Source organism: Anastrepha obliqua, chromosome 1, assembly GCF_027943255.1.
Source record: "Anastrepha obliqua isolate idAnaObli1 chromosome 1, idAnaObli1_1.0, whole genome shotgun sequence".
In the NCBI taxonomy this organism is placed as follows: domain Eukaryota; kingdom Metazoa; phylum Arthropoda; class Insecta; order Diptera; family Tephritidae; genus Anastrepha; species Anastrepha obliqua.
This window is the reverse complement of record NC_072892.1, coordinates 103,489,846-103,733,638: the sequence shown is the minus strand read 5'-3', so window position 1 is coordinate 103,733,638 and position 243,793 is coordinate 103,489,846. Positions and strand designations below refer to the sequence as shown.

Here is a 243,793-nt window from a genome sequence, read left to right as displayed (position 1 = left end):
CATTGAGCAACACGTCCAGCTCTGTCAAAGTAGGCAAAGACCTCCCCAAAACTTTCAATACCGAGCGAGGATTCAGACAAGGCGATCACCTATCGTGCGAACTCTTCAACTTCCTCATGGAAGGGGTACTGTGGAGAGCCGGTGTTAATCGAAATGGCAATGTTTTCACCAAAAGTCTCCAGCTCTTTTCATATGCTGATGATATTGGCATCGTAGGGAACTGCAAGCGATATGTTACCGCAGCATTTTCACCAATCGGAAGAAAGTCAAATAGAGTGGGTCTAGCGGTTAACGAGGGCAATACGAAGTATATGCTGTCCACTAAGAAAGATACGCGGCGTCTTGAATCTAGCATTTCAGCAGACAACTATTCCTTTGAAATCTTTAAAGTATTTGTATATCTTGGCACCACCGTCACAACAACAAACGATGACAGCTTAGAGATAAACCAACGAATCAGGCTTGCTAATAAATGTTACTAGGGTTTCAGTAAGCAAATGCGTAGCAGAGACCTCTCTCCCCCGACAAAACTAACACTCTACAAGACGCTCATCTTCCCCATGCTACTCCGTGGCGCTGAAGTATGGGCCGTATCGCAGACTGATGCAGCAGCTCATGGGGAATTCGAGAGAAAGATTCTTTGGAAAATCTTCTTCGTGTTTACCATATCTTCTACCGCCGAATGAACCACGAGTTGTATGAGCTCTACGACGAGGTGGACATAGTAGAGCACATCAATATTCAGCGGTTGCGCTGGCTGGTCCACGTCGAGCGTATTGATGCAGAAGATCCAGCAAAGAAGGTGCTCGGATGACAAGTTGGAGGACATCGACGTGGGTGAGACCATGCCTCCGATGGAAGGACCAAGTCGAGGGAGCGCTAACATCGCTTGGAGTAACAAATTGGAGAAGGCGCGCCCAAAGCAGAGACGCCTGGCGAGACTTGTTATAGTCGGCCTTAGTCCAGTAACGGGTTGTAATCCTTGATCTGGCTATATAAGTAAGTAAATAAGTTTGATTTTCCGTGTTTCCCTAACTCAATTGCAGAAATTCTGTTATATGTACACCCTCGAAATTAGTTTTAATTTATGCCTTATAATCTTTTTTCACTTTTTCTCATAGATTATTCCTGCAATGCTTCATATCCTGGAGCAAAAAGTTGGATAAACTCTTTGAAAGCGTGGCTTGAAGTAAAAGACAGGGAAACCCGATTACTTGCTATTATGGCACGGAATATGGCAGTTGCCAAATTATTCTCTACTCTTATTTATTTTTTTTTCGACACTTCATTTTCCCAAAATTCAATGAATATGAAATATATTATAAAAAAAAGTAGTTGAAATAAAAAATAAATAAATAGTCAAAACTTGCCAACATGTAGCGCTCACTTTCTTTTGATGCAACAGTATATTTATACTCGCAGCCTTCTACCACTTCGTGAGTTATTGTGTCGAGAGTGACGCTACTTTTATTATTTTTAAAACAATGCTTACACTGTTTCTTGACACCGTTCTCGTAAAGCAATGTCTTGAAAAGTGTTATCGGAACTCCGCTCCTTCAGAAACAATAATAAAACGATGGTTTGCTGACTTCAAACAAGGACGTAGAGACTGCGATGATGTACAATGCAGTGGACGTCCAAATGAGGCCGTAACACCAGAAAACAAAAAAAAAAAACACAAAATCTTTGAGTGATCAATGTTGGATTTATATTGCATGAGCAATTGACTATGAGAGGGTACCGCATTTGGTCACTGTTGACCAAAAACAAGACAAGGCACCGTATCACAAGTCAATCAAAACAATGGCAAAACTACATGAATCGAACTTCGAATCGCTCCTACATCCACCATATTCGCCGGATTTGGCTCTCAGCGACAATTGGCCGTTCGCAGGCCTAAAAAAAATGCTCGTCAGTAAGAAATTTCCCTCGAACGACGAGGGTATCTCTGAAACTGAGGCCTATTTTGAGGAAAAAGATAAATCGTTCTACAAAAGTGGTATTGAAATGTTTGATCGGCACTGGAATGATTGTATTGTTTTGATGGAAATTACGTTAATGAATAAAGCTAACAGTGATGTACTGTACATACCGGATCAATTGCAAACATCGGTGGACCTACACAAAACAGAAGAAGGGTTATAATGGCGACGACAAACTCAATTCCCTTGTACGGCAGCGAAATATGGGAAAATGCGCTAAACTGTAAAGCCAAGCGCCAAGCACTGGATACTGTGCAATGAACAGCGGCACTTAGAGTTACCTCAACCTACCGCGCTGTCTCTGGCGCTGTAGCTTTTGTGATCAGCGAGGAGATACCCAACGACCTCATGGCCCCGGAACGAATGGAAGCGTGGGATATCAAGAAGAAGCAAGTCATCACTAGCGTCGTGGAATGCAGATGCCAAACCATGCTGCGGTGGCAAAGCGGATGGGACACTGAACCGAACGGCAGATGGTTGGCGAAACTCACTCCATCAATAAGCAAATGGGTCCAAAGGATCTTCAGGGAAGTGAACTACTTCTTAACTCAGCTCCTCTCAGGCCACGGATACTTCTCGAGATACCTATACCGGATAGGCAAGGGAAGCGAACCCAAGTGCTTATACTGCGAAGCGCCGAGCGATACCGTTGAACACATGTTTTTTAGTTGTGACAAATGGCCCGCGAAAGAGATGCTCTGCACCGCGCAACATAATCAGCAAAATGTTCGAACACGAGGACAACTGGAATGCAGTCAAGAAATACATCGATAACGTACTACGAAAAAAGAGTTAGACCTCGACACAGTGCAACAAAGCGAAGCCGCACAGATGGACACACAAGAAGACGAGCCTGTTGCATGAAAGCTGACTACAAACACGGTGGACCCGGACGTGAGTGAATAAAATTGGTTCTTTATAGATGCCGTTCTGGGTCCTACCGAAGTAATGCCAAAAGTAGTCTCGAGAAGGGTGTCTCCCTAGAAGGAGAGGAGGAATGTTTGTTTGTTGGCCACACCACTCAATGCAGTAGACGACGGTCGTTGTAAGTGTGAAGGCATTTTGAGCACTACCTCACCCACCAAAAAAAAAAAAAAAATCACTACAAACGCGCGAAAAAAATGGGTGCATATACATGACTCTGCAGAAAAGTAGGTTAGGTTTTGCGCATTACTGCATGCACAATGTGGCGCAAAATAAATCACCCAAACGGGTAAAGATTTCCATCACTCAAAACAATTTTTTGCGCCACCTTGTACAAATGCTTAAACTAGAAATTTACAACGTCTTGCTCGCACTTACAAGCCCCTACAAATGTATGTACATATATGTTTTACGCATATGCACACACATACATACATTATATACTTATAAATTTTCATGCGCAAAATGTGATCAAAGTTCGAATTTTTTGTTTCACAATAGACATAAAAAATTTGTTTACGCTAATTGAGTTGACCCAACAGCCATTTATATTCACAAAATAAAAAGCAGACATATTTATTTAAAATCTTATTTTTAGTACTGAAGTATTAAATATAATTTACAAGTGTTTGTGTTTAATTATTTATTTTTATTTTATTTATTTCAATCCACTCAACCCAACAACAAGAACAGTGGCTTTTTTCTTGCAATAAAATATTTATTGCTTGGTGAATTAAATGTGAACATTAATACATACATATAAATACCCAAACATATAAAAATATTTCATGAATAGTTTTTGCGCTGGAAAGCCTCAACTGCTTGCAAAGTCAGCGACGTAGAGATGTTTTAGCACAGCTAAAGAATATATAATAGTTAGTTTGCAAAGTGACTGACAATTCTTAGTAAATTAAAGCAAAAACAAAATAATATAGTTACAATAGTTACAAAGCTCAATATATCCTGCAGGTGAAGGACGTGCAGTTGTAGGTAAGAGGGGCGCATAATCGTCAGTAGAAAAGATGCATGTAAATAGAAATTTATCTATTGCAGCAAACTAATCTTTCAAGACTTTACATATGCGAATCGAAATTCTTACCACTATTATGACTTTTTCGCTCTTGAGTGAAATATAGTCATTTGAGTTTATTCTTCACCAAAATTAGCCGTGAAACTACTTCAATAAAGTAAAAAAATGAAATAAAATTAGAGCGCTCTTACTTCGTACTCTACTCTTATTTGCTGTCGCCATGAACAAGATGAAACACGCAGCGTCAGAGAAATGTGTACATATGATAATCTACAATATGATATTCATCAGCACACACAACTGGCGCGATGCGATCATGATCTGTTAGCGACTGAACGACAGGTTAGCACATTGAGCGTAAAATGCAGCTTCCACTGGCGGAAGCTGTTGTATGCGATTGTAAGACACAGCGGACAAGTTAATTTTGTTGCTGAGCACTCATAAGTGTGTGTGTGTGGGAGATTTGTAGAGTAAAGCAGCAACTACTACGGCCGACTGGAAGTAGACGGGAAGTATCTACTTGCATGCTTACACACACGCACATTACCTTGTTGAACATATGTGAGCGCGCCAAATTCACGCTCAAAACTCGTCGTGAACGTTTCACTCAGAATATAGGAAAGTCACTTAAAGAGGCGAGCCACTCATTGCTTAGCTGACTCAAATACGCTGTATGCGCTCCATATAAAAGTAAAGCGACGATGCGGCTTGGAACTTATTTCAGTGATTTTTGTACGAACGTTGAAACGTTGAATGGCTCCACAGTAGCCAACGGAAATTCATGCACACACACACATATATATAGTCTCAACCGAATAGTCTCACAAATATAAATGGTCACAATTTGTACATACATACACACACATGATTGAACAAAAGCGAGCATTGAAAAGTGTTAGAAACGGATTTTGAAGGCGAACAAAAAGGAAACGCGTATATTTCCGGTGGTGCGCTAAAAATAAATCGAGTATAAAGAATAAATATTTGTAAAATAAATCTAAAGAAATAAAATAAAGGATACTTAATTATAATATTTTTTTATTTAGTTGTGAAATAATTTAACAGTGTGTCTAGCAAGGATCTGACTACTAGTGCGTTTAAGTGATATTTTAGCGTGTTTAAAAATATCAATTTGAACAAAAGATTGAAAATTATTCAACGCATATACTTAAAAAAAAATATTTTAATCAGAAATAAATAAAAAAACAAAACGTTAGTAAATGAATTGCATCGAAAAATTGAAAACATAAACTAAAATAATTTATATAATCATAATTGTCTACGGTAGTGGTCTTAAAATTTTTTATATAAGCAACCAAATCATCAAGTGCTGGATTACGGGTTTTAGTGAGCCATTTTCAACGTTTCAATTACAACAACAGCATACATTGAATATCAGTATTGATTAGCGTGAATTTGACCATAATTTATGCTTGGCATCTCATTTAATTAGGCAACTTAAGTTTTTTAAATTTAAACAAAAAAGAAAACAAACTACAAAAAATGGTGAGTACAGATAAAAACTCTATTAATTTAAAAATCAAAAAATTTCACACGTGACAGTCTTTTAGTGTGAAAATCATTTAAGTAAATTCAAATTTGCAGGCAAAAGAGAAATTTGCGTGTGGTTATCATAAATATATGTATGATTTAAATTAAATGGTAGCGTGTAAGGCAAATGTTTTACTTGGCTGAATAACGTGACTTAACTATAACTTGATAGATATGTCTGTATGTGCAAATGTTAATTTATTTATCAAATTCAAAATGTTACAATAAAATAAAGTAAAAAAGTGGAATGAAGTAAATAAAGCAAGAAATAAAAAATAAATGAAATGAAATAAAATAATAAGTGAAGAAAAAATAAAAATAAAAAATAAAATCAATAAAATGCGACAATAAATTTAATAAAATAATAACAAAATAAGTTACAGTAATAAAATAAATGGAACTAGTTTCAATTAAGTTAAAGTAAACTTCAGTAAAATTAGTTAAAACAAAATTAAATTAAACAAAAAATGAAATTGAATTAAATGAAATGAAATGAAATTAAATTAAATTAAAAACAAATCGAGTAGATATACTAATAAAATGAATTGAACTAAATCAAATTAAGTTAAACTAAACTAACATATTAAATTAACGGTAATTAACTTAAATTATAACAAGTAAGCGAAACAAAATAAGATAATAATAAAACAGAATAAGAAATAGGACAAGTTAAATTTCGTTTAGAAAATTTAATTTAAATTTAAGTAAATATTAAAATTAAATAAATTAAATTAAAAAAGTAAAAAAAAATAAAAAAATTAAAGGAAACAAAATAAAAAATAAATTATTTTAGTAAATTGATTAAATATAACAATAAAATAAATTAATAATAATTAAAAAAATTTACAAAATTAAATTGAATTAAATAAATTAAGTTAAGTGAATGAAAAAAGGAAACAGAAGAAACTAAAATGTAATAAGCTGAAATAAGTCACTTCAAACTAATCTGAGTTAAATTTAAAATAAAATAAAATAAAATAAAAAATAAAATAAATAATAAAATAAAATAAAATAAAAAAAATGAAATAAAATGAATGAAATAAAAAAAATCAATGAATAATTTAATATATAAATAACAAATATATAAATAACAAAAAATACCTTAGTAAATTTAATCAATATAATAATGAAATAAAATAATAATAAAAGAAATAAAATATAATTAAAAAAAATTCTATTATGCTCAATACTCTGAACAAACTAAATTATTTTTGTCTGATCTAAATTGCACCGAATTAAACAAAATGTACTTACATGAAAATAAGAAAAATAAAATACTTCAAAAGTAAAGTAAAATGTATAATATAATATTAAAGAAATTCAAAATAAGAAATTAAGTGAATGCAAAAATGAAATAAAATAAAGTAAAATTTATTAATTACATAGAATAAACTAAAAAAAATTAATTAAAATTAATATGAATTAAATTTAGCCCAGTTAAATAAAATTAACTTAAATAAATCAAAAAGAAATAAAATGAAATTAAGTTAGATTAATTTGAGTTAAAGTATAATTAAGTTAATTAAGTTTACATTTGAGTAATTATAAAAATTAAAAATATAAAAAATAAGTAAAATGTAATACAAAAATGGGTAAAATAAAATAATAATAAATTAGATAAATATAATAAAAAAATAAACTATAATAAAGTGAAATAAAAACAAAATAAAGTAATATAAGATTAATAAATGAAAAAAATTAAATAAAACAAAATATTATAGCAAATCGAATAAACATAATAATAAAATAAATTAATGATAATAAAAAAATTAATTTGAACTAACTTAAACTAAATTATGTAAATGAAATAAAAAAGAAATATAATATAAAATAAAAATTAAACAAATAAAATACTGCAATTGAATAAATATAATAATAAGATAAATTAATAATAACACAAAAAATTACACTAAATTAAATTGAATTAATTTTAGATAAATGAAATAAATAAAAAACAAAGTCAAATAAAATAATAGCAAAAAAATACACTATAATAAATACAATTTAACAAAATCTAATTGAATTAACTTTAATTAAATTAAGTAAATGAAACAAAATAAAATAATACAAGTTAAATAATAGGACTATGAATAAGTTCGTGCGGTTTTTTTTTCGAAATTTGAAACTTTATTGACGTAAAATGGTTACAAATTTAATATTCAAAGTATTGTCCATCGCTTACTACTACTTTTTCCCATCTTTCTGGCAATTCACGGATTCCCTTTGTGAAAAATTCGGTCGGTTTTGCCGCAATCCACGAATCGATCCATTTTTTGACTTCATCGTAATTACGGAAGTGCTGGTCAGCCAGGCCATGTTGCATCGATCGGAAGAGATAGTAATCGGATGGCGCAAGGTCTGGACTATACGGCGGGTGGGGTAGGACATCCCATTTGAGCGTTTTTAAGTATGTTTTAACCACTTGTGCAACATGTGGCCGAGCATTGTCATGTTGCAAAATAACTTTGTCGTGTCTATCGGCGTATTGCGGCCGTTTTTCTCGCAGTGCTCGGCTCAAACGCATCAATTGTCGTCGGTAGACATCCCCCGTAATCGTTTCATTCGGTTTCAGTAGCTCATAATACACAACACCCAGCTGGTCCCACCAGATACACAGCATAACCTTCAGGCCATGAATATTCTGCGCCGACGTCGATGTTGAAGCATGGCCAGGGTATCCATACGTTGCCCGACGTTTTGGATTGTCGTAATGGACCCACTTTTCATCGCCAGTCACAATTCGATGCAAAAACCCTTTCTTTTGTGCCGTTGAAGCAGTTGTTCGCATGCCATAAAACGGCGTTCAACGTCTCTTGGCTTCAATTCATACGGCACCCAATGGCCTACCTTTCGGATCATTCCCATGGCTTTTAAACGTTTGGAAATGGTTGATTGATCAACTCCCAAAGTTTTTGCAACCTCTTCTTGCGTTTGAGCCGGATCTTGATCGAGCAATTCCTCCAATTCGGTATCCATGAACTTTGGCGGCGCACCCTCGCGTTCTTCGTCTTCCAAGCCAAAATCACCACTTTTAAAGCGTGCAAACCACTTCTGGCACGTTCGCTCAGCTAGAGCATGCTCACCATAAACTTCCACCAAGATACGATGACTTTCGGCTGCTTTTTTCTTCATATTAAAATAATGAAGAAGAATTCCCCGCAAAAACACATTATTTGGCACGAAATTCGACATTTTCAAGTGTGGTAAAAATATTGTTGTTTACGCTTCAAATAAAAAACTTATACTGACGTTTGTGCCTTACGACAGTAGCTCTCCAATGAATGTTTGGAAATGTGGATCGATGGAATAATAATCAAGTTACGCCATCTGTTGTAAAACCGCACGAACTTATTCATAGTCCTATTAAAAAAAAAAAATAAATTAAATAAATGAAATAAAAATATTAAGAAAATTAGAAAATTATATCAAATGAAATACTACAATAAATTTAATACATACGTATTATAATAAAATAAATTAATAATAATAAAAAAAAATTATACAAAATTAAATTGAATTAACTTAAATTAAATTAAGCAAATGAAAAAAAAAATAATAATAAAATGTAATTAACCTAAAGACTTGAAGTAAACTAAGCTAATGTTTTTTGTTTGTTTGCGGGGTTTAAAATACAGCATCGAAGCAGACTTTAAAGACTTCCTATCGTTTGGAGCCATCGACCACCCTAGAACCGCTTTCGCATTACCTCAGAGTGTCATTGCATCTTTCTCATGTGCCTGCGTCCAGGTCCCGCTAAATTAAATTAAAGGAAATAACATTAAATAAATTTGATAACAGAAACGATTAATAAATTTTTTAAATGAAATCAAATAAAATTCAAAAATTAAAACAATTAAATAAATTGAAAGAAGAAGTAAAATAAATTAAAATAAAATGCTATAAAGTACGTTCACCCTAACACAAGCAGGAAATGACCTAAATTTTTAATTTTTTTTTATTAAAGTTAAAACTTGCTTTCATTTCTTATTTATTTGCTGTAGCTAAATAATAAAAAAATGGTGCACAATTTTGCAAATCAGCGCTTTTCTTTCGTTCACGTACCCTTTGCGCAAGCGGCCAACCTAAAAATCGAGCCCACCTCATATTTAGGGTAGCAAAAGGTGCAACACCTTCAGCTATGAATTTGGGTCAGAAGACTGTTTAGACCATTTTTGACTGCCTGTTAAGACTGTTTTGTGTGCTCACATACCCTCATACATATATAATTCGCAACTTTTTTGATTATATTTCTCTTTATTTTAAACTTCTGCTTTCCGCTGCACAAAACACTTTCTGCACGTGTGCACTATTGATGGGTTCAAAGAATTGGGACGTGGTATTGGTATTGGCGTTTATTGCAATTTCAACCTAAAAACGCATAGTAAGCAGCTGATAAAATACAATAGAGGAAAAAAACCAAAAAAAAAACAAACAAAAATTTTTTTTTATTAAAAAAAAATTAAAACAAGAAAAAAAATGGAATGGGGAAAACATCAAATAAAAATTCATGGTCAAATTACAAAACTTAAATAACAAGAAGAAGCTAAAGCAGCAGCAACAAACACACTGAAAAGAAACTGCAGACGGCTTTGTGCCCGATCGCTGGGTTACTTGTTAGCTCGCCAACTGAGCTGAATTGTCTCTGATTGCTGGGCGATTGCAGTTTTTGGCCCTTGGTTGATGGCTGCTGGTGCAGAAGTTGTTGAAGTTGATGACTTTGGTTTGATCATTTTTTGCTTCATTTCAGATCAATATTGTTATACCTTTTTCACTTTTTATTATGTCTTACTCTTTCGGTTCACCTTACACTGTGTGTTGTTGCTGTTGCTGCTGTGGCTGTTGCTGGTGCTTCTTCGGTTCCACATTAAAATAATATTGCAAAACGAAAATGAAACAAGCTGGTTGATCCACGATGCTGTGTAGGTTTGGTCATCCTGAGCGCAGTATCATCTGCTTTGTGGGCAACAACAAAAGTAGCTGCTCCACACACATGCATACATATGTACGTACATATGTAGAGAAATAAAAACGAAATGGCAATACAAAATATAAAAATGTGGTAATTCAATGCTTCATCATATTTATTTAGCTCATAAGCCAACAAAATTGTAGTGATAGCAACCGTGAAGTTGTTGCAATAACAAAAACAACTGCCATGAAATCAGTTCGCCAATGTTTGTTTTTGCTTAAAAAAAAGTGCTCAAAATGCATACAGATATACATACCTACAATAGAGCGTCCATGAAATACATACATACATATATGGGATGTGCAAAATAGTATTTTGATATCGCCCCCCCACCCCCCCTTCCCCCCTTTTTTCAGATTTACTTTTGTTTTAAAAATAAGATCTGATAATTTAAAAGCTCAAACAATGGCCTAAAAACGTCCCAGTTAATTATCGTTCTATAAATCGAAAACTAACATTTTTGGGCGGTAAGCGATAAGAATATTTTTCTTTAGAATCGAGTGCGAAATATATTTTTCACATATATTTTTGACATGAGTTTTAATTGCGTTTGAAGCAATAAAAGCAAGAATTTTCCACAAAAATTTGTATCAGAATTTCTTTGAGGGACTCTTATGAATTTTTGAGAGACCGATAAAAATGTTCTCCATACATCAGTGAATGAACTATTAAATTAAATTTTTAAATATGAATTTTAATAGAATGCAGAATATCGTAAAGTTATCGATTAAACTATGGATTGACGACTTCATCCCGTCTACCCATAGAAGACGTTGGTCTGAGTTTTTTTTTTTTTTGGCGGTGAGGTTGGGTTAAAAAAATAGTAACCGTCGCTACTACGTGTGTGGTAATTCCACTAAAAATATCCCTCCTCTTCTCTTGGATTTTTGGTCTGAGTTTGGCTCCTGCAGAGTAGCTAGGTGCTTTGTGAACGAACCAAATAGGAAATTAGCGATCTTTCCTGAAAGTACTGAAGTGCGTAATCACAGGGCACAACACCTGTGGCCAGCATATGACCACCATGGGAATTATTGACCGAAAATGTCTATCCTGTCTTGAATGAGGACATTGCCGAGTATTTTCTCTGTAGCTGCCCGGCGTTTGCTAGTATCCGACTAAAATTGCGGTACGATGTACTGACAATGAATAAAGTTCATACTCTTCCTCTTCCGGAACTCTTTTATCTTTTATTAAAATGACCAGCACGAAGATCTGAGCCGATTTGGTCATGCCCGTATCTTTCAACGTAAATTAGTTTCTCAGTTTTAAAGATATCAGGCCGAAATTTTGTAAGCAAATGCATTTCATATTACCACTTTAATTAGTAATTAATAATTAAAGTTTTGTGTCATATTTGTCTATATTCATGAAAGGTATGAAGCCTGCGCAGAGTAGATTAAAATGAGTAGTTTTTGAGTTATCCAACGACGACTCTATGGTTCGTATACCATTTTTTGAGCTATGAATCAATCAAGTATGATTATTTTACACTAGAGAGAATTATAATTCTTATTTTATTTATTGATGCGGATCTTATTTTTAAAACGTGACCCAGCTGAAAATGGCAGGTGCTGCCGACTTAGGTGCTCTATTTTACATATTTTTTTCTCACTTGTACAATTATTATTATTACTATTATTAGTATTAATATTATGAATACTAGTTAAATATTAGGCAGGTCTACGCCTTATTGCACATTCCACCACTAAAAACTGAGTTTGCTAATATTTTAATAATTTACAGAATGTTTTAGTGTTTGTTGTGCTTTATTAATGTGCATAGATATTTTTTTTGCTGCTGTAGATTATATTAATGGGCATTAGCATGCGAAATCAATTGGTTACAATCAAATTTGTGCAGCACAAATTTGAGTTCACACAAAATGTATGTTGAGTTGTCCTATTTAGTCATTAGCCATGAGCACTGATTTATTTATAATTATTTTTTTTATATTCATTTATTTATTAAAACTTTCAAATATAAAAAAGAGAAGCAAGTTTTATTATTTTATTATAGATTTTTCCACTCTGACAATATATTTTTCTTATAGCTATTTATGTGAGTTATGCTTTGTGCCTATGGTAGGTAGGTAGGTAGGTAGGTGGGTCGGAATGACAGTCGGACTTTAAACCAACTCACATAGGCAATTACCGATCCATTGAGATTCCACAGTAGTAGTTTACCTACCACTCCTCGTTAAACCATTTTGTTTTAAGTGCAAATCCATTGATCTGACTGATACTTATATCCCTAAAGTCATCGGTATCATTCGAGAACGATTAGCCAAAGTATCGAAACCCACTGTCATGCCACACAGGGCAGTGTCAAAGAAGATTTCTGACAGAATCATCCTCCTCCTTAGGTTGAGGGACACACTCAGACTCATGGCTCATTGTGATGCCGGGAGGGGAACTAGCCTTTATTCCTACTGAACCCAATGTGTACTTTTCAAAAATTTTATAAGATCCTCAATTTCGACAGAGCTGAGATCTTCCAACTCATTAAAGGATTGTCCACCCAAATTGTCGAGTCTACGTCTGGAGAGAGCAGGACAGTGACACAGAAGGTACGGGATTGTCTCTTCCTCTTCTTCGTCTAAACAACAACGCCCATTCTCTGGGCGTGCCTACCGATTAGGCAGTGCACCGTAATAACTGAAATCAGTGTGTTAAGACTTCTTCTTAGTAGAAGTTCCATGCGTTTACCAATGAGAGTCGGCCACAGCTGTCGGGCGATGTTTCAAGTGGCTTCATTACGCCATCTTTCATTCGCTACTCTTACAATTGCTTTGCGAATACATAGTTTACATGCTTGCAAGGGTATACCTATATCATTGTCTATGTACTCATCAATCAATTTGGTACAGATTTTCGCTAGTTCATCGGCTCTGCAGTTCCCCTCAATGTCAATGAACCCATGTTATCATTAGATGAAAAGACGCAGCCATCTCATGGCTTCCTCCTCCTTATTCATGCAGCTTCTGTAATAGTCAAAATGAGGTAGATATCGTTGATCATGTCAAATTAGGAGACAGTGGCCTGTAATCAAAGCAACTAACAAAGAGATGATTTTCCGTGACCGATCGAGCAGCGCCTTACTTCCTATTCTGGGCCTATAATGTCAAAGACTTTTGGTGCTATCTTTACTTTAATTTGTAAACAAATTTTTCGATTTTTTTTATTGTATTTGCTTAAACCTGCTTTGCAATTTTATGCCACCTCCGAAGATTTTACGTCACCTCCCGCAGATGGTTTTTATGAGAAGTTTTATCGTAGTAGAAATGCATCAAGCCACTTATCATTCACTCCGAATTGGCTTTTGTTCTCAGAAAAAACTTTACCTATAATTTGAGGCTTCATGTCACTAACGGTCATCAAATTCGTGCCACTCGAATACGACTTTAAAAAGATCTTTTGAACCCATCCTAACTAGTAAAATTTGTCGACTTGAGTAGCGCTGGAAAAGTATCAACTCCATTGGATATAAAGGGTATGGCATTTGCTAAGTGGAAAAATGTGCAATTTTACACGATAAACAAAGCGTTAAAACTGTTAAAACTTATTACGAAAATGGTCAATCTTTAACACCAAATATATCGCAAAATTCATTTTTTTTTAGTGGAAATATTCATCCGAATAAGTCGACAATTCAAAGGTTGGTAAAAAAGTTTCAAGAAACTGGATCCGAGGATAGAAAAAGGAGCAAAATGCTGCTGACGCTTCCCAGGAAGGGGACTAAATTGGTCTCAGAGACATTTTACCCGGTCATCGGGATCCCCCTGACTGTTGTTAAAGGGGAATGGCGCAACTTATTTCTCAGGAAAGTGCAGAAAAGATGGAGCTCCATTTCTTCAGCTGCTATTTCGAAAACCCTTGGGCCCCAGTAAAATAGATGGGGGACGCAGCAAGTCCTGTGGACTTCACTCCATTCAATTTCCAAACTTGTAGCGGTTTTTAACGGTCATTGGACGCGCGGAAAAGCTGGGTTTACCATTTAACCTCCATTGCCGAAGCTGCGGGAACCTTACAGAGAAGGAGACTGTTGAGAATTTTCTCTCTAAATGTCCGGGCTTGGCAGGTAGACGACTAAAGCCACTGGATGCTCCTTTTTTCGACAGCTTGGGGCATCGCGTCAATCTAAATCCCATCAATCTTCTCCATCGCATCAACAGTTCTGGTAGGCTGTAGATATCTGCCAGTTGGAGGTCTCATAATGGTATCAAAACGGCGCTTGATTTCTACTGGGGAGTAGGCTGATTCTTTAATAATTCCACCTACTTAACTTCAAGACCGGTATCTCGACGTTCGCAACATTTAGGCATCCATGGATCGACTGCTTCACGGATTTTATCTGTTGACGTGCTAATGGTGGCCATCTAAAAGAGGCCATTAGGTTAAACCTGAAATAAGCCAAATTTTTACATGTCTTACTTGAAAACAATATCTAGGCATATCTTTTTAAAGATCCTTTATTATGTATACAATCAAAAACCATTTAAATAAAATTCTGTCTTAGTTTTCGTATCGAGCTAAAAATTTAAATACAAATACAAATTAAATTATTATTTTTATTTTTGTCGCATTTTCGAGCTCAATTAGAAGGAATCTCCAAGAACTCTTACCTGGTCGACCCTTTTCAACGTGTCATACATCTTCTGAAAACTCTTTGTCAGACTGCAATGGGATGGTGTCAGCTCAATCTTACGAGTATCCTTAGGATTACATTGGGGCTTAGAAAACTGTGGTTTATATATGCAAAGTATCGTCCCATATTGAAGATAAGAGAAAACTAATTGGCAGGCTTTGAGATGCTTTTGAGAGATTGAGGCAATATTTTCGTTACTCTCCAGAGTGTTTCTCAATAAATAAACAGCTGAGCTACTACTGACACTGCCCCTTTGGCCATTTTTTCTTTTAATTACGCCTAAAAACTCCTCAACCGTCTCCGATTAGTGAATGTGTGAAATATTTTTATATATTTTATTTGAAGGCTCACTACAACTCGACAACCCAGGGCATTCGAAAAAATAGATACCTAACTCCAGATCATTGTGTTGCCATTCTTATATGATGTTTTTTTTTTTGTCGGAACAGACTAGCAAGTACAGCAGTCAGACATTAATTAAGTCCATTATACTACACTTGGATTCCATTTTAATTTTACTTAAATCTACTCGACCTCCGATGAAATCTGAGTAGATCTTGTGGTGCCAAGGAGCCAAGGTGGTCGCTTCTTAATACATCAGTGCCAAAGGCCTCAAGCCTGATTCGAGCGAAGGCTGGGCAGAAGCAGCCTCATCCTGCTCTCCACATGCTGGGCAGAGCGCACTGTTTGAGATGCCCACTTTTTCCATTTGCTTTGCCCATAGGAAGTGGCCCGTCATCATTCCAACCAGCCGCCTACAGCCCGTCTGCTTATTGACAGGAGGAACTGTGATAGTCGGTCGGGCATGACAGGTAACAACAGTTTTATTCTTCATAAAGTAACCCACCCCTAACCGTGGCTTTGATGTCTGTAGAAGAGAGTGGCAGAACGGGCTTCGGCCCAAGGCAATATGCAATAATTACTACTGCAAACTTTTTTTGTTAATAAATGCATGAATTTTCAGCAATAACAACTTAATATAACGGTGGAAATTTAAAGGTTTTTTATCAACACAAAAAAGTAGAGGAAAGTGATTGTCACACAGTTTCTAAATTACGGAACACCGGGATATTGTTTTTTATTATTACATTTTTAATTTATTGGAAGTTTGACATACCAAAATTCTATGATTTTTTCATTCGAATATATTCCCAAGAAATAAAACTGTGTATCAGCGAATGCACCTAGCAGCAATTTCAATACGACGACAATTTTTATTCAAAACAAATCAAATATTTTATAAAAACATAACTGTGTTTGTAAATAGAATACAATCAAGATGCATTAGTTTCGCTCACCGAGCGCGTGGCCAACAACAGCGACGGCACATCTGCAGCATTCAAACGCTCATTAATTAGCCGCCCAGTTGGCAGACAGTGTTACCAGAATGCATTGAAACCCATTATATAATAAAAATTTAAACAGTTAATTTGATTGCAACGTACAGCACACGACAGGCCAGTTTTATTACAGAAAAGTCAATATAAATAGAAACAACGAAGACACAAACACACATACATATGCATACTAAACGTGCGTATGTATAGTATATTGAAAATGTGTAGCTATTTGATGGCGTTTAGTATTTATGTGAAAGAACCCAGATGGAGCAGGTGCTAATTATAAGGAGGCAATAAAAGCAACAACCTATTTACGCAAAGCGCTAAAATCAATCGCTCATATTTAAAAAGATGACCCAAACAAATCTTATTTTTCGCGATGCTACCACCTAAATTTGTTTTATGGTCAAAATAATGAGTCACCACTTTTTTATTTTCATTTAAGCGAGGCAAGCCAATACTTTGAAAATTACCATTGGAAAAATTACCTTTTCCGTATAATTTAGTATAAAATGTTGACAGGTTGATATTATTTAATTTCCTATTTTAATTTAACCTCGCAAATGCCAACAACAATGGAACTCTAAACTTAATTTGAAAAAAATATTTAAACTATTTTTCATGTGGACCTTGAAAATATAATTTTTTTAATTTGGTTAGTATTCAGGCTTGAATATTGAATATGTAGGTTGACAGCTGCCACATCCCTTATCTTCACTTATGCCAAACCAAGGCATAATTTATTTCTGCCTCAGAGCGCTTAAGGGAAGAGCTTTCAGAATATTTACTGCATTTCGATTGCAATTTGATTTCCGATTAGTTAAAAATTCTGAGAAATCAAAACAAAATTTCCAGCAGGCCCATTTATTTACACAAATGTTACTGCTTTAGCCTTTCTCTCTACAAAGAAGAGATAAGGGCGAACACTCTGCCGTGCGAAGTGGGTTTGAGGTTGTAGGGGGTTGACGTATGTTTTTATAGTATTGGCTAAATTGCGATAAGCATTTACTATAACTCGGGTATGTGTATGTATGCGCAACCTATAGAGGTGAGTGAAACACACGGCAGTAACTCATGTGACAGGCCGATATCTAACAAGTATAAGAGCATTGGTTAGAGCGGTGAAGACGCGGCGCCAGCAAACACCGGCCTCCACAAAACAAATTGTTTTTTTTTTCTTCGTTTTTCAACTTCGGTAATAGTGACTGTTAGTAGTTGTGCGTAGGCCTATGAAACCGGCAGTAAATGCAACAGGCAATAGGTTGATTAGTCAATCGGATATTATTTGCTCGGTTTGGTCGCCGGACAATTTGTGCGAAACTTGTCGCGGGGTCGTGGTGGCGGTGCAGATGGTCAATTTGACCTTGCATGCAATGCAATACGGTTGTAATTCTATATATCGATTGGATAAGTGCAGTTGAAGAAATAGCAAAACAAAAACAGAGCAAAAGCAAAAGAAAAAAAAAAATGGTAATTGAGAACATCTGTATGCAAAGTCAAAGTTTTGAAGTTGAATTACAGCTGGCGGTGGCAATGAAAGTGAAAGAGCTAAGTTTTGTGGAAAAAAATTTTAATTAAGTTTTCAAATTGAAATTATAGAAAAATAAATAAAAAAGAAAAAAAAAATTAATTAAAAAAATAAAAATAATAATAATAAAAAAAAGTAAATAAATAAAAATAAATAAAATGGTAATAAACTAAATATTCTATTTATGTAATACTATAAAATTAAAAAGTATATACTATCAATGCAGTGATATTCAGGCAGCGTTTAAAAGAGTGAATAGCTCTAATAAAGCGCTTTTTTTGCATATCAGCGCAACAGCTCGTTTTATCTATAGTTTTGTACACCACTTAAATACATATTCATATGTTTATATGTTCGAGTATATGAGTACTTATACATAGCAAACAAATCGCGTATTTAGCAAAAAAATGAGTTCTTTATATTCGACCAACTTGGAGGCAGTTGAAGTAAGTAAAATAAATCGTATTTAAGCTTGCCTGGTATATGGAATCGGGGTTATAAATCTTTACATAAGAGAAGTTGTATTCCGTTATGAGATCAAAAGACTTCGTGAGTTACGAATATATCAAACGGACGTAACTAAAAGGGCATCCACTCACTCTTTCCATGTAAAGTATGATAATTTTCGAAAGCATTTTTTTTTTTTTCAAAAAAGTAACTTGCAGACTTAGTTTTTGAAACGTTCTTTGGGTTACACTGCGATTAACACTTTCCTGTAGTACTTTTTGAAATTAAATTGCGAGCATTGACAATTAGTACCCATAATCGGCTATTAAAAATAAACGGTTGGCAATAATGAAAAGGCTACGGACTGTATGATCTAAAGTAAAAAACTGCATTCAGAACAAATGAATTGTTCAATTAATTTTAAAGTTTGACTTGAATTCGAACAAATAATTCAGCATAAACTTTACTTAAGCAATTCACATATAAATATTATACCTATACACTACCATATATTCGTATAAACGCACTCTTAATTTTAGCTGTACTACCCTCTTTCTCTCGGTCCCTGTTTTCTCAATGCATTGCTCACAACAACTTCTAACTCACATTGTTTATCAAGATAACGGAATTTTAGATTGCATGCAAAATTCTCGTTTCGTTGTTGTTGTTATACTTAAATCGTGGCTTTTTAAATATCTTACCAAAAATAAGAAAATATTTATTTAAACGCACCTTAATAAGGAAGCCGAAACATTGAACTTTTTTTGTATTCAATTGATAATTGGCAAGTTTTTTTTTTAACAAATCAAGAACAAAATTATTTTATTAATATGCTTTTTAAGATTTCTATCGAATAAAAGAAAATATCTTAATGATTCGGAAAAGGTCCAAATCAGACTGGGTTATTCAATCGAGAGGCTGGGGAAGAAGCGGACGATTAGAGGCAGCCGTGCGCTCTTTTTCAAAAAAGGCAAAAATTATGGCGTGAAAATGGCAAAAAGTCATTAAAAAGCTGACTAACCGCTAAATACACCACCAAGAAGCCTCGAAAAGTTTTTTAAATTTGACTCAAATTAAAGAGAAGCTGGGTCTTCCAGTAACAAACAGGCACATCGTATACATTTTACAAATGGAAAACTCGGTGTGCAAGCCTGTGTTGAAAACGCACCACAAACAAGCCCGTTTAGACTTCGCTCAAAAACACATGCAGTGGGAAACTGAGTGGCAATTTTACCAACATTTAATGAAGTGAGAAAGCACAATGAACCAATATCAATGAGTGGGTTGGTGCGTGACTACCATTTAACAAATTGTTTTATACAAGTTTTTCTAATAGAGTTTGCACCTAGGAAGACAATAAGAAACCTCCGAGTGTATTTTTGCCATGAAAAAGCTCCTCCTCCGTTCGGAGACGGTATGAAACTGTAGGTCACTTAATCTGTGGAAAAACTCCAACTCACACTCCACAAATAGGAGAAAGAGCTCGGCTCAACATCCAACAAAAATTGTGTAAGCGCCATATGTAAATAATGCTCAACTCAGTTGTTGACTTTCGGCTCTACAAAAAATTGGCTACATATTAACATAAAATCTGTTAACAAGTCTGAGAGCAGCCTCAACTAATTTTAATATTTTCGAAATCGTAAATAGCCAATCAATTCGTGTAGCAAATATATATTATGCTTACGACAATTTAAAATATATGAAAAACATGTTTGTCAAATTCAAAAAATCTTTAAAAGCAAATAAACTGAGAACCTTGAAATAAAAAATTGTAAAAAATTTGTAATTATAATGAACATATGTTCGTACTTAAGTATAACTTCCTTAACTGTATTAAGCAACCAGCGGGTAGGCATTTCTGCTATCAAAAAGTTTGTCATAAAAACCGTCGGTCATTCTAAGACATCAACTGTAGAACTCTTCATTTGTGCCGCAAAAGCAAGAAGCACACTTAATTTCTACTCAAGCCTTGCTGTAGTTTCGAAGCTAGAAAATTTGTCTTCATTCTGTAGTATTAAAATTGTAGTAGTCGATAAAGTGGGCTTTGGTGTCTACTCTAAGAAAACGTTTCAACTCGTCTTTCTAAAAAGTGTGGCGTATTTCAGGCTGAAATTATTGCCAATGATGAGGTTAGCAGAAATTTGACTACTTTTAGAGAAATTTATGTCTGTCAGACATCTTCCTTGTAACTGCATTTTGGCTCGTCGTTCTTGAATGAAAGCGATAACCTTAAGCATATAAGTGCCTACCAGATCAATGGATTTACACTTAAAACAAAATTTAGTTAGCAGTAACTACGAGGAGTGGCAGGTAAACTGCTAATGTGGTATCAGAGTGGATAGGTAACTGTCTAAGTGAGCAGGTAACTGTCTAAGTCGGACTTTAACTGCCATTTCCACTTACCTACCAGTAGTCTAGAAAATAGAAAGTGTTAAAGTGCACTTCAGGCATAGGAGTAATTTTAAGGTTATGCTATTAAAACTTACTCTCCCTTTGGCACTCTCAATCACACTCTCTTACTCATCTACTCACAAGAAAACGGCATTTAATTACACCTTAACCAGCCATGCCAATAAATGTATGACTCTTAGCACCTTTATTTTACTAATTCGCTTTTCAAACAATCATACATGTGTATGTGTGTGTAAGTAAATTAAAATTAGGTTAACAAGCGTTAAATTTAACATATCTGAAATATTCTCCTTTCAACTTTGCAAAGTTGGATTTGCCTAACTGAATGATGCAACTTTTGAGAATAACATTTCCGCAAACTTCAATGTCCGATTATTATTGACAATTGAGATATGTATGCGCGCGTATGTATGTTTCTGCATGTATGTATGTATATAGTAAGCGAAACCACTTAAATTATGCACACATGTGTCATATGTAGGTGTAAAGCAATTATAGACATATGCGGTTGTGGGACATCGCATATCAAACAAGCAAATAAACAAATAAACAAATGTATATGTGTATATGTATCCCCTCACCAACCCTCTTCCATGGCCGAATAACAGCACCAAATTTGATCAAACTATAAACATTGACTTTTAATAACACTCCGAGTGCCACAAATGCGAGTGATTTTGTATGCTTCCAATCAGCTCATTGACACTTGGCACTTGATGAGAAGGTCAATTACTTAAATGTGTATGTGCATGTTGGTCACAAATACCTATATTAATTCAAAAATTTGACGAAGAAATCAACTTTGATTTGTGATAATTTAACACAAACATCTTTGTCATTTGGTGTTTTGTTAATAAAATAAGCAAAAAAAAAAACACAAAAATGAATAACCAATGGCGTTCTTAGAAGTGGGCGCTTAGTTTTTCAAAGTTTTTGAGGCTTTTATTGAAGGTGCCGCATTCAATGCAAACACAAACACAAATATAATTCATCTGGAAATCATACTGCATAATTAAAAACCAAATGTGGGTATGCATGTATGTGTCCATGTATGTGTGTATGTATACAGATCTATTGCAGATCCGAAGATAAGGAATTGAAAAAAAATAGTAATTACATTGACAAAAGAAAGCATTCAATTAGATGACTCGGCATATGCTGCAGGTGAACGCTTTGATACATGGCGGTTAGTGGTTCAGGGCTCACACAACTCTGTAGCTGTGAACAAATTATTCACTGCTAAATGAAAAAACTCACGGCTGCAATTAGGCGCTGAAATTCTGGAGAACAAAATTATGTGTGTAAATACATACAATACAAATGCAATAATGCAGTTTCATTGAGTTGATAAATAACTAGTTTTACAAATCATTTTAATTATACACTAGACATGATTTGTAACGTCTCTCAATGAACATAAAGAAAATAATAATTTTAAGTGTGTTGCTTAAGGTTTATGGAAGTACTTTGGGATGCACAATTTTTCTCGGTAATGCAGAAAATGTAGTCCACATACTTTTAGATTTTCTTTGTTAAACATCATGGCAAATGACATATTCGGAAGCATGAAACTAGCACATGTTTCCAATTATCCTACTGAAATAACTCTTAAAACCACAAAACGCAATTTACTTGTGTTAGCTAAGCTTCTACCTGAAAACATCACAAGATTTCAGGATTGTTTGAAACGCCTCAGCTATTATAAAGTTTTCTATTCCCCTTCTTTACTTTTACTTTGATTTTTTACTAAATAAAAAAAATGATTTTGAGGGATGGAAATCTTTCCTTAACCTTTACACACTCCATTACTTACCTGTTTGTACACCTCAGCTGCCTAATTCAGAAGTGTCAAATATAACTGAGGGTGATTAATTTTGCGCCACCTTGTACATGTAGACACAACAAAATGTATATTATGTATATTATATATATGTGTATTAAAAAAATACTTACACCTAAACATATTAAAAAGCAGTCTTTATCAACATACAGCAGAATAAATCATCATCAAAATCATAATCGCCTTTTTCGAGCCTACTCCATCACAGGCAATCGAGGTGTTCCATCATTCAATAACTCATAACTAAGCTCTGCATGCTTTTACGGTAAACCAAACTCATTACAAATTATGTGCCCATAAAGCATCCAGCTTTGATGCATCTCTAGTGCTAGCCGTCTAAGTATTTAGCCGCCTGAATCGTAAATTAAAGCGTGGAAAATGAGCTAAGCAACCGCAAGCCAAAAAAGAAAATGCTGCCCACAATCGCCGGCCATAATTTAATGGACCAACGTACTATTTAAGCGCGCACCGCATTTCGGCCACTGCAACTGAAAATATTTGTGTTCGTAGTGGCAAGTAGCAAGCGGCAAGCAACAAGCGCCAAGCGCAATCACATATTTCACTTTTCAACAGCGGCCGTTTCAAGCGCTTTATGCCAGCGGCTACTGGGTGAGTGGCAGTGACAGAGGCAACCAAGCACCTCAAATACACAACACATTTTATACGTTGGCAGTGCGCATGCGCACATATGCCACATTTGCACTAATTACTTGTTGCTTTTCTTATGTTTGTTTTTCTCTTTATAATTTTGTTTTTCGTTTTCCAGAAGTAGCAACACTGCACTGCGCTGCCTTCGCTGGCATGCGATTGCTAAATGTATGCACTCAGTTTTGGCCAACGTTCTCTCGTTTATTGCTGTGCTTTGCTGCATGTTGCCTGGATTTGTTTACTTTTACGTTTTCGTTTGTATGTGTGTGTTGATGTTTTGTGTTTTTTTTGCACGCTTTTGCGTTCATATTTCAACTAAAATGCGCATTTGACCTAATTACCAAATGAAACATGTTGCCATTATGCGCACTAATGCTCCTATTGCAACGCTGACACTCAGAAGGACAATATGTGTTGCATACAATGGAAACCATTCACATTCCCTGTATCTCATTCATATTCGTAAATATGTGATTGGTGCTTGCGACGATAAGTTGGAAACAAGTTTTTGATTGAATCGGGGCATAGGGGTATTTATGTAGATAGGGAGAGATGAGTGAAGTTAGTTTGGCTCTGAACAGCTTTTGCTGGTAAAATAGCCTTTATGCGCTCTATTTCTTATTTCTTTTATTTTGTGTGTGGTAATGCTAGGAGAGCAAGGCGTATGAGTAATATTTATTGGACAGGTAAATGGGTTTAATAATTCACCGAAGAAAAATATATCAGAGTTTTGATAAATTCGTTGGGATTGATTAGCGCAGGGAAAATGGGGGAACAGGTTGTAGCGGGAGTAACACCTGAACTTTTGGGTGAGCTCGTTTACGCGTTTATTTGTTTGAGCTCAGAAGGTTTGTTAGCGCACACCAAGGCTCGCTTTTGAACTACGACTGAAATGGCAATTTTTTTATTTTTAATTTTAAACTGTTAGGTGCGAGATGGATTTTAAATAATTATGTAAATGAAAAGAAATAATAACAATTATAAATCTGACAATAAATATTTTAATAAATTTTTACTAAATAAAAAAGAAATGTTGAAATGAAGGAAATTTTTTCTTCGACCTTTACGCGTTCCGTTGCTTGTCGGTTTGCATACGGGAGCTGTCTAGTTTACAAACATCAAATATGATTGACGGACGATTTTTTTTATACAATTCAATTTTTGATACAATACACGTCACTATTTGCAAAAATAAAAATCTTCTGATAGGATGAATAATTTTGCGCCAACTTGTAGTTGTCAAGTCAAGCGATAAATTTGTAAGTGTTTATTTAGGAGACTTCTTGCGTCTTTGCGAAACCATTTAGTGCAATTTTATTTGTTGCCCATTGTGGTTGACCAGAAAAAACTGAGAGTGAGCATTCAGAAATAGATCAAATGCTGAGTTTACTCTACGAAAATTATACATTACCGAATTTGAAGAGCAAATCTCCTTCTCACATACATTGATAAACCATATTTCAAATGGTAATTTGTATGGTTTTGAGACCCTATCTTTCAATGAGAGATAAAGAAAACAATGCTGATAATGGTTTAATAAAACCTTGCTATTCGAATTTCTTGCGAATGTAAAGAAATGGAAGTAATTTTTAATAAATTTAAAGGGAGGAAAAATTTGCAATACAAAAAAGAATAAACATTTTTGTCATAAATATCGAATTTAGATTTAGATTTAAATATTTGAATACTTATTAATTATTCAAAAGCATTGGGCGAAAAAAATTAACAAAATGCTTTTATAAAGGAGTGTTTCTTTTCCGTTTTAGTTATTATAGTAAAGTTAAAATAATTTACGTAATAGTTTCCATACAAATTTTTTCTTTTTAATAATATGAAGTGGCAAGCTCTTAGTGAATAACCGTAAATTTAGAACTTTATCAAATAGCCATTTCTAACTGTCAGGACCGAGCTTCCTTAATTGATACCCTTAACCTAAAAACGGGAGTCTTAAACTAACGTATAAAAAAGTAAATGTACAAGCAAAGAAATACATTTTTTTTTCAAATAATCTTTAAAATCGATTGTCTCGAAAATGATTAAATTTTGGGCATTATGTCATAAAATAAAATATAATCAGAAATGAACTAAATAATAAATATCTACGACAACTTTTGCGGTAACCCTACGTTCCCTACCTTAACTTAATTGATTTTCTTGCAATATTCGTAATATTTTTCACGTAAAATTTTTGCTAATATTATCTATAAAAATATAGTTCATTGTATGACACAACCTTACCTAAAAATTACCGAATTTTTTACGAAATTCACAAAAATTTAACAAATTTAAAAAATATATATAAAAATTTTCAACTTTTTTTATGAGCATCCATGAAAAATTCTGGGTACGCAGTTTTAGAAGCTATGAAATTTTTGTTGTAATAAAGTTTGAACTTGAAGTCGTTTACAAATTGCGTTGATTTTTTAAAATTGTTCGATGTTGCGCATTTTCTTCGGGGGTTTTTAAGTCTTATTAAGGGGACAGATACCTGTAAACGGCCATATTTTTCCTGATTTTCATTAAAATTATTTAAAGGAAGAAGCCAATATATTTTTTTCAAAATTGGCATGGGTGTTTGGCCGAGCTCCTCTTCCAATTTGTGGTTTGCTAGTTGAAGTTGTTCCACAAATGGTGGGTCTTAAGCTTTTATGCCACCGCTGAAGGGCAGATGGCTTTTTTATGAGCAACTTTTTCATGACAGAAATACACTCAGTGATATGTCATTGCCTGCCGAGGGGTTACCGTTATCATTTCGTGTTTCATGCTCACAGTGGATTTCGAAGCTGTGCCCTACCGAATGGTAGTCCCGAACGTATTCGGCTACGGCGGCCGCATTAGATATATGGTGAATAAAGTGCATTTTCCCAAAATTTGAATTATGCAAACATTTTATATTGAATTTAGGAATACTTATCCCATAATAAGTATTCATGAACTCATTTCAAGGGCAATAACCTCCTAACTAATCTCGCAGCGATATTTTTGGCTCGAAGATCAGGTGTCACTTAGTTAGTGTCCGAAAAAACAATATAACTCACGCGATCGGAGACTATGGGACTATTGCATGATGAATAGGGTTGTTTTGGTAAATATGACATGAAAAAAATTTAAACAGTTTTGCAATCCTGAAATGGCAACTAAAAATAAAGCGGATTAAATGTTCGTTTTGAGATTGAAATTTACCAAAAAGTACAGGCTCACAATTTCAGCTAATGAAATATACCGTTACTTTTCTGCCTAGACCTTTTTTTCACAGCCAACTGGTGCAGAGGAAAAGCTGCAGCAGAAAAGTTCATTCAATATAGGTGGCTTAAGGTTCACATCTACTGTAATTCAACTTGACCCACCAATTTCAAGCTACATACAAAATAAAATAAAAAAACAAGAAAAATAGTGATAATGTGTAAAAGGCAATCAAACCAGATGCAGTTTACAACTTCAAAACTAAAACAGGTTGATGCGTTGGGTATGGCAAATACATACACACACATGTATATGTGTTAGTATGCACATGCACCTATATATGTTTGAGTGAATTACGCAAATTTATACTCCTGCCTATCAGCGTTTCGCTATCGGACACCGAAAATAACCGGCTGTTGGTAGTTCACATTGCAAGGTTGGCGTTCACATTTCGTTCCGCAGCATTTAACACAACAACAAATGCACACGAAATTTCGGCATGGGTGAGGAGAGTGTGGCATAGTAAATAAATGCCTTTAAAATGAAAAAAAGGAGTTTAAGAAAATAATATACATATACATACAAGTATAATGTTTTTATGTATGCATGTGCATGTTCGACGTTAGACATGACGCCTATTATTTGTTTTTGTTATTGGAATGCATATCGATATTCAACTGCTCATAAGCCTTATTACATAATAGGCGATGATAGCCAAAACGAAAATATAATAGGGTTAGCAGTGAATTTGGTGATCATAAATGATGCGGTCAGTTCAGCGACAGTCAAAGGGGCGCAACAAACACAAATACCACAAACATACACAGAAATATGAGAATATCAAACAAAAAATCGTACAACATATTTTTTATTGTAAATATTAGCACACATACACACACATTGAGAAATAAATGAGCATTTGGGAAAAAAAATCGCTTCGTCATGATAATCGCCACTGTTAAATCATAGCACACCAACAACAATCAGCTGCTACGCCATCGTATTGCATTATTGCTGACCGTTTCTTGCTTTATTTGCATTAATTCCGATTTCGTTGCCACTTCTCCCAGTCGGTCAGCTAAATAGCCAACTAGTCCACCAACAACAAAAAGCCAAGTATTGAGATAAACAGACGCAGTTGCTGTTAAATGGCATTCAATTCAAATAACAACTTGTTTTTGGCTATACAAAATTTGTACAATATTAAAGAAAATAAAGAAGAAGAGGAAGCGATCAATTGAGAAAGAAGGAGGAGAAGAGTGAGAAAACAGCGCCCAGTGCCAACGAATCCATTCATTTTAACTTGACCCATAAAGGAGGCGGGAGATCACTTGGCGAAACACATGCAAGCACATAAAAATATATACAATTTTACGTACATACATACGCAATTTACTGCAGTGTTCCGTTCAAGTTTCCCATTACTGTCCCAACTATCTAAGTACGAGTAAGAGCCCCCGTACAGCCTCCACTTCATCCTCAAGCAGCGTATGAGCTATTGGGTCCAAAACGTGTTTGCTTGTTTACATGTTTTACAAACATATTTACATAAGCATTTACATGTACATATTTGATTGTGTAGCTCATTGATTTTATACCCGCGCATTTGTGCCCAAGGGTATTATAATGTCGCTCACATAACGGTGTATGTAGCAGCATAAAGAAATGGAGATGGATATAGACATATGTGTAGCAAAATGTTCAGGAAGATGAGAGGAGTCGACCTAGTCAAGTCTGTTCGTCCGTCCGTCCGTGCGAACGATAACTCAAGCTAAAATCTATATTTTTCATTGAGGCTTAGTACATATTTGGTTCTTTGCCCAGAGTAGCTTGAGACAGAAAATGGGCAAAATCGGTAATTAACAAAGACCACCTGCCATAATACGGAAATTTTCAAATTATTAAAAAATTGTATATCTCATTTTTAAATGAAACAAAATTTCAACAGTTTGGTACAAATCATGAACCCAAGTAAAATTTTAGAAAATGGGTGATGACATGCCCTTTTTGGGTAAATAAATTCGTGTATTTCGCTACGTAAGGTTTTTTGGCTGCCGGTTTAGAATAGCCAACTGCCTTAGACTGCCCTTCAGTATTTATCCACCATGAAATCATTTAGACGCTCTTATAAAGCGTATGATATGTTTTATCCTAACACCGCATGGTGGAAAAAATTGAAGAGATGTGGCCAATAACAGGCCGTTATCCGGCTCTTAGCGAATTTGACAGAATCAGCTGATGGGCTGGCGTAACTAGGCTCACTCTAACCGCTCATGGGGCTACGTTGCCATCTAAACAACGACTGACTGGACGAGTATGTGAATACAAGTGAAATGATCGTGCCCCGTGACGTGGCAGCTGAAGTTCTCCTTACAATTTGGTTTTTCAACATAGTTATTGGCCAAGCCTTGTAAGTCTATCATCCAACCGGAGAGTTCCATAAGAGAGTCAGAAGAGTATTTTTCTAACAACCTTACTCTACTTCTAGCTAAGGCTGAACAATTACAGAGGGAGTGTTCTACTGTTTCTTCCTCTCCCTCGTCTCTATAACTTCTCCAGTATTCATGAGAAAATACTTTTAGCCTAGAAGAGTGCCTACCTAACAGCCAATGACCGGTGACACAAGTCACGACCTTCGAGATGTTTTCTCTTGAGAAGTGGAACAAATCCCCTGCCCTTTTCTATTTGCTATTGCTATCTGCTTCTTCTCTCCATGTCCTATTGTCCTCCTGGAGAATATTATTTTTTATCCTTAATTTGCCATTTGCCATAGGTATTCCAGTGTTTCCTCTGTTTTCAAGCAGTGGAACATTAGTACCCTTTCTGACAAGCTCATCGGCCTTGCAATTTCCTTCAATATCTCTATGTCCCAGAACTCATATAAGGCTGATCTTGAAGTCGGTGATAGTATCATTTAGAGCTACCAGGTATGCCTGAACCACCTCCATTGATTTGATGGCAGCCTGGCTATCTCGCCTGTATCTTCCTAACAACGCAATAAAATTCGCCCAAACTTGGAAAAGGTAACGCTTCCCTACTCATCTAGATGCAGCTAAAATGTTATTGAGATCGGGTAAAACCATGCCCACTTTTTACTTATTAAAACTAAATTTCCGTCCTTACGCCTTAGTCTCTAACAGTTTTTTTGAAAACTAAAAATACTACTACTAAAAATACTAAAAATCAAGAGTCAGCCCAAATTAAATTTTATTAAAATATGTACGTGTTCATAAAGTTCGGTTCGGACCCTTATTAGTTTTTTCTCGTTTTTTATTTTTTATTTGTTGCATATCTGCATAAACGCACACACATACTATGATCGATTTTCGTTCACCTAAAAACATCATATCACCACTTTGCCGCAATTAAAACCTCAACGAATTTGTGGTTAGGGAGCCAAAAAAAAACAAAAAAAAAAACGAAAAAATTAAGTGAAAATTAATGAAATGGAAAGTGTTTCTTCTACTCAGTAATACTTAACGGCATTCACTAATCCACTAATGCATTACATGTGCCGGAATGCGTTTCTAAGCAATATATGATTGTGTGTGTGTATGTGTAAAGCATTATTATATCTTAATATTATTAAGAATACATTTTGTTTGGTGTACTAATTAAAAATAAAAACAAAAAAAAATTTATTTTTATTTAAGACTAATGAAATAATAATGCGTTACAAATAATGTCTAACGTTTAACTCGCATGTATTGAATTTTAATTGCAACAAAATATTTTGATATTTTGACTTTGATTGATCGTTTTTTATTACAAGTTGTTTACAAAATGTAATGACGGTAGGTGGTGCAAGACACAATATAAAATTTGTTACCCATTAAACCTTAGGCTAAGGAACTCAAATATTTTTAACCTACCAAAGTGCGCTTAACTTCTAGAATTAGAGCAAATTTGAAATAGTGCAGCACCCACACTTATCATATGAAATACTTTGTATTAGACTAGTATCTGCATATAAAAAGTTTCTAGCGTTCAGATTCACGTTCAGAGATTTTTAATGCTATTCATCAAGAAATTAAAAAAACACTCCGTTGAGGCAACGAATCTGAGCAGCTACAATATCATCAATTCTGCCGCTGCGCTTCGTTCACTTAAAACCTTTTATATCCAAAACTATTCATCTGCATCTACATAGATCTAACAATGGGCCGAAAAGTCCCGGGCCTAACAAAGAAAGCACATTATATTTATTCACCAACGTAATTTCCATCAACATGCAGCGTCGCTCTAACATTTCAATAGCAGCGATAACCTCTTCATCCGCGATAACCTCTTCATCCGAGGGAAATTTCTTAACGGCGAGCATTTTTTAGGTCTACGAACAGCCAATAGTCGCAGGTAGCCAAATCTAGCGAAAGCGGTGGGTGTGGGAGCAATTCGAAGTTCAATTCATGTAGTGTTGCCATTGTTTTGATTGACTTGTGACACGGTGCGTTATCTTGTTGAAACAAAACAGTGAGCAAACGCGGTACCCACTTGTAACAGAGCTTCCTCATAGTCAAATGCTCATGCAATATAAAGCCTGCATGTTCCTTTGATACCTTCACGATGTCAACTAACTAACACAATTTCACTTTTTGATCATTCAGAACGATTTTGTGTTTTGTTATTTGTTTTCTGGTGTCACCGCCTTACTTGCACGTCTATGACCATGCTTGAAGTCTGCAAGCCATCGTTTTATTGTTGTTTCTGAAGGAGCGGAATTCCCATAACACTTTTAAAGCCATTGCTTCACTCGAAAATTAATTTTTCCCATCAAGAAATAGTGTAAAATTAAAACACATTCTTTTTGCTCTATTTCGATTTGAAAATAACAAAAGTAACGTCACTCTTAGCACAATAACTCACGAACTAATGAATAGAATGTCATGTAATTTTAACAACTGTATTTTTGTATAAGGTTAGTACTAACTGAAAAAGAGGTCAATGCAATAAAACTAGTGGTGGCATCTGTGTGTCAGGCCCGAGATTTTTCAGTCCATGCGTTATAAGATCGTCACACATAAAATGCCCCAGCAGCTTCAGTAAAAGTTCTTGTGGGCGATTGCTAGTTATTCTCCCAAATTCCTAATAAGAATTGGATCTGTAGATAAGTAGCGCAGTGGTTATGTACTTTTCTCCCTTGTTTACATAGAGAGGCTATTGAGGTTTTCTCAAAATCCTCACTGGCTATATTTTAGATACTAAGAGGTATCTACGCTCACGCTTCTTTAACTATTCTCTAATCCTAAGCTCCATGCAACGAGCTGTGTGCGTAAGCTCTTCAGGGTATGACAAAGCGATATGGAAGAACCGTTTCTTACAAGCTTGCCCACCTTGTGAATATCTCTAGAATGTTATGGGTGGGTATGCCAAATGAATAGCGAACTAATCCACTAAAAGGCTAAACATTTTTTGTCTCAATACCTAAACCAGAAATAATTCCACGCTATCACATTCAGGGTTCCAATTTGGCATGCGTAAGCTGAAACTAAAACTAGTGTCTCTGCAGTATACAATGTAGCATAAATCGGCAACCGCGACATACAAGAATGTTGAAGAGGTTGAGTGTGGCAGACGGTCTTTCGTTCATCAGGTCGACATTGGACTTTTATCTGTTTATCCTTGAACTTTTATCTCAAATTCGTTCATCCTAAAACCAGGTATTAACAATAATAAACTTATTGATTGTCGTAATATAAATTAATTGGCGGTGTTTCACTTAAATGCATTCCTGACATCAACAAAGAGAATGTAAGAATGCAATAGTTTGTTATGGAATTTCTTACATTTTTGTATTCCCTGTCAAAGCCAAAGTACGCACCTAATAAAATTGAGACTACCATCTAAATGATGGAAAATGATAAAGCTGTGGCCGAGAAAAGTAACAGCTTTCGTCAATAAGTGTGACCCTTGTGTTATTCGTTTACATTCTTTGTAACGTAAGTGCCTTGTCATATTTAAATAATCGCATTGCCAACTTTACTGATTACAGCTATTGACACTCTCTTTACACTGATATGTAACAGAACTAATGGGCATTAACAACTGCATTTACATTCAAGTTAACATGACATTAACATTTAATTAACATTTACTCAAACATCTTCATTTACGCGTATTTAACCGCAGATTAGTATAAATTGATTCAAGTAATGCATTTTTATTACAGAAAAGGTCTTCAGATATGCACCGAATAGCGAATAATGCACATTTCTATGAATTGCTATTAATTATAAGCCTAAGTAAATTAAGAATACGGTAAAAAAATATGAAAAGGTCTTACATGAGAGTAAAGCCAACTCCAAGGAAGCAGTAGCGGTGAAAAGTAAAACCCAAAAAAAAACTGGTGCATTATTGCAGGTGATGCGACTGCCACCGTAATGAGGTTGTTGCTGGTTGTTGTTGAATGACGGCCTTGCAATGTTGCTTTGTTTTCCATTTTCAGCAACACACTTCCATTTGGCTGACTTTGGCTATTTCTTGTTTTTGTTTTTTTTTTACATTCTCTTTATGATAGCGTTGGCAGCAGCAGTTTTCGTGAAACAGAAGCAAAAAAAATGTATATGTATATGTATAAACAGCCACGAAAAACAATTATTTGTTGTAAACTGCACATAGGTAGCATTACTCAACTTACGTCTCCGTTTTGAGTTTTCATAAAGGCAAGGCTAGAAAAGAAGAGATACAAGTAAGGAAGACTGAATTCGGTTCGGACCGAACTTACACCCTATAATTGGTGTTTGATCGAGCTCCTCCTTCTATTTGTGGTGTGCATCTTGATGCTTTCTCACAAATAAAGGGACCTACAATTTTAAGCCGACTCCAAACGGCAGATGGTTTGTAATGAGAAGCTCTTTCATGGCAGAAATACAAGCAGAGATTTGCCATTGCCTGCCGAGGGGCTACCCCTATTAGAAAAAACCTTTTCTATAATTTGGTGTTTTATGCAAGGATATTCGAATTTAGTAGTCACGCACCAACCCATTTGACTACAGCGGCCGATCTTTATATTATATAACCGTGCATATTTTAATAAAATTTTAAATAAAATTGACAGTTAATTTTTGGAATGAAAAGAACTCACAGATAATAACGCCCATTTTATATAGGTTGTAGCATCAGAAAAGCGGGTGGACATTTAGCTTTAATATATAAAAAAGCACACCCAGGTTTTTATCCGATTTCTAAATCTTATGTCGGATCTCAAGGATGTGGGAAGACCAACATGTACCAAGCTTGGTCGAGTTTTGTTATGTCGTTATCGAGATACACGCATTTACTCAAAATAGGGCGTGGTACCACCAAATTTTGTTAATTTCTTCTTACTTCCTTCATTATTCGTATCAAATTTGAGTAATTTTGCTTCTTTCATAACAGGGATATTACGTTTCTTTTTTTTGTTTTGAAAATTACCGTTATATGGTAATGGTTAATGACTGATGTCGTCTGTTTTCAATACCTCGCAACCTTGAAAAACAGTAATATTTGTACCAAGTTTCACTTTTGTATATTTTTATTTGTTTTCTTGAGTCTATGATTTGAATTTTTTGTCCGAGTTGTCGTGCGCTCGGGCGGCTGAATGTACGGATCTGGCTAGAGCGAGTGCATTCATCATTCTAAGTATTTTGGTATCTATCACGATTCGTTTATGCTACTCCATATAACCGTTATGTGAGTGAAATCATATGTTATACCCTTGGGCGGAAGTGCGTCGGTATAAAAATGTGAAGACTTCGACTTGAGATAGACAAAACAGCATTACGAACAGTGCTGTAGTTTCAATAATAATGCAGAGAAGTAATAATACAACAACAACGTTAACCAAACAAAAGCCTTAACAGTAAAAGTAACAACACCAAGCAAAACCACATCTTATGTTCATTTAGTAGCAAATAAAATAACACAGCAGCAACTTCAAGCAACAAAATCCGCCGGTAACCAAACAGAAAAAAACGCCACTTGTAACCATTGTAACCGACAGCAGCAACCGTCATCGAATTGTCAAATTTTATGCGATGATTACAATGTGACATTTGTACACCCATTTGTCTCCCCTGTCAATGTTTGGGTTTTAACTTTTGTTGCTTATTTTACTTATTGTCATCGTTGCAATTGTTGTAAAGCCATAATTGCTGACATTACAGCGAGGTGTTAATGCCTATACATACACACAAATAAAGTTGAAATATGTTACGCTAGGCTTTCGTGTTCGTGCAACGTTGCAGACTAATCAAATTGATCTTTGTTCGCTTCATTTTTTTCACACGCATTTGTTAGCTGAGTGTTAACTGTGAAGAAAGAAAGCATACAAAAATGTGTCAATTGGAGAAGAAAAGTGAATGAAGTTAATTATGCGTTGGATCTGCGTATTTACATGATTATGACATATGTGTTTGTGTACAGTAGAACCTCGAAGAAGTTAACCGAAATGTTTCAAGGTTATTTAAATTTTTCAAACTACTCCTCTTCTAAGCGGTTTTCAAAATTAAAAAAAAAATACAATTAAAAAAAAAATTAAATGAAAAATTAAAAAGAAAAGTTACACTGTAAATTTATTGAAAATGAAAAGAACTCACAGATAATAACCCCCATTTTATATAGGTTGCAACATTTTTTGCAACTATTAAAATGCACTTGCCATTTAAAATTGAGCGAAAACTGACAGTTCATTTGCGAGTGAAGCACCTGAGTTCGAATACTCCAAAGAGTGCAAATAAATTTATATAGGTATTTTTGTGTCAATATATAAGTTTATTAATATGTTTGAAAAGACTTTTCTTAGCAAAATTTGCGATGCTCACAAATTATACGTTTCTTCTCCTTTGACAATTGATGTTGCTAGCAACATTCCACGGCAAACCAAATGCATGTTGCTGGCGAAATGTTATGATTGTGAAGTTAGTACCAGCTTTTAGATGAAAATGTTTTCTATGAATAAAAAGGAAAAGGTATGAAAAACTATTGGGATTTTTGAGTCACTTAAAACCGGCATTTTATCTTCTTCTTCTTTCTTGCTTTTATATCATTTCACTTGTGGTCAGCTCTTCCAGTATTTAATCTCCAGATTCTTCGATCTTGACTCGTCTCGGTATTTAATTTTGCACGTTTCACATCACTTTCTTGTTCTTCGTCCATGTATGTTGTGGTAGACCTAACTGCCTCGACGCCGTGGCAATGTTTAACACGTTTTTTTTGTAAAATCTGATTCAGGGTTCCTCTGGACATGTCCATACCAGCGAAGACGGCTTTCTTGTTTCTTTCTTTGCTCACTTTCACGAATGAATCGATTCGACACTTTGACCGAAGCTGACCATCTCAACATTCTCATTTCTGCCGTTTGAAGTTTTTTTTCGTGTGACTTTTTTCTATGCCAGCATTCGGATTTATATACATATATAACAAAGTGAGAAGCAAGGCGGCATTTTATGTTATCAAAAATTAGTAGACTACAAAACCGCATACTTGAAATTTTTTTGAAAAATCTGATTAAAAAGTTTGAAATTTTTATGAATTTTTTTTTTACTTTTTACACTTTACGGCTGCAGTATCTATACAAACAGACAAGCAGTAGAGCCCGTAAAGGCCAAAATAAAGATTTCCATCACTGAAAATAATTTTCGTTTTTATTTAATAAAAAAGTTATTCAAAACAAAAGTGAATGATTAATTTTGAGCCACCTGAACTATGGTTTTATAAAGAAGGAATAAAATTTATAAAAAGTAAACAAATACTCTTACTGAACACATGCAACGTGTCACACTGCTATTATTGAAAACCCAGGTGTAGATTAAGATTTTATAAAATAATATCTTTACTTGAAACTCACTTAATAATAATAATAATTTTGTACATGGAAGGTGCCCAATGCCCGACACTTCGACCTAAGACATCTTTTATGTTGTTATGAAAGCCAGATACTTTTTCAAATTTCAGAATGTCTGCAACAGGATCATTCTTGATTTCATTCGGATCCGTTTGATCTCGATGAAAGATGTGCAGGCTTTGCCAAGGCAATACAGTTGCACAAGATATGCTCTTTGGTTTCTTTATCCTCCAAACAGAGTCTTCACTGTGTCTCGTTCCCAAAGTGAATTTTACAAATATGGTGGCTAAAGTAAAAGTAACTTATCAGAAAACCGACTATTTTGCGGATGTCTATTTTACGCATGTTGTGCAGTTCCCTAGTGTAGGAAGAAGGTCTTAAAAGCCGGAGTTCTTGTGTGACTACCAATGGGTAGCTGTTTGAGTATTCTCCCAAATATTTACGCTGCATTTAGTTTCTGCCCAGTTGATACCACAGCATAGATCTGGACCGCGAAAATCTGCTGCCGAACCCGCTTGTGAGTTCATCAACAACTTCATTACCATTTATTCCAGAGTGACTCGGAACCCTGTGCTTTACTAACTCACTCTTCTGGCGTTTTTCGTTTTAGAAGTAATCAGAAAAACAAAAGTGCTTGAAAGTAAATTTATAATCATATATTTGCCAGATAACATTGGCACATAATAGATTTGCATCAAAGCTGATTCTTACTAAAAATTGGTACTAAATAAACTATGGTTATAAAAAAACTAAGTCCACTTTTAAATGTTTATTGCCAGTTTAACTAAATCTGAGTTAAATGCCTGATTACGCGCCAAAGATTCAAGAGCCAAAGGTAGAAATTATTAGAGATTCATTTGAGCTAGAATCGAAAATGACGTTAAACTTCATTTAGAGTTTTTTGGATTTTGACTTAGAGTTTAAGCTGTAGCGAATACTGGAGTCCGGCTGCAGATCACTCTTCGTCTAGACTACCAAAATCGCTTGGGTCTCTCGTATATTTGCGTACGAAATAAAAAATCATCATCTATGACTTTTGGCAATTTGTGTGTTTCACTAAAGCCAAACGCAGAGCTTTGTTTCAAACTCTTTTTCTCATTGCAATACCCTAATACAATAATGAAGATGATGAAATGCAATAATTAAATTTATTTACGTCCGAATGTCATACCCATTTAATATTATGGCAACGCGGAAGCAGTATGTAGAATTAAATTTTTTTATTTTTTTTTTATTTGTTTTTTCTGGATACAGTGTGCATGTATGCATATACTTACATACTTAATTGCATAAAATGCTTACCTCAACATGTATGTATTTTCGCAGCCGTAAAGATGCGAGTGTAAGCAGAAATTTTGCAGTGTAAAGCTTTTAGAAGTATTTCTTGCACCTATAAATACGCAATGAATATAATTATTATGTCACATTTAATTGCTGAACATCTAACCGCCGCATGAGTGACAGTTCGGCTGTTAGGTAAGCGATTTTGATTTATATTGTTTTTTTGGCTGCCGCAAAACCGCATTACCACAAAGCCCTATTAAAATGTACTGCGGATACACCCTAAAATACCAAACCATGTGCATACGCGTATATAGTTGAATTACATATGTATGTGTGTAAGTAATTATGTACATAGTGAATTAAAATAAATAGCACATGTGTATATAGATATATTGTACATACATTAGGGTGGGGTGCTTCACCAAAAGAAAGGAGCAGTTTTTACACCAGAATTAAATACAAAATTTATTATAAAAAGTGGCGCAAATGCATGCCCCAATTTTGCTTTTGAATAACTTTTTTAACTAAATAAAAAATTGATTGTGAGTGGTGGTAATCTTTATTTTGACTTTTACGCGTTTTACTGCTTGTCGTTTTGTACGCAGTTGTCCAATTTGCAAGTGTCAAATATGATTGGCGTACAACACCATTTGCAAAATTATATTATCTTATTACAAATTCGTAATTCTGAAGCAGAAAAAATTTTTCTGGCAAAAAAAGGAAAATTGGAAAACATTTTGTATACGAGTTCTGATTTCGGCTTTCTCCACAAGATTTAGAAATATTAAGGTTTCCAGGTTTCTAATCAAAATTTGATTTAAAAATTATTTTCCCGAAAGAATTACTTCAGATAAAGGAAAGGTTTCGCAGGAAAAGTCCGCATACAACTTTTTAAAAATTTTATTAACGTCATGAAAATAAAATAATTTAGATGTTTTTTGTTTTGATGATAGGTTTAAGGCGCCAGCGCCGCCAAATCTGGACCGATTTAGACATTTAAGGTTCCATTGGCAAGCGATTTGCTTATAGCTCTAGTTTTTGGGATAATTTTTATTATTATTTTGACTCTGTTGATACAATTTTTACACATTTATGCAGACCCTTTAATGTTTTGAAAATACTATTTTTAAAAACAATTTTATAAAATTTGAGTTTTTTGTTTTTGAAAACAAATATTTTTGAAAACGAAAAAAAAAAAATTAAAAACAACTTAAATTTTTTTTAATATTTTCAAAAACTATTTTTGAAAAAAAAAAATTTTAAAATTCAACTTACATTTTTTTAAAGATTTTTAAAAACTATTTTTGAAAACAAAAAAATTTTTAAAAACAACAACTTAAATTTTGTTTTAATATTTTTAAAAACTAGTTCATAAAAATATTTTCGTTCTTTAAGAAATATTTTTAAAGACTAGTTCATACATATTTTTAAAGACTCGAATAATATTTAAAAAAACTAGAAACTACAATTCTTCTTTTTTTTGAAAAAATACTTTTAATAGCGAGTGGATAAAAATATTGTAATATTTTGAATAAATATTTTTATATATTCATATATTTTTTAAATATTCAGAATGGTTTTTTTCGAAAAAATATTTTTGAAATCAATTTTGTAAAATAAACAAATATTTTAAAACACTAGAAATTAAAATTTGTTTTTCGAAAAATATTTTTAAGAACTAGTTCATACAATTTTTTTTTGTTTCAAGAACTTTTTTTTTTTAATTTAAAAAAAATAGTTTATAAAAGTTTTTGTTTGAAAAATTCTTTTTAAAACTAGAAACTATAATTTTTTTTTTTTTTGAAAAAAAAAAAACATATTTTAAATAGCGAGTGGATAAAAACAATTTTTTGAATAAATATTTTTATATATTCATACATTTTTTAAATATTCAGAATTGTTTTTTTCGAAAAAATATTTTTGAAAACAATTTAGTAAAATAAACAAATATTTTAAAACCCTAGAAACTAAAATTTGCTTTTCGAAAAATATTTTTAAAAACTAGTTCATACAAACTTTTTTTGTTTGAAGAAGTTATTTTTATTTTTTTTATTTAAAAAAAATAGCTTATAAAAGTTTTTGTTTGAAAAATTCTTTTTAAGAATTAGTAATACATTTTTTTTTAAATATTTTATAAAATTTTTTTTAAATGCTTCAATTTATAAAAAACTCGATTTTTGGATGCGCTTCCAAAGCGGTTCAGCCCACCTAAATCTTAACAATTTTCCGAAATATTTTGGCGAAGGTTTTAAAACATAAATACACTTTATAATTCCTATTTAAAGAAGTACCAATTTTTCATTTGTTGTTTGGAAACTAATGCACCCTAATACACATATATTTGTATGGACAATATATATTAACCCGCACATACATATGTCAACTCATACACTTGCTTGCTTCTGCTTCCCATCCCAGCAGCAGCATCTTCTCTGCACAATTTGTACGTAGTTTCACCCAAAAATGCGGCCAGCGCATCAAAATGAAATTAAATCGCTGACATGAAACACTCAAATTTGACAAATGTCTGTGGTCCCAAGTTGCTAGGTCGTCAAGTCACCAAGTCCAAAAGTCGCCAGTAGTCAAGCCAGCAAAAGTAAAGTTGTAATTACAGATGAGAGGAAACTGCCAAAATGTTAGCTGAATTTAATGCTGTAAGTGAAGAGCAAAGCGTATGCGCAATGTACACATTCACCATACGCAGTGTTGTTGCTGTGCCGGAAACTACGAGTATATAAAAAGCAATTCAATATACCCGTACATACATACTTATATATACTATATGCATATTAGGGCGGGTCGATTTAAAAATCGCTCATTGCTCTGTGAAAATCATATTCTAGGGATCAAAATAAGGAACTTTGCCGAAGGAACCATACCTCTAAAACGGGGGACATCAGAACCCAATTTAAAAATATCATCATTTTTGGCCTTTACATGAAAAAATCAGCTAAATGGCTATGTTTTTTCTTTATTTTTATTTATTTATAATAATATTTATTATTTATTTATAATAATATCTATTTTTTCTCTTAAGAAATTTATTTAGTCGGAACATATGTAAATGAAAAAACTAATTTAAGTGAGTTATAGAAAAGAAACTAAAAAGTTCGACCCAAATGGGGGGACATCAGAATTCGTTTTAGAGGTATGGTTCCTTCGGCAAAGTTTCTTATTTTGATCCCTAGAATATGATTTTCACAGAGCAACGATTTTTTTGCCTCCCTCACAAATCGACTTGGCCTAATGCATATAGTTTACCAAATAAAGGCTGTAAAACATGGTGACGAAGGAAAAATGAAAGAAGTATCGAAGAGTTTCTAAAATTAGTGAAAAATGAAATTGAATGAAATTAAATGAAATAAAATGTTAAATAGGTACATAAAAAATTTAATAAATATATTAGGTATATTAGTTGTATGTGACTAAGGAATTAGAGTTTACGCCAATTCTGAGCTTGTTCCAAAATATCATAATTAAGCTGTGGTAAATTCTGAGCGAGTGCCTGCACGTATCTTAGCAATTCACCTATAATGTGCCGGCACTACTTTTCGCAAATATCTCCTTTTTGGCAATTGATCACCTAAGTAATTGACTCTACTCAGATGTGTGGAACTCCTTCCTTATTTCGAAAGATATAAGGGCCGAAGATGCTGCCAATTCTCTATGAACTTAATGAACATATTTGCTTACTTATTTATTTTCATTTTTTTCAAAGTAAATTTCCACAATTTGAAAATGTTTTTCTGCCGTAAAACGATTCATGATGACTTGCCAATTCTTACTAAACAGAACTGAAAACAAAGTGTTCCATTCTCAGCTATCAAACGTTAGATACTGCTATCGACAGTTCTCATTCAATGAATTTTTGTACAAAAATAATCGATATTCGAAAATAAGCAAATAGAAAAATAGTCAAAACTGATAAATATATTGACGTGCTATCGCTTGGTCGCGCGGTACATGTAGACATGTGCACCTTCTTCTTTTATCTCTAAAACCCTTCTTGAAACAGAATTTGTGTAGGTGAGTATACATACATAAGTGATCGATCGTAAATTATTGCAGCTATTGCCCACTCTCGCGAAACTATTCGCTTAAAGTTTGGTTATTGCTCGTGCCTGAAGGGGTTAAACGATCTTTCACAATAGCGCGATTCTATGTATCGAGCGCGATTACATAATAGCATGAAATGCAAAAACCTATATTGAAATATGTAAGAGTACTTACATTGCATGCCAAAAAGTTACAATAAAAGTACCACAGCAAGCAATTGGCTGAGGGTCGTATTTGCATTGCTACAATTCACAGCCTAAAAATATGTATAGGTTTAGCTTTTATATATTCTGCAAATATTGCAAATATTTTTCGCTTGTCACTGCATGACACACAAAATTTTGCAAATCATGCAATCCATGCATTGTGCAAGAGTTTTGCAAGAGAATTCGCGCTTTTGCTTTAAAAAATGTATGCGTTTATTGAAATACCACAAGAATTATGGACCCTAATGACTAGTAGAATTATTTTTTTTTTACATAAAAAAAACCAATAAAAATAGAATATTAATTCGCTCAGTAGTTCTTCTTACATTTTCCATTACTTTTAACACTTTACTTATAATAGCTGCGGAATATTCCAGTTATAATACTGTGGGCAAAAAGTAAGGTGAATTTATTTGTCAAACTTCGCGGGATTAAAATTTCGCTCGAGTTATTTTTTTCATGAGTTGGCAGCACTGTTAATAACATCTGGGCCAACTTTCGTGTGAATGTCATTTTCAGTAATATATTTACGTTTGTGTTTACCAAACGACCAAGAGTGCATTTTTCGATTTTTACAATGTCTGATTTGATTGAGCAGAGAAGTGCCATCAAATTTTGTTTGCGGAATGAAATTTCGGCTGCGAAAACGTTTAGCATGTTGCAGAAGGCATTTGGTGATTCGACCATGTCGCAGAAAAATGTTTATAAGTGGTACAAAGACTTCAAAGAGGGTCGAGAACGTGTTGATGACTTGGAGCGCTCCGGACGACCATCGACGTCAACAGATGACCAACACGTCAATAAAGTGAAGGAGTTAGTGCTCAAAAATCGTCGGTTGACTATTAAAGACCTTACTGATATGATCGGAATATCAGAAGGATCTGTGAAAACCATTTTGAAAGACCATTTGGGCCTACGAAAAGTCAAATCTCGTTTGGTACCGAAAACTCTCAATTTCTTGGAGAAAAGTCGTCGCGTTGATGTGTGTGAAACAATGCTTTCAGACTATCAGGACAAGCTCAAATGCATCATTACGGGAGACGAGACTTGGATTTATGCTTACGACCCTGCATAAGTGTATTTCATCGAGAGGGGAATATTTTGAAGGAGATGAAATTGATTTACAAGAATAAATAAAGATTTTTCATTTTACAACCAAATTCACCTTACTTTTTGCCCACAGTAGTATATTCTATTTCTACAGTAGTGTCTCGCTTTTTGCAAATTGCAAAATTCAAATCGGAAAGTTGAATTTAACGAGACCTGTTCTACAAAGAACAAAATTACCAAACATGCAGTTGGTATCTCCTACTCACAAATATTAAAAAAAAAGTAAAATGAATGAAATTTCAAAGAAACAATCCCTTTTGTTTCTACTTTCATTGGTTAAGTGCCTCTGAGCATGGGTAAGTTTTTCACTGATTCCAATAAGGACGAAAAAACTCCTTTGTTTTTCGGCAACATCACGTCATCTTATTGAATGCTCAGCCAAAGTGGTCTTTTTATCACTAATAGTCGAATTAGATCTGATTATAAAATTGTATACCAGTTTGTTATACTTAGCTTTCAAGTGAATTTTTATGTTTTTATATTTGAATCAATTTAAAACGAAACACTGAAGTATAAAAATTTAAAAGATTATATCAATTTTTTTTTTCTATCTAAACCTCAAAAATTTCAAATAGAGCTATTGTCGATAGTTTACCAGTTCGTTTACGTAGTTTTTTCTTCATGTATCAAATTAAAAAATCCTGCAAGAGTAATTAATAAATGAATTTCATGTAAGTAGGTATGTAAACCAAACACTCACATCTCAGTTCACCTTAGATTACACGGCATTACATGCATAAATGAGCATACAGGTGATAAATGAGCCACAATTACATGCCTTCAGTGTTGTTGGCTGATGAAGAAGGGGGTCACTGTGGCATTAACTGTTACGCGCACGTACAACAAAAGCAAAACCATGTACTCTTATAAATGTGTGCACATGCATACCTTACAAATTTACAGTATTTTTACAGCATCAGCAGGTACCCATGGTGACCTAGTCACCGTTGAAAGTGAAATTATGGCACTACTCACAAAATGTAGTTGATGCTCTCTTCAATGGGATGCTATATACGCACATACTCGTATGTAGCTACCTATTACTGCGGCAACTTTCGTTTTGGATTTTTATTTCTGTTTTTACTTATTTCAGCTTATTTCATGGTGTTTTGTCGCTTCACTTCTCAAAGAGCGTATTACTATTTGAGGCGCTTATCGTTGTCTTAACTGACCTTTACAGATTTGCTTCCTCTAGTTTCCCCTAGTTTTTGTTGGCAAAGAAATTCTCGGTAGGCATGAAAATCCCGTTTTTTTGGCTTAAATGAAGATTTATTGTTGGGTGTTGCTGTGGCACTAAATATTCGCAGCCACCAATACCAACTGTACTTCATTAGCAAAGTACTTTTAGATGCCGACACTTTATTGTGTTTGTATGCATGTATGTATGTACGTCTGCCTACCTAAGCGTGCAGGTGAAAGGTGAGTTTTATGCAATATGTGCGTACATACTTGAAATGAAATTAGTTAATTTTTCTATACACACAGTACACAGTACATTATATGTGTGTATGTGTATGTACAAAGGCGGGTGGATGTGTATGAGAAAAAAAAAAATTAGATGAGCGCATAGAAAAATAGTTACAACTCATTCTCTGTATGAATGTTAAAGAAAGTCTTGTGCAAAAACACAAATGGAATTTTTTACACTATGGCATATTTTGAAATGCTCAAATTGCAACTGTCAAGAAACTAAGCGTTTGATTTGACACTCGCTGGTTTCCTTTTTATTACAAACATTCTTATTGTAATTTACCGAAATGCCTTCCAATATAAAAATTATTTTGTTACTTGTGAAGATACAAGATGACGCAAATTAATCACATATCGGCAGATTTATAATTTTTGCAAACGACGTCGTACGTCAATCATTTTGGACACTTGTGAACTAGACAGCTGCAGTATCTATACAAACAGACAAGCAGTCAAGCGTGTAAAGATCAAATTAACGATTTCCATCACTCAAAATATTTTTTTTTATATAATAGAAAAGCTCTTCAAAAACAAAATTGGATGATTAATTTTGCGCCCCATTGTTTATTTTTATTTTTTTATATAGTAGAAAAGCTCTTCAAAAACAAAATTGGACGATTAATTTTGCGCCACATTGTTTATTTTTATTTTTTTAGAAAAGCTCTTCAAAAACAAAATTGGATGATTAATTTTGCGCCTCCTTGTTTATTTTACAATAATTAAAAAATGTGAAAATTGGTTAATGCTTGCGCAAAAAGTGTATCAGTCTAACGCAAAAGGCAAAATGGCAAAATCTCAATCAGAATGTAAGAAAACGACGACAAAAAAGCAGATCACTTTGACATTCGAACCACCAAATCACAAAACAATAAAGTAAATAAGTTGCTATATTAAAATGCCTTTTAGGAATTCGTCTTGTAAAGTGGTAGTTAAGGTATATTTATGAGGCGAGTAGGTTCATGTTGATTCGGTGAAAAAATACATGTTTTTAAAATTTTTTGCTGAAGGTAGTTAGTTTAGCCTTAAAATTCAGCGGATAATCTCTCTTGCCAACAAGAGCCACTTTGAACAAAGTGGGCAATTGGGTAATTAAGCCCTCGTTCGACGAACAACATTTATAAGACCCTCATCATCCCCGTCCCATTGAAAGGCTTAGACGCTTGGACGTTGGCAACATCCAGTGAGGTATACCTTGGAGTGAGCGAGAACAAGATTCTGCGGAAGATTTTTGGACCTTTGCACAGTGGCAACGGCGAATATCGCAGGCGTTGGAACAATGAGCTGTGTGAACTTTACGACGATGTAGACATAGCGCAGCGAATAAGGATGCAGCAGCTACGTTGGCTGGGTCATCTCGTCCGAATGGATACAAACGCTCCGGCTCTGAAAGTATTTGATGTGGTACCAGCTGGTGGTAGTAGAAGAAGAGTAAGGCCTCCTCTGCGTTGGAAAAATCAGGTGGAGAAGGGCTTGGCTTCACTTGGTGTGTCAAACTGGCGCCGGTTAGCACGAGAAAAAAACGAATGGCCCGCTTTGTTAAACTCAGCAAAAAATCGCGTTAGCAGCTGTCGCGCCAATCAAGAAAAGCAGAAGTGTTAGTTTATTCAGCCAACTTTCCACATAAAAAAACAACATTTTAACAATATTTTCTAAATTTTCATAGTAAAATATTGAAAGTGAGCGAATGACAGTAAAACTCCGGAGACACGTCGAAGGAAATTTGTTTTGCGATTTAGCACTGCGACTTGAAAGATTTATTGTGTCGCCTTCATGGACTCGGAGTAACTCTTTGAGCTCAACTTCTTCAATCAATTTTAGTATTTTTCTATTTTTTTCCAAATTGCTCAATAAATTTTTATATTTCGCACTTTATTGAGTTTTATTTCCTAATCCATAACACGCAAAAAAACTCATCTGAAACAAAAAAATTTTAATGCATTTGTTAAAGGTCATGTTTCCTGAGGTTATACTGGGAATTAAAGATCGATTTTCGTTAAGCAGGTCGGCTAATTTATAATTGTGGGTTTAACAAATATTAAAAAATATAATCAAGAAAAGCTTCCAATTGTACCTGGGGAATTATGTGAAAACTCAAATTCCAAACTTTTGTTAGGTGACCGCTATTAGATACAATTTTTCTATAATTTTGCTGTTAATGCATGGAGATTCGAACTTACGCATGGTAGTCACGCAGCAGCCCATTCGGGTACTGCAGCCACTCTATTAGATTTTGATCTTCCGTGCACACGGATTTCAAAAATATTGCACGGAAATTATTTGCCTGGCAAAATGCGCGTTAATGAGTAGTGTTTAACGTTGAACTCCTAAATGACGAATTTGGCGTGAAATGTAACCATAATATTAGAAGAGGCTTTCATTGGTATTTTCTAATCTCAATTCGCAGATTCACCCTGCGGCTTATTGTTCTGCGTGTATTTATAAACAACTTGATGTGCAGAATAGGTTTTCCTTTCGGCACACAAAAGATCCACCCTAATATAAAAGTTGTATATATTTTATGAATTCATATACACATATTATACGTCCACAAATAAGTTTCTGCACCCACTTGAAGGTTGCGTTAAAATAGTCAGATCTAAAGTACAAGTAAAATATTGATTTTTTGGACATCTGCGAACAACACAACCTTCAAGTATTAGCTACTATACATCAGCAGCACTTCTTTCATGCAAAAATATCAAATTTTGTGTTAAATAAACGTCCTTAACGCTAACTGCTGATTTACTACTTCTTTCATTCTGTTTTTGTTCCCACCGAACGCAATTGATGAGGTTAAATCGAGTGTTGTGCATTACTAATACAGACATGCCAAAATAATTACAAATTTTACATGACTCAGAAATTCCTCATCTACATTTTACGGCGCCGGTCAAAACCTATTTCGAAAATTGCTAATTGAGAAGTCCTACCTCACCCGTCGTATCCAGCCCACATTTCGCCTTCCGATTATCGTGCGGAGCAGCACTTTAATATACATCTGACTGCACTTTGACAACACTTTGACTTGAATATATCAAAAATTAAATTCATTCGTGGATAGCTCGAAAAATTAAGAGATCTGTGGGTTCAAGTGATGGGGAAAAGTAGTGGCTAATAATGAACAATACTTTGAAGAATAAAACTCAGCGTCGTATTCTGTAAGGTTGTCGGATTGTATTTTTATTTTTTTATTTGCTGAAAAACAACAGAAACTCTCAAATATCGCAAATATGGAAATACTGCGTACGAGCAAACAAATATTATGAACATACCTTTTACTTTGCTAATTGTGAGAAATAAGTCCCTATAATAATTATCCACCACTCAAACCTAATCTATAAAAATTCTAGTTTCATAAGAGGCGTCGCCATGGATAAAAGTGAATATATTAATTTAATAATTAAAATGCTTTAATGAATATTTCATAGAAACAAGTGATTTTTTTGCTATTTCAATTATGTCAGAATAGTGCTAAAAGTGATAAAATGAAAAGGAATTTAATTACCACTTAATATTTATGTCCTACTTAACCTTTCATACTAAGTTCAATAAACATTTATTAAAAAATATTGCTACTCTCGATTACACAGTATTTTGCACTTTATCGCCAGTTGTATACTCATAAGTTAAAGAGAAAGACGGCTTACTAGGTATTTAAACAAAGCTTTGGAACTTATTTGCATACACATATATTTATTTCTTAAGTTTTTGTGCTATTAAAAACTCAAGCACTGCTAGGGGTTGAGAATTCGGACGCGCACATTTGTATATGTAATTTTTCACAAGGCTGATCAGAATTTAAGACTGGAATGGAGTGCATAGAAGCGTAAGCCCATAGCACAGATTGGAGTTCAGCAACTGGGGCACTGTCTGGAAGCGTCCAAGTAGTCATGTCTTCAAGCAGAAGTAAATAATTCTAAGCCAAGATGATCAGATAATTCCTAATGAGAGCAAGCGCGCAATTAGGATTTTTTTTTCGAGGAAATTCTACAAAATTATGCCAATGTTCAAGTAAAAAAAAACAAAAAATAATAATATTATAATAATGAGACAAGAAAGGCCTTTTTTTCAATGAAAACAAATTAAGTCAAATCACAAGAGAGCAAATAAAGATATTTCGTCGCATGAAAATAAATTAAAAATAATTTTATTTCCCCTTAACGTTTGTTTGCAGCAAATTTTTCTAAAATTCTATTCACCGTGGGAACTTGAGCCTCTATAGATATAAAGATGTGCTGCCTCATTCAATTGCTCTGGGGACATCGTACTTCTTAAATATACTCACTTCCTTCCACTCGATTAAGGCCAAATATTTTCCGACTTTTTTTTCTATTGTAAAAAATTTCTATTCAAAGTTCCAAAAAAACAATGCATGTATTTTTACCAATAATTTAATATGTTCTAAGGAAGCTTATTGCTAAAAGAAATTTTTTCTGCCAATGACAGTTGAAAATTAAAGCAACAAGTGATAATTTTTGATTTACCTGATTAAGGCCGCCGAGAAAAATGCCAAGATAAAAAATCGTTTTGGTTGTAAACTGTGATTTGTTTTGTTTTTAATAACATGTATGGCCACGATTCAGCACAATTACTTTAAAAAATCGATTTGGAGTAGACTCATTTAACGCCTAGTCCACATTTTTTTATATGGAAGAAAACATTTGACACCGCCAGCAGAATTTTTTTTTTCAAAAATCAACGGAATTTTTTAACCACTTGAAACTTGCACTTAAGTTAGGATAGCTATGTTGCTTGTCTAAGACAAGTCACTCGGGGGGCCTAAGACCCATTGTGATACCTTCATTTGATTTCCATTCCCTAACAAATTTGCTTAAACTACTTAGATCTTTTTAAGAAGTTAACTAGGCCCTCCAGTGCGACTTTTTGCAAATTTTTTAGCTCTTCAAAAAAATAATCGGAAAGATACAGGGTGGCTGATGAATTTTGCTACATTAAGAAACTCAAATAACTTTTTTTTAGTGTATGGAATTCATTTATTTTTTTTTCAAGTTGAAGGTCATTAAATTTTATTAAATGTAGCTTAACTAGTTTTAAAAATAATTGAATTTAAATGCCCCCCATGCTCGTTGACACAAGTGCGGCATCTTAGTAAAAAGTTGTTCATTGCTGCTTTGAGAGTTGCGACAGGAATAGCCGCAATTGTTGCCCGAATGGATTGCTTTAGTTCATCCAAATTTGTTGGCTTTGTTTTATAAACTTCTTGTTTACATAAACCCTACAAGAAAAAGTCAGGTGCAGTAAGGTCAGGCGACCTGGGGGGCCAACGAAATTCGGAGTTTCTTGAAATCAGTTTATTGGGAAATTTTCGTCGTAACTCTGTCTTAACAGTCTGGGCTATGTGAGACGTTGCCTCATCTTGTTGAAACCACACAGAGTTGAAAGGAATTCTCTTTCGGCGTAGTTCTGGATAGAAAAATTCTTTCAGCATTTTCAAATAACGGTCTCCAGTAACCGTAACGGTGTGACCATTTTCTTCAAAAAAATAAGGCCCGACAATACAGCGTGAAGAAACCGCACACCACACTGTCACGCGAAGAGGATGCAATTCCGTCTCGTGTAGTATCTGTGGGTTAGAAGTACTCCATATTCGACAATTTTGTTTGTTCACATTGCCGTTTAAATCGAAATGGGCCTCATCAGACATGAAAAGGCAGTTTAACATGTTTTCGTCTTCTTCCACCATTTGCAGGATCTTCTGGCAAAATTCCAAGCGAATCGGCAAGTCTGCTGCATTCAGTTTGTTAACCATTTGAATTTTGTAGGGAAATAAGTCTAAATCTTTGTGCATTATTGTTTGCAAAGACTGTCGGCTGACACCAAGTTGAGCAGATAAGCTTCTTGTTGAAACCCTTGGATTGCTTTGTATAGCTGCAGCTACAGCAGCGATCGTTTCCTCCGTCCGAACTGGTGGGTTTCGATGATAAGGCCTTCTTGCGACTGTTCCTTGCTCAGCAAAATTATTCACCAGTCTCATTATGGTCCATCTGCTCGGGGGATCGCCGCCAAACATCCGCCTGTACTCTCTCTGTACCAAAACTACGGACTCCAGTGCGTGATAGCGGCGGACTATCCAAATTCTTGTTTGCGTGTCCCAGTTATCCATTTTAATCAATTTTAAAGATCAATCTGCAAATTAAAACAAAAATGGAACAGATAACTTAAAAAGAAAAAAAGTTATTCAATTTTTTTTTGGTAGCGGCTTTCATCAGCCACCCTGTATTTGGCATGGCAGAACATTCACAGAGGAATTGTTTGTACCGACTCAATTTCTACTTCATCTCCACAAATCCTGCAGAAGTCAATGTGAGGTACACCCATTCTACTGGCTAGGGCGCCAATAGTGCAACGACCCCTTATAATACCAATGAGGACGCAGGTAGTTGATCTGTTGAGCCCAAGCAGTTTTGGGCAAAGCGCTTTGGAGACCCGGCACTTAGTAGTCAGAGGCCATCTTGTATAGGTTTCCGCGATTATGCAGAAGTCTGTCGCAGTGTACAGTTTGCTTAGAGCAATGCGTATGCCCTCTACCACTCAAGCTCAGAGCCTTTCTTTACATACTCATTCGCTCTTTTTTTTCCCTCCAGTCCAGAGTTGTCGGGGACACAAAAAAGTGGGGTGTTGTATTGTTGGATAAGCGAGAGTGACTTCTTGAACACAACTTAAATAGATGCGCGTTGAGGCCAGTGTATTGATAGTTGCTTGACTATCAACAAAAATGGTAAGGTTTGCCTGATGTAAGTACATTAGTCTTAACGTTTTTGCTGTAGATCTCAGATTCGAATATGCTATACCGGTTTGGGTCTAAAGGTGCAACTTGCACTTTCTTATCCCAAAATTCAATGATCTATGAAATTGCATACCCGAAAGTTTTTTAAAAATTCTGTGTAAATGGTTGAAATTTTGATGAAAATTTGCCGCATTTTCACAAATTTTATACAAAATTCAAAACTTTGCTATATATGATTTTTGTAGTAGGTTTTGTAGTATGTTTTTTTAAAGATTGATTGAAATTAAAAAGTAAATAACTAAATAGGCAAAACTTATCAAAATGTGGGGTACACTTTCTTTTGACGTTCACTGTATTTTATGTAATTTTGAACAAAATTGGCGAAGCAACATAATTTTCTTTCCTTCGAATCAATTGTACTCAAAAGCAAACAGATACTGAATATTTTGATATTATTATTACTATTTTCCCAACTCTTCCAGTTGCTTAAGCATTCAGCATCAGTTGTGTAGACATTTATATTTCTAGCCATTGATCTTAGTTCATTAAACGATTCTCCAGTTTCACTCCAAAAAGTCCTTGTCAATCAGTGATCTGGATTTTCTTCTCGGTCCCTGTGAGTTCTAAGCCAAGACGGCATGGAGCATTTCATTGTGAGGTTTTCGCAAAGTATGCCCCATCCAGTCATATTTTCTCTTCTTTTGATAAACTGGCTACAAACCTGATTGTTTTCAATACTTTCATCCAGCAACGCCTTCCCATCTAAATTTTTCGGCAATATTTGTTTGTGTGGAAATAATATTTGTAAATATAAGCCGACAAGGTTGTCTCGCAGAATAGTTTCAGAAATATTTATTGAGCTCAAACAGGTGTGCGATTTAAAAGTTTTAAGACAACAAGCATTTGCATACATACGAATTTTTCTAGCTTCGTAACTTTGCTCACATAACGGTTGCTTGTAGCAGCCTAAAAGAATCGAAAGATATAAATTCATATATAATTATGAGCACCAAAATTTTCACACGGCGAATTGATGAAAATATATCCGACCATCCGTGCTCATGGCAACTCGAGCAAAAATTCCGACATCTGAACAGAACTTTAGCTATTATTAATTATTTATTATGAACTTCTTGCCTCATATGAGGCTGCTATTGAAAATTAGCAATTAAAAAACCCGAAATTTTTAAAATGAAAATTTTATAGAATGCTAAATATACGATATTTCAGCAATAAAAATAAATAAATAAATAATTGGCGCGTATACTAATGTTGGATGTTTGGCCGAGCTCCTCCTCCTATATGTGGTGTGCGTCATGTTGTTGTTTCACAAACGGATCCACACATTACGCTAATATGTAAACCAAATTTATGTAGGCTGCGTATATGAAATGACTTCAGAAAATGAAAAACGGCTATTTACAAATTTTGTAGAACAGACGTGGACCTGCCCATGCGACGCGCAATGCGACATTTATAATTTATGGAGTTTTTTTGTCTTTGCTATACACATAGCAACATTTTGCAAACTATTGAGATCTGACCTCTTTCCATAAAATTAAAAATTTTATTGCCGCCTGGAAGAAAATCAATTTCGAGTTCACGACTTGAAGTTATGTGTCAAAGAAACAAAAAATAAAAACAAAATCATTTATTCGTTTAAAAATCCAACATTTATTTGCGCCGCTAAACACTTCTGGAAGGGGATTTTTCAGAACGGCATTTTTGCGTAGTCATTTCAGCTGCTTTAGGTCAAATGAAAAACAAATCTCGGTGGGTGCTAAATTGTACTAATACTTCCAGCAATATTGCTGAGAATGTTCATGTAAACATAATTTTATATGGGAATACTCACATCATACACATACCTGTGTAAAGAAAGATTCACACATTAATTTAGGCCAGACTACCAAATCACATGGCCAGTTTTAAATTTTTGCGTATACGCGCTCGCCTTACACGATATACAAACATATAAACGTTCAATACAAGGTTTGTGACTAATCATCGATTAATGATGAAATTGGCAAATTCCACAACTCTTTGACTTTGCGCTTAAGGCAATTTAGTGGGTTCAGAGTTCAGGCGCGTGCTAGAAAAACTAATTATTATGTAGATCTGAGCTGTTGAAAATTAGCATATTCGGTAGAACGTCGTTCTTCTGCGATTTCAAAATCATTCGACTACACAACGGCACTATTCTTTGTTTGCGTTTACAAATCAGTCTAACGGTTGAATACAAATGAAGGAAAAATTTACGCAATCACCCTGACTAAGCAGAAATATTAGATAGTAGTCCAAATTTGAATTATATTTTTTTGTGACGCATCTGCTGAACTAATGCTGAAGAGGCTTTGTGGTTGCTTAGTTACGGCAAAATATCTGTAGATGTAGATGTAGTTTTTTTACGTGAAAATATCGTTACGAGTATTAATTGTGTCTGTAGCTATGCGACTATCTAAGGCCAGCATCTCAAGGCTGGTGCATACCGTGCTTGTTTCTGTTATTACGAGTAAAATATACAAAATTATGTAAAAAGTTTAGCCGAAAAACGAGTTTCACATAATAGCGCCCTTAGGCGAAAATAAATGTCAATACTTGGAGAGTAAACTTTAAAAAAGTCACAAAAAATTTTCATAAAAACTAAATGAAATTATTTTAGAAAAGACAAGCCTTCTTTTTATTTTAAGGGCGGCATACAATTAATTACCCTAACGTAGAATGCCATTAATTCCCTATTTCGCAGCGAACTAAAACACTTTCGAATCCTGGGCTTGTCGTTTTAATATTTCCAAGTCACAGAATTGCATGTTTTAGTATTAATTTGATACAATAGTAAATATTTATGTATTAATAAAAGATTTTGCCGACTTGAGATTTCAAATACATATCCATGAAGCTATGCATGCCATTGATGTTATCGTTCAATTGAGACAAAATGAAAAATAAAAGACCAAGCAACCATCTGCAAGCTACATCACCTAAACGCAGACCTTTTAGAAATCATGCAAAATAGGTTGGTTATGAAACAGAATACAAAAAGGGAGGAAAAAAACATTACTAATAATATAATAAAAAATTACAATGCTTTTGGCAATCATTAACGAGTTAGCTGTCCGCAATTCTCATAGCAACATGAGCCACTTGCCGCTAAGAAAAGTTCAACAAACCTTCCCTGTGCATATGCTGACAAAAGTCTTCTGTTCTTGTCGCTGTTGCGCTTATGTTATTAGCAGCTTTATTAACAGTAGTAACCATATCACAAGTTCGCTGCTTAAGTCTTTCATCGCATTGCGCATCAATCGACAATTGAATTTTGCGTTGTACTTTATTTGCTTTCTGCTGCTTGTGTTTTCAGATTGCAATTTTTTTATTTTTAATTTCTTTAATGTTTTTGAAACATTAATGCGCAATTTTTTTTCTTTTAGCGCCAAGACACTCCCAAGTAATTAACAGCAGATACGAAAGAGTAGAGGTGTGGAGTGTTAATGGAGAAGCCTTAGTGCATTTAGCGGGCGGGGATTTTGTACGAGAACTCTCTCATATTTTTGCCCTCCAATATAAGATCCTACAGATTTGCTTTCGTAATGCATGTTTTTTTCTAATTTTTTCTCCAATGTTTTTCTTTCCTTTTGCTATTGTATTTTATTTTTGCAAAAAACACAATGCTGAGCGAAAATTCGATTTTTGTTTATTTATTTAGCAACTTCACTCTGTTTGAGCAACGTCATTGCTGTAGATCGCCTGGTTGTTACTTGGTTGTATTGTAGCTATTAATGAATCCTCAGTTTATTTATTTTTACACGTGTGCCTTATATGTATGTATACATTTACACAAAATTTTATACTTTAACATATAAACATGTGTACCTACACTTGCGTAAAACTCTTTGATTGTAGCAAAAATTGAATTGCGTAAAATGTGTTTAGCATTTGATGATGCTATTAATGTATTGCCGCCTGATTGCGCATTAAATTCGCAAATCAGCAAAATAAAACATAATTTAGTTTTTCACTTTTCTGTAATCAAAAAGATTCTTGTGTAAAATTTTAATAGGCTGTCGTTAGCAGGAATAATAAACATGTACACAACACTAAAAGCTATTAAAAAAATTTACCAACGCATGATGACGGTTGTGAAATAGCGAATCATGATATGCTTATTTTTGCACGGCACAACTTTTTGTTCTTATTCTTCCAGACATTTAATGGTTGATTAAACACTTTGAATAAAACATTATGTTCACATGATTTGCTTTCATTTTTGGTCTTTTGGCCTTTTTGTCTGTTTTTTATAATTTTTTTTTTTTTTTGCTAAATGCTCAGTTATTTAAACCGTACTGAATACATATTAATGGAAAAATTTACATAGTTTTAAAATTTCATTGAGTAAAAGGCTGTACAACAACAAAAACTGACTTTTGAATCAGTTGGAAAAAAGTGAAAATTTAGAGCTTTAAAAATTTGCGTTGCGAAGTGGAGGTAACTACTGTCAAAGATGCAGTCGATGGCAAGGAGAGAAATATTTATTCTGTTAGCCAAGCAGCAATCAGTACAAGGGACGTAACATTATGTGGTTTCACAAAAAAAATTATATTTAATCAAGACATTGAGACTTTAAAAATTGCAATCAATAATAGTCTAAAAATTTCTGAATTTTTTTGTATTATTCAGAGAATATAATCATTAGGCCGGGTCGATTTGTGGGGAGGCAAAAAATGGCCCATTGCTCTGTGAAAATCATATTCTAGGGATCAAAATAAGAAACTTTGCCGAAGGAACCATACCCCTAAAACGAATTCTGATGTCCCCCAATTTGGGTCGAACTTTTTAATTTCTTTTCTCATATAAAGGCCAAAAATGGTAATATTTTGAAATTATTGTATGGGGAACCCCCCAGGGGAGTTCCAGGGGGTGTGCCACTGGCATGGGTGGATCGGCCATCCAAAGTTAGTGGGGGTCGGTCATACATTTGGACTCGATTGGAGCACTCTAAATGGGTCAAAGTGGGATTTTTCGTTCGACACAAATCGGGGGACATCAGAATTCGTTTTAGAGGTATGGTTCCTTCGGCAAAGTTTCTTATTTTGATCCCTAGAATACGATTTTCACAGAGCAATGAGCGATTTTTAAATCGATCCGCCCTAATAATCATATATGGAGTTATATTTTTGGGGGAAAAAACATTTAATAAAAAATAAAACTCATCTTTCGAGTGTGGAATATGCATCCGCATATATGGCCTGGAGTACTAGGAATATATAATACTTATAAATTATTCAGCTCGACTTGGAGTTTCGGCACATCTGGTTGCGAATTATCGATATTGCCGTCCTTCCAATTCGCCTTTTTAAGGCGTCCCAGTAATATAGAGCTGGAAAATTTACGCTATTTTGAGGATTTTTTTTAACAATAAAAAATGAAAAACGATATTTAAATTTTTTAGGCCTTTTACTTAAATTCGATTACATACAAAATAAAAAAAAAATGTTATTTCAATAATTTAAAAAATGGCGCTGAAGTTGACCCTTCCGACAAATTGGACCATACAAAAAAGTATGACTGTAGCTGTCCCGTACTAAAATAAAAAAATGGAAACATTTTCAAAATGTCGCGGTTTTGAATTTGACACTCTAAAAATCAGGGTTTTTTCAGTTTTTTAATAAGAAAACAATACGAAATAATATATGATTCTAGTACGAGCGATAGCCATTGATTTTGTGAACAACATATTAAAATTTTGGCTGAATGGTTTTTTTTTGTTGACAACACTAGGCTGAAAAAAGTATTTGTGAGATAATTGAGTTTAAAGTTTCGAGAGTGGCCGCGTGACGAATATGTCAAAACTGCTAAAACGGCTGTAGAGAATAGAAAGTACTGGGAATATCCATTCAAAAATTTGACAGTATGTTCTTAAAAGCCTATACTTTCGAAATATCAAAAAAATCGATTTGTTGAAAATTCTAAACCATCGGGGCCCCCTAAACCAATGCAGAAAAGTGAAATGAAAATTAAGACAAGCGAGAGTGAAGAGATAGCAAGTGGGAGAAGATGCATCGGCAAACTGTTTGAAAAATGTAAGCATGTAAATGTAATTCAGTTGCAAGACTGAATAAGCTCGTACCTATATGGTTTCCAGAACTCCACGGGGTTCCAGGAAATGAAATTGTGGCTGAATTAGTCAACTGCCGATCAGCGGTTACCCCACAGTGACCAGAGTGGAATCAATTCTACAGGAATCATGAATAGGATCAGCGATGATATACGCCATTTGCACAAAGAGCGATGGTCCAGTCTAAAAGTATTTTGTGAAAAGCTCGAACAGAAAACTGTCGACCTTTCTTCTAAAAATTGGTCGAAAACGCGTGCGGTTGATGATCGGTATTATTACAGGACACAAACAGATGTGGTCAGCATATGAGGAGCCGTATAGCACTGAGCATTTTCTCTGTCAGTGTCCTGCCTTTGCTAGAGCAACGCTACGAATTTTGACTTCCAATGTCATGAGAATGAGTAAAATTCGTTCTCTCAAATTGGAGGATATTTTTAGATTTGCCAAAAAATCTGGAAAATTCTCACAGGACTAGCTATCTCTCTCTCTGTCTCTATTCTATTCTATCTCTTTCCCTCTGTTAGTTTTCTTTTTTGCTCCTTGACTATCAACCCTTTTAACTTTCCACAGCTTCGAATGCAATATGCTTCTTAGTCTTTTGGGAGTTACCATTCTCTCGGTGCTTCTTGGCTCATCGTTTTCAAATTTCAATTTCAAGGCAAGCGAGTTAAGCCTTTCGTTCTAATGGCCACTATTAAATATGGGAGTTATAGAAGCGAGTTTCCAAGCATCAATTAATGTCTCTGAAAATAGTTTGCGAAAAGTTACGGAATTTTGAGATTCCATTTATGATATCCGTACACTCAATTGAGAGGGAAAGTGAACTAAAAGGATTATATGAAAAATCATCGTTGAAAAGAAAGCGGGATTAAAAAAAATAAGCAAATAAATTGACGGCGTTACGTGAATAATGCGCTGATTTTCCGTTATGGAAGATTCTTAATGGAATTATGGAGTATGATTTTTTGGCTTGAAGAAATTCCAGATGGCCTTTGGAGCAGATTTAATATTCATTTCAAAGTTGAGAATGTAATTTTTGTATATAAATTTGTCCGAATAGTTGAATTATTTCTGATTATATAACAAATCTGATTATTAGTAGATGTAAAATTGTTATGGTATTTATTTCTAAGTTTCTTAACTTTAGGTGGCGCAAAACCAATTATCCAATTTTGTATTTAAATAACCTTTTTACTAAATAAAAATAATGTTTGAGTAATGGGACTTCCTTCATTAGATCTTTACGCGCCATTGTTTATCTATTTGTATACAGCAGCTGTAAAAAAATTATAAAACTTCCGATGGGGGGATTAATTTTGCGATAACCAGGTTTCTTGTAAAGGTTTCTTGTTACTTTAACAGTTATTATGAACTACTGATATGAAAGTATCAAAGCGGGATCAAAGCTTGATAGCAAATCCACGCAACTGGTTGGTTGGTTGGTTGAAGTGGTAATTCATCCAAAATAGAATTAGCCCTTCCGCACATCGTTTCATTGTTACCACATCGCTTTTGTTGCCTCGTTACCAACTTGTTTAACGGTTATTTACAGCGTGACTATATCCAGTATGTGCAGTTTAAGAACTTTTCCCGGTTGATAACATCTAAGCCAGATAGTTGCTCACGACGCTCGAACAGCGGTTTACCTAGAGTTGACATTCTCTCTTACCATAGGGCTGAGCATTCACGGAAGAAATGGAAAATCGTTGTCTTTTTCTCTGGTTGTTTACAACTGTGACAGCAGTACATTTTGGCTGCTTGCTTCCCACCTGACCAAACGCCAGTTATGACTGTGGTGAGTCTCTAGGCGTTCCAGAACTAAGCTTCGCAAATAAACTATTCAGTTTTCCTTCCCAGTTTCCTTTTGTCTACTGAAATTATAGGGACAAATTCACAAAACTCTGCAATAAGAACTAAAAGAATACGCTGTACAGGGTTTGATTGAAAAGTAATGAGCCTTCCCGCGTGGAGCGTCTGCCAAGCGATCAACCGAATCGGCTGGTGGGAGAAAATGATCGTTGGACCTTCCCCTTCCACTAGAAACCGGTCTCAGTTCGCTGGCAACAGTGGTGCAGTCAACATCGCTCCGCGCGTGAAAGCTGTTTTAAAAGGCTTACGGGGACCAATTTCTGTCCAGTGCCCAGGTAAAACGGTGGCACGGCCCAAATTGGGGGACATCAGACTTCGTTTTAGAGGTATGGTTCCTTCGGCAAAGTTTCTTATTTTGATCCTAGAATATGATTTTCACAGAGCAATGAGCGATTTTTACATCGACCCGCCCTAATACACATACATACAAAAACTCCCAGGTAGTAAGTGCTAATGAATGCTTAATTATTTAAATAAATAAAATATTGAGGAATGAAATTTCTGTTTTCTTTGAAATTTTTTATTTATGACCATAAGACTACCGTAAGTGGAGAGCAAGGAGAATTGTATGGCAAAAACAAAATACACAAAAAAAAACAATGGAATATCATTTAAAAAATAGCTCAAACCATTTAGAAATTTAGTAGTTTTTTATTACAGCAAATTATATATTAACCCAGAACACTCACTTTAATATTGAGTAAAGCGTTAGGTTAGGTTAGGTTAGCCTGGTTGGCAATAAGCCACGCATAGACCTTTTGGTCCCTAGCGATACCAGATGGAGACCGACCTCTATGAATCCCTAAAGTAGACATCATGAGGGTGTCAGCGCTTTTGGCGAATCTAAGTAGGGCTGGGAGCTCCGCTTTTGAGACGTCTTTCAGACCCTCAAACAGTGGGGCTCCCAGGCATCTTAGTCGCGTTTTTGATAATGCCGGACAAACGCACAGAAGGTGTTCTAAAGTCTCCTCAACATCCTCTCTGCATTTTCTGCATTTGTCCGTGTTAGCAATCCCTATCTTGTACGCATGTGCAGTAGGGTGGTCCAAAAATGCATGGGAAAAAATTTATATTAAAATTTTTATGCTACCGCCCCCCATAATGGTAAAGAATGAAAAATAAAAAGACCCGTATTTTTTTTTTTTTAATCAGACCATATTTAATACATATTTAATACTTTTTCGTAGATTTCATGTAAAAACCTGGAAAATGAATATATTTTAACCGGATACCTCAGTTTCTCTTCATAATTGGTCAGGGAATAACAACCAATTATGAAATAATTAATTTTTTTGTATTAACTATTTTTTATAGAACCCCAAAAAGCCCCCATAAAACGAAAATCTAAGAAAAAATCGAAAAACAATATTTTATATTACTTTTATGATATTTTTTTGTGAAAAAAAATTAATTATTTCATAATTGGTTGTTATTCCCTGACCAATTATGAAGAGAAACTGAGTTATCCGGTTAAAATATATTCATTTTCCAGGTTTTTACATGAAATCTACGAAAAAGTATTTTTTTCCCATGCAAAGTACATGGGATATTTCAAAGCCCCGGCGGCACCATTAAATATGGTCTGATTAAAAAAAAAAAAATACGGGTCTTTTTATTTTTCATTCTTTACTATTTTGGGGGGCGGCAGCATACAAATTTTTTTTTGGACCACCCTAATGTGCAGCCAATAGATTGTGACCTGTTAGCATACCTATGATAGTTCTGCATTCCTTTCGCGAGAGCGTAAGTACGAATTGAGTGAGTTTTTTGTCGTTAGTTCTACACATGAGTTTTGCTGTTTTGCATGTGGTCAGGTTAGTCCACCTAGCTTTCACTTGCCTTTTCATGTGGTCGTCCATTTCATTGTATATTGTGTTTAGCGGTCTCGGTATGTCGTTCTCTTGTTCAAATGGCAGTCTCACAGCACTTTTTGCTATCTCATCTACTATTTCGTTCCCTATAATGCCTTTGTGACCAGGTGCCCAGTAGATATGCAGCCTACTGTTTCCTGCTAGCCTTTCTATGGCCTCCCTGCTCCGTCGAACATTTTTGGACTTAATACAATATGAGCTTATTGCTCTTATTGCTGCTTGACTATCCACGTATATATTAATTGTTGAGTTCTTTCTTGTTCTAGTGTAGGCTAGCTCCGCGGCCTTCCCCACAGCAAAAACTTCCGCTTGGAAAATACTGCTGTGGTCTGGCAGCTTGATAGACTGCCTTATTCCTAGTTTTGAGCAGTAAATGCCCGCTCCCACTCCGTCTGGAGTTTTCGAGCCGTCTGTATAGATGTGAAAGGTTCTATGGCCAGGCTTCATGCCTTTGTGCCATCCCTCCTCTTCAATTGTAGTGCGGAACCTTCTCTCCCAATTAAAGTACGGAGTCATGTAGTCTGTGCCACCTGAGCTCCACTTTCCTATTGAGCTGTGACCGAAGGTTCTGCAGATGAATACCCCCGCAGCCATTAGCCTCCTCGCGGATTTCGCTGCCAGGTTTTCTGCCATGAGTAAAGCGTTAAAAAGCTACAATTATTAGCGGTCATAATCGAAAGTCGTTTAAGCAAGAAAATGTTAGCAAATATTTATCACTATTACGCAATTGTAAATAAAATAGAATTTCTTTTAAAGTATTTTTTTTAATATAATTTTAATACCTTTATTTTTAATAAAATTTAGTTCAAACAAGAAACGATGAAGCGAAATGTATGTAATTTATGTAGACGCAAAGTTTTGAATTAAAATTTTGTATTAGAATGGCATGTAAATGTGGATAGTCAGATTTTTCCAAGTACTCGCGCAATATTGCCTATTGCACGTAAAGCCGGGAGAGGAGGAAAGAACAGGTTGGGTGGAAATTTATTACCCCTCTTCAAACTTGTCAACATCGTTTGTGAATCTTAACAGCTTACCGAAAATTGTACCTTATAAACGACGACCGTGCAGAGACTGCGAAAATGTTGTCGTTTATGCACTCTACTCTGTTAAGCGAATCTTTTGTTACGGATGTGTGCAGTACCCAGTCCGTTATAATGCGAGAATCATTGCTTTCCTGTAGTCGAACCTTTTATGTAGTATATATGTAGGTCTGAACTTTGCTTTGTTGCCCTAATTTTTCAATGTTAGCAATTGTTAATTTTAATACGACAATGTCCTTCGAAATGTCAATTGTCAGCTTAAGCATTAGTATTATACCTGGCATTATTATACCAGTTCTTGAACTGGTTCATAGCAGACACAAATCGTCTTAGTGACTTACATTGCGAATAAATGAATTTTATATAAATACTGTTATTAAATTTACCACATTTTAATTAGATTTTATTTAAATATTCTTTATTTAATTATAGTTCACCTTCTTATTGATTGATAATCTCTGAAGTTGTGAATTGTGGGATTTCCTTCACAGATCGACTGACTTCATTATAATTTAAAGTTTGTCTTAATTCGTCATTGCGCACATCCCTAACATCTGAAGCTTTTTTAATTACATTCATAGGCCGATAGCCGCAATTACTGGTTGCCTTACTGCCGTAATGTACTTATTTATAATTAAATTTCATATAAATAAATAAAATAAATTATTGGCGTTTAATAGAAGAATCTTAGTTGGTATGCAACTTTAATTGTTTTTTAACTGGTATACTTCTAGTCACTGTCGAAATAATTAAATAAAAATGAACTGGAATAATTGTGTGCTAGTTTGGCTTTTCACCGCAGGGTACTTCTTCTAGCAGTTCTTGTGATTTTTTGGCGAAAAATATTAGGTATGAAATCGTTTGCTCAGCTGCCTGGGCTAGAGTTATAAAATGATAAGGCTAGTTTAGGTATAATAGTACAATAGTACAGCCATTTCAGAGCCTCAGCTAAACCAATTTCAAATATTAATATTCATAATTGGGAGCCACATTTCAACATGTTTTTGCTCCCCCTTTTGATTGAAAACTCAATTTATTATAAATAAATTTATTTCCAATATAATTCTTGCTTTCAGTGACCAATGGTAAAATTTAGGAGAAAATTGTTTTGTAAAACATTTTTAAAATCATAATTTCTATAATATTTGAACAGGTGTTTTGAACCCTTTTTTAACAACAGTTTTATGAATGTTCTTAAAAGTGCCAGTTGGGAGGTAAAAATCCCTTTCACAAGCTTTGAGCAAACAATTTGATTCATATATCTCGAAGATGAAGAACTCCTGCTGATGAAAGAAGAATCCTAAATCATGAGAGAGTGATCGAATATTGTAAAACTGTTGCAAAAGTTACCTACTAAATTTATAATTTTTTTTAAGTGTAAAATAGCACAATGTCCCTTTGTAGAAATAAAAATAAAATTTTTTGATAGATTTGTGAACGTTTGCGATTACTTACCTAAGTATACACAAACATATTTTATAGCGAGCCTTAAATTGGCCCACAAAAAATAACGGTTAATGTGGTCTTTTGAGGGTATCGAAAAGTATATGCAAAACTTGCTCCCCTGTGATTTAGAAATTTTTAACCATTGGTGCCTTCTGCCAATTTTTGCTTCTTAAAACACTTTAATGGTTAAATGAGCCACAGAAGTTGCTCGTTAAATTTTTCTATATTACAAGTCTCTTGAAACGAGATTTTTTTTTAAATAATTGTATCTATGATACAATATAGCATTTCTCTACTGTGACAAAAATTCTGATGAAAAGGAGCTTAATCCTTTCGAAGCTTGAGAAGAGAACAATTTATGATTTTCTAACTGGGAGTTTACGCCATCAATGCAGTAACACTTCTTCACTGATGGCGGCAATAGCCGAATGGGTTGGAGCGTGACTACCATTGCACTACCTGGTTCGAAACCTAGAGCATGGAACACTAAATGATACAAGGTGAAGCAAAATTAATCACTCTATCGGAAGATTAATAATTTTGCGCCACCTTGTTGAAACAGTTTTTCCTAATCGCGGTCGCCACTTAACTGACAATGGAAGACCTCCGAGTGTATTGCTGCTATGACAAAGCCCCTCAAAAAACAAAATAATCTGGTATTCCAAGGCGGCATAAAATAAATAAATTTTCTTTTTGAGTGAATTTAAATATTGCTCTAATTTTGGTTTTTTATTTAAAATTTTTTTTATTTGTTTATTTTTTAAATTGAATGTAACCTACGCAACAGCTTTCCATGTTGGTGATTTGTAGCAATTAATAGGTGCGAGAAATTTTAAATACGCTTGAACAAAATTGGAAAATATTGAAAACCTATTTCCAAAGTCGTGAGTCTTCTTCTTCTTCCGCGGTTACAGTAAATGGCGAGCGTTACCGTGACATGCTCAACGAGTTTTTGTTTCCAAAAATTGCTATACGAACCATCCAGAGACGATTGATGCTTTAAAACACGAAATCGAAGTTGCCATTCATGAAATTGGAGCCCAAACAATCGAAAATGTGCTTAAAAATTGGGTTGATCGAATGGCCTACTGTAAAGCCGGTCGTAGCAGTCATTTGAACGATATTATTTTTCATTCATAAATGACAATGTTCAATCTTCAAAATAAAAAAAAAGAGTTTGAAAAAATATTGATTAGTTTTTTTTATAGTCGATTCAAAAGGCAAATTTTACATGGCCCACCCACATATTTAAAAAAAAAATCAGAATACCCAAGAATTTCAGCAATAGACTTTAGCTAAGAGAAGCCCTATGCTCCCAAGAGGATTGAAAGGACATAAAAACCCTTGAAATTAAAAATCTGTAGATAAACTTTCACGCCTTATTTTGTGCCTCCATTAGAACATTCGCTCTATTATAATCAAGGAAGTATCCTCGATATTATTTTTTTTTTAATTTTTTTTAGTTTTTTTCACATTTCCTTATAGGTTCATAAATTTTGTTCACTACTTACAATTTCGCAAATACATTTAAGTTACCGTTATGTACATACAGCTCTACACCTGGCGACCACGTCGTTCTAATTTAGGACTTTGTGTGCACCCAACATTTTCCGCTACTTCCGCAGTAAACCAATATGATTCATTACTATACTTACACATTATAAAACAAAAACAATTAGCCGATTTTTTTTCCGGTTCGTGTGCAATAAAACACTAATATTGCCAAACAAACGTGAATGCAAAAAATACTTGACATTTTTTGGCGCAATTTCATTGCGTTTTTGGTTATTTCATTCCTGAGCTTGCCAATGTGACGATGTGCGCGTTTGTATGTACTATATGCATTCAAATACTCTTTGTGATTGCCTTTTAATTACATACGTAAATTTTCAACACCTTCAAGATGAACGCCGTGAACAATAAATGTAATTACAAAAAAAAAAAAAAATAACAACAGCTTAGTAAAGTGTTGAGTGTCAGCGTTAGCTGCAAAATTGCGAATCTTAATGAATCTTTTATATCAAAGGAAGTGGTGCTGTGAGATTAGATGTAAATGAATGGCGCGTAATTATTAATAAATGTTTACAAATTTGCTAGAGTTTCAAGCCCTGCAGGCAAATTGTGCAAATTTCTGCTGCGGTATCAGACGTTTTCAAGCAAATGTGCATTAGTGAGCTCACTACTCGTCAATGATCAGCGTTCGATCCAAGTTAATCGCAATTTGACGCTATCGAGTTATGTTATTTATTCTTCAATAAAAAAAATATTATTCTACAGCTGTAAATATCAAATTTCGGTGTACGATAGTCCAAAGCACTAAATTTTGTTCAGCGAAAAATTTTGGTCGAAATTGTTCCTAATCTGAAATTGTTCCTAATCTCTGAAAAGTATTATTCTAAAAAAAGCAGCTGCCATCCAATAGCTATCCACTTGCAGCTCAGAATAACAACGAACAAAATAAATTGGATGAAAAGCTTGGCGAAACACGCTTATGCCAATTGTATACGAGGTGTAGTTACTTAGAAAACTGGTTGATGCTGCAAAACATTTCTTTATGATTTCATACAAATGTGCTTATTATCTGCTTCGATAAACACACCTTCTCCACCCCTACAATGCTCCGTTTGAAATTTTAAAAATTGTGCAAAGCAGTGCTAGAAGTCTTCCACTGACAATTTTTTCAGTGCGCGTGCAGCTTTTCCTTTCAATGGACCTAAATTTTTCTACTTTGAAAACAGATTTCAGCTTAGGAAACAGAGGTCAAGGGGGACTAGATTCGGCGAAATATGCTGGAGCATTGTCTCATGATGAAAATATTTCATAAGGTGTGGCCAATATCAGACCGTTAACTGGCTCTCAGCGAATTCGAAGGAATTAGCTGATGCGACAGCGGTTTGTTTACGAAAAAACTGTGATTGTGTTTGTAATATAAGAAAAAATCCATGCAGACAGTGCTCAACAAAGCAATTGTTGCCGTCTGATTATTATTATTTTTTATTTTTTGTTAACGATTTAAGAAAATTACGACGGGTTGTATTATTGCACCCAGCATATAAAATTATACTAGAATTTTCTATTTGATAATTTAACTGGTTTTAAGAAGCATTTTACAATATAATCGCTACTCGCTCTCTATAAGGTCTGCTACTGTTGTGCGTTTCAAACCTTTTTGAGAAGAATTCAGCCGAAGTAAACTGACTGCTGCATCATTGACATGATTTTTTATTAGCTGTTTGTGAGCTATGTCAAATTGTCAATATGTCACTTTAGTCACAACTAGTAAGCCAGGATCACGACGATGGTCGCAATTCCTTATATAGTATGGCGCATTTACTATGCTCCGCAGGATTTTTCGGCTATCGCATCCGCAAAATTGAATACCTTAACTCCAAATGACAGGCTTGAGCGCCTGCCAATGATATAATATATCATAGCTTATTTAATTTGAAATTTGAAATGAACGAGCTGAATTCTGCTGCCGGGCTGCAGCTGAAGTTAATCTCACAATTTTGCTTCGGATGACCAAACCTTGTACTCATGTGTCATTGCTTGCACCACCTTGCTTCATTGCTAACTAAGGTTACGAGTGACTTCATTAGTTTATAGCAGCGAGAGACACTGCATTCGGAAAAGAAAACTTATTGCCAAACAGTTGGGGTCGGTGTATGTAAGTATGCATACCCTTACTTTTTCAACAGAAATGTCAGTTCAGCTTTTTAATAGTCAAAAAATTAATTTATTCTATTTTGCAGAGTTTTAAAAATATAGGAGATCTTAGTACTTATTTCTCGTTTATTTTTGCCATAAACAGTTTCTGACAAACAAAAAATAATATTATAAAATACATTAAATACAATATATTAAATAATTTATATTGATAATTCATTTCCCCTAACTATGTTAGGAAATCTATTAATTTTTAAAATCTTTATGTTTTAAAATGTGATATGTCTTTTTACTAAACCATTTTCTCAAAACACATATGTATTAGATCAGGAAAAATCTAAAATGTTCTCCAAATTAGTTCATATTCCAACTTAATCATATAGAAAAAATATGACAAAGCAAAGAGAAAGATCTTTGGGGCTAAATATGGTTGGGTACTTCGTACAATGCATTTTGAATAACCGGAAGTGTGTTGTAGCCCCTCGTGTCAAACCCTTTTCATTTAACAAAAATGTTTTTATCGATTACTTTTTTATATCGCTACAAAACATCTGCATAATTAGTGCTCTTCCGGAAAAATGTAGTGGGATCAACTGATAGCTAGAGCAAAAAAATAAATAATTCGCGCGTAGGTACACTTCTGTTAGGTGATCGGCTGAACAACTCCTCCTCCTATTTGTGGCGTGCGTATTGATTTTGTTTCACAAATGGAGGAACGTACAGTTTTAAGCCGACTCCTAATGGCAAATGATTTTTATGAGGAGCTTTTTTATGGCAGAAATACACTCGGAGGTTTGCCGTTGTCTGCCGAGAAGTGACCACTATTAGAAAAAAGTGTGCTATCATTTTGATGCTTCATGCATGGAGACTCGAACGTGCATACTTAGAATGGTAGTCAAGCACTAACCATTTGGCTACGACGGCGGTTGATAGAGCAAATCCTTTATTTAATAACTTACAAACAATTTTTGAATTGACTGATCCATTTTTATCAGGCGTTGCTAGTTATCATAACACCATTAATTTTAAGCAGCCAAGATAGACTTTGTCGAATTTCACATTTTAGTGTGACCGAAAGAGTTCATTGATATAAAAGTTGAGATTAGGAGTCTCAACTTATGAAAAATCGTAGGAAATAAGCAGCGAAAGGTCAAATCATAATTTTTTAGAACATTGACAAATCTAAGTATGTTTGACCACAATAAGACGCACACCACAAATAGGAAGAGAAGCTCGTCCAGACACCTAACAGAAGTGTACGCGCCAATCATTTATTTATTTTTTATGTGCGTATATAATTATAAATCAAAACAAATGAGAGCCACTACACTCTCGAACCAGTTGCTTTTCCTGCAGGGAAAGTTCAATTATATGCTGCACGCAGTTCACGACGTGTGCTCCTCTACCACTTCGCTAGATTTTAGAATGGAACAACAGGTATATTTGTGATAATATAGTAAAACATGTTTTTGTGTATCAATATTGAATAATGAATTAACTAGTTAGTTATTCTTTATATAATCTGTATGTGCCTGAAAAATATTACAGTATTATATCAGCAGATAGCAGATGCAATTTGAAATAGCAGGCAGAGGACCCGCCAGTCAAACTTAGCAATAAGTTTACAAAAGTGAAAATAGCTTTTGCTGTTTGCTGAGAACTTAAGCTGGTATATAGATATAATATACTATAGATATAATACTATATATATATTAGGCCGGGTCGATTTGTGGGGAGGCAAAAAAATCGCCCATTGCTTTGTGAAAATCATATTCTAGGGATCAAAATAAGAAACTTTGCCGAAGGAACCATACCTCTAAAACGAATTCTGATGTCCCCCAATTTGGGTCGAACTTTTAGTGTCTTTTGTGGGGAGGCAAAAAAATCACAGGAACCATACCTGTAAAACGAATTCTGATTATATTATATATATATATACTATATTATATATAAATGTACATACATTAGGGCGGGTCAAATTTTTTCAACATCTTGCCTAGCAGATTCGTATTTTACATGAAATTATATATTACGAAAAAAGTCTATCCCAATCTTAATAAGAATTTAATATTATTTTTTTAATACAAACTTGCATTTGCGGAATTTTCGGTCCGACGAATTTATTTTTTATATTTAGTTTTTATTTAAAGAGTCACATAATGCCGCTTTAAAGCAAATAATATGGAACATTTAATGTTGTAATGGAAAAAGTGACTGTATGCAATTTCGTTATTGAAGGTGGCGCAAAACTAATCACCCAATAGAGTATTTGAATAACTTTTTTATTAAACTAAAAAAATGATTTTGAGGGATGGAAATCTTGAACTCTACGCGCTCTTCTGCTTTGCTGTTTATATACCGCAATTGTCTCTAGTAGTTCAAAAGTGTCAAATATGATTGGCGTACGACGCGATTTGCAAAATTATAATTGTTGTTGTTGTTGCAGCAGTTTACTAGGCCCTGCTTGAGCGGTGTAGTCACCGATGGTAGGCCCAGGAAACACACTGTTTCGTCAGGTTGGCTACAGAGGGAGAGAGTTGGTAGATGAGTGGGTTTAAGGGAGCATCTGAATGGATATTTAGTGTCGTGCGGTGTACCCTCACATGCCGGACATGTATGGTGTATATGGGGGTCGATTATGAATCTATAGAGGTTTAACCTGCCGGTAATTTAAAGTTTGTTTAAAATATTGAAATAGTCAAAGCAAAGAATCCATGTTTCCCTTATTTCAGTTGAAAATTTAAAAACGAAAAAATTTAAAAATTTAGTATTTAATTAAACAGTATTTCCAAAGTTACGTTGGTGTCACGAGACAGCTGAAGTTCTTGGTCTGCAATGGGTGATGGTTTGACTCCGATAATGACAGGAGTCGGGAGTTTGGGAAGGTGGTGAAAGCCTCCCAGTGAATGTCGTTTATTGACTGTCCCTATACTGTGTGATCCAGTAGTTGCAGTTGTGTTTGGTCCTGGGACTCGTCGGTGTAGTTGAAGAAATGTCTCCTGACACGCTTGGGAGGTGGCTCTAACAAATATCTGCAGGGGTGATTGCTACGGTAACACTCAAGCAGAAATTGCTTGCTGAGCAGTTTGCTGTGCTCCTTGCAAAAATTATAAATCTTCCGATTGGGTGATTAATTTTGCGCCACCTTGTATGTAAATTAGAATGAAACTTGCAAAAAACAAAACCGTTACATTTTACAATATTTGACTAACTTATTTTGACTATAGATATTGTGTTCTTTCAAAAGGTGGTTTATTTTTTCTACTTTCTTCATTGCCATAACTGCCCTTATATTTTAAAGTTAGCTTCTTATATAATTTGGGGACTGTTTTAATGAAATTTTTTTCTTAAAAGTAAAATGTGAAATTCGCAATACCAGAAACAATGTCGAAAAAAATCGTTCCATAATAATTGACTCGCCCTAATGTATATACATATAAACTCATGTATAGTTACATCATACATTTAGAGAAATTCTAGCGAAATTGTACACTTAAAAGTAAAAAAAGTTGTAAGTAAAAAAGTGTAGTAAGAAAATCACCAGAATAACAGCGAAAGCAAAATTTAAAAAAAAAGTTCATTCAAAAAACTAATACGAACCGACTAAGCGGATATTTGCAGACAAAAAGCTGCATACGTTTTGTCGTTCTTTGTTGACTTTCACACTTAACACTGTCAACAAATGCATATTCATATACACCTTTTAAATTATAATATTATTCGTACATATTTTATTTCGCCTATTCAAGCAACCTCTGTGACCCAATGGACTTTGGAATTTTGCGATTTATTCCATTTTATTATGCTGAATTTAATTATTATCTAGGTTTGAATGTTATTCAGTGCCAAAAAGTTTCCAAGCGGGCAATGCACTGCAAATTTTTTGAGGTTAACAAAAGAGAGAGGGACGGCATTTGCGTACTTTTGAAACTTTCCTTTTATTTTTCATTTTCAAATTGATTAACATAATTCTGGAGCAAATCGTGATTTTTGTTTGTCAGAAATTAAGCAGACAGTGCGAATTTAAAGTTCCCATTTGGTGTGTAGTTGGAGATTTATTTAAATAAAAATTACATTGTGTGACAAAAAACAACAAATTACAGGCGCTTTCGTGGAGACGTAGCACGATTGGTAGGTTTAGTAGAATGATACTACTTAAGAAAAGTTGTATGGACTATTTTTGGTGCCTATGCATTTTAGGGTTATAAACAAATAATAACTTAAGTAAAAAAAATATTAAGACAAGAAAAATAACAGCCAAAAGACATACTAGATTTCTAAAAAAATTGCAGAGTAGTTTCAATACAAAATGTTTAGTTTTTTTGTCGTTAAGTCCGTTGTACTGCACTCGGAACTTGTGCTGCCAAGGAGCCAGGGTATTCGCTTCTTAACGTATCAGTGCCAAAGACCTCAAGCCTGATTCGAGCGAAGACCGGAAAAATGCACAGAAAGTGGTTCGTAGTCTTATCCTACTCTCCACAGGCTGAGAAAAGTACACTTCTAAGTGCTTTGCCCATAGAAATTGGCCCGCAATTAGTAAAAACTGTAAATTCAAAACTTTATCAAGCAGCCAAGTAGCCATTAGGGCTTGGTTAAAATTGTATTGATGATTTTTAGTAGTTATTATTTTAATATTTGTATTTTATCTTTATTTTTTTTTCTTCATTCTTACAAAACTTACATAATAATAAATTATTAAATAAACTAAAGCAAACGTAGCAACAACATCGCACGCATGGAACAACAGACAGACACACAACACAAATAGGTGAAGGAAGGAGCTCGGCCAAACTGTTAACAAAAGTGTACGCAACAATTATTTATTTATTTTTAAAGCAAGCGCGCCGCCAGCAGCAGAAGCTTTCGGCGGGAATATTTTACTGTTTTATTATTTTTATATTATTACTAATTATTATGTTAATTTATTAATTGGAGCATCCTTTAACTAAAAATAAAAAATCGGACCCTTGAACTAACATTTAAATAAATTATAATTTTTTATATAATCTTTAAAATCGAATATCTCGAAAACGGTTAAGTTTTCAAGTCCGTCAACCCATCATAACCAAATTACTCAGAATTGGCCTAAATAACAAGGCGCTTAGATACCTAGGCCTACTTTACCAGTAACCCTGTATATTGCATAGAAATCAATATGTAAACGGCCGCCGAATGGGCTGGTGCGTGAGTACTATTCGGAATTCAGAGAGAACGTAGGTTCGAATCACGGTGAAAGACCAAAATGAAGAAAAAGTTTTTTCTAATAGCGCTTGCCCCTCGGCAGGCAATGGCAATCCTCCGCGTGCCATGAAAAATCTCCTCATAAAAATATCTGCTATCTGCTTAAAGCTGTAGGTCCCTCCATTTGTGGAACAACATCAAGACGCACGCCACAAATAGGAGGAGAAGCTCGGACAAAACCCCAAAAAGGGTCTAAGCCGGATTTTCCAATAAGAGATGTTATTCCCGTAAAATATCAATAGTTTCGTTGCTTGTGTGGCACGTAGCGCCGTGTTGTTGAAAATAAACAGATCAATACCAGATCAATACCATACAATTCCGGCCATAAAAAATCGTTAATCATCTCTCGATAGCGCAATCGATTCACTGTAACTGTTACTCAAGCTTCGTTCTCTAAAAAGTAAGACCCAATGACTCCGCCGGACCATAAACCGCACCAAACACTAGCACGTTGATGATAGAGGCTTTTCAACAATAAATCTTGGATTTTCTGAGCCCCAGATCCGACAATTTTGCTTGTTGACGAAGTCAGCGAGGAGGAATTGGGCCTCATCACTCAAGATGATTTTTCGAAGGAATTCCGGATCATTTTCATGCATTTCCACGACCCAATCAGCAAAGACACGACATTGTTGATGATCGGCCGGCTGAAGTTCTTGAGTTAACTGGACTTTATAAGCCTTAAGACCCAAATCTCTATGCAAAATGCTTTGTAAAGACGTTTGTGGAATGCCTTTTTCCGAAGAACGACGAGGAATGGACAAACCTGGGTTTTCTTCAACACTTTTGGCTATAACAGCAATATTTCCTTCTGTTCTTGAGCGACGTGCACGGGCTTTATTCTTTACATCACTAACTTGTCCCAACAGCTCGAATTTTTTCACGAATTTCTGTATTGCGGTCTGACAAGGTGCTTCACGATGACCCAAAAATGTTCGAGTTTTACGAACTGTCTCTGTCAAATTTTCACCATTTTTATAGTGAATTTTAATAATTTCGATGCGTTGTTTAGTGTGTATTGTTCCATTTTTATTAATGGCGTAGTTTCTACTTGTCAAATATCAAAAAATGTCAGCTTCAAAAGTGACAACCTACCGAAATAGCGGGCTATTCAAAATTATATCTGTTAATGGAAAACGCTTTATATGTAATATGTAAAGCCCAAATTATTTTATTAATAATTTTTTCAAAAACATTGCTATATATTTCCAGTATGTAAAACTTACGGTTAATTTCGTTAGTAAAATATTGTGTTGTAGTATTAATTCTAAAACATTACAGCTCACTTAACAGCGCACATTTTTACATCATCCATTTTGAATTCGTACAGGGTTTTTTCACTGTACAAATCTTCGTGATAGTGTGCAATGATTTTAAAAGTTCTTGATTGTTTTTGTATCAGCTCAACATTCAATGGTTTAATAAATATAAACTCATATTCTTGGATATTTTCATATTCCAACTTATCTTCATTTTTTTCATAATTTTGTTCCCAGTAAATCGGTACGAGTTTTGTCCATTCAAACGGCTCGTATGTGACAGCTTCCACTCATGCATTTCCTAACATAATTTAGAAATTTTCAAGACAACAGCAAACTACTGATATTTTATATTTACGAGTATTGATACGTGTAATACAAATGACTGAGCAGATATTATATTTGAATAGTAAATCCCCTTGGACATTGGCAATGTTATTAGGTGTGGAAAAAATTCTGCATGAGCGAGAATCAACAACAAAAACATCATTATACTACTACAAATTCATATTGTTGGCATGGATTTGAATATGCATTAATTATAGGTTTACTATTTGTTCTTACTAATCATGTGACTAACTTTGTTATTATAAAAATTACTTGGGGCTAGAAAAATGGGAACCACAAGAGGCTTAATTGGTGCAGCAAAATATCAAAACTTTAACAACATTCAGTCGCTTATTTTGCTTGTTTAATCAATTTTAAAGCAAGCATTGTTGATTCAGTAGACATTTGTTTAAAGTTATTATAAGTTTTTTTTTATACAAGGTGGCGCAAAATGCATCATCCAATTAGTGGTTTTTAGTGATGGAAATTTTTATTTTGACCTTTTCGCGCTCCACTGCTTGTCTGTTTGTGTACTGCAGCTGTCCAGCTCACAAGTGTCAAATACGATTGACGTACAATGCGATTTGCCAAAATTATAAATCTTCTTATAGGGTGATTAATTTTGTGCGCCTCACATCTTGGCCGCGTTGTCAGATGGAAAGTCGCTTTTTTTTTTTGAAAGGAAGGAAGCTTCATATATTCGTCGGAAATCGAATTTCTAAAAAAAATTTTAATATTGACTTCTTATGAAAGTCGATTGCTTTTCGCCTTAGCTGAAGAGCTCCACACATTTTCGGGCTTCAACCAAACTAATTCCAAGCTTCTGTTTCAATTCATAGTATTTAATCCCGAAAATAATTTCGCTCCATGTTCTCACATGTTTTTTTAAACTAGGACGCTTATGTCGGAAAATAAGCAAAAAACTCCACTTTTTATTTTATTTCATAATCTCAACCTAATCACAGTTAGGAAAAGAATAAAACTAGTTACAGCCTTTTCTGTGGACTAAAAGTAGCCTCAACATAAGCGAAAACCCAGGAGCAAAGAGTTTCAGTCTAATTCGTACATTTAAGAAAAATCGCTAACCAGCCGGAATTTTTGAAATCTGACTACAAGTTTTATGAAAAATGAGACACATTCGAATTTTTTTACCTTTCGATGCTAATCCCTTCAGTAAGGCATCATATCAAATAATTTTACGTCACATTGCCTTGTATAAACCAGGATAATAGCCAAACTATCAGTTATCTTTTTTTATGTTGGTTTATATTTTTGCAAAAGAAAAAAAACATTTTAGTTACGTTGTGTCAAAAACATTCAGAAAAAGGTTTGGTGAAAAATTGATCATAAATTTATAATTTTTCAATGTTCAAAAGTGACTATGCGTTATTTTTATCACAATGGATGGGCAACGGTCTAAGTGAGTTAGTTTAAAGATCTACTGCCACTTCTTCTACCTATGCGGTTTTTTAAATTTGAGTTTACTGGTTATACAACTCAATTCATTTACTTTAAACACATATACGAAAATTGGTTTCAAATAAAGGGTGGTTAAATTTCAAGGGCCGATGTTGAATGTGAACCACACCTAAACGTCAACGACACCGTTGGACTTCTTTCTTTGAGGTTATTTGAAAGAAAAGGTGTACGTCGATAAGCCAGAAATAATTCAAGAGCTAAAGGATGAGATAATTCGGCACATTAACGGCATAGAATCTCAATTATGCCTCAGCGTCATCGAAAACTTGGACCATCGGATGGAGGTGTGCCGCCGAGGCCGCGGCAGCTATTTGGCCGATATTTTGTTTCATACGTAATTGAGCTATTCCAATATTATCATAATAATGAGAAATGGCAATAATTAAAAAAAAAGTGTATTTTATTCAAAATCAACACCGGCCCTTGAAACTTAACCACCCTTTATAATATTTAATAACAAAAATATAAGTATAAATATAAAATAATATAAATTTCTGTCTTCAGAGATCCAAGTAAAATTAAGCAAGCACATTTTTGGTGGAATATTTTAAGCACTTAACATCTACTTGAAAGCCTTTTGAGTCTGTTTTATAGAAGTATTGCGAAGCCCATTAAAATGGCAGTTAGAGAGGTAAGTAGGGGTTTTAGAAAGGACATTTTGAAAGCCGAAAATAAAATAAACTCCTAAATTCCATATGAAACGAAGCTTTGATTTAAAATGGTACTCAAGGTATGGCAATCCATTTTCAAAATTCTTGTGTGCCTAGAATCCAAAAAGTAGTAATGTATTTGTCTTCTATTCTTGATTGGCGCGATAACCGAGCAATTTTGACCGAGTTTAGCAACGCGTTTGTCGGTTCTTTCTTCTGCCAATCAGCACCAGTTGAACACACTAAGTCAAGCCAAGTCCTTCGCCAACTGATTTCTCCAACGCAAATGAGGTCTTCCTCTTACTCTGCTACCACCAGCTGCTAACGCATGGAATACTTTCAGAGCTGTATTCATCATTCATGATACGAGTCGATGTACATCGGACATCGTACTGTTAAGAAACGGTAGAGCTTGGCCGTTTATAAGCCCCTAAATATCTGCTAATGATAGAATGATACAAAAATTGGTGCTTACTAAGTATGTAAATCCCGTAATTCCGAGAACCCGATATTTTTCTGGTCCCGAAATCCCAAACAATTGTAAATATCGAACTAAAAAAGCAGAAACTTGTTTATCACAAAACTTAGTTGCAATAAAAGCTTTTCAATATTCAATAAACTTGTTTTTGTTTTCTTATACAATACAATGTGGCGTAAATTGATTTGATTGAAAACTGCATCATTAATATTTACCAATAAATCAACTCATTCAGTCGAACTGAGTAAGATCTTGTCTTTTATACAATTTTGCAAATTAAGTTAAAAAAAGGTATTTACTATGTAGAGTGTAACTATAAAGTATCATGCGACAAAACGGCATCACATCAACATTTTGACCCGTTTGGACCATTTTTTTTGTTCGAATGTTCGTTGCTTTTGTATAAAAGTATCGTCTGCAGCGACAATACACATCAACTACTTCAAGGCTAGTTGCAGTCCTGTAAATCCAAGCTGAATTATATCGGTAGACGTAATATCGTGATGCTAACGTGGGTCCCGGGACACGTGGGTATCGCGGGTAATGTTAACTCTGACTCTTTAGCTAGGATGGGATCTGAGGCCAACTTCTGCTCGTCCTTCGCTCGAATTAGGCTTGAAGTCTTTGGCAGTGATGTGTTAAGAAGTGATGCACTGGCTCCTTGGCACCACCACATCAGCTCAGATTTCTTCGGGTGTCGGGCAGATTTAAAAAAAATAAAAAAGGGAAGCCGAGTGCAGTACAATGGGCTCAACGTTGTCCGAGTGCCAAACGTGCTAGTTGTCCTGAAATAATTTTGTTATATATATATATATATATATATATATGTAGCAGTATCTACGTCATAGCTAACAGCATAGAGGAAATGAGGTGATTGCTACCAAATATGTATATATCAAAATGCTCTCCATATAACCAGCGTATGAAAGTTTTTTTTTATATATAGAAAATGTTTAATATCGGTGAGGAAAAAAATTATAAAAAATCAACGGTATATTTGAACAAATTCAAACTTACACTTTGTTATACTAGAATTTAATAAACTATAAAACTGCATACCAAAATTGATTCTACAAAAAAACAACAACAAAATTATTTTCAGGACAACTAGCACGTTTGGCACTCGGACAACGTTGAGCCCATTGTACTGCACTCGGCTTCCCTTTTTTATTTTTTTTAAATCTGCCCGACACCCGAAGAAATCTGAGCTGATGTGGTGGTGCCAAGGAGCCAGTGCATCACTTCTTAACACATCACTGCCAAAGACTTCAAGCCTAATTCGAGCGAAGGACGAGCAGAAGTTGGCCTCAGATCCCATCCTAGCTAAAGAGTCAGAGTTAACATTACCCGCGATACCCACGTGTCCCGGGACCCACGTTAGCATCACGATATTACGTCTACCGATATAATTCAGCTTGGATTTAGAGGACTGCAACTACCCTTGAAGTAGTTGAAGTGTATTGTCGCCGCAGACGATACTTTTATACAAAAGCAACGAACATTCGAACAAAAAAAATGGTCCAAACGGGTCAAAATGTTGATGTGATGTCGTTTTGTCGCATGATATTTTATAGTTACACTCACAGCTTACACTCTACATAGTAAATACCTTTTTTTAACTTGATTTGCAAAATTGTATAAAAGACAAGATCTTACTCAGTTCGACTGAGTATGTATATATATACTATAAAGAAATTTATTTTTTGGCAGTCCTTGTATACGTATATACCAACAAACATGCATACATATATCTGTGTACTATTAATACTTGCCCAAGCTCCTAAGTCAAATCGCGTATTTCAAAGCATTCCAAAACGAGTTGGGAGTAATTACAACAAAAAATAAGTAGTTACAACAAATTATAGATTTGCGAAAAGATATACCGGGTCTTAAGTAAATTGCTTTGCAGTTTATTTCTCTAGGAAATAAAATAAATCTATATATTATCTATTGAACAGCAACATTATCGCTGGTCTGGTCTGCAAAGTTGTGCTATAATTCTTGTTTTGCATATGAAATGAATGAGCTGAGTGAAATCAAAATTATGAAACTACAAGGTTATGTACAGTAATTATATTGTAATTAAATTCAAAATAGAATTCAATAGCTAGATTGGGGTAGTTACGTACCCCCATAGCTGTTAATTAGCAGCAATAAAAAGTGTTAAAAGTATTTAATGAAAATATAAAACTGCACGCCTTTATATCGTATTAATATTTACAAGATAATACACAAAAAAATTCTTATTGCCAGCATATTTTACTCAAGCTCTTCTGCTGTTTGGCATAAAGGTTCAAATTTTTATTTAAAATATTTTTCTTTATAAAAAATGCCACCTTAATTGGCATTTAAATTTTTTTTGGTTCATTTTCGGAGCTCCTACTCCTATTTGTGGTGTGCGAGGTTTAATACTTTTCCACAAATGGAGGTACCTACAGTTTTACGCCACCTCCGAATCGCAGATGGTCTTTCTATTTTTGTTTTTTGTTTATATTATGGCTGAAATACAATGGGGTGCTTGGCATTGCGTGCCGAGTGGCGACTGTTATTAAAAAAAAACTTTGCTATCACTTTGATGTGTCATTCACATAGCGGGTTTCGCACGCGGGCCCTATCGAATGGCAGACGCGCAGTAATCTCTTTGACTGGGTAACGCCCTTCTATCAACTGTAATCACTTCAAAAATCGTGAATGACTGCCTGAACCTTCTTAACACGTTAGAGAGTTTCAACGCAGTATTCTCAGGTTGGGTTCCTGGACATACGGGAAATGAAATGGCTGGACATCTATCTAAAAAAGAGGAAAACATGTCCTTATTTTGTCCTTTGGTCCTTGGACTTACAGAAGAGCACATTAACAAACTTCCCAGAAAGTGTAGGAGAAGACATTCATTGAACACTGCCAAATTCTATCGGTCAGCCATAAGCGAAACAATTCCTAACACCAGACAGAGGAATTTCTGATAAACTACTTTCGGTTAACAGAGTTGACTTGAGACTCTTAACTGGTTACTTTACTAGCCACTGTAGCCAGAGATAAAATGGACACTGAAAATTCAGAACACATTCTTTGTGAATGTCCTGTACTAGGCAGAAAAAGGCTAGTACCACCTTGGAGGTATTGTCGGGCATACATATAAATTATGGAATACTAAGCCCCAGAATGTGCTAAATAACCTTCAAAACAGCTGATTCAAATTGTAAGCAAACATCAGTTGAGCCAAATCGCATAAATTCTATATCTTTCAGAAATGGGTTATTTTTGTATCTTTACTTTTTTGTTTATAAAATTAAGTCCCCAAAAATACAATGCCAAATGCTAATTTCCAATATAAAATGTTTTTTAAGATTACTACCTTGAAACTTCGAGATAAGCAAAGCCACATAATTATTGGAAAGTTTATTTTGAGTTTCGTTAGAGTATTGGTGGTTTTCGTTAGTACAAATTTTACCTTAATTTTAACATAATAGTTCACTTAAAAAACAAAGAAAAATGTTTCGGTTTATTGCTTTCCAACTGTAGGACTTTTTCTCATATTCATAAACTATTTAGTAATCATCCAATATTGTTTTGAATAACTATTTTACTAAATAAAAAATCATAATTTTGAGTAATGGAAATCTTTCTTTTGACATTTATGCGCTCCATCGATGTGAAATATCAGTTACATAAAACGTCATTCTTTAATTCTTTTACAGTTTATTTTATGCAATATAATTTTGTGTATATGAGCAGTACAGAGTAAGACTACTTAATAGTATGATACTTCAACGTTATTATATGCAGCTAGAGTGATAAGGTGATTAATTCTGCGCCACCTTGTCTATACATGAAAATAATCACAAACTAGCCCGGCATCATTTTCTAGCTTTAATTTTCTTATAACTACTATTTCTTATTACGTATTTTATGCAAGATGCTTGAAGGTTGTTCATATAATTTTAATGCTTTAATGACTTCTTTCAGTTTTTTTTTTCTTAGTTCCTGAATTTCATTAAGCATAAATTTAATTTGTAATCATCACTTAAAGTAGTTATCAAATATACTACTTTATAGCATTTTATTGTTATAAATACATAAAAATAACTTAAAGTACTTTACCATTTCAAAACAATAACAACTTTATATGAATTTGCTTTGCGTACAAAATTCTGCGTGCCACTTCCTTGCGTTGGCACTTAAATACTTCTTGTCATGCAAACACGGAATTTATTTAAGTTTTAAATTGCAATAGTAAATTAGACCAAACTTTTTTTGATCTCTATGAGATTGAGAAGCCAAATTGAAGGTTAAGTAAACCAAAATGCCATAAAATCAGAATGAGGCTGTGCAACCACGTTGCCCTTATTTTGTTTCACAATTGAATTATGAAAAGTTGTACCACTTAGCATAAAAATGATGGGCATTTAACAGCCACATCCCTCTCAGGTTGGTCAAGCAAACTTACAAAAACTTCGAACCAAGAATCATAGATATTAGATATTAGAAAGCTTAACATGTGTTGCTCTCCCTGCTGCTTCATTGTATGGCTAACAATCAAAATGAATAGCTACATACTTCAAGGACGGACCTAGTATGTTCAGCTAAATTAAACATTTTTACTATGAAGTAATAATTTATCACAATTTCTTAAATAAATACAAGTTTGTAGCAGTCACTGTGAGCATAAAAACACCAAATGATGCCAACGGTTTTTCTGATAGTGGTCACCCACCGAAAGTAATAACAAAACTCTGAGTGTATTTCTGCCATGAAGAAACTCATAAAAAATATCTGCCGTTCAAAGGCGACGAAAAACTGTAGGTTCCTACATTTGTCGAACAACATCAAAACGCATACCACAAATAGGAGGAGGAGGAGCTCGGTCAAGTACCCGCCAATTATACATACATATATTCTCATTAATTGTTAGTTCTAGGACATCGATGCAGTGCAGCTTTCATCAAATTATTAAAACGAAGTCAAAGCAATTCATATTCAGCATACATGCAAACTTGTTCGTCGGCACATGTATTAGTACTAGGAACACTAGTATTTCGAGTTATTCTTGAACTCGTGGTGTCGGTATCGGGAATTAATGGAATCCCGAAATTTCGGGATTCACCCCGGAACATAAATTTCTCTTATTCAGTAAAAAATCAATCAACGCAAAGTTCTAGCATACCATCGTTTGAGTAATGAACTCTGCTCACAATTGAATATATTTTGTTTAGCTCGAACCGATACGAGTACAAAAAAAAATTCTTAAAGCAGGAACTTGAATATTAGGCCGGGTCGATTTGTGGGGAGGCAAAAAAATCGCCCATTGCTCTGTGAAAATCATACGAGTATTCTAGGGATCAAAATAAGAAACTTTGCCGAAGGAACCATACCTCTAAAACGAATTCTGATGTCCCCCAATTTGGGTCGAACTTTTTAGTTTCTTTTCTCATGTAAAGGCCAAAAATGGTGATTTTTGAAATGATTGTTTGGGAAACTCCCCAGGGGAGTTCCAGGGGGTGTGCCACTGGCATGTGTGGATCGGCCGTCCAAAGTTGGTGGGGGTCGGTCATACATTTGGACTCGATTGGAGCACTCTAAATGGGTCAAAGTGGGATTTTTCGTTCGACCCAAATTGGGGGACATCAGAATTCGCTTTAGAGGCATGGTTCCTTAGGCAAAGTTTCTTATTTTGATCCCTAGAATACGATTTTCACAGAGCAATGTGCCATTTTTAAATCGACCCGCCCTATTGAATATATATTAATTATTTTTCTTATTTAATTTTTCATATTTAATTAAAATGTAGGAACATCGGCCTTGTGCAAATAAAATGATACTCTTCAAAGTATTTATATAAAATAGGTATCTGAAAAGTTATTTTTTACCCCTAAAAACAAAAATAGCTGCTAAACTGAATAAAATCCTAGATAACCAAAAAGCCAGTTGCGTGCGTTATGCTTTGCCCTTCTTAAAATTTCACTAATCCAATTCCATCCTATAAAGGCGGTACTTGCTCATTAATCTAAAATTAATCTCCATTGCGCTTCTCTTCGATTTGATAAATGGGCTCATTGACTCTCCATTGCTACTCCAGCAAATCAATTTCAATATTCCTCAGCGAAGTTTACGGAATCGTGATTTTTTCTGGTTAGGGATGGTAAGAACTACTTATGCTTCCAATGCTCCGATTTCTAGAACTCTGGGAGAATTTAATTCGCTTTCAAATCATACTGGCCTAGATTTTTCTTCAACAAAGAATCACTGCAAAGTGGTACTAAATGAATTGTTGAACTAAACTCTTAGCATTATTTAATAATTTTCCTCTGTAAATTATAAAAAATGTTATCTTTTACGTTCACTCATTGCAATTGAAACTAGTTAATTATAGGTTTAATTTTACTTTGATTCATTTATTTACTCTTAGCATTAATCTGTTTTCATAGTCTGTAAGAAATACTGTATTTTTGAGACTATTAATTGAATAAATAAATAAATACATTTTTTTTGTTAAATGCGGCGTCATTCCAAAACTTCTCTGCAATTAATTTAAAACAAAATAAATATTTCTGAGAAATAATATAATATTTCTGGGATTCTCGGTACTTTAAGCCTACCGCAATCCCAAAATTTCAAGATTCCGGGATTTGCATCCCTAGTCAGCACCTGACAGTGCAAGTGAACAATATACAATTATTTTAGGTGAAATAGAACGAATGTTGATTGCACACAGCATGTGCGCTCGTCAAGTCATTGCATGCCATGCAACGATTGAAGTCAATGGAAGGCGCCAAAATTACTAAAAATCGATCAGTGGTGCGCAGCTAAAGCTAAATAATAAAATCAAAGAAGTGTATAAATAAATAAAATAGCACATTAAAGTGAATTCTTTCGTAAAAAGCACGCATACCGTGACAGTTGTCAATTTTGTTGTTGTGTTGGCAGTGGCAACAACATTCTACAATACTTTTCGAATTTCCGTGGTTTTCCATCCAATACCCAAAAAAAATGCGAACTAACCGGCGCGGTGTAACTCACTTGGATACATTTTTATGTAGGCACATGAAGCTATTGCCATTTTGGTAATATCTTGCATATGCACATACATACGTACATTTATATGTATGCATGCAGCTGTATGCCGGCAGTTGCAATGAGGCATGCGTAAGTAACCGGAATGTGGCTTAAGAATCGGCAAGCAGACAACAGCGGCACTCAACACACTTGATTTATAAATAAAACGTATGAATGTGCAATTTCTTGATATACTAATAGTTGCTTAATTTCTAGTGTTACTTTGCTGGTGTTTGGTTGCTGCCAAATATTTTTTCTAATTTGCAGGCACTTTTTTGCCTTTTGAATTTTTCCTATGGCGTTGATGAATTCAAGCAGCAGTTTGCGTGATGTGACGTAGTGCGAATTTATTTTTATTATTGTTATTATTTTTCTTTTGCTTTTGCTTACGATTTTTTTCATGCTTCCTCGCATTTGTTTGTGTCTTGATTTCCATGTTTTATTCTCATTTCTGTATTTCTCACTTTTTCTGTTTATTTCTGTCAATCAATACAGATTCGCAATTAAAGCCTTTTGCGTTGTAGTTGCGACTAGTTCGATACCAAATAAAAACACAAAAAATAAAAATATACAAAGCACATTGTAAAAATACCTGTAATCCAAATCATTAGCACAGACAAGCCAAAGCAGTGGAACTCAACTCGGGCCAACGCAACGAAAGGTTGGAAATTTCCCGCACACTTAACCGGCTACAGCCCATCTGCGGTTGGCTGCGGTGACACCACTATGGGGACACCACAGTGCATTGATATGACTAATAAGACGTTGAACTTGCGTGCTGCCAAGTGGCAGTTATGTGCCTTTGTTTTTATTAAAGCAGGCAAAAAAAAAAAAAATACCAAAATAGGTATTAAAAAAAAATAACTGGTAGCGAGAGAAAAAAACAAATTAAATTACAAACACAGAACGCCCGCTTTTCTAGAAGCATTTAATCAATGCAAATATGCGTATACGCACAACTTAATTGTTGCAAGTATTGTAAAAAGCAGTGCAGCATGGCAGAAAGTGAAATAATTAAAACAACCTGTAAGGATAGCTGTATGATTGTAGTAATAAATTCACGACAGAATCAAGTTCTTGGAATACACCCGTACTTGCATTTATAGGCATGCATATACAGTGGGTGTCACTGCAAATGGAACAGCTATATTTTTTGCTGCATTCGCAATGTTTATTTGGTTTGTTAATTTATTATAAAATTGTTATTCCAGTACAAAATTTTGAAAAAAAAAAATTACAAGAATTTTTATCAGATTTTTTTAGAATATATTCGTGTGTGACTCGTTCAATTTTAGAAGATATGGCATCGCGCAAATTTGAAGTGACTATTTCTAGCACTTTGGATGAAATGAAGTCAATTCGCTGATAGCTTAGCGCATTTTCTCTGTAAAACCACAGATTGCACAGACGTGTGGACGGAATGCTCAGCAAAATTTTTCATAGCTCGTAAGCTGGTAATGGCAGCCACTTTAAACTTGCATTAGATTATACGAAAATTAGATGAGCTGCAAAACTGCATACCCGAGCATTTTTTTTTAAATTTCCAAATAAATTTTTTTGAAATTTTGTGGAAATTTCGCTGAATTTTTCAAGTTTCTCAAAAAGTTTGGGTCTTTGATTAGATGAGCTGCTAAACTGCATAGGCGAAAATTTTTTTAAAATTTCAAAATAATTTTTTTTTTTTAATTTTGTGGGAACATCGTCGAATTTTGTAAGTTTTTCAAAAAGTTTGGGTCTTTGATTAGATGAGCTGCAAAATTGCATACTCGAAAAAATTTAAAAAGAATTCGAAATAAATTGTTTTGAAATTTTGTGGGAATAGCGTCGAATTTTGTAAGTTTTTCAAAAAGGTTGAGTCTTTGATTAGATGAGCTGCAAAACTGCATACCCGAAAAAATTTAAAAAAATTTCAAAATAAATTTTTTTGAAATTTTGTAGGAATATAGTTGAATTTTTTAAGTTTTCAAAATGTTTAAAAATAGCTAAGCGTATTACAAACAAATAGCTGCATTATTCCCGATGACACACACTGTATGTATGTATGTTTACTGCAGCTTAATTATTTAGTAAGCCGAATATATTTATATATTTATGTACCAAACTATTCTAAAAGCTTCTACAAGGTGACGCAAATTAATCATCCAATTTTGTTTGAAAAATTATTTTGGTAGATGAAAATCTTTATTATGACCTTTACATGCTCCATTGCTTGTTTTTTTGTAAACTGCATCTATGTCTTTCACAAGTATCAAATATGATTGACATGCGACGCGATTTGTAAAAAATTAAATTTTTTAAAGCCTATTTCATTTTATTTATATCAGCAGTACAGAGTAAGGCTTATAATAGTCTTTCAACATTATTATACGGTACTAGAATGATAACGCGATTAATTTCGCGCCACCTTGTACATGCATGGAAATTTTGCGCCTATCCCAACAAGCAATGAAAATTTTCCGAACTCAACTGATTACAGGAAGTAAACAAACAAGTGCTAGCTGTGCTTTTGCATGGAAAAAAATGCGAAGGTGTATGTGGCAATGTACAAGTGTGCACTCATTTCAAGCAATAGCTTTCCTTTAAAAAAAAAAATACTAACCCACAGCATGCAATTAATTAATAAATATATGTAAGTTGCAACAAAATATTTTATTAGTCATGAGAGTATTTTCCGAAGCACGAGCGGGATTTTCGACACGCTAAAGAGCGTTTAATGTGAAACAAATTGCAAATGTGCTACTGTCACACACTACTTAAAACAAGTATGCACACATACATATGTATGTACATACAATGTATACGATCGCGTCAGCAATTGCATGCTCTTACATTTTATATGAATTCCGACTTTTCAATAGATATACGATTATCTAATAATTGTATTTGCTTATTAAATACTATTTTCTTATGTTTCGTTTTATTTTTCATAGCGCTGAAGTGCAAATATCGCAATGTAAATTGCCATGAAATATTTACACTTGCAGCAACGCTTAAGTGCACTCGAGCGGTTACTTATTTATAAGCTAACGAGATTGGACTGGGTCATAATAATCGATAGCAATCTCGGTATCAGTTTATTTGTTTCAAATTTGCTTAATCTTTTTTTCAATTATTTTAAAAAGTGTTTAATAAGTGCGCTGGGGCACATAACTATTCTTTGTAACAATCTAATGAAATCGATATACGAGTATTTCGGAATAAGGAGAGGAATTTATTTGGTTGATTTGTCTGCTTATGGAACTCGCGTAAAAATTTGGATATCCCAACGAAATACGATGTGCACAGGCATATTTTGGTATAGGCCTAGTTGACATTGAAAATAGGCAACATTGGAAAATAACAACGCGCACTTTTCATGTAACGTTAATTTTCAAAAACTCTAAAAGTCTGATATTTCAGTTGAAGATTCGCGTGCAAACCTTCTTTCTAATCACACACCCACCCTAGTTTAGAGATAATTTTTTTTTCAATTGAAAGTTTTTTTCTTTTCATTAGAAATTCGTTTGACACAGGAAAAAAGCGCTTTCGACTAGCTAAGCAGAGCTCGCTGGTATCTCTAACTTAAGTAAATACTGAAGAAAAGTGAAAAAAATAAGAAAAAAAAAATTATTTGAAATTGTTGAATAATTTTTGACTTTTCAATTCTAATTTTTCAATTTAAATATACAATTTTTAAATTAAATTTGTAAATATTATTTTTTAAATATTAAAATATTTTTTTATAAGTTTAAAAATGTATATACATTTTTTATTAAAAATATACAACATCGGACAACAAGCCTACTTTTCATGAAACGTAAATTTTTAAAAATTCAAAAAGTCTGATATTTGTGTCAGAGAAGACCTCGTCTCGTGTATCATATGCATGTACTTAAACATATTTTTTACAATTGAGCTAAGTAGCTAGCCAGTATCTCAAATAGGCATAAATACTGAAAGAAGTGAAAAAACAAGAAAAAGAAAGAAATTTTACATTGTTGAAAAGAGGCTAGGCACCGCCCTGGATATGTAATATCCATCTTAACGTTTTTCTTTTCAATTAAATTTTTTTATTTTTATTTAAATTTTTTTCTTTTTTAATTTTGAATATAATAAATAATATAATAATTTTAATTTTTCTTAAATAATTTTTAAATTATTATTATTATTTGTTTTTTTTTTTAATTTTTGATATAAATTTACATATTTATATAATTTTTTTTATTGAAAGTTGACAACATCGGCCACTTTTCATTTAATGTTAATTTTGAAAAACTCAACGCTATTCACTAGTTATGCTGGCGCTAGCTAGTATAGCTAATTTGAGTAAATACTGAAGCAAAGTGAAAGAAAATAAAAAGAAAGAAAAATAATTTTAAATTGTTGAAAATAGGCGAAGCACCGCCCTTTTTACATATGCATCTTAACTTTTTTGTTTTAAATTTTTAATTTTAATTTAGTTTTTTCAATTTAAATTAAGTGATATTTTTTATTATTCATTATCTTTGTAAAGTTTTCTTTGTAAGTTTACAAATAATTTATAAACTACAGTTTTTTAAGTTGAAAATAGGCAACATCGGACAATAACAAAGCCTACTTTTCATAGAATGCTGTTGAAATGGATAATATATCACAAATCTAACATCACCTATATTACCCAGGCTTAATGTCAATTATGTCAGTTCATTGAATACACATTTTTTCACTTCCTGTTTGATCGAATAAAGAAGAACACGTTCCAACAAGACTCTGCGATTCAATACATATTTTTAATAAATGTTAGCTTTCATTTTTTCTCGTATACCATATGGATGAGTGTAAACAGAATTTTTTTGCAATTGAAATTTCATTTCTTTTACAAAGAATTATATTTATTTTTTATATATGGATACTAATTTTTTTGCTTTTAAATTTTTTTGTTTTGAAACTAAATTTTAAAACATTGTTTTTTTATTATTTTCTTTAAATATTTTTTGTTAATTTTTAATTAATTTTAATTTAATTTTATTAATAATTTTATATTATTTTTATATTCTTTTTAACTTTTTTTTAACTTTTTTCTATAATGTTTTTTTTTGTACATATTAATTAACATTTTTTAAGCATTTTTGTTTTTAATACTTCAAATGATTACATATGCATAAGGTTTTACAATTTTCATATGAATTATTACATTCAAACTATTAAATATATCTTATTATCAAAAATTAATTAGTTTACTGCGTGTTTTTATAAATTTACATATTAAATTAACTTTTTGTCATTTTAATACACTCTTCTTCTTGCTGCCAAACGAACTATATATCCGTGTGTATGTTTAAAATAATAGGAGTGCGACGAGTTACCAAGTTTAAATTTTTTTTTTTTTTGCTTTTTTATTTAATTTTTTTTTCAGTTTAAACAATTAACGCCTTAATTGAACTTAATTTACCACCCAAGAATTCAGATTTTCCACAAATTTGCTCAAGATTAAATTTCGAGTAACCAACCCCATTGCAATAGAAACGAGTGAATAAAGAGCCCCAGTGGTTCCAAATTCAATTCTTATAACCGTGTATTTATTGTCTAACTGGCTGTGCTAGACATTTTTGTTGTACTCTTAAACTCGACATCCAGTGGTTGCTAAAATGTGTACCAATTTCGAGCGAGCAGTGCTGATAGTTTTATACGAAACACAATTGCATTTTGCAATTCGTTAGCAAAATATTGAAAGCGATAGTAATGAATTCCGCATCGCTCCAATCCCGCAATTCTATGCCCATCTCTAGCTTATAATGGAAAGTATACTTGTCTGTATGTAGGTGTGCACCTACCAGTCAACAGTTTAACGACACTTACGTTTGTTAACATTTGCTCATAACAAACAACTAAAGAATTTTTGTTTAATTCTAGTCGCTATTTATTGATTGGTTGGTAAATTGATTGTTTCCTTATAACTACTACGTTTTTTTTAATTTTTTACCACCTTGTTAATACTAAACTAGTAACTGTTTGCTGGCTGCGTAAACGCCTTATGGAATTATGCTCTGCATATAAAAAATCACATGTAAGTGAAATACCGTTGGACATTGGAGTTTCACAAATAATTTTTCGTTATTTGCGTCATAATTTAATTTAACTACAAATAATTTAATTTCCTACAATGTCTATTAACAGTTAGTAGCAAAGTGCAAAAGTATTTAGTAAGTCAATAAATTCATTTCTTTCTAGAAAATAGGGAGAAATATATCATAGTAAAATTTAGGGACTTTTCCTGATCTTCCCTACTAGCGGATGCGATAAATTGTTCCTCACTTTAAATTCTCACATGACTATTATCATTTCCGTTCATTACGAGACTACTATACTAGTGGACCGTAACTTAACAAACTTGAGAGCAACCTCCAAAACGAGACAGTTGTATAAATGCTTCCTGTAGCCGTAAGAAACTTAGAGAGCTGTTGATTTTGGATTCTTGACTTATGTAAATTATGTAAATTATTAGCGGTGAGAAAATCATGTTGCCACATGATTAATCCAATAAGCCTTCAAAGTGGTGTATGTGATAGGGCTTGTGCTCTCTATTAAATAAGGTTTCTGTTATATACTTCACATTGACATCTAAAACGTTTTCTTGGCACAATTGTGCTCCATCTTTTTAGTCCTTTCGGCATAAATGCAAAGGAGTGACACGTTTATGGGATGCTTCCCACCAACAAAATTACATATACGGGATGCTGCACTCTCTGAACTCTTAGTACATCATTTTTCACTTTTTGTGATATTTTTGTATAGTCATTTTATTTATTAAAAACTTTTTCTACTCTAAAATTTCATCTGTGAAGATAATATAATATTTTTGTGGTCTCTGCAAAAGCTTCTTGTATTTTGCCAATCTCATTTGTTTTAAACGCGGAGTAAAAAATGGTTAGTAAAGCTATGAGAAGTTTTAATGTGAAGCTTATCATGAATTAATCGCAAGAGCTTTTTAGTCATAATTTTCTGCTTCCTGAAGAAATTTCGGCGAATTTGTTGCCGCACAGCTTTTATGGTTCTACTCGTATGAATAACTCGCGAACGTCCAGTTTTTTTTCCACTTGAGTTATTTCTGAGAATCGATTGACATGCTGCATATACCGATTTTTATATTTGGCTCGCGCTATTTCCGCACATTTGCCATGCAATCACCTTCATGCGATTTTCTTTACCGTCCTACTTCATGTAACTAACTCGATATTTTAAAACAAACTGAATGATATAAAACATGTTTGCAAAAAATGGAATTAAAATCTGACATTTTTGTAAAAAAAATTTGTCTATTTATTTATAATTATATTACATAACGAATGGCACTAATAGCTAAGACCGACAAATGGAATTAAAATCAAACATTTGTGTAAAAACTGAATTAAAAACCCAAAAACCTAATGCTTTGAAAGTACTAAGTCGTGTTCGGGTAGCGTAAAAAACTTATAAAAACCTAATGAGAGTGACATTACCTGCCCATTAGTGAACCAATTCACTGGTTCGCTCGTTACTCTTTTAAAAGCTAAAATTACACTGCGCAATGATCTGTGCTGGTTGGGATCAAATCGAAATTTCTCATAACTTACATATGTAGTGCGAACACGGACAGGCTTGCAGCACTTTTGACTGAGATGTTTAAATATTCAATACCAATACTTTTAGAGCTAACGTTTTGGTTGCATGAAGGATCTCACTGATTCCAAGAAGTGCACTTCTTCTCTCTTACTTCATAAGCACAACGGACGGATTTGCTTTCTCAAGAGAATTCCACACTCAGAAAGAATCCACGCTTCTATACCTTTCTGCAGCAATACAAAGCCATCGTATCCTTCTTCGTTTTTAGTCCATATTTAGTATCCAGAATACTTTTCTCTTCAATTTCATGCTCAGATATTTGTAGTTGTCCCGATAATCAGTTTCAGAAATCATTCTGCATTGGCGACCACTTCACAACTTCTTCTATTAAATTTCGATTTAGCTGTTCATTAGAGCCTATATACTCGTACTAGGATTTAAGAATATTATTGTTATTCTTTTTTTTTCTTGTTCACTCCGCTCGGGAGCATAGGGCCTAGACAAAACTCTTCCACCAGCCAGAATATTCTACAGATATGCGGAGGCATTTTTTGACGAAGGTTTGTAGCCTCTGAGTGACGGTGTTAGAGACCAGCCAAGTTTAACTTCCATACATACAATACTTCACACATGAGCTGGATAATCGCAGTTAAGAGCGCCTGGAGATTCGCGAACTTCCCCACACCGTATGCATTCTTCCGAACCCCGCCCTTGCTTAGTTTAGCCTGCAGTTGACATCTCCATCTGCTTTACCGTTTGCAGAGATAGTGTAGAAGCTTCCCAAAATCTATTTCAATTGATAATATATTACGTGCAATATTTTTGCGGGTTCTACTAAATGAGATTTTGTTCAAAAATAGTCGAACAACTTTTATCAAAATTATTGCATTTTAAAGTAATTGAGGTCAATTATTGCCATGTCAGCTTTGAGTTTAGTACACATTTTATTTCTTGATTTCTTTTTTTTAATTTTTGGTTTTATGGTAATCTAGTGCATCTGATCTTAATTGGCCACTGCGCGTTAATAACACTGATCAACAGAAATGAACATTTAATTTATCGCGTACGCTGTTTTGACATTCTTAACTTTGACTCCGCTTTTCAAGAGGTTTCGAAAAAATCCATACATATTTTTTTTTTTGACAGAAACTTTATTCTTTGAGAAAACAAAAAATCTGAGACTTTACTTTACCTTCAACTTGAATATATATTTTTTTTAACTTAGAAATTATGATTTTCTGTAGTATTTGGCTTGAGGCTGGTCTCTTGCAGATGCTCGACAAAAATCTCTCAGCATGCATAGGGGGTTTTTAAGAGCAGGCGAACTTAAAATGATAATAAAAAACAGAAATACAGTTAGAATGCATTTATTATTATAATTTGGTCATTATATATACATACATATATAATTGGCGCGTTCACACTTTTTGGGTGCTTGGCCGAGCTCCTCCTCCTATTTGTGGTGTGCGTCTTGATGTTGTTCCACAATTGGAGGGACCTACAATTTTAAGCCGACTCCGAACGGCAGATATTTTTGAAGAGTTTTTTCATGGCAGAAATACACTCGGAGGTTTGCCATTGCCTGCCGAGGGGCGACCGCTATTAGAAAACACTTTTTTCTTAATTTTGGTGTTTCACCGAGATTCGAACCTACGATCTCTCTGTGAATTCCGAATGGTAGTCACGCACCAACCCATTCCGCTACGGCGGCAATTTGGCCATTATCTAGGCATTTTATGGCACTTATTTTTGAAATGTAATATCCGGCATATATCTGCCGTGGCTACGTATTACATTTCGATTCGATCAGTCCAATTTTTGACTAATTGGTCCAATAAATCTAAATGAGCCCAATCAGCTAAAAGGTGACGCGAACGATGATCACTTGGCTTCATTTCTTGTATGAGCTGTATTTTATATGCACGTAAGCATGCATGACAAATTTTTCCAAAGCCCTCTTATGTGTGTACGTTCCCTAAGACACCAACTAGAAGCATTAAACGTTTGTCTACTTTACGATTAATGCCCAGCCATGGCCGACAGCGCCAAATATTTTGTAATTCCTTTATCTGTTCTGGTTTCGGACAAGATTACCAAGATGGTGGCGACAAGCAATGAATTGAGACTAAAAGCGTGAATGAGGTAATAGCCGATGGGTGTATGGGGTGCAATTAAAGCAGCTGTGGATTTTTTTAAGAGAAAACTAGAAATTGCTTGCAGTAAGCTAAGTTGAAGTAAGAGATGTATCAATAAAAATATGTAGATAAGAAATAAGGCAGTAAAGTGAGTGAAATAAATATATTAGGTGAAGTAAATATGTAATGAAATTAACAAAGCTACTATAATTATCCTTATGCAAATTACTCCGGAGAGCTTGACTAACATTCGCTTCTTGCGCATTGAAAGAAATGGTCACATTCACCGTTCAGCGAATTAAGAGGCAAATGCGCTAGATTCAGAACTAATCAGCCCTTAGAAAGCAGAAAATCATGTCCAGGGACATGAATGGATCGACCAGATCCATGCCAAGACTAATTAGAGATGATCTCCCCATGAAAGCGTTTGAAGAAAATTACCCTTGACAGATATCAGCAGCTTCTTAGGTGGCACGCAATCAACGGCCATGAAAATATTCTTTCCCCAGTTGAGAAAATTTTCACTATTAAAGAAGTTTGTAATGAGCAGAACAACAAAATCTGTGCTTAAACTTCTAAAGACGCAAAAAATGTTGTTGCAAGAGTTCAGCCTGGCCACCATCCAGACTCCGTAGCGGTTTGATATGGAGGGTCTTGCAAAAGCGGTACATTTCTTCATTTTTGCGAAAAAGGGATAAAAGTGTACCAGAAGGACGTCTTAGAAGGCGTGGTCAAGCAGTTGGGCAGTACTTTCTTCAATGGAGAACGTTGGATCTTCCAGCAAGAATCCGCACCCGCCTATAGGGCAAAAACCACCGAGCAGTAGCTAAAAACAATATTCCTGGGTTCATTGCCGCAGAAGATTGGGCGTCTGGAAGTGCAGATCTGAATCTATTGGACTACAGTTTGTGGTCAAAATTGGAGAACATGACCTGTCGAAGGCCTCACAGAAATTTGGAGAGTCTCAAACAATCTTTGGCTGCAGCAGCGACGCCAATATCCATAGAAACCGAGCGTGCTGCAAAAGCTGAATGGCTTAACCGTTTGAAGGCTTGTGTAAAAGCAAATAGCGACCATTTCGAATTAAAATTTAATTTTCTTTTAATATTTACATGATTAAATAAAGCTAACTTCATTAAAAAAAGTATTATAATTTCATATCCATAATGGGCTTAACTTGTAACAGAACTTAAGACAATACTAAGTATATATAATCTGGTAAAACAGAAATGCCAGGTGAAGGCCGCGAATTTCACAGTTAACACATATCTGTCTTACCGATTTTCTTGCTATCACTGTCTCAACTCAGCAACTGTCATTTCGTAGCTTGACAACCCAATTTTCCTTTTACCACAATTTGCATGGAAGAGTACCGCGAGCCGATTTGCTTGATGCCATTTTTAAAAATGAAATACTCAGGCAGCAAGGTGTCCACATGAAAAAACCAAGCAAAGTCGAAAGAGAATTTCATATGAGTTACGACATGCCTTCTGCTCAAATATGAACGAGACGTTATCCATGTGACTTTTTCCTGTTTCCCAAGCTCAAGTTGCCGCTACGTGGAAAACATTTTGAGACAATTGAAGTCATATAAGAGAATTCGAAGAACACACTCGAGCTTGACTTGTTTACAGTAGCACAGAAAACAAACTATGTGACATATCAGGCTGAAATTTGCCATGTGAGCTTATAACAGTCCTACCAAAAAACAAAAAATTTATTTTTGCCATATGTCATCCGCGGACCGTTTTATTGATAACGTCTCGTTCATATTTGAGTAGAAGTATTCAGTAGAAGGTGTAGGTGAAGGCTCTTATTTTAGGCGATAAACCTCAGTTCACACCGAATTATAGTTTCAGCTTTTGCTTTTCATTTATAACAACATTCAGGTAGTTTTTTTTTATTTTTTTCCTTTTTCCAATTTATTACATCTGTCAACTTTCGACACTTAGTAATTTTTATAACAATGGAATTATGGAAATATAAGCGTAACATTAAATCATTATTTAAAGTACATTTGTTTTACAGCATAATAGGGATAACGACACATTATGTAGAATAGGTTGATATTTATTTTAGTGATGAAGTATCTGCTAGGGCCGTAGGAGTTATTCGTTTTAGTATTCGTTTTTGCAGTTCTGAATATGAAATTTTCAACATATCTTCGTTTGTGTATGTTAGTAGTCTGTGAATATGATTTGTGCTACATTCTCGAATGACGTCTTCGATAAATTTAATTTTGAGGTCCCTGTGTATATCGTCATTGGTTATGTACCAGCCTGCGTTTGTGATGGTCCTTAGGATTTTTGATTGCAGTCATTGCATTATTTTAGGGTTTGATTTGCCTGCTGTTCCCCATAGTTCGATGCCATATTTCCAGATCGGAGTTATAAGAGTTTTGTAGATTAACAATGTATTACCAAGTGAAAGACGCGAGTCGTTTCGTAGTAGCCAGTAAAGTTGTCTGAATCTGTTTTTAACTTCATTTCTCTTTTGAAGTATATGCTCCTTCCAGGTCAGTTTTGCATCAATTATTATACCTAAATATTTGGCTTTTGTATCATATTTAATGACTTTATTATTTATAGTCAATATTTGTGGATCACACTTTCTATTTGTGTATATTACTTGGATAGATTTATCTGTGTTAATTTCGATTCCCCATGTATTGAACCAGTTCATCGTTGTGTTAAGTAGCTGTTATAGTTTATTTGTGGCAAATTTATGTTTTTGTTAGAGGTCATTAAAACGGTGTCATCAGCAAAGGTTGCAATCATGATATCATCAATTGGGCGTGTGTATAAGTATTATATAAGAGTGGCCCCAAAACGCTTCCTTGTGGAACACCTGCTTCCATACGTAGTACATTAAAGCAATCGTCCTGATATTTAACATAAAAATATCTTTCCTTAAGGTAACTCCGCAAAAGTAGATAATAGTCAGTTGGAAGTATTTTTTTAATTTGTGCAGTGGTCCGGGATGTCATACACTGTCAAAGGCCTTAGCCGCGTCAAGATAGACTGTGGCGCAATAATTTTTGTTGTCAATTTCCTTTTGTATTTTGTTTGTTACTCTGTGTTACTGTTGTATCGTTGAATGTTTTCGCCGAAAGCCAAATTGATGAGAGGGAATGATGTAGTTAGATTCTATTAGGGGGTCTTAAATTAGTTGTTCAAATAGCTTCGTCAAAATAGGCAAGAGACTTCTCGGCCTGTATGATGAAGGCTTGCTGGCATCTTTATTTGGTTTGGGCAGAGCAACTATTTCTGAAACTTTCCAAGGCAAAGGAAAATATTTGAGTCTTATTGACGAGTTAAATATGTTCCTTAGATACTTAATTACATTGTCGGGTAGATTCTTTATAATTTTTCCATTAATTCTGTCGTAGCCTGGATATTTTTTACTGTTTATATTCAGGTTACTAGAAACTGAAATTTCATTTCCTGAGGCTTCCATAATCACCACAATTTGCTTCAGACTTATGGTGACTAAGTAAACAACAAGTTCAACTAATTGTCTGCATTATTTACAACAAACGGAGGTCGTTATAAGCCTACCAGGTAGTGAACCGGCAGCAGAAGCCAGACGTGCTAAGAAACACTGATATATGCTTTTTAGAGTCTCAGCGTTCAATACATAAAGGGTCTCTCACTACATCTCTCTTTAAAACCTCCACTAGTTTCTGCAACTGGCGTCCACTCTGTCCGCTCACTGATACAAGTTGTTGCAAAATATTGAAAATGAATATTTAAATCTCAGGAATAATCCCGACATCCCAAAATTCACGGGATCGTAGTAATCGAAAAAAGTGACCTTCTCAACTTACAACAAGCTTCGCACAATTCTAAACAAAATAAAGTTTAAAATTATTAGCAGCTCGCATTTACTTTCCCATAAAATCCAAATAAGAGACTCGTTAAAATTTGTTTACTACATATCACTCAATTAACCCCCAAAAGAGTAACGTGACCGTTACAAAATGACTGTTAAACCAGTTGCCAAAGTTCAAGTATTCATTTATGGCAAAACATTGCAAATAATTCACTTACTTAACATTTAATTTAGTACTTAGGCTTAATAGGGGTTGCGGCAATCAAGCACTTGATTTTGCATTTTCAGACTTTAGCAGCAAAGTGGTTGAAAAAATTCTCTACTTTAGATAATTTCGCAGTGTTTTTCGTTTAATACAATTAAAATTGCCTTATTTTTGTTTAAAACAATTGAAAGCCTAATTTGCCAATTTCGGGTTTGCACTCAGCGTAGGTGCACCTATTACCACAGGGTTAGGTTTCCCATTAGGTTACCAAAAAAGTGGGTTTGACCATTTGGAAGCGGCAGTGGGATGAATGTAAGTCTCATAAAATGCATGGCTGTTGTTGTTTGAATAAACGAAATTTCTTATTTGGTTAAGAATATAAATTTATTTTTTACTTAATTCTATAAATTCATTGCGTAAATTACTTAAACGGAGGCGTTAGCAAATGAAAATAATGCAAATAAAAAATTGCACACATTCTTTTGGGATATTCTAGTAAATTAATTGGATGCATTCATTACCGTGCAATTGGGGAATCTGCTTACCAAAAAAGCGCGCATAATAAATTCACAACGAAAATGGAATGAAGGTTTTAGAAGCAGGTAGAAATAGACATTTAAAAATTAACTCGATTTACAAAGCTGCACCCAGCTGGCCAATTACAAAGGCTTCATTGCCATATTTGCTTCATTTAAATGGGCTTAGGTGGGAGCATAAAGTAACGGAATCGGCAATGTAAGACCTCTTTGCAATTTTGGGTAATTCAATTCAGTAAATCGCAATACTTTTTTCTTAGGCTAATCTGCTTTTATTGATTTCCAAAAAAATTGCACCCACCAAAAAAGTAAGCCGCCAAGGCCAATTCTATTGCTGGATTGCAAACAGTTGTCGCTAGTCACCATTACGGAACACTAATCATTCAAGTGCATTGAATCATTAATATTTGTGCCAAAAGAAACTTAATATATGAAAAAAAGCGTAATTAAAAATTATGTGATCACGATATTAAATATTACTCATCAGTTGAGAGCAGAGTTTCAAAATAATGCAGTCATTTGCGTATATGTATTCACTTGATTTTTTATCAAATGATTGCAATCAATATTAGCATTCTATGACGAAGACTAAAAAAAATGAGGTCACTAATCAGACTAACTTTTTGTGACAAAGTATTCCTTTTTAAAGTATTTCTATGTTAGTTATTTGATTTGGGGGTTGGAACCCAGTATGATACACTGGTAGTTAGTCCAATTCTCTACTATCGTAATGTTGTATGGTGGAATGCCTGCCCTTGAGAAAGGTGTGAACATTAAAAAGTTCTCAAGGTTTAAAGACGCGCATCTGTTCTTACTACCGGCGCAATGTCAACCGCACCATCGAAATAATTATATTATATATACATATATATATTATATAGAGAAGAAGGGAGAAAACGTAGGTTCGAATCTCGATGAAACACTAAAATGAAGAAACAGTTTTTTCTAATTAATAGCGGCCGCCCCCCAGCAGGCAATGGCAAACCTCCGAGTGTATTTCCGCCATGAAAAAGCTCCTTATAAAAAAAAAAAATCCTGCTACTCGGAGTCGGATTGAAACTGTAGGTCCCTCCAAACACCCAAAAAAGGGTATACGCGCTAATTATATTATATATACATATATATATTATACATATATATATTATATATAAATATAATTAGCGCGTATACCCTTTTTTGGGTGTTTGGAGGGACCTACAGTTTCAATCCGACTCCGAGTAGCAGGATTTTTTTTTTTTATAAGGAGCTTTTTCATGGCGGAAATACACTCGGAGGTTTTAATTATAAAATTTATATTCCTTATATTTATTATAAACTTGCGTGCGCATATTTCTATTCTAATTTTAGTAAAATTTTTTCAAAATTCATTTTCTTTTCACTATTTCAGGACTACTACATCAACACAATTTACGCTGGCTGGCGTGATCTCATGGACAACAAATCCGATCCGCGCACGCGAGATTGGCCATTAATGAGTTCACCATTCCCCACCATTGCAATCAGTTTGTCCTACGCATACTTTGTGAAGGTGAGTCAAGAAGACTATAACAAAAACTTGAAACAATTATTAAAACTAGTTGTAAGCTTGAATCACTGACTTGATTATGTATAAAAAAACACTCGTAATAATGACTGGTGCGCTGTAAAATGAAACGAAAAGCGTAATAACATACGCCAGCGTTACAGCGAAAGGAATTGAGTCTCATGGCTGGACTAAATGCGCTGCAGCAGGCAAAGTGATTGAATGGAAAAGGGAATAGGAATAAAATACGGCATAAAAAAGGATAATAATAATAATAACAGCAAAGAGGAAGCAAACACATAAACTTGGCAGTAAAGGCGGCTACTTTATAATGGCTGGCCGAAACCTGTCTTAGTTAGCTGCCGAAGGCATGTCTGCCTCCTAGTTTGCGTCTGCATGGTAGTCTTAGCCTCAGCATGCTTCTGCTGTTAATGCGTAAGTCACCTTTTCTTTCTGTAAAAGTGTGATTGTATCTGAAGTTCCCCTTTGTTTGTAATTGGTATGTATTTCCGAACTTACACCAGCAGCGAAATCAGTTAAGGGTTAATATTTGGTATCGATTTTTATCGGCGCGCATTCATTTTAGGTTCAGTGAATACCTTAATTTAAAAAACTAAATGAACTACCTTAAATTAAAAAAAAGTTGATAAATAAATAGATCTGCGATGGCCTCGAGTAAAATATTAACCGTTATTTGCATTCTTTAAAATCATCCAAAGTTGTTTATTTGACAACTAAAGAAATTAAAAGTGATTTCAAAACTCAGAGAAGATTAAGGCGCATTGCGATACCCAGAAACGGCAGCTTGCTCCATTCCTACCCCTGTTTATATCGGGCATATTTTTAGTTGTATGAGAACTATCGATATCGATAACTGTGGTTTGACAGCTGACAATGGCAAACTGTATTAATGTTTCTGTGCAGCAAGGTTTGGCAAGTCATTATGAATCATTTAACGCCAGACCAAGACGTCCAAATTGTGGAACTTAATTTTGAAAAAAAAGCGCAGTTCATAGAGCGAAATGTTGAAGAAGACCCCAAAATGTAGATTCGTCGTCGTTTTAAATATGTTGGCCTTTGTCCTTCGACTACGTACAAAATTTTACGTAAGGATTTGCTGATTCGGCCTATTTAGATTAATTCAGATTAATAGAAAAAAGTAGTCGAAAATTGGACTAATCGAGAGGACTAAGTAAGTCGTAGCAGCAGCGGACATATGTAGCATGAAATTATGTAGCAGATTGTAATAAAAAACAAAATCCCTTCCAACAATTTTTCTGTTTTGTAAAGAAGCACCCTATATATAAAAAATCGCAATTCTTAGACACATCCAGTCCAATCTTCCAAAGACGATATAAAACAATAATAATTGACGCCTACACCATTTGTTGGAGGTTTGGCCCAGCTCCACCTTCAATTTGTGGCGTGGCGGTTTTATGCCACCTCCGAACGGCTGGTGATTTTTTATGGCAGAAATTCAATCGGCTACGGCGATGATACATGAAAAGTGTTAAACAGATTTCGAAAGCGTTTGAATTTGTAAAATAGCAACAACAAGTGAGTCCTCCTTGTCGGCTGTAGCAAGTAAATGCTTGTGAATTTCAAATGAAATTTTAAAAAACATTCAATACATTTTCTTAAAATTTTCAAATTTTTTGTCTGAGTTTTTGAAAAAAGTTCTGGGTTAATAATAATAAAATGCAAGTTTAAAGTGACTAGAAATTTGCGTTAACTTTTGATAATTATTTTCATTGAAGGGGTTGCATATTTTCTTCCATATATAGAACGCTCGAACTATTTTTATATAACGCATACCCAAAACGCATACCCAGAATTTTTATAAAATTCTGACTAAAAAATATGAAAAAATGATGCAGATTAGTCAGCCTTTATTAATTTTGTGCAAAGTTCAATACTTCGAGTTATATGATTTTTGTTGCAGTATGAGGATTGCCTTTTATATTTTGCATTCAATAATGAAGACGCAGTAAAATAATAATGAAAATGTCTTTATTGTTTTTCAAAATATTCTCCTGGGATGTCAGTGCACTTTTTCATTTTCTTGAGCCAATTTTCAAAACACTTTTGCCAGTCAACAGACTCCAAAACGGACTTTTTAAAGGATCCAAAAGCTTCTTTAGGCGTTAAAAAACATTGATCTCGCATTTTATTTTTGTTGTTTGCGAACAAAAAGACATGATTAGTAAGGCAAATAACCCATTAATTCTATCTTTTAAGTGCTCAAAAACTCGCTTGTGTGAGCCGATACGTAAGAGCTCTCATCTTACGTGATTCATTTTTAGCGATTGGTCTTCCTTAATTCTCCGACAACTTCTGGCAAACGAATGGTGTGTACCACCCAGAATTGACTATTTCAAAGTGTTCTAATGATACAGTTGCAACACTACCAGATTTTTCGAAAAACAAGGGACCATTTGCAATGAGGTCCTTCTTCCGTGCACAACTTTTGTTACAAAACTCGTCGTGGACTATCCATACTGACAATTGCTGTTTTATTTCTGGTTCATATACATTGGTCCCAAATTCGACACGATGTACGATGGCATGGAGGTGCATTCAATCGCCGCGTCTAAATTTCTTCAACATTTCTTTACACCAATCGGCAGGAATCCTTTTTCGGACAATTGTCAAGTTGTGCGGTATCCAACGAGAACTAATCGTGTTGATGACCAAATGTTCATGCAATACTCAATGTATGCTGGTCCCACTAATATCCAGAGATGCCTGTACCTCGCGATATATCCAATGACGGTTTTGCGTTATTAATTGAAGTTTTGTTTCTGGCACAACAACAGTTTTTTGGGACCTTAACGAAATTCATCCAAATGGCCGAATGGGTTCGTACGGCGGCCGCCGTAGCCGAATGGGTTCGTGCGTGACTACCATCGCAATTCACAGAGAGAATGTCGGTTCGAATCTCGGTGAAACACCAACAAATTAAGAAAAACATTTATATATCGCCCCTCAGCAGGCAATGGCAAACCTCCGAGTGTATTTCTGCCATGAAGAAGCTCCTCATAAAAATATCTGCCGTTCGGAGTCGGCTTAAAACTGTAGGTCCCTCCATTTGTGGAACAACATCAAGACGCACACCACAAACAGGAGGAGGAGTTCGGCCAAACACCCAAAAAGGGTGTACGCACCAATTATATATATATGAATAAGTTCGTGCGGTTTTTTTTCGAAATTTGAAACTTTATTGACGTAAAATGGTTACAAATTTAATATTCAAAGTATTGTCCATCGCTTACTACTACTTTTTCCCATCTTTCTGGCAATTCACGGATTCCCTTTGTGAAAAATTCGGTCGGTTTTGCCGCAATCCACGAATCGATCCATTTTTTGACTTCATCGTAATTACGGAAGTGCTGGTCAGCCAGGCCATGTTGCATCGATCGGAAGAGATAGTAATCGGATGGCGCAAGGTCTGGACTATACGGCGGGTGGGGTAGGACATCCCATTTGAGCGTTTCTAAGTATGTTTTGACCACTTGTGCAACATGTGGCCGAGCATTGTCATGTTGCAAAATAACTTTGTCGTGTCTATCGGCGTATTGCGGCCGTTTTTCTCGCAGTGCTCGGCTCAAACGCATCAATTGTCGTCGGTAGACATCCCCCGTAATCGTTTCATTCGGTTTCAGTAGCTCATAATACACAACACCCAGCTGGTCCCACCAGATACACAGCATAACCTTCAGGCCATGAATATTCTGCGCCGACGTCGATGTTGAAGCATGGCCAGGGTATCCATACGTTGCCCGACGTTTTGGATTGTCGTAATGGACCCACTTTTCATCGCCAGTCACAATTCGATGCAAAAAACCCTTTCTTTTGTGCCGTTGAAGCAGTTGTTCGCATGCCATAAAACGGCGTTCAACGTCTCTTGGCTTCAATTCATACGGCACCCAAGGGCCTACCTTTCGGATCATTCCCATGGCTTTTAAACGTTTGGAAATGGTTGATTGATCAACTCCCAAAGTTTTTGCGTTTGAGCCGGATCTTGATCGAGCAATTCCTCCAATTCGGTATCCATGAACTTTGGCGGCGCACCCTCGCGTTCTTCGTCTTCCAAGCCAAAATCACCACTTTTAAAGCGTGCAAACCACTTCTGGCACGTTCGCTCAGCTAGAGCATGCTCACCATAAACTTCCACCAAGATACGATGACTTTCGGCTGCTTTTTTCTTCATATTAAAAAATTCCCCGCAAAAACACATTATTTGGCACGAAATTCGACATTTTCAAGTGTGGTAAAAATATTGTTGTTTACGCTTCAAATAAAAAACTTATACTGACGTTTGTGCCTTACGACAGTAGCTCTCCAATGAATGTTTGGAAATGTGGATCGATGGAATAATAATCAAGTTACGCCATCTGTTGTAAAACCGCATGAACTTATTCATAGTCCTATAACGAAATTGATCCTGCAAGGATCGCCGGCGACGTTGGAACTTGTTGTACCAGCATTTCACATGGGCTCAGCGTTTGCTGCTTCAGCGCGAAAAGTCGAAATAAATTGATCAATGCCTTCGTGTCTCGATAATCTACTTCAAAAATTGATAAAAAATTATGTATCATATTAATCATCGCCCTAAAATTTTCACGAGGAAATTCCATCGTTTGGGCGAGATGAATTTTTAAGCTCACTGAAAAAAGAACAAAACAAGCTTGTAAGCGAACTTCTTGTATGTAAGTTTATGCTAAAAATATGAAAGTATGAAACTTTTCGATCTAAATATCAAACTACAGTGTTGCATGTAGTGTTGCAAAGGCGTAAAATATAAAAGTCAATCCTCTTATGACCAGTGTTTTATATAAAAAAATAAGAAAAATTAATAGTCAAAACTTGGGAATATATCGAGCTACTATTATTTTCCCCGCCACTTTATCCCATCAGTTTGCACTTGCATGTTTATATATACGTGCATGTTCAATTCAGATATTGGGCCATGTTATAAAAGTCTCATAAAAGCGGTCGCGATAACCGGTTCAACAAAATTATGTTTCGCATTTTATGGCATTCATTTATCGATAAATGGCTATCCATGGTAAATGTCCCTTCACCCTCGACGCGCTAAACAATCGAAAAACCTGTGCATGGTTTTTTATACTGCATGCGAGTTTGTTTCAATTTTAAAGCAGTTAAATTTTGTATAACAGTTCAAGGTCATTCGAATGCACTCTCAGGCAAAGTGTCTATTAATTTTTTTTTGTGAACTTAATAATATTTATATCAAAGAAAAGTCGGTGCATTAATGGTTTAGGTTATAAAATTTTATGGCTTTTGAATACTTCCGCTGTAGCAGTCGAAAGTAAAAGACTTAAGCAACGAACTTGTTAAGGGCGTGCAACCACCTGATCAAGTGATTTGCTTGAAAATTTGCCTCTAAGCATGTTAAATGTGGCGTAGCTTTGTTATAATCATAAGAATACTTAGCTGTGCTGTTCTGAATGTAAGTGTTCTTATTTATAAAATTTATAAATTAATCACATGCAGGAACTACCAGCTAGCTCAGGAATAAAAGGCTTCGAAAGCCAACTCATTGGCCGATGTTTTTAGTAAATTTTGAAATGTTGACGACAGAAGAAAATACTAGCTAATAAAAAAGTGATGTTAATGTTTTATTTAGTGCTTTTATATTTATTGTCACGTTTTACAAGTGAAAATAACCCAATACCTGATTACATGCGAACTAATCAAACAGACATGGCCGGAATGGAACAGCGGCCGCCCGAAAAGCCTGTTGAGATTTAAAAGAGAAGTTACAAGAAACGTGATAGGTGCATTAACTGGGCATTATTTAATAGAAGGCCAGAAGGTTGAGACTTTCAGAGGGTTGCGTCTTGTAGAAGCTGTTAGCAAGGAAGAAGTGGAAACAATCAGACACCTCTTATGTGAGTGTGAAGGTTTAGCCAGAAGGAGACTACGCACTCTTGGTAGTGCATTCTTAATAGATGTAGTGGATATAGCGCATCGAAAACTAACGAAACTTTGCTCGTTTATAAAAGATACAGAATGGTTAGCCCATTAAAGGAACCCATAGCGTAAGGGAAAGTTCCAATGGTTCTACCTACCAAATAATATTTTTTCATTCCTCTTAAAGCTAATATGAGCATAAATTACTAATGGTAGTTAAATAAATTAAAATAAAGAGTTTAAAATTTCTTAAAACTCCATTTTTGATACCGAAAACTGAAGCGAAATACGTTTCGCGTTCTCATTAAATTCTCTAAGTGCTCATTACGGGAATAATTCGCGCTAAGTAGTTTAAGCTGAAATGCGTAAGTGTTCCGTAAAGTTCTAGTAGGGATATGAAAGTGAATGCTCCGTAAGAGAGATTACCAATGGATTTCTTCTTTAATTGTTTAAAAGATAGTTGGAGTATGTCCTTCTGCTCTGTAGAGACTTTAAATTATTTGATATCGAACGGGAATTACAGAAAGGGATAGAATTTGATAATTTTAGCGAACTGAGAGCATATTCAGAAAACAACTTCTGCATGTGTTCTCTCGATTGCAAATTCATGGCAAGATGTCCATATAAATGTTGCATATTCTAATTTAGAGCGAATGTCTTATGATTTTCTGCCGCTTAATTTATAACTGTGAGAAGTGTAGAATACAATTTATTTTATATTATTGTATAGGGTGGGCCATGTAAAATTTGCTTTTTGAATCGGCTATAAAAAAAAACTAATCAATATTTTTTTAAACTTTTTTTTTATTTTGAATATTGAACATTGTCATTTATGAATGAAAAATAATATCGTTCAAATGACTGCTACGACTGGCTTTACAGTAGGCCATTCGATCAACCCAATGTTTAAGCACATTTTCGATTGTTTTGGCTCCAATTTCATGAATGGCAACTTTGATTTCGTGTTTTAAAGCATCAATCGTCTCTGGATGGTTCGCATAGCATTTGTTCTTAACTGGGGAGCCGTCCAACGGGCTTAAATCACAGCTCCGAGCCGGCCAATTGATATCGGAATTTCGGCTGATTATTCGGTTTTCAAAAACGGTAGCCAAAAGTTCGAGTGTAACTTTGGCAGTGTGAAAAGTTGCACCGTCCTGTTGAAACCAAATGTCGTCCATGTCATCCTCTTAAATTTTTGGAAATAACTCGTTGAGCATGTCACGATAACGCTCGCCATTGACTGTAACCGCGGCTGCTCGCTCATTTCCAAAAAAAAAAATGGCCCGATAATGCCGCCAGACCAAAAACCGCACCAAATAGTGACTCGTTGTGGATGCATTTGATTCTCTACAGTAACGTGTGGATTTTCTGAGCCCCAAATCCGACAATTTTGCTTATTAACGTAGCCACCGATATGAAAATCAGAAAAGAAGAAGAAGACTCACCACTTTGGAAATAGGTTTTCAATATTTGCCAATTTTGTTCAAGCGTATAGCATCCCATTTCGTAAATGTCAAACCTTTAAGGGGGGGGTAAGGGATAAACGCTAAAAAAAAACACTTTTTTCATGAATTTATTGTAGCGAAACGGTTCAAGTCAGTTTATTAAAAGTTATTGCATATTAATATATTATTATAAAATAACATTTCAAGAATATTTGATAAAATTTTCATGTAAAAATATTGCAAAATGAGCGAATGAGAGCACATTTACGTAGACGTCTTTTCAAAAATACATTTTGCAGTATTCAGCATATCTCAGCGTAGAATCATCTGAAATCAAAAAAATCGAATAATTTAGTTAAAGTATGAGTTAAACTTCCCCCCAACGTTTATTTTGACGATTTATTTTCATTTTCAGCCATTTGGTAGTCGTTTGAAGTAAAAATGTGATTTTTGACGAAAAAATGCCGCCATTTTGTAGGTGTAAAACCACCTTAATATAAAAAAAATGGCAAAAAAAAAACGTTGGGAGGAGGTTTTTTATATGTAAAATATGTGTGCAAAATTTCAAAAGGATCGGTTGAGTAGTTTTCAAATGCCAATGACTACGCACTTTAAAAAAAAAGGTTCGAGAAAACCGCGTTTAAAGTTTGTAACGGACTACGCGCGCAACTGCTGCGTCTCGGCAGATGTTTGAGGCGGCTCGGCTTTATGCTCTATAACTTAAAAAGTTTTGCTCGGATTGACTTAAAATTTTAACACGGTATTTTTGAAATGTTTTACTACAATAACATGCAAAAAAAAATCGATTTTTTATAGTGTTAGCATCTGGCGACTGCGAAGGCCACTCCAACATATCAATCCCATTTTTCTGTTTCCACTCTACACATCTTCGGCTTCGGTGCTTGGGATCGTTGTCCTATTGCAAAATCCAAGCTAGCCGAGTTCTTCCAAATATCTTCGTAGCTGTTGGTTATGAAGCTTTTCGGTCAATTTTATTCATCAAAACTGCATTCAGCTTAGAAGCAGCTCCAAACATGTATCTTAACTGGATGTTCAACGGTTCATTAAAGTTGTCGATTATCAGCAGTACACCAAGGGCGACGTATGCAACTATTCGCTCAATAGGAAGATTCACCCGTGAACATCACGTTTGCCCATTCAAGTTTTTTGTGAATGTCTGATAATGAGAGCAGCGGTTTTTTGAATGCTCTACGGAGTTTGAGGCCTTTGTCCTAAGTAAAAAGAAAACATAACAAATTTTCAAACTTCTCAAATAGAATTTTTAGAAAAACCATGGATGTGCAGTTTTATAGCTCTTTGAATTTTGGTGCAAGTTTCAAGTGCTACAAAAATCGTGTTGATTTTTAGTAATATTTTTTGCTTGAGTATTTGGGCATTTTATAAAAAAATATCCAAAATCAGCGAGATTTTGGAGCTAGTTTAAAGTTGTACTTTATTACAGCAAAACTCAATGTGCCATAAAACTAAATGAAGGAATAAAATGTTCTAAAAATTTTAAAATTTATGATTTTTTTTATATTACCACAAACTTTGAAACTTGGATTAATAGGATTTTTATAGGAAACTGAACTCCATTTTCATAAAGAAATTATTAGGTTAGGGGTAGTCAGAATTTTCAAAAAAAAATTTTCTTTTTGCATTCTCTTAAAGTATAATACCTTAAAAATATTGTGTGGAAATTTGAAGTGAATCCGACAAATACTTTTCGAGTTATTCAACAATTAACAAAGGGCGCTCGGGCGCTCCGGAGCGTTCGAGAGCAAGAAGCAAAATTTTAAATGTGTTTTTCTCAAAATTATGTTTTTTGAATTGGTCATCACTGTAACTTAAAACCGCTTGGTACATTTCAATAAAATTTATACTTTTTCTTCTTCTTAATTAGCGCAATAACCGCTTACGCGATTTTTGCTGGAATAAAATTTATACTGCTATTGAAAATCAAAAAAATATCGTGTCTGATCGAAGAATTTTTTTTTTTAATCTCGATTTTTTTTAAACAATTAATTGTCGGTTTTTTCTCGAAAATCTGAAAAATATTTTCTGAGGCCGCCATATTGGTAATTAAAAACAAAAGCTTCGACCAGGCACAAAATTATCTAATATATTATAAAACTAATTTCTCTTGTCCGATTGATGTTAGATGAATCTCCAAGAACATGTGATGATCACCGCAAGGGACTTTTGGAGAAACGGACTACACACAAACAGCGAGAACTTTTACAATTATTATATATATTTTTTTTAAATGCTGCTAAAGTTAAGTGGAAACATGATGTATTAACGCTATGTTTTTATTTTTGTAAAATAAAGCAATTGACTAGCAAAAACAAAAAAAATAGTGAAAATCATCAATTTTTCGGGCTTCTGTTAAAAATTTGCCTATAGCTGCTGTGCTATAGGTTTTAGGGCAGCGTATGCAAAATTAAAAAAAATTCTACTCAGTTTTCTATTTTCAGTGCCATTTCAAAAATGGAACACTATAAGGATATGGCTCAGTGCTGCCCGACAAATGACGCACTTTACAATTTTATGTAGTTATTTTAGGCTAACTTCGCATGCAGATACTTAGAAGTTTTCTCACATCATAAATGTACTCTGATGCATGCACACAACCCATCGAGTGCGCATCAAAACCGGCAAAACCGAATGACGGTCGCGTACAACACACATTCATACATACAGACAGACATACTGGCCGCTTAATTTAAAAATATTGGCTTAAACATATCTCATCTACTCATAAACATTAGCTATAGATCCATCAACGCGATCTGAATGAAGTGGGAAAATTATAATAATTACATAATAAACGCGTGTGGCAAATAACCTTCGCATGTTTTGGTGTCAGATTTTTTACTCCACTTTTCTTATTACCTTTTGTGGGTCAGCAGCTAATTATTAAATAAGAAAATCTCAATTCCATTTAAAATTCAAATAAATACCGCGTACAACAGATCAACAAAATACAATCACACCACGCGATGCCATCAAATACAACAAATTTGTTTAATCAAATTAATCAACACCTATGAATTTCAACTGTTAATTAAAAAATAAAAAATCGCGTGTAGATGCATTAATATGACTTCGCTATTTCTGGCTCACTTTCTGGCATCTCACCACACCCATCACACCCGTTAGCTGTCAACAGGAGGTTAATATTATTGTGCGTATACATGTGTGTGTGTGTGTGTGTGTGTAAGTGACCCCTAAGGGTATACATTAGGCTGGACAGTAGGAACTGTTCACATAAATCCAGCGTCGTCCAGCGATGCGTCACAACAAATTCGCATCTGTATAAATCACCAAAGTTGATTTTGTTAATTGGATAGTGCGTAAATTATATGCTACCGTTTCTAATAGCATTTTTGTTTTGTAATTAAAATTTTTTTTTATTTTAAAACAATTTTTTTTAGCTTGATTTCCATGCTAAATGTTTGCTCGCGTAATTGCCACCTTTGCGGACGTTAATGTTGACTTCATTATTGCAAATACGAGCTTTTTGTTTTGTCGCTCTGCAAACGATTTGTAAAGTCTGCAGCTACAACAGCGCATTTTGCATATTTCCGATGCTGAGCGATGACGTTGGCGCTTGCGATTGCTGTCATCTTAATTTTTGTGAATATACATATGTAAATGCCTTATGCCTGCAAATATTCATTTGTTGTTTGATCGTCAAAATTTTAATGTGTTGACGCGGTGCTTTAGTTGCTGTTGTTCCTACTTCTCTTGTCCAAGTTTCTTTTTGTTTTTTGCTTTATTGCAGTGGCACATTTAATTGCAGCACCTCGATTTGCTTTCAGTCGCTGCGCTCCATTCGTGTCCAAAAGGATTGAGTGAAGCTTGAAATTTATGCTTATCGCTTAATAAACGCATACATATGTACATACCTAATTTTGCATATATGTATGAACACACATGCATAGTTCAGCATGTGTGCCAGCATTTTGTGTGTTTAGTTTGAATGATAATTTTGCAATAAGCGTTAATTTAAGTGCTTTTTATACGGCCACAGTTGTTTGGTGCCTCTTCTATCTCTTTTATTTCTGGGTTTATTTAAGTTTTTGTTTTGTTTTTTTTTTCTTATTTGTCATCTTTTTAAATTTTTATTTTTCGCTTCTTAATTTTTCGACAGGTACTTGGTCCCAAATTGATGGAAAACAGAAAACCTTTTGAATTGCGCAAAGTCTTAATCGTTTACAATTTTGCGCAAGTACTATTCAGCGCTTGGTTATTCTATGAGGTAAATGTACAATCATTAATTTGTGAAGTTTTTATCCATTTTTAACGGTTTTCATTTTTCCCATAAACAGTCCTGCATTGGTGGTTGGTTGAATGGTTACAACATCAGATGTGAGCCTGTGGACTATTCAAATTCGCCAAGAGCGTTAAGGGTAAGTGGAAGAGACTCATCATGCATTTTGATAAATTATTATCTTTTTTTTTTACATTAATAATTTTGAGCAATTAAAAAAGCCTTCGTTCAAATAAAAAGATAAGAAAAATGTAATATAGTAATTTTTATGATTTTTTTTTTCATTTTCAAAAATGGCCTTATATTATTTAGCATTACATTTTAGGTCATAGGTTAGGTTAAGTACTCGTATATCTGGCTGATCTGAGTAGATCTCACAAAGACCTCAAGAGTCCGTAGTGTTACCAGTGTTGTTTGAGTCGTGTTAGACATAGTTTGTGGTACATGTCTTGGCGAGATTTAATAAATAGTTTAAACTTTTGTCGGCAATATCCTTCAGAGATGAAAAGTACACCGATCCTAGGCAGTTGTAATGAGTTAAGCTATGAGCAGGACAGTGTCAAAGGAGGCATTCTAACGCACCACCTTCTTCTTCGCATAAGTTACACGCGTTGTTCTGAACCAATCCCATTTCAGCTGCGTGATGTGGGATTTGACAATGTCCCGCCAGTACCCCAACCAATATTTTATATTCCTTCTTTGGGAGTGATAAAATAAAGTTGGTTGTTTTAGTGTTGGTCCTGTGGGTGGTCGAGGTCTCCCATATAGACTGTGCTTCCAGAGTTAGTTCCTATTCTAATTTCGTCTTCTCAACTGAGAGTGAGAGATATTTGTTCGACGTACTCATCCAAGCAAGCGAGTGCTTGTGTTAGCAAGCTCGTGAACTCTCTCATTTCCCTCTATTCTCTTGTGCCCTATTTCTGTTTTATATTACCATTTTAAGTTCTCTTATAAAACACCTGATATTATATTATGCTTTACCATTAATCTTGAATCGTAGTATATTCTGAACATTAAGAAGTTCAAATACTGGGCTTTTAAATTTTCTAAAAGCCTAAAGTCTACTCTCTCCCCTTGAGTGGCCACTTTTTTCAGTGCCAGAAAAATATTAACATAAGAAAGCTTTTAAATTGCTCTCTCTCTCTTGACGGGACAACTTTCCCATAACAGGACGCGGGCACTTTTTTCCTCAAAAAAAATTTAGTTCCCCCATTAGCGGACAACTTACAAACTCTGCTTTGGAGTTGCTAAAATCAATAAATTTTTTAGATGTTGTTTAGGTATTTCATACACCAAGCGTGTCCACATAGAGTAAAGAATTGTTTTGGGGGAGTTGGTTTTGGGAAAGCAGACATAATAACGACACCGGTTGGAGCTTCCACTATCAGCAATTGCTCAATTTTCCAACGTTATTAATTCAGTTAAGAATCGTATCCAAGTTCAAAATATCGATACAGAAATCGTAATTGTTTCTCAAGCATCGCTGGGCGATTCTTCGGAGGATGACAGAGAAAATGAGATAGACGACTTTTTTAACTTCCTGTAAAAACTCTGATTCAGCTAAAAAAAAATAAAAGCTTTTTCTTTATATCACAGCGACCTCAGAGGCATTGAATTGCTAACTGATCTCCAATTAGAACTCCAAGAAAAATGTCTTACTTTTTAAATCCTTAAACAAAATTTTAATGAAAATTCCATTTATTTATAGAAAGTTGTCTTAGGTACTTCAGAAAGAGTGGTATCTACCTAGAAACTCGATTCTTGCACACCTCGATATTTGCGACACAATTTTTTTTCATTACATACTCAGTACTTGCGTCATTAGAAAATGTGTACCTAAATACTTACAACATTTTTTGTTTTGTCTTTCTCTTTTGCTCTTTTTACGTTGTATTTTTGAGATGATTTTTGATGACACCGAGTCATTCGGGTAATGACATTTTTTAATTGAATCAGCTGAATGAGTTTAGGGGAAGGATTGAAATGACTGTGTATCCCGTCAGCTTTTGCGTGGTGTGGTCTCATAATGGCAAAGAAAAAATTTACGCTGCTTAAAATAAAAGAAAAAGCTGACTTTCCGAACAAATTAAATGTGGGAATTTCCATTAATGCATTAGCTTAAAACTTTTACGTGCATAGAGCAACAATAACTCGTATTAAAAAAATTAACAGCCCAAAAAGAAGTTTGTTACGCGATCTGCTGAATCCGGTTCAGGTAAAAACCAAACTTTTAATGTTTCTGAATTTCCAAAAATGGAAAAGGTGGTGCTCAATTGATTTGCGGATCGAAGAGCCACAAACTTACCAATTACAAGCGATATGCTAAAAGAGAAGGCCAAGTAATTACATGCGAAAAGCCTGGAGGCTTCCACGCTAGCAATGTTTGGGTTGCAAACTTTAAAAAGAGGCATGGAATACGATGGTTAAAAATTTGCACAACAAAACAATTAAGGATAGTACCGGACAGCCATAAAGCTCTGTAGCGTCGTCATCCCCAAGACAGGATATGCATATCGGGCTGTCGACGACGCCCATGGCAGCCATAACCACAGTGCCCACGCACTCAAATAGGACAAACTTTGTTATGTTTTGCAACACTGTTGTGTTTTGCGACTAATATCCCGTTAATAACATAGGTTCTTTGGACTTAACCATTGATCTCTATCTGGGATCAAAATATCATACTTCCTACCGACACCAACGAAAGGCACCCGATTCTCCATTAGCATCCAGAACAGTGTGCACCACTCCGACAACTGTGTCTGGCTTATTTTGGAAGCTCTTACCAGATGAAACACTTGTGCGTTCATAAAATCAGTAAGGAAAAGTATGGAAGGATCGTTATCTTGCTTGTATAAGAACGGCTGGAAATCATAAACTAAAACTAATGGTTATTGGGAAATCGGCGAATCCGCGCTCATTAAAAAATTTTACTGATATACCTGGAATGGCTTCCCCGAACATTTGTTCCAGAGGTATGTTCATTTTTTGTCAAAACAAAAAATGCTGTTTTCATAAAAAATCGCTTAAACAAACAAATAAAAGAGTTTCTTCGTGCTCAAAGTCTCCCGGAAAAAGAACTTCCTCTTATTGATAATGATCCATGCCATCCCAACGAAGGCGAGTTAAAGAGCTACGACGGTCAAATGTCAGTAATGTGATTTCCTCCAAACTGTCCGGCTCTAATAAAGCCCATGGAGCAGAACTACTACTTACTAAATTGAATTACAAAAAATGCCTCTTAAGTCACGTTGTTGCTCATGGAGAAAGTATCTATGAAGTATTGACGTGAAAAATACAAAATGCTGTGCTCTTACTGCAATTTCAATCATCGTTTCAAAAACTGTTTGAAAAAGCGCCTGACTGGGATTGTTACGATATCATTCCCCTTTCAGAGTTACGATTACAGTTAGTTGATGATGCATCCAATATTCAATTCATAAGTGTCAAATATGATTGACGTACGACGTCATTCGCAAAAATTATAAATCTTCCGATTTTTTTTTCCTTGTTCACTCCTCTCGGGCCTCGACACGACTAGTCTTGCGTTGGTTTCGTTAATCCATTTGATTTCTGACAGGGTAAGTGATTAGCTTGTCCCTATGAGTCCTAAGTAGTGGGAATGCCCAGCTGTTGTTGCTTAGGAACAACGCCTTCTTACTGCTTGGAGCGCCATCTGTGTGTCATATTTTTCTACCAGAAGGATCACACAGATGGTTGAGGACTTCGCTAAAGTGGTGTGTCTGCGCTATTACCGCAGCTGCAGGCGCTGACTATTGTGTGGGAGTAAGAATGGAAAGGATACATTTTTGGGTTTGAGGAATGAGTTTTCTTTCTTTTTTGAAAAAGGGAAAGTAGGAAATAATAAAATATTAATAAATTTGGAAAAGTGCAAGGATCGTGCTTTGCGTGGGATTCGAACCCACAACCTCTGGGATGGTAGGCTAGTGCACTTACGCTAGACTACCGAGGTCGCTAGACTACCGGAAATCTTCCGATGGGGTGACTAAATTTGCGCCACCCTGTGTGCCCCTTTTATGTAACAGCCTAGTAATTAATGCTCAGTATGAGCTTGTAATAAATGTGACTACACTCTGATTAAAAAAAACTGTTCCTATTGGAAAATAACATTCCATTTGAACTCAGTGATTTTATTACCACCTAAACAAAGAACGAAATACTTGAAAAACTTCAAAACTCTAAGAGAAATGGCCTCTTACAAACCATTTATAACTACCATCACACAATCAATCAAGCAGAATAAAAAATTTGCGGACTCACGCTTTGTTCTTCGGCAGTTTTCATTTACATATTTCATTTCATTTCTTTATTCGTTCTACGGTCATAAAACCTTACAGACTAGAAGTAGAGAAAAGCTGAATGATAATTTCTTACTGACTAATTGCAAGTGATTTGTTATACGTATATAGAAAGATTTACTTTTAGATCTTAGATAACAAAATCGATATCAAGGGAGTTGTACCCATTATTAAGCTCACTAAGTGCTCTATTAATAGCAGCGAAATTAAAGTAATCAGATTTAATGGCGACAACATGAAAATAATAATAGAAATGTAGCATTCTATAAGGGACATTAAAATTAATCGGCTCAAGAAGTGTCGGACAGTCAATTAAACTATTAATAAAATAATATATAAACATTAAAGATTGAACAGTCTGTCATTAACCCACAATTCAATTAAAAGTCCCGCCAATAAAGTCAACTGCTGTCACCTGTTTTTAAATGCTATCAGGCCAACCAAACAGCTACCACTGCTACCTCTTAGCGTCGGGCTGTCTGGGAAAGCAGAAAAATATAAAGAACAAAAAAAAATGGGCATATGCAGAGAAACTTTGCTTTAAGCCATCGTAGAGTGGTTTTCAAAAAATATGTTTAGCTTTGGGGTGTGTCCAGTTTGTTTTAATAAAAAAGTGAGCACTTAGATATTCATTCCAAAGCAAAATGAGCTGATTGATGGCATAACCCAAAAACGAACTTCACCAACAGAAAACTAGCTGAGGTTATTATATGCCAAAACTTGTAAACGATTATTTAGAAGCGTTAATTTAATTAATGTGCATAAATTAATTTTCACAGAGGGATTTTTTCTATGATGCTCGAACCGGTAGTTGTATGACGCGGAGAGCAGCACTGTTTTGCGTATTTAAATGTGTGCCTGCACTGAAATGGTGTCAAGAAGCGTGACAGATATCGCCTTGTGCTATAGAAAGCAGTTATACGCATGATTTTGTTTTTTGTTTTTGCAAAACATATGCAAATATTGTCTAAGCAACTGATACACCAGCTTGTAAAAAAATTGCGCAGAAATGTGAAGCCATTAGTTTCGATGGCAAAAAGTTAGTCAGCAACGAGAATGTGAAATTTTAGGGAAGCCAAAAACGGATTTAAAGAAGTAATAGCAATTATTAATATACTTATAATATTCTCTTCTTCTTCTTGATTGGCGCAATAACCGCTTAAGCGATTTTGGCCGAAGAGGCTGGGTCATGTCGTCCGAATGCACATAAAGCTGGTGGCTGCAGAGGAAGAGACAGAAGGAAAAGATCAGGTGGAGATGTGAGCAACTGGCTCCAATTAGCAGAAGAAAGAATCGCCTGACGCGGTTAACGCGCCAATCAAGAAGAAGAAGAAGAAGAGGGAGATAACTAAAGAGACGAGCAAAATGTTAAAATAAAGATTTTCATGTCTCAAAATCCTTCTTTTTTTGTGATTAGTAAAAAAAGTTATGCATTAACAAAATTGAATGATAAATTTTGCGGTACGTTTTATAATTTTTTTTCAATAATTAACGGTTTGTATGGCCTGAGCTCTTTAAACGATGCGGACTTTATTGCCACAATTTTGTCGAAACAACATCTTTTCATAGATACTTTCACTTTTGGGAACAAGAAAAAGTAGCACAGGTTGTCATTCTCGGCCAAAAATTCAGATATTTTTAATCAAGTTTTTTCAATAGCAGAAAATCGTCACAAAAAAAAGCAATCGAATATACGAAATTTGAAACAGCTTACTTTTTGAACACACCTCCTATGCACATATTAAGAGTTTTGCGCATGTTCAATGTTTTGAAGTACAACAAACAACAAGTGGCTTTGAAATATATTCTCAAATTCTTCAGAACTCTCTTTCTCGGTTAGGAAAGCTACCATCTGAAATCGGGTAAATATTTATCTCAGTGATGACTGGGCGACTTTGATTGCTAATAGGTGGGCTATGATTATGCTGACGTCGATCTTGGATGGTGGGCGCTTTAGACCCGCAACAAAAATGTGTGAATGAGTCGGTACTTTATCTTAGTGGGGAACCTGTGGTTTTTCCTTCCAAATTTCGTCCATTTTGTCCTTATTCACTCTTTTTTTTATTCAGTAAATTTTTCTTATTAATTTTTCCTTCATGGAATTGCGAAATACCATGAACTTAGTAATCTTTATGAATAGTTAAGCCGCAGGGAACTCAATGAAAAATGAAAAACAAACAAACCTGGAACTCAACCGGTTATGGCATTTTAAGCAAAGTTTCGAGAAAAAAGTTATTGATTGTTAAAAGTTGGCTTTTATGTTGTCAGTCAAATAATAAAGTTAAATTGTGGCTTTTATTATTAAAGTCCATCATAGAATTGAGAGGTAGTATAGCAATCGAAAGAGAGGGCTTAAAGCTTAAAGACTGGTGGTAGTTGGCGTACCGCAGCGTTAGTTCCGTTTTTTTAATAGTCACACCCTATAAAATGAAATCTCATTGACGAAACCTCAACGGTGCCATAATATTATATTCACTTGGCACTTGAAACTTGCACTTTGTTATACTAAAATTCAATGAGCTATAAATTTGCGTACTCAGAAAAATTCTGGTTAAAAACTTTGAAGTTTTGATGAAATATTTGAAAAATGTTAGTTTGAATCTTTACGTTAACAGGGTTTGTTGGGGTATATTTTTATGAAAAATAATTGTACATTTATAATTTTTCGATGCATAGAGAAGAAATTCTAGAGTTACAAATTAGTAGTAGTGAGGGCTTGTATATAGTTTTTTTTTTTTGCATAAAAAAGTTCCGAAGGATTTTTTTTTTATTTGTAGTTTTTTTGCTTGTTAAACGCGGCTTTTAAAAATAATTCAAAACTCGAAAGTGAAAGATTTTTGTCAAGTCGTAACAGGTGGCGCTAAAGTAATCCTCCTATCAGAAAATGCTATAAATTTTGCGATTGGCCCCTAATGTTAGCTGTTAGCTGCTGACCGCCAATCGCGTCTAACATACGCTCAAGCCATCCTTAATCACCACCAAGAGGAAGATGATTTTTCATCAAAAATAATCATGAGTGATGAGGCCCATTTCCATCTTAGCGGGTACGTAAATAAGCAAAATTTAAGCTTCTGGGGCACTGAAAATCCGCGTGTAACTCACGAAGAGCCATTACACCTGTTCAAAGTCACTGTATGGTGTGCTGTTTTCGCTGGAGGAGTCATCAGACCTTTTTTTTCGAAGACGTCGCGGGCCAAACGGTTACTGTGAATGGTGAACGCTACAGAGCAATGATCAACGAGTTCTTTTTGCCGCAACTTGATGAATTGGGATTGGAAAACATCTGGTTCCAACAGGACGGTGCAACGGCACACACTGCACGTGCCCCAACCGATATGCGGAAGGATGCATTTTCCGGGCGCCAAATCTCCCGTTTTGGCGATTCGCACTGGCCAGCAAGATCGCCTGATTTGATCGCTCCAGACTTCTTTTTGTGGGGCTTTTTGAAGTCGCGGGTTTATGTCAACAAGCCTCAGACTCTTGCAGCTCTTAAAGACAATATCCGTCAAGAATGTGAGGACCTATCGCCGGAAGTTTTGGCCAAAGTGATGGAAAATGCCATAAAAAGGGCTCAAATGCCAATCAACTGTGGCGGCGGCCTTTTACATGACATCATATTCTCCATTTGAAGTAAAAAAATTAAAAGACCAAATAAAAATAATCCACAAGAAGAATCAAAGCTTTTCATTTTTTTTTTAAATTATAGCCAAAAAACTTCGCAAGGTTACTTTTGCGCCACCTTGTATAACCTTTTGGGATTATTTTCTGTTTTGAAAGAGAAACACACGATAAGCTAGTAAAACCCACAGATATGTTTAGAAATTGGCAAACAAATATTGAAAATCAAATTATATTCACTTAAACTTGCTCAAATTTATTTTACCTAAAATTCACAGCAATTTTTATAAATATTAGCCAACAGTATGTCAATGTCATTAAAATCCACATTTCTATTCATCACAGGTTGCACGAGGTTGTTGGTGGTACTACATCTCCAAATTCACCGAGTTCTTCGATACACTATTTTTCGTGATGCGCAAACGCTATGACCAAGTGTCGACACTGCACGTCATCCATCACGGCATTATGCCCTGCTCCGTTTGGTGGGGCGTGAAATTCACACCCGGCGGGCATTCGTCATTCTTCGGTTTTCTCAACACCTTCGTACACATCATCATGTACACCTACTACATGTTGGCTGCCATGGGACCCAAAGTACAAAAGTATTTGTGGTGGAAGAAATATCTCACTGTCTTGCAGATGATCCAATTCGTATTGGTTATGGTGCACTCATTCCAGTTGTTCTTCAAAAACGATTGCAACTATCCCATTGGCTTTGCATACTTCATTGGCGCGCATGCAGCTATGTTCTATTTCCTCTTCTCGGACTTCTACAAACAGGCCTATCTGAAGCGAGAGCAGAAGGCGAGTTAATGGAGATTTTAAATAATTTTTGTTTTTTTTTGTTTTTGCTTTAGTAATAAATTAATTTGTTATTGAATTTTATGTAACAAAAATTTCTTATCGCGCTTACAGAAGGATAGACTAGCAGCCAATGGCAAGCTGAGCAACGGCTATGCAAATGGCGCACTGAAAGCCAATGAAGAGCAGCAGTTCAAAGAGATTAACGGCAACCTCAAAGTGCAGGATAATAACAAATTTGATGGTTACTACAAGTCCACACTGGCGTCGCAATCGCCAAGTCTCGCTACAACAGCAGCAACAGCAACAACAACGAGACAGCGGGTCTTTGCCACGGCGAATAATTAATTTATAAAAATCTTATCTAATAATTTAAAGAAAAGTAAAAAACGAAAAATAGATATTTAACTTTAAGTTACTCGCTCTTAAGGCTTTTGTAGTTATTTGTATGAGAATGTACGTTAAAAGCAAAAGAAAAACATAGATAAAGAAAAACAAAGATATAGATAAACGAAAGAAATACTAAAGAAAAGAAATTAAATGAATGTAAAAAAATTTCAAAATTTATACAGACGCATAGATACAAGAAAAAAGAAACAAGAAAAGTAATTACATACTTAAGTTGTACTTAAAGGAGTATTTTAAATGTCAAGTCACATAGACTTGTATGTAAGAAAATAAATTTAAAAAATAATAATCCGGATAATACTTGAAATGCAAGTAAACAAAAATGGTGGAATTATGCAGCTGAAGTATTAAGAGCAGTACGAAAGAAAGATGGATGGAAGTGTGGGCCGCTTAGATTTTCTAAATGTGGGTAAGAACAGACTATTAATTGGGCACTCGCTTGAATTGTGTTTGCAATACCTGTAAATATGTGATTCAAAATTACATTTGTGGATATTCCACGCTAAGGAAAATAATTAAGCCAAATATGACTACTTTTATGCTTAGTAGTACGAGTAGTAGTTTTTTTTTTTTCTTCAAATTATAATGAGCTGACCAATTTTAAGGATTACGCCTGAATTTAGTGCTGACAAAGAAGCACTAACAATAACAAGAGTGCTTTAAAGATTTTACAGTTATCGAATTTCAAACTATTAAAAATTATGTGATATTCTAAGTCCCCGGAATAATTATGCTAAGGAATAATTCTGCTAAAAAAATTAATTTTAAACGATCTTCACACGCAAAAGTTCTCATTATCGGCGTTCGCAATTACCAGTCCTTGACGCAGATAACGAGAACTTTTGCGTGTGAAGATCGTGCAGAATTGGATGCATGCTTATCCTCATATTTTAGATAAAATGTCCAACTACAGGTTCAAAACACTCTAATGGCCTTAGGTAGAAACATCCATCAAAATTGTGGAATTCGTGAAAAAAAATTTGCCCAAATAATTCTTCAAAAAATCACCGAATGCAGTGAATGCAGTTAAATACAGGAAATCCATATCAAGAAAGTCGATAATACAAGATGAAGTCCAAAATAAAAAAGACTGGCGTCATAGAAATATTTTTGATGGCGCCATCTTTTTAATGAGTTAGTGAAAGCTTGGTGACATTCGGTTCAGTTTCTATTTTAGCTCAGTCTTGTCTATTTTGGACCTTGTAGGTATACGCAAATAATTTATAACAATTTTTGCAAATTATGAAATTTTGGTGTTCATGTAACCAAAAAACTTGCAAAGTAGGGGAGAGTGAGAGGGCAAAATGACATTTCCTTTTTGAAAGAAAGTTGCAATTTTTACTGGATAAACTTTTTCTTGTAAGAAAATCAGCTGATTACAAAGTAAAAGTAAACAAGAATTCAAATTGGCTAATTGAGTCAAAATTGTAAACTTAAATTAATTTTTTTATTAAAATGGAGAATGAAATGGAAGAAATTATTGTGAACAAACATAAATTATGTGATGCTCAGCTCGGTATTTTGCATTTTATGTGCTAATTTTTCTAATTTTTTTATTTAATGCGAGGTAACTCAACTGATTTTTTTTTGTAATTTTTCCCGCTAAAAATTAAATCAGCTATTCGTGAAACTGGCAAATTATTACCGGTTTTGCGTTCATGTCCTTATTTATTTTAGAATTTTTTTTCTTTGAGAGCGAATTCTCATAAATTAGATTACTTGCAAGTTACTGCATAATTTTTAATTATGTTTGAATTTTTAGGACGTGAATTTAAATAAGTCAGTATGAGAGATTCATAAAGTTAAACCGATTGCACCTACTCTTCTTCAAGCATTTTCTTCAAAACTTTATTTGGAAATGCATTCCGCGCTGGAAAAATAGTTTATTTTTACATTTATTGGCAGACCAAGGAAGTTATGGCTGTGGAATAATAATTTCTGAGCGAAGTTGGTAGTGCTAGAAATTATTTCGCCCTGAAACGCTTGAAATATCTCCTCCAATAAGCGAACAAAAATCCAGAACTGAAATGCATCTCGCATCCTCTAAAATGGTTGATAAGTGGCACGGCGCAGGTACATGGGACAAGCCATGTTTTTCCGCAAATTGCTTATCCTCATTTGGAGATTTTTCATTTTTTATTCACAAATAAATGATATTTTTCATATGACATGTATTTAAAAAAAAAAAAATTCAAATGGAAAATTAAAAAACAAAAACTCCAAATAAATAAAATTTTGAAAATAATATCAAAATTGCCCCATAAATTCATGAGCATACCTCCAACGCATAAAGGCAACATTGTAAAATATATGCCAAATGTCAGAAAATGAACAGAGAAAGTTGCCTTATTATATTTATTAATATTATTTCCTAAGGTCCCAGAGAAAAATAGAACAAAGCTGCCTTATTACCTCAGCTTTATCATTCCGCCATGAGTGAATAGTTAGTAAACTTCCGTGAATATTTATCAAGACGCATTTATTAATGAAGATGGCACTAGACCAACAACAACGTTTTGTATTATACATTAGAATGTCATGACAAAAGAAAATAGAAAAGAAAAAGAAAATAGAAAAGAAAAGGACGAACTGCGTTGCCGCACAGTCGACTTGCAGTTGGAGTCAGCTGCATACGGTGATGGTGCGAATGGAACGGCTTTTCGTCATTTTTGCTGGCATCCTAATGCACACGGCGAAAGAAATAAAAAACAAATCAGTTGGTCTACTGAAATCACCTTTAATAGATTCGGCTTGATATTTGTGTATTTGATAAATGAAAAAAGAATTGTAAAAATTAGGTGGTCTCAATAAGTGAAAAATCGGAAATCAAGTTAAAACGAACAGAACTTCAGCACAAAATATGAATGCTTGTGCGTTTTACTTACCCTATATCTTTCTTTATTCTTCTTCTTACAATTACATACATACATACATTTTATTCAATATACCTTTGTGATTCTTTTGTACTTAACGCCAAACTTATTTTTTTATTTTTTTTTGGTTTTATGAAGAGCATACAACATGATTTGCATTCTATTCTGTGATTTGTTGTTGTGCTGTTAAACTTTTTTAGTATTTTCTGTGTTGGTGTACTTGTATTTTTTGTGGTTGAGTGACTTTTCGAGATTTTATTTTTGTATAAAGGCAGCTGTATAGACATATTTATACATACATACATACGTGTGCAATTAAAAAACAAAAACAACATCAAGCAAAACTACTCAATGAAATCATGCTATGCTGTAAAATAACACAAATATATGTACATATGTGCATATTTATGCAAAAAATCAATAAATAAATAAAATATATTTTATATTTTTTATGATGAGAAGAAAATATCGTAGAGATGTTTGTATTTATTTATTAAAAGGATGATAAAAGTGGTAAGTAAAGTGATAGGCTGTTCAAAAAGTTTTGGAGAAAAGTATCAGAGAAAGAAATAGGAAACAATAGAGACGGAGATAAAGGTAGTCCTGTGAGAATTTTTCAGAATATGTAAAAAAAAATTTCAATCGGCATAAAGTAGTTTTACTTTTTATTTTATTTTACAAGTTCGCCTGTTCAGCTGACGTACCCCCCCTCTACGGCGCAGCTGACTATTTTTTTTTATTTTACTAAATGTCAACAATGCACAAAAAAAATTTCAGCCGGTATAAAATGAGTTGTTAAACATTTTTTTTCGACACGTTTCGCAGCATCTCCCGCACGTACCCACCGCTACTAGATCAGCTGACGGTTGGTTTCGTCATCCATTAGATAGCCTCTGCGTTCAGTTTTAAAATAAGTCGGCTTGAAAGGATGAGGTCAAAATGACCCCTGGCTCCTGGACTAAAAATGATGTAAAAAAATTTCAATCAGCATAAAGTATTTAGTTTTACTTTTCAATTTTTTTCTCAAGTTCACCTGTTCAGCTGACGTGTTTTCCCCCTCTACCGCGCAGCTGACTATTTTTTTTATTCTACTAAATGGGAACAATACATGAAAAAAAAAATTCAGCCGGTATGAAATGAGTTGGTAGACATTTTTTTCGACACGTTTCGTACCCTCCCACAATCACACCCATCGCGGGTGCGCCAGATGACCTTCACTTTCGTTATTCATGAAAGCTAAATCACAAGTATAGTCAAGAATTTAACGGTATAAAAACGCAGTTCAAAATCGACCCCTGGCTCCCGGACTATATCGTTTAAGTACCATCCGGACCCTACTTCATTGTTGGACTCATCGGTAAAGAAAATATCCGTGAAATCTCCCTCCATGCATTCTGGATTGCTCCACGTAATGGGAATCTGACGTCAAATTTCCTTCCAAATGAAACTGTGGGTGTCAAGTCATCTTTAGGTGCCAAAAACAGTGGACACTGCTCCGACAGCAACTTAAAGATTTCTCTGTGTCCCGAAGTTCCGTCTTCGTGCCAGAAACCATATTTATGGAGTCTACACATTGCTTTTATTGCTTCCTTTTCTATCTTAAGATCCAGGGGGAGCAAATCAAGCATAGCATTTAGGCATCACCAGAGGTTGTACTCATGGCACCCGTGATGCATACACATACACTTCTAACCATGCGCCGTCGCCACCAGACCACTGAGGCGTAAGTGATGATTGGTCTGACAAGTGCTGTGTATATCCATAGGACCACAGCAAGTTTCAGACCCCAGGTTTTACCAATGGCTCTGTGGCATTGCTGAAAAATCCTTAATGCGCGATTCACCTTCAGTGAAACGTGTCAGCTTCTTATCCAAGATTACTCCTAGATATTTAACTTCATCGGAAAGACCAAGTGTGACACCTTTCAGTGTTCGAAGACTGAGTCCATCCAATTTCCGTTTTTGTTCGGATTAACGGAAAGACCTTGTCTCATGCACCAGTCATCCATTTTGTCTAGAAGCCTCTGCACTTTCGTGCAAAGCCTCCTTAGGGATTTATCCGATGTTAGCGCACAGACATCGTCCGCATATGCTTGGACATGAAAACCGAGTTCCTGCATCTCCGCAAGTAGAGATCCTACGACCAAGCACCACAACAGCGGAGAAAGAACACTCCCTTGGGGACATCCTTGCTTGGCCCTGACGGTGATTAATTGGTCACTGTTCTCACCAGCGGTTAACAGCCTCTCAGAGAGTATGGAATATATCCATTTTCCAATGGTTTGATTAACTCCGTTGCTACTAGTCTACATTTTTTTTGTTATGTTGGTACACTCTTCATATGAACGAATGTGAAAACTGAAACATCTGTCAATTCATTCTTTCTATAAAAGCCATTTAGTGTCGACGTGTCACAGTATTTTCTACAATGGAAAAAATCAAGTCTCGCGCGGTGACTGAATTTTTATTTTTGGAAGTTTTAAAAGCAAAGGAAATTTACGAAAGAATGTCGAAAGTGCAAATATGGGTTGCTGAATTTAAACGTGGTCCTGCAAGCCATGAAGACGATCCACGTCCAGGACGTTCAAAAACAGTAACAACACCAGAAATCATAGAACAAATACAGGATAATTGGTATGAACCTGGTTTTTCGGGTCCGAAACGAGTTCGTGTCCAGCAATCGGCCAAGCAGGTGTTAGCATAAGTTTTTTATGATTCGAAAGGAATTTTGTATGTGGATTACTTGCAAACTGGTAAAACAATAAATTCTGAATAATACTGTAGCCTTTTAGACCAGCTGACGGAAAAAATGCATGAAAAAATACCCAATTTGAAAAAATGATTTTTCATCAGGACAGTGCACCGTCCATGTCATAATCGTCCATGTCACAAGAGCATTTTAACAATGGCTAAATCCATGAATTTAAGTTCGAATTGTTGAAGTATCCGACGTATTTTACCAGATTTGGCCCCTAGCGACTTCCATCTGTTTCCAGACCTATTATTGATACTAGAATCGCACATAGTCGAAAATCCGAACAACAACAATTTCTATTACAAAGGGTTTTCCAATAACAGGTGTTATTTTGAATTGGATTGCGCTATCGAGAGATGATTAACAATTTTTCATGGCCGGAATTGGATGGTGTTGATCTAGACAACGTTTATTTTCAACAAGACGGCGCTACGTGCCACACAAGCAACGAAACCATTGATATTTTACGGGAAAAGTTTCCGTGCCGTCTTATCTCTCGAAGAGGTGATCACAATTAGCCACCGATATCTTGTGATTTAACACCTTGTGATTTTTTTTCTTTGGGGCCACGTGAAAGGGAAGGCTTACGCCAAAAGCCCTGGGTCTATTGAAGACCTCAAAGATGGAGTTCGTGAGGCTATCGAGGCCACAGGGCTGTCACTTTGCAATTCGTTTATGGAAAATTTCATGAAAATGATATTGCCCTGTAAGCGTGGTCGTGGTGATGTTATTTCACACTATTAACGGTATACCTTCATCTTTATAATGAAATAAACATCCGATCATTTATATTACAAAATAGCATTTTTCTTTGAATATCAAAATAACACCTCTTATTGGAAAACCCTTTATTTAGTTGTAAAATTTGTGTATCTTAGTTTCATCTTTAACGTCGTCTCCTTACCTTCATCTCTAACTATGTATATCCCTCTCTCTCTATCCCTATTTTTGTCACTATTTCTATCCCGTTCTTTACATGAATCTGTATCTTCATGCTTCCCTTTTTCTTTATTTTATTTATTCATACAAAACTAATCTAGATTAACAAAGTAATTAGAAATACCTTACACATGAATTCACACTTCATTTAGCAATAATTTGAACGCAGAGTTTTTTCATTTCATTTCAATTCATTTCGTTTATTTTAGGCCTAAAACATATAAAAGTTTTACAAACCACTTAGAGCTAATATGAGCTTAAATTTCTTCTGATAGTTAAATAAATTAATTAATAAAAAAAAATTAATAATAGAAATTCATAAAAAACATTCTTTGATACGGAAGAGTCAAGCGGAATAGTGCTGGGGATCTCATTAAATTCTCTTAGTGGGCGAACAATGGGAGAATTGCGCGCATAATTCGTGTTAAGCAATTTAAGGGGGGACACCGGTTTAGATCGGTCAAGAAATCGATTTTTTTTATTGCATAAATCGTTAGTATAACTACTCAAGAATATGTGGCAAAAACTTTAAAGCTAAATTCGTATTATTCCCAATGCTATGAGCACTTAGGTGAGCGCCCGTCGGTTCGGCCCCGTAGCGCTTACGATACGATGCTTTATTTCAAACGCGTTTTTCTCGAAACGAGTTTTTTTCAAATGATGGGCATTCTAGCTTAAAAATTTATCGACGAATCGTTCTAAAATTTTTCAGGATTTTTCCTTTATTCAATTCTAATTTATATGAACCTAATTCTGGGATTATATTATTATTTAAAATATGGTATTTTAAGCAAAATAGATGAATAAATATGGTATAAAAAACTACTTTGTATTCAAGCGCCTCAAAAGCATGCAATTTTCAATATATTTTACCACAATTAGGTTCATATTCTTAGGAAATATGTTGTTAATAAAAAAACAAATTGCAGTTGATTTCAGAGAAAAATTGCAAATTCAGGAATTCCCACCAGCAAGACACTCGGATGGCGATCGTCGATGGACAGCACGCTCTAACGCCACTATCTCCCGCAGAAATAGCTTCAAAAATTTGAAAGTGTACCTAAAAATATAAATAAAATATCCTCTAAACTTAAACAATTTCTGATTACTCCTTCTTTGTTCAAAAAATTCTCGAAAAACACCAAAAGTTTGGCCTCCTAAACCGGTTTCCCCCCTTAAGAGGAAATGCGTAAGTGTTGCGTAAAGTTCTAGTAGGGATATGAAAGTGAATGCTCCGTAAGAGAGATGACCAATGAATTTCTTCTTTAATTGTACTAAATTTAAAAGATAGTGGGAGTATGTCCTTCTACTCTGTAGAGACTTTAAATTAATTAATATCAAACGGGAATTATACAGGGTGAACGATATGAAAACACCATAACTTTTTTGTGTGAAATTAGTTTTTATTGATTTCAAAGACAAAATTTTTCAAAAATGATTACAATTTTAACATATATTCAACTTAGGTCGATATGACCACCTTTTGCCTTGACTATAGCCTTGAAACGGTCAAAAAAATGAGTTGCATACTGCACAAATGTGATCTTAAGGTATTTTGTCCCATTCTCGTATAATCGCTTTTCTCAGCGCATCCATACTGGCATATTTTTTAGTCCTCACCTTGCTCTCCAAAATGGACCAGATGGAATAGTCCATCGGATTTGCATCTGGCGAATTCGAAAGCCATTGTGTGGACGAAATGAAGTGTGGAACATGATTTTTTGACCATTCTTGGTTCACACGAGCTTTATGAGACGGTGCCGAGTCCTGTTGGAACGTCCATGGTCTACGACCGAAATGTTTGCGTGTCCACGGCTCTAAAGCAGCTTCTAAAACATTTTTCCCATAATAAGTCGCATTCACTTTGACACCAGGCTCGATAAAAACGATTGGAGAGCGTCCATCAGCGGTCACTGCGGCCCAAACCATTACTTGCGATGGGTAATTGCTTCGAGTGGCCATACGTATGCTGAAATTCTCGTACACGATCGTTTTGAGTGCTTATGAACTGCTCAATGGGGAAATTTTTTCATCAGAAAACAAAATGTTAGGAAATTCGCCAGGTTCGTGCAAGCGCAACAATTCCTTTGCTCTTTCGCATCGAACTTTTTTTGCTGGGGTGAAAGATCGTGTGCTTTTTGGAACTTGTAAGCCTTGACCTTGAGCTCATTTTGCAATATGCGTCGAATGCTGTCTTGCGATATTTTCAGTTCTTTGGCCATTTTTCTTCCCCTTCGCCGTGGATTTCGTTCAAGTCGAGCCTTCACTTTCCGAACCATTTCTGGCGTTGTTGCGGTTTTTTTGGTCCACCTCCATAGCGTTTTGCAATGCTACCAGTATCATTGTAACGTTTTATAGTGCGATACACAATTTTATTCACTTTGAGGTGACTGAGCTCACGAATAATGGCTGGTTGTGATTTTCCCGCCAAATATAACGCAATCACACTATTACGTTTGAATTCCATCACAGAAAAAAAAAATGCAACAAAACTGAGATGCAAATGCTTTTGATGGCTTATAAATAACACTGTGCGACAGTTAAATTATACTTTTATGGAGACCTAGTTCAACTTTTAGGTATAGTAAAACTAAGAAAAATGGTATAGGAGAAATTTCCAATACACCCCCAAAATCTCATTTTATTGCCATAAAACCGTTTTTCAGTAGGTTGATGTGAAGAATAACTCCTAACTTCGCCAATTTCCATCCGATTTCGAATTTGCTTTTTTAGTTCGAAAGAACAGAAACAAGCCTTTTTGACAGTGTGTTGATAATTTTTCTGAAATGACAACTGACGAGACTGTAGACGGAAGTATTTGGAATTTTTTTATTTTTTCTCTATTTTTTCGACTTTGACATAATTTTTACGATATTATCCGATATTGAGGATTTTTTTTAGTACACTACTGTTATAGTAAATTTAATTTTGCGTCAAATGAGCTATATTTGACTGTAATTGAATTAAAATTAAAAAAGTTGTGTGAGTTTTAAGATTTTATTTTTTTTGTTTTACCAATTTGGTATGTAGGTATAGCTTACGCTAAATGTGAATAAGGACGTGTTTTGATGCGTTATTATAGATACGTAATATTTATTGGAGTTTATATGTATACATAAGAGTACACTGTACTGCATACAACAGAACTGGTTAGAACTTACGAAAATATCTGACATATTATAGCACATTTTTTTTAGTAGAAACTAGCGTACCCTCGCCCGCTTCGCTAGACGATAAATTCAATGATTTGCTGAAAGAGAATGAAATTAATACGAAACAAAGCAAATTCTTTGATACAATTTCATTCGAACTTTATTGTAACACTTTTTGGTAGACAACGTTTTTGGTTTTTTCATCTTTCGCGTGAATAATGACGATGGTTTACCAACTCGTGAGCAAGCTACATACAATTGTCCATGAGAAAAAATTGGGTATTCTAAATTAATACCGCACATTTGTAGAGACTGTCCTTGCGCCTTATTAATTCTCATAACGAAGGCAAGGCGAATAGGGAACTGCAAACATTTGAAATCGAATGGTAAATCCGCCGGAATCAGTGGAATTCAGGGTATCAAAATGTCTTCTCCTTTGTACTTCCCTTTCAAAATTGTTGCTTCGATAACGTTACCCATTAGCTTCTTCACAGCGAGTCTGGTACCGTTGCAAAGTCGGGGCACATTACTATTGCGCAGCATAATAATCGGTGCTCCAATTTTTAATCGTAAATTATGAGGTGGTAAGCCTGGCAAATCGAGTGAGTTTAAGAATTCAGTTGGATAATTTACGACCTCATCTTGATCAGTAATAGTGTCCATTGACTTATACGCAACTATGTCACCAGGTATTTGATCTAAAATAGCTGAATTTATATCATTGACGTCCTTATTTTTCCCAGCTAAAATTGCTCTTTCGCTGAGTCAATCATGGTTTTTGTAATGTTGAACTATGTTTGGAAATACACTCTGTATCAATGCCTCTTTAGACTGTGCAAAAGTGCAGAAATTGTTAGGCAATGTTATCATTCCTGTTGTTTTTGAAAAAAGGTTTATTTTTTTTGGTTAAAAAGTGTTTTTTGAAGTTTTGAAAAACACTTCGCTCTAACAAATTTCTTCTCAGTTAATTGCTGAAAATTAAATATTTTGAAAAAACCTTTTTTTTTTAATTTAACGTTTTTGAGAAAATTTTGTTCTTGAAAAAATGTCGTACTTTTGTAAAAGTTTAAATTGATTTGTTAAAAAAGATTTTTTTCCGCTTTGACCCCCTCGAAAAAATGTATTCTCTATTAATAGTGGAATATGAAATGCTTTGAAAACACCATTTTTTTTTTTTAATTTTGTTTGGTTTTCAGAAAATTTTGTTTTGAAAAAATTTCATACCCTTGAAAAAGTTTTATTTTATTTTATTTGTTTCAAATTTTTGAAATTTTTTCTTTTGTAATTTTAGAAAAACACCTCTTCGAAGAAATTTCTTTTATCTTTTTGAGGAAAATTTGGTTTTGAAAAAAGTTCATGCTTTCGAAATTTTTTTATTTTATTTTATTTCTTCAAAATTTTTGAAAACAATTTTTTTTATAATTTTCGAAAAACACCCCTTTGAAAAAATGTTTTCTATGTGTCATAGTTGTATTCCATTAACTTTTAGGATTATAGTCAACTACTTACAAATATCTACGCTTTCACAAATAGAAACAATAAACAAATTTCCTCAAAACCAAAAAATTTACTTTTTTTCTAAAAAAATTCTAAACAAACAACGTAATAAATTTAGAATTTTGTGTTCACGAAAAAACAGTATTGTTTTTATTGTATTAACTGAAAACCAAAATGTTGCAAAAAATCAAAACAAAACTAAATTATTTTTTTGTGTTCATTTGGTCCATATATTCCATAAAAAGTTGATATGGTAAATAATATGCAGGGTCTGATACACGCAAATTTCCATTGACAAAAATTTCCAGTGACAAAATTATCGATCACCAATTCCAACAGGATTTCAAAATCAGAGTTGGAATGAGTTGTTGTGTGGTGTACTTCTGAAAAAATGAGAAATAAACAAAATAAATCTAAAAATTCGAATTCTAACTTTATCTTGTGTATGTTCTTATTACCTTTGAATTTTTCCAATGAAGCACCATTCATTTTAAATTTTCCAAGAATTTTTTTTATCATTTCGCGTTTCTTTCCTTTTTCATTCGATTCCAACATTTGTTCATAGCCGAAAACATCGTTTGCAAACGCATTCATTCCCATATAGAATTGGTCAAAGAAAGCATTGCTCAATTGAATTGAAACATTATTTTCATAAATACTTAGGACCTTAACTAATGCACCTTGGTACATACCTAACGCAGATATTCATCGCGACCTTGACATCGATACTATTGATGAAACAATACAAAGCGCTAGCAGAAGACACATAAATAGACTATTAACGCATACAAATCCTGTGATGAGAAGACTACCAAATAAAGAAAAATCTACCCAAAGTCGGCTTAACCGTCAAACACCAACAGATCTTGCAAAATCCTTGTAATCAATTGTCAACTAATCGTATATGTCATTGTTTGTTAACCACTTGTTTTTAAATAATATGTACATATTTCTTCTAATTGAGCTTGGGGGCATTGGCCCTTCAATATCACTCTCATTCCATCTTTTTGTAAATCAAATTACTTATTGTCTAACGACAGGTGTAATATTTTATGGAAGAAATAAAAAAAAAAAAAAAATTTTCATTCGAATCATTTGAAATTTCTGTATACAATACATTTCTGTATCACAATACAAATACAAAAAATTCAAAAAAAGTTGTACACATAAAATTACACATAAAATGAATGTCGATTCGAAACTTACTTTAATCTAACATCGAGCAAGTTTTGTTTTGGACAATATTTTGATTTTTTCTTTTTTTTATATGAAGAAAATATTTAAAAGAAATTTTTTTTTGCTAGAAACCTTTCCCTAGTGGGTCCCTATAATATGAAAAAAGAACGAATAAAATTGGCCTCGTATCGGCCCAAAAAAATGCGGACAAACGAACATCATTTCATTTTTATATATATAGATATGGAAAAGCTCCCAAGTGTATCAAAGTTCACACTGTACATTGATTAACAAAAGAAGTTTGTTATTATAATTTAACCTTATTAAAACGTCAAAGTTGTATTGCTTGTTTCATTGAAATTCAAGAGATATAAATCAAAACGTTGCCAGAAAAGTCGAATTTCTCAATATTCTCCGATGATGTGGCGTCATCAGCCTTATCATAAACCAGATGATTGTTATTTTTGTAAAACGAACGTAAACGGTCATCATTATAAAACTCGAAAGCACATAAAGTATGCTGATGTTGCAACTGTTAAGAACCCCGTAGTCTTGGACGATATGATTGACTCAACTGCAGGAACTGAAGGAAGTTCAACTCATTGCTGTTGATGATCAAACTGATATCAATAAACCTGATGATGAAGAATACTTTCCGTCTGGTTCTAAGTCTTCAGAACGACACATTGTATCAAATTCAGATTTTCAGGATCTTTCTCGTGATTTATTTCTATCGGGAAGACAATCTGAAACGCTCGCTTCTCGATTTAAACAATGGAATTTAGTTGATGACGACTTAAGATGAATGATGATGATCGAATTTCTTACAGAGAAGTATTCAAAACTGATGAAGAGAATGACAAATGTACCGTACCATACTAAGCTCCAAAGGGGCGTTTCCAATGCATTTTTAAGTTTGGAACCAGTTCCGTTGTGTACTGCACCGTACCGCACCGTACCATACCGTACAGTGCTGCACTGCACAATACTCCAATAAATATTATGTGTTTATAATGACACTTGTTATCATTTTCATGCTTCGAAACGCATACCAAATCTCGTAGTAAAAAAAAAGAAAAAATCTTAAAACCCACACAACTCTATTAATTTTAATTCAATTACAGTCAAATATAGCTCATTTGACGCAAAATTAAATTTACTATAACAGTAGTGTACTAAAAAAAATCCTCAATATCGGATAATATCGTAAAAATTATGTCAAAGTTGAAAAAATAGAGAAACAATAAAAAAATTCCAAATACTTCCGTCTACAGTCTCGTCAGTTGTCATTTCAGAAAAATTGTCAACACACTGTCAAAAAGGCTTGTTTTTGTTCTTTCGAACTAAAAAAGCAAATTCGAAATCGGATGGAAATTGGCGAAGTTAGGTGTGATTCTTCACATCAACCTACTGAAAAACGATTTTATGGCCATAAAATGAGATTTTGGGGGTGTATTGGAAATTTCTCCTATACCATTTTTTCTATAGCCACAAGTTGTGCTAGGTCTCCATAAAAGTATATTTAATTTTTTTTTTTTTTGTCACACAGTGTAATATATGATACAATATCATTAGAACAATTTTGACGTTGATGTCATGAGCTGTTTTACAGATCCGAGCAGTGTGAAGTTGGTAACACTTCATATCGTTCACCCTGTAGAAAGGGATAGAATTTGATAATTTTAGCGAACTGAGAGCATATTTAAAGAACAACTTCTGCATGTGTACTCTCGATTGCAAATTGATGGCAGGACCTCCATATAAATGTTGCATATTCTAATCTACAAGTATTTTAAATAATATTCTTCAAAATATACCATGCGAAATAGGTTTCTCGCACACGAATTTTCGCAACGTTTTTTGTTGATAAATTTTCCATTTTATCTTTTTTGACTTTAAGTGCAAATTTCAACCCGGCGCAAGAGCAAATATCAGATACCATAAAAACTAAATTTGTTTGTTTACAAAAGGTCCAATCATATGATCTGAAAATATGTTTTCATGATAGATAATAATTGCTGGCTAAAGTTTCTCCAGCACAAAATGAACGACATTCTTGCACCGAACTGTCACTTAGCTCTTTAAATTTTTGACTGATGGATAATTTTTTGGCGTTCACTTGCAAAAATTAGGAATAAATATTGAACATTTTTTCTTTATGGAATACGGAATATTTTTAGTATTCTTTTTATGAATTCGCTTTGTATATTTAGATGGAATTTCGTGTACGTGTTTGAATTCACTTAATTTTTATCAACACACAAAAATAATTTTAGATTTCACACACACTGCATCGTGGGTGATACACAAAGTATTCACACGAACAAATTTAAGTGATCGATTTTACTTTATCACTACAAATTGTTTGATTGCACACTTTGCATAAATTTGCAGCAATACACCTTCGTGGGTGTCCGCATCTAATAGCTGCATAATAAGTGTTTTAAATATTAACTTACAATAAATCAGTAAATATTGTTTTTACTGCCACCTGAAAACACAACCTGCGTTGGATTGAAGAAGCTAAAGAAAATATAAATTTATTGCTTTAGTTTCTCATTAAAAGTCTTGTCACATTTCCTCAGTAGATCGGCATATAATAGGAATCAAAGACGCAGTCATAAGCTTGAAATGGATTGACCGATCGAAATAAAGTATTTTGTGTTCAAGGTTGAAGAAGCTTGGCCTCTGGAGACAATTTCCTGTAGGACATAGTGGCATCTTGAAGCAGATCTCCCCTTCCTTCTCTGTTCTTCGCACTGATCTCTCCATCCGCAAACTGGGATTTGAGGGTTGTGCTAGGGCTATCTTTCCGAACAGGCAATACTGGAAGGAGGGGAGAGTCGGCACGGATATAGGTACTTCCGTCTTCACTGACGGATCTAGGATGGAATCTGGAGTGCAAGCGGGGGTTTTCTCTAAATCAGCCAGCATTTCGGTCTCCTTTAAACTGTCGGAAACGAGCAACGTTTTCAAGCAGAGGTCTTCGCGATCCTACAGCTGCGATTAAGGACCTGTCGTCGCTGTGCTGCAGCTCTCTTCTGGTGAAATTAGTAGAAAATTTCGCCTCAAAATTCTTTTTTTTTTCTTAGAATTTTATTCCGCGGATTTTTTCCATTTTTTTAAATTCATATATGTAGAAATTATGACATTAATAAACAAAAAAATGTTTGGTTTTTTTGTATTCAGGTCACTGATGCCGATGCTACAATGCCCGCCGACTGCGAAGTCCCGCTGCGACCTTCCTGGAAGAATTGAGTGTACATCCGCCATTTTAAATGATTAAAAAATATATTATTTTAATGTATAAATAAACTGTATGCCAATTTTGAAAAAAATATATTGACTTCTTCATTTTAAATAATTTTAATGAAAATCAGGAAAAATATGGCCGTTTACAGGTATCTGTCCCCTTAAACCAAAAATGGAAGCTTTCACTCAAGGCAATTTTATTCAAGGAGTTACCACCTGCGAACAACAACAATATTTTTTAAACTAGAATAGTCAAGGATGAGAGAAGAGAGGAATGGAATTAATGACAAATAGATAAAATTAGTTTGTCGCGCATTCACAACACAACAACAACTGGCATTTCAAAATTAAAAGCGATTTCCTCTTCCTCCAATTACTCGTCTATATATACGCCTTGCTTTCACTGTATGCATATATCTACCTATATATGTATGTATATATGTCCATATCTCTTTCGATTACTTTATTCTACTGTATACAACAGCAAACGAAATTGCAACAAACATGTGCACAAGTGCGCGCCTGTATAAAAATTATAAACACTTTTGCTACATAAATTTTGTATTTATTCATTGGCTTCAAAACTGTCGCATGTTATCAGAGAAATGCTATTACTTATTACACTTTAGCTCACAATGGAAGTTATTGAACAACGGCCTCTTGGTATGCCATAGTCAGAAGTATATCGGCTATATACAAGCTGTTATAGCTGAGGTTAAGGTGAAATTGTGATTAATATCGTTAGTTTTGAACTCATGCGTACTTGCAGCGCTCATTTAAAAATTGAAAAGCGCCGTGATTAAATTGCGCGGGCACAATTCAATTTTCATTCAAACAATATGATTAAGTTGGAAATAATACGCGCTTGGCACTGATTCCATTGCTGCAATCAGCTCTATGATATTTATTATTTTCTTAATATATATGCATTACATTTACATAAAGTACTGCAGCTCCCATGCACGTTGATTTAAGTTTCCTGTTGTGCCTTTAGTAAAATACACTTTGAATACAGATCACAAATAATTATTTGTCAAAAACCGCTAAAAGAATGCCAAAAAATGGTAAATATGTATATACTTGAGTACTGTGAGTTTCTATTCACACTTGCTTTTGTCACAAACTTACAAAATGGCTTCCGTTTACAATACGAGTAGTATTTGCTACAGTACGAAGCAAAAATTTAGCTTTTGTAAGCAACACATTTTGGGAGGCTATGTGTTGTCATAAGGTAAAAATATTTTCATCCATAACTTGAGGATTCATCAAACACGAAAAATTATACAAATTAGAGGTTGAAGAATTCAATATATATTTTTTTCGTGCATATGAAATTAATTCTAGACACGTTTAGACACGAACCTGTGTCAGTTTCCGTGATTGAAAGCACACAGGGTTGCTAACGGCCGACTATGGTACTTCATTAAAATGGCAACACATTGCATTTAGCATAGCAACAGAACAATGCTACCACATAATTCTAAATGCTTATTTCATTCAAGAGCAGTAGTTACATTTTTACACTCATTTTTGTAACGCAACTGCCAAATGAGCAGACAAATCACATATCCTAATATATTACAACCAAATTATTTCTCAGCATTTCTGTTACACCAGCATTTTTTGAGTTCTTAGAAATAAATTATTTGTTGATATGATTTAGTCTTGTGGCAACTACAGCTACCCTTGCTGACAGATGTCAAGTACACAGTGTGCGTGAGCGTGTAGATGAAGTATTTTGTTCGCGCTGCACGTATTTAACATCAATTTAAAATAAGCTAGTTGCGGCCAATTCCTTCGAGTTCAATTTTAGCCACTGTATAGATCGGTACAATACTAAAATCTATTGCAGTACGCGTTAATTATCAATTTTTGCGGTTTCGGTTTCATTCATTGACAGTTTTCATTCACTTTCGTGTGCATTTCTAGTATACAAGAAAGTAAAAAAAAAACTACCAACGTTATCCGTTAGTTACAACCGCCCCGCCCGCTGCAACATCAGTTACAATTTTATGTGCATCTTATAAAATCTAACAGAACGCTTTTCGACATTATATTCGTTGTGTGGTGATTAGTTGAAGTGTAAGTTAAAATTTTCAACCAAATATTACTCTTGCAAGTGGTTAGTCATCAAATCCGTGAAAGGAAGGTGGATATGGCAATTTTTTCTATAGGCATTTATTGCCGCACCCTCGTGCCTTGGCGGTAGGCTAGGTGTAGCTATGCAAGCGCTGTGAAAATGTGAAATTGGAATTCCACCCATTTTTTGGTTGTCCATTTTTAGTGTTTGTGCAAGAAATTGAATAAAGAATATAGAAGCGAAAAAGAGAGTCGAGCTATATAAAAAGGAGAGAGGTAGAATGTGAGAGGAAATGTAATTGAAAAGGAAACGAAAGCGTCTCACGCTAAAGTGGCGCAGCGTCGCATTTTTGACGTTTATCTTTGATTGTGCTGTGTGTGATATGTATAGAATAGCGGGTAAGATACCAGCGGGACGATATACTTTAATTGGTAGTTAACTGTGTTTTGTTAGCTCATTTGCGATGGTGTTTCGTTTATTAAGCTTTGAAAATCAAGCGATAGTATACTGGTATATGTTTATACATACATAGATTAAATATACATTTAGTTTGATGAAAAAATGACCCTGATATCTTTGCCGCGTGACATGATTTTTAGCTGAATGTCAATGTACCGGCATTTTTTGTTTATTTTCTACTGCAGCCAGTGTTGCCAGAACAACTGGTCTAAATCAGTAGCTAATTAAAATAGCATGTTTAGTTCGTGAATGAGCAGAGAACATATTTATCATACGAGTTAATATATTTAAATATATGATTAATTGATTAAACAATAGGCATTGCATAGGTGAAAAAGCTGAGTACATATACAGTTTACAGAACGTCTGCCAAAAAGAGTCAATCACAGTCAATAGGATTTTCGCGATTTATTTCAATACTCATAATTTGAGAGCAGATTGTAGTTTTTTTAACCGTTCAATAGAGATTAACAAAGAGCACAAATATTACAAATTACAAGAGAAATTCTTCAAGTGATTGAAATTCAAAAGTAACATAAAATAATGCTAATAACTGAAGAGGTTAGGGTTAGAGGCCTGAAAAAATGATGATTTTCAATAATTTTGTTTTTGCTAGTCAATTGCTTTATTTTACAAAACTAAAAACATGTTTCGACTTGACTTGAGCGAAATTTCAAAAAAAAAAAAAATAAATAAATAATTGTAAAAGTTATCGCTGTTTGTGTGGAGCCCGTTTCTCCAGAAGTCCCTTACGGTGATCGTCACAAGTCCTTGGAGATTCACCTAAAATCGATCGGAGAAGAGAAATTAGTTTTATTAATAGATAGTCTGTGCCTGATCGAAGCTTTTCTTTTAATTAACAATATGGCGGCCTCAGAAAATAATTTTCAGATTTTCGAAAAAAACCGACAATTAATTGTTAAAAAAATCGAAATTTTTGAAAAAAAAAATCCTTTAATCACGCACGAGGTTTTTGTTTTTCAAAAGCAGTATAAATTTTATTGAAATCTATCAAGCGGTTTTTAAGTTGCAGTGATCACCAGTTCAAAAAACATAGTTTTGAGAAAAACGGAGCGCCCGAGCGCCCTTTGTTAATTGTTAAATAACTCGAAAAGTATTTGTTGGATTCACTTCAAATTTTCACACAATATTTTTGAGGTATTATGCTTTAAGAAAATGCAAAAAATCCAATTTTTTGAAAATTCTGACTACTCATAACCCCTTAAATAATTTGTTCATCAAAATCTCTGCCAACCTAGTTTTGACCATTATACGAATATTAAATATACATATATGAAAAGCTGTAAGAAAAAAATGTTTCATATATTCGCAAACTTCCTTTGAAAATAAAAAACCATTTTCTAATTAAACATAGGTTTTTATCAGCAAAGTGTTCCCCGGTTTCAGTAGCCTCTCTACTTTATATGCATTTATTTTGAATTTGTTAATATTGCTGGCTCGGAAATAGATACTTAGCATATTTCTGGCATACCGTTGGTAAAATAATCGAAGCATTCATTAATTCTATATTGTGCACGTTATTCACGAAGTTGGTGGTATGTCGTGAGCGTGTTCATGAATATTCATTATTTAATTAAAATGTAATTCTCGCCCAATTAGCTCGGTGAATTTCCAATGTTCAACAGATGAGTTCAATGGAAAGGTTAGAAACGTTTTATGGATGAACATTTATGACTTGAACCTTTTTTGCATTATCTCTTTGTTTAGATTGATTGAATTCTCTACATCCGAGCCTATTTGTGCATATCCTTTGCTGCTGGCCGAACACAAGGTCACTTACACATGTATACGATTTTCTCTTCCGTTTACTCAATGACCACCGATAAAATATAAGTTTTCAAATAAACACCTCTTATTTGAGTTAAGTACTTTGTACTAGGCAAAGCAAAGAATTCGATTTTAATACAATAATTATCCCACCGCAATAATAATAATTGGAACCATGATTTCGTTATGTTAAACAACAGAATTCGCTGGCCCTCTTTAGGATTATGGAACAGACATAAAATTTATATAACTCAAAATTTAATTAAATATGTTCAAAGGCCTAGGTTAAATTATTGTTTATCTCTAAATGAGATTACCAGCAGTCCCGATATCTGGCCTTGGCTTTTAGTCCAATTATATGTCGGTATATGAAGCTTAACAAACTGTTGGGCATAGAATTTAGTTTGCAATTCGATGTATTCAATAACTTTTTATATGTGTTGCCTTCAATGATGCAATAAAAAGGTTTCTGAATATGAATATGGTTTTGTTCAACGCACAATTGAGTCGGCGTCTGATGCAACATCGGCTAAACCAATTATAAAGGAAATTAAATTAAAGTGACTGATGAATAATTTGGCGTTATGTGGCTTTAAGAGGACACTGACTTCGAAAAAAAAAAACATTAAATATGCTGGAGATTAGTGAGATTTTAAGACATTTATAGGCGAAAATCTGAATACTGCAGATGTTTTTTGTTTTTACTTTATTATTTTTCAAATTAACCTAAAGCGGACAGCTCGTCTAGGCAACGAGTTTTTCAATCATTTTTCGCAAAAAACTGAAAGTATTTATTATCTTAAAATAAATTTCATATTAATATTCATGCTTAAGGGAATATACCAAAAGGTTTTTGTAATCAAAAAAAAAAAAAAAAATACAGCTGCTCAAACGTGGCTCCTTTAATTTGCGCCGTAGAAAGTACAGTCTCTTGTAATCGACTGAAAACAACCAGACACAATTTTTTCTTTAAAATAAGTTATTCCTCTTTGCACTTACCTAATTTTAACGAAAAAAAATTAAAATTTGAATGAAAAAAACAAAAAATTACACTTTTTATAACCAAATTGATCAAAACAGTATTTTTAAGTGATAATTAATATACAATTCTATATTATGTACATACAAAGGCCAATATGTTAAAGAATATCTCTGTAAAATGTTAAGTTGATTAATGGTTACTTTTTGAATTATATTCGACAGGGCGGAAAAATACGTATTTCGAGAAAATCGCGAATAAAGTTTTTGTTCATACTCCTCTTTCGTTCGACGCTCATCACTTCAATGACTTTATAGGGACTTTCTTGACTTTCTATTAAGCTTAAAACATTAAAAAGATATTCTTTAGATTGCAAATGTATTTTTAAAGCAAAAAACAAAAAAATGAAAAATTTGAAAGTGCTGGAGGAGCTGCCTCCCTTAAAGGCCAATAATCAGACTTTTATAAGATTTTCTCCTTGATACATTCTTTCAATTTTACTCTGCTATTTATATTAAAATCCGCTCCGGCTAATTACGGTTTTGAATTATTTGTGAAAGTCCAGGGAAGGTTTAAAAAGTGAGTAAATAAGAAAAAAAAGCCAGAAATATAGTAAAAACAATAATTTTTTCCGCATAGAAACTATTCCTACCTGTCAAACATTTGATGTACGTCCCATAGTTCAAAAATCAAATTAAATTTAAAAGTGAATGTAATTAGAACAGTTCTGTTTTTTTTTCATTTGTTTTCGAAATTTGACATTTGATATTGACAACCAACAATTTCTGATCGCAACCATAATATTATACAACCAATAAATATGTCGATCTTTAATTCCTCTAAAAACAAAGGGTGCATGCATTCCTTCTTCCTTTTCTTTGAGATAGTGTTGTTTACCGTTACATGCGGGAAGACTTTCTTTACTTTGTTGATTTCTTGTGATAGCGACACTATTTACCGCTAAGGGTGCGAGAAATTTCTTTATTTTATTTATCTACAATTTATGCCAAGGAGAAGACAACCTGACTTAGGTCGTCGACGGCAATTAAATGTGCGAAGAGCTACCTCATATACTTATCACACTGATGACCAGCGGGGGAGACAGATAATGAAAATTGTCGTATTGGTATGTCGGAATTGCGTTGTAGAGTGAGTGAAAATGAAGTGGATAGGCTTAGAATGCAATGAGTGCGTGCACATCGAACATAACCACAACGAGTACGACACAATAAAATTGAGCGATCTCGCAGACGCAAGCTCATGGAACGAGCAGCATTTCACTACGATCCAGGAATATATTATTGTGCCGACAAATCAATACCAATTGGGGAAATGACAATCATTTGTAAATAATGTAAGGGGGAAATGATTCTAAACACTTCTTGACCAACATTTAAGAATATAATAATCTATTTAGCCTTGAGGCGGTACGAAGTTTACCGGGTCGGTTATATATATGGGGCATTCTTCGCCAACCGGACACCCCCATCTGCCCAGAACAGTTGTTATAAAAAAAATTTTTCCCTATGCCGAAATAAAAGCTTATGTCATGTACTTTAATTTGTCATGTGGCACTTTTTAAATATTCAAGATGGACGACGAATATTGACAAATATGTTGGAAAACACCAAAAAAAATGTAGTAATTTGTTAAGAAAAGTAGAGAGAGAGATTCTGGTGCAACGTTCGACTGTTTCATTAACAGCACTAGTTCTTGATGTATTTCACATGTCAAACGGTACAGAAATAATTTGAACAAATTATAGAAAATTCTAAACGAATAAACTATTAAAAATAAATCTGTCAAACAGTTCTTTTAGCATCTGTTGTCGATATCGCTAAACTTCGTAAAACATTGTTTAACAGTTTTATTGACAGCACAAGTTCTGTATATGTCTTAATCGTTAAACTGTCTGGAGATTATTATAAAAAATTCTGAAAGAATAAATTAATATCTAATACCTGTCAAACAGTTCTTTTCAGAACTATTATCGCCTAAAAAATGTCGGGGAAAATCGAGAAGAGATCGATGCATTAATCCCTTTAGAAAAGTAGGTCCATCTTGAATATTTAAAAAGTGCCACATGACAAATTAAAGTACATGACATAAGCTTTTATTTCGGCATAGGGAAACATTTTTTTTATAAAAACTGTTCTGGGCAGATGGGGGTGTCCGGTTGGCGAAGAATGCCCCATATATATAATTGGCGCGCACACCATTCTTAGGTGGCAGATATTTTTATGAATTGCAGAAAAACACTCGGAGGTTTGCCATTGCCTTTCTTATTTGTGGAATACACTGGACCCTTTTCCATATTAATATCCCTTGCAGTGACACAAGAAATCAACTTTCACTTAGCCTATTGTTTTCGCGCTCGTTTAAGTTTTTCTTCGTCATTCTTAAACCCCCTCCACCGCTTTGTAGTTTCAAACTTCTGTTAGGCATCTAAATATAAAAAAAATACATTTATCAAGTGAACTTTGGTTTATTTAGTTGCTTTATTAGTACTTACTTAACAACAAACGACAAACTTAAAAGGTTTATATAATTTTTATTATGTCGAAGTGAAAAAAGAAATTAGATGAATACTTTTATTTGACAATTATCTTGGTTTCAGAGTTTATTTTGAAGCACCTGCCACTGCTATTTGATAATTAATTATGATCACAAGTTATTAACCTTAAGCATTCGTGTACTTGCAAAGTAGGGGGCATTTCTTACTCGCAACAATTTACCAGCAACAAAAACTGTTAACAAAAAGCGCATTCAAATTTGTACAAATAAACGAATTGTCCTTCAAAAGTTTTCAAAATTGAAATAAACAAATTAAATATGCAAGAAATAAGTAAATATTCCATTTGTCAAGTTCTTGCAGTAATTTTCCTAAAAACACCAAATGCGCATTGCTCTATTTTACATTTTCGTATGTAAGCAAGAAGTCAATCAGCTGTAGGTGAATTTGCATATTTGGCGCCCGAGTTCACGTACTATTTTGGATATTTTTCTCTTCTCTTTGCGAGCGAACATTTGACAATTCATCAGAATTTTGTTGGCACGAAATGTGTTAATGAAAACGTAAGCGATTATAGCGCTGTAGAAAATTTTTAATCTCGTATGGAATATGCAATAAGATTTTCGGTTGTCATTGTTGGCTTACTGCCAATAACAAAATATAGCGAAAAAGCCTTAAAAATTAAGAACAATTAATTACGAGTCCATTATTTGTATTGCTTGCAAATATTTGAACGTTATCAGCATATTCACTTTTTATGGAATGTTGCAAGGAGGAAATACCATCAATAACATTTCAAAGAAAATCTAAGGATTAGGACGGATGAAAAAAGATAGACGTGTATAGACTATGTATAAATTCATCATCAATCACAAACTTAAACTGACAGAAATCGAAAAAATGTTGACTAAAAAGTGCGTAAAGGTTTGAATGTTAAGGAACGAATATTAAAAAAAATATCAATAGCGTGAAATTTATTTATATAGTAGAAAAATTTTATTATTATTTTACGCCGTTTAAACTTGATATCATTTATTTCTTTTGTTTTTAAATTTTTAGTGTGCGCTTACAATTTGTGGAATCGAGATGGAGTGAGATTTTGAGAGTCTAGAGCTCGAAAATTTAGGGTATTTTCCGCCTTTTTTTTACAATAAAAAAATGAAAAACGATAAATAAATTTTTTAGGCTTTTTATTTAACTTCTTTTACATACAAAAATGGATTTTTTTTTTAATTTTAATAATGTAAAAAATGGCGCTGAAGTTGTCCCTCCAGAAAAATGTTACCTTTACGGTGTTGTCTATTTTTGCTCTTCTATTTATCTGAAACACAAAAACCAAAAAAAGGATTAATCAGTATGACTGTAGCTATGCCCCGTTGGTTGGTTGGTTTGTTAGAGTGGTGATTCAGCCAGAATCCAACTAGCGCTTCCGCACCATTTTGTTGCCACATCCTCGTTACCTATGCCCCGTACTAGAATAAAAAAAAATTGACAAAATGGCGCGGTTTTGAATTTTACACTCTAAAATCGTTTTTTTTTCAGATTTTTTAATCAAAAAATACGAAATAATAGAAATAATAATATGATTCTAGTACCATATCAAAATTTCAGACGATAGTGTGTTTTGACAGCACCAGGCCGCAGATACATGAGTTTACAGTTTGAGGTACAGGAGCGCGCTGGCCGCTCTCTACTTAGTTAATGGGCTGTGGAAGCTAAAATATTGGGAATTTCCGCATGAATATTTTACAGTATATTCTTAAGATACTATACTTTCGAAATAACGAAAAAACAAAAAATCGATTTTTTGAAATTTCTAGTCCGGGTCCCCTTAAGCAGACAAATTGCGTAGTACATAGACACTTTTTTGAATTAAAAACTACTGCATTTTATTTTAGAATTAAAATTATTTAATTCATTAAAATTAGTGCTACGAAAATTTTACGAAGCATGCTGCCCATTTTCGATTGCAATCACATCATAAAATTTAAGTTTAGTTTTACTAAACCCTAGAACAAGAATTTGAAGCAACTTATTCAATAAGTGATGCAAATAAGAGTTTATATAAAATTAATAGATTTGCATTTTTCAAGCTTAGAGAGAGTGGTTAGAGGGAGGAGAAGTGGATAACGAGTATAACCACTTTTCTACGAGTATGGAACATCCAGCTGTTCGTTGCATAAGCCTAATGAGGGATGGAGATTTTCTGAATAGCATTCACTTAGGGGGGGGAGCCTGGTTTATGAGATCTAAAAGTTGCATCTTCTTGCGATTTTCTTTTTTTTAAGAAAAAAATTAATTTAGCACTGCAAAGTTTTTTCTATCTTTTAATGAACATTTAAAAAGTATAACAAATTTTTGTACTGGTTAAAATAAGTTGGAAAAAATGTTTAACATAGAAATTAGTAGAGCGCTGCAACGCTGGAGTTTCCAACTGGCGTACAAGATACAGCTCGTAATTTTATCTAAAGCAAAAAATTCAAATGGATTTCTAGTTATCATGATTTTTTATTCTAGAGGAACTAAGAAAACTGAGAGAAATTCCAAAATTTCAACTTTTTGGAGGTTTTAAAGAAAAAAAATGCCTTTCTATAAAAAAAAAATTCACTTCAACTTGGTATAAAAATCTTGAAAATTTTTTTTTTATCTATTTTGTTAGTTCAAATAGAAGAGAATTTAATACTGAAGGGAACAAGCTATGATTCGTTTCAAAAGGTTCATTCGTTTTTTTTCATTCATGTACGCCAATTCCAAGAAATCATAAAAATGAAAAGTCGCGAAAAGAAGATAAAGTTTGTACTATAGCTGTCCGGTCACAGCGTAACTACCTAACGCTCGCCTACCTTTGGCTTTGTATCTACGGAAATAGTAGGATTAGGCTCTGTAACTTTGTGTGAATATTCTGAAATATATTAAGAATCGCTTAAAACGAAAAAAAAAAAATTGTTTTTTTGACCTTATAAACCAGGCTCCCCCCTATATTTGTGTGAGCCTTGTGGTTTGCGGACTCTATGGAACGAGCTTTGTCTATATGTGGAAGAACGTGGTTGTTGTTGTTGTTGCGATACAATATTCAGAACGTAATTGAGCCAGTAATCCATAAGTTTAAAATGACTTATGCATCCGAGCCTGGGCCCGGGCCTGCCGTCTTTGACACCAGGCTGGCAAGACGTAGGAATTTGTTCCTCCCTGATGGAAGGTTATACCGCCTTGTCTCGGACGACAAAGTCTCGTTAGTGAAAATAGGGGGTACCAAGTTCCGAGCAAGAAAACTAGGACAGTGGATGAAGGTTGTCGTTTGGAGAGAAGTTGCTGTGTTAGAATTAAAGTTATTCGCATCACTTTCCGATTAACTAACCCCCCATGTTCCACCTAGGAGCCACGGAAAAATATTGAGCCAAAATTACGCGGGTCTCACGAGACAGCTGAAGCTTTTCGCCTGCAAAGGGCTGTGTTTGGACTCTGATAATGGCATTCGGGGGTCGTGAGCTTAGGAAAGTGGTAACAGACTCTCGTTGATTGTCGTTTAATGTCTCTGCATACTGTCCGATCTAGTGAATCGGTTATGAAGTGTAGAGTTGTATGGTATTGAGAATATCTTTGTTTTTGATAAGTGTAGGCGCATATGGAAAGGTGAATGAAAATATAAGTCCTTAGCATAAATCATTCCTAAGCTTGTGAGATAAGCAGGTTAAAAGAAAACCCAATCTAAATAAATTACTCGTAAATGCATTGGATTTTTCATAGTGTCCACTTATAAAGTTATGAGCGTATTTAAAGTTCTTTCATGAAAAATACGCCTCAAAATATTTGCTCTAAGAGATTAGTGCAAACAATTTAATTGATTTACTTTATAATTTCACAGTGATTACGTATTTCTAATACTTAAAGAGCACAAATATTATTTTTTGATTTCAATTCGAAGCAAAGCCAGCATTGCACTATTGTGACTTTTGTAACTTGTCATTCGAATTGATCAACTAATCACTTCAGAATTTCTGACCCTTCAAACAAAAGGTGAGTCGATTATATAAGGTTCCCTGCTCAGTTATTTACGGCTTGGCAAATAAAATTTCAGTACGTTGTACAATCAAGTTTTGTCAACGGATAGAAAAATAATATCCGGTAGTGGTTTTAAATAGTAAACAAAATGTGTATATGTAGGTATGTATTTTTAATAATATTTACTAAAAATTGGCAGGTGTGGCATCAAGTTGCAGTTTGATGCAAAAATAAATATTTATTCGCTAATTTCGCAGTTGATCAAGAAGGTGCAGCCTTTGGTGAAATTGCATGTTGTTTATTTAATAAACTATAAATTAAGTACACCTTAAAGATTGATTCTATTTGTTATTAAAAACTGCTTTGTGATATGCAAATTGGCTTAATAAAAAGTAAACTCCTAAAATATTATATAACATTAAGAAGTGTTGTGTTTTTCTTCACGTACCGCCGCAGTCCATAAATTTGCGTCAGTTGCGTGTAATTAAGGATTCCTTGCGCGCACATGAACTGGCTGGACACACCTTGGGGGTTTTTACTTCTTCATGCTACATAACATATGTATGTATGTGCATACCTATATCCGCTTCGCTAGCAAATAAGTTGGTGTCACGCAGTGAATCCAGACAATTCAGTAATTCGTTAGAACAAAGCTATTGGGTAGTCTAAAAAGTTCGCTAACATATTTGCAGGTATATAACTTTTAATTCTAGTTAGTTGTAGCGGTTGTCCACTATGGGACACACTCAAGCTCATGGCACTTTGTGGTAAACTCGAGTTACTCGATTGTAATATTCAGGAGGTTTCAATAAGGGAATAACACAACTTTTGCAGAGCTCAACCGGAGAAATTTCGATGCTTCAAATTGTCAACAAGCTTCACTTCTTGAGCTAATTTTATCTTGTAAGGGCCAATATCATTGCGCGAAATTTGCCACAATGTGAGCATATATGTACCTATGTTCTCAGTTCCTGTGGGCGGAGTGGAATCTACTGAACGAAACCCGTTATTTTCGGTACTTTGATGCGCTAGTAATTTGTAGTCTAGTAGTCTGATTTGCAATGAAAAATTTATTATTGAATTTATTGCCTGGAATACCACAAATGCAGGTGCAGTGTGGTGGAATGATAATTATGACTGAAAATGGGCGTACGCGCTTTTGAAGCTGTCTCCACTCTGAATTTCAGTAGTAATCATATCCAATTTTGACGTTTTCACATTCCAGATCATCCAGATCAAGCCTCGCTTGTATTTCAATGCAAAATATAGCAATCTGGCACGTTTGCTGCATCCAACCAAGCGGTAGCCTAAGATTTTTCTAAGGGAACTGGTCTACATGAGATACTGTGATGAGCAGAGGCCACAAAATAAGTTATCTAATCTAATCCAATAACAATCTGGGATGTAATACCGTACAGCAAAACCGTATACATATGGCCAACCCCTATATATTCTGAAAGATCCTTGTAAATATTATATAACCCCTAATTATACTTTATTCAGTCTTTCTCGATCAATTTGCAGCAGATGTAGAAGTAAATATCTACTGCGACAACTGTGCGGAAATCAGGACCTTGAGTTCTTTCATTTTGGGCTCGGAACTGATAGGGGAACCCCTGACCTCACTTTCGATTGCATCCGAGTTCTTTGATATTAGGCTCATCTCGGTGAATGGTTACAGTGGCTTGCAGAAAACTTCTAAGTAATTAAGTTAGCTAGACCTGCGTCCTGTGAGATAATTTCCTCGCGAAGTGAGAGGAACTACTTGTGGTCTACTTCTGGAAACGTCTTCGCGGCAACTCTGGCAAGTACATAAACTTGTAAGATCGCCTGATCCTTCTGCCCACGGATGCATTAGAGGCGCTCGAGGGATTTACCCTTACATGACATTGTCTACGAGATATGCAGGTTGTGAGACTCGGCATTACTTCGAGCTCTTTTTGCGTCAGCTGCATGAGGTGGAATCAACTCAGCGTATTGTTATTGTAACAGCATAAACTTTCACCATAAATATTTAGGGATTGCTGCTGAAGTGGCAGTTCTGGGCCGGATATAAATTCGTTCCACTAACGTAAAACCGACCTTAGACTTTCTGCTATCGACGCGCTATGATTTCGGCATCTTGGCTCTCCCTTCTTTGCTACGCCTACTGATATAGCAGACTTTGATATTAGCCCCCCTATGAACTTCATTAGCAGCATGAAGCGGTTAGCACAACTGTAATTTTGTCGTTGTTCGGTCGTCACCCACAAATCCACCCCACAAAGTTGTTAAAGATAAATCTCACTCTAGTCGACCGATCACTGAAAAAATTAATAAATAATTGAGGAGACAACAATTGAGGAAGACCGAAACTTAAATATACAAGACTTGGAAACTAAACTTCCATCATAGTTAGGAACCATTTGCAAAAATTTCGATGTAATAAGAAACTAGAATTAAAAAAGAAAATAAAAAACGAATTAAATGTGAAAAATTGAATGAACCGACGTTTCACTTGGATTTTTAACGTGAAGGACTATTGGTATTAAGAAGTGAATCAAACAACACAATAATGTATAAGTAAATAAAATCCATGGACGAATCCAAAATGGTATCAAAATCGAAGTTATCGTCAAGGGAGGTAGTTTTGTGGGAACGGAAGGATATTTATTATTGCGAGCTGTTACTGCCTGATCACACAATCATTTTTGATCCATACTACTCATAACTGGTGAGACTAGAATAAACAATTCGATTCTAGCGACGAGAATTGCTCATAAGGAATTGCGTCGTGTGCATTATGACAACCGCAGATCACTTACAAAAGCTGCAAAATCTGATAGCCGGGAAATTCTTATGCATTCGCCATATATTTCAGTTCACAGACTTTCGCTTTTTTCAATTTCTGCAAAACTCTTATTGGTGTAATGTTGAATTTAATCGAAGTCGGCCAAAAGTATTTGTACCAAATTTTTTCTCCGAAAACTTAGCAGCTCTGCACAGATGATTGAATAGTTAGCTCCATCTGGAAAATGAAAAAAGTTCATTGATAAAAATGTCACATATTTGCTTTTATTAAGTTTATTAAAAAAAGTCTTGTTACCCAAATTCTTAGATTACCCTATAAGTATCAATGCTAAATTGCATGCCATGGCAAGACATGTGTTAGATGAGAGTGCATGTTGTGTCGAAATTTGCATAAAATCTCTTTACCTACACTGGGAGATTTCTTATCTTTGAGGCTTGGCAGTAAATTTAAATAAAATTTTTTTTTTATCTTACTTTGCGCACACACATACGCAGGATAAGCACTTATTGGCGCAGATAAGATAGCGTTGGACTGGGTCTGTACAACTGACTAATTAAATTTGTGTGTATGTGTGCAGAGTAGGCACGTCATTTGCGTTGTCCACTTTTACTTAATCTCAATTGAATGCACCTAAAAAATGTAGCCTCTCTCCTACATTTCTGCTATTATTCTGCGTTCCATATATGCATTATATATATTTATACACTTGTATCTACACATAGTCACCCAGCCAAATTAAGAAACGTGTCAGCGGCGCATCGATTATATATTTTGGCTTCTAAATATGTGACAGCCGAAAAGATACAAGCACAAAATATACAAAAAGGCAACAAAGTATTCTTGTTAAAGTAAATAGGTATGAAAATGTATAATGAATGCAAGCTAAATTCATTCAGTACCGAAGTACAGGGCACCGACTCTATACAAATTGTTGACGAAAATAGGCGCGTTCCTGCGACAGTTGGTTCTATGTTACCGGAACGAGACGGACTTAAATCAGGCTAAGAGTTTCTATTTTACTTTGTTTTCATAGAAACTTAGAGGTCGTTACTCAGCACGACGTCAACCAGAAACACCGATTTTTTTCATATATCACCAACATAATCCTTGTTTTTTTGTACACCTCAAGTGACGTCAATCCATCAGCTGATTCTGCCAAATTCGCTGAGAGCCGAATAATGGTCTGTTAAAGAGCTCACCTTTCACATCTTTTCACCATGGAGTTTGGCTATATGAAGCAAAATTGTGAAAATAACTTCGGCTGCCACGGCATAGGGTATTCGGCAGCAGAAATGTGCTTGCCTATTTTACACGTATTCACACCTTCGTTCAATCATTTTTGTCCAGACGGTAACAAAGTAACATAATGGTTGCATTCTTTTCACCATGGGGTAAATTGGTAAAATGTAAAATTATGTCTACCGGCTAACAGAGCTTTAAGCACTGCCAATTTAGCAGCATTCTTTAAAAATTTATGTTTAAATGGGCGGTGCAATAAACCTGCATATTTTATAATGAGTTTGCGGAGAGTGGCATAATATTTGCTTTCACTTAATGAAAAAATCAAATGAGCATTACAAATTGTTTCTACAGACTTAAGGGTGGCCATTGACTTATGTAGCATTGGCAAAACAATGGGCGCTAGAGGTCTAAGTGAGATCTTTTTGCAGATCAGCAGCACTAACCTAAACTAAGGTGTTCCACTCCTCTGGAAACAAATGTTTTTGTTTTTGTTATGTTTTAAAAACATACCAAATATGAAATTCAAAAGGAATGAGTGATAGAAAAAGTGTTTACATTTATTTTTGAATTAACATGAAAAAATTTAGATTCTTTCAGGTTTCACAACTTTCATTCAAAATACCAAATACGGCTCTCATCAATTATCAATAAAAAATGGCATCATTTAAATATCCACCATGAGCACGTCTGTAGGTAAAATCCGCCAAACAGTCGATTCATGAATGCCTAATTGTTGAGAACGTCACGATAACATTGTTGAAGGTTAATCAGCATTGATTTGGGCTATCATAGTAAAATTTTCAACATCTAGTTTTTGGTCTGCCAGTCCTTTAACTATTCTCTTCAGAACCAGTTTCTGGACATTTTTTCACCAACGTTTGAATTATCGACTCATTCGGACGATTATTTCACCAAAAAAATTACGAATTTTCCGATGTTTTTCGCTTAAAGTCGAACATTTTCATAATCCCTTTCAATAATTTTAACGCGTTGTTCTATCGTGTAAAAATGCACATCTGTTTACTTGCCAAATGTCTAAGATGGCATACAAAAAGGTACGGTCTAGAAATTATTCACTACTGGCATCTCGGCGCCACTTTTGAAGGACCCTTTAGCATATGAGGTCTTACCCAATTACATGCATATGTTATAGAGTTCGCAATTATCATCATCCTCATTAGCACTGCAGTCTTTTGCAAATCAATGCTTCCTCTGGGTCGGTATCTTTTGATGGTATCAGTTATCCGAGGTTGCTGTTGTGGGTTTGGACAATGAATACTGGCATACAACCTTAGGACCAGTTCCTTCTAGGAGAACCAGATCATCCACTTCTTTTGTTCCCTTTCCTTCAACTGGGGTTTTCCACTTTAGAAGGTACCCGGTTACTTTCACCGCTAGAAGAATTCAAGTTGGAAAATTAGCAGTAAGAGGTGATATACACCATGTCTCAAGATCAGTATTCAAGTTGCACAATACTGGCCTTTATGGAACCAAGTGAAGTTCGCAATAGTGCCCATTTTAAAAATCGATATTTGATGACTTCTAAAAATGAAAAAAATTGGAGTTTTTTTCGGAAAAGAAACCTTGTATTAATTTTTTTTCTGTACCATTGTTGATTTTAATATTTTTTTGTTTCACTTTTTCAAACAAATTTTTTTAATTGATCAAAATCTATCTTGTTATCTTCAAAAAGAGTTTTAAATTGTTTAATGTAACTGTATTTAAATATATATATATTTTTTTTAACAATTTTCATTAAGTATTAGTGCAAATAAGTGGTATGGAGTGCCGCAATATTGACAAAAATTAACTCGCAAGGTAAACAATACGGTTTTTTCTCAAATTGTTTATTTATTTAATTTCAGAATGACACCAAATATGCTGGAGTTCTCCATTTTGAAATTTTGAATTTTAGCCCACGCATTCGCGCGAAGTCCCCAACAGTTCTCTTGCTGTTCAGAATCACATGATCATCCACCAAATTGATTGCTACTTTACTTAGATATTTTATAACATAATATTTCGCACGAGATTAGCATTTTTTGGGGAATTTCATATTCACAGTTTGAAGCGTGCAAAGAATCACAACATTTTTTTTGATTGTTGCTAATAAATATGCCAATTAAGGAAACTTATCAAGCCTGAGCAGTTAGAAGCGCTCTGCCAAGTGTTTGCATACGGCACACGCTTAGCATTCGTAGTTATTACTATTTTCGGTTTCATACTCGTGTTTCGGTTGAAATATTTTTCGATATTAGTTTAGAAATATATTAAGTTGTTGGGTGACTTTGGTATGCTGGAATGATGTTCTAAAAGCCTACCAAAAAGGTCATTGTACCGTGGCTTTCTAATTCGTCGATCGATCGTCATCAATGGAATGCTGTTACAGTGACACATTTTATTTTTAAGCTATAATCGAAATTAGAATTGACACAAAGTGTAGTCCACTTCACGCATTCCTATGGTTGTTTTTTCTTGTGTTTTTGCTGAGCTGTGCGTCTTGGCACTTCTTGTTTCCTGCTATAGTTGTCGCAGGTAATACAGCTATAGCCGTGTTTCATGAATTTATTTTGCGCTCATGTGGTTTTTGCTTTGTTTTATTGCATTTTTTTAATCACCTCGCAATTCGTGTTCGTGCAAGTGCCTAAGTATTATGTGATTAATTTCTGCCTTTTCGTACTTATTATCGTGATTTGTTATCTTCTTTATTGGCTCATTATTCAATTTCTACAAAAACTGTTGATATAATTTTCCACAAATCAACTTAAGAACCTATGTGTCGCGTCAGCTTGTAGAACGTGATTGGCACGGTTTTTGTTTTTTTTTTTTTAAATCCAATTTACGCTTTCGCACAGCAATGGAACATAAATTGCTGTTGTCGTTGCTCTTGTGTAGTTTGGCTTCGCGAATTCTGAAGTGAATAATTAACTAAAAGAGAATATAAAACTGAAGATCAAATTAGGCTTTTTTTATTTCTATTGTCGTAATTTCACTTAGCAATCGCCACAATGTTTTTCGTTATTTTGATCACGTACGTGAGTTCACCTCCTGGGAGAGCTAAATAACGCAAGGTGAAATTCTTTCGCCAGGAATTGTCAATTTTCTTGTGTTGTAACTGTTGCTATTAAATTTTACGGCTTTTAGTATTAAAATATAAAGTTTTGTTTGTTTGTAAATATACGATCGTTTTTCGTCATAAAAATTGCGATGCTGTTTTGAATACAAATTAAATATACCATAAAAAATTAAGAAAAAGTATTGGTGAAAATACAAATAAATTAAATTAAGCTCAAATAAAATTTACGTAACTTAAGCATAGTACTAAATTCGGGTTGACGTGAAATAGCTGTCAAATCCAAACAAATTACGTTGCCGTGAAATATGCGTGAAATTTCGTAGGTGACTCACGTTGAAGTAGTACATAGTTCTCGCCGTGAAAACCCCAGTGCAACATGCCAGCAGCATGATGCCAGATACATGACACTAGCAACATGATGCCAGGAACATGATGCCCGCAACATTTTTTCACACCTATTTTAAATGCACATGTCATGTAATTTGAAATTGAGCGAAAACTGGCAGTTCGTTTGCGATGGAAGTGCCTGAGTTCTAATACTCCGAAGTTATGGCATTTTTGGGCGAAACATCCTTGCAAAGACTGTAAGTAAATCGGCTTTATATTTTTTGTGTCAATGTGTGTACTAATTTGTTTGAAAACACTTTCTTACCAAAGTTCGCCAATTACTTCTGGTTCGATGCTCATAAATTTGACGATTCTTTTCATTTGACAATAATGTTGCTAGCAACATTGCACGGTTGTGAATATCGTACTAGTCTTTAAGTGTAAAAAAAAAAAATATATTTAAAAAATTAGTAAATTCCCATGAATTCAGGTTTAGAGGGGTTTTGGCGTTGCTAAATTCGAATCTGAAATCAAAGTAACTAAAAGCAAAATCCAATATTGTCCCTAAAATTTAAAGAAATGTGTTAAATTTGAAGCATATTTATTAACTTTTCTTAGTATTGTGCACTATTCGGTTTTATAAGTTGCTTTTTTGACTTTTTAAATAAGAATACTTTTGAATCATCATATTATCAGACAGAAAAGCAAATATCAACGAACAATAGCAAGGCAAACAGTCAAAAGCGAGACTTTGTTGGAAACCAAATATTTGCATAAAATATTTTAACTTTGATTACTCTTTAAAAGTTTATTACAAAATACATAACAAGAAATTGTATTGCAAAGAAACATTGGGGGTTTTTTTCCGAGGAGAATGGTGCTTACTTTTAGCAACACTTCTAAAAATTCAATGCAAATAAAAATCAAACGCAATTTTCGAGCCACTTGAAACTTGCACTCTGTGGATTACGAAACTGCATACTCGAAATTATTCCGGAATTCTGATTAAAAAATTTGAGACTTCATCAAGGTTCGCCTATTTTTTATAAATTTTGTACAGCGTTTGAAGCTTTCCATTATAGGGTTTTTGTTGTAGTATAAATTATATTTTTATAGAAAATAATTGAAATTACTAATATTTGGTGCACACTTTCTTTTGAGCCTGACAGTATATTCATATATTTCTTAAGCTTTATCAGCCTTCTCTAGTCTTAACAAATTTAAAGTAGATTCCCTTTCGATCTTGAAATATAAATTGTCTCTCGTGACATATTTTATGGCTATTTTATTATAATTTCGATAGTAAATTAATTTATTCTTCTCATTGAATGGAGAATAACTGGTTTTATGTTTATGTTTATTTGTACTTGGATATTAGCTTTGTTATATTTTCTATCCCATTCATTTTTCCATGCCAGTACTTCATACACTTTCCCTGAAAAAATGCCTTATTTTCTAAGCCCTTCTTTTCCAACTTGAATATTTTCTCTATTGAAAATCCACTGAAGCGCAAGTTGACAGCCCACTTACATTCAGCACAGTTACTATTGTATAAATGTGTGCCTAGACATACATATGCATTTTGTTTCTTCGATAAACTTTTTGATTGGGTTCAAGGTCCAAAGCATATCTGTATGCCTACATAGTAGATGTATTAGCGGTAACATAATTATCACCTTCCGTATTCGTAGTTATCACTATTATTACCTCGTGACGGGGCAAACGACGACGACGGCGACATCGAAAAGACCAACGACGACGGGGACCATGACTAATCATTAAAGTAACCGCAGTATGGCATCATAAACAGGATTGCAAAGTTTGCAGCGTCCCACCAACAAGTCAACGGATAACGTCAACAACATTCTCTTCGCCAATGTGGCTTGGTAATTTCCACTTGTTGCCTTGACTTGCTGGCGGCGAATGCAGCGCCGTGGTATTTTTCCCACACGCAATTTTATGAGGTTCAATTAAAGGGGGAAAAAAGATGAATGAAAGCAACAAGTGACAGATTGAAAGGCCGAATACCTATATTGTTGCATGGCTGTATGTGTATGTGTGTGTGTGTGTGTATGCGTGTGTTTAAATAGCGCTCGCTTTCTTTGGCAGCAGCTTAATAATATTGAACAACGTCGAACAACAACAAGAATAAAAAAAGAGAAATCTGAAGGCAAATCGCGTGTAACTTGTATATACCTATACTCACATACATACATACTATATGTACATACACCGTACACCTGTCTCTGTATGCGTCTTTGTGTGCATTATTTGTACATAAGGCCGCGCGAGGCGAACTCCCTAATTAATTTCGCATACCCTTTTGCTGTTCGCTATTTGCTGTGCCACTGATTCGTTGGCGTCGGAATTCACTCACAGTCTGTATGACTGACTGACTGATTGACGTTTGAACGAGGGAACTCGAACAAACGATTGCGTAGCCGCATTTTTCGCCTTTCTTAGTAGCCCTACCCCACCGCCCTGCGTTTTGTTAGTCGTTCGTCGTCACTCACACTGGTCACTCGCTTCGAAAAAATTGGTGGGCCAGAGCGGCTCGAAGCCACCGGTACGAGCCGAACAATGCGCACGCGTGTGTTCACCAAATGCTAAACGCTGTCCGTGTACGTGTAAGTGTTTACACGCATGTGCTTGTGTCAACAAACATTTCACGTCTTCTTCGTTGCGACTTTCCGCCTTAATAGAGCAACTAAAAGCGCCTTAAAAGCATATGTAGCGGTATATAATGTAAGGGAAATGATAAAACCTGTTAAAATTCGAAGGTGTATACCCAAAAATAAATAATAATTCCATAATTGTAATTGAAAAAAAAGCAAATTTGTTGCTACACATTGATTTCGTTAGTTTATTGTTGTCAACGCTCAATACGCTCACTGATACCCCTGCTGCTTGCTGGCCCCTTTCAAATAAAAACCGTACTACATTTCACGATCATTCGACATTTGGATGGCACAACACTAAAAAAATTGTATTACTAACAAACTGCGTTGGTGTCTGTGTTGGTCATTGTTATTATTTTTCAAGCTGGGCTCACGTTAAAAATCGAAAAAAGGTATCGACATGCAATCAACCGACAGACCGATTCACCGCCCAGGCCATTGTCACTGTTTACCCAAATCAATGGAATGGAATTCCAATAATTTGTTGTTGTTGGTGTTGTACATACGCCAGCACTTTTTGCGTGCACGTCGAAAAATCAAAAAATTGTTTGTGGATGTACATGTATATGTGAGGTTGCCTCCTCTTTTCGTTGCCTTTTAATTTCCTCATTTCTTCTTATTGCTGCAGCGCTTCACTGCTTTTAAACATTTTTTTACACTCTTTTTTACACTAATTCGGTTAAATTTTGTTGCATGCAATGCACTAAGAATGAGTACCCATTAGATTCGTGACTTTAATAAAAGCTACGTAAATATATTAAATATTAAAATAAAAATACTTCCTTTTAATTTTTTATAATATAAATTAATTTTATCCTGCGTCTGTTACAATTTGCTCTAATAGATTTTAAATGCAGGTATGCCTAATTCTCGGTGTAATATATCAATAAACGCTGTACTGTAAAGTATCAGTCTCTTATTTCTTATTTCTTCTTATTCCCTGAATAGAATATACCCATTTCCGCAATTTGATTGGAAATTATATGTGGCTGCGTAGATTGGATATCATTATTTCTTATGGTCTGTAGAGGAATGGGACTGACACTTTGTATTACTGTGCTTATGAAGCCACCAGTAGCTATACTATATGTATATGAATATTTAGCATACATCATCTCTAGATTCCTTTGCTAGCCTTCCTTTGGCATCGGTGGCCAAATAAGATCCGGGAATTGGCCAATAAAACACAATATATTGATACACTAAAACTTATTGTATTGCGAAACATTTTCCGAAATGGGCTTTAGACTAACCGCGAATTCTCGTTCTTGTCTTCTAACGGCCGAAGTTCTTTTTAAATACCAATATCAAGGCTCTACGTTCCACCTAAGAACTATGAGAAAATATTATATTTTGAGGAAAAGTGAAAAGGGGAGGGAAGGTAGGGGAAGACCTCTGGGAGTGAAGTCTCATTTGAAGTTCATTGAAATTTTCGGCACTTTACAAAAAATACATTTGATCATTTAAAAGTGTCTGTGGACAATATCTATAATATAAGATTTTATGTTAGTGTTTTTGGAGGTAACATTTCACTTTAACTGTTATTTCTATTTTGCTATATTTACACATCTGAGCGTTAATATAGGAGAAAAACCTTTCGTGATTTCGATTCGCCTCGATTTCAAACGGTATTGTGCTTTCCAAAGCCCACTGTCAATTCAATGATCGTATTGTAGATTACCACAAGGATGGTAGATTTACAAGGTGAATAAAAAAATTGTGAGAGGAACTTCGGCTCCACTCCACTTCGGCTCGGGACTCCACTCCGCTTCGCGCTCTGAATTCTGCACGATAACAACGAATTGGCGTTGTGTTGATTTTTTTCTTATATCACTATTTTTTTTCTTATATCAGAATTTAATTCTTTTGTAAATACATCCCAAGTGACGTCAGTCTATCAGCTGATTCTGTCAAATTTGCTCAGTGCCGAGTGACGGTCTGTTAAAAAGCATCTTTTTCCCTTTGGTGAAAAACAAAATTGTGAGAGTAACTTCGGGTTCACAGAATCGTCGTTTTTCAGACCGCAACGAAGTAACATGAGCGGAGATTGTGTTGATTTTTTTCATAAACAAAATGCTTTCATGACCCATCTGACGTCCGCAAATCAAGCAGATATAAATATATACAATTAACATGGCGGTAAAGCTGATAGACAAGATATGATCGCTCAAAAATCGCCTTCCTTGATCGTAGTAAAGCTGAATGTGGAAAAACACTGCAAAATCCTAGTTACCAGAAGGTCAATATTTACTGAATCGTGCCATACTGTAGTGTTTTGGGACTTAAGAATCCTGTTCAAGCACGCAACCTCCGCAGCTTTTCCTGTTCCACTTATGTTGCAAGTTGAAGAGAGGCTTTGAGCAGCTATCGACAGTAGGTGCACTCATTTGAACACCTTCAGACTGTGTAAATGAAAGACTCCTTATGGCAATACTAAAGATGATATATCGATTTACTACAATAAATGAATTAGTTTTGAATTGCTTTAAAAAAAATTTACAAAATATAAACAAAGACAAACACAAAACAGCCTTATTAATAAAGATATAAAAATAAATAAAGAAATTGCTGCGCGTTTAAGGCTGTATGAAATGACTTATCGTGGAGAACATTTTTTCATATTCAATATTTACATAAACTGTAAAGTAAAAGATAGCAAAACTGAATATGAAAATAAAAATATGTAAAAAATTACAACTTAATTCACATAACTTCTACTCAAATATAAACGAGACGGTATCAATAAAACGGTCCGCGGATGACATATGACAAAAATAAATTTTTTGTTTTTTGGTAGGACTGTTCTAAGCTTACATGGCAAATTTCAGCGTGATATGTCACATAGTTTGTTTTCTGTGCTACTGTAAACAAGTCAAGCTCGAGTGTGTTCTTCGAATTCTCTTATATGCCTTCAATTGTCTCAAAATGTTTTCCACGGAGCGGCAACTTGAGCTTGGGAAACAGGAAAAAGTCACATGGAGCCATATCAGGCGAATACGGTGCTTACGGAACGATATTAACATTATTTTTGTTCAAATAATCGCGAACAAGACGTGATGTGTGAGCTGGTGCATTATCGTGATGCAAGAACCATGACTTGTTGTCCCACAATTCCTTCCTTTTAAGACGAATGTTCTCGCGCAAACGCTTTAAAACGTCTAAATAATATTCAGCGTTAACCGATTTTGCGATTTGTGCGATTTTCAAGCACAATTTCCTTTACTTTTCCGATGTTTCGTCGTTTACTGATGTTGCTGGACGACGTTCATGAGGCAAGTTTTCAACCGATGTACGGCCCTCTTTGAACGATTTGTACCACTGAGAAACACGTGTACGCGATAGAGCAGAGTCCCCATAGGTTGTCTGCAACATTTTTAAGGCGTCTGAAGCCGAAATTTTGTTGGAATAACAAAATTTCAAACAAATTCTTTGAATTTCCATCGTTAAATTCGAAGAACACACTCGAGCTTGACTTGTTTACAGTAGCACAGAAAACAAACTATGTGACATATCACGCTGAAATTTGCCATGTAAGCTTATAACAGTCCTACCAAAAAACAAAAAATTTATTTTTGCCATATGTCATCCGCGAACCGTTTTATTGATACCGTCTCGTTCATATTTGAGCAGAAGGTATTGATTTATTAAATAAAGTAGTTTTGGAAAACATAACCTTAGCAGTTTAAATAATATTAGGATAAAATATTTCCTCGAACTCAGATTTGTTGGAGGTTTCCACTTCGACCTTATGGTCTTTTTGTGCCTCACGGTCTTTTGTGTCCGCAACTTCACTATTTGGTGTGTACACCCTTTTTTGGGTGTTTGGCCAAGCTTCTTCTATTTAGGCGCGCGTCTTGATGTTGTTCCACAAATGGAGGGACCTACAGCTTCAAGCCGACTCCAAACGGCAGATATTTTTATGAAGAGCGTCAGAAGAAAGCGTAATTTATTTATTTTTTAATTTCAATTATTATTATTTTTTAATTATAAAAATAGAGTTCATACTACAACAAAAACTATATAACGCCCATTCTCAACGTTATAAATATTTCATATTTATTTTACTAATAAATTTAAGTTTATTTAATATTACCTATGTAATATTTATTTTACTAGTAATAAATAATATTTACTAGTAAATAAATAGGAATACCATATTTTACAAATAGAAAATCTATTTTATCGCCTTCATTTATTATTAGCATCAGTACTGGGATTATTGACTGTCCTTCACTTCCGAGTAAAATTCAATTTAATGTTCCTGATAAGAATCTTCGACTGTATGAAATCTTAAAAATTAGCTTCTCGAGAACCAATTATAGGTAACTGGCATATGCGGATTTAAGTTTGTTTTTCAATTCTTCTGGTGCTAATTTTGCATGGCTTTATCCATCTTAGTCAACCAACTTAAATAGTTTTTTCTTAATAATTATAATACCGTACTCAAAATAGTTTGTAAGGGTCTATTCATTCATAGACTTTATATACAAATAAAAAACCGAAAAAGAAATACAAAATATTAAAGTTGTAATTTTATCGGATAGACACAAAATATTGCCGTACTGATTCCGAGAGTTGCCCTGCACAAGCAACTACAGTGTTCAGCATTATTTTTATTTAATTAAAAAAAAAATAATTTTTAATTATTAATTATTTTTAATTAATTTATTAATTAATTTTTAATTTTTTTTATTTCTTATTTTTTTGTTTTCAAATAATTAATTTTTTCTCTCTAAAATAAAAAAAAAATTAAAAAACTCAATGTAACAAAGGGTTAAGTCAATGACAAAATACATGCCAAACATGCATACAGAAAATACATACAAATACTTATTTCTCTTTGTTTAATAAATTTTGATTATTTTATTTCCAAACCTGAAACTCAAACATTTTCCATCACTTCGGTATTGTGTTGAAATAACGTATCAATTAAAAGATAACATCCACATAAATCGTCAAATTTTATCTATGTCATTTACATGCATACATTCATACATACATATGCATATGCATACTTGCATTCATCTGGTTTGCGATTATGAAATTTGCGCAATGCTGATCTTACAAAAACATTCGAAAAGTCTAGACTCTTGCAGTTTCCACACTCACGAATCAAAATCACATACAATTATGAAACCGCACAAAAGGCCAAATTTCCGACACTGAATTGGTAGTTAAATTTATTGGCTCTTTTTTGTACTTGCAGCCGAAGCCAAAAACTAAGTTGAAAAATGTATTGAGTTGCGTTCGCTGAGCTGTGTCGGTGTCGTCGTCGTCGTCGTCGTCGTCGTCGCCTTTGCATCGGCGCTGACAGCACATTAGTTTAGTTCAAGCTCACCGATGTTGTTGGGAAGCATTGATGTTTCATTGGCATCAACAATGTTTGCGCTAAAAATCGCTCAGCTATGTTAATTATTAAAGCACACATTTGCGCATACGCTAGTTAGCTAGATTACAAGACTTTGTTGTTGTTGCCGCTAGTAGCTTTTCTCAGCATGTTATCTTGCTATTTCTTATTTATTATTTCGCTTTTGCTTGCGCACTACTTTTATGTATTTCTTTCAAAAACCCCATTTTTCCATTAATAAGTTTCTTTTTCATTGCCGGGCGCCGCACATAAAGCAGCCACTAAGAAATTAGCCAATCTTTTCGTTGTGATTCTTCACTGGAACCGCGCACTGCGAAAGCTGAACAATTTGTGTATGTATGTATGTTTGTAATAAAAAGTACTAATTCGCAGGTATACTCGTGGGTGTGTACACTTCTCTTCTTTCTTCGGTACTTGATTACTTTCAGTTGCGGCTCATCCCCTTAAATACTTGTAATTACATTGCCATTTTGACACTCTTTCATTCAACAATCGATGTTTTCATCTTTCACGTAGGTTTTTTTTCTTGGTTTTTTGTGGGTCTTCTTTTTAAGTTTAAGTGAATTTGATTTTTTTGTGTTGCCTGTAATTCATCTCATATCTTGACCGTGAAATATAATTTTACCCAAGCAAACGTGTTTCTATTTAATGCGCATAATTTGTTTATTTTTTTGGTCGTTGCTCGCTTGAAATTTCGTTGATTGCCCAATTTCTGCTACAGCGTCCATAAAATGTTGTCTGAATGCATATATGAACATATTTTGCATTGAAATTTGTACGTGAAATTTGTTAGTGACTTTGACCGCTTTTTCTGTTTCAAATGCTGGCAGGTATGTAAATAAATAATATTCGGCAAAAAAAACCTTACAGTACAACGCGATTCAATGAACATCTTGAAGTAGCAATGACATTTTACCTCAGTTAAGAGCTCTATATTTTATTGTAAGATTCTCGCGTATCCACCTTAGACATCTTATGATTGACTTTTAGTGCCCGTTTGGTAAGTATTTTCATGCCCTTCTAATTTTAGTAGTGCAGTATTAAACGATTCGAGGCTTTGTTTTCGTTTTAATTGGGGGTATTTTTACTTGGCGCGTCCCAAACACAGCGCACAACCAGATATCCGGGGTTGCTTCGCTTTCTTACATTAGATCGCTCTCGAACGATTGATCGGAAGCTACCCAGAGGCTACTTGGACGAACTTGGACCATATGCAGAAGAATCGTCCTGGTCATTCCCAAGTAAATGTCATATGGATTACTAAGCCTTGAAATCCAACGGAGAATCTCTTGCCATCAAGTGCTACTTTGGACTACGTAGGCAATTGAGCAGTAAAGTCCTCTCTCGACGAACAAAACTAACACTCTATAAGGTTCCCTTCATGCCTGTCCTAACGTATGGCTCAGAAGCTTATTCGATGACAATATCCGAAGGCGTCCCTTGGAGTGTTTGAGAGAAAGATTTTTGACCCTTGGCACGTTGGCGAAAACGAGTATCGTAGGCGATGGAACAATGAGCTGTACGAGTTTTTCTTCACAAGAGCACTTATTTATACATATATAGCTGCATGGCGCATCAGAATGGCAGTTGGGTCAAAACTGGTAAACATTTTGAGCTGTCACAGTTTTTTCTCGCGCTATATTTGCCAAGCTAATTTAGGAAAAAAAAGAATTTCACTCCCTTCAATGTTTACCAATTACTTTGTTTGGTGGATCAAAGTATTTAATCTGAAATAATTGTTGATGACTCAATGACTCGATAGCTGCTTTGTAAAATAACTCTTGCCTTATCTGTTGATACCTCCACGAGAGCGATTATTTTTTAAAACAGTGCGTCATTGCTTGAAAGAGAATGACTTGATAAATAATAATAATTCATAGGAACTACATGTTTAGTAATCGTAATAACATATTTTCAGCCTTGATTTCACAAAAAGAGAGCTGTACAGTTTGACCTCGCCTGCATTCAACAAATAGTTGAGAAGCTTTCAAAGTGTGATTGCTTTTAAATTTTTTGTTTTGCCTGATTTATGATTATGTAGAAGTTAATAAAATATTATGTATATGTACATGTAATTAGCGCGTACACCCTTTGTTGGGTGTTTGGTCGAGTTCCTACTCCCATTTGTGGTGTGCGTATTCACGTTTTCCACAAATGCGGGGACCTACACTTTTATACCGCCTCTATGTGACAGATGGTTTTTTATGAGGTGCTTTTTCATGGCAGGTTTCAGGTTGCTTGTCTAAGACAAGATACTCCGCCCATTGTAATTTGATTTCCATCCCCTAACTAAGTTGCTTAAACCACCAAGATCTTTTGAAGAAGGTAACTAGTCATTTATCAGGTCTGCGAAGAAATAATAGCCAAGATATTTGGCACGGAAATGTTGTTCCGGCTCAATTTCTTCTTTATCTCCACAACTCCGTCAGAAACCACTGTGAGGTGCACCCATTCTACTGGCTAGGGTGCCAATAGTGCAGTGACCCGTTATAACACCTATGATCTGTTGAATCCAAGCAGACATTTTGTCCTTTTAAGATTCAGTTTTGGCTAGAACGCTTTGGACACCTTGCAGTTAGTAGTCAGATACCACCTACAATTGGTTTCAGCGATTACGCTCAAGTCAATCGCAGTGTGCGGTTCGTTTAGTGGAATTCTCACGTCCTCTACCACTCGCTTAAGATGAAGCTCATAGCCTTTCCCTACACACTCATCCGCTCTTTCTTTTCCCTCCACTCCAGAGTGACCGGAGACCCAATAAAGTGTGTTGTTGGATAAGCGAGAGCGAGCTACTGCATTCTTTAACGCGCTAAACTATTGCCTCGATCGCTAATAGACTATCAACAAAAATGGTAAGGTTTGCCGGAGGTAAGTCCATTCGTCTTATCATTTTTGCTGCATTGTGTATGTCGTAGATCTCAGCTTATAAGACGCTACATCGGTCTGGGAGTCTAAAGGAGCAATTTAAGAATAATTGCTCACAGTACACTTGCGATCCAGCAAGGCGTTAGTTGTACTGAAATGTAATTTTCGATGAGTAAGCGGAGCGTAAATACCTAGTGTTAGGTCACCACCCAAGCGTAATACATAGTTATTCGTGGACTACTTTTGAGGATAATCAATTTTAGTATATGGATGGGTTCTTCTTAAGTTTACTTATAGCGCGTTATGGCCTTTCGTGAAATTTGATAACATCATCCGTGTGTCGAAGAAGAAGTCAGCATTTTAAGAAGCTATTTTTTAACAATGACTCGCTAACCCATTGGAGCGCATTTGCTAGAGTAAAATTGTTTGCGTGCATATTCCCACAGTACAAAGTCCATTGGAGTTACTATTTAACTGTTACTATTGTTGTTATTGCTATTTGCTATTTTTTCGCATGATTTCGCTGCCACAGTTAACGTGGCCTGCCAGTACCTAAATACAATATTTTCTCGTATTTCTTAACCGCCATTCAGGCGCTGCTATGGGTTCGCTGCGGCGAGAGCTTAGCTTCGGTTATTACTGGTATGCACATTGGTTTGCTGATTTCTTGGCATTTCTTTGGCTATTGACTCTATTAGCTTGGGTTTTGTGGCTTTATTGACTACTCACCGCCGCTGCTTGCTTCGTTTGTTCATTGGTTGGTATTTGTTGTCGTCTTTTTTGTGCCACTTCTGTGGTGTTTGCCTAGTACTTGAATGAAATGACGGTTGACTTATGGACGTTCACGTATGTAACTTTAGGTAGCGGGCGGGTGCGCATTGCAACACACGCAAAGGCTGTGGTAGAAAGTGCATAAGACAACGGTGTGCTTGGAGTCGTGGTGGTGGGTGGTGAGACCTCATGTTACAGAAGTGTTGATGAAACACAAATACGCGATGTTTCCTACTTCCGCCTTTGCAGACGAGTTGATTGGTTGGCTTAGCGATAGGCGCGTTGGCGTGGGTCAGTACGATTTTTCAAATCATTTGCATGCTTCATTTTATTTTAATTTGTAGAAATGTCGTCCGCCTGTGGGGTATTGAATGATATAGTCGGTCGTATAACGGTTAACAGTACTTGTATTTTTCGCTACTTTTCAGCCAACAACGCGTGTTGCCAGCCAGCCAAGTCAGTTTCAGGCCATAAAACTTTTGCCGTCGCTCACGCAACAATTGCCATGCCTTGTTGCGGCTGCTCCCCGCGACTTTAAAGTCGATGGAGTAAGCTGTGTTCGTCTTTCATTCTCCAATTTTATGAACAGATTGGCTGGAAAGTTCGCGTCGTTTTTATTTCTTTATGTGCTTATGTAGCATACACTTACATATATTTATAAAAATATGTTTATGTATTATACGAGTATTATTGAAGAAAGGCTTCCTCCGAGTAGTGGTGTCGCTGGTGCACTTGCTGCTGCTGCTTCAGCTTCGCTGTTATGAATCGTATTGAATAGGTGCTATTACAGCGCCATAACAAACAGCGGAGCAGAAGCAAACAATAACGACAACATGCGAGGAAGAAAGCGAAAGCGGGTCAGCGCGCTTGAGTTGTTTGATGTACATAGTCGAATCCGACTCCAGTGCGGCCGAACGCTAAAAGACCATAGCCATCCACTCGCATTTAACTCGATAAACCAGATGCTGCTGCTCATGTGTGGGGCTCTCCACTTCACTTTGCTGCATAACTGCCTTTATTTGTGTTTACTTTTTTTGAGTTTGTCAAACTCGCTTCGGGCAAACTCTGGAACGCGTGCTACTTTCCGTGTTGACCACAGCTCAAATGTTACGTCAGCTACAAATAACGCCAACTCCAGCTACGATGATCGTGTTCATTAACAACTTTGCTGGTGTGCTTGTCGTTACACCTGTTGTCCCGCATACAGTGACTTCGCCTCTCTTGAATGTTTTAGTTAGTCAGCAGTATTTCATGATCATTAAGCATTTATGCTACCGTCGGACAGACAGCTAGACGGCGGACCACCAACAACGTCATTATTTTGTGCTATTCCCATGAGCTAACCTGCCACCATAGAAGGCATAGAAGGCGTCATCTTGTGCTTTACTCGCAGCTTACGTGTGTATGTATTCTTTTTCGTCATCAGCATTTCTTCTATGTTGGCGTGCGACATTTCTGTGAGAGCTTCGGTGGTGTCTTCGTTGCCTCGGTCCAAAACAAATCTCTATTGACTTTGTTTACAATTTTCGTATCTTGCGGCAGTCTTGTTTCGAACGCTTTCGGACGCGGACGTCTTTGTCGAAATTTCCCATTACTGCGCGCGCATTTCACCATTTGGCTTGTCGCGCGAATTATGTTCCTATCTTTTAACGGATAGAAAAAAAAACAATACACTACTTTGTTTCACCACTGAATTACAACTGATTCTTTTATTAAAAGTGTTTAAAAATGAAACTTATAATTTAATTACAAAATTGCTTATTCTGCATTTAATACTAACTAAATCAATTTCTCAATAATGTTGCAATAATATTGCTTAATTAGCAATTTACAAGTTTTTGTTAATTCGGCAATCGGTAATATGAAGCTTATAAATTTATTGTAAAATTGCTTATTCTGTACTTTAATAATTCTTATGAACTCAATTTAATTATTAGGTCTATGGATAAGTTCGTGCGGTTTTACAACAGATGGCGTAACTTGATTATTATTCCATCGATCCACATTTCCAAACATTCATTGGAGAGCTACTGTCGTAAGGCACAAACGTCAGTATAAGTTTTTTATTTGAAGCGTAAACAACAATATTTTTACCACACTTGAAAATGTCGAATTTCGTGCCAAATAATGTGTTTTTGCGGGGAATTCTTCTTCATTATTTTAATATGAAGAAAAAAGCAGCCGAAAGTCATCGTATCTTGGTGGAAGTTTATGGTGAGCATGCTCTAGCTGAGCGAACGTGCCAGAAGTGGTTTGCACGCTTTAAAAGTGGTGATTTTGGTCGCGCCGCCAAAGTTCATGGATACCGAATTGGAGGAATTGCTCGATCAAGATCCGGCTCAAACGCAAGAAGAGGTTGCAAAAACTTTGGGAGTTGATCAATCAACCATTTCCAAACGTTTAAAAGCCATGGGAATGATCCGAAATTCAAATTTCGAAAAAAAACCGCACGAACTTATTCATAGACCTATTACGATTTGCTTATTCTATATTTTAATGGTAATTCTTATGAACTCAAATTACAATTTGCTTATTCTATACTTTAACAATAATTCTTATGATTTTATTTTAGTTCATTGACTTATATATGTAACCTTGGAGGTTTGGTTGGTGGTTGTGTTATGGGGGTTTCCATAACTCCTCCCCCCTTAGAGTAAAGTGAAGGCCACAAGGAAGACGTAGGGGCTGGAACGTTTAGTTGAAGATCAGACGTGAATTGAAATTTAGTTCTTATCCTTGCGATGTAAACAAGTGCGGCGGTGAATATGATGCTCAATGATCAGGTTGTTAGGATAGTAATGTTGTTTTTCTTTGATGTTGCTTCGTGGTTTTCTAGTTGGTAGCTTCTAAGTTTGTCGAGGCTCAGTTTATTGGTTATTGTTTTTGCGTTTACCTCGGAATAGCTTATGAGGGGTAGAAAAAGTTCGTCTCTGTAAAACATGGGGTTGTCTTTGTAGATCTCGCCGTTGACATTGATTGAACAGTTGTTGTAGTAGAGGAGAGCTGTACCCTTAACTTCGTAAGTGTCGTTGTTGCAGCTTGTTGTTACGGTAGTCTTGTTTGTATTGATGAAGAGAATATAATTTGGTTCAGGTTGTATGATTAAATTTATATTGCCAACATCTTCTAGGTCGCACAGAGCATCTTTGTTGCTTATTATTTGTCCAATGCAGGTGGAGTTGGTTGTATATTCAGTATATGGTGATTTTTTGCAGTAGTAGGTGTTCTCGACTCTTGGACAAGGTTCGTTAAAAAATTGGATGTGGTTTTTATTGTATGTTAAGTATGGTTTTATTTTTATCTTTTTAGTGTTATTTAAGGGGAGTGGAAGTATATGATAAAGTTCGTAGTTTTCTTTTGATACATTTGGTATTTGTACATTGAATATAATATTTGAATTATTATAATATGCTTGTAGTCCAAGCAGTTCGTATATTTGCTCTTTGGAGCTAATTTTTATTGAATGATTTTCCATATAGTTAAATATTTGGTCTAGCTCTGTAGTGCTTAGTATGAATTTCGATATCACATTTAGTTTTGCTAGGACAATTGATTCCGCAATGCTTTCTAAGTGATTGTTTAAAAGGTCTATATTATAATTAATTTGGCTGATATACTGAAGCTCAAAAAGTTGGTCATCTCCTTTCAAGATATTGTTTGCTATTTTGTTTATGTATGCTTCTATTTTATCCTGTTCCTTGTTTATGTGGATAGTGACGTTTTGCAATCTTTCTTGCATGATTGAATTTATTTGGTTCTGGTTATTCAGTATAGTCTCGATATGTGTTGTATTACTTTTAATGTCTTGAATTTGTTTATTTATGGAAAGTGCGTCATTGGCATCCATATTCCCCGTGATGAATCTCACGGCTGTCCCTAGTCCGTTGAAGAGTCCACGTTTATGTCGTTTATGTGGTGTAAGTGTCTGTACTTTATTTTCTAGTTCCTTGAGTTTTAACCTAGTTACTTTTGTCAAGCTTGTAGTTCTGTGGGTGTTTTCGAAGACTGAGACAGTGTCCTGTATTTTATTGACAGTTTTTGTGTATTCGTCCAGGTTAACAATATGTATGAGGTTATTGTGATTTGTGATTATTCTTGCGGGTCCTAATCGGAATCTAACTACTTTCTGATGTTTGTTTATTTCTGTTATGTCTATCGTTTGAGGAAATGCTAGTGGTATCCTATGAATGAAGAAAAGGTTTAATTAGAAGTTTTTGGTTTTGTGTGTATCTTTTTTAGTTTTGACTTGTGAAATTTGTTGTTATGATCTGTAATTATAGTTACTCTATTGTTTTTCTTCACTTTGTGTTTTGTAAATCTGGGTGTAATTTTATTACGTTTTGCTTCTTTTCGATAAATGGTTTGATTTTCTAAATTTTCCGGGTCTGAGCGGGTTTTGTTCAGTTTGTTTATCCTATTGCTAGTTGCATTTTCCACTTTTTCTTTGATTTGTGGGTATAAAATGTTTTGGAATTCGTTAAGTTTTGTAATGTATTCATGTTCGTTGTTGAAAGTGACAGTATTATTAAATTTGAAGGTTCTACCGAAAAATAGTTCGTATGGGGTCAATTTCGTAGTACTGTGAATTGAGTTATTGTAGGTGATTAACGCTTCTGTAAGTATGTCGTCATGGTCTTCGCTAAGGTGATTCTCTTTTCTGGTAGTTAATACAATTCTGTATATTTCCGTTAGGGTGGAATGTAGTCTTTCTACAGGAGCGTTGCTCGTGCTCTGTTGAAATGAGGTAATATGCAAGTGAATTTGGAATTGCCTACAAAATTCTTTGAAAATATTGGCTGTGAACTCCGAGCCTTGGTCAGCAACTATTTTCCTTGGGATACCGTAAAGGTTAATGAATTGTTTTAGAGATTTTAGTATACATACAGAATGTCTTGATGGGATTGTGTATGCTGCTGCAAATTTTGAGAATTTGTCAATAACTGTTAGCATTTGTTTGTGGTTTATGCTGTAGATGTCTATATGTAAGATGTCTAAAGGTTTTAAGGGGGTTTCCGGTTTTTCAAACAAGGGTTTTGGGGGATTTCTGTCATATTTAAGGGTTTGGCATTTGTCGCAGTTGTTAACAATCTGTGTTATTTTGTTTTTCATAAAAGGGAAATAAAATTGTCTTTTAAGATGGAGAAGCATTTCGTTAATTCCGCGGTGGTTATTATTTTCATGGTAATTCTTTATTAGTTCCTCTTGTTTGTCAGTGTCTGTTATGTCGTTAAGTATTTCTTTACATTGTATTAAACGAAACATTTTATTATTTGAAAAATATTTTGAATAAACGGACTGAATAATTCGAAAAGTGTCATCGTCAGCAAATATAGCGGACAACTTATTTGGATTGAGAAATTTTTTTAAAATATCTATTATTATTTCTTCTGTGTATAAAGGTTTCCTGAATATCCTACGTTGCTTGTTTTTGAATGGCATAATAACAGACATTTCTGGAGTTTCTGATGATTTTTCGAATATGAGCTGTAGGTTAAAGTCGTTTAGGGGTTTCTCAGAGATATATATGCCGTCATTTAAATTTTCTTCTGCTGAATGCACTGTGGTACCAGACGTACCTTTATTTGAAGCAGCATCATTTACGTTTATTTCTGATAATTTAGGTATATCTATTTTTATTCGACTTAGGGCATCAGCATTTGTATTTAATTTTCCTTTCTTGTATACTATCTCATAGTCGAATTCTTCCAGTTTAAGGCGACACCTAACCAGTTTTGAGTTAGGCTCTTTTAAACGCATTATCCACGTGAGTGGTCTATGATCAGTCACAATAAAGAACTTACGTCCAAACAGGTAAGGGCGGAAATATTTTGTCGCCCATACTATCGCCAATAGTTCTTTTTCTATTGTTGAATAATTGCATTCGGATTCTGAGAGGGTTCGACTAGCGTAGCATATAGGTTTATCGTTTCCTATGCGACCTTGCGATAGTATAGCTCCTAGCGCAAAGTTGCTTGCGTCCGTGGTTAGTATAAAGGGTTTTGCAAAATCAGGATACTGTAGAATGGGGTCGTTAGTTAAGATAGACTTACATGTTTCAAAAGCGTTCATGTATTTCTCATTAAAGTCTATAGTTTTACCCTTCTTGAGGCATTCTGTTAGGGGTTTGGTTAATTTGGAAAAATCCTGAATGAATTTTCGGTAATACCCGACGAGGCCAATGTAGCTTTTAATTTGCTTCTGAGTTCGGGGGATTGGAAAATTTTTTATAACATCAATTTTTGTCGGATTGGGTCGTATTCCCTCTGTTGATATAATATGCCCGAGAAACTTTGTTTCTTTTTTTAGAAATTCGGATTTATCCGTTTGAATTTTAAGGTTGGATGATCGAAGCTCATCGAAAACTGACTGGATGTTTTGTATGTGTTCTTGTAGTGATGTGGAATAGATAATAATATCGTCTAGATAGACTAGGCGTATTTTACCTACTAGTTCACCTAAAACGTTATCCATGACTCTTTGGAAGGTGGATGGTGCGTTTTTGAGTCCAAAAGGCATTCTAAGATACTCAAAATGTCCGCCTTCTACTGTGAATGCAGTTTTTGGTATGTCTTTATCATGCATCTCAATTTGGTGAAACCCACTTGCCAAATCAAGTGTGGTAAAGTACATACATTTACCTAATTTGTCTAGAATTTCGCTTATATTGGGGAGGGGATACCTATCGGATATGGTTTTCTCATTAAGTTTCCTATAATCTATTACCAGCCGCCATTTTTGTTTACCGCTGGCATCGAGTTTCTTTGGAACTATCCATACAGGGGAACTCCAGGGAGAATAACTTGGGCGTATTATTCCCTGTTCTAACATATCTGCTATTTGTTGTTTTACTTCAGATTTGTGTACTTGAGGGTATCTATAAGATTTGGTATGCATAGGGATATCGTCCGTTGTTGTTATTTTAGGCTTGACTTGATTGGTGAAAGTCAATTTAGTATTTTCCTTAAAAAATATATCCTTATAATTTTGGCAGAGTTTTAATAGGTGTAATTTTTCTTCACTGTTTAAATGCTCTGTTCTAAGTGTTTCTAAAATATCGTATTCATAGTTTCCTGTTTGAATTGATTCGAAGTTAAAGGCTTCTATGAACTCATGACAGTTGTATATAGTAACTTTCAATGGTTGCTCTATGTATAATATCTGTTGTTCGTCCGAAATGTTAATAATTTCAAGTAGGCTGTGCCAGTCATTTGCTTGGTATATACCTTCAGGTATATAAAGTGAAGCAGTGATAAAAGTTTTTTCTATGTAGATATCTCCGTCCCTCACGTCTACTGGAATTTTTTTTATAAGTTTGGAATTATCAGGAATAATATGCTTCCCTGATGAGAAATTCGGCTTAAATTCTAAAGGAATTATTGAGTTCTTTGTTACAATTTTATTTTTTTCCAAATCTATTTTGGATTCTAATTGTGAGAGAATGTCAATGCCTATCAGTCCATCGAAATAATTATGAAAATTAAATAAAGGAAATCTTAGTTCACCTGGTTCGTTAAACTCAACGAATTTTGGAAGTCTAACCTCTTTGTTTAGTTCATATTTGTTGAGGATCGTTGTTATAGTAATTGGTTTACATGTTGTTTGATCTGAAGGATTTATAAATTTTGGGTTTATAAATGATGAGGAGGCTCCTGTGTCAATTAGGAATTTAAGAGGTCGTCCGAATAGGGAAGAGATATTAATGTAGCCTAACTCGCTACCATGCTTATTTATATCTAGGTATCCTGTCTGTTGTTTGAGGCTAAGTCGCGAAAATTTGTGTTGTCCTCAATGTTCGAATGATCTTTTGCTTCTTGGTACTGATCTAAGTTTTGTTGGTAACCTGCGATTGGTGGTAATGGATCTAGATAGTTGTTGCTTTGAAGGTTATAAAGCTCCCTATTCTTATATTGATTTCCGGATGCGAGGGTGCGCATCGTGTGGTCAGTTTTGAAGGATCTTTGAGTTGTTGTTGGTGCTTGAGTTTTCACATAGCTGGAGCTTACATCCATAGGCTCTGGCTTACTGTATCCTTGAAACGTGTTACCTCTAAATGGGTTCTGGTTGTAGTTTTGGTTCGGGAAGTTGGAGTTTATCCTACGTTGAGGGGTTTGGGCGTTATAATTCACTATTTCTTTTGACTGTTGGGGACGTGTATATTGATTGTTGTATGTAAACTGGTTTTGCTGCGGAAAAGGGGTAAATCTATTACTATACCTGTTTCCACCATAAAACGAAGTGTATGGCCTTGGCTGCCATTTATTTTGGGTTTTAATGGGATCTGTTTTCATATAAAAAATATTTTGTTCTTTAATGCATAATGAAAATGCTTCTGCTAGTGAGTCTGGCTTGGATGCCCTTATGGTGGAGCCTAGTGGTTTCCTTAATCCTATCAGAAAGCTATTTAGACACATTTCAGAATAAAGTTCTTTCTTAGATCTTACTACCCTTTCGTCTCTTTCGTGTATTTGGATATTGTTAAGTAGAGCTGCCTGGATTTCTATTATTTCACTGTAAAATTTTTCTACGTTATTAAATTTTTGGCGAATATTATGGAGGTCTCTAATTAGAGAAGTTTCGGTCCTTTTGTCTGAGTAGTGTAGGATAAGGTTTTGTTTAATGTCATCCCAAATAAGAGGTGTTCCGTACATATTTAACACCTCATTAGCTTGTCCGATGATTTTGTTGCGGATGGCTCGCAATAAAATCTGACCCTGTGGTGTTGCATCACAGGCTGTTATGTGAAGCAAAATTTCTTCCACGTTGTTAATAAATTCATTTAAGAGTCTTGGGTTGCCTTCGTATGTTGGCAAGTCCTTTATAGCGTCTGGAATACGGAGAGATTCAAGAGAGAATCTAAGGGGATAATTTGGGTTAGGTTCCCTATAGTGTTTGGCTGTTCGCTTGGAGGAGTAGCCATATTATTTGCTTCTAATCGAAAAGGTGTATCTGTCAAAGGAGATTCTTCGGATATTGAACTTAAACTCCTACTTTTAAAAAGTATTCCTAGTGTATTTGGGTATGGTCTAAATGAAATAGATTTACCTGTTTTTCGTTTGTTCATTTACTAGCAGTATATTTACTTTTTCTCTATGGGAAATCAATCTATACGTGAATAATATTTAAAATTTTTATATATATTTTTTTTTTGTTTATTTATAACAATAAATTATAGTTCTTAAAAATATATGTATATATATATATTTTTTTTTTTGTAGGTATATATATCTATGTATATATATATTTTTTTTTTTTTGTTTTATATCTGTCCTGTAGGGATCTCTGTGGCGATATTCACTCGGCACTCCTGTTCTAGAGATCAGTGATATTCCCTCACTGTCCAGAAGGAAGGATGCATATGCCAGGCAGATATATTGTATATATATTGTATATTCTTTTTAATAATTCAACAATTCTTTATTTCGTTTTATATATTTTAAATTCTTTTTGTTTTTTTTTTTTTTTGTTTTTTTTGTTTTTGTATGTAGGTATATTTTATTATTGCATTCCTATTTTTTCTTTAATGTGTTCAAAAATTCTTTCTTTTTATTTTACATGTATGTATGTATGTATATATATCTTCCTCGTTTTGTTTTTTCTTTTTTGTTTTTTTGTTTTGTATTTGAAATAGGTACAATATTTCCTTTTCTGGTTTTTTTTTCAAAATTTTGATTTTATTAAAAATTTCCACTGTTTCAGTTTTCCCTTATTACTTTATTATTGTATTTATTTATTTACTTTTATGGGCTCTTCTAACCTGGAGGGTCCGGCTTTTAGGGCTACGGAATCGCAGATTTGAGTTTCTGTTATACTGGAGGGTCCTTCGATAGGAATCTCAGTTTATTGTATTTGGTTAAGGCTGTACAAGCCTGTTTGTAATAATAATAAAGTTGTTTTTTTGTCTTTCTTTTTTTTTTTTTATAGGCTCTTCTAACCTGGAGGGTCCGGCTTTATGGCTACGGAATCGCAGATTTGAGTTTTTGTTATACTGGAGGGTCCTTCGATAGGAATCTCAGTTTATTGTATTTAGTTAAGGCTGTACAAGCCTGTTTGTGATAATTTATTTTTTTGTTTGTTTTTATTATATATTTGTTTATACACATCACAATTTTTACTCACCAAATTAAGAGGACGATTTTGAACATGTTGCTCCTGGTGGTAAGGAATTGAAATTCTCCGATATTCGATATTTCTTCAAAACGTTTTTCTGTGATATGCCCTCACAGTCCTTCAGGGGGTACTTTAAATTTTCCTTCGATATTCCCTCGAAGTTATTTTCGTACTGCTTCTGTGATGTTCCCTCACAGTCCTTCAGGAATTGTTTTTACTGTAAATCGAAGTCGTCCACCAGGCCTAAGCCGACTGCGCCAATTATGTTCCTATCTTTTAACGGATAGAAAAAAAAAACAATACACTACTTTGTTTCACCACTGAATTACAACTGATTCTTTTATTAAAAGTGTTTAAAAATGAAACTTATAATTTAATTACAAAATTGCTTATTCTGCATTTAATACTAACTAAATCAATTTCTCAATAATGTTGCAATAATATTGCTTAATTAGCAATTTACAAGTTTTTGTTAATTCGGCAATCGGTAATATGAAGCTTATAAATTTATTGTAAAATTGCTTATTCTGTACTTTAATAATTCTTATGAACTCAATTTAATTACGATTTGCTTATTCTATATTTTAATGGTAATTCTTATGAACTCAAATTACAATTTGCTTATTCTATACTTTAACAATAATTCTTATGATTTTATTTTAGTTCATTGACTTATATATGTAACCTTGGAGGTTTGGTTGGTGGTTGTGTTATGGGGTTTCCATAACTCGCGCTCTTCCTATGCCTGACGGTTGTGGTATTTGGTACAACGGAATTGTGCTTCGCATACTTTGTTGGTGGTTGTAGCTATCGCTGGAATTTGGTGTGCAAAAATAATTTTGCATTACTCATTGCAGATTGCGGTCTGTCGCCACCACTTATCAGTAAATTGTTATTTTTGTACGTATTGTAGCGAGCGATGTGCAATCATGTTTATTATGAATATTTACACTACCTACATATGTATATTAAATGTATTTGCTGTCACATTTCTCAACGCATCGTGAGTCATTGGATCGACCAGCTGGTCGGTACTGAGGTTCTTCCCATTTTTACCGCTTGATTGTTTCTTATCAGTGTTTTTTCCGACTCACCATAATTGCTTTCGATATTTGACAATCTACAACTATGGCTTATCAAAATCGTCATAATTCAATTAAAAATCATAATTCTTAAGTAATTTGTAATTATTTTTTACGTGTGGGGAGTCAAATGTTTCGTTATCAAAATAATTGAAGAAACAAAAAATAGTTTCTAAAATAAAATAAAAAAGTACTTACAAAATTAAAAGATTAAACTAAAAAAAAGTGAAAAACAACCTGATTTATATTAGAAGTAAAACGTGGAAATAAAGCAACAAAATCAAATTCATATCAGTTTTTGTGTGGAGAAATAGGCTAGGTGAGGTGAGGTAGCGAATGAGCCGGGTCCTTCTTGTCTTTTTACCTATTTTGATTAAGTTGCTAACAAATTTAAAGTGAGTTCTTGAGTGAGTGCCTTGAGCTGAAAAATCAATTCAAAATTGATGAAACTCAAACCGCTAATTTTGCGGAGAGTAAAGAACAAATTATAAGTACAAATATCCAAATTGCTGAAATAGAAACAAATTAAAATAAATACAATAGCAGTTTTGCTGCGCGCCATGGAGATTTTATTGATAAAAAGTGTCTTGAATGAGATGCGTTGAATAAAATATTGAAAGCGTCAAATAAAATACGTCAATATCGGGATCTCGTAGGGCTTACGCCCTACAAATTGCATAAAAGTACAATTTAAATATTAATCGTGGGATTTTAAATAAATATTTTTTTTCAAACTGTTTTCCATAAATGTTTTTTATAAGAACAATATTTATCTCAAATTACTTACAATGAACCTAATTTGGCAAGCATTTTTTTTAAATCTGTGATGTATTGTTCTAAAAAAGATGGGTTTGCGATGAAATGGTACATCTGGCGAATCAATTTCATTGTCCTTCAACTGAGGAATATACATAAATTAACAAACATTAACAAGGACGGCTAGTCTAAATTTATATTTAGTTTTTCAGTAATAAATGGTTGAGTTACACAATTTTTTTTTTTTTTGTTTTTCAAAAATCAATCCATAAAAACTTGAGTTTTATGTGCTGAAAATTTCCAAAAACACTCCTTTGTTTTTGAGTAATCGTCGTCACCGATTTGAAAAATGGCATTTGCTAAAATAAAGAAATGCTGTTCGTTACAAAAGCCTCTATCATTTAATCTTGAATGGATCAACTTAAATATTTTTAAACATTGTTTTAGAAATTTACACTTGCAATTAATTACAAAAAAGAACAAAAGAACTCGATTTTTTGAAAATTTATTGTAGACATACTGTTCCTTCTTAGCCTTCTTAACCGGACAAATTTTTCCGTGCCAATACAAAAGGTTATGATTTTCCCGCAAACTGATTTAAACTTCCAAGCAGCAAGAATAATGCTTAAAAATTCTCTAATTGAAGGCTATTAAAAACTTTAAAAACTCGTTTAATAAATAAATTACAATTTCCACCAAACACACCATTTTTGATTTACTTCTTGTTTGAGATTTGTATAGATAGGAAGGCATTTATATACAAGTTCTTCATTCTTAAGTTCAGGTGTGCAAAAATATTATACAATAAAGAGTGTGTTAATTTTTGTGTTATTGCACCATACATACATAAAATTTATTTACATGTTAGTTTAAAGAAATTTTCTATATAAATTTTTATCCAAAAGTACATATTTTTCTATAATATCTTCCAATTTTCAACATCTTGCAAGATTATATAAAAAAATATTTTTTATTTTACCAAATTAATAAACTAAAAAAAAAAATAAAAAATAAAAATTAAAATGTAACTTTTATGGCAGTAAAACTATACAGATATTCATAAACATAAAATGGATGACCATTTTAACGCACTCGCCTTCTACTCTGCTACATTTAAGATGAAATGAAAAACATATTTCAATAGTTTTATTTCAAAAAAAAAATCATGAAAGCAAATGTTTCATCAAAGCAGCCAAAAATAATAATGAACATTTAAAATCAATAGTGATAAATATTAGTAAACCGCTTGCAAATTCAAAAAAAAAAAAAAAAAAAATAATAATATATAAAAACAATAAAAAAAATTATAAAAATTATAAAAGAAAAAATAAAAAATAAAAAAGGTTAAACATTTATCAACATTTTTACGTTTACGCTCCACATTTTTTATAACTTAAAACTTTACACCTCAAAACTGATAAAAACCCAACTCCATTCACATAGCTTTTTTTTGTTTTGCTTATACAAGTATATGCAATGACCTTTGGAATTGTTCACTTCGCATCAGATTAGATAACTAAACTTTTATCTTTGATATTCAAACTGATTGCACACAAATTTGTGTGCATGTGTGTGCTTGCATCTCTAAGGCTAACGCACTCTCATATGTATATCTCTCCATCAGCAACTTCATTATCACGATTTCCAAATACTCATCAGCTTTCGTTTTACTATGCGCATGCAAGCATATCATCTGACAACTGTCTATCTAATGGACTGGCTGGCATCATCGACTCGCGGTGGGAGAGAGCGCGCGCGCACGCATACCCATGCTTCTATGAACGCACACCCGCTTATTAACTGGTTCACTAGTTCACGTTCCACAAAGCAATATCGCGCCGGCGGCTACAATCCCCCACGGCAGCGTTTCCCTTCAATTCATCCAACTCAAAACTTTGAATTCGCTTTAGGCTCTCTTCTATGTTGCTTCTTCGCTTTTTTCAAATTTCAGTCTGCAAATTATCGTCTTGGGCTTTGGACGCGCATTTTCAACGTCGTCGTCGACATTATCGTTTACCATCAGTCGCTGCAACACCAACAACCAACACCTTGTTATCGTTATTGTCAAAAGTGTCGTCATCGGGTTTTTATTGTCAGTTAGCTGAATGTGCGCCTGTTGTCCTCCTTAACTCAACCGCGGCTATTAAATTAAGTTTGGTTTAATTTGTGCTGATTGCGGTGCTGGTAGTGAGCTTCTGTGTAGCGTGGTTCGCGTAATTATTGTGCAATACTTGATCGGTGGCGTTGCTGCAACTAAACACCTGATACGCTTGAAATTGTAAGCAACAAACAAATATTTACGAGTGCAGATGTTGGTTATGTTACAACGCGTAACTCATTTTATAGTGTGCATTTCTTTTTCGTTTTTTTTCTTGCCGGTTAACTTGTGGATTTGTAGTGAATTTGGCTATTTTAGTGTGCTTTGAAATTGCTTTAATCCGCCACACAATAAATGCAATGCATTTCAGGTGTTGAGAGTCCTCTATTTTGTCTTTACTAAGTGTTGTGCCTTCTAAAAACAAAAAAATGCCTTACGTTTGAAGATATTTTGTGCTCACATATGTATAAATATAAAAATATAATCGACTAACGCTTAAGCGTTTGATGTGCAATGTGGTAGAATTTTACTTTTAGGCTCCGGAAGGATTTGTGCATTTTGCTTGATTTATTGCCCAGCCCGCTAAAAAAATATGACACCTGAACATTTAGATTATACTATGTTTTTAATTTAAACAATTTTTTTTTAATTTTTTATATATACCTATAATTCGACAAATTTTCATCAAAATTTAAAATTTTATTTTTAATTAAAATTTAAAAATTGTTGTACGCAGTTTTATAGTCCATTAAATTTTAGTAAAATATAGTGCAAGTTTGAAGTTACTAGAAAAGCGCGTTGGTTTCTTATAATTTTTCCTTGAGGGTGGTGCCTATTCCATATAGGTTAGATAAGGTGGTACGGGCGAATCTTTAAAAAGATCTCACTTAAGCTTTCTCCATATGACAAATCCACGAAATTTGTTTTTCAAATGGAGAAACAAACAACGTCAGAGAAGCAAATTAACAACAATCAACAAGAGTTTTGAGCAGCTTCAAACTTGCAATTTACGCACTAAAATTGAATGGGCTATAAAATTGCGTACACATTTTTTTTAATTCTGATTAAAAATTTGGAAATTTTTATGAATATTTGTCAATTTTTCCAAAATCCGTACATAGTGTCGTTTTGTTAGAGATTGAACTATATTTTTATTAAAAACTAGTTGAAATTAAATTAAAAAAATTAAATGTCAATTTTTTATTCACAATTAGTGCGTGGGCTCATTTTATTCAGGTTTGTACTATACAATATACATACAATACATTTTAGGAGTGACTAGCTTAGTGACAAACTTTATTTTATTATATTGGGTGTTTTGGGAACTTTGACTTTTTTAGACTCAATCAGAAATTGTTATTTATGGTACAGTTGTACACAAGAAAAAGGGCAAATACAATTTTAATTTAATTTTCGAATTAATTTTTTTTTTTTTAATTTTTTTTTTATTTTTTTTTTATTTTTTTTTTACGGAAACAACCAAAAATTCCGCTCTCATGTATGTACTAAAACTCTTGATTTTGTTCGCACATTTTCGAACAGCCCGGGCACAGCCGTGCGATGCTTACTACGGGAAAATTTTCGAGCGTGAGCTCGAGTATATCGACCTTTTCCGAGTAATTCAAGCGATACTTTTGAATACTTTGGCTTTTTCTCAGGTCTTTATTTTTAGTTTTACATATTAATTTACACAGCCTTTGGGCAGCTGGGCAGCTCGCATTGCTCGATGCCTTTATATCTGGAGCTCTACCAGGTACCGAAAATATGAAGCGAGAATTAATTTAACACGCATCCATATCCCTGACAAAGTATAAAAAATCTGTGGCATCAAAAAATTCAAACTTAAGGGGGGGGTAGGGTTTCAAAATCGAAATTTTTTTTCTTCACTCATCTTATAGTAAATCATTTCAAGAATGTTGTGTCAAAATTTTAAGTGGATCGGAGCAGAACTCTCAAAGTTATAGCCTTTGTAGGCACTCTACCTCGAATGCGGAGCATCGATAATTTCTCAGAGTCATTTTTTCAAACGCGTTTTTCCCGAAACGACTTCTTAAAAGTCGGTGCCAATCACAACTCCGAAACTATTCAACCGATTCTTTTCAAATTTGGCACACGTTTTCTAAATCAAAAATACCTCCCCCCTACACTGTTTTTTTTTATTTTTTTTTTTTTTAAGGTTGTTTTTCACTTACAAATATGGCGAAATTTTTCGCCAAAAATGCTCGTTTTACGTTTTTTTGCCACCAAAACTACAAAAATGAAAAAAAAAAAAATTTATTAATGTAGGGGGGAGCATTACGTCATACTTTATCTGAAAAATTCGACTTTTTTAGTTTCAGATGATTCTACGACGAATGCCGATTGGCACCGCAGAGCACCTCTCGAAAAACATATCTCCAAAAAAACTCTGTCATGGGCTTATTTGTCAATATTTTATTATTAATTTTTTTTTAAAAACTTATTGAAAAGATGTACAATAACATGCAACTGATTTTATTAAAGTATCTTAAGCCATATTTCTGTAAAAAATTCAAAAAAAAAGTGTTTTTTTTTTAGCGCTAAACCCTACCTCCCCCTTAAGCAAGAAAAAAGCAGATAACTAAGTTAGAGGTCTGCACATTTATAGAAAACAAATCAAATACATTAAAAAATAAATACAAAATAAAAAAAATTATCCATTGCGCTTTACATTTGTCACACGAAATGAAGCGATGTTGTTGTCAAATAGACACGAGGAACCGTTGCGTGTTAATTACCGAGAAACGCGCTGACTTTTGATTTTCCAGTGTTGAGTGTGGGCGATGTGGCTATAAAAAAGTAACGTCACGCTCATCGCTTTTCTGGTTTCCTCAAAAAAGTTTGAAGTTACTAGATTTCAGTATATCATTTAGCAGTTAATGACTAACCACTTTTCAGAGGTGAAATAAATTTACATCAATAATTTTGTCACTAACTTCTGATATTTGGATTTAAAGAGCGAATTAGCATCTTTTGGGTTCCATACGACTGTTGCTTCGTTTCCGAGTCGTTCGTATGTATGTTCCTTGAACTGCTTCAATATAATTTGGAAGTTGTATATTGCGAAATGCATAACAATTCTAAATAATTTAGATTATATAAAATTAAATTCATGAATGAGTGGATTTGAGTAGGACGGACGATCATTAATGAACCCACGATGGGTAGGGAAAACTTTCCTGACTACTTGATGCCTCTGAAAAGTTTATCGGGAAAGAGAGTCCATATTATGTATGTACAAGGTGGCGCAAAATTAATCCCTCATTAGAAGATTTAAATTTTTTCCAAATGGCTTCGTACATCTTCCATATTTAACACTCGCGTAAAGATCAAAATTAAAATTTCCATCATTTAGAAACATTTTTTTTATTTAGAAAAAAGTTGTTCAAAAACAACATTGGATGATGAATTTTGCGCCACCTTTTACATATATAATGCCTACTCAGTATATCTGAGCTGAAAATTCGCCTCTTTAATCAAAAAGCAAAACCCTTATAAGAATCTTAATTGTCATTTTTCTACCAAGAGGAGACATGAATTAGGTTGTTCATGTTGCATATCTTGGTTCCATGGATTGAGCCCCGTCATCATTCCATCCAGCAATCGTGGCTTGACTAGGAATTCCGCTACCGCCCTCCCACATAATTTCAAGCTTGTTCCTTTTGAGAACGTCATAAATATACCCATCACTCTTCTTTCTGAAAACGCAACTAAGCTAGTTCCTTTGCTCTGAAAACGCAGTTGATATGGGAACATTCGACTTCGTACAAAAATGTCAAAATTATGCTAAGAGTGTGCAATATGAAAACTAAAAACTTTATTTTATCACTCTCTAGAAAATACTGCAAAACATTGGTTGGAGTACTGATTGTAACCGACCAACCAACTGACGGGACACTGTCTCACCCCACATCACGCAGCCAAAATGGGATTAGTCCAAAGCGATGCGTGCAACACCTGCAACGAAGCGAACGCTAGGGGTACTTTGGAACACCTACTTTGCCACTGCCCTGCTCTTTGTAGGACTCGACAAATGTGCCTAGAAACGACATATTTTTCATCCTTGAAGGATAGTGCTGACAAAAGGATGAACGGCTTGTTAAAATTCACGAAGTCGTGCATTAAGAATTGCATAAAATAATAATTCGACTACAAATACATAGCACTGGCAACACAATGAAGCCTAGCGGTGTAAGTGAGATGTTTTTTACAAATCGGCCAGCACTACCTACCCCAGCATCGTCTTCGCCACGGCATTTTTACCCTTTGCTTACATTGCACTTAGTAATTTTTTAGGTGCGGAAGCAATAACGCCTTTAGTGACTTAACATTTGAATTCCCTAGCATCAGCTCCAACGCTATTTTCATCACGATCGAAACGAATGCTGCGGCAATCACGTACGTGCGAACGATTTCGATTTTGGTTTTTTTTTGTCTTTTTCTGAGGATGTTACTTTAAGATGCATGAATTTATTTATTTTTTCTTGTAATTTTTAATGGATGCAAAAAAATTTCAAAATTATTCGCTGAATGTCGCTGGCAACTTTTCTTCTCGAATCAGTAGTTCCTGGATTTTTCTTCATAAATTTCGCCACTATCTCGAAATGAAATGAAAAAATTTGCATATTCATAGTCACTGTTATTTACATTTCCTAAGTACTCCTGCTTACACACAAACGCTCATTTGTTTACCATGCGGAAGTGCCATATACACAAGTCCAAGTACATATAGTGGTTGGCTGCTGCTGTCATTAATGCCGTCACTACCAATTGAGCAACGAAATCACTGCAACTGATTGCAATGGGCGTTCGTTGCTTGGTGATGTAAATAAAATGACGTTGTCAAAGGCACTCCACGCCAGTCGGTGTGTAAGAAAAAAGCTAAGCATACAAAACAATGCCTGCTGAAAAATATTTACTTTAAGCTAAAGGTGCAGTCGTACTTGGCTGTCACAAGCAGCAAACAGCGGGCGGCAGCAATATTTGTGCGTGCACTGCTTACTGCCATTATGTAATTTGCCTTGCGCTGCCCTGTAGCGCTCGTTTGCCGTTGACGCGCATGCGCTACGCGCACACACCAACTGTCGGATGACTGACTGCTGCATGTTTACCTTGACAAAATGTTTTGTTAGCGCATTCGCCTTTTGGTATTTGCTAATTATATGTTTTTTTTTTGCATCTCATGTTTTTTGGTTTGTCTTTGATGATCTCTAAGCGGCGACAAAAAGTCAATGAGCGTAGGCCAAATTGATTTAAGCCATCAGAAAAGTGAGATAATGCTAAGCGCCTACACTCGTTTGATTTCGTTGGTTTTTGTTTTTTCACTTTCGGTTTTGCGATTGTTGATGTTTATGCAGCAACTTTTGTGATTATTATTGTTTTGTCCATCCTACTGCTTTTTGTTATGCTCTTTTGCTTATGTGTAGTAGGAAGTTCATTCATAATCATCATGTGGGTCACATGCCGAAAATCTAATCAATACATATTTATAGGTATTTGCAACAGCGAGGCTAATGGCGCTGTGGCGTGCTGCTAGTGCTACTGACCTGTTAAAGTTAACCGCTTGAGGCAACTAAAAAAGTTGTTACTCTTTATACATTCATACATACGTACAAGAAGTTGTGGCTGTGGCAACTGCAATAAAAGCATCAAAGTTAGAGGTTCGCATAATTTATGCGCGATTTTTTCATTTTTGTTTCGTTCATGACATTCAAAATTTTCAAAGGCGCGCGCGCGCTCTAAGTGACAACGGTAAAACTTGCTGTGTCAGTTGTAATTGCCACAACCAACAACATCAACAACAAAAATGTTAAACTCAACTGCAACACTTGCAAGCCAGAAGCAACAGTTAACGAAACCGTGACCTTCGCTGGCTCAGTGCATTCCATATCTCACACAGACACACACGCACATGCACATGCGCTAAGCAGCACTACAGTGCAATGTCGACATTGCGACTTTGAACGTTATTTTTTCACAATTTTATTTTTTCAAATTTTCTTTTACGATTTGTTTTAATTTTTTATCTTTGCTACTAAATTCTACTTCTGCTGCTTGACGTAACGCCAATGGCGGTTTTACATAAAGGTGAAGTGCTAAAGTTGCTGAAAGTTGTAAATTGCCGCTGACAATAATTGCACTTATCGTAATTATTGGTTTGATGCTATTGCCGTTGTTTGACTGCATTTTGATTAGTCTGCTTAATGCTATTTTATAATCAATTAGTAATGATCTTCCGTATCTGGGTAAGTGTGTGCGCACCTAAGTAATTTAAATATAACTGGTTTCGTTGATGTCAATTGATGAGAGGGCAAGTGGAAAATATTAAATGCTTGCTTTTAATCTTAGGAATTAAGAAAGCAATAACACTTAGTCAACGTGGAATTTAACAATGTTGAAAACGCAAGCAAGAACTTTAAAATGCGACGCCCGGGGTTTAATGATGTTCCTGACTACGATTTTCCCTATAATTTTTTCGAAAACATAGAAAAAGTTGAGCAAATTGTAATATTAAATGCTTGCTTTTAATCTTAGGAATTAAGAAAGCAATAACACTTAGTCAACGTGGAATTCAACAATGTTGAAAACGCAAGCAAGAACTTTATAATGCGACGCCCGGGGTTCCTGACTACGATTTTCCCTATAATTTTTTCGAAAACATAGAGAAAGTTGAGCAAATTGTACTCGAAGGCCATCGTGACAGACGAGAAAGATATTGGTGCCTTGTTGTTGTTGTTTTAACAGTGCAGTGCGTAATGAGCGATGTTTTCGTGTTGATTCAAGTTTAAAATCAGGTGGTTTGAGAGTGCTGAATCTTTTGTAGAAGCAGTATCGTATTGTTATATTGTAAAGGAAACACTATCTTTTGGCCAAAATGTTAACGAAGCTTTAATTACCGGTGAAGAGGTATGTATCTATAAATATGACACTAAAAGCGCTTCTCAGATGAGTTAAAAACAAAAAGAAGCCCAATATAGTCGATTCAAAATCAATCTGATATTGTTGTTTAGCAGTTTATCAAGCTCTGTCGTTACATTATAGTCACCGATCGTCATCGTCAATCTCACTCAACGGTAGACCCAAGAAACCAAGACCAAAATTTAGTTGATTGTTGCTATTGTAGAAGTTCACTATACCCTGCTGGTACGTTGTAGTCACCGATCATCATTGTCTAACTCATCTAACGATAGGCTCAAAACACGCGCTGTTTCGACAGGTTGGGGCCAGTGGGAGCAGGATGTTAGGTGAGTGTGTTTAAGAGGGCATGTGAATAGGTGGTTAGTATCGTGCGGGGTACCTTCACATGCCGGACATATATTGAGTATGTCGGAAACGATTCTCGATAAATAGTAGTTTAACCTGCTACAATATCCAGACCGTAATTGAGCCATAGTTGCACGGATCTTACGAGGCAGCTGAAGCTCTTCATCTGCAATGAATGGTTGGATTCTGATAACAACATTCGAGGTTGAAGAGTTTAGCAAGGTGGTGACTTGCCTGAGACATGGTTCAGGCTCTACCAAATGTCTGCAGGGGTGATAACTATGGTAACATCCAAGTACAAATTGATTGCTATGCTCCTTGAGCGGGAGAATTGAACCCTCGTAAAGGTTTTGCAGGAGGCATGCCATGGTTGTCCTGGCAGCAGTGTTTAGACAGGTCTGACGCTTTGAGTACAACGAAGCACTAGTACCAAGCGACGGCGTAGCCTAATTTAGTAATGGCCGGCCAATTTCTTTAAATGTCGTCAATCAACATTTTTTAGTCTTTACTCCAAGTGCTACCGGCTAGCGATTTGAAGATCTTGTTGCAGTTTTGGACCTTAGTGGCAATTGCGATTGTATACACTGAGAAGGAGAGTAAAAAGTCGAAGTGACACCCAAAATGTTGCGTTTATTAACGGTCGGTATTGGTGAGTCATCGATTTTCACCTATATGTTAGCTGTAGTTTGTTGCTCGTTTGCCTTAATTGCCATGGTGTGGTCTTCATCCAATTTCTTACGCCAGGCGAAGCATTAAATGTGAGCGGTCTGAAGCGTTTGAGGGAAAATGTTCGTCACGGGATACCAAATTCGCCCGTTCACACATTTCATTCTCTACCCGACTATAGTATTATAGTACTGAAAACAACATTTGTACAAATCTTGAAGCTCCCACATCATATGGGCCTCTTAGACTTTTTCATCTTTCCACAATTTGAATTTCCACAGAAATTATTACAGAAGCAGTTGCAGTCGGCCTATGAAACGAGCTTCGAAGATTTGAAGAAGCGTTGGAATGTGTGTAGCAGCGAGTCCCAATGAGATTACTTTGAAATGAATTAAATAAATATCAATGACCAGATTATTCCGTTCAAATAGTCTAGTCCGTTTCATTGAATTATCCAGTCGACAGTTTTGTTAATAGCCTTATTCAGAACGCTTTGCCAAAATAATATATATTATATATATATATACTTTTCCGTGGCTCCTAGGAGAAACATAGGGCTTCAAATAATGTATGTGTGATATTTTGACCACCTTTTTTTTCGTTTTTAAATTTTCATTATTCTACGAAAAATATCATATACATTAAATTTCAAACTTTCATTCGTATCTTTCACTTCATCGTATATATTATTTTGTTCATGGGTGTACACTTTTTTATTTTTACTCTTTTAAAATAATCGCTCGATGACGTGTCAGCAATAAAATCAATAAATCTAAGTTTTTGCGGATAATATTTGCAGGACAGCCGGAATTCATCGTAAAATATCGGGGGAATCTAAGTTTAAGAATATGTTGGGATTGCATTTATAACTAACCATAAAAGTACCCTCATCAGCTTTCAGCTGGGTTCCTTAAGATTCGACATTCACCATTACCCACTCTCTGGCCCATGGGCATATTCCAAACATTTTGATAATGAAAAAAAAAAAAAACATAATAAAATACAAATTTTCCGCAACCGAACGAAAACTCATCAACATTTTTACCTATTTTTTTTTTTTTTTTTTTTTTTTTTTGTTTTCTTTCAATTCGCATTTCTGACAGATTATGGGTATGCAGTTTTATAACTTATTAAATTTTAGGGTAATAAAATGCATGTTTGAATTCGCTGAAAAATCTTGATTTTTTTTAATTTTTTCCCCCTGACGGCGCTGCGCATTTTCGCCATGTAAAATATATGCTTGTTATAAGTAGATAAATACGAAAAAATGTTTTATTATTTAAGAATTGTTGGTTTCTGTAAAATTTATTAAAATTATTAATATTAAATTTTCTACAAATATCAGAATATCATAAGAGGACGAGCTTTTTGCGCGAAATTATGGTATGTGCCATTTTTTAGAAATTGACTTTTGTTCTACATTCCACAGCGCATCGCCTGGTGAAATATTGCAGCTGAAATGGCTATAGTTACGGCCAAAATTGGCTGTATATTTTATCGTATGTAACAGTGAAAATCGTGTGAGTGAAAAATAATTGGGGTTTCTCGAAAATGGAAACTTTTTCAAAGAGAGTTTATTTATTTTGGTTAATTATCAAGCTAAATCACAGAAAAGTGAAAAAATGCTCTTCTGTAAAATTCGATTTTTGCCACATGCAAGTGTTGAAGTGTTAGACAAAGCTCACTGAATAAAGAAAGTTATGTCACTGGATGCAATACGAGATTACATTACAAATCTCCGGAAATCCCGGTTTCAACGATTACCACCTTTATTGGACTCCCAACTGTTCACATATTTATCCCTACTGCCCGAAAACAATGTATTTCTATGAAGAAAATATGCAATCATTTTTCAACACTATTTACTACATGATTCCATGCATAAAATAATCTTATCGAATCAAGCAAAAAATCGAACAATAAAGCATGCACCGTATTGCTTTTAAATTGACATTTTTAGTTCAAACATTGCACATTCACTCCATTTGCCGTTTTCGTATTTCATTCAATCGTGAAGGTGAAACAACAACGGCTTCGTGCATTTCGCCACATCTCGGTTTATTATGCCGATGCATTTTAACATCTCCCCGATAAAATGCCATACATTTTCCAAACACAGAGTGTTAAAAAAGAGGGTGACATATTTATGTGTTTAATTAAATTTATTACAGATTATTATGATAAAATCAAACAAGATTTGAAGTTACTTAAATGTTCATTTAAGAATTATTTAAATGTAGTTTTTGGTAAATAGAAATTAAGTTCAGTAAAATACAAGATTTTATTATATTCCTTCAAAGTTCTTAAAATAGGAGAATTATAGGCATGTAATAATTTTCTAACGAAAAAATATTGTGATTCCGAATATTGTGAATGCGTTCTATCATAGTAAGAATTGGCAGTTAATCAGTTACAATGTCAAAGACGAAGTAAATAGCAGGAATCGGTTCGGTGAAATATATTAAAATCGCAGGGTAAACGAAAAAAAAAAACATTTTTTGTATTCGCTCAGGTCTCAGTGTATGGCTGCCAAAGTATAGTCTTCAGATGTGGGCAGCGTATTCTAAGTCAGAGCGAACCAGAGAGATGAACCACTAAAATCCGCGCTGAATCGGCGAATAAAAGCAATCTTAGAATATGACTTAGTGCAATAGTGCAGTATAAGTGGCTTTGAAATAGGAATTTAGAGTCAAAAGCCACGCCGAAATTGGAAATTCCACCCACTGTGCCTAGCCAAGGACCACGAATGTAATATTAAGCAGAGAAAAGGGAATGAAATTTATTTGTTACATAGATCTAATAGTATTTGCAACAATTATATATAAAGGGTGATCAGTTTAGTGGCATCGGATTTTAAATTGAAATAAAACAACGGAAATTCAATTTAAAGAAATCCTATTCAAATGTTGGCTGCAACTCCGCCGTAATTGGGCCATCCGTACACACCAATTTCGAATGACTGAAGAACTTCGGTCGGTATCTAGTGAATAACTTTAGTAATGTTGGCCTCCAATGCCTCAATCGAAGCTGGTTTATCCACAAAGCATTTAGACTTTATATACCGCCACAAATAAAAGTTGAAATGTGTTATAACACACGATCTTGGTGTCCCGAGACGAGAGGTAAATTGCTCATCCAAAAGACGACGTAGTAAATCCGTTGTTTCACGGGCTGTATGGCAAGTAGCGTCGTCTTGTTGACCCCAAATGTTGTGGAGATCAGGGTATTCAATGTCCGGCATCAAAAAGTCGTTTATCAGGGCGCAATAGCGTTCGTCATTCACTGTTACATTGGCGCCAACCTCGTCTTTGAAGAAATATGGGCGGATGATTCCTCCAGCTCATATGCCGCACCAAACGGTTGTTTTCAATGGATGTAATGGTTGTTCTTGAATGGTTTTGGGCTACTCCCCAAATATGGGAAATGTATTTATTGACGTAATCATTAATCTAAAAGGCCTCCTCGCTGTACACCATAAGTGGGCTTGAACGCGCTATGAACACTTTTCACAGAGTAAAGACAAAAAAAAAGTATGTATTTAGGTTGACAGTAGTCACGCGAGATCTGTCAAAAAGCCCTATTGAAAAAAGTACCTCCAATCTGATCACCCTTTACCTACTTGTAGTTAAAAATTAAATAAAGCGTAGGTCGGTAGCTTCGACACCAGCGAACAAATTTCACGGTTGTTGTTAATGAGAACAGTGGCAAGCCAAAAAGTCAGTGGAAAAAACAGAAGCAAAATTTAGCACAAAAGCAAAGCACAGACATTAAATTAAATGCTTAATTCACATAAATTAAAATTAATGCATGAACACAGTTGCTTCTTTATGTATGTGTGTGTGTGTGTTATAATGGCATACAGAATCGATTCATTGTTTTCGCGCGTCTCAACAACGGAATTCAGTTTGTTCATAAATATCTCTTACACATGTAAATATACGCACTTATTAATATATAAATATGTAGATTTCTTAACATATTAGTGCCGTTTATAATTGCATTTTAATTTTTCCATTTGTTACCTACAACTTTTGGTTGTATTTATCTGCTTAAAAAGTGTTGAAAGCTCAATTATGGGTATTAGTCAATATCCATAAATATATTGCATAATTCCATTGAATATTTTGTATTTAAATCTTTGCATTATACATTTTGCAGTTTACTTTTATAACTTGATTTTACTTATTAACTCTACTGAATGGATTCCGTTGTATTTAATTTCTTGAGTTTTATTGCTTACTTACAGACGTATATCAAGTGGTTATTCATTACTGAAATATTTGCTTTGCTGTGTGCGCATAAATGTTTATACGAGTATACATACGCACATATACATACATACATATATAAATACATATATATCATTGGCGCGCACGTTGTTGGCTGTTTGGTCGAGGTTCTGGTCCAATTCGCGGTGGGCGTGTTGATGTTGTTCAAATGGGTCGAAGTCCTAACTTCCAATTATCTATCATCAATTTTGTTTGGAGTTTTGCCAAATAAAAGATCTTTCTGTTATCTGTTGTCATAGAGGTTTTGAGCCTTTGCGGTTGGAAGGTTTCCGTGCTCACCCTAACATTCTGCTTTTCCTATGCACTGTTATAAGGAGAAGGTTGTTGGGACCATATAGACTCTCTCGCGGCGGTCAATGCTCTACCTTTATCGACGAGTCAAACAACGACATGTTTTTCTTCAAAAATTAAAGTTATGAGAAGGAGATAAAACAGCAAGCTAAGATATGTACGGCTTCAAATTGCAAATTGCAAATTCTGAAAATAAATGAGAGATTCCATGTCACGTAAAATAAATAAATAATTGGCGCGCATTGGAGCTCCTCCTCCTATTTGTGATGTGCGTGTTGATGTTGTTCCACAAATAGAGGAACCTACAGTTTCGAGCTGGCTCCGAACGGCAAATGATTTTTATGAGGAGGGGCGACCGCTATTAGAAAAAATCTGTTCCTATAATTTTGCTGTTTCATGCATGAAGATTAGAACCCAGGCACTCCCGAATGGTAGTTAAGCACCAATCCAAATGATCCAAGTATAATAATTTAGACATTGTCGTACATTTTTTGTAAATTAGTTTATTTGTAGGTTGGATTATAATAAGAAGAAGAAACTGAAAAAAATTGTTGAAACTTTGGCTTTTTAAAGCGAAATACATATTTTCGTTTTATTTTATTACCTTTTGTTTTTTTTTTTGATAATTTCATTTTATTGAAAACTCTTGAGAAAAACGTTTTCTTTCGTTATTTGTGAAAAAAAATTTTCTTTTATCATTTTTGAGAACTTTTGTTTCATTGTTTCACGTCATTTTTGAAAAACACCACCGACGGATTTTTCTACTAATTTTTTTTATTAACCCTTTGTTTCGAAAAACTTCTTCTGTCTGCTTAATTGTTTTCCAGTATACTCGACATAAACAGAGTAAAATGTTTCTGCTGCAAAAGTAGGCATTATGACTAAAAATCAAACGTTGCGTGTTGGTTGCTCAATCACAATCGGAGAAATGCATACGAAATACTTTTTTATTTGAAAAAATCGCTTTGTAACGGTACTTCCCCAGAATTTGCTGTTTCAGCTTAATACAGGCTGTTATCTATTAAAATAAATAACTAACTGACGGACTAACGAATTTTCTAAAATGTACACTTTTTAAAAGATCTTTATTTTCCCTTTTTCAGGGAAAACAAATTACAGTCGATTCGTTGAATAATAATACGAATGCGTTTTTGTTTTTTTATCTTCACGACGAGTATACTCGACATTATGCGAAACAAGTTGGTTTCGCTCTGACAACGCTCGATATATACAGTTAAAAAGTTAATAGCTAAGATTATACTCAGTAAGCCCTGAAAATTTTACATTGGGTTTCCCATAACTTTTCGAGTTACAGTCAAATATATACAGCGAACCAGTGAATACGGTAAACAGTTCAAAATACTGCTCTAGCGAAGCCCTAGAATACGTACTCATATATTACGACCGCTTGAAAATCGATCGTAGCGCCGGTACGTCCATTAGTAGGCAGGTATACGGAATTATTCTTCGCTGTCTAAAATTAATGGCGTTAGGTTATATGGATATTTAAAAAAAAAATTTAAACATAAAACAGATCAGTAAAATAATTTCACATATTCTACAGACGTCTTGAAGAAAAGTCACATTATTTTGATATTAAATTTCCTAAGTCCCTGTAAATTGAATTGAAAAACATTATTCCTCAAAAAATGTTTTATTTTTCGCCATTTCTCCAATGTTTAATCATTTTCAGATATTTATTAACCTGTCTTTGTGAATGTATGTTTGTATGTATAAATGCAGAGGGCAGTCATTAGTTTACGTACTTCGCATAGCTGATTCAAAATTGCTATTATTGAATAAAATTTCCGTTCTTCATACTTTGGAGGAGTTACATCCAATTTTGGTAGAGTTGCATTTCCTTTATGCTTTTTCCGATATTAATTTGTATAGCTTAAAAAAAGTGCACATGCCCACAGGTTGCTGTGCACAAATATTCATACACATACAAATATATGTGTTTGCATTTGCCCCCTTGGTTGTGGCGTGTAAAAAATCAACAATTGCATGCAAATAATAAAAAAAATTATGTTTGCACGAAAACTACTGCAATATTTTACTATTTACGCTTAGAATGAAATTACTAAAACAAATCACGCGCATTTGAGTGTATACTCATATTAAAAAATTCAAATTGCCAATACAAAATAGCAAACACTACGCCTTCGTTCATTTACTCAATGCTCGTGCGTGGTGCCGGCCGTTTAATCACTACTGCGAATGTCAACGAACGACCCGATACATATGAATATGTACTTAAACACATATTTCCATATAAAGTACTACTAACGCAAGCAATGGCAGGTTGGCAACACTGTGATAATCAATGCATAGCAATATGTTCCTTACTATTCGGATAGCAATACAGTTCAATCTCGACGTAATGTAACTGTTTTTAAATTTCAAAACAGTACTCGAAGGCTGATTTCTTAGTAAAATTTATGTAATTCGGAAGTGCGTAGGTTCGAATCTCCGTGCATGAGACCCCAGAATTATAGAAAAAGCTTTTTTTTTAATAATGGTCGCCCCTCGGCAGGCAACGGCAAACCTCCGGCCAAGGTCTGTCTCTTCAGCAGCATCATTTTTTTTTCAATTCTGGAATCTTCTGTACATGACTATTGGCGATAGCAATGACTATTTTTTAGGGAAATAAACGGCTTCTTCTCAGCTGCTCTTCTATGATAGCCGGCTTTTCTTAAGACTCTTCTGACAGCTTAAGCGCCAATATTTCTTTGAAACTTATTCCTTATTTTTTTGTTTCTGAAGTAGTTATCTTTGCATCCTTTCCTATAATACTGCGCTTTGCCCTTTCTGCTTATTTACAAGTACACCCTTAAAACTACGAAATTCCGGTATTTTCGTAGTTTTTAGTTACTGCCCGAACTGATGACTACACCTTGCCTGTTGTTATCCTTTTTGCCAATAGTTTTGGTCTTATTTCCACAATTTCGTTATGATTCGCCTCTCATCAATGCAAATGTGTTTTCTTTTCGCTGCGAATGTAAAGGTCTGCACTAAATTCTAGTGAAAACCGATAAAACAATACCTTATTAAATAAAACTACTACTTTTCTTTACGAAAAAATCGTCCAAACAAGACAAAAAATAAATCTACAAACGATGAGCCTACACTTGATTCTCACCTCACTGCACATTACCGAAAATCGCTAGCAACGCATTGCGGTCACAATTTGACTACTACAGTGGTAACCAGCGAAGATGAAGAATTTGAATTTGTAACAAGCTTACCGTTAGAATTTCATTGACAAACAGTATTTAAAAAGAGGAAGAGCATTGAATGATCATACCTAGTGAATATTCTACGGAATATATAATATTTATATAGAAGAGGCATGAGTTTTATATACATATGTGTAGAAAAATTGTAATATTGGCCAATCTGTTATGGTAAAAAACAAAATTGTGCGAGCAATTCCTGCTTCGGGTACTCGGCAATAGAATTCTGCCCGGTCATCTCACACTTATTAACACCACTCGTCTAATCAGTCGTTGTTCAGACGGAGGCACATATAAGCGAGGCTTGGGTTTTTTTTTTATATTACACAATCTCAGTTTTTCCGCGCTGTCTTACCACAGTGAGGTCAGCCAATCAGGTGATTCTGTTAAATTCGTTCACTGCTGGTTAGCAGTCTAATTAATTTGCCATTACATCCAAATTATCTTCACTTAAGATATCTTCCATGACGTAGCATTCATTGTTTATGAGTTTGTTTAATTCCAAAAACTAACTGCTAGTCCAAATAAACTTTTACTTAAATGTGTGCGGGTATTTAAAGTTCGATCCGGACTAGAGCTCGTGATAACCGGGATGCGAGTAGCTCCATACTAGCTCCAAACTCGTTCATTGCTTAACTGCTCATTTATTTGTTCGAAATGTTTGAGCTTTTGAAGAATTCAAGGCGAATCTATTAAAGGTGGTTTAGGCCAACCAATTTGTTTTTTCTTTCGCCGTATGCATGTGGCTGTCAGTCTAGAATGCAACAAGGCGAACTCATTCTTTGTTTTCTACTTTGCCCATACATCAAACGTACAAAACATTGTTATTTATTTAGGGCCCCCACCTTTAATGAATGCGCCTTGGAAGAATTTGAGCAGCTAAATCAAAATTGTCAATTTAATTTTTTACCATTTGCTCGAAATATTCGAGCTTTTAAACAGACAAAAATTGTCAATTTTATTTGCCAGCACTTCTTTAATTTTCCAACGATGTATAAATAATTTATAAAACTTATAAAAAGTGCTGAGTTAGAATAATCAAAAGTATCGCTCGAATTACTCAAAAAAACTCTATATACTCTAGTTCACGCTCGAAAGTTTTTGAGTAATGAGGAGCGAACTGAAATTCGGGCTGTTCGAAAATATGGAAACAAAATCGCGAACTTTAGTACGCACCGTATTCAGTTCTCCCTTACTTTTTTGTTTATGAAGTTATGCTATTTTGAATATAAAATTCACCACTTTATCAATACAATGTGATTGCACTAAATAATTGACGTCTTTCCAATGATTTGCAATTTTTCGCCATTTCCAATCACCTCAATTTGGTTGTGTTTTGAGAGTTCCAACTGTAATATGTGTATGTAGGTTTGTGTGTGTGTGTGCGGGTATGAATGGTATTGCAGGCTTCCTTTATTACTGTATACCACTAATATGGTACTCCAACGGTAAATTGAGGTGGAATTTGGGAAATTAAATTCCATTGAAAATTTCGCATGCATTCGGCATATCTACTAACACACATACCCTTCCACGCACTAATCACGTTTAAATATTTTATCTACATAAATACCGATGTATGTATGAATGTATCTGGTGCATATGTCGTCGCAATCGTTGACGTCTCCGACTCAATGTCAAATTAATTGCCAAAAGGTTGTTGTAATTGTTGACGTAACGTCGATCACCTGCCGGTTATATTGGCTGTATTGTATGTTGCGTTGGCTCCAACTGCAACAAAGCGTTGATGTGTGTGATTTGAATTGAAATATCTACGAGACTAATTCGATACCAAGTAGCTTGTAATTAATGGCACAGATTTCATATCAAAACCAAAAAATCCACAACAACAAAAACGCGTTTTTTACTGCTATTCCGTTGTGTTGCATTCCAATCCAACTGATTAGTGATGCTATTGCAGTTTGTACCCGCCTTTCAATTAGTGCATCATTAATGCATGTTAATGTTGTTGTTCTAGCTATAATATTCCGTAATGTGTTGTCAGTCTTGGCAGAAATTTCCATAAAGGTAAATCGCAAAAAATAAAAAAAACACATAAAATAATGCTCACAATGTTCACTCGTTCGCACAGCCAGTTAATCAGTGAGCGTCCTATGCATAATGCAATTAAACCTGTTTAAATTTATCGCAGTCTATCCATAATAGCGCCAGTGCCTGAGGCAGCAACACACACTCACAGAAGTTCACCGTAATCATTTAAGTGTGTACAACGGTAATAAAAGCTTAGGGAAGCGTCGCAGCACTGCAACATACCATAGCCGTGGAATATTTTTTAAAATCCTCGTTGGCATTGAAAAAATGGTTGAACCTTTGCGGTTCCTAGATTGTGATTATCATTATGCCTTTCCAATCACGCTGCGCTCTGTTTTGCTTGGAATTTCCCCAAATGGAGCGTTAAAAGAGATTGTGCACTCGTTTGCTATTTATACTTGTGCGCATCCCTTTGAGTTTTATTTACTTTGATTACTTGCGTTGATAATAAAAATAAATACAAAATTTAACGGGGTTTTTCGTAGTTTTTTCTTTACAGTTGGCATCGTAATTGTGCAGTAAAAGGAAACGCACGTCAAAATGGCTGTTATACTACATGAAGTCTATGACTGGTATAGAGATCTCATGGACAATCGAAGTGGTGAGTGGTAATTATATAAAAAACAAAAACAAACAAAAAGTAACTTGTTAACTTTTTAAAAGCCAAATACTCGAGTGGTTTCGAGCTACAAGTTATACAAAATCCATCAAAATTAATCACTCTATCGGAAGGTTTGTACTTTTTGCAAATGGTGTCGTAAGTCAATCATATTTGATACTTGCAATGGACACTTCCAGGCAAACAATGGAGCGTGTAAAGTCCAAAATATAGATTTTAATCAGTAAAAATATTTTTTTTTTCTTAAGTAAAAAAGTTTGTTGATTAATTTCGCGCCACCTTGTACTAGGAGGCTTCCGTTGACACTAAAGAGTTTCCAAATAAATAACGCATTTTATAGTATTGCTAAGAGGACTTGATTCCTTTTAATACAACTTCTTCTCCTTGACAAAGTTTAACAAAGCGCGCCAGTCGTTTCTTTGTCGTGTTAACCGGCGCCAGTTAGAAACACCAAGTGAAGCCTTCTAATCTTTCCAACGCAGGGGAAGAGGAAGGCTTTCAGAGCCGGAGCGTTTGTATCCATTCGGACGCCATGACCCAGCCAACGAAGCTGCTGGATCTTTATTCACTGCACTATATCAGTCACTGGCACTTTTGCTTTAATAGATTCCATAACTTCTTCAAACATTGAAAAACGTCGGATTTTATATTTTGATGTTCGGGAGTAAAAAGAAATCACTCGACGCAAAACGACTGTCAAGTGGCGATACGATCTCTTCTGAAGCGTTCATGCCACTCGTAAGCGATTGTTTTCTTTAATAGAGTATTGCTACCGAAACGGTTTTCCAACATTTCTAAACTTTTCATACCATTGAGTCCATTTCTAACGCAACATTTAATACAAACTCGTTTTCGCAAATTCAAATCCATTTCTGAAACTTTAAAAACACGTGCAGATGCACATAGATTTACTCAAGACGGCGGGAGCTTTTTATACAAATGTAAAGAAATGGCGATACAATTTTGGTAGGGATGTTAATCACAGATGTGGAAACCTAAAAACAAAAACAGAACATAAATCAATTGACTTAGAGCGTCACCTGACGGTAGGTAGGTGAAATGGTTCAAGTACCACTCTGGCACCCAAGTAGCACTAAAGCGCCAATTTGATAACAATATGGGATCTCCAACAGGCAGATATCTACAGCTAACCAGAATGGAGAAGATTGATGGGATTTATGTTGGCGCATTGCGCATTGAAAGGAGCACCCAGTGACCTTAATCATCGAGGTGTGAAACCCGGACATTTACAGAAAAAGTGCTCAGCACTCTCCTTCTCCTTCTGCAAGGAGGTTAAATGGTAAACCTAGTTTTTCCGCGTGTGTGCCGATCATCCAATATCCAGTAAACACAGTTACGAGTTTGGAAATTGAACGACATGGAGTCCCCAGGACTTTCTGAGTCCTCTGTCTATTTTACTAGGGTCAAAGGGGTTTCGTTCATTCAGCAACTTAATTTTTCTCTATGTTCCTATGTCCTGGAACCCAGATCAGAGAAATGTTACTTGCACACCCAAGAGATTTTATCTCCTCAAAGGAGTATACTAGTTTGGATTTACACCATGGCGTCGTCAGAGCCTTGATTGCGGATGGCGGTTGTTCCGAGTACTTTGTGATGAAGGTGATAATAAGAACTGACGTCAAGTTTTTGAGTAGCAGCTTAAATATTGTCATAAAATATGCGCTATCCTTGTGAAATGTTTTGAGCGTTAAACAAAGCCTTTTGTTGTGGTTTTATGTTTTCTTTTGTTTCTTTTTCTTTTGGTATTTTCGAAATATTATTAATTTTAAAATAATACGTGCCAAATGTAAGCTTTCATTTACAAAGCAATCTCTCTAATAAAATTATATAATTTACAGATCCACGTGTCAGAGATTGGCCCATGATGTCATCACCATTTCCCACATTAGCACTCTGCGTATTATATGCCTACTTCAGCAAATCGCTAGCGCCGCGTCTGATGGCGAAGCGGAAAGCTTTGGACCTACGTAAAGTACTGGTCTACTATAATTTATTTCAGACAATATTCAGCGCGTGGATTTTCTATGAGGTAAATCAGAAGCGAAAAGACTCAAGCCATGCTATTATATTTATTAATTTAATACAATGTTGTGCTTTTACTTGCAGTACTTAAGGAGCGGTTGGTGGGGCAATTATAGTTTCAAATGTCAACCTGTTGATTACTCCAATAATCCACTGGCTATGCGCGTAAGTCTTTATTTTTCTATTGTTATACAAATAACATAACGATGTATGTATGCTTGTATGTGTGAAATAAATGCCAAATCCGCCAGCACGGGAAAGTAATTGCGTACGTTGTAGCGAAAGTTCCCCAAAAGTAATTCAAATGCCAATTAGATCTGACTAAGACTTACTGTTATCTGAAATTCGAAATTAGAAAAAAAAAAACAGACGATATGACAATAGCTTACTAGTCAGCCCGTTCTTGCTTAGATTCTTGGGGGCAGGCAAAAACAGTTTTCTTAAATTATTGCCCTTCAATTTATCAACTTGACATTAGCTTTATGTAAAAATTCAATTGTGGCATAATATTTTAAATTTATTTATTCAAGCACTGCGTCAAAAATCATATTTATCACCCGCCGTCGTGGTTGTGAGTTGCGGCAAGGGTAATTGTTTGCATTTAGATACTTTTCGGGGCCTAGACACTCTTATACTCTGAAGGTAGATGTCGCTAATCGGCATATATTTAGCGAAGTGGTTCGAATTCGGCATATAATTCACAACAAGCCATTCGTTTATCGCTACTTAGTTCCACTTTCATCGCAAATCGTTTTCGCTATGGGGTAGTCTTGCCACTCAAGTATATGCTAACGCGCTACACCCATTTACAATATTCATAAGTACATACATACATACATATATTTAAGCATAATACAGGCGTATACATATGTAAATTCAAAGCGTATTTATAATTTAATTTATTTAATTTTTATCATTTTCAATCGCAGATGGCACGCACGTGTTGGTGGTATTACATTTCAAAATTCACAGAATTCTTTGACACGATTTTCTTCATATTGCGTAAGAAAAATGAACACGTGTCCACGTTGCATGTCATTCATCATGGCTGCATGCCCTTCTCCGTATGGATGGGCATGAAATTTGCGCCAGGTAAAGTTAGGCTTTCAACTGCTATCATGCTTTGAAGTTCATGCCCACAATTTAACAATTTAATAAAAATTTGACGCTAGAACTTCTTACCAAGCATCCCAGACGCATTGGCTTTGAACGCTTCATTCAGCTATAAGTTTTCTCAGCTGGAATGCTTGGTATGGAGTTTTGGCTTAAGCCATTACTTTTTTGTCTAATCTTGATCATTATCTTTCTTCTTTATATTACTTAAGGTGGTCACAGTACATTCTTTGCCTTGCTGAACTCCTTTGTGCACATTGTCATGTACTTCTATTATATGATTGCCGCAATGGGTCCCAAATACCAGAAATTTATCTGGTGGAAAAAGTACCTTACCACTTTCCAAATGGTATGCCTGTCAAAAAGTTTACTTATTATATGTCCATATGGAACTAATTAACTTTTCTTTCAGGTACAATTTGTCGCCATTTTCACCCATCAATTCCAATTGCTCTTCAGGGAGTGCGATTATCCCAAAGGCTTCATGGTTTGGATTGGTTTGCATGGCGTTATGTTCCTGTTTCTCTTCTCCGACTTTTATAAGGCCAAGTATACAAATGCACGCGTGCGCAGTGCGGCGGCGAAATCCAACACAAATGGCTATACCAAAATACCTGCGACGAATGGCAAATGCGTGCTAGAGAGCAATGGCGATTTGTCCAATCATCTGGTGGCGTCCAATAATAACAAGGGTGCTTGCATGGTGAGTTATGTAATAAATGCATATGTATTAGTGTATATGGAGATATAAGAAACATTTAAACATTATATTTATAATTGGCGGTGACACCCTTTTTTTGGGTGTTTGGCCAAGCTTCTCGTACTATTTGTTGTTTGCGTCTTAATGTTGTTCCTCAAATAAAGGACCTACAATTTTAAGCCGACTTCGAACGGCAGATGATTTTTATAATAATTTTATAGCAGAAATACACTCGTAGGTTTGTCATTGCCTGTCGAGGGGCGGCTGCTATTGGAAAAAAACTTTTTCTATCTTTTGATGTGTCACGCACGCGAACTTACGCACTGGCGAATGATAGCCACGCACCAACACTACGGTGGCAGACAACCTATTCCAAATGTTAGCAAATAGAAATATAAACTATGCAACTCCAAAGTCATTCGCAGCTCTTTGTTTGAAATTCAGTTTCCGACAGCAGTACAAAGCTTACGAGTAAAGGAATCCCGAGAACTAAGTTTATGTAGATCCCAATGTCTTATATCTTATATATCACAGTAGATATGGCAATTGCACTAGTATAGCGAACTCAAAAACGTCTCAAACACGATGCCATAAATTGTGTTTACTTATTTTTATAAGTAATGCATTTTATATTTTTGGAATGTACTGTGTAAATTGTAAGATGCGAGAGTTGATGATGTAGTGACAATTAAACTTATGGCCCGGTAGCTCCAGAAGCCACCATGAACCCTTTGGGAGCCACAAAACTGGATGGACGTCAGATAGAAACGAAAGAAAAAAAATAATTAAACGCTTCTAGAAATCCACCCCTTCATCAGCGCAGAAAATTACATCGTACCTAAATTTGGGTGAGATCAATGCACATTGAACTGGTAGTAGCAGTAGAGGAAAAGCAAGCTCGGCAATGTATATTGTTTTTCCTCTTGGACCCTGGAGTAATTTAAACGGAAATTTAGAGACCAAATAAACTGAAAAAGTCAACTCAGCTGCTCTGTGGCTATTACTTCTTCAATGTGCTTTGGTTGGGATACACTTGGTTATCTAGGCTCTTAGAGGTGCTAAGGATTTTTATATAGTAGACGCTCATTTGCGAGTATTTTTCTTGCGATAGTGTTTTTAAGCACGTGGATCGTTGTTATAGTATTTGTAAATACCATCAGGCTTTTCCGATAGTCCGATTCAGTTTATAAAAGGAAAATGATAAAATTCTTCAGCATTTTTGTGTGCGAATTTTTTTCAATTCTGAGCATCGATTATTTTCGCCATTTTTCTGATAATACAATAGAGGTTTGTGCGCCTTTGCCATGTAATCCTTTAAAATGATCAGGCGTATAATCGAGGCAACCAAACTACCATCAAACTGGTTTCGCTTTCGATAAGCCTGTTCAAGGTAAGGACAGAAATAATAAGACAGCATCCGGCAATACTCTTTTAATGTTCAAAACAAAAAAATATTAGTTTGTGGAAAAATAAATCCATTATTTTTACCTAAAATGTTTGCGCTAATGGTTAAAAACTGTTTTATTATCGATCTTTAGCGCCTGGGCGATGCTACGACTACTAAGATGCCGGTCAACTTCGATTATTTCCGTGCTTTTATCGACAATATCGACATCTTATCAGCCTCATTGGTCCGCTGAAACTCTCGGAGTAGAGAGAGTTTCCAAACCTTAAACAAGAGTTTTAGGGAGTTTTTCTGGAGTTTTTGTTTTTCTTTCCTACTCATTTCCAAGCCACAGCTATTAAATATAGAATAAGTAGAAAATCAGCCCTATCCCAGTTGAGATTTTACTATTCTACTTTCATTTGCAATTGGTTTGGTTTGAGCCCGAGCCGAGGACCTGAAAATTGACGCACTGTGTTATTAAAGTTATCAAACGAATCAAGCTCCGTCGCGTAGAATATAAAACATCGACTTAAGGTTTGCTATTTTCAAGTAAAACAAAAACACGAAAAATACCACTTCCAAGTCATTCCCGTTTCCGTTGATTTGTTGCGTTAAAGGTTTCACGTCCCGAGTGAAATTATTAATACACATACAGCCTGCAAAAAAATATAGAACTTCAACATTTCGACCAGGAAAATAGTCAATCCTTCTAATTCTTCTCTAATTTTTCCTGTTCATTATATTTTTTATTATAAAAGTATAGTCTACTATGTAACAAAAAACCATATTAAAACAAATTTAAAATTTTATACAAAAATTAGCTGAACATTACCATCGAAATTTCGAAATTTTTAATCAGAATTCAAAAAAAAATGTGTACGTAGTTTTATAGCCATTCAATAATTTTTTTTTTTTTTTTTAAGTATGGTTCATTGTATAACAAAGATGCAAGTCTCAAATTTTGTACAAGATTTCGATAATTTTCATAAAATTTCAAAATTTTGAATCAGAATTTAAAAAGAAGAAATTTGGGTATAGAGTTTTACAGCGCATTAAATATTGGTATAAAAGGGTGCAGTTTTGAAATTGCTAGAAAATCCAGTTGATATTTAGAATTTTTTTACTTCACGGTGTTGCGCTTTCCTCAATTTAACACATGCACGCATGTTTTTGTTTTTTTGGATTAAATCAAAAATAGCGACAATTTTGAGCCGCTTCAAACTTGCGCCCTATGATACTAGAATTTAATGCGCTGCAAAATGGCATACCCATTATTTTAAATGTAAATTCCAATTTACTTCTACGCCAACATTTCGATTAGTGTACAGCTTGAACTACGGACCTGTCAACACTTAATCGTCATAAATACTCTGCATTGGTGCAGCGCCTGAGATTTTACACCTAGTTTTGATCGAATTGCATAGAATATTCGTAATCAATTTATTTGCAAAGTGTTCTTCATACTTCACCCATTCGGTATACAAATTAGTAGTCAAAACAGCATAAAAATGTTGCCCTTCCATAAGTCAATTGTCCATTCTGAGTACTGAAAATGTTGAATGCGTATATGTACACTGATTTTAAAAGCGCTGCTAATGTAAAAAATCCATGCCAAGTGTTTAAGCAAACGAGACTAATTACAGAACTAAACATTGAATACTTAACTAATGCGCAGGTGCCAATTTGTTGAGTAATTATCATTGGCGATGTTGTTATGTGCGTGCGTTTGTAAATTCATTTATAAGTACTTTTCTACTTTAAATGTTTTAAACTTTAATTCAAGTAAATGCTTGCAAAAATATAATTCAATGTTTAAAGTGCAAGTGCGGTGTAGTGACCGACTGGCACGTGGTGGCATTATGCTGATGACGTCTGTAGAAATAATGTCTTCATAATTTGAAAAAGCACTACAAATGATGGAATATATTCAACCTTTGCTCTCTTTGAAATACGTAAAGAAAATGTTAGACGTTGTTAAGCTGACCTGAATCTACAAGTATTTATAATGAGGCAAAGTTATGTACAGGTATGGAATTTGTGCTTTTATGGAGATTAACAAACGAAAGTAATAACTTTTATATAATAAATTAAATTTGATGTTGTTGTAATAGCTTAAGGTGCTCCCCATACACTGTTGGGAGTGAAAGCTCTTTCAGAACTTTATACTATTTACAATGGTTCCAAGGAGGAATAAAGTGCCCAAATCTCAACCTTACCTTCAGGTGGTTCTTTCTGTTTAAAATGAACAAGGCTCAGACTTCCAATGATAGGCGGTATAACCGTGAAACCATGCGCAGAGGAAAAGCTGTAGCCACCCAGCCAACTGGACTCTTGTCTGGGTGATCAGCTGGCAGTTTAATCGGATGCGTTGGGCCAATCACCTACCAAGATTAAAATAACCTGATTACAGAAAGCGGGACAAGTCTTGGCTGGATATAAATCCGGGTGGTTCTGGTGGCGGAATACTTCTAAACGCTAGCGACTTCTTTTGTAGTAAGTGCCATTTGTATTTTCAAAATGAATCAAATCATTTCTTGCTTATTGGACTTGAGTTATGGAGTAGTGAATTTGAAACCCAATGATTCCAGTAAAATAAACTTCACCATTTGAAACTTCTTATGGTGGTTGAAATGGTAACATATACGAGTAGATTATTGATGATCAGCAGCTATGTGCAAGAGTTTTAGGCGTAAACCATTGAAACGGATTATTCTTGTTGTTATTGTATTAGCATAAAATATTACTAATCAGGTTTTTCAAAATACTGTTGTAGTGACAGTTCGGATCGTTCTCGTAGGCAACACATTTGACATTTTCCCCAGGCATAGCGTTGCCCCATTGTAGTTGCTTTGGCAAGGGTGGTTTTATGTCATTGATTATTGGAATAACAAAATTTCAAACAAATTCTTTGAATTTCCATCGTTAAATTCGAAGAACACACTCGAGCTTGACTTGTTTACAGTAGCACAGAAAACAAACTATGTGACATATCACGCTGAAATTTGCCATGTAAGCTTATAACAGTCCTACCAAAAAACAAAAAATTTATTTTTGCCATATGTCATCCGTTTTATTGATAACGTCTCGTTCATATTTGAGCAGAAGATATAAATTGTGGCGGCCTCGGTAGTCTAGCGTATGTGCACTAGCCTGCCATCCCACGTAAAGCACGGTCCTCGCACTTTTTTAAATATACCTACTTTCCCTGTTTCAAAAAAAAAATCCTCCAATTCCATTCCCCCAAAAACTTATCCTTTCCATCCTTACTCCCGTACAATAAACAAAGAAAACCACACAGTTACACAAAGCATCAGTGGCGCCAGCAAGGGGAAGCGGGCAATCGCGATAACTGCGCATACACACCAAATTTAGCGAAGTCCTCAACCTTCTGTGCGATCCTTCTGCCATAAAAATGTGAGACACAGATGACGCTCCAAGCAGTAAGAAGGTGTTCCTAAGCAACGACAGGTGGGCATTCCCACTACTTGGGACTGGTAGCGGCAGGCTAATCAGCTACCCTGTCAGAAAAAAAAAACAGATTAAAAACCCAACGCAAGACTGACTCTATGTTCACGAGAGGAGTGAACAAGGAAAAAAAAATAAATAAATTTTATTTATAAGTATTGCATATGTATTAGAGAAGTGGTCAATAAGTATGAATCCATTTCGAGCTTTGAATTCTACATTTCTCCAATTTGTGATACGCTTCTTGATGTTGTTCCACAAATAGAAGAAGTTACTGTTTTATGCCGACTTCGAAAGGCAAAACCATCTGCCTATGAGATGATTTTTTATGGCAAAAATACACTAGAAGGTTTGTTATATTGCCTACCGAGAGACGACCACTATTAGAAAAAACTCTTTCTGTTACTTTGGTGCTCGGCCAAACACCCAATAAAGGAGTAAGCGCTACGTACAAAGTCAGAAAGATGGCACTGCTGGCACGTATCGGGGTTATGTTTAGTTAGTAGCATCTCTTCGAAGAACACACACCAAGTTTCAGCTAGATCGGTTTGTGTTTCGCATTCGTTTGAATCGAGGAAGTCGAGTGATTTTCATTTTCCATCATGACAGCGCCCCAGCTCATGACTCAGCAGTTCTGCACGCAAAAATTAATGAAAATAGGGTTTCAACTTGTTTCACATTCCCTCTATTCTCCAGATTTGGCTCTCCCGTACTCCTCGGTATATTATTTGTTTTATTCAAATGAGAAGGTGATTGCAGAAATGAATGATAATTTTCAGACTTGCACAAATCCTATTATTCGGAAGGGATCAACAAACAGAATAGCGTTGGCCAAAGTGTATAAGCCTAAAAGGAGTCTATGACGAAAAATACATAAAAAAAGGTTTACCCCAAGCAATGAAGTAGTTTTTATTTTTCCGCGGACTTTGCAAACAACCCTCGTATACAATATATGAATAATTTTTACTATTTCTTCAAAAAACAAAAAAATGCATACGAGCACTTTCAAACACTGTAGGAAGGCGAACTTATGCTTTGTTTTATTACTATCGTATTTTCGCTTAAGTGGTTTTTAAAATTGTTAGTCTTATAATTTATATTTTAATTACTCTTTCGTGTTTTACGACTTTGAGCGCAAGCACAACTTGTGATATAATTCTGTTTGCCTGTTTTCTTATTGAATCATGCATACTATTTCTCAATACCTCGAAGTGACAAAACCCATTAAAAGCAGCTACTATGAATTGTTATTGTCATGTTTTTCTACATACAGTCCGTCCGGATCACTTGATTTGAGGTAATAATTTTTATGAACGAAAACGGTTATTGAAGCAACCTTATTTGATCTACTAATCTAAGGTTTTCTGACAATTCAAGCGAACACTGTACTTTGCTCGAAAATAAACATGCATCAAAATATTATTCCATCTAACGTTATTTCGCAACAGTAAAACTTGAGTAGTTGTAATACTGTGCTTGATTTATTGGTTCCCTTGAATCGAGGCACTGACCAAATAAGAAAAAATAATAACAAATATAGGAAAGTCGGCTTTTAACATTTATTATTCAAAGTTTAAAAGCTTGTGCTGCCAGCTTGTTTATAAATTACTTCGTAAATATTTACGTTGATGAATGGGTTTGTATAAATTCTCCAGAAAGCCTAATGAAATTTCAGAACAGGCCGTTTTAGTTACTCGAATTAAAGTATTTTTGTCTTCAAATTGTTGCCCATTCTGATAAACCTTACGAGCAAGCCATGCCCACAGATTTTCAATAATGTTCAGATCTAGGGAATACGGTGGTCATGCTAAAGCTTGAACGCAATCCAAGTTTTGACCAGACTTGAAGTGTGTACAGGTGCATTATACTTTTGAAAGATCCAATTAACAGGTACAAATATTTCACGAAACTTGGGAAAAGATAATCCCAACAGAACTTTATAGTGGCTTCCCGTTATTTTGTAGTCTCCAATTTTGAATTAGAATAATCCTACGAACGGTGGATTAACTGGTTGTAACATTGGCCATTGCTTTCATTTTTGTTGTTGGAAGGACGGAATTTCATGCAATTCTAAGGATTTTTGAGGCTTTAGGATAAAACCATCGCATTAGTTTGTGGTTCTTCGCATAGGAGGCACCTATTTTCAGATGTACAACGTTTTGACTTCGACCAATTTGGCGATTTCAAAGTCCCCCTGGGGTTATCGGTTTGTCGTTTTTAGCGATCTGTCAAACTTGTTTGCTTTCCCACTTTGTAAGAATTAAGAAGTTTTCGATCAAACACAATAAACTCTGAAGAAAACGATCCCTTTTACAGCTTTAATAAGCAAATAATGTAGGCAAACTGAGTGCCCTATTCAAGTGAATCAATAAATTGAGTACAGTATTACAACTGCTGAACAGTTTTATTGCTGCGAATTACCGTTAGATGGAATAATATTTTGATGCATGTTTATTTTCGAGCAAAGTACAGTCTTCACTTGAATTATCAGAAAACCTTAGATTAGTAGAACAGATACGGTTGCTTCAATAACAATTTTCTTCCATAAAATTGATTGTCTCTAATCAAGTGAACCGAACTGAATGGTACGTATTATTGAACACGGTAGTAGTAATGCTTTTCGACGTATTTTCGGCGCCCAAAGAGACATTTTTGAAATAAAGTTTGTTAACTACTTAAGGGAAGGTTTATAAGGTCAAAAAAATCAATTTTTTTTTTCGTTTTAAGCGATTCCTAATATATTTCAGAATATTCACACAAAGTTACACAGCCTAATTTTCAATATTTCCGTAGATACAAAGCCAAAGGTGGGCGAGAGTTAGGTAGTTACGCTGTGACCGGACAGCTATAGTACAAACTTTATCTTCTTTTCTCGACTTTTCATTTTTATGATTTCTTTGAATTGGCGTACATGAATGAAAAAAAACTAATAAACCTTTTGAAATTAATCATAGCTTGTTCCCTTCAGTATTAAATTCTCTTCTATTTGAACTAACAAAATAGATAAAAAAAATTTTCAAGATTTTAATACCAAGTTGAAGTGAATTTTTTTTTATAGAAAGGCATTTTTTTCTTTAAAACCTCCAAAAACTTAAAATTTTGGAATTTCTCTCAGTTTTCTTAGTTCCTCTAGAATAAAAAATCATGATAATTAGATAAAAAAAAATTTCAAGATTTTTATACCAAGTTGAAGTGAATTTTTTTTTTTATAGAAAGGCATTTTTTTCTTTAAAACCTCCAAAAACTTAAAATTTTGGAATTTCTCTCAGTTTTCTTAGTTCATCTAGAATAAAAAATCATGATAATTAGAAATCAATTTGAATTTTTTGCTTTAGATAATAATTACGAGCTGTATCTTGTACGCCAGTTGGAAACTCCAGCGTTGCAGCGCTCTACTAATTTCTATGTTAAACATTTTTTTCAACTTATTTTAACCAGTACAAAAAATTTTTATACTTTTTAAATGTTCATTAAAATATAGAAAAAACTTTGCAGTGCTAAATTAATTTTTTCCTTAAAAAAAAAAAACGCAAAGAGATGCAATTTTTAGACCTCATAAACCAGGCTCCCCCCTTAAGGGGTTAAGGGTAGTCAGAGGTCCGAAAAAGTGATGATTTTCAATAATTTTTTTTTCGCTAGTCAATTGCTTTATTTTACGAAAATAAAAATATAGCCTTAAAACATCATGTTTCGACTTGACTTTAGCAAAATTTCAAAAAAAAAAAAAATTAATAATTGTAAAAGTTTCAGCAGAAGTCCCTTGCGGTAATCATCACAAGTCCTTGGAGATTCATCTAAAATCAATCGAACAAGAGAAATTTGTTTTATTAATAGATAATCTTGTGTCTGATCGAAGCTTTTTATTTTTTTGTTTTCAAAATTAACAATATGGCGGCCTCAGGAAATATTTTTCAGATTTTCGAGAAAAAACCGACAATTATATTAATTGTTTGAAAAAAATCGAAACTTTTGAAAAATAAATTCTTCGATCAGGCACGAGTTTTCTATGTTTTTCAAGAGCAGTATAAATTTTACTGAAATCTACCAAGCGGTTTTTAAGTTACAGTGATCACCAGTTCAAATACATAGTTTTGAGAAAAATGCATTTAAAGTTTTGCTACTTGCTCCGGAGCGCCCGAGCGCCCTTTGTTAATTGTTGAATAACTCGGAAAGTATTTGTGGGATTCATTTTCAATTCATTCAATATTTTTAAGGTATTATACATTATACTTTAATAAAATGCAAAAAAAAAAATCCAATTATTTTAAATTCTGACTACGCCTAACCCTTTAAGCTTATTTTGCGAAATTTTCCTATTGTCGTGACGCGCTATATCTCAAAACATTTAAATTTTAAAATATACCACAAATTTTGAAACAAATTGTATATTTTTTTTTTAATTTTTCAGCCCGTTATGGACGATGAAGTCGAGGCCATCAAGTCGAATCATCACTTAACCAATGGCTATAAGAACGGCTTCGCTAATGGTCATGCTTTCAAAGACGGCGATGGTGTGCTTTCAACAAACGATGCTATACTCAACCCAGACAGCAGTAGCTCTAGTCTACATCAGCGAAAAGTCAAATAAGCATAAAATGTAACAAATAAATAATACTAATATAAAAAAATCACGTAAGAGAAAAGCAACATGCAAAGAGTAGTTATCACTTAAGTATATACTGATAAAAAATTGATTATTTTTTATATATACATAAATTATATATTTAATAATTTAAAATCGAGTAAATATGGAGCTTTTATACATATAAAAGATGGAAAAGGAAACACAAATATTAATTATAATTGAAAATACTATACATTATAGCAGCAACAATGAAGAATAAGCTCTAAGGTCAAACATGTCTAGAAGTCTAATCTAGAATCACCAAGTTGTTCAAATACATAATTTGCGATAGATATGTAAATGCAAGGAGAAACAAATGAGAAAATCAGAAAACACACATAAGTATCATGTAAACAAAATGAAAAAAACTAAAAAAAAAAACAAAACAAATTTTATTTAAGTAAATTTACAGAAAGAAAAGCGAATGGAATGCGCGCCGTTCTTGTGAATTAAGAAGAAGAAGAAAAGTATGAGAAGGACGTTATTGAAAAGTGAAAAAAAGTTATTGTTTTAAATTTATAAGCATACGAAGGTATTTTACATACTCCATACACATAAAATTTGAAAACACAAAAAAAGGAGAAAGAGAACAAAATGAATCTTAAAGTTGTACACAAATCTCAAACCACAGGGAATTTAAACGGACATAAACTTGTATGGCTAATATTACACCTGTACTACTATACTACTTCTATTTACTACTATGTACTACAAAAACAACAACTGCTACCAATTGACACCACTACCACCAACAAATTGAAATGCATTTTTTACCCCCTCTTTTTTTTTATAGTACAGTAATTACACTGTAGCATGCGCAGGCGCCTTATTAAATCTTAGCATTCACCCTCAGTTATAACGGACCAGTCGTTTATAGAGTTGTGGTTACGAGTAAGACGTAAAGGCGCTTGCGCAATGCAATTTTATACATTGACCTACCGATATCTTATACTTATGTGTATATGTATGTATTTATAAAGAGATATTATTGTAAATTTTTATAATCCATTGGGTATACGAGCAGGAGAAAATATAAAAAAAAACGCATGCACATTGATTGTACGTGTGCATACATGTGTGTGCATATATATTGCAAAAGCTATAAGAAACAAATAATATTATGTATGTATGTATAAAATGGCGGAGGTATACATATATAGTTTGGGAACAAATGAGTAACTAATAAATATACTAAATGCATATATACTACCTATATACAAATACTTAGTTAGCTGCGTCCTATTAATTATTATACTCGTTGTGTATATATTTGGAATACATGAGACGGCCCGATGCGTGTGCGTGGGCGTGCAAATCTTTTGTGTAAGTGCGAGTATGTATATAAATATGTATGTAGTTAGCAAGAATGGTTTTTAAATAGGTAAATGAACGCTTAAACGCTATTGTTTTTGTTTTTATGTTAAAGGAAATAAACAAAGGAAAACTGAATTGAAATGTTACATGGCAATAAATTTAGCTAAAAACTATTACTGTAACATTTAGTGCGGAAAATTTGTACACATTTTTTAGAAAATTATTCATAATTTTTGTAACATTTTAAATATACATAAATTTACATAAATGCTTTCATATAGTTTATATAGTTGTATATTTTGCATTTGTGAGGGTTATTGGTAGTTCTTTTTTTCGTTTTTTTTCTTTTTGTATACCTTTTGTTTCAATTTACTTTGTTTTGTGTGATCAACAACTTTTTGTACAACACCACAAAACTGCATTATTGTTACGCTTAATTATTTTTCGCAATACTTTTTAAGGTTAATGTGCCTAATGTGTCTACTTTATATTGTGCTTTTGTAATGTTACTTAGTGCAATTCTGTTTCTTTCAATAAAATCATGAATCCATAAAGAAATCGAATCAAAAACAAGCTTTGTTATTACTTTCCAACCAGAAACAAAAAAAAAAAATACTCCGCTTTCCACTGCTCCTCATCTCCTCAGCAACTCATTTTAATTATAAGCATCATAAACGTAGGTACGAATAAATATTCGAATGGACTTTTGACAAAATTACTTAGCTCGACCTGGCTACTACTACCTCCCAAGCATTAAACGTTGAGTGCGACCCCGGTGCCTAGGGCCTGGCGCTTATCTTTCCCTATGGCCGGCTCCGGTCGTTATGCTTTTCATGCGACCGACAGTATTAAAGTTAAAAGACAAATGTAAACTAATTCTCTTTTTACGCGATACATACGTTCCCAACGAATACGTTTAAAAAGAAAATTAGGTGAAAACAGTAATAAAAAAATCATTTTACAATTCACTTAAGAATTTATTTCGTGCTAACACATTTGAATTCGTTAAATATAGTATAAGAAATAAATGATTAAACAGCGAGAGCAAAATCTACCGATCCTCAGACTAATTCAAACGCTTCGAACATGTGAAAAAAAATTATTCTATTGGGTTGGCAACTGAGTAATTGTGGATTTTACTCATAGATGGCTTCAGTTGAATTTTTAGGTTTGCAGACGTAGTACAAATGTAAAACACATTTTGTTATTTGATAGTTGGCAATTCAGCTGGCAATCAGTAAAAAGGGTTTTTTGCTCGGTTGCGTAGTTTTCGTTTGGCGTTCGAATGGAAATGGAAAATCAAAAGGAATATTTTCGTCATATTTTGCTTTTTTATTTCTGCAAAAGGAAAACCGCTTCGCAAGCTCATAAAAAGTTATGTGCTGTTTATGGTGACGCAGCTTTAAAAGAACGTCAGTGTCAAAATTGGTTTGCCAAATTTCGTTCTGGTGATTTTTGACTCAAAGATTAAAGACGCTCTGTTCGTCCCTAATCAAAGCAATAATCGATTCGGATCGCCACAGTACAACACGTAAGATTGCAGAGAAGCTTCATGTATCACATACACGCATTGAAAATCACTTAAAACAACTAGGCTATGTTCAAAAACTCGACACATGGGTTCCTAACGAACTGAACGCAACCTATTAACAGCTGCTATTTGCTAAAAAAACGTAATGAAAATGATCCATTTTGAAACTAATGATTGATAACTGGCGATGGAAAATGGATTGTTTAGAACAATACCAAACGGAAAAGATTGTGGAGCAGGTCAGGTGAACCAACTCAAACAACATCAAAAGCTGATATTCATCAGAAGAAGGAATTGTTTAGTTTGAACTCTTACCACCCCAACCGACCGATCAATTCCGATGTCTACATTGAACAACTAACGAAATTAAATAATGCAGTTGAAGAAAAGCGGCCCGAATTGACAAATCGAAAAAGTATTGCATTCCATCATGACAATGCAAGGCCACAAACATCTTTGGCCACTCGGTAAAAATTATAGAAGCTTAGCTGGGTTGTGTTGCCACATCCACCATATAGTCCTGACGTTGCACTATCTGATTACATTTTGTTTCGATCTTTACAAAACTCCTTGAATGGTGAAAATCTCAATAATGATGATGATGTCAAATCGTGCCTGATTCAGTTGCTAATAAATACCAGAAGTTTTATGAACATAGGATTATGATGCTGCCTGAAAGATGGCAAAAGGTCGTTGATCAAAATGGGCAATACATTACAAAATAAAGTTATTGAGTTCCAAGAAAAAATTGTCTTTGATTTTCTAAAAAAAATCCGCAATTACTTAGTTGCTAACCCAATATTTGTTCAATGAGATTCAAGAAAAATGCATAAAATATTGAAAATCGTGTTAAAACAAAAGAATTCGTGTAAAAAAAGATTTTTTTCTTTCTTTTTAACTTTAAACTGTTAAAATAAGCTCATGTGAAAAAGGGAATTAGGTATAGTCAAATATACTTTTAATGAATTTTTTGAGAAGAACTTTAAGCAAAAGTGTGGCTGGGATTTAAACTTGTAACAAAATGTAAAAACTTTTTTTGTTTTAGATTTAGCTTTCTTAGACCCAATTAATATTGCATTTCTGTCACAAAAGTATTTCCGAACTTTATGGACGTCTTCTTCCTTTTTCTGTAATTTATGAACAATTTTTCCTTCCTAAAGTGGAATTTGGTTCAGCTACTCGCTGTGTCAGTCCATTTTCCAATTGTCTCCGGTTACTTCTTGAAAGAGGAACAGGGAATTGATCGCTGATAATATTACATTATCGCACACTTAGAGAGCGACCACTTTCTGCCGGCCGAGGAAAAATGTCAGAAATATCAGCGCCGGGCTCAAAGTGTTAGTATTCATCTACTTAAAGGGTCTTTCAAAAGTGGCACGTTTGACATTTGTGAACTAGACAGGTGCGCAGTTTTACACGATAGAATATTTAAATTAAAATGATTGAAACTTGTTATGAAAATTGTTGCGCTTTAAAAACAACAAACGCCAAATTTGTAACTTTTTTGGTCAAAATAAACGTGCGAATGAGTCGCCAATTCAAAGGTTGTTGAAAAAATTTCAAGTGACTAGTTCTCTCGAGCACAGAAAAAGGACTGCCAGACCAGCCTGGGGTTTTTTGAAAAATAAAGTCTAAAGGTAACAACGATTTCAGAGCAGAAAGACAACATTCGGATCGAGACTGCCGAACTCAATGCAATAAAGTGTGAGCAAGTCCTTGAACAATTTAATTCTCGTATGACAGCCTGTAGATCTACTCATGGTGGACATTTAAATGATGCCATTATTCATATATAATTCCTAAGAGCCGTATTCAAAGGGTTGCTAGTCTCAGCGCTCAATACAAACGCCAACTTGAGCTCTAAATGTTATGCTGCATTTATTGCTAATGGACAACTAGGCGCCAAATCCAAACAACCAAGGACATTCAAGCGTAATTGGGCTGTTTCCTGATATTCCTAACACCACTGACTTTTGTGACTTGTGAATGTATACCCCGACAGGCCCTATACAACCCATTTGCCATCCGGAGAATACTGAGAAAATGGTGTAATAAATAATGAAAATGGAGTTGGTTATATACTGTTGGCTCAAAACTCAATGATCACGTGGGTGGTGGTGTATATTCGAAAACTATAGGCAGCAATATATCCTTTCTCTTGTGTATTCCAAGCCGAAGCCTTGACAGTCACAGAAAGCCTTTTAGTGCTAAATAAAAACGTAGTTACAGTTGAGAAATCTCCATTTTCTCCGATAGTCAGGCAGCTCTGAAATTGCTCCTATCGTCTCAGCACACTCGTCTAAGCCAGTTAAAGAGTGTTACAAATTATTAAAAAAAACTTGCACAGTATTTTTCCATCAATCTACGCTGGCTGCCAATCCATTAACATTAAAAGTAGCTGTAAGCAAATGAGTTAGCTAGATTGGGCTCCTCGCTCCAATTGTTGGGAGCATGCCCCACATACCATTGGTGTGACGGCACCTTTGATAATGTTTCTGACATTTTGATTTGATTTCAAACTCATTACCAAAACAAAAAAAAAAAAAGTCAGGACATACCCATGCCTGTGGCAGCATGTAGACTTTTAATAAACAGATGCCCCATTACTATTGCAAATTCCAACTGGAAACAGTTAAACACATGCGCTATCAGTAGACAAATGCCAAGCGACAAGAGTCTACTTAAATTAAATAGGAAGGCTTTAAGAATAGTAGTAGGTTCCTATCTGGACACTGCCCAATAAGAAGGCATGTCAGTAGATGACTATTGCAGAAGGTGTCAGGATATATAGGAGAAAGAGACTGTCGAATACCTCCTATGCGGCTGCATGGCTCTGTGTGGAAAATGGTTGAGATTGCTCGATCTCGCTTTTCTGGACAACATTGCGGATGTTGCGAATCTCAAACTAGCTAGTATAGCCAGCTTTTTAAAGGCCACACAATGGTTTAGAGAAGACCAAGTAGAGTCAGGATAGGATAGTTCCAGTGGTATCATAAGGTGCCTCCAACTGGCCTAGGTGCTTAGAGCCATATTTGGTATTTTGAATAAAAATAGTGAAACCTCAAAGAATCTAAATTTCTACATACATATTTGATATCAAAACAACATCGAGGCGCATCTATTCATTTCAGTGTAGGACACTAATAATCTTGCAGATTAGATAACATACCAAACAGTGAGTTGAATTAACGCTTTGGGGACGAGTGTCGGCATATGGCCGCCCAAACCATTTAACCGTTCAGGACGCGTGTCGGCATATAGCCGCCCAAATTAATTCGCAGCTGCAAGGCTCGCGACGTCTGTCGTTCTGAGCGATAAGATACGTATAAATATAGCAAAAGAGTCACGTTTTCATTCAAAGACATAAGGGCTCATTAACGATGAAATCTTATCATCCTTATACAAGGTGTGCCTTTATTTGGCAGGATTTGGCAACCCTGGTATTGCAATCTGGCAACTGACAGCTGTATCACAAAGTTTGACATTTTTTGGCTTTTACGTACTCAGAACGTTTTGAAATACCAGCGCTATTTGTGTTGTTTACAATAACTTAAAAGATTCATCTCGGTCCGAAAATGGAATTAAATCGTGAACATTTTCGTGCGATTATTTTTTACAACTTTCGACGTGGATTAACTCAGTAACATTGCATGGATGAACTTAATTCATTTTTTGGCGATGAAGCTCCATCAAGGACCAGTGTTTATCGATGGTATGGTGAATTCAATCATGGTCGTAGTTCACTCCAAGACGAAGGTCATGAAGGTCGTCCAAAATCAGTTGTTGTTCCGAAAACCATTGATGCCGTGCGCGAACTGATATTGCAAGATCGTCATGTGACCTATCGTGAGATTGAGACAATCTTAGGCATTAGTGGGGCCAGCATACATTCAATATTGCATAAACATTTGACTGTCAAAAAAATTTGTTCGCGTTGGGTCCCACACAATTTGTCAATCGCTCAAAAAAAGGCTCGTGTCGATTGGTCAAAGGAAATGCTAAAAAAATACGATCGCGGGGCTTCGAAATACGTCCATGACATCGTGACAAGTGATGAATCATGGATTTACGCGTATGAGCCCGAAAGTAAACAGCACTAGACTGTATGGGTGTTTCAAGATGAGCCAAATCCAACAAAAGTTGTTCGCGCACGAAGCACTTCCAAGCAAATGGTCGCCTGTTTTTTCGGAAAAACTGGACATGTCGCAACCGTACCACTAGAACAACGCAGAACAGTAAATTCTGAGTGATACACAACCATTTGTTTGCCAGTTGTCTTCCAAGAAATTAAAATCGCCAAAGACGAATCACTCTTCACCAGGACAATGCGAAAGTGTATAGATCTTCATGGAGAATATTTTGAAAAACAATAAAGTGATTTTCGATGATTAAAATTTTTTTTTTCTCTAACCCCGAAATATAAAAGGCACCCCTCGTAATGTAAACTTAGACGAGAGTAGAGTCAGAACGAATTTCAGTTCTTCGATTCAGTCTCTTAGTGTCACTGCCAGAGCAACCAGCAGACTTTTTATATATTTTATTCTACACACGAAGGCTAAGCGATTTAGAGATTATACCTACGTTAGATAGTGACAGTTCTGACGAATATTATTTTGAATCTGATAAGACGCAAGATGACCACATTACTTCGTCAAGTGGAAATGAAATCAGGCATTTCAACATTAGCAGTCATAGCAGTTTGTTTATAATTACATATTTCTGAATTTTATGAAAAAATTGTCTTGTGTTAAATAAAGCCTCAGTTTTTATAACGTTTAACGTATTTATTTTCTTTACTGCGCACTCCAATATCTCTCGTTCTCAGCGACGCTCGCCCGTCGAGCGGCTCCATCCCCAAAGGGTTAAGCTAAACGTACAATATTCAATTTCGATTTATTCAGTCTACGAAACACATTTCACAGACTAGATAAAACGAAGTATATAATTAAAATTAAATTCATTTATTGCTCAAATTAATAATAAAAAAGCTCATGTTAACTGGATTATTGTAATATTTCAACTATGGGTCATTCTCTTTGTTGTAGTTGTTGTTGCAGCACAAACATTTCCCATACATGTACGGGCCAGATATAAATCGCTCCGGTAACGTAGAAGTCGACTGCCGTAGGGCACGAACTATACTATTGGCCATTAGCAGATGCCGCTTAAGAATCACTAAACATTCGGCTAATCGACTATGCACGCCTGCAGTTTTGCAAATCTGACATATTCCCGTCACACAACCTCAGTAACAGAATTCTCATAAATAGTTGACTAGAATTATAATAATATCAGAATTCGTTTTAGAGGTATGGTTCCTTGCGCAAAGTTTCTTATTTTCATCCCTAGAATACGATTTTCACAGAGCAATGAGCGATTTTTAAATCGACCCGCCCTAATACCTATATATATATATATAATATATATATGTATATATATTTCTATACTTGTAAGAATTTGGAAGTGAGAAAAACAACTGATCGCAAAGTAAAAAATCACGAATTCAAATTTGCGAATAGAGTCAAAGTTCTAAATTTAAATAAAAATGGTATGGGGAATGTGCAGGGTCCGGCACCCGAAGTGTAACCAAGTAACAAGGCCATAAATGTATGTAGTTTGGAAAATTACTTTTATTCAATTCAAACTAAAAAATGTCTGAAATAATACAAAATTAAGCATCAATTTACTTTTGCTCGACATGACCACCTTTTGCCGTGACTGTGGGCTTGAGACGGTCCAGAAACGAGTCGCAAGCTACCCGAATGTACTATAACTTGCAGGTATTTTGACCCACTCGCGGACAATGGCTTTTTTCAGCGCCTCGAGATTGGTGAATCTTTTAGTTCGGTTTTTGCGCTCCAAAATGGCTCTAAGAGAATAATTCATCAGATTCGCTTCTGGTGAATTTGAGGGCCTTTATGTGGACGTTATGAAGTTCGGTAAGTTGTTTTTTAACCAGTCTTGGTTCACTCGAGTTTTGTGAGGCGGTGTCGAGTCTTGTTGAAATGTCCATGGTCTGCCACCGGTATTTGAGACAGGTTGTACACGACCATTACGGCCTTTATGTATGTTATACTTATATATGCCGGAATTGGTATAGGTAGTTATTTTGGTGTTCTAAATTAGAGCCATCAATTCTACAAAAGAGTTTATTTGGTTCGTCACAAGTACTGGGTAAAAAATGATCTTAATATGTTATTAGACGTTGCTTCCCATTTAAAAGAAGCGTCCATTCCAACACAACTACAATTGAGGCTTTTGGGGCAAGGTTTCTATGTGTATTTTGCAATGGGTCATAATGCGGTTGTAAAAGTTATTGTATGCATGCAAATTATTTTAGATTTATTGAAGTGAAACCGGATATCTTCATCGCAATTGCAAAGGAGATACACAAACAGCTAATTAACGATTTGAAAACGTACAATTATAACTATTCTGATATTAATCCATCCAGAACAAAACTCAATCTTACCGCTGATATTCCTATCCCAAAGATAAAGCCTTTCATCCCCATCCACGCCGCGATGAGTATACATCAATAAAATACATATTGGTAGAATGTCAAAAAATCGGCACACTCCAACACGAAATCTTTGGAGCAATCGACCCTCTCGATCTTCTCAAGGAGACAACCACTGGAAATATTGATAAACTATACAAATTTCAGAAAGAAACAGATTTGTTAAGGCGAATATAATATTAATCACTAGTCCCTTTTCAACCTGCTTCTAATATAGAGGCTGGCGAAGTTTGTCTCTCAGTCACAAATATTTGTAAAATAAAAAAAGTATTATAAAGGGTGGTTAAATTTCAAGGACCGATGTTGCATGTGAACCACACCTAAATGTTAAGTTTTTTTCTGCATTTTATTTGACATTTTTCAATTTCAGACTAACTCAATTTGAACCATGGAAAGAGACATAATCAAGCAACGCGTTAAAGTTAGGTAGGTAGGTAGGTTTGGCAGCCGCATCGCACATAGAGACAACGATGCCACTTAGACCACGGAGTGGGTCCGTTGTGAGCCGCGGGGGCTGGGCTACATTTCCCTTTCCATATTGAACCATCCTGAGCTTTTGACAAAGCGTAAAAGGTTGTTGATACCTAAAGTGTATAGATTCTGTAGCAGTTCCCAATTTTGAGGGCTTCCCGCTAAAATCTTACGAAGTCTGGAGGCCTCAGTTGCCCCCTCAACCTCTTCACAAAAGGATTTCCAAGATTGCCTTTGGGCAATTCTGATTTCCTTCTTGTAGATTCTCAGGGCATCTTTATAGCCTTTCCAATCTTCATCGAGACGTGTTTTCTTTGCCTCATTAAAAGCGCTTCGGCTAGTTTTTTGAGGCTCGCTTAGCTCAACCGTCCACCACTTAGGCTTGGGTTTACCCCTCAGCCTTCTTATGGGACAGGCTACCGCCAAGGCAGCATTCATGGTGTAGGTAATCCTGTCAACCAAATTTTCTAGTCCTTCTATGCTTTGTGGCACCGCTGATGGACATGTTCCTAGGGTAGCCCCGATACAATCTATATACCTTTCCCAGTCTGTTTTCCTGATATTTCTACCAGGCTTAGGTCTCGGTAGATTTTTGCTAACCTCAAACGAGATATATCTATGATCAGAAAAAGAATGTTCTTCCAAAACTTTCCAGTTCCTAATTCTGTTAATAACGGAGTCAAAAGCAAAAGTAGCGTCTAACACTTCCTGTCTATTACTAATGACAAAAGTAGGTTTATTACCTTTATTGCAAATCTGTAGTCTAGTACCTATCAGATAATCAAAGAGACACTCACCTCTAGCGTTAGTATCAGTGCTGCCCCATATCTCGTGATGCGCATTTACATCCGCACCAATGATTAGCTTTGCGCCAAGCTTTGCGCCAAGCTTCTGCGCCTGCGCTACCAGATCTTTGAATATTGATCTCGGTAGCTCCTCGTGGTCATGTGCGAGGTAGCAGGAAGATAGCCACATCCGTTCATTTCCCGACTCCAGGCTAATGGTCAATTGATCGGTGTCGCTGTAATTAGAGAGCATGAAAGCATTTATCCCTTTTCTTATTAGTACGCACGCTCTAGGGTTACCTTTGTTGCGAGCATACATCAGTTTATATTGTTGAGTCCTTAGTCCGCACACAAGTCCATGTGATACCCATGGTTCTTGAATCAGGACAATATGATGTCCACCTTTGGCCAGGTGCATTATGAGGTTGGCGGACGCAACCTTTGAGTGGTGAAGGTTAATCTGAAGAACCCGTAACATCATGGTTACTGGGCTTCCTCTCCACCACCGTTTTGTTGGGCTCATCTGAATCTGACGCCAGTAGCTCTTCCTCATCAGTGAGAGTAGTATCAAGTACTCTATCTAACAAGGAAGAGATACTGCCGTCAGTAGATGCCTTCCGTAGCGCTGTAGCAGTGTTAGGACCGGAGCCAGATTCCGCCGTGGGGCCTATCTCAGCTCCAACCGGGTCCTTTAAGTTAGGCGCCTTGTCCTTATTGTAGACCCTCAGAGTTATGGACGAAAACCTATAGCTTACTACACCGTCCGATCGCGCCAGTGCGTCCGCCGAGTCCTTGCAGACTACGAAAGTAGCGCTTCGGTACTCGCCCTTGGGATCGTCCAGCTTTGTGACCTTCCAAGACGATGTAGGAAGCTCTGGATTGCATACCCGAAGCATCTCAAGGATTTGTTTAGGGTCTGATGGCTCCGCTGGTAACCAGGCCCTAGCTCTTGGTAAACTAGGGATGTCATCCCTTGAAATTACCTCGAGTTTAGACCCAGGCCATACTTCGCCAATCCTTGAGATGGCTATTTTGTATAGATCAGTGGATCTCTGATCGGCACAGGCGATTAGCTTCACATGACTCTGATGCCATCCACTATCGCGACAGAAAGGAGCTGGACCAGGATGCTCCTTCAGAATTTGGAAGAAGACGCTTGAGAGCCTGGCTTCCACTTTCTTCCTTCTTTCGCGTTAAAGTTATTCAGGCTTATTATGAAAACGGGCATTCAAGTCAAAATGCATATCGCGCACTTCATCTTCAGTGACAAGGCACATTTTCACCTCAGTGGATTCGTCAATAAGCAGAATTGCCGTATTTGGGCGAATGATAATCCAAGAGTGATTGCCGAAAAACCAATGCACCTACAAAGAGTGACTGTTTGGTGCGTTTTATGGGCCGACGGCATCATTGGGCCGTATTTTTTCCAAAATGAGGCCGGTCAGGCAGTTACTGTGAATAGTGTTCGCTATCGAGAGATGATAACGAACTTTTTATGACCCAAATTGGAAGATATGGATGTAGACAATATGTGGTTTCAACAGGACGGTGCCCCTTGTCACACAGCTAACGAAACAATGGGTCTTTTGCGCGAAAAATTTGATAGTCGAATAATCTCACGTCGCGGCGATGTCAATTGGCCGCCAAGATCTTGTGATTTGACACAGTTGGACTTCTTTCTTTGGCGTTATTTGAAAGAAGAGGTGTACATCGATAAGCCAGCAATAATTCAAGATCTAAAAGATGAGATAATTCGGCACATTAACGGCATAGAACCTCAACTATGCCTCAGAGTCATCGAAAATTTTGACCATCGGGTGGAGGTGTGCCGCCAAGGCCGTGGTGGCTATTTGGTCGATATTTTGCTCTATACGTAATTGGGCCATACCAATATTATTATAATAAAGAGAAATGACAATAATTTCCTAAAAAAATTGTATTTCATTCAAAATCAAAACCGGGCCTTGAAACTTAACAACCCTTTATTTGCCCCCGATGGATCCAGCTAAGCATAATGGAGTACGGGATATCGAAATCAGTTTTTTTTTTTTCAAATCTGTTTCAAAACTTTTCCCAGCTAGGCACTTTTGAGGAGCACCATTTTTGTTAAGCTCGACTATAAGCTGCACAGACATTCTCCATTCACTTTATCGGCATTTATGGCTTTCCATAAGCCTCCTGAGTAAAATTCTCGTTTTGCCCTTAAGAAATAGTTTTATTTGAAATGTTCTTTTTGCATTGTCCTTCTTATGAATTGGGCAGGGGAAACCTAATTTTCAATAAACAGGCATATATATGTCCGATCATTTTCGACATAGAAATTTGGGAGTCAATAAGCCGGTTTGTTGTGCTTTAGCTGAACCATTACTTTATGTTTAATAATACGTCAAGATCGCCTAGTTGATGTCAAATCCGTCGGCTTCCAAAGGATACCACCAAGCAAGAGTCATAGAATACAGGACTGCACAAGTTGAGGTGGTAAAAAAAGGCTTGACTTCGCTCAGACGCAATTGTAACTGTGGTGTGTAAGAAAACTAAGCAATCGTCAAAATATAGTAAGCTGTTTTTAACAAAACTGAGACCCATTTGCGGCATGGCGATATTTGCAGCCTTCTGTATATTCTTGATCATAGAACCAATCTATTCGAATATACGAGGTGGGTTCAGAAAGTAAGACGACTTTTTTATTTTTCTATGAAAATATTTATTTACTTATGTTCATCAATACCTGTTTAGTCCCCTTCAAAGTATTCGCCTCTCAGATATAATATGTGTAGTTGTGGTATTGCTTTGATCTGCTCCATAACTGCAAATGGCAAGGACTCCTTGCACTGCCCCCTCACTTGTTTTGAGAGAAATATTACGAATTTTCCAATGAAATTCACAGGAGATGTTGATTTCGTGTTTATTTTGCTAAAACTAGCACCAACACTATTCAGTTAATAATAGTTTTTAAGTTATTTGTTGATAAAATTTGTCTTTTACCTTCACCAAATGTTGATACAATAAGTGCACTTATCACATTTATTTTAATAATTATTCAAACTACATTAACATACACACACGTTTCTAACACTTTTTATTTATATATACCATAAATTAACAATTTAAATTGCATTTATAACTTGCAAACTCTTGACGCGCCAGCTAAATTAACAATAACTGAAAAGCATGGCTGAATGGAGTGCTGCCAGAAGCAAACAAAAAGAAAATGGAATGCGATTGAAAACGAAACAACATAGGAACATAATTTCCACATACTCTTTCTTATTAGAATAATGAGGGAATGGCGGTTTACAACCTCTAAGGTGTATATATTGAGTTCATATATATATTTAAATACAATATCGATATGATTTTCGAAATAGAGTTCAGCTTCACGCAAAACTCCTGTGTGCAGCGGAGACGGTGTTGGACTATTAAGGATTATTTTTTTGAAGTGCGGCAGAAGGCCGCCTACGCAGAAAAAAGTTTTACGCAATATTTTTTAATTATTCTTTTTTATATATAGATATTTAATATATAAAAAAGAATATATATCATATATTCATAATATAGTAAAAATTTGGAATAAAAATCCGTGCGATTTTTTATTCCAAATTTTCGCCTGCGGCGCTATTTTTTTTTAATAAAATATATATATATTAAATATTTACGACGTATTTTTGTTTAAAATAAAATATATGTATAAATATATATATATATTATATATCAAATATTAATATATGATATTTTTTCAAATACAACATATATATGTATGAAATATTAATAAATAACTTTTGTTTTGATTGAATACAAATCTAAATACACCCACCAAATACAAATCTGTAAACTCAAAATGCATACAATGAAACATACTTTACCATACTAAATCAAGCATTAATATATATATGTATGTATATAAATATATTTATTTATATATCCATAAATATACCTATATATTTATATATATATATGAATAGACGTATATAATATAGAAATAATTTGTAAAATTTTTTATTTTTATTCATTTATTATCTTCAAAAATTGTTTATTTATACGATGTCTGGCAGCACTTCGGCTTGTTGAAATAACCAAAATAGGAGGATTCTTGGTAAATTTTGCAAATTTTGAAATCAAATAATTTAAAAACTATAAGCCGCCGACAAGTGAGGTTTTCACTTTTAGAAAGTAGAGTACCCCCTCTACCCCCCCTTATAACCCTTTTTTTAAAACTCATGGGGCAGGTCATGGGTATTTTCCCATTTTTATATTCACATATGTTTGAATTCTTTTCCTGGAAATTTGGTACAATTGTCGCCTCTGGTATCGCTGAGTTTGAGTGTGATCTGTCAATTAGCTTGTTTTTGCCATTTAATTATATCAGTCGGAGCGTGTCTCAGGAATCAATTCGCAACATTTTCACCATCAATTGGGCATGAGACGCGTGGCTGTTCGACTCGTTCCAAGAGAGTTGAATTTCTTAAAAAAAAATCAATGGAAGAATATGAATTCGTACCCAACGTTTTTCCAGCGCATCATAACATGTGACGAGACGTGGGAATATGAGTTTGAAATGCAAACCAGTCAACAGGCGGCTGAATGGCGCTATCCACATGAGCCGAAACCCAAAAAACCACGTCAAAGTCGGTCAAAAGTGAAAGTCATGTTACTCGTCTTCTTTGGTTATCATCGAGTTGTACACTCGCTATACATTCCAAATGGTTCTACGATAAATAAAGACTATTATTTGGAAGTTATGCGACGTTTGAGAGAAAATGTGCATAGGAAACCGTGCCACCGCTTCTTGCGGTTACTATTCTTTTCTTAGGAATCGAAGGGCAAATCTATTGTACATCCGCGTGGTAACCTTGGTTCAAAGCCGACTTCGAATAGTGTTTCTTGGCAGGCAAAAATAATTATTCAAGCACCTTTTCCAAAAAAAAGTAACATTAAGCCTCCCACCAGAAAATCGTGTATAGCCGTGGCCTAAATGCCTATCAGAGAAGCACGCGCCAAAAAAACTTGTATTCACATAATTAAGTCACTTTATAACGAATGTTTTTTAGCTGCATGAAAACTATAGATATCGATAACTATAATTTGACAGCTAAGAATGGCAAATTGTGTTGACATTTCTGTCAGTACGGTTTGGCATGTCATCATGAATCGTTTAACGTCAGGAAAACGCTTGTAGATTGTAGAAATTTACTTTGAAAAAAATAGATCTGTTCGCCAAGTTTATAGAGTATGGGAGGCAGCATTGGTCGTTCGAAATGATGAAGGAGCTGCCGTTATGGTGAATTGAGTTTTTGTTTCCAAAAATTAATCAGCTAAACATCGACGAGATTTGGTTCCAACAAGACGGCGCAACTTGCCTTACAGCGTGTTTCATAATCGTTTAATTTTAATATTCAAACCACCATTGACGCCATACGGGCAGATTTGTTGGAAAAAGTAGTCAAAAATTATACTCATCGAATAAATCATATAAGTCGTAGCCGCGGCGGACATATGCCGAATATTACACTCAAAAAATGAATGTCATGAAATTTTCTACCAGATTATAAGAAAAAAAAAATTATTCCGACAATATTTCTTTTTTGTATTATCATTTTAAGTTATCAAGCTCATAAAAAATAACCAATATTTTGTTCGATAATTTTTTATAAAATTATAGTTCATTGTATAACAAAAGTTTTACAAATCAAACATCCAAATTTTGTATAAAATTGACAAAATGCTAACAAATTTCAAAAAATGTTCATCAAAATTTTCAACTTTTTAATCATCCCAGAAAAGCGCATATTCGAAAATGCTCAAAATCGTATGCAATAAAATTGTCAATATTTTTGAACGCGATTTTTGAGTGACTTTATCAGTTTGCATTACCGCTCGGAATGTGCGAGGTACTCAAAAAACCCTGCCTCGGCAAAACTTTTACTGCTTGCTCTAATGATAAATAATGTTACAGGATTACCAAAATTATTTGTTTTTCTCAAACTTTATTAAAGAAATAATTTATTGCGGATTATTCCGCTCTTAGTGATAAGAGAGAGTTTTTGCTCCGTCGAATGATGCAAAAGGGTTAAGCTTCCACTTTATTATAATATACTAAAATTGACTAGGGTATAAAACTGCACACCCAGAAATTTTCTAAATATTCTGATTGAATTCGTTAAATATTTGAGAATTTCGTACAAAGTATGGAACGTTAATTTATAAGATTTTTGTTGTACAATAAACCATAATTTTATAGAGTATCAACGAACACAATTTAGCTTAAAAAATTTTGCGAATATTGCAACAAAAAAAAAAGTACTTAATTATGTGAATGCACTTGTGCTCAAGCTTATCTAGTGTTTCCAATTAAGTCCAAGTCGAATCTCTCAGTTAATCAAGATTCTATGCAGGTACAAAGTGCTAAAATGGGCCAAGCCTTAACCTTTTTTTGTAAGCAAACTTTTGGCTGACATGCTATTTGCTCATTAATATTGCAAATTAAATTGGAAGTCTAGCGAAACCTAAATACAAGCAAGAAAAAGCTGTTGAGAATATTTTCTTCCTGAAGTTTATATACCCAACGTCTGTGAATTAGCAGTTTTCAGATAATTGTATTTCCTCCCTTAAGGTAATTATTGGTAATCATTGCGAATTAAATAATACAAAAAATAATGGGTTTTTCAATAGGGACATAACCACTTTATATTTCAATACAAACATGCATAAAATGGTGGCCCATACCCCGAAAAATTAAATTCATTCAATAAGTGAAGTGCAAAGATTTTCCGTTTAGGTTCTGTAAATACAAGGTGGCGCAATATTAGTCGTCCAATTTAATTTTTGAATAACTTTTTCATTAAACAAAGAACAATGATTTTAAGTGAAAAAAAACTTTTTATTTATTAATACATTTTTATAAAAACAAAATGATTTTGAGTGACGGAAATCTTTATTTTGACTTTTACACGCTCCATTGCTAGTCTGTTTGTATATCACAGCTGCCTAGTTCACAAATATGAAATATAATTGATGTACGACGTCAATTGCAAAAATTATAAATTTTCCGATAGCGTAATTAATTTGCGCCACTTTGTATTATGTTAAGTATCTATAAAAAACCGCTTACTTTTCCAAGCCTAATATGATTTTGAAGTTCTTTAAAGGTATTTAAATTTTTAGCAGCGCTAACGCTAGGAGAGGTCCCTTACGAATAACCCTTTTGTGGACAAAGTTAAAATAACATACTTTATACTGCGTTGGGTATAAAAAAATTATCATGTGATAACCCAACTATGTACCTACTTATATTATTCAGTGTCATTACGCAAGTTTCTTTGTTTTGCCATTGTAAACATTGTTATTTTGATAGAAAATTGTCAGCATACCTACTTGAAATTATTTATACTAGGTGTAGGCGTATGTAAAAAGTACTCCGGTCCACAGAATTGTAGAAATTGCTAGTTCAAGGGTGAGGGCTATCAGAACTTTTTTAAGATATAATAGACGCCGCAATAGAGATGGAACACCGTAGCAGCGGATTGCTAGTCCTTATGCCATACTCGTACACTCACACTAACACTCCAGCAACCTGTTATAGAAAAAACTTAAAAAGCAGTCAATAATTGCTGGTCATGTGATTCAAAATATATTGATGTTCAGAGGCTCAGTTGTTAGTCAAATAGGGCAGCTCCACTAGTTAATTTTTTTACGTTTCCGTGTTTTTTAATAAAATTTCCGTCTGGTAATATAGAAATATCACTATCAACAACACTCTTGGCGGACCGCTTTCTTCTCCCTTGTTTGGATTTCCAGTCGTCGGATTATCATAGAAAATAGTTCCTGCCTCGCAGCCCTTATGGACCGTAGGTGATGGTGGAGTAGTGTCTGAAAGTCTGAGTGGCAAAGCCCATACTAAATTTGTACCAAAGCAGTTGTAGAACCACTGCTTTTTATTGGTTGAACCAACTTGATTTAACTATGAATCCGCCTCTGTCGTCTATTTTCTTTTCTGCAATTCCTTATACCATCTTCTTCTAAATTAACCTTCTCCCAGCATTCTATGTCGTAAAGCACCCCGACTTGGGCACTCGCAGAGATAATTAAATACTGTTTCCTTAGATTCTTCTTGATTGCATCTTAAGCTTCTAACATTGTACGGCCACTCCATCTTCCTGGCATGGCCTGCCAAAGGCCAGTGGCTGGTTATTGTTGACGAAATTCTGAAAATGTCTACTCGTGGCTTTCTTAACAACTCTTCAGTTCTGGATTTGTTCAAATTGGGCCATGTCTGTTTAGTTATTTTGCAAACATCCGTGTCAACCCATCTGTCAACGGCCTGCTTCTGGAATAACGAGAAGATCTGTCTATTGCGCGTCCCTTGGGGAATATCCTATTTCTACCGCTTTGAATTCATTATAGGATGCCCCTGTCTTGTCAGTACATCAGCTTTCTCATTTCCTTCTATGTCCCTATGGTGTGGTAGCCAGATGAGACTAATGTCTGTCGTGTGCGCTAAAGCATTAAGTTTTTCTTTGTATTGTCTGAGGATTTGTGAATTGGTTATATGTAATTTTAAAGCTAAAATGTATACTTTCCATAGTTGTCGTGGATAGTTTCTAATTATCTTTCTCTTATCCCGAGAACTTCTATTCCAATCCCAGAAGCCAAAAAGGCGTGGATGTCTTTCGAATGGACTGTAGGTACAAAAGAATAAAATCTTGAAGAATATGCTTTCGTGCAAATTCTGGCAACTGCATTTCTCGACGATGCTTGACGATATTTTTACCCTCTCTACATACCCTTTCACCAGTCATCGTGAGGACCTGGACCTCCTCTCTCACAAACTATCTGACATGGAAGCGAAGGCGGACAAACTAGTTTCGTTGGCACGCACTGTCGGACTGAAGGTCAACATAGCCAAGACCAAGGCCATGAGAGTTAACCACATAAACGAATAGCAGATATTGCTTGACGGATGCCCGGTTCAATTCGTTGAGAGCTTCTGGAGCAGATGAATATGTCAACCGCAGGCTAAACAAAGCAAGGACGGCATTCGGGCGAATGCATACGGTATGGGGGAGTTCGCAAATCTCCAGGCGTACTAAACTACCAATATTCGGCTCATGCGTAAAGGCAGTATTGTTGTACGGAAACGAAACATGACTGGTTTCTAACACTATCACATAGAGCCTACAATCCTTCATCAACAAATGCCTGCGCATCATCTGCAGAATATTCTGGCCAAACACTATCAGTAATGACACACTGTGGAGATTAACGAACGAGGAACCTATCCTTAGGCAAATGAAATGCAGAAAGTGGCGATGGATAGGTCACCCATTGAGAAAATCACCAGATAGCATCACGAGGATGGCATTGGACTGGAACTCCCAAGGGAGCAGAGGTCGCGGTGGACCAAAAAACACTTGGAGAAGGTCGATGCTGCGGGAACTAGCGGATGCCGACATCTCATGGGACGGTGCAAAACAACAGTACAGAACCGTGTACGATGAAAGAGTCTTGTCGAGTCCCTATGCTCCCGAGAGGTTTGAACAAGAAAAAAAAAACAGCAATAGAATTCACTTCTTCTCAGTTCTACCCAGTCCAATGAAATTCATTTGGCTATTGGTGAATTCGCTAAAGCAAGATTCTGTATCGGCCTATTTTCAAGAGGAATTTATTTGACTTTTATTGCACTGACTGGGAAAATATGTTTAGGTATTCAAGTGTGTGAGTTAGCAAGATAGCTTTTGACTAATTGCTTTTGACTAAATTATCTTTGAACTATAATGGTTTTGCTAGATGCATATGAAGATCAAAAACAGAAAGGTTTTGAATTGCATGTCTTGCTTTTTAGGAGGCATTGCAAGGTCACGCGTTCTGCACTCTCACTTTCACTGTGGCATTTCGGGCAGGTCAAATTTTTTGTCCTTTCTTCCACTATAATATTCCCATGAGTGTTTACCAGCAACTTTTGATTCCTCACACTATTTGTTCCGTATTTCCGATCACCGTTTCTCGGAACAGTCAATTTCAACTTTTACCTTCGCTGGCACCATCTTCGGTTATTTCACGACATTGCTCACTAGGAAAAGAAACCTATGCAAAGCACCTATCAAAGGTTTCACAGAGAACAATTTGAACTCTCTCTTTTTCTCTCTCCCCCAAAGTTCCTTTCCCTCCAGCTGTTGCTAACTTTCACCACTGGGCTGCAACCAATTAAGCGGTAGTGGAAGCAAGTGGACAAATATGTACTTATAGACAACCTCGTGCCTTACTCTCCATTTGCCCGAAGAAAAATATAATCTTAAAATTGTATTGCGACAAGATAATCGCCGCAGCCTCCTCTGAGAGGACTGATTACATAATTCCAGCGCTAACATTCAATAGCAGTTTTGCCACTCTCTTTCCATCTCAAGATGAATGAATATAGATGGCTCTAAAATGGGTTGCGGTATTGGAGCAGGTATATATTCCCATAGACTTAGAATTGAAAAATCTGTACGTCTTCCTAATTCCTGCAGTGCCTTCCAGGCGGAAGTACTGGCATTTGGGGAAGGTCGAAGGTTACTAAACGCAGATTTCTCTTTTAAGGGCAATATCGCTATTCCTTCGGATAGCCAAGCTGCAATCCAGGAATCGGTTACAACAACTCTGAATTGGTAGAACAAAGTGGAAATGGTCTTATCACCTTCAGTGACATCGGAACAATGAAGGTAGCGCAAACTCAGTTGAACTGCCAAGAGGGGGATCTGCCACGAATAACGTTCTTGCAGAATCGGTATTCACAACACTGGGTGCAATCAAGAATACAACTTCCCAAAATACCTTCGAATCGCGACTTGTAGATGGAGAAACCAGACGACATGCAAACTCTGCAGAACATTATGGCTCCCCTTCAACTTCAAACAAGCGTCATCATTGATAAACATGAAATGATGGGACGCTTTGACACCAATGGCAGTCATAACAGGCTTTCGGTCTATCGGGGAGCAAGCAGCCAAAATGGGCATCCCCCACAACACAAACTGTCACAGTTGTAAACAACCATAGACCTGTCTTATGGAAGGACAGAATGTCAACGCCGGGCAAACAATTATTCGAAAATCTCGAACAACTGTCTGGCATAGACGGCAACCACCTAATAAGGTTCTTAAACCGCACAGACTGGAAATATTCATGCTGTAAATAGCCGTTAAGCAAGTTGGTAGCGAGGATGTAGCAACAAAATGGTGCGGAAGCGATAGTTGGATTCCGAATGAATCACCACATCAACCAACCAACCAATCAATCCTCGCAGCTGTTGCTTTAACAATGACGTGAAAACTGTCCAACATAAGAGTATACTCAGACCTTGTGTTCGTAAGCAATTTAGTCCTGAGAATGTGTAGGTTGCTACGAGTATAACTAATAGGTTTATACGAAGCCATTACAACCGACATCAGTAAATTTATCAAATAGTAAAAATTATTTGACTAAATTTGGTTACAGTAGATACAAAACATCCTCAGCCACTAGTAGTGCAACGAAATGTTGTCTCACCCGCCTAATTAACCGCTGAGTAGTCACTTGGTAAGCACTGCAAACACAAAACCATAAATAAAGCTTGAGCACTTTGGTACCGCCCGAACTCAGGTTGCTCACATTTTGATGACTATTAAAAAATCTCTCAAAAATTGAGGATAATGCAACTTAAAACGAGGACAAAATAGCATAGCCGCATAAAAGTGTTGGTAGAAGCATTGACCCTTTACGCACGCGCAGCAATTAGTTAGAAAAATACGTATATTTTTTGTTTTTGTGGGTCAAGTGTGCGCATGCGTTAATGCGTATTACTCGTCAACAATAGATTCTAAGCTTTTCAAGTTACTTGATGTGCAGAAAAAACTACCTAGGTTCTCCTAACATACTAGTACGTATGTGTATATTAAATGTAAATGAATGTAAGAACTTATACAAGTACAGTGTTTCCCGGTTAAAAGAATCGCACATGTTCAAATACTCGGTTATAAGCATTACCTGTGCATCTAATTGAACGGCGGCTGCATTGAGTTAGGGTACAGTGATTGACACTCACCATAAGTGTGTAGAGGTATGTAGGTCCAAGGTGATGCTAGTTGAACAAACGGAATGACCTCTATTAAATTCAATAAATTTCCATTTAACCTTCGGTAGGTAGGTAGGTAGGTGAAATGGTAGAAGTGTCAGTCTGACACTCCTCAAGTAGCACTGAAGCGCCGTTTAGATACCATTATGAGACCTCCAAAAGGCAGATATCTACAGCCAGCCGGAACTGTTGATGTAATGGAGAATATTGATGGGATTTAGGTTGGCGCACTGCCCCAGACTGTCGAAGAAAGGAGCACCCAGTGATCTTAATCGTCTGCCAAACCCGGACATTTATAGAGAAAGTGCTCAACAGTCTCCTTCTCTGAAAGGTCTCATCAGCTTCTGTAATGGAGGTTAAATGGTAACCCTAGCTTTTCCGTATGTGTGCCGATCGTCTAGTGACCGGTAAAGCCAGCTACGAGCGTGGAAATTGAATGGCTGGAGTCCAAAGGACTTTATGAGTCCTTGGTATATTGTACTGGAGCCAAAGGGTTTCCGAAATAGCACATGAAAAAATGGAGATCCATCTTTTCTGCGCTTTCCTGAGAAAGAAGCAGTTCCCTTTTAACAACTGTCAGGGACTCATCAGCAATTCTATTTCCCTCTTTGTTCTAGGATTTCCATAAGAAGTGATTTTCTTTTAGAGGAATAATGGTAAGGTAGTTCAGATGTCAGCCTTTAAAAGAAAGCGAGGTCGAAATGTTTTATCTGATTTGGATGATGAAATAATAAATTTTGATGGTGATGATAGTATCCCGGATTTGTTAATATATAATATTGTTTACACTTTCTGTATATGCAAAAAAAGGACGCGAACTACACCCAAACAATTTTTTAGATCTGCATAAATTTGGTGGCTTTGCTAAAACAAAATTAGCAACATATTCCCATCAAAAACCATGAAACATTTTGTGGGGTGACTCAGACCCCAGTGTATCTACAGAAGGTTAAAATTCTATTCAGATATGTATGTATCTACAAAAAATTACAAGTGCACAGATGTCAATAAACAGTTATATCGTCCCCTTAGTATAACAATAGCCTATGTGCTCATAGGCTATTATTTTTTTATTGAATTTTTGGATTCTCCATCGTCGATTTTATATGTGGTCAAAATTTTGTCAAATTCTAGTTCCACAAAGTTGGTCAAAACGTCAGTCAAAAAATAATAACTATTTACAGACATAACGAGATTTGAGTGAGAGCTACTTTCGACAAAAAGTTTGAAATTCATTTTCTCAAAACATCAAAAAATTTATAGGCTATTTTAATACTAAGGGGACGATATGTACTGAATTTTGGTTCACTCGGGCTCTATATAGATTTCTAAATATTTATAGTAGGTACGAATTCATTATTTTGTAGTTAAAAAACACCGTGTAATTTTCGACTGAATGCTCATTGTAGCGAGACCGAAATAGTGTTGCTTAATATTATCAATGTCAGGCATATCATAAATTTATCTGTAGTAATAAGCGTAAATTAAAATTGTTGGTACTACAAGCGGGTAGATGACCAATTGTTCGGTAATTACCATCAAAAAGTTCCAGGAATAACCGCCAGGTGACGCTCTAAGCCAACTGATTTTAGTTCTGTTTTTTTTTTTTTTGTTTTTTTTTGGTTAGATCGCCACATCTGTGATTAAAATTGGTACTAAAATTTTCTCACCATCGCTTGGTATTTGGTATTTGTAAAAGTTACGCCGCCTTGTTTTCAATTTTTTAGAGTTTTGGAAATTGATTTGAATTTGGAATAAAACTGGATTCAATGGTGCGAAAACCTTAGGTAACTGTTTCGGTAATAATACTCTAAAGAAAACAGCCGTTCACGAGTGGCATGAACACATCAGAAGAGATCGTGAGTCCATCGAGGATGATGAACATAGAGACAGGCCGTCGACATCGAAAAATGACGAAAACATCAGTAAAGTGAAAAAAAGTTGATCGATAACCGCAAATTAATCATCAGAGAGCTGGCGGAGGACTTACACATTGCTTTGAGTTTCATTCAACATCACTGAAGACGAGACGTGACTTTATGAGTACGACACGCAATCCAGACATCAGGCGAGTCAGTGGAAAGATCTGAATGAACCAAAACCAAAAACGCTACATCGTTTTTAGTCAAAAAAGAAAATCATGCTCACGATTTTTATGGATTACAACATTATTGTGCACCACGAATTTTTGCAAGAAGGTCAAATACTTAACGAGGACTATTATTTGGGCGTTATGAGACATTTACGTGATGCGATTTTCTGATAAAGAAAGGACTTGTGGGAAAACAATTCGTCGATTTTGCACCATGATAACACAAGAACCATATTTTTTAACAATATTTGAGCAACAGCGAAACGAATACCATGCAACAGTCATCGAATTCATCTGATATGGCTCTCTGCGATTTTTTCTATTTCATCAAAAAGCCGTTACGATGGATACGTTTTACCAGCCGAAATAGGGTAATGGAAAGAGCGATGACGGCTCTTATGGGTTTACTGAAAATAGAGTTCCAGAAATGTTTCGAAAGCTGGATAAAACGCTGGCATAAATGCGTTGCAGTTGATGGGCAGTACTTTGAAGGCGATAATATGATGCTTGACGAATAAATTTATGTTTTGACTTTTTTTAATATATTCCGTGAACTTGTTGATGAAGGTGTTAAATTAAATTGAATTAAAATTTAATTGAGTTGAATTTTAAATCGAAATAAAAATACGGAAATTCAAATTGATTGGGCAATTTTTTTATTTTTGTGTAGAACCATTCATGACATTTATTTTTTAAAGATAAACTTTTTGAAATGTTGGCCGTAACTGCGCCTTAATTCGGACATCCGTAAACACCAATTTTGAATGACTCGCTGAAGAACTTCGGTCGGTATCTCGTGAATAACTTTAGTAATGTTTAGCTGGTTTATCCACAAAGCATTAAGACTTCACATACCTCCGCAATCAAAAGTCCAAGGTGTGATATCAAGCGATCTTGCTGGCCAATCAACTGCTCCGAGACGAGAGATAAATTGCTCTCCGAACCGACGACGCAGTAAAACCGTTGTTTCACAGACTGTATGGAAAGTAGCGCTATCTTGTTAGACAAAATGTTATGGAGATCATGGGCTTCAATTCCCGGCAAAAAGTCGTTTATCTTGGCCCAAGTAGTGCCATAAGATAAGCCAAGTTGTTGAGATCGGCGCCAAATCGATTCTTTCGGGTCACCGACAAAACTCTCATTTCCATCCGCAATATTCTGTACGTGGTCTAATCGGTTGAGTATCATCTATAATGTAAAATTATTCTAAATTTTGCCGATGATTTGCCGTGCGTTTAGTAGGACGGTTATGTACACGTATTTAAATGAATGAATTTTTCTTAAAATTTATCTAATGATTAAGCGAAATATGCTTATAACCGTGGTCCTTATAAGCGAGAAATACTGTAGCTAATTGTTGTTTGTGGTTTTTTTTTACGCTGATTATCTCAACGTACTTCAAATAAATGTAGTTTCCACTGATCTTAAATTATATTTACATTATCCGATTGCGTAAACAAATGAAACTGGCAGTGTAGGAGAGAAATGGGTAGCTGGACGTACTGAAGGTGACCCACAACTGGTACTCAATCGGAAATGAAAAGTGGACAATCTTACGATTTCACTAACTAACAGAATACTTAAAAAATACACGAATAAATATGACGGTAGTAACATTTCAAATTATTTTGCGTTACTGCTTATTAAAACTCTATTTAATCGATTGCAATATTATTGATTCTGCTCTCACAGGTGCAATTATAATAAGTGACTATAACATTTATATAACTGTATGAACAGGTTTGGGCTGAAATTGTCATCCATTTTTTTTTTTTATTGACTTGTTAATTTTTCATAGAATCAAAACTATTAAATATTTAATTATAAGTGTGGATAAATGTTGGATTACTGCCATTTCAATATATGGCTGGTGTGTTGCAGTAAAGACAGATTAGGCAAATGAGGTATAATATTAATAAGATTACATACTTTGTCACGTTTGTATTTATGTGTTTACGTAAAGCGGTCAGCTAAGCTTGACCCATTGATAATATCTGGAATTTTATTCATATCACTTTGTCGACATTAACACTTGAATGAAACGGAGGTTTGCACTTCGATCTTAAGATATTTTGTGCTTAAAAAAATTAGAACCGACAAGCGCCCAACACATCACAAAGTATAAATGGCAACCCAGTAGAACTCTGTCGTATCGGACTTTGACATAAAAGTGAAGGCAAACAAATTAACCCTTTGTGGTGCAAGCCCAATATCATTTGAAATGAGAGTGCTTGGAAATGTGGAAATATCATTTGAAATGAGAGTGCTTGGAAATATGGAAATATTTAAAATTATCTTATAACCAGTTTCATTGTAGTAGTTATTGCACTCTCGAAAAATTAATCATCCAATTTTGTTTTTCAGCAACTTTTTTACTAAATAAAATATATTTTTGTTTGATTTTTAAAATAATATAAGAATATTTTTATCTTCCAAATAAATGATACCTCCGCATGCGGGTATGTCGATTTCGATGCACTAGAGAATTCTCTTTTTATTGCGACTTTCATAAAATCTTATCATCCACTTTTGGTTCTGAATAACTTTTTTACTAAATATACGAGGTGTGTTCAAAAAGTATCGCGAATTTTGAATTTTCGTAGGTTACATATATTCGAATTTCGATTTTTTTCTGGCGATATGTTGGTACTCATGTCTCTCACTCATTTGCATGTTCAGTTAATGGTTGACAGCTGTTTTGCTTGCATGTGTTTCGGCTCGTCTTCGGTTTTTACCTATCAAATTTTACGTGAAAAACGAAATTAAGTGCGTGGATGCATTCCGAATGTTGACTGTGTCATACGGATAAGCTACTGTGGACCAAACCAACGTTTATCGGTGGTACAAAATGTTCTCAGAAGGCCGAGAAGATGTGAAAATGAAAAGCGTGCCTTCAAAAACAGACGAAAACATTTATGAAGTGAAGAAAATGGTATTGGCCGATCGTCGAATCACCGTTAGAGAAGTTGCTGAGGACCTAGACATATCGATTGGCTCGTGCCATTCGATTTTTTAATGATTTGGACATGAGACAGTTCGCCGCAAAATTTGTACCAAAACTGCTCAATTTAGAACATCGCTAATTAGATGTTGGTCTCTGTCCGCGACGACCCAAATTTGCGCCAGAGGGTCATAACTGGTGACGAATGGTAATGACGTGGAAACCAAAACTCAATCATCTCAATGGAAGTCGCCGCACGAACCAAGACCGAAAAAAGCGCGCCAAGTTCGGTCGAATGTAAAAGTTTTGCTTACCATTTTCTTCGATTGCAGAGGCGTTGTGCATCATGAAGAAATATTACCTGCAAGTTATGCGCGATTTGCGCGAAGCAATCCACCAGAAACACCTGGTTTTGTGGAAGAACAAAAAGTGGCTCTTGCATCACGATAACGCCCCTGCTCACACATAGTTGCTTGTGCCGACTTTTTGGCTAAAAACAAGATACTAATGATACTACAGCCACCGTATTCCCCAGATCTGGCCCCCTGTGACTTTTTCTTGTTCCTGAAACTGAAGAGGCCCATGAGAGGACGACGCTACGCTACGATTGACGAGATAAAGACGGCATCGAAGGAGGAGCTGAACAAGATAAAAAAAATGATTTTTTGAAGTGCTTCGAAGATTGGAAAAAACGTTGGCACAAGTGCATAATATCTCATGGGGATTGCTTTGAATCGGACAAAATAGATATTAATGAATAAATAAATAATTTTTGAAAAAACACAAAATTCGCGATACTTTTTGAACACACCTCGTACACTTTCTTCAAGGCAAACTGTAGGTCTAGTTAAGAAGGAAAAAATTGCGTACTCGGAATTTTGAATTGATCCTCAAAACCTGGACATGGGCTGAAATACCAATTTTTCATAAGTTGAAGCATAGGCAGACTTACGCGTAATTTTGTATTTATTTATTCCATGAAAAAGTGTTGTATACTAGTCAAAAAACAACAACTAGCTATATACAATGGCATATAAAATGCTAATACAGTGTACGAGTATTCATTAAGGAAAGACGGAGAAAGAAGGAACAATTATTGTAAAATTTTTTTTCACTTTGAATGGTGTTTTAATTTGTTCGTTTGTTTACCAGTGTATGTATGATTATACCTGAATAGATTACTATCAATACTGTTTTTAATGAGCTATTAACTATTAATAATAAATTACATTAAGCCTCGGCTAAAGCATTTGACTCTTTTATTTCGTCATAAAAACAATATCGCCATTGCCGCCCGATGGCGGCCGCCGTAGCCGAATGGTTTGTGAGTGACTACCATTCGGAAGTACGTAGGTTCGAACCTTACTGCATGAAGCAGAAAAATTATTAGAACAGCTTTTTACTAATAGCGGTCACCCCCCGGCAGGCAATCGCAAACCTCCGAGAGTATTTCTGCCATGATAAAAAGCTCCTCATAAAGATTATTTACCATTCGAAGACGGCATAAAACTGTGAGTCCTTCCATTTGTGGAACATCATCAAGATGCACATCACAAAAAGGAGGAGGAGCTCAGCCAAAGACCTAACAGAAGTTTACGCGCCAATTATTTATTTTATTTTTTAAAGCAAATAAAATATTAAATAAATTTTGCTATTGTTGGATTAGGCAAGGCTGAAGCGGTTGCCCATTATGGACACTCTGGCTCATAGCGTATTGTGTTTCCGCGGGGGAACCGGTGTGTACTTTTAAAAAAATTTAGAAGATGACTGATTTCCACTGTCCTGAGATTTTCCAATCCATTAAATAATTTCTCACCCAAAATGATAAATTAATGTCTGAATAGACCCTGACAATGCCACAAAAGCTGCAAGATCATCTCTTCCTTATATAGCAGATCATCTCTTCCTTCTGCAAAAGTCATGTGTTTGCATGCCCATCGTCTGGGCGTGTTTGCCTATTAGGCAGAGTCTCGTTATAACGAAAATCAGTGTACTGAGACTATGTTTGCTAGCAGAGATTCTGTGAGATTAACATTGAGAGTCGGCTAAAATTTTCGAACGATTCGGCACGTGGTTTTATCATGCTATATTTAATTCGCCGCACTTACAATTTCCTCAAAAATAAGTAGCTCACATTACTTAGCGTGTGCACTCACCAGTAGATAGTCTAGGAGGAAAGGAAAAAAAAGTATCAGAGAAAGAGATAGGAAAGAAAAGAGACAGAGATAAAGGTAGACCGGTAAGAATTTTCCAGATCTTTAGCAAATCTGTAAATATCCTCCAGTTTTAGAGAACGAATATTACTCATTCTCACGACATCGCAGCCCAAAACTCGTAGTCTTGCTCTAACAAAGGCAGGACAGGCGCATCGAGTGCTCAATGATTCCATTGGTGGTCATATGCTGAATCCATGGATTGTGTCCTGTAATAATACCGACCATCAACCGAACGTCTTTCCTTCTAAGTTTTTCGATTTTACTTAATTTAAATATTAAACATTTCTACATATTTATACAACGTGGCTCAAAATTAATCACCCTCTCAGAAGATTTCTAATTTTCGCAAATGGCGTCGTACACCAATCATATTTGACACTAGTGACACTGCAGCCATCTATGAAGCTGCAGTAGGCAAACAATGGAGCACGTAAAGGTAAAAATAAATACATATATTCATCACTCAAATCATCTTTGGTTTACGAGTATTTTCATTGTCACAGCGCATAACAGAGTGAAGGTGCTGGAAGTACTAATTCAGTTCTAAACGACTTATAACTCTAAAGGAAAAAGAGTAATGGAAAGTATACCTACTACACCCAACCAAAACCTGAACGCTTCACAGCACTTTTCGCTTCTCACATATTTGCTATGTGGCTATTATTTGACGAGACTGGCCCTGTAAGCACTTTGAGTTAGACTTCATACATATCTACCTATTTTCCCCTTAGATTTATCCCTAAAACGCTTCATGGCAAACCACCATTGTTTGAAACAGTGCTGGAAATCTTTGAAAGTCTTAGTGTTATTGTGAACTTTAAAAATTATTTCTAAGCTGAATCAATAATAATAATAAATTAATAATTATTTTATTTAATTTTATTAATTTTATTAATAACACCGGCGCACAAAAAAAAATTGTCTGTACACCGGGCGCCACCTATCTACATATTTTTCGACCCGCTGAATACGAATTTCAAGTCAGTTTGAGCCGTCCAGCCTTCAATTTCGAGTAAATTGCAAAAAAAATAGCGAAAATTCGGTGTTTTGGCAAAAAACAAAAATTGAAATCTAAGGAAAGCATAATTTTTATGTATTTTGATCCGTTACATACTAATTTCGAACGGACCTTAATCATAAACTTTTTTAATTCTAAAAAA

The 243,793-nt window shown here is 35.0% G+C and overlaps 2 protein-coding genes and 1 long non-coding RNA gene across 5 annotated transcripts; 2 read left to right on the top strand and 1 right to left on the bottom strand.

The window, feature by feature from the left end:
* Positions 1-4,670: 4,670 nt before the first annotated feature.
* On the top strand, positions 4,671-123,626 carry LOC129253456 (elongation of very long chain fatty acids protein 7). The gene is made up of 6 exons (XM_054891834.1): positions 4,671-5,442; positions 99,344-99,484; positions 111,017-111,124; positions 111,195-111,275; positions 119,419-119,880; positions 119,992-123,626. Exons 1-6 carry the CDS (start codon positions 5,440-5,442, stop codon positions 120,223-120,225), a joined length of 1,029 nt encoding a protein of 342 aa, XP_054747809.1. The 5' UTR covers positions 4,671-5,439; the 3' UTR covers positions 120,226-123,626.
* LOC129253457 (uncharacterized) lies at positions 110,205-111,010 on the bottom strand. Its single transcript, XR_008583715.1, has 2 exons — positions 110,772-111,010; positions 110,205-110,687 (listed from the first exon to the last, which is right to left on the bottom strand). It is a non-coding gene; the product is annotated as an uncharacterized LOC129253457 (long non-coding RNA).
* Positions 123,627-137,647: 14,021 nt separating the features above from the next.
* LOC129253454 (elongation of very long chain fatty acids protein 7) lies at positions 137,648-213,688 on the top strand. Of its 3 annotated transcripts, none has more exons than XM_054891830.1 (8): positions 137,648-138,010; positions 199,224-199,325; positions 201,203-201,393; positions 201,471-201,551; positions 202,316-202,478; positions 202,712-202,848; positions 202,912-203,202; positions 212,460-213,688. In XM_054891830.1, the coding sequence occupies exons 2-8, from the start codon at positions 199,265-199,267 to the stop codon at positions 212,637-212,639; spliced, it is 1,104 nt and encodes a 367-aa protein (XP_054747805.1). In that variant the 5' UTR covers positions 137,648-138,010; positions 199,224-199,264; the 3' UTR covers positions 212,640-213,688. The 3 variants fall into 3 exon arrangements, with proteins under 3 accessions (XP_054747805.1, XP_054747807.1, XP_054747806.1); XM_054891832.1 differs by lacking the exon at positions 137,648-138,010 and adding an exon at positions 177,855-177,873; XM_054891831.1 differs by lacking the exon at positions 137,648-138,010 and adding an exon at positions 180,787-181,089.
* Positions 213,689-243,793: the final 30,105 nt, after the last annotated feature.

Coding starts and splice junctions, on each gene's coding strand:
- LOC129253456 (XM_054891834.1), top strand. Junction 111,276..119,418: donor ATTCGCCAAGAGCGTTAAGG/GTAAGTGGAAGA, acceptor TATTCATCACAG/GTTGCACGAGGTTGTTGGTG. Junction 119,881..119,991: donor ATCTGAAGCGAGAGCAGAAG/GCGAGTTAATGG, acceptor TCGCGCTTACAG/AAGGATAGACTAGCAGCCAA.
- LOC129253454 (XM_054891830.1), top strand. CDS start 199,265: ATGGCTGTTATACTACATGAAGTCTATGACTGGTATAGAGATCTCATG. Junction 201,552..202,315: donor ATAATCCACTGGCTATGCGC/GTAAGTCTTTAT, acceptor TTTCAATCGCAG/ATGGCACGCACGTGTTGGTG. Junction 202,479..202,711: donor GGGCATGAAATTTGCGCCAG/GTAAAGTTAGGC, acceptor ATATTACTTAAG/GTGGTCACAGTACATTCTTT.